This window comes from Nomascus leucogenys, chromosome 23, assembly GCF_006542625.1.
Source record: "Nomascus leucogenys isolate Asia chromosome 23, Asia_NLE_v1, whole genome shotgun sequence".
NCBI classification, from domain to species: Eukaryota; Metazoa; Chordata; class Mammalia; order Primates; family Hylobatidae; genus Nomascus; species Nomascus leucogenys.
The window spans coordinates 260385-548742 of record NC_044403.1 but is presented as its reverse complement, the minus strand read 5'-3'; the positions used below and the strand labels follow the sequence as shown (position 1 = coordinate 548742).

Below are 288358 nucleotides of genomic sequence, written 5' to 3'. Positions count from 1 at the left end.
CATGGTGAAACCCTGTCTCTACTAAAAATAAAAAAATTAGCTGGGCGTGGTGTCACATTCCTATAATGCCAGCTACTTGAGAGGCTGAGATTTGAGAATTATTTGAACCCGAGAGGTGGAGGCTGCAGTAAGCCAAGATTGTGCCACTGCACTCCAGCCTGGGCAACATTGCGAGACCCTCTCTAAAACAAAACAAAACAAAACAAAACAAAAGATGGAAAGATTGTAAGTTATCCTCACCAAACTTCTCTGTCCCCTTCAGACACATTTAGATGTTCACATCTATAATTAGCCATTGTCAATGGTAATGAGATTCTAACAACCTCGTATCGCCTGTGTGCAATGTGCTGTGTACAAAGTTTTTAATCTCCACAGCAACCAGTTCAGAAGAGGAAGTTGATGCTTGGGCGGGTAGGGGGAATGTTATGTCTCTTTCCTTTTCTCTGGAAAAAAACAACAACTTTCATGTCATCCAGGCTAAGTCTCATCAAACATGAATCTTCTCTACAGCATCTGAAGGCCTCTAGGATTCTTCCTATTAAGTCACATCTGCCTCTGAGCAGGGGGACAAGGCAGCATTGCACAAAGCCTGTCTCCACCTCTCTTAGCCTGCAGTGACCCCAGGAGCTAAAAGAACATCAGAGAAAAATGTCACTAATATCTCAAAGATACTGAGTGCTGCTTAGAGTTGCAGTGGCAAAAATTTTTATCCATGTAAAAATGTAGTCCAGGAAAGTTTAGTTTGTTTTCCCCTGCTGGACTCCAGCCTATTTCTACCTAATTATTTTTTCATGTGCCAAAAGTACAGGTAGGGAATTCAGGGGAAAGTAAAATAGTATTTATTGAGTGCAACACTATGGCAGGCTCTTTATTCACATGATCTCATTTAATTCCCTTAACAATCTTGTAAGGTAAAAATTGTTATTCCCAATGTTAATGCAATATATGGACACTGAGGCCAAACAGCTTAAGTAACTGGCCTGAATGCACAAAGGCCTGGAAGTGGCAGAACTTGGACTCCCATCCAAGTTCTAAAGACTTCCTTCTATGTCCCTTGCACTCTCTGATCGCCCACATTCTCTTTCCCAGCAGTCTCTAGTTACCAAAATTGCTCTCCTAAAAAAAAAAAAAAAAAAAAAAAAAAAAAGGCCAGCCACAGTGGCTCACGCCTGTAGTCCCAGCACTTTGGGATCCTAAGGCAAGAGGATCACTTGAGCTCAGGAGTTTGAGACCAGCCTGGGCCACATAGGGTGACCCTATCTCTATTAAAAAGAAAGAAAATTAGCCAGGTGTGGTGGCACACACTCGTGGTCCCAGCTACTCAAGAGGCTGAGGTGAAAGAATCACCTGATCACCTGAGGATCACTTGTGGTTCCAGCTACTTGGGAGGTCGAGGCTGCAGTGAGCCAAGATCATGTCACTGCGTTCCAGCCTGGGCAACAGAAAGAGACCCTGTCTCAAAAAAAAAAATTGCTCTCCCTCATCAGCTTGCTTAGACGGCACTTGGCTTCAACAAATAATGCCTTGAACATTAGTAGCAGTGCTGGGGAGGAAATGAGCTGAACCCAATACACTGGAGATGGTGGCCAGGGGGGCCTCTCACAACCCCTGCTCCCACCTCATCCTGTAGCAAAAGAAGCACTTTCTTCCACTTCTTCCTTGGCTCTGTGAGGGTTAATTCTGTATGTCAGCTTGACTGGGTTGCAGTGTGCTCAGATGGTTAGTCAATCATTCCTCTGGGTGTTCCTCTGAGGGTATTTCTGGAAGAGATGAACATTTGAGGCCGGGCATGGTGTCTCACGCCTGTAATCCCAACACTTTGGGAGGCTGAGGGAGGTGGATCACCTGAGGTCGGGAGTTTGAGACCAGCCTGGCCAACATGATGAAACCCCGTCTCTGCTAAAAAAAAAATACAAAAATTGGCCAGGTGCGGTGGCTCACGCTTATAATCCCAGCACTTTGGAAGGCCGAGGTGGATGGATCACCTCAGGTCAGCAGTTCAAGACCAGGCTGGCCAAAATGGTGAAACCCTGTCTCTACTAAAAATACAAAAATTAGCTGGGCGTGGTGGCATGCCCCTGTAATCCCAGCTACACGGGAGGCTGAGGCAGGAGAATCGCTTGAACCCAGGAGGCAGAGTTTACAGTGAGCTGAGATTGCACCACTGCACTCCAGCCTGGGTGACAGAGCAAGAGTCTGTCTCAAACAAACAAACAAAAACGAAAAACAAAAATTAGCCCTGTGTGGTGGCATGTGCCTGTAGTCCCAGCTACTTAGGAGGCTGAGGCAGGAGAAGTGCTTGAACCCAGGAGGCGGAGGTTGCAGTGAGCCGAGATTACGCCATTGCACTCCAGCCTGGGCAACAGAGTGAGACTCCATCTCAAAAAAAAAAAAAAAAAAATAGAATTTGTGGGAGAAACAAAAATGAATAAGACTTCGGTCCTACCTTCATGGAGTTTTAATATGAATCTGAGTAGTTTCAAAATATGCCTAATGAGACTCAAAATAAGCCGTATGTTACAGAATGAATTCTGTTAAAGGGCAGAACAGAGTGGCTCTAAAGTCAGTCTGTTCCACCACTTACTAGCTCTGTGAGCTTGATTAAGTGCCGTAACCTCTCTCTGCTTCAGTGAATTTGTCTATAAGATGAGAGAACAAGGCCGGGCATGGTGACTCACACCTGTAATCCCAGCACTTTGGGAGGCCGAGGTGGGTGTATTGCTTGAGCTCAAGAGTTCGAGACCAGCCTGGGCAACATGGCGAAACCCCATCTCTACTAAAAATACAAAACAAAATAAAATTGAAAAATGAGAGAACAAGGAGTACCTACTTCATAGGTTGTGGTGAGAATTAAATGAGTCAGTGCCTATAAACTTCTTAAAGCAAGGCCTGGAACATAGAAAACGTTCTATTAATATTAATAATAATTATTATTTAAACTATCAACAAATATTGTGTCTCTGCATGAGACGTAACAACCAAGAGTTTATAAACTTGGCACAAGGAGACCTCATCTCTTGGTTATTTCGGGAGTTGGAAACATTGTAATGGAGACACTTAGTTTCCAGGCTCTCAAACAGAAGCTTCTCTAAGCCCTGTTATCACTTGAGAGTTGCATGTTTTCAGTTTAAAGGCAAATTTAAGACCATTCTATTGTAATAACCAAAAATAAAATGGCACACTGATAAAAAGAGAACCAGCAGCATTTTATTTACCTTGAAAGTTGGTAATTTAAGAAAAACAGGGTAGATTTTAACAGGATGAAGAGGAATATAAAAATTTGTGATAAGATGAAAAGAAATATCTGGGTACTTGAAAGGTTTTAGAGGTTGAGACTCAAGTATTTTTTTTTAGAAAGTCTTATCTCACCCTGGGACTTACATGGCTTTTTTTCCCCAGCCATTAATTACTAGAAGGGGTTTTGCACCTCCACACGGTATTAAAAGCGACAGAAGAGGACAAAAGGAAGCCATGTATACAGGAGGGAGAAATAAATTATGTGCAATGGAATTAAGTCGACTTTAAGAAATAAGGGCAGGATGGAGAGTCTTCAAAAGGAAATATAAAATATTCCCAGCAGTCCGGGACCTCTATACCTTCAATGATCGTGTTACCGGAAAAGGGGTCTCTATCCAGACCCCAAGAGAGGGTTCTTGGATCTCGAGCAGGAGGGACTTCAAAATGAGTCAAGAGTGCAGTGAAAGCAGCAACGTTATTAGAAACTACACTATTAGAGTAGGGCATCCTCAGAAAGCAAGAGGAGGAACGCCTGGACTTTGTTTTTGTTTTTCTTCTCTAGAGATCTTGTCTATACAAAGGCTAAGCTAAGCTGTGTCCATGTGCGGGTGAGCAGACAGCATGACTGATTTAAAGAAAACTGGCCTTGACATTCTAGTGTGTGGATACATCAAAGCAAAACTGTTATTATCTTGAAAACAGAGATTGTTACGGGTATTGGACATCTGGACTCTTGGCTGTCATAGGAGTGTGTCCTTGTAGGTATCTTTAGGCTGTTTCTTCCACTGTAAACAGCCCATGACTGTGGGTCGTGACCGGCAGAGGATGGGCTTTGCTATTTCTGAAGATGGAGCTGAACTTAAAATGGTGCTACTCTGGCCCTGCTAGGCTCCTGGTTCCCTAACATTACCCCCACTACTTTTGAGGGACCCTTAATCTTTTTGTTTTGTTTTGTTTTTTTGAGACAGGGTCTCGCTCTGCCACCCAGGCTAGAGTGTGGTGGCGCGATCTTGGCTCACTGCAGCCTCTGCCTCCCGGGCTCAAGCGGTTCTCGTGCCTCAGCCTTATAAGTATCTGGGATTACAGGCGTGCACCACTATGCCCAGCTAAGAGGACCCTTAGTTTTAAGAGGAAAGGAGGGCGGAGGTCATTCTTCTGCAACTTCTTCCTGCTGATAGTGGACATCGGTTGCTGGGACAGGGTCCTTTCACGAAAGCGTGCAGTGAGCCTCAGGAAACCAGGTGGTTCCTTGCTTGAGCAATGTCCCAATAGTTCCTATAAAGGTAAAATATGAAATGAGTAAATAGATGGGCAAAGAAGTTGCTGAGCTATTTTATCTTGCAACCCCACACAAGTGCAACAGAAGTAAAAAACACAGCAACTTATAATAACGAGTATTACAATACCAAGCATGCTGAAAAGAAATGCTTTCCAAGTACTGGATAGCTAACAAACCAGGCCATTATGGGGCCTTGAGACAGAGAATCAATGCTGTAATGTGAGTTTCCAAGGAACTCATAGCCTGGGATACATTATGGGAATACTCAGGAATATAAATACAACATTCAGTTTTGATCAGGGCAAAAGTTCCCCCTTGGGCTGCAGTTAAAATGTCTAAAGCCATACAGTTTTGTAGAGCCATTTGTCTTATTTGTTAAGTCTCTTCTGTCAGAAGGGTGATAGCCTGATGAGTTTTTTTTTGTGTTTTTTTTGGTTGTTGTTGTTGAGACAGAGTCTCGCTCTGTTGCCCAGGCTGGAGTGCAGTGGTGCGGTCTCAGCTCACTGCAAGCTCTGCCTCCCAGGTTCACATCATTCTCCTGCCTCAGCCTCCCGAGTAGCAGGGACTACAGGTGCCCGCCACCACGCCCGGCTAATTTTTTGTATTTTTAGTAGAGACGGGGTTTCACCATGTTAGCCAGGATGGTCTCGATCTCCTGACCTCATGATCCGCCCACCTCGGCCTCCCAAAGTGCTGGGATTACAGGCGTGAGCCACCACGCCCGGCCCTGATGAGTATTATTAAAAGCTACAGTAGGCTGGGCCTGGTGGCTCACACCTGTAATCCCAGCACTTTGGGAGGTTGAGGCAGGTGGGTCACTTGAGTTCAGGAGTTAGAGACCAGCCTGGCCAACATGGTGAAAACCTATCTCTACTAAAAAAACAAAAATTGGCTAGGCGTGGTGGCGCATGCTTGTTGTCCCAGCGACTCGGGAGGCTAAGGCTAACCTGGGAGGTGGAGTTTGCAGTGAGCCGAGATGGCACCACTGCTTTTCGACCTGGGTGACAGAGTGAGACTCCTTCTCAAAAGTAAATAAATAAAAGCTGCAGCTGTGTGTTTTGCCAGGGCTTCTACTTGTAATTCAACATCTATAGCCACTGCTTGAGGAGAGAAGACAGCCATAGAATAAAATCACCAAGAAGCCCACTTTTTCTGTCTATGATGGGCCGTCACTGTTTCCCAGTTGGTGGGGAGGGAATCTAGATGTGTAAGGACACCTGGGAGATAAGGACAGTCCCAAGGGTATCGTCCAGTCCACCTGTAAGTTGGATATGGTCAACCGTGAGACTCACATGCCCATAACCATCCCCAAGGAGAGGAATGGGCATCCAATCTTAGAGATGTATTTTGCTATCCTATCCACATCTGATCAGTTAATGGGAGGGTTTGATTGCGTTGTTTGGGTGGCAGCCATCCATGTTACATATTTCAGCCTGGAGGCTGCTGTTTTCATGCCTCTCAAGGCATAAAGGTACTTTGCTTGCTACTTGAATTTGGGTAGCCATTAACCAACTAAACTCATTATATATGGTGTAGCCTAAAGTAGGGATGTTATTGGGAGGCCGAGGCAGGTGGATCACCTGAGGTCGGGAGTTTGAGACCAGCCGGACCAACATGGAGAAACCCTGTCTCTACTGAAAATACAAAATTAGCCAGGCGTGGTAGTGCATGCCTGTAATCCCAGCTACTCAGGAGGCTGAGGTAGGAGAATCGCTTGAACTGGGGAGGCAGAGGTTGCAGTGAGCTGAGATCATGCCACTGTATTCCAGCCTGGGCAACAAGAGCGAAACTCCAACTCAAAAAAAAAAAAAAAAAAAAAAAAGTAGGGATGTTAATCATTTGTTTGTGGATTAACTGAAAAAGGCATTTCTTAGCTTCAGTGTAGAAAGAAAAGGAATAGTGACTGGTGTCCCTTTGGTGCATTGGAGAAGGAAGGTACTCATTTCTTTTTTTTTTTTTTTTTGAGACAGAGTCTCTCTCTGTCCCCCAGACTGGCGTGCAGTGGCACGCGATCTCGGCTCAATGCAAATTCTACCTCCCGGGTTCAAGGGATTCTCCTGCCTCAGCATCCCGAGTAGCTGGGATTACAGGCACATGCCATCATGCCCGGCTGATTTTTGTATTTTTAGTAGAGACGGGGTTTCACCATGTTGGTAAGGCTGGTCTCAAACGCCTGACCTCATGATCCGCCTGCCTCAGCCTCCCAAAGTGCTGGGATTACAGGCGTGAGCCACCGCGCCCGGCCTAAGGTGCTTATTTCTTACAGACTACTTACTTATAGAAGTGGCTGCAAAGGCTTAAATCAGCCTATTAAATATGCCAAAGTAAGCCTGAGGTCGATGAAAGAGGTAACTCATCGCTTACTGAACAATTTCTCTGGTTTTGCAGAGGGAGAGAGTTTGTGCCCAATCTGCAAACAAATTAGTTTCAACTCTACAGCAAAACAAGCTTAATATTAAGGCCGGGCGCAGTGGCTCACGCCTGTAATCCCAGCACTTTGGGAGGCCGAGACGGGCAGATCACGAGGTCAGGAGATCGAGACCATCCTGGCTAACATGGTGAAACCCCGTTTCTACTAAAAATACAAAAAAAAAAAAAAAATTAGCCAGGTGTGGTGGTGGGCGCTTGTAGTCCCAGCTACTCAGGAGACTGAGACAGGAGAATGGCATGAACTCGGGAGGCAGAGCTTGCAGTGAGCTGAGATTGCTCCACTGCACTCTAGCCTCGGTGACAGAGTGAGACTCCGTCTCAAAAAACAAAACAAAACAGTAACTTCATTTTGTGAGTGGTACCCATTCACTGAATGGCTTTTTCTTGAAAAGAAGCTTTTTTTTTTTTTTTTTTTAAAGATGGAGTCTCACTCCTGTTTCCCAAGCTGGAGTGTCATGGTGCGATCTCAGCTCACTGCAACCTTCGCCTCCCAGATTCAAGCGATTCTCCTGCCTCAGCCTCCCGAGTAGCTGGGATTACAGGCGCCTGCCACCACACCTGGCTAATTTTTGTATTTTTAGTAGAGACGGGGTTTCACCATGTTGGCCAGGCTGGTCTCTAACTCCTAACCTCAGGTGATCCGCCCCCTTTGGCCTCCCAAAGTGCTGGGATTACAGGTGTGAGCCACTGCACCTGGCCTGAAGAGAAGCTGTTGATCCTTTATTGGCTCACAGGAGTATTCCAGAACAGCGGTCCCTGTGTGAGATGCCTGTGGCATGTAGCTCCAGGAGAGACAGGTTTAATTCCGGATAAGTGCACCCAACTGCATATTCATATTCACAAACTGCCTTTTGTACCTGTCTAAAATTATTTTTGCAGTTGGTGGCTGTTTTCATCTATTAGAAAATCTGCAGTCAAGAAAGGCCTACTGCCCGGCACAGTGGTTCACGCCTGTAATCCTAGCACTCTGGGAGGCTGAGATGGGTGGATCACCTGAGGTCAGAAGTTCAAGACCAGCCTGGCCAACATAGTGAAACCCCGTCTCTACTAAAAATACAAAAATTAGCTGGGCATGGTGGCACAGGCCTGTAGTCCAGCTATTTAGGAGGCTGAGGCAGGAGAATCACTTGAACCTGGGAGGCAGAGGTTGCAGTGAGCTGAGATTGCACCACTGCACTCCAGCCGGGGCGACAGAGTGTGACTCTAAGAAAAAAAAAAAAGAGAAGAAAGAAAGAAAGAGGAAGGAAGGAAGGAGAGAAAGAAAGAAAAGAAAGAAAGAGGAGGGAGGGAAGGAAAGAAGGAAAGAAAGAAATATTTGAGCCGGGCGCGGTGGCTCACGCTTGTAATCCCAGCACTTTGGGAGGCCGAGGCGGGCGGATCACGAGGTCAGGAGATCGAGACCACGGTGAAACCCCGTCTCTACTAAAAAATACAAAAAATTAGCCGGGCGCGGTGGCAGGCGCCTGTAGTCCCAGCTACTCGGAGAGGCTGAGGCAGGAGAATGGCGTGAACCCGGGAGGTGGAGCTTGCAGTGAGCCGAGATCGCGCCACTGCACTCCAGCCTGGGCGACAGAGCGAGACTCTGTCTCAAAAAGAAAGAAAGAAATATTTGAAAATTGTGAAATAAAATTAAGAATTTGATTATCCATTTTAATCCTCTGGAAATGGAAATCTCCATAACATGTAAACTCACATAGAGTATATAAATCCAACTTTTTCACTTGATTTTCAGAAATACTGTGCATATGTGCAAAAGTAAAGGCATGGTCTGGCCAGGTGCGGTGGTCCATGCCTGTAATCCCAGCACTTTGGGAGGCTGAGGCGGGTGGATCACTTGAAGTCTGGAGTTCAAGACCAGCCTGGCCAATATGGTGAAACCTCGTCTCTACCAAAAATACAAAAATTAGCCGGGCGTGGTGGTGGGCGCCTGTAGTCCTACCTACCCCGGAGGCTGAGGCAGGAGAATTGCGTGAACCCGGGAGACGGAGGTTGCAGTGAGCCGAAATCGCCACTGCACTCCAGCCTGGGCGACAGAGCAAGACTCTGTCTCAAGCAACCAACCAACCAACCAACAAACCAACAAACCAACCAACTAACCAACCAACCAGAGTAAAGGCATGGCTGGCACAAAGCCAGGAAGCACGCCTGGCCGGGTGGCTCCCCACATTGGCCACCAGGGGGCACCATCATCTCATAACTGTCTGGCTCTGGGACCTACACATGCGAGAGGAATTTTTTTAGTGTGGTTTGAGAAGGAAAAAGCAACCTGCTGTTTAATGTGTTCATTCAATGGGTCTTTTACAAATTACTATTTGTAACCTAGAGCGTGCCAGTGATTTAGGATATAATTAGGTTTTTGCTGTTTCACTAACATACCGCGTATAAATGCTTTTTTTTTTTAACACACCGCTATACTAAAGAGGAAAATGCTTTTAAATGTAATCTTGAGGTTAATTGACTCTCACTTCTCCTTTCTCTGAAGGGCCTGCAGAACTCTTTCAGTTCTGACGTGGCCCCAGTAGTTTTTTGGTTTTATTTTTTTGAGGTAGGGACTCTCTCACCCAGGCTGGGGTACAATGGCACAATCATAGCTCACTGCAACCTCTGCTTCCCAGGCTCAGGTGATTCTCCCACCTCAGCCTCTTGGGTAGCTGAGACTAAAGGCATGTGCTATCACGCCCAGCTAAGCTTTTTTTTGTTTGTTTTTTGTTTGTTTGTTTTAGAGACAGGGTTTCACTATGTAGCCCAGGCTGATCTTGAACTTCCGAGCTCAAGCAATCGGGTCCACCTTGGCCTGCTGAAGTGCTGGGATTACAGGCATGAGCCACCTAGTCGTTTTTTTTTTTTGTTTTTTTTTTTTGAGATGGAGTCTCACCCTGTCGCCCAGGCTGGGGTGCAATGGTGCGATCTCGTCTGACTACAATCTCCACCTCCTGGGTTCAAATGATTGTCCTGCCTCAGCCTCCCGAGTAGCGGGGATTACAGGTGCCTGCCACCATGCCCAGCTATTTTTTTTGTATTTTTAGTACAGATGGGGTTTCACCATATTGGCCAGGCTGGTCTTGAACTCCTGACTTCGTGATCCGCCTGCCTCAGCCTCCCAAAGTGCTGGGATTACGGCGTGAGCCACCACGCCTGGCTACCACCTAGTAGTTTTTATCTGGTGACATCTCATCTCTTTGAAGTCTGAAACACCAAATCTAAGTAAGAATCTGACTTTAGATTATGATGTCTTTAAATTAGATAAACTAGCTGGACGCGGTAGTTCAAGCCTATGATCGCAGCACTTTGGGAGACCAAAGTGAGAGGATCGCTTGAGTCCAGGAGTTCAAAACCAGCATGGGCAACATGACAAAACCCCTCTCAATAAATAAAATAAAAATAAAAAAATACAAATAAATAACTAAATTAGGTAAACTGTTGCACTTAATATTTATCTGAGCCAGTGGTATTTATGTCAAGATGGGGTTAGATTCTAGACTAAATCAAACTCTCAGACAAGAAAATGGCCTCTTGCCCTGTGATGCTGTCTGTCATGTTATGCTACGTTAAGAAGGCCCTCACCAGATGCAGCCCAACAACTGTGGACTTTCAAACCTCCAGAACTGTAAGAAATAACGTTTATTTTTAAAATAGATTTAAAAGGCTGGGCATGGTGGCTCATGCCTGTAATCTCAGCACTTTGGGAGGCCGAGGCGGGTGGATCACCTGAGGTTAGGAGTTTGAGAACAGCCTAGTCAACATGGCGAAACCCCATCTCTACTAAAAATACAAAAATTAGCTGGGTGTGGTGGTGGGTGCCTGTAATCTCAGCTACTCAGGAGGTTGAGGCAGGAGAATCCCTTGAACCCGGGAGGCAGAGATTGCAGTGAGCCGAGGTGCCGCCACTGTGTTCCAGCCTGGGCAGCAAGAGGGAGACTCTGTCTCAAATAAATAAATTAAATTAAATTAAAAAATAATATGGCTGCCATTCAGTCCCACTTTATTCCTGTGACTCTGCTCCTGTGAGGACACAGTGTGTCTACGTCGTGGCTGCAGGGTCCTCTTCTCTTACACGAATGCTGTCAAGCAGTTTGCTTTTCCCTTTCAGCATATTTCCTCTTGCTGACAACCTGGGTTTTGTTTTTTGCTTTTGTTTTCTTTTTTCTCTCTTCTTTGGTACTGTGCACAGTGATGGAATCTTACACTGCCACACTCCCACCGATTGTTGTACAATGGACAATACATTGCCATTTATTCAGTCCTAATGAGCAGATATGGCACAGGGGTGTGACGGAGGCATATGGTTTAATGAAAAGAAGCTCTTGGGTCATTGAGGTTATTTTAACAGATGGCAGTGGAACTTGCTAAACATGGGCTTTCTTCGCTGATGTCTCAGCGAGTCCGTTTCCAAGTGTGGAGACGCCCCTTCTGGTAGTGCCTCATGCGCACCACAGTATGAATGGCTGCCTCATTTGGCAGTCACTCACATGCCTCTCTGTATATCTCACATGGCGTTCCTCCCCAGGTGGACGTGGTTCTCCATGCCAGTGAAGAGTAAACAAGACACAGCATGGTATAGGGATAGGATAAACTAGGCTGGGGTAGCAACCCAACCCTGAATGCTCAGTGGCTTAATGCTATGAAGGTTTGGTTCTCATTTGTGCTGGTGTTCCTTGTCAGAGGGTTCACCAGAGCAACTATTCTCTAAGTAGCAAATTCAGGGATCAGGGCTTCTCCCATCCTATGCGTCTGCCATCTTGGAACTTTTATTTCCAGCATGCAGATGAAGAGAGGGCCAGTCTGAGAGATTATGAGAGGTGCTTTATGCAAGGGAGTATAGGGGAATGTAGTTTTCTTCAGCATGAAAAAATGAAATAGTTTGGCCAATACGTAGAATTATCACGTAGAATCTGCCACAATGATTAGTCATCATTTAGTCAACCAAGAAAGTCAAAATAACTTTCTTGGCTGGGTACCATGGCTCATGCCTGTAATCCCAGCACTTTGGGAGGCCAAGGTGAGAGGATTGCTTGAGCCCAGGAGTTCGAAGCCAGCCTGGGCAACATAGTGAGACCCCTTCACTACTTAAAAATAAATAAATGAATAAATAAATAAATAACTTCTGTAAATATCCATTTCATTTTTCCATTTCAACTCCAACTTGTTGGATTCTATAAAATTCCTAATAACAAGAAGAAATGAAATAAAACTTTCGTATTCTTTTTTTTTTCTTTTTTCGAGACAGAATCTTGCTCTGTCACCCAGGCTGGAGTGCAACGGCGCAATCTCAGCTCACTGCAGCCTCCGCCTCCCGGGTTCAAGTGATTCTCCTGCCTCAGCCTCCCAAGTAGCTAGGATTACAGGCGCCCACCCCAACGTCTGGCTAATATTTTTGTATTTGTAGCAGAGACGGGGTTTCATCATCTTGGCCAGGCTGATCTCTAACTCCTGACCTCCTGATCCACCTGCCTCGGCCTCCCAAAGTGCTAGGATTACAGGCATGATCCATAGCACCCAGCCTATAACTTTCATATTCTGATGACATTAAAAACATTTTAACCTACATAAGAATTTTAATCTATATAAGATTTCTTGGAATACTTTTTTCTTTCATCTTTTTTTTTTTCAGAGACAGGGGTCTCACTATGTTACCAAAGCTGGTCTCAAACTTCCCGTGCTCCAGTGATCCTCTAGCTTCAGCCTCCCAAAGTGTTAGGGTTATAGGCATAAGCCACTGCGCTTGGCTTATTTCCTGGAATATTTCTTAACCTGGAAGAATATTCTAATTATAGACCACCCTCCATAGATGAAAGACTACTGACCCTACCACCCCCTACCGGACCACTCCCACTTTTAGATTTGAGCCCATGTTACAATTACAACCTGCAGCTGCTTGTAGAGTTGTGCTTCTCCATGGTTGCAAAACCTTAATCCTCCCATATGCAACACAGGGCATTAAACTAGGGCAGTGTCTCCAAACTTTCAGCAGATATTAATCTTTGTGATTCAGAAATGAGAGATCACACCTGTAATCCCAGCACTCTGGGAGGCTGATGTCGGTGGATCACTTGAGGCCAGGAGTTCGAGACAACAGTGAAACCCCATCTCTACCAAAAATACAAAAAAATTAGCTGGGTGTGGTGGCATGTGCCTGTGGTCCCAACTACTCAGGAGGCTGTGCAGTGGAAGAATCACTTGAACACATATACACATATACACAAGAATACACACACATATATATAAAATCATAAATATATACATTGAGATAAGATACTTTGGATCTTATCTCAATCTCATGACTTCTCTAAGAAGCTAAGAAGATGGCGGACGTTATTTTTTTGAGACAAAGTTTCACTCTTGTTGCCCAGGCTGGAGTGCAATGGCGTGATCTTGGCTCACTGCAACCTCTGCCTCCCAGGTTCAAGCGATTCTCCTGCCTCAGCCTCCCAAGTAGCTGGGATTACAGGCACGTGCCACCACGCCCAGCCAATTTTGCATTTTTAGCAGAGAGGGGGTTTCTTCATGTTGGTCAGGCTGGTCTCGAACTCCCAACTTAGGTGACCCGCCTGCCTCGGCCTCCCAAAGTTTTGGGATTACAGATGTGAGCCACTGTGCCCGGCCTTATTTTCTCTATCTTAAAATTGGAAAAATTGATGCATATAGAAAGTTCAATAAATTTAAGTCTCAACACTTAATAAAGCTGTGCTGGATGTTTCCTTTTATTCTCTTTTTTTTTTTTTTTGAGACGGAGTCTCACTCTGTCGCCCAGGCTGGAGTGCAGTGGCGTGATCTCAGCTCACTGCAAGCTCCGCCTCCCGGGTTCAAGCCATTCTCCTGCCTCAGCCTCTCCGAGTAGCTGGGACTACAGGCACCCGCCACCACGCCCGGCTATTTTTTGTATTTTTAGTAGAGACGGGGTTTCACCGTGGTCTTGATCTCCTGACCTCGTGATCCGCCTGCCTTGGCCTCCCACAGTGCCGGGATTACAAGCGTGAGCCACCGCGCCCGGCCCTTTTTATTCTTTAAACAGATATTTGAGTTCTTAAATTAAAAAAAGATTTATAGAGATGAGGTCTCACTATGTTGCTTAGACTGGTCTCAAACTCCTGGAGTCAAGCAATCCTTCCCCCTCAGCCTCCTAAAGTGCTGGAATTATAGGCATGAGCCTGGGCAACAGAGTCAGCCTCAGTCTCAAAATCTAATTTTACTGATAAACTAAGGCAGTTCAATGAAACTTGCAATTTTATTGAAAAACCCACCCCAGTTTTTGTTGTTGTTGTTTGTTTTGTTTTGTTTTTTGAGATGGAGTTTTGCTTAAAACCAGGCTAGGGCCGGGCACGGTGGCTCACGCCTGTAATCCCAGCACTTTGGGAGGCCGAGGCGGGTGGATCACAAGGTCAGGAGATCGAGACCATCCTGGCTAACACGGTGAAACCCCGTCTCTACTAAAAATACAAAAAATTAGCCGGGCGTGGTGGCGGGCGCCTGTAGTCCCAGCTACTTGAGAGGCTGAGGCAGGAGAATGGCGTGAACTCGGGAGGCAGAGCTTGAAGTGAGCCAAGATTGTGCCACTGCACTCCAGCCTGGGCGACAGAGCGAGACTCCGTCTCAAAAAAAAAAAAAAAAGAAGAAGAAGAAGAAGAAGAAATGCTGGGCAGAAAAGAGGAAGCAATCCCAGGAGTGGCCTTTCCCGAACCAGCTGAAGTCAGAGCACCCTCCATTACAGGATGTATCCATGGGGAGACGCATGGGAAAGCATTGCGTTCAGGCGCGCAGATGGGGCCAAGCTTGCGTTGAAGCTCACCAGTCCCTTGGTTCACCTGCAGCCAGGGTCAGCTTTACGATTTGGGTTTATACACCCTGGGGAACTGTGGTCTAGGTAAGAGGCCATTAGGAGGGGCTTATAGTAGGATTTGAGTTTATGTTAGATGACTTGGGGAAGGGTTCAACAGAGTGAGGCCTGCTGTGGACTAGGTGCAGTCAGATAGTGTGGGCAATTTGGTGATTGAGTATCTTAATGATTTTTATTTAGAAAGTGGCAGGAACCAAGCTCCACTCAAAACCTCATTGATAAAGAAGCCTCAGCTGCTTATAGGAGCCAGGAAAGGGAGGTGTTTGGTCGTTTCTGCAGCTTACACGGTACGTGCACTTGTTTCTGTCTGTGCTAAGGGCATGGGCATATGATTACACACTGGTCTCTTCTTTGTTTCACTCCATTGCGTTAGACATTGCTTTGCTGTGAAATGGTCTGTTTGGCAGGTGGACACTGTGGGGGAGAAAACATATTTTTTCCTTTTCTTTTTTAGGTTTTTAGTTGAGATACTCTCCTGAAAACAAAAGTTAGATTAACAAACAAACAAACAAAAAAAACAAGCAGAAATTTATTAATGCATGCAGTACCCATCACACAGGAGAGGCCGCAGTTCAAAAGTCTTTCTCTCTCAAGGCAGTGGCTTAGGGGCTTTGCTTAAATCATAGTTTAACAAAGAGCCATAAATCCTACATAGTGACAAGAGGAAAGAGAGAGCAGTTCCAGTCTTTTCAAAGGTGGGAAAATGTGGTGTGATGGTTAATACTGAGTGTCAACTTGCTTGGGTTGAAGGATACAAAGTATTGATCCTGGGTGTGTCCATGTAGGTGTTGCCAAAAGAGATTAACATTTGAGTCTGGGCTGGGGAAGGCAGATCCACCCTTAATCTAGTGGGCACAATCTAATCAGCTGCCAATGAATATAAAGCAGGCAGAAAACATGAAGAGGTGAGACAGGCCTGGCCTCCCAGCCTACATCTTTCTTCCGTGCTGGATGCTTCCTGCCTCTGAACATTGGACTCCAAGTTCTTCATTTTTGGAACTTGGACTGGCTCTCCTTGCTCCTCAGCTTGCAGACAGCCTATTGTGGGACTTTGTGATTGTGTAACTTAATGCTTAATAAACTTCCCTTTATCCCTATCCATGCATGTATGTATGTATGTGTCTATCTATCTATCTATCTATCTATCTGTCTATCTATCTATATCTTTCCTATTAGTTCTGTCCCTCTAAGAGAATCCTGACTAATACATGTGGGAAGAGAGTAAAATCTGTTCCCAGTTTCCGCTGGTGCCTGCTGGTGCCTTCTCTGGGCCAAAAAGCAAGTGCTGTCTCCAATAAGGAAGGATTTACGCCCTCAGGCACACAGAGGCTGAGGCAGAGCGGTCCCCTGCGGTTTAGTGTCTTCAACTAACAATCCTCAATATTTTGGGGAGAAATATTTTGGTTTCCCTCAGTGTTCGGCAGGTGGACACCATGCTCTGGCTGTTGGTGCTTGGCTAATTCCCAGCTGACAGTTTCTTTTTCACACGCTTCTATCCAGAGATACCAGACACCGAAAGGAGCATTTCCAAGAAGCCGCCTCTTAGGAAAGCCCATGGCATGGTGATTACAAGCCCAACCATGGCCTCAGACTGACCTGCGTTTGCGTCCCAGCTCTGTCACTCACTGGCTGTGTGACCTTGAGTAATTTAACTGAGAGCCTCTGTTTCCTGTCTTGTAAGACAGGGCTAAAAATAATATTTTCCTCTTATGGAAATTGGGAAAATTAAATGTGATAACAAACATAAAACACATAAAATAGTACCTGGCACACGATAAGCATTTAACTCAGGCTCTCTACCCATATCATTGTTTGTCAGAGGTCACATTCTCTTGGCAAGTCCCACTGCACTCTGGCAACCCATCCAGGGAGCTGAGGAATCAAACAATATGCAGTTTCTATGAAATTCCTGGCGCTAGAAGGAGTTCAGAAGACGAGCTGATGAGTTGTCTTCCATTTCTGGTTTGTCAAGTAGAACGAATTCTGGATGTGGTAAAAGAGAGACCTTCATTCAAAGGAATTGCCAGGGCGTTGCGGGGTACTCTTGCAGTAGAGGGAGGGGGATGCTGGGACTGGGAGGTCTGTAAACATCTCAAAGGTTGCAGAGGGTTTCTCTGGTAGGAGGAAACAAGGCTAGGATGAACCAGATGTGGGAAGCAGATGAAAGAGTAACAAATCGAGCAAATTGGAATGTTTGGCCCTGAAGCCACCCTATTCTTTGAAGGGGCTCAGGCCAAGGGTAAACAAAGTTCTGAGGCCCTGAGGAAGGAGAGAAGCCAAAGTTTAGGTAACATGTCTTTTGCTCTAGTTCTTCAGTGAGGACAAGCAGTTCAGCTAATCATCTGTGAGGCAAAGAAAGGAAATTTTGAGGGTCTGTGTCTGGTCTTAACATAGGTAAAGAAGAAGAGCATCTGTGAGTCTTACTGAAGTGACATCTGGAAGGGTTGGGGGGTGGTCTTTGCAGTAAGCCCTTTTGCAGAACATGAAGGGTGGGGGATTTTCTTTCTTTTTTTTTTTTTTTTGAGACTGAGTCTTGCTCTGTTGCCAGGCTGGAGTGCAGTGGCCTGATCTCGGCTCACTGCAGCCTCCGCCTTCTGGGTTCCAGCGATTCTTCTGTCTCAGTATCCCAAGTAGCTGGAACTACAGGTGCCCGCCACCACGCCCGGCTAATTTTGTTTGTATTTTTAGTAGAGACGGGGTTTCACCATGTTGGTCATGGCTGGTCTCCAACTCCTGACTTCAGGTGATCCTCTCACCTTGGCCTCCCAAAGTGCTGTGATTACAGGCGTGAGCCACTATGCCCAGCCCGGGTGGGGGATTTTTCTTTTCTCTTTTTTTTTTTTTTTTTTTTGAGATGGAGCCTCACTCTCTGGCCCAGGCTGGAGTGCAGTGGCGCGATCTCGGCTCACTGCAAGCTCCGCCTCCTGGGTTCACGCCATTCTCCTGCCTCAGCCTCCCAAGTAGCTGGGACTACAGGCGCCTGCCACCACGCCTGGCTAATTTTTTTTTGTATTGTTAGTAGAGATGGGTTTTCACTGTGTTAGCCAGGATGGTCTCGAACTCATGACCTTGTGATCTGGGTGGGGGATTTCTTAACCTTCACTGTTCACCAGGCCCACAAGGCTCAGGTAAAATTCAACTTTGTCAGGCTACAAATCATGCATTTCCTGTTTCTCAAATTGTTGTATTTCAGATAAAAGAGTGAAATGTAGGCTTTAACATGACCTGAGGCACTTCTGGGTCCTTACATAGAGGGGCGGGACTATGTGGAAGAGGAAACTGGGGAAAGGGGCATGTTTGTGACTCCCTTGCCAAGCTGCACTGTTTAGAACATAGGTGCTTGGGACTGTAGCTTGTGTGGCTCTCTGACCTGCAAGTGATCAATGAGAAATAAAATGTAAAATGGGCCAGGTGCGGTGGCTCATACCTGTAATCCTAGCACTTTGGGAGGCCGAGGTGGCTGGATCACCTGAGGTCAGGAGTTCAAGACCAGCCTGGCCAACGTGGTGAAACCCTGTCTCTACTAAAAATACAAAATTAGCCGGGCATGGTGGTGCGTGTCTATAATCCCAGCTACTAGGGAGGCTGAGGCAGGAGAATTGCTTGAACCTGGTGGCGGGGCAGTGCGGAGGTTGCAGTGAGCTGAGATTGCACCATTGCACTCCAGCCTGGGCGACAAGAGCAAAACTCCGTCTCAAAAGAAAAACAGGCCGGGTGTGGTGGCTCACGCCTGTAATCCCAGCACTTTGGGAGGCCGAGGCGGGTGGATCACGAGGTCAGGAGATCGAGACCATCCTGGCTAACACAGTGAAACCCTGTCTCTACTAAAAATACAAAAAATTAGCTGGGCGTGGTGGTGGGCGCCTGTAGTCCCAGCTACTCGAGAGGCTGAGGCAGGAGAATGGCATGAACCCCGGGGGGTGGAGCCTGCAGTGAGCCGAGATCGCGCCACTGCACTCCAGCCTGGGCGACAGCGAGACTCTGTCTCAAAAAAAAAAAAAAAAAAAAAAAAAAAAACGTAAAATGAGGCAACATCAGCACAAATGCTGAAACCAGACTTCGTTTCAACCCATATTGGTTGAGCAGCTACTGAGGGCCTGCAGCTCTCTTTCCTGGTGCTTTGGCCAGTTCCCTGTCTTTGGCTCAGCATTGAAATGCTGCTCACTGACAGACTTCCGCTTCAGGATTCTCTCTGCCTCCATGGACGTCTAAATGTTTTCCTGTGTTGCTTTCTCTGCCTCTCTTGGGAGAATTCAAACATCTTGCTTGCTTGCGTTGCAGGGCTTTCCATGCCAGTTTGTGCCTGTAACATCTCCCCCTCATTCTTTTCTCTCCTTTTATAGCCTTTTGTTCTGCAGTGGCTTCACTTGAGGGCCACTAATTCATTCTGCAACAGAGCTGGCAAATCTTGGCATTCCTACCACTTGCAGCATTTCTGGAAGCCAGCCTGGATCTGGAGTAGATCCTGGGAGACCACCGCAGAGTCCTCAAGCCTGCCCCCACCCTGGGATGAACATCTTTTTCTTTTTCTTTTTCTTTTATTTTATTATTAGTTTTTTTGAGACAGAATCTCCCTCTTGTCACCCAGGCTGGAGTGCAGTGGCATGATCTGGGCTCACTGCAACCTCCGCCTCCCAGGTTCAAGCAGTTCTCCTGCCTCAGCCTCCTGAGTAGCTGGGACTACACGTGCCCGCCACCACGCCTGGCTAATTTTTGTAGTTTTAGTAGAGGTGGGGTTTCACCATGTTGGCCAGGCTGGTCTGAAACTCCTGACCTCAAGTGATCCACCCACCTCAGCCTCCCAAAGTGCTGGGATTACAGGCATGAGCCACTGCGCCCAGACGAACATCTTTATTAAATGCTCCTGCCAGGTTCTGGGCAGAAAAGCTTTGATTCACTTTCCCTTTCAAGAGCCAAGGGAATAAAGCTACCAAGTACAAGTTGATGATTTGAACTAATTCTGAAGATTTGTGAAAATGCTCAAAATCCAAGTGGGGAGTGAAGAGCAGCCGCCTGACAACTAAAACTGGGAAATGGGTGTTATTTGTCTCACAGTCCCCGCTTGCCCCTCCCTGCACTGCTCCATCTCTTCCCCTCCTCCCTGCCACTTCAGGAGCCCATGCCCTCTCCCCTTATTGAAACCAAAACAAACACTGCTGTTCTAAAAGAAAGGATGTGAATAATAGAATCCTTCGATAACTAGGAGGGCCTTTAGTGAGTTATCTAATCCAAGTCCCTCATTTTGTAAAATACTTGTCAGTCCACATTTGGAAATCTAAATCTGGCCCTTTTTCCTTACATCTTGGAAGGTTCTAATTATGTATTTTCCTAGAAGTGGAAGAAAAGAAGTCACTTCTCATCTGTTGGTCTCCTTCCTTTTCCTGGAGCCTGCGTCTCCAAGCAGAGAAGGGTATTTTGTGGCACCTCAAAAGAGAAGCAATAAAACATTACAAATATCCATGCACCCAGTACCCTGAAGGGTTCCAAAGCCATGTGATGTGGTTTGGCCACGTGATATGGTGTGTCCCACCCAGATTTCACCTCAAGTTGTAATAATCCCCACGGGTCAAGGGTGGAGCCAGGTGAAGATAATTGAACCACGGGGGTGGTTTCCCCCGTACTGTTCTTGTGGTAGTGAGTAAGTCTCACAAGATCTGATGGTTTTATAAAGAGGAGTTCCCCTGGGCAAACTCTCTTGCCTGCTGCCATGTAAGACTTGACTTTGCTCCTCATTCACCTTCCGCCATGATTGTGAGGCCTCCCTACACATGTAGAACTGTGAATCAATTACACTTCTTTCTTTTGTAAATTACCCAGTCTCGGGTATGTCTTTATTAGCAGCATGAGAACAGACTAATACACCATGGGAACCATGAGGATAAAGATTCTTAGAGGGGGCACACTGGTTAAATAGGGGAGTGGGTGTGGATAGAGTATTAGTCAAAGAAGGTTGTGATCTACCTTTTTTTTTTTTTTTTTTTTGAGATGGAGGGTTGCTCTGTCGTCTGGGCTGGAGTGCAATGGCATGATCTGGGCTCACTGCAACCTCTGCCTCCCGGTTTCAAGCAATTCTCTTGCCTCAGCCTCCCGAGTAGCTGGGATTACAAGCGCATGCCACAATACCCAGCTAATTTTTGTATTTTTAGTAGAGACAGGGTTTCACCACATTGGTCAGGCTGGTCTTGAACTCCTGACCTCAGGTGATCCACCTGCCTCGGCCTCCCAAAGTGCTGAGATTACAGGTGTGAGCCACTGCACCCGGCCGAGCTACTACTCTTAATACATTTATGTCTGCTGAGAACTCATAAATAGTAGTCAAACAGAGATAGCTGGGGTGTGTTGATTTGCAACCACATCTTAGAGTACTCCTGTTTTTCTCTGGGGAGACTTCGGTTCCCCACTTTCAGTCCCTGTACTCCAGATAAAGCCAACTCAGCTCTAGAGGTGGGACATGTATCCAAGCCTAAGCAGTCAGAACATGCTTATACCCCTGGCCACTGGGACTGGTTCAGAAATGGGCACCTCAGAAATGGGACCATCTAAGATGGTCCACTCGTTGGATCCTAGGTCTTGCTGCAGCTCCCTAGAACAATTTCTCTCTCGCTCCCTCCCATTGAACTTGAGCCTCAGAGGCTATGAGTCGAGAGCTGCTACTTCGACCAACTACTCGGAGCCTGAGAAAGGAACCGGCACACAGAGAAGAGCAGTCAGCCAAGAAACAGAAAAATCCATTTCCCCTTCACATTGTTGAGCCCTGAGTTAGGCCTCTCCTGAAACTGGTCCTCCATTCCACGAGCCAGTAAATTCCCATTTGCCTTAATCCAATTTGAGTTAGTTTTCTATACTGCATACTCAGAGTCCTACCTGAGAGAATCAGTATTCTTAACCCATAATAGGTGTTCAAAAGGTTTTTGTTTTTGTTCTTCTTGTCTGCTTTTTTGTAGAGATGGGGTCTGACTCTGTTGCCCAGGCTTGTTTCCAACTTCTGGCCTCAAGCGATCCTCCTGCCTCCCAAAGTGCTGGGATTATAGGCTTGAGCCTCCATGCCCGGCCTCAAAAAGTTTTTTCGAATGAATTAGTGAATCAAGCTTTTATCTTTAATATACCAGTAAGTTATACACACATATTTCAGCCCTTCCTGGTTCCTTTCTCCAAGTGAGTTAAAAAAAAACTTCATGTGTTTAAATTTAAGGTAGATAGGCTGGGCTCGGTGGCTCATGCCTGTAATCCCAGCACTTTGGGAGGCTGAGGCGGGTGGATCACCTGAGGTCAGGAGTTCAAAACCAGCCTGGCCAACATGGTGAAACCCCGTCTCTACTAAAACTACAAAAATAAGCAGGGTGTGGTGGTGGGTGCCTGTAATCCCAGCTGTTTGGGAGGCTGAGGCAGGAAAATCACTTGAACCCGGGAGGTGGAGGTTACAGTGAGCCGAGATCTTGCCATTGCACTCCAGCCTGGGCAACAGGAGCGAAATTCCGTCTCAAAGAAAAAAACTTAAGGTAGACAAATGGTAGGTATTACTGTGATTATGATTATTATTTTATAATCTTTGTGGCAGTTTTTATTTATTTATTTGACATGGGGTCTTATTCTGTTGCTCAGGCTGGAGTGCAGTGGTGCAATCATAGCTCACTCGAACTCTTGGGCCCAAGCGATCCCCCTGCTTCTGCCTCCCAAAAGGCTGGATTACAGGCATGAATAACCATTCCCACCAGACCTATTATTTTATTTATTTATGTATTTTGAGACGGAGTCTCGCTCTGTCACCCAGGCTGGAGTGCAGTGGTGTGACCTTGGCTCACTGCAAGCTCCGCCTCCGGGGTTCACGCCATTCTCCTGCCTCAGCCTCTCCGAGTAGCTGGGACTACAGGCGCCCGCCACCACGCCCGGCTAATTTTTTTGTATTTTTAGTAGAGACGGGGTTTCACAGTGGTCTCTATCTCCTGACCTCGTGATCCGCCCGCCTCGGCCTCCCAAAGTGCTGGGATTACAGGCATGAGCCGCCGTACCCAGCTGAGTAGCATTTACTTTTGTTTGAAGATGAGCAAAGCAGAAGATGAAAGAGAAGTAGGGAGAACAAGAAGGAAGAAAACTAGAGCTGGTGAAGATAAGAAAATTAGTGGAGGACTTCCAGAGTAAGTTACCGACTCAGAAAAGAGGCAAAATTTAAATGTCCTCTAAAAAGCTGGACACTATGGCACCTTAAATGAAGAAACTCAGACTCAGGGCAGAGAACAGTCTGCTAAGGCTTGCACCCTGAAAAGCACAGACTCTTTAAGGGCACTGCAAATTGTATAAACAGGATCAATCCTATTAGAAACTCTTGCCAGTGTGTGGGAAAAGAAAATTTATCTTTTGACCTGTGTTTCAAATACCTTTATATTAGGTAACTATTGACAGACTTGACGACTTAATACAAGTTGAGTATCCCTAATGCAAAATCTTTGGGACCAGAACTGTTTTCAGATTTTGGAATATTTGCGTATACATAAGGAGATCTGTTGGGAATGGAGCCCAGGTCTAAACATGAAATTCATTTATGTTTCATATATACCTTATGCACATAGACCGAAGGTGGTTTTATATAATATTTTATTTTTATTTTTATCATTTATTTATTTATTTTGAGACAGGTTCTTGCTCTGTCACTCCAGTTGGAGTGTAGGGGCGTGATCCCAGCTCACTGCAACCTCGACTTCCCAGGTTTGAGTGAGACTCCCACCTCAGCCTCCCAAGTAGCCGGGACTAAAGACGGGTGCCGCCCCGCCCAGCTAATTTTTGTATTTTTTTTCTTTAATTGAGACAGGGTTGCCCAGGCTGGAGTGCAGTGGTGCCATCTCGGCTCACTGGAACCTCCACCTCTCAGATTCAGGCCATTCTCGTGCCTCAGCTTCTCGAGTAGCTGGGATTAAGGTGCACAACACTATGCCCAGCTCATTTTTGTTTTTTCAGTAGAGACGGGGTTTCACCATGTTGGCCAGGCTGGTCTCGAACTCCTGGCCTCAGATGATTCACCTGCCTCAGCCTCCCAAAGTGCTGGAATTACAGGTGTGAACCACTGTGCCTAGCCAAATTTTTGTATTATTATTATTATTATTATTATTTTTGGTAGAGACAGGGTTTTGCTGTATTGCCCAGGCTGGTCTCGAACTCCTGGGCTCAAGCTATCTGCCCGCTTCAGCCCCCTAAAGTGCTGAGATTACAGGTGTGAGCCACTGCACCCAGCCCATGCAATATCTTAAATAATTTTGTACATGAAACAAAGTTTTTATTTTATTATGCTTTGTGGATGTGCTTGCACGAAGGAATCTGAACAGATGCAGAAAAGATATATCACAGCTGAAGGGGACTGGGAGGGTCTTTTTTCCTCTGGGAATGCTAAGTAAACTGTGTGCCGTCAGCCTTGGTTTTGACTTCAACTCATCACATGAGGTCATATGTGGAATTTTTCTCTTGTGGCATCATGTTAATACTCAAAAAGTTTTGGATTCTGGAACATTTAGGATTTTGAATTTTCAGATTAAGGATGTTCAACCTATATAACCATTTATTTTTCATGCAGTTTTGGGAGTATGAAATTTGGGAAGGGCTCTGCTAGACAGTTTGTCTGCCTGGCTTTCTGTCGGGTAATGAGATCTGGAACACGCACTTCCCAGGTGGTGTCTTTCCTCACAGTCTCTCAAGTGCTCTGGAGCTTTTCTTGTTCTATACCTAGCACTGGAGCCCCTAGGGCCCCTTCATGTGGCTTGGACTTCTCATAGCATGGGGGGTCTCAGAATAGTTGCACTTCGCCGAAGTGGGAAGTAGATGTTACCAGGCCAAACAAGGGTTGCACCTGAAAAAGCGCGATGTCACTATTACCATATTCTATTGGTCAAAGCAGTCACAGGGCCCAGGTTCAAAGGAGAGTGACAAGATCACATTGCAGAAGAGCACTGGGATCAGGAGGATATTGTGGCTGCTTTTGGAACATACACTCTGCCACAAGCTATAATTTATTTATTTTTTTGAGACAGGGTCTCGCTCTGTTGCCCAGGCTGGAGTGCAGTGGTACGATCTCAGCTCACTGCAACCTCCGCCTCCCAGGTTCAAGCAATTCTCCTGCCTCAGCCTCCCAAGTAGTTGGGACTACAGGCATGCGCCACCACCCCCTGCTAATTTTTATATTTTTAGTACAGACAAGGTTTTGCCACGTTGGCCAGGCTGGTCTTGAACTCCTAACCTCAGGAGATCCACCCGCCACGGCCTCCCAAAGTGCTGGAATTACAGGTGTGAGCCACTGCGCCTGGCCACAACCTATAATCTTATCCTTATAAATGTATTACATAGAAATAATCCAAGGAATATACAAGAACAGAAAAGTTCATCTCAACTTTTGTAGGGAAAAAATTTGGAAAAAACCTACATGTCTCCTGATAGATAAATAGCTAAGTAAATTATCACGTACCAACTAACAGGAATATGAAGCTGTAGTAATTAAGATGATTATGAAACAATTTGAATGAAAGTTGCTATAAATGGAGAAAAAGTAAAATTAAGAAGCACATACACTGTGATGAGAATTATGTAAAAGCCTGTATGCATCTGGACAAAGTCTGGAAGGAAATGGAGATAACGGCATCGAGGTGGTAAGATTATGTATGCCTTAGATTTTCTCCTTTATTGTTATAGCATCACACAAAATAAAAGAAGAAGAAAAGAAGAGAATTACAATTTTAATGGTCAGTGCTCAATACTTGGTAGGTTCATGTACTATGTGCAGGGAAGGCAAAGAGGACACTCATTACTCTCTAATTCACTCAGATTCAGAGAAACTTCCAGGCCAGAGGAGCCACAGATATTCTTATTTATAATTAATAACCTGTTTTGACCCCTTATCTTTGGAATGCTGATTAACATGGAAGCAATAATTACTATTAATATATTAGTCTTTCAATATTGCTGAGACTATTCATGAGACTGAAAACCCTTTAAAAAGCCCCCATGACACATAAACATAAGGTGATATTTTAATCTTTATCATAATGAATTTATCCAATCCAGGCTTTCTAAAATTGTCAGTGGTAATTTGGCCTGGAAATTTATCCTAGAATACTCTGACGAGAACTAGATTAATTTTGGTCTCCCTCTTCACAGTGTTCTGTTTGCCTTGGGACTCATTGTAGGTAAAAAGGATGTGGAGTCTGGAATAGTCTATGCTTATGAAACTGCAAGCAAAATTCCTAGAGTGGCCCTGAATTCAGCCCATCTTCCTGGGACTGTGACACTCATAGCTATGGGTGAAACCAACCTTTGAACAGTCATTGCATTCCAGTATTCCCATAACTTGCTAGTCATTGCATTTTTTTCAAGGCCTCTTTTGAAGAGTTATTAAGGAAGGTAAAAGTACATAAAGGTCAAAGTCTTAAGAAAGTCTGATTAAATAATTGCAAAAACAATTTTTTTTTTTTTGAGGCAAAGTCTTGCTTTGTTGCCCAGGCTGGAGTGAAGTGGCATGATGTCGGCTCACTACAACCTCCGCCTCCCAGGTTCAAGCGATTCTCCTGCCTCAGACTCCCGAGTAGCTGGGATTACAGGCACCCGCCACCATGCCTGGCTACAAAAACATTTTTTTAAAAAAAGAACATATCATAAGTTGGCATAGCCACTAATTATGTTAACATAGTTAATAACTGGGGAAAACCTGAATGAGGGAAGTGTTTAGATTACATCTTGGTAAATTATGTTGATTTGGTTCAATTGCCTTTTGGGAAGTTAAAAAAAGGGAAGGGGCTATCTACTGGTTGCCAAAAAAAAATACTGATAGACTTGTCAAAAGACAAAGTTACAACAAATTTAGTTTAAATATCTCAGTTGGGCTGGGTGCGGTGGCTCATGCCTATAATCCCAGCACTTTGGGAGGCTGAGGCGGGTAAATCACTTGAGGTTAGGAGTTCAATACCAGCCTGGCCAACATGGTGAAATCCCGTCTCTACTAAAAATACAAAAATTAGCCGGGCATGGTGGTGTGCACCTGTAGTTCTAGCTACTTGGCAGGCTGAGGTGGAAGAATCCCTTGAACCCAGGAGTTGGAGGTTGCAGTAAGCCAAGATCTCACCACTGCACTATAGCCTGGGCGACAGAGTGTGACTGCCGAAAAAAAAAAAATCTCAGTTGGCTTTGTTTGCAATTCTAGAAACAGGTAACACTTTGTTCCACAAAACAGAATCACGAGCTGAGCAGAAGGCATTGGCTTCACAGAGCAAGAAGGAATGAAGAAAGAAGCAGGCTGGGTGCAGTGGCTCACACCTGTAATCCCAGCACTTTAGGAGGCCCAGAAGGGTGGATCACTTGAGGTCACGAGTTCAAGACCAGCCTGGGCAACATGCTGAAACCCCATCTCTACTAAAAAATACAAAAATTAGCCGGGTGTGGTGGCCCACGCCTGTAATCCCAGCTACTTGGGAAGCTGAGGTGGGAGGATCATGGTGGATCAGCCCATGAGGTGGAGGTTGCAGTGAACTGAGATGGCTCCACTGCACTCCAGCCTGGACGACAGAGCAAGACTCTGTCTCAGAAAAAAAAAAAAAAAAAAAAAAAAAGAAGCAAAGAGTATGTCCATTGTTTCAAAGTGACTTTTCTTGTAAGATGAGAAAAGGAGATAGAACAATAGAAAAATAACTGATTAGTTAACATCAGGCTTCTTGGGGCTACTTTTTCTGTGTGAAAGGATTAAAGCAGAGGGAACTTCATTATCGTGACTCTTGAAGATTAACTGACCTGTTTGGGAATTTGGCTATCTCTCTCTCCTGCTTTCTCTTGAGACAGGAATAATATAGGGTGGTTGCAAGAGAATAGAAAATTCCAGGCAGCAGTTTCACATGCCTAGCAAAATGAAACTGTTGAAATAGCTCCATAAACTGGGAACTGATAAGACCATGAAAAACAGGGTGTGAGCCAAGCTGGCTAAAACCAACTGGACCCAACACAGAGCAGGATTTGACCTGGGTTTCTCCTAGGACCTCATTATTCACTCATTGATAAACAAATCACACACCCGGGCAGGGCGCGGTGGCTCACGCTTGTAATCCCAGCACTTTGGGAGGCCGAGGCGGGCGGATCACGAGGTCAGGAGATCGAGACCACGGTGAAACCCCGTCTCTACTAAAAAATAAAAAAAATTAGCCGGGCATGGTGGCGGGCGCCTGTAGTCCCAGCTACTCGGAGAGGCTGAGGCAGGAGAATGGCGTGAACCCGGGAGGCGGAGCTTGCAGTGAGCCGAGATTGCGCCACTGCACTCCAGCCTGGGCGACACAGTGAGACTCCGTCTCAAAAAAAAAAAAAACAACAAAAAACAAATCACACACCCACCTACACTGTGACAAGAACACTGTATTTGGTGTTAAAATGGGCAGCACCACGGTTCTGAGAAATCTTCACCTTTTTCCAGGAATCTTCATGAATAGTCCACCCCTTGGGTAAAGAAACCCGTATAAGAAAGCCCAAGCCCCTTTGCGCAGCTCTCTCATGAGTATGCTCATGCTCCCCTTTCTTGAGTGTGTATTTTTACTTTGCAATAAGTCTCCGTACTTTCACCATTTTCTGACTCATCCTTGAATTTCTTCTCATCATGGTATCAAGAGCCTGCACACTGGCCTGGGTCAGGGTTTCATAAGTGTTTGAGAACTTCCCCCAGCCCACTGGTCTCACTCGGAAGATCAGGTAACAACTTATTGAAGTTTGGTGACAGAACTTTAGCATGGGTGACTCCATTTTGATTTTTGGTTTTGTCTGTTGGAGCCTAGTATAGAAACTTAATCCAAAAAAAACCCTCCTATACTTTTTATTCAACAGAATCAACATTTCAGGTCTTTTTTTAACCTGAAATTGGTGTTTCATTTAATAAATGCTTACCTAGTAGTTACTCTGTGGCATTATCCTGTACTTTACAGACATTAACTAATTTAGTTGTCAATAACCCATTGAGTAGAAAAAACAGTTTTTCCTCTGCTCTCACACCAGTCTCACAGAAGACTTCTGTGACCAAATGTGTGGGAGTTTCTCTCCACCAGCAAGAAATAAAAAAATTAGGGGGAAGGGCAAGGGGGTGCACCTGTGGTCCCAGCTAGGGATGCTGAGGTGGGATTACCTCTTGAGCCTGAGAGGTTGATAGGCTGCAGTAAGCCTTGATCATGCCACTGCACTCCAGCCTGGGTGACAGAGCAAGACTGTCTAAAAAAACGTCTGCAATGGACACTAGCTGCGTGGTGGTGGTGGCGGGGGCGGGTCCTCTAATTCAATCCGATTCTTACACGATCTACTTGGAGACAGTGTCAGATGCCATAGGTTGAGGACTCAGTCCCACGTCCAATGCAATTGCAAGCCCCAGGTTGTTTTGTCTGTGCTTCTGACCTGCCAACTATAAATTGGGGTTCCATGACCCCCTTCTTGGGGGGTTTATTTGCGAGAGCTGCCCACAGAGCTCAGGGAAGCACATATCTACATTTATCAGTTTATTATAAAGAATATTATTGGCAGGTGCCTGTGATCCCAGTTACTCAGGAGGCTGAGACAGGAGAAACACTTGAACAGGGAGGCAGAGGTTGCAGTGAGCCAAGATCGCGCCATTGCACTCCAGCCTGGGTGACAGAGCAAGGCTCTGTCAAAATAAAATAAATAAAATAAAATAAAGTGGCCGGGCACGGTGGCTCACGCCTGTAATCCCTGTTAGGTAACATGGGGTACCTTAAAATGGCGCCGTACCTTAAGATGGGGCCGGTTCCGGGTTCTTCTCCCCTCCTTGACCGGGCACTGTCTGAACCCGCCAAAGGAGGGCCAATCAGAAAGAAGCATCTCCTGCCTTCCCTTGGGCCCGCCCCTAGCCCAATCTACGTAGGCCCAAGGGATATAAAACCCAGCACACCAGCAGCCCTCTCTTCTCTTCTTTCTCCTTGCGTGGTGCCACTCGATACCTCCAATAAAGATCTCTTGACCGTGACCGGTGTAGTTTGATCTCCACCTGGCCCCTTTCATTGGTGCCATGACTCGGATCGGGACTCCCCATCCCCCCTCGGTGGGACCCCGATCCCTTTCGGGCTCAGTCCAGACCCCGGCCGGTCTCCGCTCATTCTCCTGTTCGCCAAGCTGTTTGCCCAACACTGGCCTCGTCTCGGTAAGTCTTCCCCTCTGGGGTCTACCTCTCTAGGCAGGCAAGAGACCCCACGAGGCGCCTCGCCTCAAGCCCCTAAGGCCACGGTAGACCCCAAATAGCAAAACTGGCCCACATATCCCCTAGACAACGAAAGCAAATGGCCCACTTATGGGTCTCTCGATCCTAACATTCTCCAGGATCTCTGCAATTATTGCGAGCGAACAGGAAAATGGGTAGAGATCCCATATATCCACGGCTTCTTTCTCCTACGGGATACACCTAACCTTTGTCTCCCTTGCAAACCGCAGCAGCTCCTTGCCGCTCTTAAACCGCCAACCTCTCCCTCTGCCCCTGACTTCGACCCAGCCGACGAACCACCCCCCATACCACCACCCTCCGCCGCATCCTCCGGCCACCACCCAACTGGAAGTCGCCCAGCCTCCTGCTGCCCCCCCCTCCACGCCCTCAACCGCCTATCCCGTCAGCCCCGGCCTTCAGCACCCCCCACCACTCGCTCAAAGTCACACCCCCCAACCTCCTTGCCCCCCTTAGAGAGGTGGCAGGAGCTGAAGGTATTGTCCGAGTCCACGTCCCCTTTTCTATGGCTGACTTATCCACAGTCAAGCGGCCCTTCCTGTCACTCCAACAGGCACTACTCAAAGCCCCAGCCCTACATCTTCCCGACTTAAACAACAACCTTTCATTCTATATGTACATGAGCACAATGGCTTGGCTCTTGGAGTCCTAGGTCAGATGCACGGACCCGCCTTTGCGGCAGCTGCATACCTATCCAAACAATTCTGAGAGCGAACTCGGCCCGCAGGGAACTGAGTTTTCTCCTTTCCCTCCTCACTCGTCCGGCCTGGGTTTCCTCCCTTCTCTCGCTCAAAAAATCCTAGTACCAGGTAACCCACGGCCCTTGGCCTTACAGAGGCCCATCAGTTCTTTCATTTCGGTGACGACCGGCTCGAAGGTTTCTGACTCGCAACACGGCCATCGGCTAATAGGGGACGCCCTGTTCAGCCGGCTGCTGTATACATATACCCCTTCCTCTCTCATCATGGGAGGCTCTGCATCCCTGCCGGCCGACTAGACCCCACTGTGCGAGGGTGGGCCCCCTGCCTTCGGGCCCTGGCTGCAGCCTACCTACTACTTCAAGAGTCAAAGAAATTAACGTTTAGGGCAGCTGTTGTCATTACCTCCCCTCATCAACTCAAGGAACTCCTGACCTACAAGAGTCTACAAACCCTTCCCCCTTGCCGCGTACTGTCTCTCCTAGTTTCCTTCCTGCATGATTCCGCTGTAACTTTCCAAACATGTGCACCTCTCAGTCCCGCCACCCTCCTGCCTGTCTCTCCTTAAACACAAACCCACAAACCCCTCTAAAGCCAGGCACGCCCGTACCCCACAACCTTCTCAAAGTTCGCATTTCTAAAACGCCCTCATGCCTGCTCTGAGCCCGCTCTTCTGGCTCTCCGCCTCTTACATCTTCTTCTACGGACCCTCCTCCGCCAACAGGCTCCCTTCACAACCCACACCAACAATCCCGCAGTGCCTGTAAAACTGAATGGCCCCAAAACTATGGGTGTCCCTGGACCAGCCGTGTTACCCTACTATTAAACACCTCTCAGGTCCCTACTTCCGATTGTTTCTTATGTGCAAACATCAACAAACCCCCTCTTGCTGCGGTTCCACTATCTAGCTCCATAAACACAAGCAACTCCTCCCCCCCGACCACCGGCTTTGTAATCTCCCATGTCCCCCTCCTTGCCAACCTCAGACAACACCAGCTACCACCCCCCATCGAATCTCTCTAACAACCTCTCTCATAGGTACGGGACTAGGAGCCACCTCTTTAGGATACAGCGTATCCCAATTTTCAGATTTCCAAACCCAGATGCAGATGGCCATTGAGGAAACGGCTCAGTCTCTAGCCGCCCTCCAACGACAAATCACATCTCTAGCTGGTGTCACCCTTCAAAACCGCTGCGCCATCGACCTACTGACAGCCGAAAAAGGCAGTACTTGCATCTTCTTACAGGAGAACTGTTGTCATTACATTAATGAGTCCCAAGTAATCAAAACTAGCATTAAAGCCTACATCAGATAAAACGTAAACTAATGAATGCTAGCACTACTCCCTCCCTTTGGGAAACCCTCAAAACCCCCCTCTTAGCTTGGCTCCTTCCCTTTTTAGGCCCCTAATGGGTATCCTCGCTTTCTGCGCACTACTCCCCTGCCTCCTTATTGCTTGGCCTCATACTCATACTGTACCCCATGCACAACCCTGACAGTTCTCCCTTTGCCCCCTCCCCACAACGCCCCCACTCAGCAGGAAGCACCCAGATGAACCACGACGCCCATTTTCCCCCATTTAAGAAAACAAAAAGGGAGGAATGTTAGGTAACATGGGGTACCTTAAAATGGCGCCGTACCTTAAGATGGGGCTGGTTCCAGTTTCTTCTCCCCTCCTTGACCGGGCACTGTCTGAACCCGCCAAAGGAGGGCCAATCAGAAAGAAGCATCTCCCGCCTTCCCTTGGGCCCACCCCTAGCCCAATCCACGTAGGCCCAAGGGATATAAAACAGCAGCCCTCTCTCTCTTCTCTTCCTTCTCCTTGCGTGGGGCCGCTCGATACCTCCAATAAAGATCTCTTGACTGCGACCGGTGTAGTTTGGTCTCCGCCCGGCACCTTTCAATCCCAGAACTTTTGAGAGGCCAAGGTGGGCGGATCATGAGGTCAAGAGATCGAGACCATCCTGGCCAACATGGTGAAACCCCATCTCCACAAAAAATACAAAAATTAGCTGGGCATGGTGGCACGTGCCTGTAGCCCCAGTTACTCGGGAGGGTGAGGCAGGAGAATCATTTGAACCAGGGAGCTGGAGGTTGCAGTGAGCCAAGATCGCGCCACTGCACTCCAGCTGGTGATAGAGCAAGACTCCGTCTCAAAAAAAAAAAAAATTGTAAAGGATAGTTGAAAGGATGCATAGAGCAAGGTATGGGAAGAGGCATAGAGCTTCCACGCCCTGTGTGGGGTGAGGGGCACCCTCCAGGAACCTGTATGTGTTCAGCTATCCAGACGCTCCCCCAGCCAGACCTTTGGGGTTTTTATGTCCTTTGGGGACAGAGGCTTCATTATGTAGGCATGATTGATTAAATCATTGGCCGTCAGTGATTAACTTAACCTTCAGCCCCTTCCCCTTCCCAGAAGTTGGATAGGGCTGAAAATCATAACTCTAATTTTGTCTTGGTCTTTCACCTGCCCAACCTCCATCCTGAAGCCACCTAGGGGCTGCCAGCCATCAGTCAACTCATTAGGTTACAAAAAGACACTTATCACTCGGGAGATTCCAAAGATTTTATGCCAGGAGATGGGAGGAAGACCAAATAAATATTTCACAATATCACATCCCTAATGTAGGTCCTATTATCACCATTCTCATTTTGCAGGTGAGGAGACTGAAGCATGAGGAGATTAAGAAATCAAGACCACTAGCAAGTAAGCAGCCCAGGTAGGACTCAAACCCAGATAGGCAGCCTCCAGAGTCCTGTACTTAACTGCTACACTATGCTGTCTGGTTAAGAGAATAGAGCTTTCTTTTTTTTTTTTTTTGAGACGGAGTCTCGCTCTGTCGCCCAGGCTGGAGTGCAGTGGCGCGATCTCGGCTCACTGCAAGCTCCACCTCCCGGGTTCACGCCATTCTCCTGCCTCAGCCTCTCCGAGTAGCTGGGACTACAGGCGCCCGCCACCACGCCCCGCTAATTTTTTGTATTTTTAGTAGAGACGGGGTTTCACCGTGGTCTCGATCTCCTGACCTCGTGATCCGCCCGCCTCGGCCTCTCAGAGTGCTGGGATTACAAGCGTGAGCCACCGCGCCTGGCCCCTCCCTCCCTCCCTCCCTCTCTTTCTTTCTTTCTTTTTCTTTCTTTCCCTCTTTCTCTCCTTCCTTCCTTGCTTCCTTTCTTTTTTCTCTCCCTCTTTCTTTTCTTTTCTCTCTCTCTCTTTTCTTTCTTTCTTTTGACAGTGTCTTACGCTGTCACCCTAGCTGGAGTGCACGGTGTTCATAGTTCACTGTAGCCTTGAATTCCTGGGCTCCAGCGATCTTACTGCCTCAGCCTCCAAAGTAGCTGGGACTACAGGCATACGTCACCACACCCGACTAATTTGAAAAAATTTTTTTATAGAGAAGTGGTCTCTTCTTTTCTTTTTTTGTAGCGCTGGGGTCTTTTTTTTTTTTTCTTTTCTTTTCTTTATTTTTTTGAGATGGAGTCTTGCTCTGTCGCCCAGGCTGGAGTGCAGTGGTGCAATCTCGGCTCACTGCAAGCTCCGCCTCCCGGGTTCACACCATTCTCCTGCCTCAGCCTCCCGAGTAGCTGGGACTACAGGCATGTGCCACTACGCCTGGCTAATTTTTTGTATTTTTAGTAGAGACAGGGTTTCACTGTGTTAGCCAGGATGGTCTCGATCTCCTCATCTCGTGAACCGCCTGCCTCGGCCTCCCAAAGTGCTAGGATTACAGGCGTGAGCCACCATGCCTGGCCAGAGATGGGGTCTTGCCATGTTGCCCAGGCTAGTCTTAAACTTCTGGACTCAAGCAATCTGGCCGCCTTGGCCTCCCAAAGTGCTGGGATTACAGGCGTGAGCCACCTTACACAGCTTGGAAATTTCATTATAACAAGTGTATCTACAAAGAGTTTGTATAACAAAATATTTCCATATCTAGGTGTATGCTTTTTGATCAAGTTGCTGCAAAGACTCCCATATTCAAAATAGGTCATAAGCCCTCTCTACTCTAGTTTGTACAACTCTGCATTAGGAAAGATGCTATAATTTGCAATACAGCTGAGCCATTTAGAGTATTTCTTTTCTTCTCAGCTGCCAGATAGTCATACAACAGGTAAAATATACTGAACCTTGGCATGGTGTGCTTGCCAGTTTCATTGATTACCTCCACCTCCCTTGACCCCATGAAACACTGCTGGTGTGCAGGCCCCAGTAAGTTCCTTGAATCTAGGCTGGCCTTGTGACTCTATTAACCAATAAAATATGGCAGAAGTGATGCTGTGCTAAGTCCAGGCTTAAGTATTGGAAAGTGGAAAGACTGGTATCTTCCACATTTTGCTCTTGGGAATCCTGACCTGCACTTAAGAAGTCCAACTACCTTGCTGTACAGACCACATGCAGATGGAGCAGGGAGCCCAGGCTTGGTCTTCCCAGGGCCAGAGAAGTCAGGGTTTGGGGAGTGGGGAAAGAGAATCTGGTAGGTTCGGGTTGGGAGTACAGGGTAGTAGCTGGTTACCAACCTTTTCAGAAGAATTTTAATATTTTAACATTGAGTGCAACAATAGCAGTACAAACCAGTTGAAAAGTAGCCATGGCTTTAGCAAGTAGGCTATCGAGATATTACTCCTTTTCTGAATTCAGAGAGGTTATTTTCAAAAGCAGAGAAGTTGGATTTCAGTTTTGCTGTTTCTTGTCCTGTGATCAACTTGCTACATTCCTAGTCCTTGGATAAAATTAACCAACCTATCTGTTAAACATGGGAATGTGGTTTATAAGATATGTTAATTTTAGTGTAATTTTAATACAACAAACAATTCAAGTATTACATGGAAATAATCTTAAAAATTTAGATTCCTATATAGTTCAATTTGAAAACATTTTATATTACTACTAAATATTATCTAAGCTATGTGACTATAAGTAAGACTTATATTTTTTTATTTGTATTAAAAAAGTTTTTTTTGTAGAGATAAGGTCACCCAAGCTGGTCTTGAACTCCTGGGCTCAAGTGAACCTCCCACCTAGGCCTCCTAAAGTGCTGGGATTACATGCATGACCCACCGTGCCTGACCAGTAAGACTTTTAATATTACCAACTATATGTTGTGTGATATTAAGAGGTTCATTTTTTGTAGATGTGACACTGGAATTCTGATTGTGCCTCGAAAAGACAAAAAGAGTTTTATCTCCTAGATATACATATTACAGTATTTTCTGATGGAATGACCTGATGTGATGACAGTTGATTTTTCTTTTTTTTTTTTTTTGAGACAGAGTCTTGCTCTGTCCCCCAGGCTGGAGTGCAGTGGCACCATCTTGGCTCGATGCAACCTCTACCACCCAGGTTCAAGTGATTCTCCTGCCTCAGCCTTCCGAGTAGCTGGGATTACAGTTGCCTGCCACCACGCCCGGCTAATTTTTGTATTTTTAGTAGAAACAGGGTTTCCCCATATTGGACAGGCTGGTCTTGAACTCCTGACCTCAAGTGATCTGCCCACTTTGGGCAAAGCGCTGGGATTACAGGCATGAGCCATCATGCCTGGCCTGACAGTTGATTTTTAATTTACTTTTCTAATTTAATTTTTAAAATTTTAATTTATTATTTATTTATTTATTTTTGAGACGGAGTCTCACTCTGTCACCCAGGCTGGAGTGCAGTGGCACGATCTTGGCTCACTGTAAGCTCTGCCTCCCGGGTTCACACCATTCTCCTGCCTCAGCCTCCCGAGTAGCTGGTACCACAGGTGCCAGCCACCATGCCCGGCTAATTTTTTGCATTTTTACTAGAGATGGGGTTTCACCGTGTTAGCCAGGGTGGTCTCGATCTCCTGACCTCGTGATCTGCCCGCCTTAGCCTCCCAAAGTGCTGGGATTACAGGCGTGAGCCACTGTGCCCAGCCTATTTTTAATTTTTTTGAAACGCAGTCTCGTTCTATAGTCCAGGTTGGAATGTAGTGGCACAATCTTGGCCCACTGCAACCTCTGCCTCCTGGGTTCAAGCAATTCTCCTGCCTCAGCCTCTTGAGAAGCTGGGATTACAGGTACACACCACTATGCCTGGTGAATTTTTGTATTTCAGTAGAGACAGGGTTTCACCATGTTGGCCAGGCTGGTCTCCAACTCTTGATCTCAAGTGATTTGCCTGCCTCGACCTCCCAAAGTGCTGGGATTACAGGCATGAGCCACCATGCCCTGACCAACAGTTGATTTTAAATAATCTAGTGTGCAGGGGGTGAGAGCAGTGGGGTTGTAAATGAAATAGATTGGGCATATGTTGATAAATGTTGCCATATGTTGATAAATGTTGAATCTGGGTAATAGATACATGGGAGCTCATTATTCTATTCTTTCTATTTTGTGTGTGTTTGGAAATTTCTATAACAAAAATTTTAAGAAAAAAGCTCAATAGTTATTTGAGATTTGTTCAAAACAGACATGAGATTGCAATTGTTTTCTACCTTTCACTTGCTTTAGGGTTGCTTTTCTTGAAAGGATTTTGTGAAATTGTACATTTCAATATGAACATAAAAAGTAGTGTGTATTTAACCATAACCTCTTTTATAGTAGCTTCTGGGTGCCTCCTATATACTTCCAATCTTAGCAACAAGAATAAATAATTCCCTCTAATTTGGCCTCAACACTCAACTGCTGTCACATTAATTGCTACGTTTGTGTAGCTAATGCCTGCCTGTAGCCAGTGATAACATTTTAAAATACATTACAAGATGGACAATATTTTAGTGCCTAAATTCAGATATTAACCTTATAAGCTTTCCATTTTTTGGTAACTTTTTAAAAGTTAAACATTTTAAATTATATTATTGTCTTATTTCTTTATTATAATCTGGCCATATGTTGTCTTAGAGGCATCTCCAGAACTCACTTTTTACCCAACAATGTTGAAAAGGTGGCTCCACCATATTTTAAAACTTCTAGCTATACCTTATATAGTATATATCCCTAAGTAAGATATTCTTCACTCACTCTTTTCACTGGTAATTATAATGGATTCAGTTTATAGATAACTATAATAGATTTGTTGAAAGGGAATTTATAAAAAGGCTTAAGTGGGTATTGTAAGCTTGAATTTTATGTTCTTTTTTTTGAATTTTATGTTCTTAATAACTTAAAGTTTCAAAACTGATGTCTGAGGGTTGCCTATTATTTTCTCTATTCATTTCTATTTTTCATTTTTATGTATTTTCATTTTTTTAAATTTTTTTGAGACAAAGTCTCACTCTGATGCCCAGGCTAGAGTGCACTGGAACAATCATGGCTCACTGCAGCTTTGATCTTCCAGGCTCAAGCAACCCTCCTGTTAGTAGTAAAATGTTTATTTAGAAATAGAATGCTTGTTCTTTGGTACTGCAAGGAAAAATCAGCATTTAAACAAAAAGTTTTCTCAGCAAGGCAATTTTACTTTCTGCAGAAAGGGGGCTCCTCGCAGATGGAACAATGGTGAGACCACACCCAAACAAAGGAGGGAAGCAATTTTTATTCCTTACACAGCTTGTCCCTGCTAATGTGTCCTGTCTCCATTGGCTGGAGCTGGACCTCACAATCTAAATTAAACCTGACTGGCTAATAACTTAAAACTTTCCTAAATAGGTAAAAGCAAGGGAGAACAAAGAAAAAGAGGAAGTTGCTTATGAAAGGAAACAAATATCTTGGTTAAAGTACAAAGACATAGAATGTACTCATTCCCTTATATCTAGCAGCTACATAGGATAGGGCTTAACCAAGAGTTATTAGCATAAAGCAAGGAGGCTTGAAGGAAGTTAGTCTTTAAAAGAAACTATTATTTCTAACACTTATGATTTATTCTTTAACAAGAAGGGAAACTTTGAAGAGAAAACTTTTTACTTTCTACACATCCCATCTCAGCCTCCCAAGTAGCTGGGACTACAGGCACGTGCCACGAAACCTGGCTGGATTTTGTATTTTTTGTTGAGATGGGATCTCACTATGTTGCCCAGGCTGGTCTCAAACTTCTAGCTTCAAGTGATCCTCCCACATCAGCTTCCCAAAGTGCTTGGATTACAGGCGTGAGCCACTGCACGCAATCTCTACTAATTTTTAAAGGCTAAAATATGCTATTATTTTTTGTGATTTTTTTAGTAGTCATTTAAAAAATTTTCTTATTGAATTAATTAAATAATTTTTAGAAATGGAGTTTGCTATGTTGCCAGGCTGCTCTGAAACTCCTGGCCCCAACTGATCCTCAGGCCTCAGCCTCCTGAGTTGCTGGGATTACACGCATGCGCCGCCATGCCCAGCTCAGAAGTCTATTTCATATCACATGTATGATAATAATTTAATCACAAAGGACCGTACATTTAATAATGTTTATAAAAGCTAAGGAGATCAAGCAAAGATGTGTGAAATGTGTCAAACCTTCAATCCTCTCAGTCTGGTATTTACTAGTGTAAGAAAAAAATTAAAATGTATAACTTGAATTACAGTTGACTCTTGAACATAGGGGTTAGGGGCACCGACCCTTCCTCATGTAGAAAATTTGCATTTAACTTTTGACTCCCCCAGAATTTAACTACTAATCACCTACTGTAGAGCACAAGCCTTATGGGTAATGTAAACAGTTGATTAACACACATTCTGTATGTTATATGTGTTTTGTATTCTTAAAGTAAGCTAAGTAAAAGAAAATGTGAAGAAAATCATAAGGAAGAGAAAGTATGTTTACTGTTTATTAAGTGGAAGTGGTTCCTCATAAAAGCCTCCATCCTCATCATCTTCACATTGAGTAGGCTGAGGAGGAGGAAGAAGAACAGGCTGTCTCAGGGGCAGCAAAGGCAGAAGAAAATTGGTATATAAGCAGACCCACACAGTTCAAACCAGTGTTTTTCAGGATCACCTGTATAATCTACCTTAGAAAAAAGTTTCACTTTTTTTTCTTTCTTTCTTTTTTTTTTTTTTTGAGACGAAGTTTCCCTCCTGTTGTCCAGGCTGGAGTACAATGGCGTGATCTCAGCTCACTGCAACCTCTGCCTCCTGGGTTCAAGCAATTCTTCTGCCTCAGCCTCCCAAGTAGCTGGGATTACAGGTGCCGACCACCACGCCCGGCTAATTTTTTTATTTTTAGTAGAGACAGGGTTTCACCACATTGGCCAGGCTGGTCTTGAACTCCTGACCTCAGGTGATCTGCCTGCCTCAGCCTCCCAAAGTGCTGGGATTACAGGCATGAGCCGCCGTGCCCAGCCTTTTTTTTTTTTTCTTTTTGGGATGGGGTTTTGCTGTGTTGTCAGGCTGGATTTGAACTCCTGGGCTCAAGGGATCCTCCCACCTCAGCCTTCTGAGTAGCTGGGATTACAGGTGCCTGCAAAATTTCACTTTTGAAAAATATGGGGCAAGTTCAGTGGCTCATGTCTGCCGTCTGTGATTCCAGGACTTTGGTAGGCAGAGGCAGGAGGATTGTCTGAACCCAGGAGCTGGAGACCAGCCTGGACAATATGGTGAGGCCCTGTCTCTACTTAATAATACATTTTTTAAAATTGAAAATAGAGGCTTATGCCTATAATCCCAACACTTTGGGAGGCCAAAGCTGGCAGATCACCTGAGGTCTAGAGTTTGAGACCAGTCTGGCCAACACAATGAAACCTCGTCTCTACTAAAAATACAAAAAAAAATTAGCTGGACATGGTGGTGCACGCCTGTAGTCCCACTGCACTCCAGCCTGGGCAACAGACGGAGACTCCATCTCAAAAAAAAAAAAAAAAAAAGTAAAAGAAAAATATGATAGCCCCAATTTAAATTGAGATTAGAGGTAATGCATGTTAGCTAGATTTAGTCATTATATCATGTATATATACTTCAAAATATTGTTATACACAGTAAATACATACAATTTTATCTGTCAATTTAAAAAAAAATTTAAAACTGAGATTACCCTTTTTGTGTTGGGCCATTTATTTACTAGTCAACCTGTTTGAGGAGCTTGATGTTTTTTTCAGCTTCTATAGACAACAATTTTGCTGAGTGATAGAGAGTTTGCTTATATATTAAGGACAGAGAAGCTAAACACAGGGATATAAAGTTATTTTATCCATCGTAAACTCTAAAGGGGAGTATAAATCTAAATTGGTTGATTCATGCTCCTGGCTTTTCGCTACTAGATAATGCTCTCTCCTACTCTTAGGTAATAACGTGCATAGCCAAAATTAAGCCTCTTATGTTGCCTTGGATTCTGTTACTTTAAATAGGCACTCACCAGATTATAATTTTGGCTCGTTTGGAGATTGCTGCAGTCTGTACTAATTTTTTTCCTTTCCCCCCACCCCCACAAAATTACAATGGGCAAGCTAGAAGTCAGGAACAGTTATTCCAACAGTACAATTAAATGGGCTTTTCTCCTGGCATTTTTCTTGCCATCTTTAATTACTGTTTGAGTCTGAAGTTAAAGGAAGTAGTCACAGGAGAAGAATTCTTCAGAGAGAGAGAGGAGAATGAGTCCATAGTTTTCCTCAAACAGAATAGATACTTTCCAAAACATTTTCCAAAAACTATTATGTAAGCTAACATTGCTCCTTAGAAATGATGCCTGTGGAGGGGATATAGACTTGGAGGATGATGTTTGCTTAGAAGGGAGCTATGGCAAATAAACATCCTGAAGTTTCTAAGATTTCAAGCCTAATTCAATAATGGGATTATGGCTAAATTGCTAAACTTAAAATAATTGCCTTATGAACAGTCACACTGATTTTGACTAAAAAGGACAGAGGATTTGTGTTCTATTTTTAGAGTAGATATTCGATCTTTGTTGGGGAGGCTGAGGGATGCATTTAATCAATCAATTTTCTGAACGTATAAACTGCGTGATGTGTCGATGTGAGGTGAGAGAAAACAGCTCCCTACCTCTGGAAGCTCTTAGCTGCACAAGTAGGGAAGGAAACATTAATGCTATTGTCTGAATGTTTGTGTCTTCCCCAGATTCACATGTTGAAATCCTAACCCCCAATGTGAGGCGTTGGGAGGTAGAGCCTTTGGGAGATGATTAGGTCATGAAGGCGGGTACCTTATCAGTGGGATTAGTGCCTTTATAAAAGAGACCCCAGGAGAGCTAGTTCTTTTCTTTTTACCACCTGAGGACACAGTGAGAAGGTGCCATCTGTCATCCAGGAAACTAGCCTTCACCAGACAATGAATTTGCTGGCACCTTGGACTACCCAGCCTCCAGACTGCAGTAAATAAATTTCTGTTGTTTATAAGCCACTCAGTTTTTGGCATTTTGTCACAGCAGACCAAACAGACTAAAACAATTAATATACCTAGAATAATATTGCAATACTAAAAGGTGTGGGACCAGTTACAAATGCCTCTGAATTCAAAGTGGGAAAGAATAGATGAGTGAGATTTCTATGATTTAAAAGAGGTGTTAGGAATTGTATGTGAAGGCCAGGCTCCATGGCTCATGCCTGTAATCCCAACACTTCACAAGGCTGAGGTGGGCAGCTCATTTAAGTCTGGGAGTTCAAGGCCAGCGTGAGGACACAGCAAAACTCGGTCTCTACAAACAAACAAAAATTAGCCAAGTGTGCTGGTATATGCCTGTGATCCAGCTACTCGGGAGGCTGAGTGGGAGGATCACTTGAACCTGGGAGGTGGAGGCTTCAGTGAGCCACGATTGTGCCACTGTCCTCTAGCCTAGATGACGGAGTGAGACCTAATCTCAAAAAAAAAAAAAAAAAAAAGAACAAGAGAAATTGTATGTAGCAGGGGGCATGGTGGCAGGCACCCATAATCCTAGCTACATGGGAGGTTGAGGCAGGAGAATCGCTTGAGCTCAGGAGGTGGAGGTTGCAGTGAGCTGAGATCACACCACTACACTCCAGCCTGGGTGACAGAGTGAGACTCCATCTCAAAAAAAAAAAAAGAAAAGAAAAAGAAAAAAGAACAAGAGAGCGTGAGAGAGAAATCCCATGTGAAGTCTGTAACAGAGAACTCAGGTTCGAAGTCCGGCATGTAGCCAGAGTTTAAAGATGCTGGATCCAAAATATACTCAGATCAAGACTGATAGTGTTATTCAGTTGGCCACTGGAGTGTTTTCAACCTTAAAGTTTTTAGATGGAATTGAGAAAGATTACAAATTTGTAACATAAAATCAAGTTAATCACTGAGTACCCAAATTGGTTTTTTTGATGATTGAAAATTATGCAAACTTTGTTTCATTTCTCTTTTTTTATTTTTATATTTTTAGAAACAAAGTCTCTGTTTTGTCACTCAGGCTGGAGTGCAGTGGTGCGATCATAGCTCACTTCCACCTGCAACTCTGGGCTCAAGCAATCCTCCCACCTCAGCCTCCCAAGTAGCTGGGGTTATAGGCACATGCCATCACATCTGGCTAATCCTTTCAATTTCATAGTTATTTATACTCTTCAGACTATTTTGAATGTATATATGTGCAGCATTATATATCTCTAGGATTTTATTCACTGATATATCCCTGGGACATTACCTGGCATATAGTAGGCATTATAAGAATTGTTGAGTAATTAATGAACGTTCATGCATCCATGTATATATATGCATATATGTATAGTTATTCAAATTAGTCTCACTAATAAGTCATTATAATAGTTACAAATTTGAGTGATTTATATAAGAATAGCCATGATTCGGCTGGGTGCGGTGGCTCACGCCTGTAATCCCAGCACTTTGGGAGGCTGAGGCGGGCAGATCACGAGGTTAGGAGATCGAGACCATCCTGGCTAACAAGGTGAAACCCCGTCTCTACTAAAAATACAAAAAATTAGCCACGTGCAGTGGCGGGCACCTGTAGTCCCAGCTACTCGGGAGGCTGAGGCAGGAGAATGGCACAAACCTGGGAGGAGGAGCTTGCAGTGAGCCAAGATCGGGCCACTGCACTCCAGCCTGGGCAACAGACTGAGACTCCCTCTCAAAAAAAAAAAAAAAAAAAGAATAGCCATGATTCACAATGCTGATATCTTTTCTCACAGAAACACACAGGGACTTAAGAAAGAAAGGCTTTGAATTACAAAAAGCAATAGATGCCTGTTGTCAATTTTTTAACAATATAGCAATATGAAAAATAACAAATGGAAGCTGTTCAGATGTTTTCATGCACAAACATGCATACAGTTTATTTTTAACACAAAAATAGGAACTATGTATTTTTCTTTTCTTGCTTTTTTTTTTTTTTTGAGATGGAGTCTCGTTCTGTTGCCCAGGCTGGAGTGCAGTGTCACGATCTCAGCTCACTGCAACCCTCCATCTCCAAGATTCAAGCGATTCTCCTGACTCAGCCTCCCAAGTAGCTGGGACTATAAGCACGCACCACCAAGCCTGGCTAATTTTTTGTATTTTTAATAGAGACGAGGTTTCACTGTATTGGCCAGGCTGGTCTTGAACTCCTGACCTCAAGTGATCCGCCCACCTCGGCCTCCCAAAGTGTTGGGATTACGGGCGTGAGCCACCACACCCAGCCATCTTTTCTTGCCTTTTATATTCAGCCATATATTAGGTATTTTTTCCATCAGTGTAACCTCATTCTTAGCATGCATTGTATCAGATATACCAGAATCTATTTAACCACTTCCTTTTTTGTCTTTTTTATTTTTATTTAAAAATTTTTTTTATGTTTTTTACTTTTTATTTTTAATAGAGGCAGGGTTTCATCATGTTGCCCAGACTGGTCTTGAACTCCTGGGCTCAAAGGAACCTCCTGCCTCCCAAAGTGCTGGGATTACAGATGTGAGCCACCACACCCAGCTAACTACTTCCTATTTCCTATTGGTAGAAATAAGATTGTTTCCACTTTTAAATATAATGAGCAATGTTTCAGCGTACGTTGTTGTACACATATTCTTTACTTGCATATTTCTGTAGGAGAAATTTTGAGATGCAGAATTGTTGAGTCAGATAGTATGAGTATTCTAACTTTTGATAGAAAATCTGCATTTTAATTGCTATTCATATACTCTTGATTTCGGTTTGATGAGAAGGAACCCAGCCAACCCAGGAAAATACCTTCTGCAGAAGGCTGCTAAAATTTCTTCCTCATCTTGAGCCAGACGCAGTGGCTCATGCCTGTAATCCCAGCACTTTGGGAGGCCGAGGTTGTCAGATCACAAAGTCTGGAGTTCAAGACCAGCCTGGCCAAGATGGTGAAACCCCATCTCTACTAAAAATACGAAAATTAGCTGGGCATGGTGGCACACGCCTGTAATCCCAGCTACTCAGGAGGCTGAGGCAGGAGAATCGCTTGAACCCGGGAGGCAGAGGTTGCAGTGAGCAGAGATTGCGCCACTGCACTCCAGCCTGGGTGACACAGCGAGACTCTCCTTCTCAAAAAAAAAAAAAAAAAAAAAAAAATTTCTTTCTCATCTTATGGATTGATTTCCAGGAAAGCCTACCTTAGCTGCCTGAAGATCTAGTGCAGATCACTGTCACATCCTTAAGAAGAGCTAGTTCTGGCCGGACGCGGAGGCTCACGCCTGTAATCTCAGGGCTTTGCGAGGCCGAGGTGGGCAGATCACGAGGTCAGAAGATTGAGACCATCCTGGCTAACACGGTGAAACCCCGTCCGTACTGAAAATACAAAAAAAAAAAAAAAAAAAAAAAAAAAAATTAGCTGGGCATGGTGGTGGGCGCCTGTAGTCCCAGCAACTCGGGAGGCTGAGGCAGGAGAATGGCGTGAACCCGGGAGGCGGAACTTGCAGGGAGCCGAGATCGCGCCACTGCACTCCAGCCTGGGCGACAGACCGAGCCTCCGTCCCCGCCCCCTGCAAAAAAAAAGAAAGAAAGAAAAGAAGAGCTAGTTCTGGGGCTTTTTCTAGAATATGGAATTATATTTCTTTCCTTTCAGTTTTTTTTTTTTTGGAGACAGAGTCTCGCTCTGTCGCCCAGGCTGGAGTGCAGTGGTGCAATCTCAGCTCACTGCAAGCTCTGCCTCCCAGGTTCACGCCATTCTCCCGCCTCAGCCTCGCGAGTAGCTGGGACTACAGGTGCCCGCCACCATGCCCGGCTAATTTTTTGTATTTTTAGTAGAGACGGGGTTTCACCGTGTTAGCCAGGATGGTCTCGATCTCCTGACCTCGTGATCTGCCCGCCTTGGCCTCCCAAAATGCTAGGATTGCAGGTGTGAGCCACTGCGCCTGGCCTCCTTTTAGATTTATAAGTTTTTTTTTTTTTAACTGGACGGGATCTTAGTGACTATTCCCCTTATTTTGAGAGTAAACTTTCAGTTGAAAGTTAAAGAAAATAACTCAAACTGGCTGAAACAATAAAAGGAATGCATTGGCTCACATTAACTGACAAATTCCAGATACTGAGTAGGCTTCCTGTATGATTTGAGCCAGAGTTTATAATATAATCTACTTTTCAGTGATATTCTTGGCTCTGCTCCATTCTGTATATTGGCTTCATCCTTGGCCTGGCTTTCCTTGTAAGGCTACTGGTAATTTTGGGACTGTATATATCATATTTAACACCCAAGGAAAGAAGAGGATGTTCCTTTCTCCAACTATCAAACAAAAGTTCTGAACCTCATCCTAATCAGACCAGCTTAGGATAATTGTTCATCCTTGAGTCAGTAACTCTTACAAGAAATATAGGTTCACAAAGACACCCTAGAGCTAGGTGTAAGCCCAATACCATCTGAAGGACATGAACACTACACAATGAAGGAGGAGGGGATGGATTCTGATTAAACAGCCACATATTAGGGAGGAACTTCCTTTCCTCTTGCCTCACGTTTCCACGTAGAGGGACTTCTACTACAGTAACACTGTTGGCCCCCACTTCACCCCTCCCCTGCCTGCTAGGTTAGCAAAGTAGTTCATGGTCTTCATTTCTCCATTGGATGGCGCTAATCTAATTAAAGGTAACAAGCATTGGAGAGTCTTCTATTTTCTTCCCACCTGGGGCTTACATGGGACAGCAATACTGAACTAAATGTAGATGCTCTACAGATTCAAATATCCCCTTCGGTGGCCTGAGCCAGGTTTGGTCAGTGGGAAGAAAAGATTGAAGGGATGGAAAGTAATGTAGCAAATCTTCTCTGCCACAGACCTGCTCTTTCTTCAGGTCAGCTTTAGCTTTTTTTTTTTTTTTTTTTTAAGACAGAGTCCACTCTGTCACCCAGGCTGGAGTGCAGTGGTGCTATCTCCACTCACCACAACCTCCGCCTCCCAGGTTCAAGTGATTCTCCTGCCTCAGCCTCCTGAGTAGCTGGGATTACAGGTGTGCGCCATTGCGCCTGGCATATTTTTGTATTTTCAGTAGAGATGGGGTTTTGCCATGTTGGCCAGGCTGGTCTTGAACTCCTGACTTCAGGTGTTCTGCCCACCTCAGCCTCCCAAAGTGCTGGGATCACAAGTGTGAGCCAGTGGGCCCAGCTGGTTTTAGCATTAACAGAGGCTACATTTAATAATAGAACCTGTTCTCCATCTGTTGGCATCCTATATCTCATTTCTCGATTGGTTCCAATCTTGGGGAAGAAAGATGAAGTTGTTGATTGACCTTTTAAAACCCAAATCCTGCTGGGTATGGTGGCTCATGCCTGTAATCCCAGCACTTTGGGAGGCTGAGGTGGTAGGATTGCTTGAGCCCATGAGTTTGAGACCAGCCTGGGCAATATAGCGAGATTTTGTCTCTGCTTTTAAAACAACAACAACAACAACAAAAATACTACCCTGTTTCAGCTTCTGGTCTCTTTAGAGCTCTTCCTTCCCATAGATGAAGACACTTGATGTGAATTTTCAGGCCTGTCCCTGCCCCATTTTCTGCTACAAATGGATTCTGCTTGGACCTTCTACCAAGTCCTGTCACTGTCTTTTGTATTTAGACTTTGTCATTGTACATAGGTCATTGGAATTGAGCTTCTACCTTATATGCAAGTGTCTCTCTCCAGGAGCCCTTGGTCCTAGTATCTTGGGTTCTGCTCTGGTAACCTACCTAGGTCTCTAGTTCCTTTCTCAGGCTGGGTCCTTGCAGGTTCCCCTCTATATTAATTTCCTAGGGCTGCTGCAACCAATTACCACAAACTTGGTGGTTTAAATAACAGAAATTAATTTTCTCACAGTTTTAGATGCCACAAGGCTGAAACCAAGGTGTCAGGAGGGCTGATTCCTTCTGGGGGACCCCCAGGGAGAATCCATTCCATCCCTTTCTCCTAGCTTCTGGTGTCTGCTGGCAACACTTGGCACTCCTTAGCTTGTGGCAACAACATTCCAAGCTCTGTCTCTGTCTTCACATGATCTTTGCCTCTGTGTGTCTCAATATCTCAAATCTCCCTTTTCTTATAAGGATACCAGTCACTGGGTTTAGGGCCCACTCAGCTATAATTGCACTGCATTAAGGATCTCAAGATGAGATCCTCAATTACATCCGCAAATATTTTATTTCTGAATAAGATCACATTCACAAGTATAGGGATTAGGACTTGGACACACCTTTTTGGGGACACAATTCAACCCACTATATCCTCTTGACTTCTTATTCCAACTGGAGAGAACCTGTGATTTCATGATAGATTTCCTGAAGCTGCTTGCCTGGAATTTTATATTATTTTATTTTATTTTTTGGCGACAAAGTCTCACTCTGTCTCCCAGGCTGGAGCACAGTGGCGCAATCTTGGCTCACTGCAACCTCCACCTCCCTGGGTTCAGGCGATTCTCCTACCTCAGCCTTCCAAGTAGCTGGGATTATAGGTGTGCGCCACCACGCCTGGCTAATTTTGTATTTTTAGTAGAGACAGGGTCTTGCCATGTTGGCCAGGCTGGTCTTGAACTCCTGACCTCAGCTGTTCCACCTGCCTCGGCCTCCCAAAGTGCTGGGATTACAGGTGTGAGCCGCCACCGCCCCCCCCCACCTTGCTTGCCTGGATTGCCAAATGCCAGATGCCTTGGATGCTCCTTTCTGTCACCATTTGCAACAACTAAATCTTAGGGCCCCTTTTGCTGACCATATAGACACCATCTAGAGATGGTGGCCCACTTTGGATGCCAAGTTTGGCTGCCACATTGAACTTGTCAACACAGCACAGGCTCAGTGCCCCCAACCCCCCATACCCCTCTCAGTATTTATCACGTCTCATTGAGTGGGCCTGGAACTAGGGTCTGCATACCTCCATTGGCCCTATCTGATTAAAGTGATCATGACCTATTGTATTCTGAAGTGCTATGCAAGAAGTGCTAGACCTCTTGGACTGATTTTCATGACTGGGCATGGTGGCTCATGCCTATAATCCCAGCACTTTGGGAGGCCAAGGCAGGAGGATCGTTTGAGTTTAGGAGTTTGAGACTAGCCTGGGCAATGTAAGGAGACCCCATCTCTATTAAAAATAAAAATAAAAAATTGACCAGGCGGGGTGGCTCACACCTGTAATCCCAGCACTTTGGGAGGCTGAGGCGGGCATTGCACTTGAGCCTAGGAGACCAGCCTGGCTAACATGGTGAAACCCCAGCTCTACAAAAAATACGAACATTAGCTGGGCATGATAGCTTGTGCCTGTGGTCCCAGTACTCAGGGAGCTGAGAGGTGGGAGGATCGTTTGCACCCAGGAGGTGGAGGCTGCAGTGAGCCTTGATCGTGCCACTGCACTCCAGCCTGGGTGGCAGAGTCAGACCTTGACTCAAAAAATAAAATAAAATAAAATAAATAAAGAATTAGCTGGGCATGGTGGCATGTGCCTGTAGCTGCGGCTCCTAAGGAGGCTGAGATGAGAGGATCACTTGAGCCTGCAGTGAGCTATAATCACACCACTGCACTTCACCCACAATCCCTCGCACTCTTCCTTTCCAACTTGGGCCCCTCAGAATGCCTCCCACAAAGAAGGGTGGCGAGAAGAATTACAGTTCTGCCATCAATGAGCTGGTGACCAGAGAATATACCATCAACATTCACAAGCGCATTCATGGAGTTCAAGAAGAGCGCCCCTTGGGCACTCAACGAGATCTGGAAATTTGCCATCAAGGACATGGGAACTACGGATGTGCACATTGATACCAGGCTTAACAAAGCTGTCTTGACCAAAGGGTTAAGGAATGTCCCATATGGCATCCCTATGCTTTCAAAAATCTACAGACAGTCAATGTGGATGAGAACTAACCGCTGATCGTCGAATATATCAAATAAAATTATAAAACTGCCTTCCAAAAAAAAAAATCACACCACTGCACTCCAGCCTGAGCAACAGAGAGAGAGAAACTGTCTCAAAAAAAAAATCAAAATAATGAGATGGAGTATGTTAAAATGTCTAGCTCAGTGTCTGGCACACAGAAACAATGACTTACATATATTGAATACTTTCCGTGTGCTAGGGACGGTGCTAAGCACTCTACATGTATTATCTCCTTCAAACTTCACAATAACTTAACTTTGATCCGCACTGGGCAAATAAGGAAATTAAAGCTAGAGTAACATTAAGCAGATTGTCTTATAGACACTAAAAGAAGTGAGATTTGAACCCAGGTAATGAGAGTCTGGAGGTTGTCCCCTTTATCAGCACACCAAACCACCGCAAAACATACTGGTTGAAAAAAAACCAAAATCGAATAAAATTTTTGTAAGAATTTGGATCAGTCCTTGTCAATCAACTAAAATGAGTAGAATTTTAGGAAATGTACAGTTTTGAAACTTTACAAAAGTTTTTGAAAATGAGTAGGATGCAATAAAAACTGGACATAAATCTTTTGGCTCTTTTTTGTTTGTAAATAGATTTGTGAGTACAATTTTATTTATTTATTTATTTATTTATTTATTTATTTATTTATGTTTGTTTGTTTGTTTGTTTGACAGGGTCTTGCTCTGTTGCCCAGGCTGGAGTGCAGTGGCACAATCTCAGCTCACCAAAACCTCCATCTCCTGGGTTCAGGTGATCTTCCCATCTCAGCCTCCTAAGTAGCTGGGACCAAAGGCATGCATCACCATGCCCAGCTAAGAGATACAATTTATATATATTAAAATGTATTTGCTAGCCAGGCGTGGTGGCTCACGCCTGTAATCCAAGCACTTTGGGAGGCTGAGGCAGATGGATCACCTGAGGTCAGGAGTTCGAGACCAGCCTGACCAACATGGTGAAACCCCGTCTCTACTAAAAATACAAAAATTAGCCAGGTGTGGTGGCGTGCACCTGTAATCCCAGCTACTCAGAAGGCTGAGGCAGGAGAACCGCTTGAACCCGGGAGGCGAAGGTTGCAGTGAGCCGAGATTGAGCCACTACACTCCTACCTGGGTGACAGAGTGAGACTTCGTCTCAAAAAAAAAAAAAATCTATTTGCTGTAAGAGTACATTGGGTTTTGACAAATATATCCATCTGTGAAAGCACTACCACAATCAATATATAACATTTTCCCATTGCTCCAGAAAGCTCCCTCCTGCCCTTTTGCAGTCAATTTCCCACCACATCACCTCTGACCCCAGGCAACCACTGATCTGCTTCCTGCCCAGTCTAGAATTTCATATGAGTAGAGTGATACACTGTGGACTCCTCTGTGCCTGGCATCTTTTGCTTAGCATATTTTTGACAGCCATGCACCTTGTCGCATGTATCAGTGGTTCATTCCTCTTTTTATTTTTATTTTATTTTTATTTATTTATTTATTTTGAGACGGAGTCTCGCTCTGTCACCCAGGCTGGAGTGCAGTGGCGCAATCTTGGCTCACTGCAAGCTCAGCCTCTCCAAGTAGCTGGGACTACAGGCGCCCGCCACCACGCCCGGCTATTTTTTGTATTTTTAGTAGAGACAGGGTTTCACCGTGGTCTTGATCTCCTGACCTCGTGATCCGCCCGCCTCGGCCTCCCAAAATGCTGGGATTACAAGCGTGAGCCACCGCGCCCTGCCATTCCTCTTTACTACTAAGTAGTGTTCCCTTGTATGAGGATACCAATTTAATTCTCCATTCATCTGGTGATGGACATTTGGCTTATGGATCAGTCAGGAGATAGAAACCAGTAATTTGAACAGGAAAATTTATTTTAATTGTTAGCTAGTAAAAAGTGGTTAACAACAACAAGGGGTAAAAGAGGGTTCTAAGGTGGCTCAAACCTGTAATCCCAGCACTTTGGGAGACTGAGGCAGGTGGATCGTTTGAGCCCAGGGGTTTGAGACCAGCCTGGGCAACAGGATGAAACACTGTCTCTACCAAAAATACAAAAAACTAGCTGGGTGTGGTGGCACATGCCTGTGGGTGGTCCCAGCTCTTCCGGAGGCTGAGGTGGGAGGATCGCTTGAGCCAGGGAGGTGGAGGCTGCAGTGAGTCGAGATTGTGCCACTGCCCTCCAGCCTGGGTGAGTGACCTGCCTCAAAAAAGAGGGTTGTAAGGGATCGAGAAGTAGCAAATACGATGAGGAGAGTGGACTCTCCAAAATATTTAAGTCATGTTAAGGAGAGGAGAGGTTATTTTTTTCTTTTGATGCTACGACAATCCTTGTCAACAGCGTTCTCCACTACCACACTCCAGCCACATATAAACAACCAAGAAAGAAGGGATTGATTGCTAATGTAACTATTTAAAGCCCAAAACATTCATTGGACCACATTTTACTAGTAGTCAGAGTCACCATGTGCCACCAGCTTAGCAGTGCTATCAATCTCTCATTCCTCCACTTTTGCAGACCGTAGCAGGACTCAGCTATCCCAAGCATGCCATGCCGTCCATTTGAGGCTTTACCAGTAAGTCCTTTGGAGACAGCAGATCATTGCTCAGATTTTTGTTCACTGAGCTAATTTACTTCTCTGTCATTATTTCAGAGGACAATCTGCATATAATGATACATAGCTAACTCTTGAGTATCGTTTCAACTTCGTTTCATTGTAGCTTAATGCAGAATATACTTACACAGTGTCATCTTGAAGTGATAATTAAAAAAGTATACGGATATTTTCTAATTAGTGTTTAATTTTGTAATGTGTGACTATTCTCCTAAAAGCTTTAGAAAAGATTTTGGGAATTCTATTTTTATGAGATTAGTATATTTTAATTGCATGCATTGTTTGTTGGTGACTCAGTTTTTTTCACCTTAAAAATATTAATGTGGGGCTTACAAACTCATAAATCAGTTACTGTTCAAATTTTTTTAAAAAATGACGTGCCTTGGCTAGTGCAAACAGTAAATCAGTTTTTTTACTGTGTTTGTTTGGTTCGCTTGGAATCTAACAAACATTCTGTAAGAAGTTACCACCAAAGATAGGAGAAACAGATACCTGGCACTTCCTTCCTTACTAATGAAATGTTATGCATTTCAGTACTTTCTACATGGGGAAAAGCAATATTGTATAAGAGTAATTAAAGTGTTCACAATTAGGTTCATACTCTGGTTTCTCTTCAGATCGTATACGTCTTTTGTCTTTTACTAAAGATTTCTGTGGAAAGGAACAATGCTGAGTTTTTGACTAAGTTTTGTTTTGTTTTGTTTGAGATGGAGTTTTGCTCTGTTGCCCAGGCTGGAGTGCAGTGGTGCGATCTTGGCTCACTGCAACCTCCGCCTCTTGGGTACAAGCCATTCTTCTGCCTCAGCCCCCCAAGTAGTTGGGACTACAGGCACTCACCACCATGCCAGGCTAATTTTTGTATTTTGAGTAGAGACAGGGTTTCACCATGTTGGCCAGTCTGGTCTTGAACTCCTGACCTCAGGTGATCCGCCCCCTTTGGCCTCCCAAAGTGTTGGGATTACAGGCGTGAGCCACCGTGCCTGGCCTGACCAAGTTTTGAGGCCTTGCATATGTGAAGGTTATTTTTATCTATTTTTTAATCTTTATTTTATTACTGTTTTTTGAGACAGAGTCTCACTCTGTCACCTGGAGTGCAGTGGCATGATCTTGGCTCACTGCAACCTCTGCCTCCCGGGTTCAAGTGATTCTCATGCCTCAGCCTCCCAAGTAGCTGGGATTACAGGTGTGCACCACCACACCTGGCTAATTTTTGTATTTTTAGTACAGACGGGGCTTCACCATGTTGGCCAGGCTGGTCTCGAACTCCCGACCTCATGTGATCCACCCGCCTCGGCCTCCCAAAGTGCTGGGATTACAAGTGTGAGCCACCATGCCTGGCCCAGGACTTATTTTTTAAAAAATGTTACAGATATTAAAGTTTGTATATTTTTCTAGTAGCATCAACAACCTGTTATTACCTAGATAACCACCCTTCTTTCATCACTCAAATATAAATTGAGGGGCTAAATAGGACCAGAGTTCTGCTAGATAACAGAAAAGTGAAGAACCACAGAGTCCAACTCTTGCTCTGTGGAGTGTACAGCACAGCTAAGAAGACACAGAAAAGCCATTACAAGTGTTTTTGAAGAAGTACAGGGTACAACAGGACCTAAAGGTCAATTACCCAGACTGTGGCTCACCCTGATTTCTTGATTATTCTCTTCTCTTCTCTTCTCTTCTTTTCTTTTTTTGAGACAGAGTCTTAATCTGTTGCCCAGGCTGGAGTGCAGTGGTGCGATCTCGGCTCACTGCAATCTCCGCCTCCCAGGTTCAAGTGATTCTCCTGCCTCAGTCTCCCGAGTAGCTGGGATTACAGGCGCGTGCCATTACACTGGCTAATTTTTTGTATTTTTAGTAGAGACAGGGCTTCACCATGTTGGCCAGGATGGTCTCGATCTCCACCCACCTTGGCCTCCCAAAGTGCTAGGATTACAGACATGAGCCACTGCACCCAGCCAATTCTTCTTATATTTTACTAATTATTATTTTATATATATATATATATTTTAGTAGAGACGGAGTTTCACCATGTTGGCCAGGCTCGTCTCAAACTCCTGACCTCAAGTGAGCCTCTCCCCTTGGCCTCCGAAAGTGCTGGGATTACAGGCTTGAGCCACTGCACCTGGCCTCATTTTATTTTTATAGAGACAGGGTCTCTCACTATTTTGCCCAGGCTGGTCTTGAATTCCTGGACTCAAATGCTCCTCCTGCCTTGGCCTCTCAAAGTGCTGGGATTACAGGCCTGAGTCACCGTGGCCAGCCTCTTCCATTTCAAAATTGAAGAAAGTGAAGATACAAGCTACATAAAATGATGGTATGCATGCACATGTATCTTCTAGGAAGAACATTATTCAGTCAAATAATCGAGGTTTTCTCAGGCAACCTCTCTGGAAGGTTTGCTTGTATATCTAGTGGTAGATACCCCAAATCCCCAAAGAAGAAAGCAGGAAGTGGTGTGGAAGGGGTTGCCATATGGAGATGAACTGGATTCAGTTTTCTAGCTTTTAAGTTTTATTTTTACTTACATGGCTGGGCACAGTGGCTCATGCCTGTAATCCTAGCACTTGGGGGGCCAAGGCGGGAAGATCGCTTGAGCCAAGGAGTTTGAGAGCAGCCTGGGCAATACAGTGAGACCCCGTCTCTTAAAAAAATTATTTTTTAAATAAGTAAATTTTATTTTTTTACTTAGATGGAGACAGAGTCTCCCTATATTGCCCAGGCTGGTCTTGAATTCCTGGTCTCATGTGATCTTCCTACCTGGGCTTCCCAAAGTGTTGAGTAAATTACAGGCGTGAGCCACTGAGCCCAGCCAGTTTCCTTTCAAAGGAAAAAGAACTGGTTGTCGAGTTCCTTCCGTGGAGGCAAAAGACAGAGCTGAGCAGGGCAAGAAAGCCGTGCCCTTGGGAGGAGCAGAGTTCAGGGTCTAATTCCTGTTGCTTTAGCCTCCGGTTGTTACTTGCGGGGAGAGCCGATAGCATCGGATGGCTGCGGAACTGGAGCGCCTTGGCTATTTACACTGACCTGGAAAATGTCAGGATAAATGACAGAAGGTGGGGGTTGGTGACTGCACTCCTTCTAGAAGTCTCAACGCTTTGTGGGTATTGAGTTGTGTTTTTCCCCCCTCACCGTTGACTTGTCATTAAGTCACTAAGGATGGTCTGTAAATGGGGTGAGGGCTGGCGGAAGGGACGACCTTAAAGTGAGACAGGCACCCCCAGACAGGTCACAGTTTAGAAGACGATGGTTCAGACCGTTATGCGAAATGATCTCAGAGCGGCTGTGCACCTTCCCCAAAGCTGCATTAAAAGAAATCCGGATGGGTGACAACCCCTTTAGAAGACAGACCCCCACACTGAGGCTAGCCGTCTTATCGGCTGGCCAGGGCGAGGAGGGGTGTGTGCGGGGTCGCCCTCGATGCCGCGGTCGGGGCCGGCGGGCGCGAACGCGGCCCCGCACCACGCTTGGCCTCCGAGCTCGCTGGGCGCGCGCACACGGCAGAAGCGCGCCCCCGTCCCTCGCGAGCGCGCCCCCCACCCCTCAGCGTCGCACGCGCCGAGCCCCGGCGCCCCCGCCCGCCCCGCGCTCCCACAGCCCGAGCGCCGCTCAGCTGACCCGCGGGCGCCAGACGCGGCGGCCCTCAGCTCGCGAGCGCAGCTGCGGCGGCAAAGGGCCCCTCAGGCCGACACTCCCCCTCGCCCCTCCCCCACCCGGCCGGGCTCTGGACCCGCCGCGCGCGAGCCCGCGGCCGCTTCCCCCGCGCCGAGCGAGGAGGCTGCTGCAGCGGCGGCGAGAGGCGGCTGCGCGGCCATGGGCGCGCCAGGGTCGCCCTAGGGCGGGCGCACAGACCACAGCCGGAGCGGTGGCGGCGGCCTCCACAGAAAGCCTTCCCAGGCGGCAGCGGCGGCCCCTGGAGCAGCGCGGCCGGGATGAGCGGGAGCGGCGCGGCGCCCGGCCCGGGCTCGGGCTCCTCCCCGGCCGCCTGCCGCTTCGCGCACTACTTCGTGCTGTGCGGGATCGACGCGGACAGCGGGCTGGAGCCTGACGAGCTGGCGGGTAAGGCCAGGGCTGTGGCGGCGCTGGGTCCCCTCAGGGGCGCGGGGGACGCGCGGGAGGCGGGGTGCGGGCTCCAGACAAAGTCAGCTCCCTGTGGCGCCCTCCCGCCGCTCTCTGGCCGAACGGGCTCTCGGGCGCGATTTAACGACATTGTTATTTATTCTGCGTGCGGGCTGTGCGGCTGCGCCCACCGGGGCTCTCGCCTCCGGGCGCTGGGTTATTAATAACAGGCGCGGGGGTGGCCCCAAGGGCACGGTCCCCGCCTGGCGCGCCGGCCCCTTCGCCCGCAGCCGCACGCGGAGGCGGCCAGTGACTCACCGGGCGCGCGGGCTGCCCCCCGGCCGCCGAGCCTGCCTCCTACCCGCCAGCCACCCGGCCCCGGCCGCGAAGTTTCGGCCCCGCAGTTTCGGCCCCGCACGTGACGCGGCTCTCGGGCCTCTTCGGGGGAGGGGGAGTCGGACTCAGCTCGGCTCCCGCCGGGGTGGCGTCCGCGGAGGAGCCGGTGGCCGTGCGGGGCTGGCGCGGGGCGGGGGCCGGTCGGACTTCATCCTGGACTCTGCCCTCTGCGCCGCCTGCGCTCTGCGGCGCCGGCCAAGTCACCTTTTGGAATCCTGTGGATTTGGCCGCGTCTGGGAGCTGGCAGGGACCTTTGGACGCTCGGGACACAGCACCGCGCTTTGTTGACACTGCCTCCGCTGTTCCCGAGTTTAAACTCAGTTGGGTGCACCGTGTGTTAGGGCCTGGTTTTCCCGGAGGGGTACCGGTCCCTCCACTTGACTCATTTGATGGCGCAGTGCGGGGCTGCGCTGGGGAAACGACGCCGGGAAAAGGGGCCGTTAAAGGGCGATGGGGGCGCAGCGGAGTGCGCAGTGTCGAGAGGAGGCCGGGGAGAAACAACTGATTTCATTTTTCACGCCTGTTCCTTTCTGCTTGCCTCCGCGGGATCTGAATCTTGATTTGTTGTTGTTGTTAAATGGGTGAGAGAAGTGACATCTACCGCCTGAACTTTGTGTCAGTGTTAAAGACAGCTCATAGCCTTTCAGAACAACTTCCCTTGGACAAATAATTCCTTATTGATTGCACTAACGTAAATTTTTCGCTTTTCCTTTGGTGGGGGTGGGGAAACTGGGAAGAATATATTAAATAATAAACAATAGTAAACAAAACTGTTCAGCCTTAAAATACAGTCCCCATCAACCCACGTCTTGGCTATCTTTTTCTTAACTCAGCTTCAGAGCAAAACATTTTTTCATATCTTTGGAGGTAGAAACACAAAACATTTTCAACAAAAACTGTAAGTCTAGTTTTAGTTAAAAAAAATTTGGAGAGATAATAGAATACCAGGTTTTTCTGTATGTGTAATTATGTAATCACATTGTTTCTTCAACTAAGATTTCATGTACATGTTAAGAATGGCTTTGTTAAAGGATATGAAGAAAAAATGTCTGCAGAGAGATTTGGAGAGATTCTTCTCGAGATTGGTGAAGGAATATTCTTATTCTTCTAGACTCCTTTCTTCCCTAAAGATCCCAAACATTGTGCACCAGGGTCACTTGGAGGCCTTCTGTCAGTGATGACTGATGAAGGGAAAAAAGCCTGTATTTTTCTTCTCCATTTGCCTACTGAAGCTAAAACTGTACCTTTTAGGTGTGACCTAGTACTCTTTAGGCACAGTGAGAATGATGTTAACAAAACCATCAATTAGACTTTAATGCATTTTTAAGAAACAAACTATGATGTCTCTTTTTGCAAAACTGTGAGTGTGGGTGATTGGGATTTCTGCTTCTCATAATACTTAATGTATTCAGGTAATAATGTATTTTGCCCTGTAATATTTCAGTATCATTCATCCAACAAACAGTTTTGAAAGCTATCTGTAGTCGGTTTTGTAGGCACTGGGGACAGCTGTGAAGAAAGCAGTCAGAAATCCCTGCCATCATGGAGCATACGTTCTAGTGTAACGAGATAATGAAAATACAATCATCTCTCCATAACCATGGGGGATGGATTCTAGAGTGTCCCCCACACCAAAATCCTCGGATGCTCAAGTCTCTTATAATAAAATGTTGTAGCATTTGTATATAACCTATGAACATTTTCCCGTACACTTTGTCGTCTCTAGATTACTTATAATACTTATTACATTGTAATGTTATGTAAATAGTTGTTATACTGTATTGTTTAGGGAATAATGACAAGAAAAAAAGTCTGTACATGTTCAGTACAGATGCAACCATTGTAGGCCTGACTACATTTTCAATCTGTGCTTGGTTGAATCTGTGGATGCGGAGTCCATGAGAAGTGCCGACTGTATATAGTTCTTCAGATGTTAATAAGTGCTATGAGGAAAAATAAAGCAGGGGAGTGGATTTAGGGACATGCCAGCAGAGTGGTGGGATGGTGGGGTTGTGATTTTAAATAAGATGGTTAGGGAAGGCCTCACAGGGAGGATGACATTTGAACAGAGCCTTGAAGGACGTGAGGAAGCAGGCCAGATGGATCACCTGGGGGCACAGCATTACACGCAGAAGGAACAGCAAGTGCAAAGACCCTGAGTGGGACAGTCCCTAGTTTGTGCTGGTAACAGCAAGGAGTCCAGTATGGCTGGAGCTGAGGGAGAGGGAGAGTAGTAGGTAAGATCAAAGAGAAAGGGCAGGTGAGATTGTATAGGGCCTCATGCAGTTGTTAGGCTTTTAACTGAGATGGGAAAGTATTGGAAGGTTTTGAGCAGAGTAATGACAAGATCTGATGTGCCTTCTGACATGACTGTTGTGGCTGCCATGTTGGGTAGACTATATCAGGGCAGGGGTAGAGGCAAGAGACCAGTTAGGGAGCTCTTTCAGTATTCGAGGTGAGAGGCTGGATGCCGTGGCTCACGCCTGTAATCCTAACACTTTGGAAGGCGGAGGCAGGTGGATCACTTGAGGTCAGGAGTTCAAGACCAGCCTGGCCAATATGGTGAAACCCCATCTCACCTGAAAATACAAAAAGCTGGGTGTGGTGACCTATGCCTGTAATATCCCAGTTACTCCGGAGGCTGAGGCAGGAGAATCGCTTGAACCCAGGAGGTGGAGGTTGCAGTGAGCTGAGATCGTGCCACTGCACTCTAGCCTGGGCAACAGAGGGAGACTCTGTCTCAAAAAAAAAAAAAAAGGTATTTGTGGTGAGAGAAGTTGTTGGCTTGGTGAAGTAGCAGGAAGGACTCAGATTCTAGATAGATGTTGAAGGTAGACCTAACGAGATTTGCTGATGATTCGTATGAATATATATGAATTCTATGAATATGGTAGTCATATTCAAAGAAAGTGATCAAAGATGACTCCAAGATTTTTGGACTGAACAATTATAAACTTCTCTCCTGAAATAGGAAGACTGATGGAGAATCAGACTGGAAATCAGTTCAGTTTTGGATGTATTAAGTTTGATGTGTCCATTATGTGTCTGTCTGTCAGGGAAGGCAGACATCATTTTGAAATCTTATTTTATAGCTTTTATTTCTTTTAAGCTTTAAGTCACATAGACAAGACATCTCTTGGGGGAAGATCTGGACTGTAGGTATAAATTTAAAGCCATGAAATTACTTAAGGGTTAATTATAGATAGAAAAGAGAGGAGGACACTCAAATGATTGAGCCCTGGGCCATTCTAGCATGCACAGGTGGGGAGGATGAGGAGGAGACAACCCAGGAGATTGAGGAGTGTAGATAGTGACATGGCAGGAAAACAGGAGAATGTCATATCATGTTCTCAACTAAGAATTTTCTTGACTATTTCCGTAGAGCAACATTTGGGGATCATGAAACTGTGTTAGGCAAATTAGCCAGAAGGTAGTTTCTGTTTTGCTGCATTAATTTCAAAGTTAATGATAGTTAAGTTTCTATTTTGCCTTGCTGGAGCTGATCTGTCTTTATCACACTTTCTTAGCAAGTTGTCACCGTGCCTCTAGAAGGTCTTAATTGACTTCTATTAAACATAAATTCTACCAATTGCTTCATAGACTTTCTTAACATATGCGTATTCCTAGAATTCACACTCTGCAGGTGGTGGGACATTGAAATCAAAGACAGTAACAGACTAAGACCTTATAATAAAACTTATCAAGGCTTCAGATGGTTTTTAGACACTCCTAGTAAAACCAAGCTTAAACAGCAATGGAAGAGACTTCTTTCTTCTCAAATACGTAGATCTCTTAATAGCTGAAAATAATTTCACTATATACATAATAATATATTTTAAAATGGAGGACTTAGAAACTTTATGGTGATGTCCACGTGTATATACTGATATATTACCTGTTGTCCTTTCTGTGCCACATCTTAGTTGCTGTGCGTCTCCTACTCACTGTATATTTTCAAGAGGCACTTTGTCCATAAACAAAACATCCTTTGGGAGAAATGTTTAAGTTTCCTTTAAATATTAAAGATAAGGAAAAGGTTTCAAAGCGGGATTCTTTAATTGCATTTAGAAGAAAGGAGGTATAAATGGAGGTAAATCATGCAATTAGTTGATGTCAGGGAAGGCAGACATCATTTTGAAATCTTATTTTATAGCTCTTATTTCCTTTAAGACCTGGCTCTAGGAATACACATGGCTTAATTTACAGCAGTCAATCTTTTGAGCAATGGGAAAATGAAGGACATGATAAGGCCTTTATTAAGTAACATAAATATACAAGCCCTCTAAGAGAGAAGGGACTGTGCCTTTTTCATAGTGTCTTATATACAGTACACAGTGTTTAATAAGGGAATGAATATAAGTTTACACATGAGTCTACAAATTATGTGATGACCAGAATATTCCTAAAGTGTTCCCTGGGTAGCCTGGATTCAGCCCTCCTAATAGTTGTCGAAGTCTGATGAATGAGATCTCTGCCATAGAACTTTGTTTAGATCTTTTCCTTAGTGTCTCTCTCCAGCTATTTTTAGCTTTGGTTGTGTCGGGTGTGGTTTTCAAAAGAGCGTAGAGACAGTGGAGACCGTGATCTGAATTCAAATAAGCATAAAATTTAGTCAAGACTGACAGAATATCATGTCACATTAGTTCTTGAAGGGACCTTAGACATATTTATGGTAACGAAACTGAGGCTCAGAGATTAAGGGCACTCTCAGATTACATTTGATCAGCAGTAGACACCTGACTAGTGCCTGGTGGTTCCAGTCCACTATGCTCCATAGTTATTCTATTTAAACTCAGAAAAAAGATGAGCTTGACTCATTCAACAAGCATTTCAGGATTGCCCTTATTCCAGACTGAATGTCATAGTCAAGACTGTGCTGAAGTGTGTTTTTTAGAAACAGTGGCCGGGTGTATAGGCTTAATTGGGATAGAAGCTGCCCTGATCCAAGTACCACTGGTAGTGTCAGCTGTTAGCTTTGTTGACATCCTTGGCTCACAGTAGATTCTTGGGAGTTTGGAAGGTCTGCCCCGGGTAGCTCGGGGGCTGGGGAAGGAGTAGTACAGGGATCAGCCTTCATTTTAATGAGGCCAAAGAAGATTCAAGATCTGGTTGCTGTGTGCTAGTTTGGCTCTTTGTCCCCAGACCTCGTGTTGAAATTTGATTCCTAATGTTGGAGGTGGGGCTTATTGGGAGATATTTGGGTTATGGGGGCAGATCCCTCATTAATGGCTTGGTGCCCTCCTAGAGGTAATGAGTGAGTTCTCCCTCCATGAGTTCCCACAAGAGCTAGTTGTTACAAAGAGTCTGGCACCACTCCCCTCCCCTCTTCGTTCCTCTCTCTTGCTATGTGATCTCTAATTGGTTAGTCTTCTGCCATGAGAGGAAGCAGGCTGAAGCCCTCGCCAGAAGCAGATGCTGGCGCCATGCCTCTTGCGTAGTATAGCCGCAAACTATTTCTTTTCTTTTTCTTTTTTTGGGCGTGGGGGGCGGGGGGTGTGGGACAGAGTCTCTGTTACCCAGGCCGGAGTGCAGTGGTGCGATCTTGGCTCATTGCAGCCTCAGTCTCCTTGGGCTCAAGCAGTCCTTCACGTCAGTCTCCCTAGTAGCTGGGACCACAGGTGTGTGCCACCATGCCTGGCTAATTTTTGTATTTTTTGTAGAGATGGGGTTTTGCCATCTCTACAAAGATGTTGCCCAAGCTGATCTCAAACTCCTGAGCTCAAGCAGTCCACCCCTCCTTGGCCTCCCAAAGTGCTGGGATTACAGGCCGTGAGCCACCATGCCCGGCTGAGCCATTTCTTTTTTCTTTTCTTTTTTTTTTTGAGATGGAGTTCACTCTTGTTGCCCAGGCTGGAGTGCAATGGCACTATCTCGGCTCACCGCAACCTCCGCCTCCCGGGTTCAAGCGCTTCTCCTGCCTCAGCCTCCCAAGTAGCTGGGATTACAGGCATGCACCACCATGCCTGGCTAATTTTGTATTTTTAGTAGAGACGGGGTTTCTCCATATTGGTCAGGCTGGTCTCGAACTCCCGACCTCAGGTGATCCGCCCACCTCGGCCTCCCAAAGTGCTGGGATTACAGGCATGAGCCACCGCGCCCGGCCGCCATTTCTTTATAGACTACCCAGCCTCAGGTGTTTCTTTATAGCAACATGAAAACAGACTAAGACACTGTGGTATAATGATCATTTAATTTTGGAAATCTACTGGAAATAAAACTCTTTATAGTGAAATTGGCCCAAGAGTGAGTGAAGCTAAGTTCTCTGTGATAACCCCAAGGCTTAGGCTTATGGCCCATTTTGTTAATGCAGGACACACCAGCATAGACAACTGGGGAGACAAGGGAGGGAAAGAGGGTGAGACATAGTGTCTTTGAGGGAGGAGAGAAAGAGAAAAAAAGGGGACAGGGAGAGAGAAAGGAGGCTAGAGGAGTACAAGTTCTGTTTGCTGCTAAGGTGTTAAGACAGACTGTCCTAAAATTCCTGTGCACATCCTGTTGCTTGTATTTCCACTGTTGGTCACAGATACTCTCAGAGTAATAAAAGTAAATATCTAGAATACAATGCACTGTTAGTCATGATTTCCATAAAGCTTCATACGGAAGAAAACATTTTCCTCTTCTATAATTTACTGAATGGTAGAGATGGTTCTATACAGGATGCTTTAGGAAACGTGTCATATGCCTGATCCTTAGCATTTTTGTTTAATAATGACCTAAATTTTGTTTTTGGTAAAACCATAACTAGCTATTATATTTTGGATTATTTACTGTTAAATGCTTACAGTGTGTCAGATTCTGGAGTACATACATAAATGATGGCCGCTGTCCTAGAAGAATCTGTGATGAAATAGTAAAATAGCTATAACATTTATATAGTGCTTTCCACATGCCAGACACTGTGCTAAATTCTTGTTGTTGTTGTTGTTTGTTTGTTTGTTTGTTTTGAGACACAGTCTTGCTCTGTTGCCCGGGCTGGAGTGCAGTAGCATGATCTCGGCCCACTGCAACCTCTGCCTCCCAGGTTTAAGCAATTCTTGTGCCTCAGCCTCTCAAGTAGCTGGGACTGCAGGTGCATGCCACCATGCCTGGCTAATTTTTGTATTTTTTGGCCAGGCTGGTCTTGAACTCCTGACCTCAGGTGATCTACCTGCCTCGGCCTCCCAAAGTGCTGGGATTACAGGCGTGAGCCACCGCACCCAGCCACTGTGCTAAATTCTTTATAGTCAGTACCTCATTCAGTCCAGACAGCAACCTTAGGAAATAGGCATTGTTTTCTCTCTTTTTTTTTTTTTTTTTTTAAAGACTGAGTCTCACTCTGTCACCCAGGCTGGAGTGCAGTGGTGCCATCTCTCCTCACTGCAATCCCCGCCTCCCGGGTTCAAGCGATTCTCCTGCCTCAGCCTCCTGAGTAGCTGGGATTGCAGGCACACGCCACCACACCTGGCTACTTTTTGTATTTTTAGTAGAGCTGGGGTTTCACCATGTTGGTCAGGCTTGTCTAAAACTCCTGACCTTGTGATCCACCCACCTTGGCCTCCCAGAGTGCTGGGATTACAGGCGTGAGCCACCACGCCTGGCCTGTTTTCTCTTTTGTACACAGGAGGAAACTGAGTCTAGAGAATAAGTACTTTACTCCAGTTCCTATAATAAGTAAGAAGCCTAGATTGAAGGTCTGACATAATTCATCCATCCCCATAACATCCATCCCCATAACCACTATATTTGCTGTCTCCCTAGTAACATATGCTATATCATACAGATTGTAAAATCTACCAGTATATAGATCCCAAATGGGTAACCTTATCGTCAAATGAAATTATCTTTTTATTCCTCTATTTGGGAAAGATACTAAAGGCGACACTACCGGGCAGGCCTTTATGACCTGACCTAGCTTGTTTCTTCTTTGGTCAGCACTAGTAATTTCTCTTGCATGCATTTCCTCATTCATTCATCAGAGATTTAGAAGATTATATATTTAACAATATTTTTGCTTTTGTCAATGAATATTTTTAAAGATAAGGTGTTACTGTATAAAGGCTTTCACTATGAAATATACCACTTTTAACTTTTTAAAAAACCTCTTTGCTCTTCTTACTGGGTTTTATCATTTCTTGGCATAAATAATTTGTCATTAGGTGAGTTTATAGTTTTTTAAAGGAATGTATGAATGCTTGTGAAACTATAGCTGGCAGGGCAGTGAGTACAGCAGTTAGAGCTGGATGCACAACCAGAAGCTGAGATTCCAGTCCTGGCCCGTCACTTTTGACAGCTGCAGGCATCAGTGTTCTCATCTGTCTTGAAAAGGGTTAAATGAGATGAATGATTTCTAACCACCACCCTTGGTGCCTGAAATTGTTTTTGAGTAAAAAAACTAAGTTTATCTGTTAAAAAAAAATTAATCCTAAATGTCATAGAACAAGAGGACCAGTACATACCACGTGTATAGTCAGCCCTCCACGTGTGTGGGTTCCACATCTGTGGATTAAACATCATCAAATTGAAAATACAGTGTCCCAAAAAAATAAAAACCAAAAATGGTGGTTGCATTTGTACTGGACATGTACAAGTTTTTTGTTCTTGGTATTGTTCCCTGAACAATACAGCATAACAACCATTTACATGGAATTTGCATCGTACTGAGTATTATAACTAACCTGGAGGTGATTTAAAGTGTACGGGAGAACGTCCAAAATTGACACCCTAACATCACAATTAAAAGAACTAGAAAAGCCAGAGCAAACACATTCAAAAGCTAGCAGAAGGCTAGAAATAACTAAAATCAGAGCAGAACTGAAGGAAATAGAGACACAAAAAACCCTTCAAAAAATTAATGAATCCAGGAGCTGGTTTTTTGAAAAGATTAACAAAATTGATAGACCACTAGCAAGACTAATAAAGAAGAAAAGAGGGAAGAATCAAATAGATGCAATAAAAAATGAAAAAGGGGATATCACCACCGATCCCACAGAAATACAATCTACCATCAGAGAATACTACAAACACCTCTATGCAAATAAACTAGAAAATCTAGAAGAAATGGATAAATTCCTTGACAAATACACCCTCCCAAGACTAAACCAGGAAGAAGTTGAATCTCTGAATAGACCAATAACAGGCTCTGAAATTGTGGCAATAATCAATAGCTTACCAACCAAAAAGAGTCCAGGACCTGATGGATTCACAGCCGAATTCTACCAGAGGTACAAGGAGGAACTGGTACCATTCCTTCTGAAACTATTCCAATCGATAGAAAAAGAGGGAATCCTCCCTAACACATCTTATGAGGCCAGCATCATCCTGATACCAAAGCCTGGCAGAGACATAACCAAAAAAGAGAATTTCAGACCAATATCCTTGATGAACATTGATGCAAAAATCCTCAATAAAATACTGGCAAACCGAATCCAGCAGCACATCAAAAAGCTTATACACCATGATCAAGTGGGCTTCATCCCTGGGATGCAAGGCTGGTTCAACATACGCAAAGCAATAAATGTAATCCAGCATATAAACAGAACCAAAGACAAAAACCATATGATTATCTCAATAGATGCAGAAAAGGCCTTTGACAGAATTCAACAACCCTTCATGCTAAAAACTCTCAATAAATTAGGTATTGATGGGACGTATCTCAAAATAATAAGAGCTATCTATGACAAACCCACAGCCAATATACTGAATGGGCAAAAACTGGCAGCATTCCCTTTGAAAACTGGCACAAGACAGGGATGCCCTCTCTCACCACTCCTATTCAACACCGTGCTGGAAGTTCTGGCCAGGGCAATCAGGCAGGAGAAGGAAATAAAGGGCATTCAATTAGGAAAAGAGGAAGTCAAATTGTCCCTGTTTGCAGATGACATGATTGTATATCTAGAAAACCCCATCGTCTCAGCCCAAAATCTCCTTAAGCTGATTAGCAACTTCAGCAAAGTCTCAGGATACAAAATCAATGTGGAAGAATCACAAGCATTCTTGTACACCAATCACAGACAAACAGAGAGCCAAATCATGAGTGAACTTCCATTCACAATTGCTTCAAAGAGAATAAAATACCTAGGAATCCAACTTACAAGGGATGTGAAGGACCTCTTCAAGGAGAACTACAAACCATTGCTCAATGAAATAAAAGAGGATACAAACAAATGGAAGAACATTCCATGCTCATGGGTTGGAAGAATCGATATTGTGAAAATGGCCATACTGCCCAAGGTAATTTATAGATTCAATGCCATCCCCATCAAGCTACCAATGACTTTCTTCACAGAATTGGAAAAAACTACTTTAAAGTTCATATGGAACCAAAAAAGAGCCCGCATCGCCAAGTCAATCCTAAGCCAAAAGAACAAAGCTGGAGGCATCATGCTACCTGACTTCAAACTATACTTCAAGGCTACAGTAACCAAATCAGCATGGTACTGGTACCACAACAGAGACATAGATCAATGGAACAGAACAGAGCCCTCAGAAATGATGCCGCATATCTACAACTATTTGATCTTTGACAAACCTGACAAAAACAAGAAATGGGGAAAGGATTCCCTATTTAATAAATGGTGCTGGGAAGACTGGCTAGCCATATGTAGAAAGCTGAAACTGGATCCCTTCCTTACACCTTATACAAAAATTAATTCAAGATGGATTAAAGACTTAAATGTTAGACCTAAAACCATTAAAATCCTACAAGAAAACCTAGGCAATACCATTCAGGACATAGGCATGGGCAAGGACTTCATGTCTAAAACACCAAAAGCAATGGCAACAAAAGCCAAAATCGACAAATGGGATCTCATTAAACTAAAGAGCTTCTGCACAGCAAAAGAAACTACCATCAGAGTGAACAGGCAACCTACAGAATGGGAGAAAATTTTTGCAACCTACTCATCTGACAAAGGGCTAATATCCAGAATCTACAATGAACTCAAACAAATTTACAAGAAAAAAACAAACAACCCCATCAAAAAGTGGGCAAAGGACATGAACAGACACTTCTCAAAAGAAGACATTTATGCAGCCAAAAAACACATGAAGAAATGCTCATCATCACTGGCCGTCAGAGAAACGCAAATCAAAACCACAGTGAGATACCATCTCACACCAGTTAGAATGGCCATCATTAAAAAATCAGGAAACAACAGGTGCTGGAGAGGATGTGGAGAAATAGGAACACTTTTACACTGTTGGTGGGACTGTAAACTAGTTCAACCATTGTGGAAGTCAGCGTGGCGATTCCTCAGGGATCTCGAACTAGAAATACCATTTGACCCAGCCATCCCATTACTGGGTATATACCCAAAGGACTATAAATCATGCTGCTATAAAGACACATGCACACGTATGTTTATTGTGGCACTATTCACAATAGCAAAGAGTTGGAACCAACCCAAATGTCCAACAATGATAGACTGGATTAAGAAAATGTGGCACATATACACCATGGAATACTATGCAGCCATAAAAAATGATGAGTTCATGTCCTTTATAGGGACATGGATGAAATTAGAAAACATCATTCTCAGTAAACTATCGCAAGGACAAAAAACCAAACACTGCATGTTCTCACTCATAGGTGGGAATTGAACAATGAGAACTCATGGACACAGGAAGGGGAGCATCACACTCCAGGGACTGTCGTGGGGTTGGGGGAGGGGGGAGGGACAGCATTAGGAGATATACCTAATGCTAAATGACGAGTTAATGGGTGCAGGAAATCAACATGGCACATGGATACATATGTAACAAACCTGCACATTGTGCACGTGTACCCTAAAACTTAAAGTATAATAATAAAAAAAATAAAAAAAGAAAAATAAAGTGTACGGGAGAATGTGCGTATGTTATCTGTATATACTACACCATTTTATGTAAGGGGCTTGAGCATCCTGGGAGTCTTGGAACCAATCCCGCACAGATACTGAGGGATAACTGTACCACATGAGGAGCGATTAAGTAATTAGAAAATCAGCCACCAGGAAAGGGAGAAAATCAATTAGTTTATACAGTTCCCTTTCCAGGAAAGCTACTTTTTTTTTTTTTTTTTTTTTTTTGAGACAGAGTTTCCCTCTTGTTGCCCAGGCTGGAGGGCAATGGTGCGATCTCGGCTCACCGCAGCCGCCACCTCCCAGGTTCAAGCGATTCTCCTGCCTCAGCTTCCCGAATAGCTGGGATTACAGGCATATACCACCACGTCCCTCTAATATTTTTTTTGTATTTTTAGTAGAGACGGAGTTTCACCATGTTGGTCAGGCTGGTCTCGAGCTCCCGAACTCAGGTGATCCGCCCGCCTTGGCCTTCCAAAGTGCTGGGATTACAGGTGTGAGCCACTGTGCCCGGCCGAAAGCTGCAATTTTTAAGAAGCATTTTGAAATCTTAATGCAATTAATGGACTCCCAATTATTATCTACATGGACTTTTAAGGACCCAGGGATTCCTGTTTGAAATTACCATACTAATCTCTAGATTATTACTGTAGTATGGATGATACTGCCAGTTCCCAAATAATAGTCAGTGAGATCTTAGAATAATTTTTTTCTACTTAAAATTCTCTAATAACATCCTTTGTATTTAGAATAAGATTGAAACTTTTAGATATTTGTTTATAACAAATAAATATTACATTTATTTGTTTATAACAAGAGTGAGACAGGGTCTTGCTCTATTGTCCAGGCTGGAGTGCAGTACTGCGATCACAGCTCACTGCAGCCTCAACCTCCTAGGCTCAAGTGATCCGCCTACCTCAGCCTCCCAAGTAGCTGGGACTGTAGGTGTGCACCACTATGCCTGACTGATTTAAAAAAATTTTTTTTGTAAAGATGGGGTCTGTGTTGCCCAGGGTGGTCTTGAACTCCTGGGCTCAAGGGATCCACCCATCTTGGCCTCTCAAAGTACTGGGATTACAGGGGTGAGCCACTATGCCTGGCCTATGTGTAGATTTTAAAAACCCTAAAATGGACCGGGTGCAGTGGCTTACCCCTGTAATCCCAGCACTTTGGGTGGCCAAGACGGGTGGATCACTTGAGGTCAGGAGTTTGTGAGCATGCTCATCAACATGGCGGAACTCCGTCTCTACTAGAAATACAAAAATTAGCTGGGCGTGGTGGTGTTTGCCTGTAATCCCAGCTACTCGGGAGGCTGAGGCACAAGAATCGCTTGAAGCCAAGATGTCAAGGTTGCAGTGAGCTGAGAGTGCGCTACTGCACTCCAGCCTGGTTAACAGAGTGAGACCCTGTCTCAAAAATTAAAAATAAAATAAATAAAAACCCTAAAATGGAAGCTAGAGTTTCCTTAAAAATGAGAAGCTTGAGATTGATGAAAAAGCAAGATAATGGATAAATGATTTTTTTAAAAAGGTATCTAACAGCTTTGTGAAGAGCTAATAAAATTTCTTTCAACTATAAAATATATTAGCCTATTCCTTCCCTCTTCAAATAAGATACGGTAAATAAAATTAACCTTTTTTACCAGGTATATGCAAGCAAGCATGCAGGTACCAACAAGGCTTTGATTTTTTTTTTAAGCAAACACGTCTTATTTATTTATAAACTAGTGCCAAGTGATGAGCACGTAAATGATGGGTAGTGTTTATGAAATTTCAGAAAGTGGTTGTACTAAAGAGCACTTGTAGCTTCAGTTGTGGTTTTAAAGGAATATGTTAGGAAACTGCATTTACAGATTCATTCTTCATGGCACCTACATCAGCTTTGGGCACAGTCAGCCAGTACAGTTCTCTTTGTTTCGATAAAGTTTACTCCTATATATATATATATTTTATATATATATATATATTTTTTCTGTTTTTACTCTCCTATTGTGCTTTACAATGCACTGTTCTACCTAAGGCTTGACTTTTTAAGATGGCACCATGTAAGGTCCTCTTGGCCAGAGATTCCAAAAATTTTTGGTATGGAACTGTCTTTCCCCATTACTCTTCTCCTCTCTTCTCTCTTCTCTCCTCTCCTCCCTCCTCCCTCCCTCCTTCCTTCCTTCCTTCCTTCCTCCCTCCCTCCCTCCCTCCGTTTCTCCCTTCCCTCCCCCCCTCCGTTTCTCCCTTCCCTCCCCTCCTTCTCTCGCTCTTTCTCTCTTTCTCCTTTTCTTTCTCAGAATCTCGCTCTGTCTCAAAAAAACAAAACAAAACCCAGGCTAGAGTGCAGTGGCGCGATCTTGCTTCACTGCAGTATCTGCCTCCTGGGTTCAAGCGATTCTCCTGCCTCAACCTCCCAAGTAGCTGGGACTACAGGCGCTCACCACCACGCCTGGCTCATTTTTGTATTTTTAGTAGAGAAGGGGTTTCAGCTTGTTGGCCAGGCTGGCCTCAAACTCCTGACTTCAGGTGATCCACCCCCCATCGGCTACTCGAAGTGCTGGGATTACAGGCATGAGCCACTGCACCTGGCCTCCATTACTTTACAGACAAAATGCAGGGATGGCTAGTTGAGTGTGAGGAAGTAAGAACTGAGAATTCTAGGAATGAAAGTATTAGTATTTTATCTGCTGCTGAGATAGCACATCCTGAGGATAGAAGAGGCCGGAAGATTGGCTTTCTCAGATGTTCTGCACCTTTTCCAGGAATCTATGACTTTACTAACTGTATTCGAAATTAACTCTTGTAACTATTTTTACTAACATGGGTTTCTTGGGTTGCCTTTTATTTTTCTGTTAGAAACTTGTGTTTATCACTCATGCAGAAAGCTAATTTTGAAATAATGCTTTATTTAAATGACTTTCAAAGATATGTGCTAGCACATTATTAAGTCAGAAGTAATCCCAGGAAGTCACCGTTATTCTATGACACTGTGAAAATAGCTAACATTTATGAGGCATGAACTGTGATTGGTGATTTATAAATGCTAATTCTCACAATAACTTCAAAATATTACTTTTCTCATTTGATAGATGAGAAGGATGACATTCAGCGAGTTGCCCGAAGACAGGAAAGGCTATAGCTCGGATTCTATCCCCGGCTGTCTGGCTGCAAACTAGCCTTTTTTCCTATGCCCTGCTGCCCCTCTGAGTCCTTCAGACTCGCTGTCCTCAACTGCTGGGTCGTGACACCTTAATGGGCCTACCATTCATGAGCTAGGTCACAAGTAATTATTAACAGTAGTAGACATACTGAGGTTATGATATATATTTTAAAATAAGTGGAATGGATTCAAGGTCTTCCCTCTAATGATATTATTTTTATTCAGTTCCATTCCTATGTGCTTTTATTGGGTGGGAGAGAAAGGTGGCATTATATGCATCAAACCAGTAATTGTGCATAGCCCCATAGGGAAATCTATTTTATGCTACTGGTAACCTACTGTTACTGATGAGCTATGAATAGTTTCCACATATTAATAAAGCCTTTTAGGAATATCACTGCAGAAGTAGTCAGTCTGTTTGCTTTACTTTCCTCTAGAAAACTATTTTATGCATTATCCGAGGACACCCATGGGAGTGTGTGTCTCAACACTTTTGCTGATCTGGATTGTTTCTAGATACTTTTCTCAATTATACAACGTGACAGTATTTTAGAAAGAGCATTTATAAATTACAATAAAAAATGATGCAAAAGGTTATGTGTGCTAAAGACGAACAAACGAAAATGTGATGGAATTAATAATTGTTAGGGTTGTAGAATTTTTTTTTTTTTGAGGCAGGGTCCCACTTTGTCCCCCAGGCTGGAGTGCAGTGGCATGATCTTGGCTCACTTCAGTCTCCACTTCCCGGGCTTACGCAATACTACTGCCTCAGCCCCCCAAGTAGCTGGGACTATAGGTGTGTGCTACCACGCCTGGCTAATTTTTGTATTTTTTGTAGAGATTGGGTTTCACTGTGTTGCCAAAGCTGGTCTCAAACTCCAGAGCTCAAGCTATCAGTCCGCCTTGGCCTCCTAAAGTGCTTAGGATTACAGGCGTGAGCCACCGCACTGGACCCTACAGAATTTTTTCATTCAATCTTGCTGTGAAGACTGAAGTGCTGAATCCTTAAATATAGTTTGTGGACCTCTAGATTTTAAACTGTGAAACCCAGTTTAAAGATTTTTTTTTTTTTTTTTTTTTGAGACAGAGTCTCGCTCTGTCGCCCAGGCTGGAGTGCAGTGGTGCGATCTCAGCTCACTGGAAGCTCCGCCTCCCGGGTTCATACCGTTCTCCTGTCTCAGCCTCCCGAGTAGCTGGGACTACAGGCGCCTGCCACTGTGCCCGGCTAATTTTTTGTATTTTTAGTAGAGACGGGGTTTCACCGTGTTAGCCAGGATGGTCTCGATCTCCTGACCTCGTGATCCGCCCGCCTTGGCCTCCCAAAGTGCTGGGATTACAGGCGTGAGCCACCGCGCCCGGCCTAAAGATATTTTTAAGTTTAAATATTTTTAAGTTTAAATCTATTTTTATAGATTCCCAGAGACCTTCTGATGAAAATCCACTTAATTTTGCTTAATTTTTTCCTGTCCATGCCTAGAGAATCCAGGTTTCTGCTTTGTAGACTATATTTTCTTGCCCCTCCCTTCTCTTCTTCTTTTCTAGTACAACATACTCTGTCATTTATTTAAACAAGAAATTATCCTATAGTTTGAGAAAACATCAATGTAGAAGTGATAATTTAAATTAAGTAAATTTCTGATCATCTTAATTCCTCAGTACAGCTTGACACAAGATTACTCATAGACCAGGCTTTTGTACTTTTTTCTCTAATCCCTTCTTCAAAGATCACCCTTATCTTCACCTTGGTCCTCATGATGCCACCTCTTATTGCTCTTTTGGTTGTCCCTTTTTGAGAAAAACCTGTAGAAGAAGAAATATTCTTTTGACAAAAAAGTTCTTATATCATTATGTAAAACCTTATAGGGACAAAACTTTTTTTTTTTTTTTTTTTTTTTTTTTTCAGAAATAAGGTCTCACTCTGCTACCCAGGCTGGAGTGCAGTGGTGTGATCATAGCTCACTGCAGGCTTGATCTCCCAAACTCCTGGGCTCAAGTGATCCTCCTGCCTCAACCTCCTGAGAAGCTGAGAGCACAGCTGTGCGCCACCATGACCAGCTAATCAAAAAAAAAAACAAATTTTTTTTTTGTAGAGATGGGTTCTTGCTTTATTGCTCAAGCTGGTCTTGAACTCCTGACTTCAAGTAATCCTCCCTCCTCATCCTACAAAAGTGCTGGAATTACAGGTGTGAGCCACCACGCCTGGCCTGAAATAACTCTTTGAAATGTCTGTCTGAATCCTCCAGTTACCTTCATTTCTAGCAGAAACTGGGAAATTTCTTTTTTCTTTTTTCTTTTCTTTCTCTCTTTTTCTCTTTCTTATCTTCCGTTATTATTACTTTTTTGAGATGGAGTGTCGCTCTGTCTCCCAGGCTGGAGTGCAGTGGCATGATCACGGCTCACTGCAATGCACTCTGTCTCCCGGCTTCAAGTGATTCTGATGCCTCAGCCTCCTGATTAGCTGGGATTATAGGCGCCTGCCACCACTCTTGGCTAATTTTTGTATTTTTTAGTAGAGACAGAGTTTCACCATGTTGGCCAGGCTGGTCTGGAACTCCTGACCAAATGATCCACTCACCTTGGCCTCTTAAAATGCTGGGATTACAGGTGTGAGTCCCTGTGCCCAGCCTCATTTTCTTCTTCTTTTTTTTTTTTTTTTTTGGAGACAGAGTCTTGCTCTGTCACACGGGCTGGAGTGCAGTGGCACAGTCATAGCTCACTGTAACCTCAACTTCCCAGGCTCAAGCAGTCCTCCCACTTCAGCCTCTTGAGTAGCTGGGACTACAGGCACATGCCACCATGCCTGGTTAACATCTTCCTTTCCCTTTCCTTTCCCTTTCCCTTCATTCTTTCCCTCTTTCCCTCTTTCTCTCTTTCATTTTTTGAGACAGGCTTGCTCTGTCGCCCAGGCTGGAGTGCAGTGGCATGATCTTGGCTCACTGCAACCTCCGCCTCCTGTGTTCAAGTAATTCTCATGCCTCAGCCTCCCAAGTAGCTGATATTACAGGCATGTACCACTGTGCCCTGCTATGTGCCTGGTTAATTTTTAAGTTTTTTGTAGACATGGGGTCACACTGTGTTGCCCAGGCTGTCTCAAACTCCTGGACTCAAGCGATCCTTCTTGTGCCTCCCAAAGTGCTGGAATTACAGGTGTGAGCCACCACATCAAGCCTGAAACTGGGCAATTTCTTATATCTCACACCTTTTCAGGTTTAGTACCTTTTATTTCCAGTATCTGTTCAGTTTTCTTCCTCTTCCTTCTCTTGTGGTCCTTTGGGAAAACAAGGACAATCTGCTAGTCTAACGATATTCTTTCTAGATATTAAATTTATATCAATTTTTTATTGCTGTAGATCAGGACTAAAATAGCAAAAAGGAATTGTTTCCTTTGGGCAGAGATGTGACTTGTTTTTGAAGGGGTAGTGGGTAGTCACAATCTACTCTTACATAATTCCGTGATGTAGAAGTCCTCCTTTGTTACAAGAATCAGCACCAACATCATCAATTGGAATTCTATGAGAATGAGATACTAACTTTAATAAGAGTACATTAAGCAGTAGGAATTTACGGCTGGTAATAGGTTTAAAGCTTGTAGGTGATTTACTTTTAGAACCGCAGTGTTTTCTATTTTTAGGTTAAGTTATCCTCAACTTCAACTCTAACTTTTAAGGAAATGTAAATGGCTGGGGTAACAACAGATTGTTTAAAACTATTTCCTATCTCCTGTCTCAAGTGTATACTTTTTCTTAATAAATAAACTTTTGTCAGGATTTCAAAATATTCTGGCTCAGCTCCAGGAAAATGAACTTTCACACTGGACTTAACTTGTTTTGTGCCATTGTTCACTAGAACAATGACTGTGATTTCACAGTTAATTAAAACACAGGCATTGGTACCCTTGAGGTGACTATGCGAAAAATAGGTTATTTTGTTTGGTTATTCTCACTCCTGTCTGGCAGTGCTTCATTTTTTCATTGGCAGCTCTAGCTACAATCTTATTTTAATTAAATACATGAAAGCTGTGTGTATTAGAATGTAAAATCTTGTATATTCTTCATAGTGAAGGACTGACAGGACTCGTTTACAGTGAACCACTTGTAAATCATCTTGTTTCTGGTGGATGGGGCCAATGGGGAAATAATTAAAGTATTGAGTGTATGGAGAGGATAGAAGTTGGTAGAAAATAAAAACTTAAGAACCATACTGGTGATTCGAAAATTCCCCCTCCACCTCCCTTTTATTACTTTATTTTTTATTTTGAGACAGAGTCTCGCTCTGTCGCCCAGGCTGGAGTGCGGTGGCGCAGTCTCGGCTCACTGCAACCTCCGCTTCCCAGGTTCAGGCGATTTTTCTGCCTCAGCCTCTCGAGTATCTGGGACTACAGGCACACACCAGCATGCCTAGCTAACTTTTGTATTTTTAGTAGAGACGGGGTTTCGCTGTGTTGCCCAGGTTTGTCTCGAACTCCTGACTTCAAGAGATCCACCTGCCTTGGCCTCCCAAAGTGCTGGGATTGCAGGTATGAGCCACCACGCCTGGCCACCTCCCTTTTAAATTTTTATTATTATTATTTTTTAGAGACAGGGTCTCACTCTCTCACCCATGCTGGAGTGCAGTGGCACGATCACAGCTCACTGCAGCCTCGATCTCCCGGGCTCAAGTGGTTCTCTTGCCTCAGCCTTCCGAGTAGCTGGGACCACAGGCACATGCCACCACACTTGGCTAATTTTTTTTTTTTATTTTTTGTAGAGACAAGAACTGTGTTGGTTCTTGACCAGGCTGGTCTCAAATGGTCCTTCCCTCAAATGGTTCTTCCATCTTGGCCTCCCACTGTTGGGAATTCAGGCATGAGCCACTGTGCCTTTTTTTTTTAAGAGATAAAGAGTCTCCCTATGTTGCCCAGACGGGAGCACAGTGGCTTTTAACAGGCCATCGTAGCTCACTACAGCCTCAACCTCCTGGGCTCAAGGGATCTTCCTGCCTCAGCCTCCTGGGATAGCTGGGACTAATGGTGTGCACCACGGTGCCTGGCCAGAATTCTCTTTATCTCATTGTTAGCTCTATCACCCTCTCTGCCACTTAAAACACAAAGTTTGTGGTTAGAGTAGGAGAAGTGGTAGAGGGATAGCCAGTAAATGCCCTAGACCCCGGAGCTTCTGTAGATTTAATTGTCCATTGAAGAGTCATGGAGTCATTATAAGAGTCTCCGGCACAACTGTTGAGCCTACTTAATGAACATTGAACGAAATTACATTCACTTTTCCCTGGAATGAAATCTCTAAGCAAGAGTAAAATTTAGCTTTTTCTGAATGTGAACATAAGGCCATGAAGTAGACATACCTTGTTGAATCATTATGGGGCAGAGGCCCGGATATGAAATGTCTGTTGACATGTATGCACATTCAGTATTTATTTCAGTGCCTTATTGAACTCTGTTGAATAGATCAGGTGACAGCTTTTATCTGAACATCAGTCTTTGAGGGACAGATGAAGCACTGGTATATGTGTGAGCGAGAGATTGGTGTTTTTTTTTCAAATGTAGAAGAGGTAACTTCTTACATTTTTTGCTCTTAAAAGTACATTATTTCATAATATTCAAATTTGCCTTGGGACTTAAAGTATAAATTGTCATATTATTTTAGTAACACAATTGGATATTTTTTAATGTCTCTGAACTAATGAGATACAGTTTTCTTTCAAGTGTGGGAACTATTTTGTACCCTGTTCCCTGACCTCTGCCTTTTGACCCTGTCGCTTTGTGATGAGATTATAGATAGGCCTTTGAGCTTTTCTCCAGTCTGCTCAGGTTTCCTTACACAGCAACATATAAAGCTTTAAGCTTCTTTAAAAGATGCTCTTAGAATTAAAGAGAACATTCAGATTTAATTGGCATGAGTTTCGTAAATATTTTTTCTTTAAAAAGTCTTTTTCTTCCTTAATGCTTTCCTGTCCCCCAAATCTATTTAATTATGTTTTCTAAAATGGTATATTTCGGGAGAGGCTAACAATTAGAGCTTCCTAGGATAAGGAAATCCAAGAGAGATTGAACTGTTTATTCCCTATTTGTTGTCTCTAGGTATGAGAAGTTAAAATCCGGATTCAGAGGGTGTCATACAAGAGCAGGAGATTATTTTCAGAGAGAATCAGTGCTTTAACCTTCTTATAATAAACACTTTTTAGATAACACCTTTTAGATACTTTTTCAGATGCCTAAAATAGAGTAGGAAGAGAAACAAGGACAGAGAAAAGGAGACCGATTTCATTGGCTATGTGTTAATAACTCGTGAGTTTTTTTTTTTTTTTTTTTGAGAAAGAGTAAAATTAGTGACAAAAATAAGGGCTTGGGGATTTGATATTTATTTTGTTATTGTTTTACATCCTATCTTCAAGATTATCCAGAAAATTAAGCATTTGCTGTTTCAGACATTTTTAATAGGACTTTCTGAGGAATGTCTGTTTTACGCACCATCAGAAAGATTTGTAACAATGAAGCTGTAGGACTTTGGTTTATGTGGCGCATTCTTGCTACCCAACAATGAGTGAGAGTAAATAAAATGATTGGTTTGAAATAACAAAAAGCAATATGTGCTTTATGTGCTTTTTTTTTTTTTTTTTTTTTTTTTTTTTTGAGACAGTATGGCTCTTGTTGCCCAGGCTGGAGTGCAATGGCGTGATCTCAGCTCACCACAACCTCCACCTCCCGGGTTCAAGGGATTCTCCTGCTTCAGCCTCCCAAGTAGCTGGGATTACAGGCATGTACCACCACACCTGGCTAATTTTGTATTTTTAGTCGGGACGGGGTTTTTCCATGTTGGTCAGGCTGGTCTTGAGCTCCCGACCTCACATGATCCACCCGTATTGGCCTCCCAAAGTGCTGGGATTACAGGCATGAGCCACTGTGCCTGGCCTGGCAATATGTGCTTTTAAAAAATTGTGGCTTTTGGCTGGGTACGGTGCCTCACGCCTGTAATCCCAGCACTTTAGGAGGCCAAGGCGGGCAGATCACCTGAGGTCAGGAGTTTGAGACCAGCCTGGCCAACATGGTGAAACCCTGTCTCTACTAAAAATACAAAAAAATTAGCCAGGCATGGTGGCTCCCCAGCTACTCAGGAGGTTGAGGCAGGACAATCGCTTGAACCCGAGAGGTGGAGGTTGTGGTGAGCCAAGAACGTGTCATGGCACTCCCGCCTGGGCAACAAGAGTGAAACTCTGTCTCAAAAAAAAAAAAAAAAATTGTGGCTTTTAAATTATTTTTCTAAAAAAGAAAGGGTGAATGGATAAAATGGAGTTTTCTAATTCAGGTGTTTACTTTTGAGAGATAGAAATTAAATCCGTAGTTCTTGCAATGTTTTTTTTTTTTTTTTTAACCCAAATCCTTGCTACAATCAGTAAAGTGAAATGAGAAAAAGAGTAGCTTTGAATCTCAGTTGCTTAATGCTAAAATAATCTCTTAAAATTTTTTTTTCTATTATGGAAAGGGGAAAACACTAGTGACATAAGATGGGAAGACAGGAAGAAGCTAGTTAGCAGGAGGCAACTCAGTGACAAGATAAACTCTTGATCTCTATCTTACTGATCTGATTTGTGTGTTGTCATATAGAATGGAAATATGTTTATACGGTATAAGAAACATCTGATGGAAAAATCTGGTTGTCTGCCTGCAGGTGGCTAAGAAAGAGTGCTATTTCAGGGAGGCTGAGTCTTGAAGCAGCAGCAGCAGATCTGACACTTGCCCTTCACAGCTCCCTTCCTGTCTCCCATAGTAAGGGCTACGTAAACATTTCATGATCAGTGCTGGCACTTGCAGCCGAGAATGCAGAGAATGCGTGCAGTTTCCCTTTTCATGCAGCAGAATGATAACAGGGAAAATCTTTTGATTGTCTTATTATGTTTTGGCTTTTGGTGCTTTTAAAATTCCCAGTTTGTGTTGCTGTAAGGGAAGTAACATTTCTCACCCTTTCTATAAATGACTTTCCTGCCAAAACCTACCTTCGAGTTTCAAATGTTTAAACCAATCAACCAACCAAAGACCTTAAGGTAACCTAAGAAGGTATAACCTAAGAAGGGTTAGTTACAGTAATTGGGAAAACTTCTGCAAGAACAGATGTGCATTTCTCATTTTCTTTAAACCTATGAATTTACTGAAAATGAATATGATTTTTGTTAGTAATGACAGTGCCAAAAAAATTACTGAAATCTTTTTGAGTAAATGAAACCAAACTCCTAAAAAAGAAAACTTTTTTTTTTTTTTTTTTTTTTAAAGAGAATTTTGGCCGGGCGCAGTGGCTCATGCCTGTAATCCCAGCACTTTGGGAGGCCGAGGCGGGCGGATCACGAGGTCAGGAGATCGAGACCATCCTGGCTAACATGGTAAAACCCTGTCTCTACTAAAAATACAAAAATTAGCCGGGCATGGTGGCGGGCACCTGTAGTCTCAGCTACTCGGGAGGCTGAGGCAGGAGAATGGCAGGTGAACCCAGGAGGTGGAGCTTGCAGTGAACCAAGATCGTGCCACTGCACTCCAGCCTGGGCAACAGAATGAGACTTCGTCTCAAAAAAACAAAAGAGAGAGAATTTTGATTAGTTCTTATCTGGAGATATATTGCTTATAATTTTTTTCTCTTGGTTTTTTTTTTTTTTTTTTTTTTTTTGAGACTGAGTATTGCTCTGTCGCCCAGGCTGGAGTGCAGTGTTGTGATCTCGGCTCCCTGCAACCTCCACTTCCCGGGTTCCAGTGATTCTCCTGCCTCAGCTTCCTGAGTAGCTGGGATTACAGGCGCCCACCACCATGCCCAGCTAATTTTTTGTATTTTTAGTAGAGATGGGGTTTCATCGTGTTAGCCAGGATGGTCTCTATCTCCTGACCTTGTGATCTGCCCACCTTGGCCTCCCAAAGTGTTGGGATTACAGGCGTGAGCCACCACACCCGGCCATTTTTTGGTTATTTTTTAGAATGAGTTGAATTGAGATGAATTTTAGTTGTTCCTAAGTACTGTGTACTGTGACTGGCAGTGGCTCTTACTGTTATTTTTTGAGACAGGGTCTCACTCTGTTGCCCAGGCCGAAATGCAGTGACACAGTCATGGCTCACTGCAACCTCAGCCTCCTGGGCTCAAGTGATCCTACTGCCTCAGCTTCCTGAGTAGCTGGAGTCACGGCATGTACCACCATACTCGGCTAATTTTTTTGTGTGTTTTTAATAGAGACAGGGTTCACCACGTTGGCCAGGCTGGTCTTGAACTTCTGGCCTCAAGTGATCTGCCTGTCTCCGGCTCCCAAAGTGCTGGGAACATAGGCATGAGCCATCGCTCACAGCTGGCATTGGCTCTTTAAAATTTTTGGGAGGAGAATATAACACAGTCACAAAATAATGTAAGGGGGCAAATTGTGGAGAAGAGGGTCTATTTATGCCCAGCTCAATGCTCCTACTTTTTGTTTCCAGAGCCAGATATATATGTTAAACACATAAAAGAGGTATGTAGGCCAGGCATGGTGGCTCATACCTGTAATCCCAGAACTTTGGGAGGCAGGTGAATTGCTTGAGGTCAGGAGTTCGAGACCAGCCTGCGCGGCATGGTGAAACTCCATCTCTACCAAAAATACAGAAAATTAGCTGGGTGTGGCAGTATGCGCCTGTGGTCCCAGCTACTTGGTAGGCTGAGGTGGGAGGACGACCTGAGCCCGGAAGGCGGAGATTTCATTGAGCCTAGATTTCACCACTGTACTCCAGCCTGGGTGGCATGTATGTACCTGTAACCCTAGCTACCTGGGAGGCCAAGGTGGGAGGATTGCTTGAGCCCAGGAGTTTAAGACCAGTCTGAGCAGCATACCAGACCCTTGTCTCAAAAAAAAAGAAGTCTATAGATTAGCCCACTTCAACATTCTATGAAGTGGTGGGAGATGACTTGGGAAAAGAGGTTGGATCAGCCTTTGGAGTTCCCTATCAGTTAGAATGCTGTGGTTTGGGGTCAAAGAGGAGATAAAGGAATTTGGCTGGTTCACAAAATTTAAAAGGAGTTTTTGGGGGCATGTGTTCAGGGTGTAATTTGAACGTGGCTCCAGCTCCATTTCACTGCAGCTGTTGAGGCGCAACCTTTATGCACTGTTGACTTCTCTTCAGGTGGCGTCCCTCAGAGTTACTAAGTGGCAGCAGAAGTTAAGAGTTTGTATTCGCACATCACACCTTCCTTAGAAGAGATTTAACTTTCCTCCTCTAGCCTTCACTTCTGTCAGGAAACAGAAATATGGGTGTTTGCTGTGGCCTGTCCTTTAACAAATCAGTGTGGCAAGTCAAATGGGATTAAACTGATTACGGAGACTAATTTGGGATGGAAACTACATAGCTAGTTCACAGTAGAAGAGGGAGGGAAGTGGCTGCTGGGAAGCATTCCCTATACAGGTTGAGTATCCCTTATCCAAAATATTTGAGCCCAGAAGTATTTAGGATTTTGTATTTTTTCAGAGTTTGGAATGTTTGCATAGACATAATGAGATTTCTTAAGGATGGGGCCTAAGTCTAAACATGAAATTCACTCGTGTTTCATATGTGCCTTGTTCATGTAGTGAAGGTAATTTTATACAGTATTTTAAATGATTTTGTATACCCATCACGTTAGTTCAGGTATGGAATTTTCCACTTGTGGTGTCATTGGCAGTCAAAAAATTTCAGATTTTGGAGCATTTCATATTTCTGGATTAGGGATGCTCAACCTGTATTCTCTACTCGTTGAATGCTAGACCATAAAGAGGGCCCTCTGAAAGAAAAGAGGCCAGTTGTGGTGGCTCACACCTGTAATCCCAGTACTTTGGAAGGCCGAGGTGGGAGGATGGCTTGGCTTGAGCCCAGGAGTTCATGACTAGCCTGGTCAACAAAGCAAGACCCTTTCTCTACAAAACAAAAGAACCCCCTAAAAACAGAAAAGAGCCACTGAAAGGTGTTTTGTTCTTGTTGTTTTTTAAAGAGGTGGAATCTTGCTCTGTTTGCGTAGGCTGGAGTGCAGTGGTGAGATCATAGCTCACTGCAGCCTTAATCTGCTGGGCTCAAGCAGTTCTCCCACCTCAGCCTACCAAGTAGCTGGGACTGCAGGTATGCACCACCCTAAAAGGTTTTGAACAAAGGAATGGCTTGCTCAAAACTGTAGCCTTAGGAATATCACTCTGGATGGAGGATATAGAATGGAATTAAACTGGGATGAGATTTGAAGTGGGGAAACCAATTAGGAGGCTTTTTTTTTTTTAGACAGAGTCTTGCTCTGTTGCCCAGGCTGGAGTGCAGTGGCACGATCTCGGCTCACCGCAACCTCTGAGGAGGCTGTTCTATAAGACAAATTAGAAGGCAACAGTCTGAATTAGAATAGTAGTGGTGGGAGTAAAGAAGATGGGGGATGGATAGGAAAGATAGGACGCACAAGTAAATTGAATTTGGCAACTTCTTTTTTTTTTTTTTTTTTGAGACAAGGTCTTGCTCTGGCACACAGGCTGGAGTGCAGTGGTGCTATCACAGCTCACTGCAGCCTCCATCTCTTGGGCTCAAGTGATCCTCCCACCTCAGCTTTCCAAATAGCGGGGGCTACACGCACGTGCCACCACACCCAGCTAATGAATTTGGCAACTTTATTGTATGTTGGGTTTGTCAACCTGAATAACAAATAGAGATAGGTGCTCTAAAAATTATTTTTATTTTGAAATAAGGTGTTGTAATAGGAATATGCATGCGATAGTAAACTGTGTGTTCTTTAACATTGTGGAATTTGTATAGCTTACCAGTTTGAATGTCTGCAAGTGCTTGCACTGGGTTCTAACCTCCGCCTCCCAGGCTCAAGCAGTTCTGCCTTAGCTTCCCAAGTAGCTGGTAGAACAGGCACACTCCACCAAACCTAGCTAATGTTCCAGTTATCTGATACTACCATAGAAAAATGTTTACCAATTAGCTATATAGAAGAATCTGATGTTGAACTGCCTGCTATTGGTTAATAATGCTTGTATAGTACTTACTATGTAGCCTGGCAGGATGTAATTGCACAATAAATATTAGCCACATTTTCATCATCATAATTGATTGGATTTAACCTTGGGCAGTTTGATGATGAAATTTAAGGTATTCCTGGAACTCTTCTTTACATATTTTTTCTTTAAAAAATTTTTAAAAAAATATTGTAGAGACCTGGTCCTGCTATGTGGCCCTGGCTCATCTTGAACTCCTGGCCTCAAGTGATCCTCCCACTTCTGCCTCCCAAAGTGCTGGGATTATAGGCATGAGCTACTGGGCCCAGCCTATGACATGTTTTATCTTAGAATATGCACCTAACTTTAATATATATTTCTGTTTTACCATGTTGTTGCCTTTTAATCTGTTAATTTAATAACAATAATAAAAGTATGGCTTGAATTACACACACGCACACACACACACATACACACAGTTTTGTTTTTAAGAGAGAGGTTCTCATTATGTTTCCCTGTCTGGAATGCAGTAGCTATTCACAGACGTGATTACAGCACACTATAGCCTCGAACTCCTGGGCTCAGGCAATCCTCCTGTCTCAGTCTCTTGAGTAGCTGGAACTACAGGTGTGTACCACCATGACTGGCTTCAAATTATATTTTTTAATTTTTTTGAGACAAGAGTTTCACTTCTGTCACCCAGGCTGCAGTGTAGTGGTGTGATCTCAGCTCACTGCCATCTCCACTTTCAGGGTTCAAGCGATCCGTCCACCCTAGTCTCCCAAGTAGTTGGGACTACAGGTGCACGCCACCATGCCCAGCTAATTTTTATATTTTTGTTTCTAGAGATGGGGCTTTACCATGTTGCCCAGGCTGGTCTCAAACTCCTGGGTTCAAGCAATCCACCTGCCCTAGCCTCCCAAAGTGCTGGGATTACAGGCGTGAACCTCTGTGCCAGGCCACTATTTTTTGGTTTTTATAGCCAGTCAGATACGGTCCCTAGTTTACAGTTGGCAATCATGTTTAGAGACGTTAAATGAATTACCTAAGTTTGCATTGCTAGTGGCAGAATTAGAACCACAACACAAGATTCTTCTGGGTCCAAATCCAGGCCCCTTTAACTATAGAGAACAGTCTCAGAGAAACTTAATCATTCTCATGTATAAAAGAGCCACCTTTTAAATCTGATAGAGAGCAGGGCATTTATATACTTAAAAGGAACATTAATAAACCTATTATGTGTTAACCCAAATCACATTCTAAATGGAAACAAGACTAACTTTGGGCCTTTTATGCATGAAAATTACAGATTTTGTTGGTTGTGCATCTGTTTTAGGAGTAGACTATCTACGTGTAAGTGACCAGAGGCATCCACATAAGCAAGATGTATAAATTGCTTAACAGGACTCAACAACGTGAGTGTAAAAGGACTCAATAGATTTACTCCTTTCTTTTCTTTTCTTTTCTTTCTTCCTTTTTTTTGTGGGATGATCTCAGCTCACTGCAACCTCTGCCTCCTGGGCTCAAGCGATCTTTCTATCCTAGTCTCCCAAGTAGTTGGGACTACAGGTGTGTGCCCGCACACCTAGCTGGTTTTTAAATTTTTTTGTGGAGACAGAGTTTTGCCATGTTGCTCAGGCTGGTCTCAAGTGAGCCACCTGCCTTGGCCTCTGAAAGTGCTGGGATTACAGGCGTGAGCCACTGTGCCCGGCTAATCCCTTAATAGATGCAGTAGTTGAATTGGCAAGGTAGTGAATACCAGGAACCAAGAATCATTGAGAGTCATCTTGAGGCCGACTGCCACATTGATTAAATCTGTTAGGATCTGTAATCTTCAGCAGTGGTTTTAAGTAGAGCATACTAAAGCAATAGTAGTGTGCAGGATTTTGATGCCATCTCCCCTGAAGGAAATAATACAATCTGCTATCTTTAGAATTGTAGTATGTCATGGGCCGGTTGTGGTGGCTCACACCTGTAATCTAGCACTTAGGGAGGCAGAGGTGGGAGGATCACTTGAGGCTAGGAGTGTGAGACCAGCCTGGGCAACATGGCAAAACCCTGTCTCTAAAAAAATACAAAAATTTGCCAAGGGAGTTGGTGTCTACCTGTAGTCCCAGCTACTCTGGAGGCTGAGGCGGGAGGATCACTTGAGCCTGGGAGTTGGAGGTTGCAGTGAGCAGAGATCTCACCACTGTACTCCAGACTGGGTGACAGAGCCAGACCCTGTCTCAAAATAATAATAATTAATATAATAATAATAATAAAAAATAGAATGAAAAGAGAGGGGTGGTAGTGGAAGGGAACTGAAAAGTGCATGATAAATTACGTAAGGAAGCATTAGGCTTTGGTCAGAAATTTTGTTGTTAGCCAGCTGCAAGTGAACCCATCTGGCACGCTTTTTCATTATTCTTCTGAAATATTCATGGACTCTAACAGTTCCTACCTTGTTTGCACTAGATCTTCACATACTCTTACCTTCTGGCAGCCAGTCTGTAGTTGCAGGGGGTTGCCCTTGTTTTGTTTCTTGTTGCTGAGGACGTAGTCAATAAAGAGTAGATACTCAAGGTAAAGTTTATGGATACTCAAATTCACTTACAAATAATGGATAAAGTAATCACTACATTTTATTATGCTTTAATGTGTATCTATATATAATATTTTATCTCTGAATTATGAATCTATTCTAGTCATTAAACAGTAACATTCGTTTTCTTTTCTTTTTTGAGCTGGAGACTTGCTCTGTTGCCCAGGCTGGAGTGCAGTGGTGTAATTCTGGCTCATTGCAACCTCTGCCCCTCTGGGCTTAAGCAGTTCTCCTGCCTCAGCCTCCCTAGTAGCTGGGATTACAGGCATGCACTACCATGCTCAGCTAATTTTTATGTTTTTAGTAGAGATGGCGTTTCACCACATTGGCAAGGCTGGTCTTGAACTCCTGACTTCAAGTGATCCACTCACCTCAGCCTCCCAAAGTGCTGGGATTACAGGGATGAGCCACCACAACCGGCCCACTTTCATTAAAGAATATTTTTTTATTTAGAGGGCATATAATTAAAAGTTAACTTAAATTTTTTATTTGCAAAAGGCATTTGCATGTTTCCTATTAGTTTCCAAGAGATCTCTTGAAATCATTTAGGATGTAGATCAAGAGAGACAGTAAATAATCCTCTTATTTTTAAAAATTATCTTCAGATCATTGATGTTAGGTTTATCTAGGATTCAGAAATGTTTCTGAAAATTGGTCTTACAAACCCCTCTCAAAGTTCATAAGACTGCTTTTTGTACTGAATAGTAACTTGAGTTCACTTAGGTGTTCCTGCTTCTGTTTTCGGAAGAAACTTTGCTGCTTTGTCTTTACAATTAAAGTATGATCTTCTTAAATTAACTCTGCTTTACACAGGAATGGAATCCTCAGTTTTTTTGTTTTTACCCCCAAAGGAGGTTAGCAGTTGGAGTTCATAAAAAAATGCTGAGATTTTACCTAGTTGAGTGATAGATTTAGATTTCAGAAAGAGTAGGATCAGTCTTTCCATTTTTGTAGATTAACACTGTGATGGCAGTGTTGAAAGAGATGGGCTGTTTGTGGTATAAATTTGTGTGATACGGATTTTCATGTTCAAGTCCAGTCTTCCTTTGGCTTCTTTTAGCTTTGACTCCATTGTCTGCTTTGGCTTTGCAAGGTGAAAAAACATGGCCCCAGGGTCAGTGCTTGCCAGAAACCTGGCTGACTTTCATGGTCAGTAGAACTCATTTGCCACCTTTTAAACAAAAAGTTTGTAGACTTTGCAGGCTCTCCATCTGTCTCACCAAGCTAGGTGCAGTTATTGTGCAGAAAGTTTGCTTAGGGGCAGAGGAAGCCTTATCTACGTAAGCATTTAGAATTTGTTTAAAAAAGAAAAAAAGAAAAAAAGGAAAGCAGTTTATAGATAAATACTTAAAATAATTTCATTTTGTACAAGTCACCTGGTTTTGTTCCCATGTGTTAGGAAGAAATGAGTTGGACAGAATTAGAAGTCTTGTCACTGAAGTAATTAAAGTTATTACAGAGCAGCTTTTTTAGATTAGAAAGGAAGAAGCTAGAAATTAGTCGTTAGTTGCTTTCGTTATCTATTTGCTTTCATTTTATTTTTCTTATAAAACTGCTATCATTACACAGATCATATACAACTACAAGCCTTTTATTTTATTTCATTTTTTTTTTAAGACAGAGTTTCGCTCTTGTTGTTCAGGCTGGCGCGCAGTGGTGCGATCTTGGCTCGCCGCAACCTCCACCTCCCGAGTTCAACTGATTCTCCTGCCTTAGCCTCTCTAGTAGCTGGAATTATAGGCGCCCACCACCACGCCCAGCTAGTTTTGTATTTTTATTAAAGATGAGGTTTCTCCATGTTGGTCAGGATGGTCTCGGAACTCCTGACCTCAGGTGATCCGCCTGCCTTGGCCTCCCAAAGTGCTGGGATTATAGGTGTGAGCCGCTGTGCCCAGCCCATTTATTTTAATTTAAAATAAATTTAGAAAGCCATTCTGTAGTATGAAATGTGCGTACTCTTTACCTGTGGGTACATAAATTGCCATTTTTATTTATTGGACTTCTGGGTGGTAATGAGGTAGGGCTGGCCAGATAATATTAATATGATTTCTAAGAATGTCTTTCTGACTTCTAGACTTGAAGCTACTTGAGGGAAACAGTTTAGCATAATACTTTACCATCTCTAAAACAGGGAAGTATTTAATTTATAATGTTGCTGAGTTGATGAATGAGAATGTACAGAGTCTGGGGTATATGGGAAGTACCCAATTAATGTAACCTGTTATTTATTTATATTTATAGTCCTTCAGCATCTACTACAGTGCTTGCACTTAATAGATGCTCACTGCAACTTTTTTGAATGAATGATATGGCTTAAACTTAAGGAGAAAGTTCCAGAATATATAGCCATTGTCAGCATGATTGAGGAATCTATTACAAAGGGAAAAAATGCTCATGTGTTTGATATTTATACCTCATTTTGACCGTAGTTACTACACTCTTAATGCCATACTGGCTCCTGTCACAGGCCTGACAAATAGTAGGCACTCTGTGCATGTTTGAATAAATTATTGATTTTTTGTTCTTCCTGGAAATAGCAAGGTTTTCTATTTGTCACTTTATGTTATGCTAAACAGGTTTGAGTTTTAGGAGTCCTCTTTCCTATAAATTGAGGTGGTTAGATGTTGGCTAATCAGGTTTCAAAATATGTATGTATATTCTTAACGTAAGCATCAAGTCTCAAGCCCCTTTTCCTAGAGATGAACTGTTGCAGGCATGTGGAGCATAAATTGTTGTTGTTATTATTATTATTTGAGACAGGGTATCACTATGTTGCCCAGGCTGTTCTTGAACTTCTGGGCTCAGGTGATCCTTCCTCCTCAACCTCTCAAGTAGCTGGAATTATAGGTGTGTGCCACCATGCTTGGCTTAGGAAATTATTGTGAAATGTATTTGTGTATGCTATGCTTGAGCTGGGATATATTTTCTTGCTGTTTCTCTTTTGCGATGTGTGGATAAGGAAATGCTTTGCTGTGCTTTAAATTGTGGGCTTTGCTGCCTTGAGACACGTACACGAGTATGGTGCAGCTGTGTATCTGTGACTCGGACAGATCCTGAGTATAGATCCTTTTTGGTAACTGATCTCTTTTCTTCATCCCTTACATATGGAGTTCTCTTTTTAAATCCCTGAACATAACTGGGATCTTGACAAAGGTTCCAGCAAATCTCCTATTCTATTTCCTCGTGAGAATACTCCCTCTGATCTTAGTACTTTCTTCCACAATCTCTGCTAGGTGAGATGAGTTCACTAAGCATAGTTTACTCTCTCTTATTAAACAAGGTGTTCAGGGTAGCCCTCACTGAGAGGTGATCTTTGAACAAAGACTTAAGAAAGTAAGGGAGTTAGCCAAGTAGATATTTGGGAAAAGTATCCCAAAGTAAACATCAAGCGGTCACCTGGTGAGTTCAAGTAACCCTAAAGAGTCTGGAGGACTGAACAAGAGGAACCAATAATAAAAGGGGAAGCCACAGGAGGCCCCATCATGAAGGGCCTTATGTTGTTGGAAGGACTTTGGTTTTTACTCTAAGAGAACTGGGGGAGCCATTGCCCGATTTGAACAGGGTGGAGAGACCTCTGACTTAGTTTTAAAAGGATCATCCTGGTAGCTAGCTGTATTAAGACTAAATTGTGTGTGTGTGTGTGTGCGTGCGGGGAGGTTCAAGGGTAGAAGCAGGAAGATCTGTTGGGAAGCCTGCAGTAATTTAAGTAAGGGATAATAGTGGTGGCTCAGGCCACATAGTAGCAGTGGAGATAGTGAGATGTAGTCAATTTCTGGACATATTTGGAAGATTGAAACAGTAAGATTTTGTTACCAAAAGATGGGGTGTGAGAGAAAGGGGATGAATCAAAGATGACTCTAAAGGCTTTAAACTTCAGTAAGTTGAAGAAAAATGGAATTACCATCAACTTAACTGGAGAATACCGTAGTATGGGTTGCATAGGTTGGAGGAGAGTTGGCACAGCTCAGGAATTCATTTTTGGACATTCTGAGTTTGAGATGCCTATAAGATATTCTGGTCAAGTAGGCAGGCAGACATATGAATCTGGAGTTAAGAGAGAAGACTGAGCTGGAATTATACATTATGGAGGCAAAATATTTAAATCCTTGAGTTTAGATAAGATCATCAACGGAGAGAATGTGGGTAGAGAAGAGGAAGAGGGCCAAGGATAGTTAATGGATGCTCTAACAGTAAGATTGGATCAGTAAGCACATTTACAACATTTTAGGGGAAAAATTACTAAGTATTTTTTGAATATATGGAGAATAGAACAGTAAAGAAGGAAGGCAGCAGCAGCTCTAAGAGTATCTCTTTTTTCTTCCCTTTTTTCCTTCCCTTGTAAAATTCCTAAAAAATTTCCATGTGGTAATAGACTCAAGGTAAGAGTGAACACACAGCTAACCCTTTTCTTGGTGGATTAATGCCTTAATTCTATTTCTTTCACTGTTGTTTTTCTTTTTTCTTTTATTTCTTCTTTCACTATTTTATTGAAGTTCTTAAATCCATGATTAAACTTCAAGTGTATAATTGCTAAACAGATATTAATAAGTGCTGTCAGATTCTTAAATTTCCATTACACTTTCATTAAGCTAAACAGTATAGGCAAAACATTCCTAATGTTAATAAAAATTAATGATGTAAATTCTGAAAATCATCAGCTGTTGAACATAATAGGGTTTTAACATTTTTCTTGTGTTTTTACTCTTTGTCTGGAGATAACTCCAAAATATTTGTGTTTCAGCTATTATATGCTTAAGCAGTATGTGGTAATGAATGATAAATACCTGGTCTTATTGATGGAAAATCCTTGCCAATACTTTGAATTAGATTAACTAATTCTGGACTATAATATGGCATAAGAGACAGTGTCCTCCTCTATTCTTTTATTCTGTGTTTCCAGTTTTGTAAGCTTGTCTTTGAGTTTGATTTGTTGAGGAAAAATAACTTAGGGAGGGTAGCCTAATTTGCCATGAGTTCATCGTTTCCTCCACTAATGTAAAGGTTTAACTAAAATAGACTGAAGACTGACTGTTTTTCCTTACTCTCCAGTGAGAATTTTCTATCAATACTAGGATGGTAGAAGGCTTACTTTTCATTTTTCATCTGGGGTTAGAACTTATGTTCCAAGTGACATATTTACCAGTAAATTAAGGTGTATTTAATTGTATGATCTATATTTGAAGGGACAAGTATATTTTCTTTTCTTTCAGCTATTTTTCTTTTCTTATTACCAAAAGATAATGCTTCCAGGTGCTGAATAGATGACAGTCAAGAGTCTTCAGTCATTCCTAGAGAGGAGATGAAATGGTGTTAGTTGCATTTGTTAGTAAAAATCATTTATCTGGCTACATTCCTGAAGAACTGCAGAATTTCAAATGCTAAAATAAACTTTCATTTGCTGAATGGATGCATAGTTAATTCTTAGTCATGAGATTGATTCATGTTTGAGTTCTACTACTGTAATTAAGCCAGTCCTTTAGGAGGAGGCAAGCAAGGAGGAGTTGATTCCGTGTTATGTAAAGTGTTATCCATCAGTATGAGTATTTTTCATGTTTTATTCATGGAGTAATAGATTCAAAGAAGTTTTAATAAAGTGCCCAATTTTATTTGCATAGGTCAGAATAAACTTTGTAAATAAGTTTGTGATACCTGGGTACAAACTAAAAGACTAGGAATGAAGTTATTTGGGTCTTATGCCTAAAGTTTAGGAGTTCCAGGAAAATTTTTCTGTTGAGCCCTGGAGGTCTACATGTTTCTGTAGATCAAAGAGGTGAGAACCATTTCTCTTATTGTGCTGTTCTTGTAGTTGCACTATAATAATCTTTGATGGAACAACTGAGAACTCATGTCATTGTGGAGAGTCACCAGTGCAATTGCCTCTTGCTCCAAGCCCAGGAAAAAGAAAACAAGGGGGTTGGGGGGTGGGTTCTGATTCATATATGTATAAGGAAATTAAGAACACCATCTATGAGGAATTGCTGAAAAGAACAATAAAACTCTCTGGTCTTTGATACACCTCTACATTGTTTTAGAAAGGGCTCAGTGTCTGAGTATCTCTAGCGCTGTTATCAAGGTGGTGAACTCCTAAGACTAGTCTATGCGATTGCTTTTGTTTGGGGTTGGTAGACTTTTTTTTCTAAGAGACGGGATCTCTGTTGCCCAGGCTTTAGTGCAGTGGTGAGATCATAGCTCACCGTAGCTTCGAACTCCTGGGCTTAACCAGTCCTCTCGCCTCAGCCTCCAAAGTAGCTGGGACTGCTACCATGCCTGGCTGAAGGGTTGGGAGACCTCAGAGCAGCTTCTTGCCTGCGTTGGTTTTGATGTGGCTAAAGTGGTGAGCATTTCTCTGTCGTTGTTGTTGTTTTTTGCCACCACAACTCCCCAGTTTCTCTGGTTTTAATAGGTTGCATATTGTTCCCACCTTTCAGCCCTTTCTTTTTCTCTCTTCTCCTTTTCCCTACTCTCTAAAGCACCTAAAGGGTAGTAGTCAGATAGGTTTTTTTTTTTTTTCAATTGCTAAACTTCCTATTCACCTTATGCCTTGAATTTGTACTTTGCCTTTTTTTTTTTTTTTTTTTTTTGAGACGGAGTCTCGCTCTGTCGCCCAGGCTGGAGTGCAGTGGCGCAATCTCGGCTCACTGCAAGCTCCGCCTCCCGGGTTCACGCCATTCTCCTGCCTCAGCCTCTCTGAGTAGCTGGGACTACAGGCGCTCGCCACCACGCCCGGCAAATTTTTTTTGTATTTTTAGTAGAGACGGGGTTTCACCGTTCCTACTCTTTGCCTTTAAAAAAAAAGTTCGTGATCAGCCTTGGTGGGTGACATGGTGAAACCCTGTTTCTACAACAAATACAAAAATTAGCCTAGTCTGCTGGTGCATGCCTGTAGTCACAGCTACATGGGAGGCTGAGGTGGGAGGATTAGTTGAGCCCAGGAGGTTGAGGCTGCAGGGAGCCATGAGCATGCCACTGCACTCTGGCCTAGGTGACAGAGCGAGACTCTGTCTTAAAAGAAAAAAGAAAAAATGAGTATGAATATAACTATATTTTAAAATTCTGATATACATTTTATAGAAAATTTAAGCAATACAGGAAAATATAAAGAAAGTAAAAATGAACAGCAACTCAACTGTTTAGAGATAACTACTGATACATTTAGTAACCATTATGTCTCTCTACTGTCTATGCCTGTATAATTAACTTTAATATATATTGTTTGATTTTAATATTTATATTTAATGTCTTACTAATCGTATGTAGTAAAATCATTATGGATGCTCTCTTAACCTGTTTAAACCCAATGATATATTGTGGCGATAATTCATTTTAGATCTACATTATCTAGAATACCATGTACTTTACACCCTTATTTACAGATATATCCTTATTTACAGATTCTCTTACTATAAATTCTGAGGTGGTTTTGATTTTTTTGTTATTTTAAGCAGCATTGAGGAGAACGTCCCAGTGGGAAAATCTTTGCACACATTTTAATGATTCCTTCACGTCACATTTCTAAGGAAACTGCTGGGTCAAGAGGCGTGCATATTTCTTTTTTTAATCATATTGCCAATTTACTCATTCTTGAAGGAATATCATCAGTTTGGCAGTATTTTTACACTTCAATGTGTATTTTGTTAAGAAAACAGATCTCACTGAAAGACCTAGAATCACTTTATTCTGTAAACAATAGGTTTCTTGTTTTCTATTTTTATTTTTTATTTAAAATAGAATAGAGATAGGGTCTTGCTATGTTGCCCAGGCTGGGCTTGAACTCCTGACCTCAAGCCTAGCAAACAGTAGGTTTCTTAATATTGTTCTGCAAAGCCTCTGAAATTCCCAGATGTCATAAAGTTCTCTTTTGAAAATTAAGAATGGCCTTTTAGCTGGGCATAGTGGCTCACGCCTGTAATCCCAGCACTTTGGGAGGCCGAGGCAAGTGGATCAGCTGAGGTCGGGAGTTCAAGACCAGCCCGACCAACAATGTGAAACCCTATCTCTACTAAAAATACAAAAATTAGCTGGGCATGGTGGCAGGTGCCTGTAGTCCCAGCTACTCAGGAGGCTGAGGCAGGAGAATTGTTTGAACCCAGGAGGCGGAGGTTGCAGTGAGCCGAGGTCATGCCACTGCACTCCAGCCTGGGTGACAGAGTGAGACTCCATCTTAAAAAAAGAAAGGAAAAAAAAAGAATGGCCTTTTATGATTCCTCAGAGATCTAGAACCAGAAATACCATTTGACCCAGCAATCCCATTACTGGGTATATACCCAAAGGAATATATATCATCGTATTACAAAGATGCATGCATGTGTATGTTCATTGAAGCACCATCTGCAGTAGCAAAGACATGGAATCAACCCAAATGTCCATCAATGATAGATAGACTGGTTAAAGAAAGTGTGGTACATATATGCTATGGAATACTGTGCAGCCATAAAAAAGGAATGAGAGCATGTCCTTTGCAGGGACATGGATGGAGCTGGGAGCCAACTAACGCAGGAACAGAAAACCAAACACTGCATATTCTCACTTACAAATGGGAGCTGAACAGTGAGAACACATGGACACAGGGAGGGGAATAATACACACTGGGATCTGTTGGGGGTTGGGATGGGGGGAGAGAGCATTAGGAAAAATATAGTTAGTGTGTACTGGGCTTAATACCTAGGTGATGGATTGATAGGTGCAGCAAACCACCTGGCACACATTTACCTATGTAACAAACCTGCACATCCTGCACCTGTACCCTGGAACTTAAAATAAAAATAAAAATTAAAAAAAAAAAAAGAAATAGTCACATAAAAAGAAAAGAATGGCCTTTTATGGAAACCCATAGGACCCAAGAAAGTAATAATTTTCTAAAGAATAGAAAATGAGAGCCATGTAGATATTGTAATTAAAATAATAATATTTGTTTCAGAATAATTTTAAAAATTGTAACCTTAAGTTTTATGCACATTTTTTAAAAAATCAGGATTCCTTTTCTTAGAATTAAGGAAAAAGTCAGTGCCTTTTTACGATAACAAGAAGACTTGGTTATCATTGCTGATAGGGGCAGATGCTACATTTTATCTCTCATTTCTAAAATTTCTTACTAAAGTCAGAATTTAAAAATGAACTTGGCCAGGCATGGTGGCTCATGCCTGTAATCCCAGCACTTCCGGAGGTCCACTCGGAAGGATCACCTGAAGCCAGGAGTTCAAGAACAGCGTGTACAACAAAGCGAGACTTCGTGTCTCTAAAAAAAATTTTTAAAGAATTAGCCAGGTATAGTGGCAGGTGCCTGTACCCCGAGCTACCAGGGAGGCTAAGGCAGGAGGATCACTTGAGCTCAGGAGTTCAAGGCTGCTGTGAGCTATGATCGTGCCACTGCACTCCAGCCTGGGGTGACAAAGCAAGACCCAGTCTCTAAAGGAAAAAAAACGCTTGGCTTTCAATACTCTGTTTATTGATGCTATGCTAAAAGGACCCAGTTTTCAGCTGTACCCAATAATATATTCTCTGCATATGGGGACTGTAGTTGACCTTAGAAAAATACATAGTCATTAATTAATTAAATTGGTCTCCTTGAAAACACACTGAAAGGTCTGTCGTTTTACCCAAAGGAGGAAGAGGTTTGATTAATTTACAGATTCTGCTCTGGTGTATAACGCAACATTTGAGAAAATGTCAGGTTCTCATGAGTTAAAAGTTATACAGGGAATTTATTTATTTCTTGTTGTTTGACAAAACGAGTATGATCTAAACATTTATTTGTTTATTGAACTAGGTTCAGAAGTCCAGGAGGTCTTGTGATGTAGTCAAGTTTTTAAAGTGGCAGCATGTCTTGTGAGGAAAAGAACCTGGTCTTAGAATCAGATACTCTGGGTTCTGCTTCCGGTGAGAGTCGCTTAAATTCTCTTTTTTTTTGAGACAGATTTTGCCCAAGCTGCTGTGCAGTAGAGCAATCACAGCTCACTGCAGCCTTGACCTCCTGGGCTCAGGTGATCTTATACCACAGCTTTCCGAATAGCTGGGGCTACAGGTATATGCCACCATGTCTGGCTAATTTTTAAAACTTTTTTTTGTAGAGGTGGGGTTTCACTTTGTTGCCCAGGCTGGTCTTGAACTTCTGGGCTCAAGTGATCCTCCTGCCTTGGCCTCCCAAAGCACTGGGATTACAAGTGTGTCCCACTGTGCCTGGCTGGATTCTAATTTGAACTATGTTAGATGTTAAGTTTAATATCTTAATATTTTTAATATCTTACCTTTTAAGTGAAAGAAGACAAATGCCTTTAAAACTTTTTAGAGGCTGGGTGCGGTGGCTCACGCCTTTAATCCCAGCATTTTGGGAAGCCGAGGTTGGTAAATCACCTGAGGTCAGGAGTTTGAGACCAGCCTGGCCAACATGGTGAAACCCTGCCTCTACTAAAAATACAAAAAAGTAGCCAGGCTTGGTGGCAAGTGCCTGTAATCCCAGCTATTTGGGAGGCTGAGGCAGGAGAATTGCTTGAACCCGGTGGTAGAGGTTGCAGTGAGCCAAGATTGCGCCATTGCACTCCAGCCTGGGCAACCAGAGCAAAACTCCGTCTCAAAAAACAAAACAAAACAAACTTTTTAGTCTGAGGCCGGGTGCGGTGGCTTATGCCTGTAATCCCAGCATTTTGGGAGGCGGGGCAAGTGGATCACGAGGTCAGAAGTTCAAGACCAGCCTGACCAATATGGTGAAGCCCCGTCTCTACTAAAAATACAAAAATTTGCCAGCTTGGTGGCATGAGCCTGTAGTCCCAGCTACTTGGGAGGCTGAGGCAGGAGGATCGCTTGAACCCAGGAGGCAGAGGTTGCAGTGAGCCGAGATTGTGCCACTGCACTCCAGCCTGGGAGACTGAGACCATGTCTCAAAAACAAAACAAAAAACTTTTTAGTTTTCTAGCCAGAAATTTTCATCTAATCATGTCTAAGATTTGTTTTAAAATATTTCAACGCCTGCTCCCTGTCTTAAAAAGTTGGGAGGGGAGTAGATAAAACAAGAATAGTAAACTATTGATAATTACTGAAGCTGGGTAGTGAGTACATGGGAGTTCATTATACTTTTCCCTTATTCTCTGGCCTTAGGTATATGTTTGAAAATGTGTATGTAAAAACAAGAAAAGTAACACAACAATAAGTGCAAATCTGCTGAGATTGCACACAGGCACAGGTTCCTCAGTGTTAACTTGTCTGATAGGAAGCAACACGGCAGTGACCTCAGAGAAACTCTAGAGGAAAAAAGCATAATGGCTAATGAAGCATATTTGCTGGAAAAAGAGAAAAACTCAGAACTGTCATTCCCCATGTGTGACTCTTTGTTTCTGTTAAACATAGCAGATATGTCTGTGCCAATTAAACTTGAATGTTAGTATGATATTTTTAGAAATTCACGTTGCAGACTGTAAACTCAAAATAAATTTTGGTTGCGGTTGTCGAATGTATCAAACAAATATTACCATATTTTTATAGAACAAAGAAACTTAAAATAGTATACAGAAAGTACACTTTCAACAAATGTTTATCACTCCTCCATGGGTCTTTTAGATGTGGGGTTATAATGTTGCTTTTAAATGCAGAATAATTTTATACTCTTTGAAATAAAAACTTGTTTCTTTTTGAGATGGAGTCTGTCTCTGTCCCCGAGGCTGGAGTGCAGTGGTGCGATCTCGGCTCACTAAAACGTCTGCCTCCTGGTTCAAGCGATTCTCCTGCCTCAGCCTCCTGAGGAGCTGGGATTCCAGGCGCATACCACCACGCCTGGCTAATTTTTGTATTTTCAGTAGAGATGTGGTTTCACCATGTTGGTCAGGCTGGTCTTGAACTCCTGACCTCAAGTGATCCACTTGCCTTAGCCTTCCAGAGTGCTGGGATTGCAGGCGTGAGCCGCTGCACCTGGCCAAAATAAAAACTTTATTCCCACTAAATATGTATTACTCAGGGAGGAGTTGAAAAGAAGTATAATGGAGAAAGAATTTAAGAAAGCTTTGTTTTGGTAAAGATTTGGGGAAATGTTCAGAAAATGGTTATAGAATGACACCCTGCTTAATAAATAACATTTTGAAATGGGAAAAACAAATATGCTGTAACATAAAGCCAACTTATCTAGATTTGTTATTATATGGGTCATATATATAGCATATATATAGTGTCTAATTTGAGAAAGAATTTTTAAAATCACAGAAAATGCCTGGTTATTAAAACTAGAAAGCAAAGAAAAAATAGCTTGAACGTGTTATAAATTCCAGGTATATCACATCTCTATCTACTCTCTATCCATAAGATACAAACAATATATAAAAAGTGATTCACACTAGCCATACGGTGTTAATATTTCACTGTATTTCCTTTCCATTTTTAATATGCTTTTGTGTAGGTTTTCTTATTACCTTCTATATCCCCCCACCACTTTTTTTTTTTTTTTTGAGACAGTGACTTACTCTGTCACCCGTACTGGAGTGCAGTGTTGTGGTCCTGACTCACTGCAACCTCTACCTCAAGTGATCCTCCCACCTCAGCCTCTTGAGTAGCTGGAACTATAGGCATGCACTACCATACCTGGCTAATGTTTGTTTTATTTTGTTTTGTAGACATGGGTTTCACCGTGTTGCCCAGGCTGGTGTCAAACTTTTGGGCTCAAGCCATCTGCCTGGCTCAGCCTCCCAAAGTGCTAGGATTACAGGTGTGAGCCACTGCGCCTGGCCCGTATATCCTTTTATCCTGATTTTTCACTGAACATTTAAAATACATACTTTTCATTATTATATATCCTTTTCATTACTACAAACGTTTTAGAGGCTGTATAATATTACATTCTGGGTATGCCTTAATTTGCTTAACATTCTTTTGTCATTTATAATTTTTCACTGTTAAAACCATGCTGTCAAATACCACATGTTCACATTTGTAAGTGGAAGCTGAACATTGGGTACTCATAGACATAAAGATGGCAACAACAGAAACTGGGGACTATTAGATGGAGGAGAAAGGAAGGAGGGGAATGGTTGAAAAACTATTGGGTATTCAGTACTTGGGTGATATGGGATCATTTGTACCCCAAACCTCAGCATTATACAATATACCCAAGTAGCAAACCTGCGCCCGTACCCCCTGTATCTAAAATAAAAGTTGGAAAAAGAAATAAAAATAGATAAATAGGAAAGGAAATGAAAAAACCTGCTGCTAACATCATCTTCTTGTACGTGAATTTTTTAGTTTTTTGGATTCTTTTTCACAGGATAAAATCCCAAGGATGTAGGCTCTGGCTCTGATAAGGACTTTTTAGTTTATTATGGATGGACTGAGAAGCTTTTGTGTGTCTGTGGTGGGGGCGATTGTCTAAAAACTGATTCCCCTTCCCTTTGCTTTTATGCTTTTGATTTTTTCAAGAAACTGGGTTATTTTCCCTGTAGAGTGTCCCATATTTTGGATTCTTTGTTTATTGCCTATTTCTTGGTGGTTAACTTGTTTCTCTATCTCCTGGATTTCTTAACAACTTTCCTCTAAAGTCTTAATTAGATTCAGGTTCAACATTTTTAGGGGGAAAGAATAAATATTTTATTAGTGGTTTTATATAATTCATAGTGCATCCTATCAGGAGGGCATAATGTCTGATTGTCTCAAGCTGTAGATATTTTCATTAGTTTATTCTTAGCCTTTCCACTTTTGTTGGTTTTCCTTTTGATGCACAGGAGATTTAAATTTTTTTTTGTAGTTGAATTAATATTTTCCTTTTTATTCACTGTAATTTCAGTTTCACTCTATTCATATTCATAGATCTGATAGTTACTGGCTGGGCATGGTGGTTCACACTTCTAATCCCAACACTTTGGGAGACTGAGATGGGAGGATCACTTGAGCCCAGGACCTCGAGACCAGCCTGGGCAATACAGGGAGACCCCGTCTCTACAAATAAAATAATAAAAATTAGCTGGATGTGGAGGCACATGCCAGCAATTCCATCTGCTTGGAAGGCTGAGACAAGAGGATTGCTTGAGCCCTGGAGGTTGAGGCTACAGTGAGCTGTGCTTGTGCCACTGCACTGCAGCGTGGGTGACAGAGTGAAACCCTGTCTCAAAAATAAAAATTAAAAATGTGACATTGATAATATCTTCTAAAATATTTTTTATGAATCAACTTTTAAAATGTATTTTAATGTGTATTCGAGTTACTTATTACATATTTAATCCATTAATTTTGAGATGGAGTCTCACTCTGTTGCCCAGGCTGGAGTGCAGTGGTACAATCTCAGCTCACTGCAACTTCTGCCTCTCAGGTTCAAGCGATTCTTGTGCCTCAGCCTCCTGAATAGCTGGGAATACAGGCTTGCGCCACTATGCCTGACTAGTTTTTGTATTTTTAGTAGAGACGGGTTTTCACCATGTTGGGCAGGCTGGTCTCAAACTCCTGACCTCAAGTGATCTGGCCGGCCTCCCAAAGTGCTGGGATAACAGGCGTGAGCCATTGTGCCGGCCATATTTAGTAAATTTAAATCACTTTTTATATATTGTTTGTATCTTATGGATAGAGAGTAGATAGAGATGTGATATACTTGGAATTTATTTTGCTGTAGGGTAAGGATCTGAGTAGATTATTTTTCAAAAACCAGCCACATGTTCCAGTCCCTGTTTATTGAATAAACGTTCCCTTTCTGTTTTCTAATTTTCCTTTTATTACATACTAAATAATTACATATACTAGTGTCTGTGGGCTTTCTCTTTTTTTCCTAGCAACTTGTTTATTCCTATGCTGCTATTATACTTTTGATGATTGTCATAACATTATAAGAAAATTTCTAATAGGACTAACCTTTTTCTAATTTCTCACCTTTTTCAAAATGGTAGCACAGTATGTTTGATCTTAAACTTCCATAATAGCCTAGTGGGTTTTTTTTTTTTTTCAGATAAAATTTTATAAGTCACTTACCTTATAAAAACTTTGAAAAGGTGTCTATGCTAACAAGCAAGGAGCATAAATTACTTTTATAAAAAGTCAGATCTTAGTAGCAGGTACTGTCAAAGAAGCAAGCTAATGACTTGGAGTGTAAGGAGTGATTCCACACACATCATCTTGCTCCTAACATTTTCTGTTACAAAACATATGGAAACTTTACATAGCAGATTTGCATCTTTATGAACCATTTGGTATTAAATCTCTCGTTTTTTGAGACAAAGTCTCACTGTCGCCAAAGCTGGAGTGCAGTGGACCGGTCAATGCTCACTGTAGCCTCAGCCTCCTGGAGTCAAGGGATCCTCCTGTCTTAGCCTACTGAGCCTCCCAGGTGGTTGGGACTACAGGTGTGGGCTACCATGCCTGGCTAGTTTTTGTAGTTTTTGTAGAGATTTAAGTGTTGTCTACCAAAACACCTTTTTTGTCTCACTACAAAATTTTTTTCAATACTATTTACTTATTTGAGACAGGGTCTGGCTCTGTCGCCCAGGCTGGAGTATGGTGGCACAGTCTTGGCTCCCTGCAACTTCCGCCTCCCAGGCTCAAGCCACCCTCCCACCTCAGCTTCCTGAGTTGCTGGGACTGCAGTTGCATGCCACCACACCCAGGTAATTTTCATATTTTTTCATAGAGGTGGGGTTTTGCTGTGTTGCTCATGCTGGTCTCGAATTCCTGGGCTCAGAGAATCCACCCGTCTTGGCCTCCCAGAGTGTTGGGATTACAGGCATGAGCCACTGTGCCCTACCCATTTTTAAAAAAATTTTAATTTTTGTGGATACATAGCAGATGTATATGTTTATGGGTTACATGAGATATTTTTATACAGGCATTCAATGCATAATAATCGCATCATGGAAGATGAGGTATCCATCCCCTCAAGCATTTATCATTTGTGTTACAAACAATCCAGTTATACTCTTAATTATTTTAAAATGTACAATTACATTGTTTTTTACTATAGTCACCCTGTTGTGCTAGCAAATGCTAGGTCTTATTCATTCTGTTTTTTTTGTACCCATTAACCATCCCCACTTCCTCCTATCCTACCTCCTACCCTTCTCAGCCTCTGGTAACTATCCTTCTACTTTCTATGTTCATGAGTTCAATTGTTTTAATATTTTTTTTTTTTTTTGAGATGGAGTCTCGCTCTGTCACCTAGGCTGGAGTGCAGTGGCACGATCTCGGCTCACTGCAACCTCTGCCTCGCAGGTTCAAGTGATTCTCCTCCCTCAGCCTCCTGAGTAGCTGGGACTACAGGTGCCCACCACCACACCCGGCTAATTTTTTTGTATTTTTAGTAGAGATGGGGTTTCAGCATATTGGCCAGGCTGGTCTTGAACTCCTGACCTTGTGATCCGCCCGTTTTGGCCTCCCAAAGTGCTGGGATTACAGGCATGAGCCACTGTGCCTGACCAATTGTTTTAATTTTTAGCTCCCACAAATAAGTGAAAACATGTGAAGTTTGTCTTTCTGTGTGTGGCTTATTTCACTTAACATGACTTCCAGTTCAGTCCACGGTGTTGCAAACAACAGGATCTCATTCTTTTTATGGCTGAATAGTGCTCCATTATGTATAAGTACCACATTTTCTTTATCCATTCATCTGTTGATGGACACTTAGGTTGCTTCCAAATCTTAGCTATTGTGAATAGTGCTGTAATAAATGTGGAAGTGCAGATATGTCTTTGATATACTGATTTCCTTTATTTTGGGTATATACCTAGGAGTGGGATCACTGGATCATATGGTAGCTCTATTTTTAGTTTTTTGAGGAACCTCCAAACTGTTCTCCATAGTGGTTGTACTAATTTACATTCCCACCAGCTGTCTACAAGGGTTCCCCTTTCTCCACATCCTCGCCAGCATTTATTATTGCCTGTCTTTGTATAAAAGCCATTTTCACTGGGATGAGATTATATCTCATTGTGGTTTTGATTTGCATTCCTCTGATAGTCAGCGATGGTGAGCAGCTTTTCTTATACCTGTTTGCCATTTGTATGTCTTTTGAGAAATGTCTATTCAGATCTTTTGCCCATTTTTGATTGGATTATTAGATTTTTTTTCCTGTAGAGTTGCATGAGCTCCTTATGTATTTGGGGTATTAATCCCTTGCCAGATGGGTAGTTTCAAAATATTTTCTCCCATTCTTTGGGTTGTCTCTTGTTGATAGTTTCCTTTGCTGTGCGCAAGGTTTTTAACTTGATATGATCCCATTTGTCCATTTTTGCTTTGGTTGCCTGTGCTTGTGGGGTATTACTCAAGAAATCCTTGCCCACTCCAATGTTCTGGAGAGGTTCCCCAATGTTTTCTTTTAGTCATTTCACAGTTTGAGGTCTTAAATTTAAGTTTTTAACCCATTTTCATTTGATTTTTTTTATATGGTAAGAGATAGGGGGTCAAGCTTCATTCTTCTGCATAAAGATATCCAGTTTTCCCAGCAACATTGATTGAAGAGACTGTCCTTTCTCCATTGTATGTTCTCGGCACCTTTGTCTAAAGTGAGTTCACTGTAGATGTGTGGATTTATTTCTGCATTCTTTATTAGACTGTTCCACTGGTCTAATGTGTCTATTTTTATGCTAGTATCATGCTGTTTTGGTTACTTTAACTGTAGTATAATTTGAAGTCTGGTAATAAAATTCCTCGTTTTGTTCTTTTTCCTTAGGATAGCTTTGGCTATTCTGGGTCTTTTGTGGTTCCATGTAAATTTTAGGATTATTTTTTTCTCTTCTTTTCTTTTTTTTTTTTTGGTGGGGGGCGTTGAGGGGCAGGACAGAGTCTTACTGTGTCGCCCAGGCTGGAATGCAGTGGCACAGTCTCGGCTCACTACAACCCCTGCCTCCCAGGTTCAAGCGATTCTCGTGCCTCAGCCTCCTGAGTAGCTGGGATTACAGGTACTCGCCACCTCGCCTGGCTAGTTTTTGTATTTTTAGTAGAGACGGTGTCTTACCACGTTGGCCAGGCTGGTCTCGAACTCTTGGCCTCAAGTGATCTGCCCACCTCGGCCTCCCAAAGCACTGAGATTGTAGGCATGAGGCATCACGCCTGGCCTAGAATTGTTTTTTTCTACTTTTGTGAAGAACATTATTGGTATTTTTATAGGGATTGCATGAAATCTGTAGATTGCTTTGGGGAGAATGGGCATTTTAACAATATTGAGTCTTCCAACCCATGAATATGGAATATCTTTCCAGTTTTTTGTGTCCTTTTCAATTTCGTGCTCCAGTGTTCTAGTTTTCATTTTAGAGACTTTTCACTTATTTGGTTAATTCCTAGGTATTTAATTTTATTTGTAGTTACTGTAAATGGGATTACTTTCTTGATTTCTTTTTTAGATTGCTTGCTGTTGGCGTGTAGAAATGCTAGGTTTTTGTAGGTTGATTTTGTATCCTGCAACTTTACTGATTTTGTATCAGTTCTAATAGTTTTTTGGTGGAGTCTTTAGGTTTTTCCAAATATGAGATTGTATCATCTGCAAACAAGGATAACTTGACTCCTTCCTTTCCAATTTGGATGCCCTTTATATCTTTCTGTTGTCTGATTGCTCTAGCTAGGACTTCTAGTACCGTGTTGAATAACAGTGGTGAAAGTGGATATCCTTGTTGTATTCCAGATCTTAGAGGAAAGGTTTTTTTTTTTTTCCTCATCAGTATGATACTAGCTGAGAGTCTGTCATATATGGTTTAATTATGTTAAGATATGTTTCTTCTATATCAAGTTTTTTAAAGGTTTTTATTATGAAGGGATGTTGAATGTTATCAAGTGCTTTTTCAGCATTCATTGAAATGATCATATGGTTTTTGTCCTTCATTTTGTTGATATGATGATATATCAGATTGATTGATTTGCATATGTTGAACCATCCTTGCATCCCTGGGACAAATCCTATTTAGTCATGATGAATGATCTTTTTAATGTGTTGTTGAATTTGGTTTGCTAGTATTTTGTTGAGGATTTTTGCATCAATTTTCATCAGTGATATTGGTCTGTAATTTTTTTTCTTTTAATATGTAATATGTCTTTGATTTTGTTATACAGGCCTCATAGAGTGAGTTTGGAATTATTCCCTCCTCCTCTAGTTTTCAGAATAGTTTGAGTAGGATTGGTATTCGTTCTTTAAATGTTTGGTAGACTTCTGTAGTGAAGCCATCAAGTCCCAGGCTTTTCTTTACTGGGAGGTTTTTTATTATGGCTTTGATGTTGTTGCTTGTTATTGGTTTGTTCAGGTTTTGGATTTCTTCATGGTTCAATCATGGTAGGTTGTAGTATCTAGGAATTTATCCATTTTCTCTAGATATTCTCATTTATTGGCATATAGTTGGTCATAGCAGCCACTAATGATCCTTTGAATTTCTGTGGTGTCAGTTGAATGTTTCCTTCTTAATCTCTGATTTTACTTAGTTATGTCTTCTCTTTTTCTTAGTCTGTCTAGCAGTTTGTCAATTTTTTTTTTCCAAAAAAAAAAACCAAAAACCTTTTGTTTCATTGAAGTTTGGTAATTTTTTTTGTTTCAGTTTCACTTATTTCTGCTCTAATCTTTATTTTTTTTGTTTTGTATTTTGAGATGAAATCTCACTCTGTTGCCCACCCTGGAGTGCAGTGGCACAATCTTGGCTCACTACAACCTCCGCCTCCCAGGTTCAAGCTATCCTCCTGCCTCAGCCTCCCGAGTAACTGAGATTACAGGTGCATACCACCATGCCCAGCTAATCTTTTGTATTTTTAGTAGAGATGGGGTTTCACCAAGTTGTCCAGGCTTGTCTTGAACTCCTGACATCAAGTGATCCACCTGTCTCAGCCTCCCAAAGTGCTGGGATTACAGGCGTGAGCCACCGTGCCTGGCTTGATTTTTATTATTTCTTCTACTAATTTGGGGTTTGGCTTGCTCTTGCTTTTCTAGTTCTTTAATATATGTCATTAAATGGTTGTTTATTTGAGGTTTTTTTTCTTTTTTGATGTAGGCACTTACAGCTATAAACTTGCCTCTCAGTATTGCTTTTGTTGTATCTCATAGGTTTTCGTATGTTGTTTCCTTTATCATTTATTTCAAGAAAATTTTCAATAATCCCACTTGTTACTGATCTCTAGTTTTATTCTATTGTGGGCAGAGAAGATGCTTTATATTATTTCAGTTTTTTTTTAATGTTTTAATACTTGTTTTGTGACATAACATATGGTCCATCCTTGAGAATGATGCATGTGCTGAGGAAAAGAATGTGTACTCTGCAGCTTTGGGATGAAATGTTACGTATATATCTATTAGGTCCATTTGGTCTGTAGTACAGATTAAGTCTGATGTTCATTGATTTTCTCTCTGGAAGATCCGTCCAATGCTGAAAATGAGATGTTGAAGTTACCAGCTATTACTATATTGGGGTCTCTCTCTTTTTAGCTGTGACAATATTTGCTTTATGTGTCTGGGTGCTCCAGTGTTGGGTCCATATACAATTACAATTGTTGCATCTTCTTGCTGACTTGCCCCTTTTATCATTATATAGTGACCTTCTTTTTCTCTTTTTACAGTTTTTTTCTTGAAATCTATTTCGTCTGATATACGTATAGCTACTCCTAGTCTTTTTTGATTTCCATTTTCATGGAATGTGTTTTTCCATCCCTTTATTTTCAGTCTATGTGTGTCTTTGTAGGTGAAGTGTGCTTCTTATAGGCAACAGATCACTGAGTCTTGTTTTTTGGTTTGTTTTTTGTTTTTTTAATCCCTTCAGCCACTCTGTCTTTTTTTTTTTTTTTTTTTTTGAGACGGAGTCTCGCTCTGTCGCCCAGGCTGGATGGAGTGCAGTGGCGCAATCTTGGCTCACTGCAAGCTCCACCTCCCGGGTTCACGCCATTCTCCTGCCTCAGCCTCTCCGAGTAGCTGGGACTACAGGCGCCCGCCACCATGCCCGGCTAATTTTTTTTTTGTATTTTTAGTAGAAACGGGGTTTCACCGTGGTCTCGATCTCCTGACCTCGTGATCCGCCCGCCTCGGCCTCCCAAAGTGCTGGGATTATAAGCGTGAGCCACCGCGCCCGGCCTTCACTCTGTCTTTTTATTGGAGAATTTAGTCCATTTACATTCAGTGTTATTATTGATGAGCAAGGGCTTACTCCTTACATTTTGTTACTTATTTTCTGGTTGTTTTGTGGGTCTTGTCTTCCATCCTTCCTTCCTGTCTTCCTTTTAGTGAAGGTAATCTTCTCTGGTGGTATGATTTTAATTTCTTATTTTTTATTTTCAGCGTATCTGTTTTATGTTTTTTGATTAGAGGTTACCATGAGGCTTGCAAATACTATCTTATAACCTATTATTTTACACTAATAGCCTAACACTGTTTGCATAAACACACAAGCAAAAAGAAAACTAATAAAAACTCTACGCCTTAACTTCATCTCCCTGCTAACTTTTTGTTGTTTTTATTTATATCTTATTGTGCTGTCTGTGTCTTGAAAAGTTGTTGTAGTTATTTTTGATTTATCTTTTAGTCTACTTAAGAGTAATTTACACACCACAGTTACAGTGTTATTCTGTGTTTCTCTATATAATTACTGTTACCAGTGAGTTTTGTACCTTGAGATAATTTCTTAATGCTCATTAATGTCCTTTTCTTTCTGATTGAAGTATACCTGTTAGCATTTCTTCTAGGCTAGGTCTGGTGTTGATGAAATCCCTCAGTTGTGTTTGTCTGGAAAAGTCTTTATTTCTCTATGTTTGAAGTATATTTTAGCCAGATAAATTATTTTGGGGTTAAAGTTTTTTTCCTTTTGCACTTTAAATGTGTTATGCAACTCTCTCCTGGCCTGTAAGGATTCCACTGAAAATCTGCTGCCAAATGTATTGGAGTTCGTTTGTATATTGTTTCTTTTCTTTTCTTTTTTTTTTTTTTTTTTTTTTTTTTTGAGACGGAGTCTCGCTCTGTCGCCCAGGCTGGAGTGCAGTGGCGCGATCTCGGCTCACTGCAAGCTCCGCCTCCTGGGTTCACGCCATTCTCCTGCCTCAGCCTCTCCAAGTAGCTGGGACTACAGGCGCCCGCCACCACGCCCGGCTAATTTTTTGTATTTTTTAGTAGAGACAGGGTTTCACCGTGGTCTCGATCTCCTGACCTCGTGATCTGCCCGCCTCGGCCTCCCAAAGTGCTGGGATTACAAGCGTGAGCCACCGCGCCCGGCCATATTGTTTCTTTTCTGTTGCTGCTCTTAGGATTCTTTCTTTATCCTTGGCCTTTGGGAGTTTGATTATTAAATGCCTTGAGATAGCTTTCTTTGGGGTAAATCTGCTTGGTGTTCTATAATCTTATATTTGGATGTTGATAACCTTTTCTAGGTTTGTGAAGTTCTCTGCTATTATTTCTTTGAATAAACTTTTTTTTAAAAATAAACCTTCTATTCCTATCTCTTTTTCTGCCTCCTCCTTAAGACCAATAACTCTTACGTTTGCCCTTTTGAGGCTATTTTCTAGATCCTGTAGGTGGACTTCGTTCTTATTCTTTTTTCTTGTGGCTCCTCTGACTGTATTTTCAAATAGTCTGTCTTCAGGCTCACTAAATCTTTCTTCTGCTTGATCCTTCTGCTATTAAAAAACTGATGCATTCTTCAATATGGCAGTTGCATATTTCAACTCCAGAATTTCTGCGTGGTTCTTTTTAATTATTTAAATCTCTTTGTTAAATTTATCTGATAGAATTCTGAACTCCTTCTCTGTGTTATCTTGAATTTTTTGTTGAGTTTTCTCAAAACAGCTATTTGAATTCTCTGTCTGAAAGGTCACTGTATTAGTCCATTCTCGCATTGCTATATCTGAGACTGGGAAATTTATAAATAAAAGCGGTTTAATTGGCCTATGTTTCCACAGGCTGTACAGGAAACATGATTCTGACATCTGCTCGACTTCTGGGGGTGCCTCAGGTAACTTAGAGTCATGGTGGAAGTCAAAGTGGGTAGCAAGACGTCTCATATGATTAGAAGCAGGAGGAAGAGGGGTGGAGAGGTGCTACACACTTCTAAACAACCAGATCTTGCGATAACTCACTATCAGGAGAACAGTACCGAGGGGATGGTGCTAAACCGAGGGGATGGTGCTAAACCATTCATCAAGGACCACACTCATCCAGTCGCCTCCCACCAGGCCCCACCTCCAACATTGGAGATAATTTGACATGATATTTGGTGGGGATACAGATTCAAACCATATCAGTCACATATCTCTGTTTCTCCAAGATTGGTCCTTGCTGCCTTATTTAGTTCATTTGGTGAGGTCATGTTTTCCTGGATGGTCTTGATACTTGCGGATGTTTGTTGGTGTCTGGGCATTGAAGAGTCAGGTATTTATTGTAGTCTTTGCAGTCTAGACTTTTTTTTACCTGTTCTTCTTAGGAAGGCTTTCCAGGTATTTGAACTTGGGTATTGTGATCTAAGCCATATCTGCATTAGGGGGCACCCCAAGCCCAGTAACCTGTGGTTCTTGCAGATTTGTAGAGTTACCGCCTTGGTAGTTTCGGATAAGACCTGGATGAATTCTCTGGATTACCAGGCAGAGACTCTGGTTCTCTTCCCTTACTTTCTCCCAAACAAACTGAGTCAGAGTGTGTGTGTGTGTGTGTGTGTGTGTGTGTCTCTTTCTCTGTGCTAATTCACCTGGAGGTGGAGTGGGGTGACAGAGTCACCCCTGTGGCTATCACCACTGGGACTGTGCTGGGTCAGACAGGAAGCCATGAGTATATCTTTATCCCTAGTGTTCATTGAGTAGCCTACAGTGGACACTTAGGTCCCTGAGCTGATAGCCACAAGAGGCAGATGTTCATGCAGTGATGGTGGATGGCTGGACACCTCTGCACAGTACTTGCAAGTGGTACCAGAGTGGCTTCTTTCTTACCTCAACGTGATGCAGATATCAATGCCCAAACAAAAGCCTTTTTTTTTTGAGACAGAGTCTTGCTCTGTCACCCAGGCTGGGGTGCAGTGGTGCCATCGGCGCTCACTGCAACCTCCACCTCCCGGGTTCAAGCGATCTTCCTGCCTCAGCCTCCCAAGTAGCTGGGACTACAGGCACACGCTGCCACACCCAGTTAATCAAACCAAAGCCTCTTGACCCCTTTGCATCTTGCTGCTGGGAAAGGAGACAGCAAAGATAACCTAGAACTCCTCCTGATGAACCATTATATCAAACTAGGGCTGAAAAACAACTTCGAAGAAACGGCATTTGATATTGCCAGGAGGACAAGTATCTATCACTACCTCTTTGTAATGGTGGAAGGCTATACAAATTCTTCACCTCAGTCTTAATGGTTCTAGTAATTTTAAGTGTCTAAGTACCAGTGGCTCCTTCGTGCAAGATGTAAAATATTCCCATAAGACAAAAATGACTTAAAACGTCTTACTACAAAAATTCAGTGGTAAGGTAGTTACTATTACGTTCTTTCAAGTGAAATGCCTGACCTGATATCAGAATGTATTTGAAAGGTGTTTGGATATATCTTTAATTATTTTTGTGGAGCTCATGATTTTTATCAGAAATAATTTTAACTTGCCTAGACCTAAAAACTTGACATGACTTTGGGAGGCTGAGGCAGGCAGATCATTTGAGGTCAGGAGTTCGAGACCAGCTTGGCCAACATGGTGAAACCCTGTCTCTACTAAAAATACAAAATAAAAGTAAAAATAAAAATAAAAAGCTGAGTATCATGGCACATGTCTGTAATCCCAGCTACTTGGGAGGCTGAGGCAATGAGAATCGCTCGAACCTGGAAGGCAGAGGTTGCAGTAACCCGAGATCGCACCACTGCACTCCAGCCTGAGCCACAAAGTGAGACTCCGCCTCAGAAAACCAACAAGAAAAAAACTTGACACAGGTTGAACAGAAGCTGATTATTTTTGGTGCTGATCCAAGAGAAATGTATTTTTAAATATTGTACATCCTGGATCTTTGTTGAGTCTTTAGTATATTGATATATATTTTTATAAGGTGAGGTAACTCAAAATTTAAGTCTTAAATATTCTGATGCAGTCATCTGTCTTCTCTACATTACCATAGCCAGTTACTTTCATTTTAAACCAGAAGAACTAACATATTGTGACTCGAATCTTCATAAGTTAAAGAAAAAAAAAACCACCAAAAAGCCTAGATGTTTGTCTTTTAGACAATAGATAATTTTTAGGAAAGCAGTTAGCGAGGTGTTTCATCCATGAATGTTGTATACTGCCTACCCTACCACAGTTCACACAGTGCTGTGGATAGACCTCCCTGGTCAACCTACATGTGATCTTTTTTCTAATGGTGAATCAGTATGACCTTTTAGACATGCATACGACTACATTGTGGTCAAAGAGATCGTAGTGTATCTGCCATCCCACTGGTTTCACCTGCCTAATCCTGCTGATTTGGGCACTGCTTATATAATCTCTTGAGTTCACAGCAAATGCTGATTTTCCAAGGTCTTCGTTTTATAGAAACCATACAAAGCAAAGTGATAAAGGAAAAGGAATTCTAAAAGTGAGGGGATGATTATTATATTGAGGCTAAAACCACAAAGTGGCTCAGGCTTAAAAACAGTATGGATAGTGACAAAAAGCATAATATGAACATTCAAGAATATAATAAAGTATAAGTTTATTTTATTTATTATTTTTAATTTTATTATTATACTTTAAGTTTTAGGGTACATGTGCACAACGTGCAGGTTTGTTACATATGTATACATGTGCCAAAGTAGAAGTTTTAACAACAAAAATCATTTCTAGATTACTTATAATAGCTAATACAATGTAAATGCCATGTAAATAGCATGTACTGTATTTTTTTATTTGTTGTATTGTATTTTTTGTAGTTGTATTGGCTTTTTAAATTGTTTTTTTTTTCTTCAAATATTTTCAATCCACAGTTGGTCATATCTTCAGATGCTGAACTGTGGATTTGGAAAGCCTACTGTAATAGGAGGGCAAATTTAAGCATTCGTATTTTAACAATATTTAATAGCTCACAATATTTAATGTGAGGTTATTTACATGTAATTTCTTTAATCAGATCAAAAGGATGATTATCCAATGACTTGTGCAAGCTCTTAGTCTCCAAAGCTTAGGAAAGAACTGCAGGTGATGTAGAGTCCAAGTCAATGAAATAAGCCTCAGAAAACCGATGCCTACAAATGGTGACTTGTTAAAATCAGAGTCCTATTTGTAATGTCTGAACCCAGAACTTGATCCTGGGCCTTCTGGTCCCACGGTAACCTTTTCTCTCATTGTACAAAATATTCAGCCAGTGAAATAATCATCAACATATCTGAGATGGAACACGCTGTCTTTGATTTCAAACCAGATCCTCTTCCAGTCTTCCCTTTTTTTTTTTTTTTTTTGAGACGGAGTCTCGCTCTCTCACCCAGGCTGGAGGGCAGTGGCGCAATCTCGGCTTGCTGCAAGCTCCGCCTCCCGGGTTCACGCCATTCTCCTGCCTCAGCCTCCCGAGTAGCTGGGACTACAGGCGCTCGCCACCACGCCCGGCTAATTTTTTTGTTTTTTTAGTAGAGATGGGGTTTCACCGTGGTCTCGATCTCCTGACCTCGTGATCCGCCCGCCTCGTCCTCCCAAAGTGCTGGGATTACAGGCGTGAGCCACCGTGCCCGGCCAGTCTTCCCTTTTTGAACAAGTTAGTACCTCAATCTAACTAGTTGCCAAAGCCAGAAACTTAGGAGTTCTGAATACTTCATTTTTCCCAATCCCCCATATCTAATTTTATCCTCATTAACTTATCAGGTACCATCAATTTTATCTCCTATATAGGTCTCAAATCTACCCACTTCTCTCTATCATTCTCACACCTCCCTATTTCACTACTATATAACTCACTAATTTTCTCACAGGTCTGTTCTGACCATTCTCCCATCTGTGTTCTCCATAGTGAAGCCAGAATGATCTTTTTAAAATGAGAATTTTTCCCCCTCCCTGCCTGGTCTCTTCTACACCACTTAAAACCACCTCAGTGATTTTTCCATTGCTATTATATTGAGGTCTATGAGCCTAAATATGTTAGCAAGCCCTGCCCACCCTCTTGTCTTAAACCTCCCCTCTCTTCCTATGTCTTTGCCCTCCAGACACATTGGGCTTATTTTGATTTTGGAATACTTCTTACCTACTCCCCCTGTCCCCCAGTCCTTGCCTAATTAACGACTAACTATTCTTTAAGTCCTAGGTCAGGCATCTGCCACACTCCATGCCACCCCTTTATTTTAATCAACATCAAGTAAACTGTGCTTCTTTCTTTCAGAGAATTGTCTCACTTTATAGCCATATAATCATAATTGCAATCCTTTGATTAATGTCAGTCTGCTCCCCAAACTGGAAATTCCATGAGAGCAGGCGTTTGTTATTTTTTGTCCCCGGTGTATTTTTTTATTCTCTATTATATTTCCAGTACACAGCACAGTGAAATGGCTCCATAAACATTACCTGAGTAAGTGAAGTAATTCTCTATAAGGTCTGGCTGAAGACCTTCATGTCTCCAGATAAGTAGCCTACAAATATCTCTCTATTCTGATTTTACTTTTAGGCCAGTTCCAGCTTTTCTGTTGTAGTGAGTAGAATGGAGATATAAGCTCAATTTCTACTGGAGAGATCAAGGCAGTTGCAGGGTCCATCAGTATTTAAGTGAATTTTGAACTTAATGAGATTCTTCAATTCATTCTGGAAGGAATGTAATTCTAGGTTGACTATAGCCACAATAGCATGATGCCAGGAATCAGAACTTAAAAGGCTTTTCTTATGGAAGTAACTTCTGACTCAAACCCTAAAGTAAACCTATAGTACTTACTGGGCACGGTGGCTCACGCCTGTAATCCCAGCACTTTGGGAGGCTGAGGCAGATCCCTTGAGGTCAGGAGTTCAAGACCAGCCTGGCCAACATGGCGAAACACTGTCTCTACTAAAAGTACGAAACTGCCTCTACTAAAAGTACGAAACTTAGCAGGGCGTAGTGGCATGCACCTGTAATCCCAGCTACTCAGGAGGCTGAGGCAGGAGAATCGCTTGAACCCAGGAGACGGAGATTGCAGTGAGCCGAGCCTGCACCATTGCACTCCAGCCTGGGTGACAGAGCGAGACTCCGTCTCAAAGTAAAAAGGAAAAAAAAAAGTTAGTTCTAAGAACAGTAATTAACTCATAGTAAGATATAAAAGTGTTAGGTAATGTGTGTAGAGCCAAAGAGACTTTGAGTCAACATTATGCCTAATGTTAAATGTATTAAGAACTTTTTAATTCAGGAAAGCATGCATTTCTTTGAACACTGCGTAATGAACTGTGTTGAAAATAATTAGCCTGTTTCTGCTTCCTTTTGGTGTTTCAGACCTTTCTCAATTTTACCCATTCTTATTATAATTTAAAAGCCCTTTTTAGATCCCTAGAGTAAAATAGGAGATGAATCTTGGCTGATTACTAGAAATAGGAAGATTTTAGCTGATTACCTCACTGGCAACTTTGATAGCAGCACCTTAAACTTGAGATCCCAGGCTTGGGTTCCTCTAAGGCTTAAAGCTTTCAGAAGTAAATGTACTTATTTTGTTAAGGAAATTCTTTGGAGACTTTTTTCATTAAATAATTTTCATTATGTCTGAACATGGCTCTAACTTGCCAAATTTCCCTTCTTTGTTTAGTATAATTATTTTTAAAGAGTGTGAAAAATGTGTATTCTATTTTTAAAATTTAATATTTTTTCAGTGCTGACATATTCAACTATGGTTTATTTTCATTTTCAGGTCTTTAGTAATGTTAATTCAAACCTGAGAGTTTTAAACTATGTTGGAATAATGGATCCCATTGAGAATATAGTAAAATGTTTTGAACCTTCTTTCTAGAAAAATGTTTGCATATTCAAAATATTGTATACAGTGTTTCACTTTTCACAAATAATCTTGAAACTGATTCATATATTGTTTTTATTTTTATTTTTATTTTTGAGATGGAGTCTTGCTCTGTCACCCAGGCTGGAGTGCAATGGCATGATCTTGGCTCACTGCAACGTCCACCTCCTGGGTTCAAGCCATTCTCCTGCCTCAGCCTCCCGAGTAGCTGGGACTACAGTCATGCGCCACCACGCCCAGCTAATTTTTGTATTTTTAGTAGAGACAGGGTTTCAGCATGTTGGCCAGGCTGGTCTTGAACTCCTGACCTCAAGTGATCTGCCTGCCTCAGCCTCCCAAAGTACTGGGATTACAGGCATGAGCCACTGCGCCCGGCCGCATATACTGTTTTTTTAAAATGTTGCTCCTCTTTAGATATGTGACTAGTATGTTTTCATTTAGTTAACATGTCCAATTGTATTCAGTTTCATTAAAATTGATTTATAGTGCTATAGTGTAATTTGTATAACACAAAGTTTCTAGATCTTTCTTCTGGAAGCAATAATAAAATAAAAAAGTGCTAAGTGCATTTTTGGGAGAATGCAGAATTTTAAGCAATGGCTATTCATATGGCAATTATAGCAGTTTTTATCACTCTATGTTTTAAAAATGTAAGAGATTCTTAGTAAAAACTGATGTGATTTTGTCTTGGGCATTTTTTAAAGGATGTTTTCTTTTTTGAAAAAATTATTTTTAAATTTTTATTTATTTATTTTGAGACTGGGTTATGAGACTGGCCAATTTTTGTATTTTTAGTAGAGATGGGGTTTCACCATGTTGCCCAGGCTGGTTTCGAACTCCAGGGCTCAAGCGATCCACCCACCTTGGTCTCCCAAAGTGAGGCGTGAGCCACCGTGCCCAGGCTAAAGGATATTTTCTTGAGTGATGGCTGTTGAATTATTTTGGTAGGACTTGGAATGCTTTTGTGGAATGTTTAAGTGGAATATGGGTTCTAAGTTTCCTATCTCAGGGATCCTGGACCTGCCATTTGATTAGCTGCATACATTTTTAAATTGAGGGGAACCAGAAAATCTTCCAAGATCTTTGAGTGCTGTAGACTCCTTTGGATACAGTTTTCTTAGAGAACTGCTGGGTCCATCCAATCTTAGGATGGCTGAGGTTATAAGATTTTCTCTAGTTTCTTTCTGCCCTGTCAGGCATCTTGTGATTTCATAGATTGCTGTCATCATTTTCTCCCTTAGTTATCTCATCCAATACCTCATGCCTTTTTTTTTTGTTTTGTTTTGTTTTTTGAGACAGAGTCTCACTCTGTTGCCCAAGCTGGAGTTTAGTGGCGCTATCTTGGCTCACTGCAACCTCTGCCTCCCGGGTTCAAGCAATTCACCCTACCTTAGCTTCCTGAGTAGCTGGGATTACAGGCACCTGCCACCAGACCCAGCCAATTTTTGTGCTTTTTTAGTAGAGACAGGGTTTCGCCATGTTGGCCAGGCTGCTCTTGGACTCCTGACCTCAGGTGGTCGCCTGCCTCGGCCTCCCGAAGTGCTGGGATTACAGGGATGAGCCACCGTGCCTGACCCTCATGACTTTAATATGATCCAATATCAGCTCTTTACAAATGAGTCCTAAATCTACCTCTCTAGCCCAGACCTCTCTCCTGAAATCCAGACTTAAATTTATCTGACTGCTGTCTTAACATCTCCAGTTAGAATTGGCATCTCAAAATCAGTATGTTCAAAACTGGATTCCTATTGTTTCCTCAGAAATGTAATCTTCCCTTTGTCAGTTGACAGTGCAGTCTCTCAAAATCCTTGCACCCTTTCTTTATTCCTCTCTTTCTATCATACTCCATGTTTGGTCTGTTAGTATTATTGCCTCACCCTTCAAAATATATCCAGAATTCAAATACATCTCACTATCTCCACTGCTACACCTTGGTCAGAGATACTTTTACCTCTTAGGTAGATTAAATGTCAGGTCCTAATACCTGGAACTTGAATGTTACATTATTTGGAAAAAAAAATATCTTTACAGATGTGATTGAGGATCTTGAGATATGGAGATTATCCTGGTTGGCTCTAAATGCTATCACATGCACCCTTCTAGAGAGAGGCAAAGGGAGGTTTGACACACAGGAGGAAGTGATGTGAAGACAGGCAGAGTTTGGAGTGATGCAGCTGTAAGCCAAAGAATGCCCATAGCAACCAGAACTTGGAAGAAACAAGAAATGAATTTTCCCCTAGACCCTCTGGAGGGAATTCGGCCTTGCTGACACCTTGATTTCAGACCAGTAATACTGATTTCTGACTTCTGGCCTCCAGAACCGTGAAAGAATAAGTTTCAAGCCATATCGTGTGAGGTCATTTGTTACAGCAGCCATTGGAAATTAATACATTCCCCTGTTTAGGATTTCAGTCACGGTTGTTCATTGTGTTCGGTTGTTATGGCCTTGTTAATCTAAAATAATCCCCCTCACGTGTTTTGTTTTTCTTGACACTGTTTTTAATTTAAAGAGTCTAGGAATATTGTCTTGCAGACTATCCCACGTTGTGGAATTGCCTGATTGTTTCCTCAGAATTAGATTCACATTAAACTTTTTTCCAAGAATACGATATAGGTGATGTTGCATAAAGCCTATTATTAATACAGCTGCCAGAGTGATTTTTTTTTTCCCAAATGGAGTCTTGCTCTGTCACCCAGACTAGAGTGTAGTGGCATGATCTCAGCTCACTGCAACCTCCGCCTCCCGGGTTCAAGCAGTTCTCCTGCTTCAGCCTCCCAAGTAGCTGGGATTACAGGTGCGGGCCACCATGCCCAGCTAATTTTTGTATTTTTAGTAGAGACAGCGTTTCACCATGTTGGCCAGGCTGGTCTTGAACTCCTGACCTCATGATCCACCCGCCTCGGCCTCCCAAAGTGCTGGGATTATAGGCGTGAGCCACCGCGCCCAGCCTGGAGTGATTCTTTTAAAGCATTAAGTCAAAGCACAGCATTCCTCTGTTTGAAAGTCTCCAGTGGCCTCCCATTTGTTTAGAGGAAAAGCCAGATCCCTCATATGATCTGGCCACCTGTAACCCCTGGAGCTTTCTCTCCTCTTCACTCATTATATTGCTTTTGTCTTGCTATTTTCCAGACAATCTGAGCATGCTCTTGTCTTATGATCTTTGCTTTAGCTGTTCTGGTTGCTTGGAAAGCTCTTTCCCCCATGGATCTTTTGGCTCACTGTCTCACCTCCTTCATGTCTGCCTAAGTGCCCTGTGTTAGTGAGTCCTTTCCAGATGATTATTTTTAAAATTGTGATTCTCCACCTGCTTCCCACTGCTGATCCCTCAATGCTGCTTTACTGTCGTGTTTTTCCATATCACCCTCTCTCGTACCGTGTAACTTATTATGTTTATTGTTTATTGCCTGCTTTCCCTACTGAACTATAAACACCATGGTGGCAGGAATCTTTATTTTGTTCCTAGAGTCATCCCATGATGTTATGTTCATAGCAGGCACAAAATAATTTGTTAAATGGATGAATATGAAAATACTTTAGATGAATATAGCCTTCTTTGCCTTAATTCACAGTAGAGTCACAACTGTATTTTGAAATAACTTTGGATTTGCGGAAGAGTTCCAAAGACGGTGTAGAATTCCTGTTTACCCGTCACCCAGTTTCTCCAAATGTTAACATTTCACATAACCATGGTACATTGATCAAAACTAAGAAATTAACATTGGAATAATACTATTAACTAAACTCCAGGCTTCATTTGGATTTCACGAATTTTTCCACTAATACCCTTTTTCTGTTCCACTGTCCAATCCAGGATACCACGTTGCATTTAATTATGTCTCTTTAGTCTCCCCTAATCTGTGCAGAGACTACTTCTTAAAAGATTCTTGTGGATTATTTGCTCAAGTGAATATTTCTTTTATTTATTTATGCCTCAGCATTCACATCATGTGAATATTTCTAAAGGAAAGAAAGGTTGTAAAACTTAGCACTAGAATATATAGCCACAGGGCACTGTTGAACTTTAGACAAGATCATAGGATTTGACATATTTTCTGGGTCAAATGCAGAGTTTATCTAGTTTCTTCTCTTCTGCCATGAGAGCTTCCCAATCCTTTCATGTTGTCATTTGAGGTGAATCTTAGCATAACCATTAACTGTTTGTGACATTTTAATGGGTAAATGTAATTATTTCTGTAGTAAAGAAAGACATGTTAGGTACTTACCCTGTGTAATGAACTGTATCGAATTCTGCCTTGTGCAGGGGGATGTAAAGAAATTTGAATAAGTTTTTTACTAGCCTGGGTTCTAATATAGGTAATATATAACTAACAGACTGTAATAACAACTGGTTTGATAGCACAGAGGAAATTATTAATGTTAACTGGGTGAGGTGAGAAATAGGGAGAAGATCACATTTAAACTTGCCCTTAAAGTATTAATAGAATTTTTAAAAAAAATCTGTTCGAGACAGGTTTTCACTTCCACTGCCCAGACTGGAGTGCAATGGTGCAGTCTCAGCTAACTGCAACCTCTGCCTCCTGGGCTTAAGCGATTCTCCCACCTTAGCCTCTGGAGTAGCTGGGACCACAGGCACTTGCTACCACACCTGGCTAATTTTTATATTTTTCTGTAGAGAAGGGGTTTCTCCATGCTGCCCAGGCTGGTCGTGAGCTCCTCAGCTCAAGCCAATCCACCCATCTCGGCCTCTCAAAGTGCTGGGATGATAGTGTGAGCCACTGTGCCTGACCTCATAGAATTTTTTGAAATGGCTTTATTGAGATATTATTAACGTATACATATCAAATGCACCATTTAAAGCAGACAATTCAGTTGCTGTGCATATATTCACAGAGTTGTGCAACCATCCCACAATAAATTTTAGAACATCTTCATCAGCCACAAAAGAAACACCATACCTGTGTTCACTCCCCATTCTCCCCTTCACTCAGCTCCTGGCAACACATATTCTTTATATCTCTGTAAATTTGCCTATTCTGGTATTTCATATAAATAGAATTGTACAGTATGTGTCTGACATCTTTCACTTTGCATAATATTTTCAAGATTCATCCACATTGTAGCACCTATCAGTACTACATTCCTATTTATGGCCGGATATTCTATTTTGTAGAAGTATATTTTCATTTTTCATTCATAGATTTAGGTTGTGTCTACTTTCGGGCTATTATGAATAATGCTGCTATGAACATTCAGATTTTTGCATGGACAAACATGTTTTCATTGATGTTGGGTATATACTATGTTTAACTACTTGAAGAATTAGCAGACTTTTTCAAAGCAGTTATTATTTTACATTTCCACCAGCAATGGATGAGGGTTCCAATTTCTTTACATCTAAGCCAACATGTGTTAATGTCTGACTTTTCTATTTTGGTCATGCAAGTGGGTGTGAAGTGGTATTTCATTGTGGTTTCGATTTGTATTTCCCTAATGACTAATGATGTTGCATCTTTTCATGTGCCTATTGGTCATTTGTGGATGTTCTCTTGAGGCGTATAATTTTAGTAGGTGAAGAATGGAAGGGAGCAAGAGAACCGGGACAAAGGCCTGAGAAGTGGTGAGAGAATCAGTAAAAGAGAGAGTAGGGCTCTCAGATGGTGGGAGTTAAGAGGACTATAGAAAACTGGGTCTCTAAGTTGATGTGTCAGGTCACACTGTCCTCTGCTTATCCTAAGCTTACCTTGCTCAAATTTCTTTTTTTTTTCTTTTTCTTTTTTTTTTTTTATTTCTTAAATTTCAAGGATATTCCTTCTTTTGTAAATGTCACAGAGTATCGTGGCTAGCTCATTCAATTGATTCTTTCAACTTTTAAATAATTATTGAGGGCCTTTATTTATTCCAGGCCTTCTAGGCCCTGTTAGTGAGAGGGGCAGATCAGTGAGCAAAAAGAGACAAAGTTCTTGCTTTTCATAGAGCTTATTTTATAGGGAGGATGATTTTGTACCAGTAAAAACCTGTCTTATGGCCCAGCGTGGTGGCTCATTCTTGTAATGCCAGTACTTTGGGAGGCTGAGGCAGGTGTATTACTTGAGGTCAGGAGTTTGAGACCAGCCTTGCCAACATGGTGAAACCCCATCTCTACTAAAAATACAAAAACTAGCCAGGTGTGGTGGTGTGCACCTGTAGTCCCAGCTATGGATGTGGAGGGGTTGGGGAGATTGGTGGGGGGTAGGCTGAGGCAGGAGAATCGCTTGAACCGGGAGGTTGCAGTGAGCCAAGATTGCACCTCTGCACTCCAACCTGGGCAATAGAGCAAGACTCTGTTTCAAAAAAAAAAAAAAAAGCCTGCCTCGTTAAAGGCTGCCTTTATCCCAGCCTTTTATCATTTGGTAAACAAATCCGGGTCTACTTTGTTTATGCTATTGATGATTTTATTGGATTGGGTCATAGCCCATTTTAGCTTCTGTCTTTTTAGATATGTTTTATTTATTTTCAGTTTTATTTATTTATTTATTTTCGAGACAGAGTCTCACTCTGTTGCCCAGGCTGGAGTGCAATGGCACAGTCTCGGGTCACTGCAACCTCCGCCTCCCAGGTTCAAGCGATTCTCCTTCCTCAGCCCCCCAAGTAGCTGGGACTACAGGCGTGTGCACCACATCCAGCTAATTTTTGTATTTTTAGTAGAGACTGGGTTTAACCATGTTGCCCAGGCTGGTCTCCAGCTCCTGGCCTCAAGTAATCCTCTCTCCTCGTCCTCCCAAAGTGCTGAGATTATAGGCATGAGCCACCATGTAGGCCTGGTCTCTTCTGAGACTGTTGCAGTTGAAGTCCATTTTTCCACTGTAGTCCATACCAACGGATGAAAAGCCTGATGAACCATAAAGAAAAGCTCTCATGCATATTTTAAACATACTGTCTTACCATGTATGTGTGTCTTCATCAACCTTTTGTTTTAGGACCAAGGCTTTTTCTTTTTGGGGTAGGAGGTGGGACTTGTGAACCCTGCATCACTTCGAATAAGGATTTACTGACTGATATTTTGTGGTCTTTCTTACAAAAACCCCACCTTGGCCTCCCAAAGTGCTGGGATTATAGGCAGGAGCCACCACATCCAGCCTCATAGGTTTACTTAGAATTAATTGAGTTATGAGTTCAGTATCATACACAACTGCTTAAACAGGTTAGGAGTGGCTCTTGGTAAGCAAATTCAAGTAGAGGAAGGAGAAGTGCACTGGCCATGAGCATTTGGTCCACTGTGGACACCAGCTATTATGTATTATAAGGGAAACAAAGCAGTTGTTCAGTCCATATTGTTGGTGGGGGATTGGTTAGGAAAGCTTCTATATATTCCAGGTTAAGTACTTTTCTGCTATGTTCTCTCATCACACCGTAGATGCCTCTTTTAGAAAACTTATTTCACTATTCTAATTGTTTACTTGTCTTCATCATGGGATTTCATAGTCTTTGAGGGCAGCAGTATACTGTCATTGTATTTCTAGTTCCTAGTATATACTTGGCATGTAGTTATATATTGGCTTTAAAATGAATTAATTGACTACAAGCTCAGTATAATTCAATAATATGACTAGACTGACAAAAATGAAAAAGTTTGGCCGGGTGTGGTGGCTCACGCCTGTAATCCTAGCACTTTGGGAGGCCGAGGCATGTGGAATGCCTGAGCTCAGGAGTTTGAGACCAGCCTGGGCAACATGGTGAAACCCCATCTCTACTAAAATAAAAAATAAATTAGCCGGACGTGGCAGCATGCACCTGTAATCCCAGCTACTCAGCAGGCTGAGACAGGAGAATCGCTTGAACCCAAGAGGCGGAGGTTGCAGTGAGCTGAGATTGTGCCACTGCACTCCAGCCTGGGGCACAGAACGAGACTCCGTCTCAGAAAAAAAAAAAAAAGATTCTTTGGGGATCAAAGTGATGGTCAGTTTATTACTAGCAGAGATACAATTCTAATTCTAAATCTATGGGTCTACACGAAAATTGTTAAGAAATTTGTTATCTATCGAGGTTTAAATGAGTTATCTATTAAGGTTTAACAGACTACTCCAAACAGTGGCTTAAATCACCAGTGAGATACTATTTCTTAAAATTCTGATTTATCAAATGCTAATTTGCGTGACGTTCTGCTTCACATGGTGTCGGCTGGGGTAACTAATGCGGCTGGATTTTCACAATATCTTCTGTCATTTGACTTGGGTGACCAAAGTCTGGGGCCCAGGCAGGCCTCTCCCCACTTCTGCATGTCATTCTTCTTCTTCTAGGTTAGCCCAGGCTTCTGTGTGTGTATATATATATATTTTTTTCTTTTTTTTTTTGAGATGGAGTATCGCCCTGTCACCCAGGCTGGAGTGCAATGACACAATCTCGGCTTACTGCAACCTCTGCCTCCTGGGTTCAAGTGATTCTCCTGCCTCAGCCTCCCGAGTAGCTGGGATTACAGGCACGTGCCACCACGCCCAGATAATTTTTTGTATATTTAGTAGAGATGGGGTTTCACCATGTTGGCCAGGCTGGTCTCGAACTCCTGACCTCAGGTGATTTGCCCACCTCAGCCTCCCAAAATGTTGGGATTACAGGTGTGAGCCACCATGCCTGTCCCAACCAGGCTTTTTAAATGAATTCTAAGATAGCAACAACAGGAGCTGCCAGGACTCTCTTAAGGGCTGGACCTAGGACTGTCACAGTGACATTTCTGCCATATTCTGCTGGTCACAAGGCAAGCCCAAATTCAAAAGGAGAGAAATAGACCTCTTAGAGTTTCCTAATAAAAGGTAATTTCATTAAAAATATAATTCATAAATTAGTCCTATGTTTACTACTGTCTTTTCAACTCTTTTTTTATTCCATGCATTAATTGATTCCTAACCACTTGGATTGTGCCACCAATGTTTCTCTGACATGATCCAAAAAAAAAGGGCTCAGTAGTTTTCACTTAAAAGACAAAGAGGCCCACTGAGCTATTACAGATGTTAATTAGGATTCATTTACTTTAATATGGTAGAAAGAATGCTATGATGCCACTTTAGTGATGAACAAAATAAGCTTAATCACATCTTAGGAACTAAGTATTCTGACATGATAATCTCTTCTCTCAGAGCCCCATCACAGCAGTCTTAGGATTCAAGATCTACTCTTGGGAAACATTATAGAACCAGTGTGTCATGTACATACAAATGAGGAAAAATATAATGGCTTTGGTAATCCTGTAGTAATCTTTCTTGTCATATACTCTTTTTTTCATTTTTAAAAATTGAGGCAAAATTTATATAACATAAAGTTAACCATTCTGAAGTGTACAATTTAATGGCATTTAATACATTCACAGTGTTGTACAACTCATTTTTTTTGAGGAAAAGCATATTTTTAGGATAATGTCAAAACAGATTAATAAGATACTAATAAGATGGCCAGACATTCACTCAGAAATGTTATTTTTTGTTTTGTTTTGGTGAAATGGTATGAGAGATATATTGCCTTACACTTAGGCCACTGCATTCCCGCTTAAGTGCCAGGATTGTGTCAGCAACAGGATGGCCTAAACAATCTCAGTCTTGTCTCCTGCCAGCCCCCTAAATCTTCCAAAATTGCAAGAATAGGCCAGGTGTGGTGGCTCACACCTGTAATCCCAACACTTTGGAAGGCCAAGACAGGTGGATCACTTGAGGCCAGGAGTTTGAGACCAGCCTGGCCAACATGGCAAACCCCCATCTCTACTAAAAATACAAAAATTAGCCAGGTGTGGGTGGTGCATGCCGGTAATCTCAGTTTCTTGGGAGGTTCAGGTGGGATGATCGCTTGAACCTGGGAGGCGGAGGCTACAGTGAGCCGAGATCAACCCACTGCACTCCAGCCTGGGTGACAGAGTGAGACTTTTTCTTTAAAAAAAAAAAAAAGGCACGTTTATCTCACCTTCACTCCTATTCTGGGGATGCCAACATCCTCAGGGAATCTCCCATATTGGTCCCCTATAACCCAAGACTTGAGAGTTTCACAGCACCACTCTAGGTCTGAGAACAACAAAAAAGTTGTTCTAAGGGATGAAGCCACCCTCAATAAAACTGGAAATCAAAGCCTGCATATAAGCCCCACTCCCTCCTGCCTAAAAAAGGAAAGGTATTTAGATGTTTTTGTCTTGGATACTTTACTGGGATCAGGTAAGAACTGGACAAATGCAGTAAGTTATTGGAGAGTTAGAGATTTAAAAAGGCCGTGTGCAGCGGCTCACCTGTAATCCCAGGGTGAGGCCGGGGCAGGTGTGTCGCTTGAGCTCACGAGTAACGAGACCAGCCAGGGTAACATGGTGAAACCTCATCTCGACAAAAAATACAAAATTAGCCGGGCATGTTGGTACACACCAACTACTTGGTACACTCCCAACTACTTGGTACACTCCCAACTACTTGGGAGCCTGAACTGGGGAGGATGGCTTGAGCCCAGGAGGCAGAGGTTGCAGTGAGCTAGATCGTGCCACTGCTCTTCAGCCAGGGTGATAGAGGGAGTCCTTGTCTCAAAATAATAATAATAATAATAGCAATTTTAATAGTTTTAAAATTTTGAACTAGTTAGAACCTCTTTGATATTTCCCTCACCTATGAGATTGGGATCAGCCCAGCTTTCAAAGGGAGGTACATGAATTTAGGACTGCAGAGTACAGCAAATTTTAGTTCCTGATAATGGCCATGCTTTCCTAAGAAATTCCCAAAGGTAATTGACTCAGCCTTTTCTACTGCACAATGTGGTAGATGCTGTAAATCAGCATTTAGAGGTGTTTATCTAACTTTTCCTAGTGGGAGATGGGGAAAGTTTCACTGAGAATGTAACTGCACCAGGAGCAGATGTTTGCTAAGTGAGCAAGGATTGAGGGGGGATGTCTTAAACTGAGGGAGAACATTTGTAAAAGCAGAAAGGGGTGAGGATATGACAGCAAATAAATTACTATAGCTAACATGAGAGAAGAGGAAGGGTGGTAAATAGAATTGAAGAGGTAGCCAAGGGCCAAATATAAATTTATATTACAAGCTAAGGAATTTTTATCCAGCCATAAAGAGCCACTGAAAGATTTTATGCAGGGGATTATGATGATCAGATTAGCATATTAAGAAGATGATTTTGGCAATAGTGTGGAGTCTGGTCGATAGGGAGACCAGGTAGGAGGCTACTGAAGTAGTCTGGACGAGAGATGAAGTGTACCTAAACCAAGGCATAGAGATGGAGAGGAACTTAGCATTACAGGCAGTTACTTAAATGGCTAGGGGAAGCAGAAGGAAGCAAGAATCATTCCTTGGTTTAATGGTTTGGACGGATGGTGGTGGTGTTTACTGATGGTAGATATGCAGGAGTAGAAAAGCCACTAAAAAAACCCACACACATTTCTGTTTTATGTAGGCATCTTGTATAGGACAGACTAACAAAAATGAAACTGTTTCTTAAATTTAATTGAAATGCAATCACTGATTTTCTTATTATAATTTTACTTAACCCTGTACAGTTCAGTCTACAAAAATAAGTGTTGGTAGAATAGCCAGGTGCAGTGGTGTGTGCCTGTATTCCCAAGCTACTCTGGAGGCCGAGGCAGGTGGATCACTTGAACCTGGGAGTTTGAGTGCCGCCAGAGCAGCATAGTGAGACCCTGTCTCCAAATATTAAACAACAAAAAGTTGTTTTTGTACTGAAGTGAATGTCTGATATCTGCACACCCCACAGAATGTACAGTGGAATTCTAATGCCTTATCTCTGAACTTACTGTACATAACATTGATATAACCTTTTCTATTGTTTTTGATGCCTGTTTTATTCAATTAGCATTATTTCCCTTGGCATCCTTATAGCCAGGCAATCCCTTATGATGAATTGAAAAAACAAAACAAAACAAAACAAAAAACTAACTTTAATGATCTAAGGCTGTGCTGCTTGATATGGGAGCCACTTAGCCACATGTGACTTGAGTATTTTAAACTTGACTAGTTCAAAATGAGATGAGCTATAGATGTAAAATACTCACTGGATTTCAAAGATTTAATATGTCACTAACGTTTTTGTATATTTATTACATGTTGGAGCAATATTTTGGATACAAGAAGTAAAATTTATTGTTATAATGAATTTTTCCTGTTTTTTTTTTTTGTTGTTGTTGTTGTTTTTAACTATTTTTAAGCTGGGCGTGGTGGCTCATGCCTGTAATCCCAGCACTTTGGGAGGCCGAGGCGGGTGGATCACGAGGTCAGGGGTTTGAGACCAGCCTGACCAACATGGTGAAACCCCATCTCTACTAAAAATACAAAAATTAGCTGGGCGTGGTGATGGGCGCCTGTAATCCCAGCTACTCAGGAGGCTGAGGCAGGAGAATTGCTTGAACCCGGGAGGCGGAGGTTGCAGTGAGCCGAGATCGTACCACTGCATTCTAGCCTGGGCAACAGAGCGAGACTCCCATCTCAAAAAAATAAATAAATAAATAAACTATTTTTAAAATGTAGCTACCCCTGTAATCCTAGCACTTTGGGAGGCCGAGGTGGGTGGATCATGAGGTCAGGAGATCGAGACCATCCTGGCTAACACAGTGAAACCCTGTCTCTATTAAAAATACCAAAAATTAGCCGGGCGTGGTGGCACACACCTGTAGTCCCAGCTAGTCGGGAGGCTGAGGCAGGAGAATCGCTTGAATCCAGGAGGCGGAGGTTGCAGTGAGCTGAGATTGCACCACTGTACTCCAGCCTGGATGACAGAGCGAGACTCTTTCTCAAAAAAAATAAAAAAAAGCTACTAGAAAAATTTAAATTATATATATGGCTCACATTATCTTTTACTTTCTTTGCTTACCAAGTTTATTTCAGTTCCATTATCTGCCCAGTTTCTATGCTAGCTGCCTAACTTCTATACTAGCCAGAGATTTGCTGCATGTGATTAACAACTGTTTCATTTTAATTCATTATAAGTGCCTGGAAACTGCAATAATGCAAAATTGTCTTCCCGTATTTTGGAAACAAGGTTAAAAAATTCTATAGCACCCTATAGTTGATTAGTAAGAACTTCAACGCAGAGTATCTACAGGAAACTGATTTTTGTAGATGTTATCACAATTCATTTTGAAATCTGTAAGTTGGATAGTGTTTATTAACTCTTCTGCAAATAAATTATTTCTTAGAATGAAAGTCTTCAAGCTGGTACATGGATAGGATTGGACTAGAGCAAAAGCTTATTTGAAAAACATTTTATGAGGGTTTTCATTTATTGTCTAAACACTATAAAATTTTTTTGCCGTGTTCCAGTTGACACAGGCCAAGAAATGCCTGTACAGGTAACAAACACACCTAGCAAACAGGGATGGCTGCCATATCAAAAAGTCTCTCTGCTAAGGTGAGGTGCAGGGTTTCTTTTTGGGGTGATGAAAATGTTCTAAAATTAGATAGTAGTGATACTTGCACAACTCTATAAATATACTAAAACCACTGAATTGTATACTTTAAAAGGGTGAGTGTTAGGGTATGTGCAGTATAGTTCAATAAAGCTGTTATAAAAAAACTCAGTCTGAATCATGCTTATCTGTTGCAGTTACTGACTTACTAGTCATTTAATGAGAGTTAAGTGAGCAGACACAGAAAGCAACCATATGTTCAAGAACTACAGTGATCAGACAAAAATGGACTGTCCTTTTTTGACTTCTGTGTGAGCCCCACAGATCTGGTGGCATTTAGGGAAGCCTAGTGGCCTTCTTTTGTGAGTACTTGTGAAAATTAACTAACAATGTATTAGATTGCTAATAGATTCAAATTCTAATGTAAAATGAATGTGATACACTGAAAGGTGTAGACTGAATCCAGCAGATGAGTAGAAAGAAAACCACTCCAATATTTAATCATTTGTTGAGGAATTTATCCATTAACAAAGTTTTTAGACAGAGTTGTTTATATCTACTCAAGGTGTTGTTATGCACATCTGTTTCTTGTACCTCAGGTTCATCCTATAGAAAATCATGCTAACTCACAAGGATATCCAAAGACGAGTCATGCAGTGTTTTCAACTTCAGAGAGTAGCAAAGGATGCAAATTTAATTTCTTTACCATTTGCTACCATCTGAAGTTAGTAACATTTTCTGGCTAATCACCAAGCACCCAGAAAGAAAGAAATAGAGCAAATTTGGTGCATCATTTTTCTTCTGTATCTCCTTTCGAAGTCATTTCCACAGGATAAGTGCTAAAGCACAGAAAAGAAGCTAGGCCCCACTTTTACTCTCATGAACAAAAGTCTTCCCATAGATTTTTACACAGCTGCTGCATTTGTCTTCATCCCTTTCCTGAAGAGGCTTGTTGCTGTGGTCTTGCTCTAGGGCTGCTTTCAGCAACATTTCTGACGCAGGTTTAATGCTGATTAGCCCTAAAACAATTCTAGGGCAGGGCTCCCTGCCAGGATAAAGAATGAACAAAATTGGTTTGCATATAGGCCAGCTGCAGTTGCTGCAGCTAGAGTCTGTCAAACTAGGACCATTTTCTTGTTTACCAAGATGAGGTTAAATTAGCACAGCATGAGGCAAAAAAAAAAGTTAAAAAAAACCAGAAAATTAGCTATGCTTTTGAGTATGATGCAGTGAGTGTGGAATTAAGGTGATTTTAAGTTAGTTTCAGAAGGGAGGGTAATAAACAGTACTAAAAGCTTGATTAAAAGCCGCTTGAAGATATTTGCTTGCTAACTATCTTAGTAAAAAAGAGGTATATTTGAATAGTGCTTCAAAGCTCACAAATTACGTTTAGAAAAGTCTGTTGGCCCATTTATATTGAGTATGTGCCTCATGCTTAGCCCTGGTCCTGGCACAAGGGTGTACAGAGGTGGACATTTAATAGAGGAGGAAACTGTCTTTGAGACTGGGTTTCTGGAGACTCTTAATTCAAGCCTCAGCTCTGTCTTTAATTCTCACCTTAGGCAAACCATGTTAGCTGAGCATCTGTGTTCTCCTAATGTAAACAGTGAGAGATGGAGAGGGACTGCTCACGCTCTTAAAGATAATTCAAGTCTAACATTTTTTGAATTATTTGTTTGCGTAGTGTTATTTCCTAAAATATTTGAATCAAGTTTTATGTGTTCATAGTCTCTGATAGTGGGACATCAAGTCTAGATGAGGAGGAAAGATGAGCTGTGTAATCAGAGAAGCTGAACGTGAGAGGTTTCTGACTTCCAGAGCTTCAGTTTACAAAGCTCTTTCCCTACCTCTCCACTTTGCACTGCTCCCATTGCAGAGACTGCCCACATATTTACCTTTGGGAACTCAGGCTTTTTATTCCAGCAATGCAAGGCTGAGTTGAGGGAAGGAGCCCCCACTTTCTCATCCACCTGCAAAGGCAGAGTACATAGCTGCAGGTAACAAGTTATAGGAAGGGTTAGTGTGAGGCAGAAAGGCACAGTAAAGGATAAACTTCATAGTGATTGCTGATCCCCAAAGTGTCATTTGACTTCTTAGACTCCCAGAACCCCTGTGCTTCGCTTCCCAGCCCTTCATCAACTCTGGATTCAAGGACCTCTGAACTTGATCTCTGTCACTTTCTCCTTGCTGACCTTCCCAGATCCCAGTCTTGGATCATTAAAAGCACCCCTACTAGTTTAGGGCTGGGAAATGAGGAGACTTAATCATCTTATAACATTGTTCCTATGGGAGGTGAATTCTTTTACAGACTAACATCCAAATACAATCATTAGTAAAACTAAGGCTACAGCTGTTAATTTAACTGAAGCTTGTATAGTTATGGAGAGATCATTTCTTTTATCAATTCATATTTCTATGCACTTCTCATTCAGTACTGTGCTATACTTTTCACTGCCCTTCACCTCAGCTAAGATGGTTTTCACCTTAAGTCTCAAGACAAAGGCAGCAAACAGCCAATACAGAATTAGGGCATAGAGCTGGGTGTGATCAGGGTGCTAACTACTCATAGTCCACTTTAAGCTCAGGATAGAAGAAATTATCACAGGAAAAAAAAAATTGCCTATATTAGATAATCAAGTGGGTAGGGCTTAGAGAAAAAAGGAATCACCGTGGGTTGTAGTGGGGTAGTTTATACATGTAGGAAACAGTCCTGAAAGATATGGATGTGCAGAATGGAGGCTGATGTTTTGAGCTCCAGCTGAGGGAATTTTCATTTATCTGAAGTTTTTTTGTTTTTTTCCCAGCTGAATTTAAGATTGATATTTCTGTTTTAAAAAGTTGTGAAATGAATATAGCAAAGTGTTAACATTTGTTGAATTCGGGAGAAAAATATCTACACACAGTGTTCATTATTTCTGTTTTACTTCTCTCTATGCTCGAATTTCTTCTTTTTAATTTTTTTGAGATAGAGTCTTACTCTGTTGCCCAGGCTGGAGTGCAGTGGCACGATCAGGACTCGCTGCAGCCTCAACCTCCTGGGCTCAAGCAGCCCTCCCACCTCAGCCTCCCAAAGTGCTGAGATTAGAAGGTGTGAGCCACAGGGCGCAGCCTGAAATGTCTTAAAATTACAGACAGGAAAATAAATTGCATTAAAGTTGAGCAGCCCAAGAGACAAAGGAAAGAACTTAAATAATATATAGATCAGATGGTCAGCCCTTGAAAAAGTACGTGTTAATGGCAGTCAGTTATTATATCAGTCTTGAAGGAGCACATAAATCGTATATTGTTCTGCAACCAAAGAACGGAAAAATGACTGCGATCATCAGTGATGAAAGCTCAAATGTGATGAAGAAATGGAAAAAATAAATAATGGGCCAAGGTTTCTTCATGGCTTGGAGTTAACTTTTTTTTTTTTTTTTTTTTTTGAGACACGGTCTCACTCTTATTGTCCAGGCTGGAGAGCAGTGGCGTGATCACAGCTCACTGCAGCCTCACCATCCCCAGACTCAGGTGATGCAGCTCAACCTCCCAAGTAGCTGTCTGGTCTGGGACTACAGGCACGCACCACCACACCTGTCTAATTTTTGTGTTTTTTGTGGAGACAAGGTTTTGCCCTGTTGCCCAGGCTGGTCTCAAACTCGTGGGCTCAAGTGATCTGCCCACCTTAGCCTTCTAAAGAGCTGAGATAACAGATGCGAGCCACCGTGCCCACCCATGCTTAATTTGTTTAGATGCGAGATATACTAACACAGAGAATATGCTGTACATCATTAGAGAAAATGAATATAAATAAATAACTTACTTTAGTAATTATCTAAAGGAGCAAGTTTAGCCCAGTAAACAAGGGGCAACCTAGTTTTCATACCCATACATCTATGTGAAAGATAAGTGTAATCACATTTTTCTGAAAGAGTAGCTTTTAATGCATATATTTAAATTATTTTAAAATATGCTCTAAAGCCTCTTTATTATGCTATAATTGTTTCTAACAGTTGAATTTTTGCGTTTTCAAGAATTTCTTCTATAAATGCTGAGTGAAGAACCATTACTGATAAATTTTCTGTATTCCTAATATGCTTGGCTAAGCTTGTAGCAAGACTCAATATATTTGTTGGTTGGCAGTACAGAATTTTGAGTAGTCTATTTATACCAGTAATATTGTGTTGCTAGTGAATAGATGAGTTTAATCTTAGTGCAAAAGGCATATCTATGTAACAATTTTTCTACTGATTAATTGTATATAATTGAACAAAGTTCAAGTTCATTCCTTTTTTTGTTCATTCATTCATACAAAATGGGAAGTTGTTTAGAACTCATCCTGAAAGGAATTGACATACTGTAGTCTCTCACAGAAGTACAACTTAATAAACATTTATGGCAATAAAATTTACCCACCATGTAAGTATATCTGCAAAACTATAAGTATGTGGAATGGTCTTACAGAAGCACAAAATTAATAATGTAGTTTCCCTGGTTATTTCTCATCTATTTCTGTATCATACTGTGAAAGAATCAAATACTGTTACAATAATAATAATGATAATTTAAACTTATAATTTCAGTATAATTATCATCGCAATTTTAAAAAATGTATGTGTATGTAGTTAGAGATGGGGTCTCACTCTGTCACCCAAGATGAAGTGCAGTGGCACAATCATAGCTCCCTGCAGCCTTGAACTTATGGGCTCATGTGATCCTGCCACCTCAGCATCCCAAATAGCTTGGACTGCAGACATGCACCACCACACTCGGCTTATAATCGCAAGTCTTATATTCTGTTTTCTTTTTAGAGACAGGATCTCACTCTGTTGCCCAGGCTGCAGTACAGTGGCACTATCATAGCTGACTGCAGCCTTGAACTCGTGGGCTCAAGTAATCCTATCACCTCAGTCTCTTGAGTAGCTAGGACTGCAGGTGTGCACCACCATGCCTGACTAATTAAAAACAATTTTTTTTTGTAGAGAAAAAGGTCTTGATACGTTGCCCAGGCTGGTCCAAAGTGATTCTTCTGCTTCAACCTCCCAAAGTGTTGGGATTACAGGTGTGAGCTACTGCACCCAGTGTCACAAATCTTAAATTTTTTTTTTTTTTGAGATGGAGTCTCACTCTGTCACCCAGACAGAGTGCAGTGGTGCAGTCTCAGCTCACTGCAACCTCTGCCTCCCTGAATCAGATTCAAGTGATTCTCCTGCCCCAGCCTCCCGAGTAGCTGGGATTGCAGGCATGCGCCACCATGCCTGGCAAATTTTTTGTATTTTTAGTAGAGATGGGTTTTTACCATGTTGGCCAGGCTGGTCTCGAACTCCTAATGTCAAGTGATCCACCCACCTTGGCCTCCCACAGTGTTGTGATTACAGGCGTGAGCCACTGCGCCCAGCCTTAAATTTGTGTTAAATAACCTTCATAGTCCTACAAAACCATTATTCTAGAATTTGTACAAACAAGGTAAAAATCTTTACACAAAGTCAGTAGTATTCCTGTGTTCTTTCAACTAGCCCATGTTCATAATTATTCGTTTATTCTCATATGCCTAATGATGAGGATACATTCTGAGAAAATCACTATTAAGAGATTTTGTTATTGTGCAAACATCATAGAGTGTACTTATATAAAACTAGGTAGCATAGCCTACTACAAACCTCAGCTATATGATACAGCCTATTGCTCTTATTGTTATAAAAGATTTAAACATTTTATTTATAAACTGGTATTAACAACCTTCCCCTATTTCTAAATATTTAGGTAAGAAGTAAAAATAAGTTATCCTGGCTTTGTGTAGTGGCTCATACCTGTAATCACAGCACTTTGGGAGGCTGAAGTGGGAGGATTGCTTGAGCTCAGGAGTTTGAGACCAGCTTGGGCAACACAGTGACACCCTCTCTCTACAAAAAATTTTAAAAAAGATTAGCCAGGTGTGGTGGCACATTCCTATAATCCTAGCTACTTGGGAGGCTGAGACAGGAGGATTGATTGAGCCCAGGAGTTCAAGGTTACCATGAAAAATGATTGTGCTACTGCATTCCAGCTTGGGTGACAGAGTGAGACCCTGTCTCTTAAAAAAAAAAAAAAAATGTTATCTGAGGGGCTTACAAGCAATGACACCCCAGAGATCTTCATTTCTAATACCATTTTCCAATTAAAGGAGCAGGGGGTCCTTGGAGAAATGGCCGATTTCTAGAAATGGGACAAGAAATATGAGCCTTATACTGCTGGTAATTAAGGAAGTGCTCAAAAACCCAAAATAGAACAAAGAAGCCACACAACACATAGATGGGGGTGCATCAAATGGGCATAGGAGCCAAATAAAAGAGTTGTAAATGGCCAAAACTGGAACATACTGAGCAGAAAAATAAAAGTCTGTCATGACTCAAAATATAAAATAAATATGCATGAGTCCATACTGATGTAAATAAATGGTCAGATAAATTAGTAAATGGGGGAGAAGAGACAAATCTCCCTTACAGAAGAATTCCGAATGATTGAGGTAGATACGTACTTTACCCTCAAGAGGTGAAGTATAAATCTGTATTCCTAAAATGTGGGTTGGGTAGAGTGACTTCCATCTGAAGATTGCAATATAGAAAAGGAGAGAAAAAAGAACTTTACTCTGGAGAAGCCTGAAAAACACTATCTTTTTTTTTTTTTTTTTTTTTTTTTTTTTTTTTTTTTTTGAGACGGAGTCTTGCTCTTTCACCCAGGCTGGAGTGCAGTGGCGCGATCTCGGCTCACTGCAAGCTCCACCTCCCGGGTTCACGCCATTCTCCTGCCTCAGCCTCTCCGAGTAGCTGGGACTACAGGCGCCCGCCACCACGCCCGGCTAATTTTTTTTGTATTTTTAGTAGAGACGGGGTTTCACCGTGGTCTCGATCTCCTGACCTCGTGATCCGCCCGCCTCGGCCTCCCAAAGTGCTGGGATTACAAGCGTGAGCCACCGCGCCCGGCCGAAAAACACTATCTTAGCCAAGTGATCAAGGTTAACATCAACCGTGATGTCATATTGACAGTGTGAACCATTGATAGTAAGTGATGAAAATGGCACTTTACCTGTGTGGTCTTCCCCAAACCTATAAACTCAGTGTAATCATGAGGAAAACATCAGACAAATCCCAGTTGAGGGACCTTCTACAAAATACCTGACCAATACTACTCAAAACGATTAAGGTCACCTAGAACAAGGAAAATCTGAGAAACCGTCACAGCCAAGAGGAACTTAGGGAGGCTTGACTGCTAAACGTAGTGTGGTGTTTTGGATGAGATTCTTGAACACAAAGAGGATCTTAGGTAAAAACTCAGGAAATCTAGATGAAGTTTAGACTTTTGCCAATAATGTACCAAATACTGGTCGTTAATTTTAATAAATGTACTAATGTAAGATGTTACTATTAGGAGAAACTGGTTTTAGGGTATATGGGAACTTTACTGTTTTCCCTATTTCTCTGTAAATCTAAAACCATTCTAAAAATTAAATTTACTTTTTAAAAAGTTTCTTAAAACAATGAAATGAGTTTGACCAGTGCAAAGCCGAAGGAAAAAAGATAACCATGAAATCTAGGATTCAAAGCAAAGGTTAATACAATTTTGATTATGTGACACCATGATGGATATACAGTACAATAGTAATATCCCTGTGTTTGAAATAAGGTAGGTATCAAATTTTAATTTACAAATCAACACATTATTAAAGGAATAAAATGTTCTAAAGAAAATGGGCTGAGTACAGTGGCTCATGCCTCTAAACCGAGCACTTTGAGAGGCCAGGGCGGGAGGATCCCTTGAGCCCAGGAGTTTGAGACCAGCCTGAGCAACATAGCAAGACCTTATCTCTACTAAAAATTTAAAAAAAAAAAAAAAAAAAAAATTAGCCAGGAGTGTGGTGGCGTATGCGTGTAGTCCCAGCTACTCTGGAGGCTGAGGTGGGAGGGTCGCTTGACAAGCCCATGAGGTCCAAGCTACAGTGAACCGTAGTTGTACCACCACACACCAACCCAGGTCACAGAGCAAGACCCAATGTCAAAGAAAGGGGCAGTGGAGGCTGGCGCGGTGACTCACAGCTGTAATCCCAACACTTTGGGAGGCCGAGGCGGGCAGATCACAAGATCAGGAGTTCAAGACCAGCCTGATTAACATGGTGAACCCCTGTCTCTACTAAAAATACAAAAATTAGCTGGGCATGGTGGCACGTGCCTGTAATCCCAGCTACTCAGGAGGCTGAGGCAGGAGAATCGCTGGAACCTGGGAGGCAGAGATTGCAGTGAGCCGAGCACTGCACTCCAACCTAGGCAATAGAGCGAGACTCCGTCACAAAAAAAAAAAAAAAAAAAAGGCAGTGGAGGGGATGTTTTTATTTCTTAAATTATATTTTAGTTTATATACAGTAAAGGCTTTGAAATGAATCATTTTCAGAGCTACCACTATTTTAAATAAGTGTCTTAAAAATTTTGGAGTATATAATTCAGACCTAAGAGTACAATTTTTATTCATCTATCCACTTACTTAACAAACATTTTTATTGCCAGGCACAATATTAAGTAGGTGTTGAGGATGTAAGGGTGAATAATATGTTGAAGAGTTTAATTTCTAAAGGGGAAGATAGAATTTAACAGTGTTAATGTAATACGGTAAGCAGACAACAATATGCCATAGCAATTATGAGAACAAAGTTCCAAGAACTTCACAGTGCTATCTCCATAAAAAAAAGAGACATCATATTCACGTATTATAAGATAACCAAGAAAGGAAGATAAATGCTTTATCTTGAACCTTACTGTTGAGAAAAATTTTTATTTTAACATATCAACTAATATTTGTTTAGTACAGTGTTTGTACAATAGTGGTTCATTTAAAAATTAAGCTATGGAATTTTTGAAATATTGGACCATAAAAACCTGTTCTAATTTGTAGATTTTGTAGTGTTACAGAAGAAACTCCTGTCTTCTGGACAGGTCAAGAAAGGTTTCCCCAGGAGGTCTCTTCTGAATAGAATCTTTGTTGTTTTTGAGACAGGGTCTCCCTCTGACACCCAGGCTGGAGTACAGTGGTGCAGTCACAGCTCACTGCAGCCTCGAACTTCAGGGCTCAAGAGATCCTCCTGCCTCAGCCTCCTGAGTAGCTGGGACTACAGGTGCATGCCACCATGCCTGGCTAATTTTTAAAAAAAATTTTTTTTTCAAAGATGGGGTCTCACTGTGTTGGCCAGGCTGGTCTCAAACTCCTGGGCTCAAGTGATTTCCCCTGCCTTGACCTCCCAAAGTGTTAGGATTACAGGCATGAGCCACCACAGCCAGCCCTGAGTAGAATTCTTAAAGATGTGTAGGAGCCTAATAGGCAGACATGGAAGGAGGGGTGTGGTATGCAGAATTTTTTAAATACTCCCAAACATTGTCTTCTGGGTATTCAGTTAAAGAGCCGTCTAGGTTCTGCTGTTAAGGAATTTTACAGATTTAATTAAGGTGACTAATTAGCTGACCCTAAAATAGGGAGAGTTGCTTGAATTATCCAGGTGTGTCCAGTATAATCACGAGTCCTTAAAAGCAGAAAATCTCAGCTGCTGCAGAAGAGAGAAGAAATTAGATTTTAAGTACAAGATGGTTTGATTTGAGATGTTGGGTGCCACATACAAGGACCAAAAAGAGATCTTAGGTGCTAAGGGCAGCTGGCTGACAGCTTGCAAGGAAACGGGGACCTTAGCTCTACAACCACAAGGAACTGAATTCCACCAATAACCCCAGTGTGCTTGAAAATGGATTCTTTAGCCGGGTGTGGTGGCAGACGCCTGTAGTCCCAGCTACCGGGGAGGCTAAGGCAGGAGAATTGCTTGAACCCCGGAGGCAGAGGTTGCAGTGAGGTAAGATTGTGCCATTGCACTTCAGCCTGGGTGACAGAGGGAGACTCCATCTCAAAAAAATAAATAAATAAAAAAGAAAGTGGATTCTTCTTCAGAGCCTCCAGAAAGGAATGCATCCCTGTCAACAGGATGGTTTCAGTATTGTCAGACTTGGAGTAAAGGAATCAGCTGAGCCATGCTGTGCCAGACTTCTGGCTCATGGAAAATGTGAAATAATAAATGTGGGTGTGTTAAGCTGCTAAATTTGTCATAATAACTTGAGGCAATAGAAAATTATTACAGAAGAAAAGATGTTTCAGACACACGAAGTCTAGCAAGGACCCATAGGATATCGTACTTAAAAGGGAACTGCATGTCGTTTGGCATGGCTCAAGTGGAGGAGCCTCAGAAACGAAAGCTGGAAAAGTAGGTCCGGCTAGATCATGGGTGGTCCTCAAATGCCATCTAAGGAATCTGGACTTAGTTGGCAGGGACTAAATTTGTGACACTGGTATCTTAGTTCACGTTGATTTTCCCAAGGAGGTAAGATTCATTCTGTCTCCTTCAAGTTTGCGCAAACATCACCTTCTCAATAAGGGCCAACTTGATCATCCTACTTAATACTGCAACTTGTGCTGTGTACTGCCGGCTTTCCGCACTTTATTCTTTTTTAACTTCCCATTGCACCTTTCATCTTCCAACATACTATATATTGTACTTATTGTCTCCCTCCTCTTAGAATGTAAACTGTGAGACCAAGGATTTTTTTGGATATTTTGTTCACTATTTTTTCCAGTTATTTATTGTTGCATAATAAACCATCTCAAAATTAAGCCACTTAAAACAACTAAACTTTTTTTTAATAATTTTTATTTATTTATTTATTTTGAGAAAGAGTCTTGGCTCTGCAATTCAGTGGCACAATCATACCTCACTGTAACCTCTAACTCCTGGGCTCAAGCAGTCCTCCTGCCTTAGCCTCCCAAGTAGCTAGGCCTATAGGCATACAAAACTATGGGTCTCTCCCCTTAGAATGCCTCAGCCTCCCAAAGTGTTGGGATTATAAGTGTGAGCCACCACACTTGGCCAAATTAACTCCTCTTTAGGGATGAGTAAGTGGATAATAATACTTAGATGGCTACATGAATTGTGGCGCTGTCAATGGAGGAAAAGCTTTGAGGGGAAAAATGTGAGCTCAGTTGTGTAAACATTGATGTTGAGGCTGCTGAGTCTGAGACAGCAAGTGGAGATTCTTGGTGGATAGTAAAAGTCATGAATTGAAACTCAAGGCTGGGGATCATCTTGAGGATTTTCTTTTTATGTTTTTCTGATGGAGGGAGGAAGGAAGACTTTGTTTTTCCCATGGAGAAGAGGAAGATTCTGCTCCCTTCACCTCACTTTTTTTCTTTTTGGTTGCTTTGTTTTATGTTAATTTTGCAGACTTCAAAAAGTGGTTAAAATGGCTCCACCTCACCCCTCCCCCAAAGATGACTTGACTTTTTTCTTTCTATTTCAAAAAAGTACGTTAGGTAGTAGCTTTGAGAATAACAGTCTCTTATAGAACTGGGAGGGTCTTAGTCATCTTATAGGTCATTGTTCCCCTCCTCATATATATGATGTGTGATTTTCAGTCTGTGCAGAACCTCAATACTATTTTAAAATCTGGATCTTCTAACACCAAACATAGTAGGGGAGGGCCTTGAAGGCCTTTAGATAAAAGGCCACACACTAATGCAGAGAGACTCAGATAACTTTTTGTTTAGCACAAGTCACATCAACTGAACCATTTTAAGCTTCCAGCAACTTCAGTTAATTGTTAGAATAATGAGACTTCTGTTTGATTCTTACAGGAAGATTCTCTTTCCCAGTGAGTCTTGTTTCTAACATATTTAGCCCAGTTTGCTCATGTTAGGATAATTTCATAGACCGTGAAACAGGATAGTCTATTTACTAATAGACTGCATTGACTAATGTGATATTTTACATTAGTAGAACAAATGTACCCTCTTCTCTACCTTGTAATGTATCTATTTCTTTTAGAGAACTTTGTTGATTTCTAATGTAGGAGGAAGAAAGTGGTATTTTTGTGTAAATTACTGATATCCCTGTGTAAGCTTAACTGAGTTCCTTATGTTTTTGACTTCTTCTAAAAATTTTTTTGGTGATAGTATATATTGGCAGCAAAAGTAGTTAATGGAAATGGAGGGAAAGGTCTACTTTACCTCTGACCAAATGACTGCTTCTTTAAGTCATGCAGCAGGAAAGTTTGTTTGAATCAGCTTAGCAGTGTTGCTCCATAGTGTTACTTGTCAGCCATAAGTTTTTTAATGTTGAGTTACTTTCTTTTGTTCCGGAAGGCAAAGCGTGGCTCTCTTGGTGTCTTTTTGGCAAAAAATATGTTCTTTAGTAACAGGGAAAGATTTGTTTTATAAAATGTGACATGGATAATAATATGCTTTCCCAGAAATACATTGGATAAATAATTTCCATAGAAGGTAAATACTTAAGAATAATTAATAATGTGTTTCTAATTTAGTAATAAAATAATGTGTTTTATATAAGAGAAAACCCTTGCTAAAGACATTGTGATTTGCACTAGGCTACTAGACCAGCATATTCAGCCAGAACCAGAACCTTGTTTTCTTGGATGTATTTATTATTTGAAAATCACTTAGATGTTCTTCAGAATAATAAAAATTATTTACTAACACTGGCAAGCACATGACATTTATTAATCTAAAAATTATGGACTCTTTCCTCTTAGAGTTTCATAATAGCAGTTATAATACTTAAATTACTTTTTAAAATTTTTTTTCTTGCTTCAAATTTTATTATTAGTATGACAAACATGGGTTAGGATCAAAAACTTTGTTTATTCCTTATTATCAGAGAACTCTAGATCTTGAATTCATTGCTAAGGTTATTTTCGCAAGTAAATAATCTGCTGTTGTGTTCTTTGATTGGTGGTAAGCTGCACGGTGCCTAAAACTATTGTATAATAATTTGGCCAGGTTCAGTGGCAAATGATTTTAATGCCAGTGCTTTGGGAGGCCCAGGCAGGATCGTTTGAGGCCAAGAAACATTTTTGTTTTTCTGTCTCCATGAAAAATAGAAATAAAAACTCATCTGGGCATGGTGGCGTGCACCTGTAGTCCTAGCTACAAGGAAGGCTGAGGCAGGAGTTTGAGGCTGCTGAGCTATGATTGCACTACTGCTCTGCAGCCTGTCTCTAAAAAAAAAAAAAAAAAAAAAAAAAAAAAAAAAGGGAATTTGTCTGGTCTTTGTGTTTCCCGAACTTCTCAAACCCTTGGAATTTCCTGAAGTGACGACGGGAATGTTATGCTAATCAGGTAACTGATGATGGGCCTCTGGATAGCTTCAGGATAGGAGCTGTCTCTGGAAGGACCAGCTGTGTGGTTGGGACTCTGAACCAACCTGGCCCCTGGAGAGGGAAAGGAGTTGGAGATTCAGCTTAGTCTTGTAGCCAATGATTTAATCAGTCGTGCATATGTAGTAAAGCCAGTAAAAACTCTGGACACTGAGATTTAGTGGAACTTCCTGGTTGGTGAACACATTGATGTATGCGCAGGGGAAAGTAGGTGACATGCCCTTTTTCCACAAGAAGAAGGCATGGAAACTGCATTCTCTCCTTGATCTTACCCTGTATATCTCTTCATTTGATTGTTCCCTCTGATTTGTGTCCTTTGTAAGAAAACCGTAATTGTAAATACATCACTTTCCTGAGTTCTGCAAGCTCTAGTGAATTTAGCATACCTGAGGGGCTTGTGGAAACTCAAATTTATAGCCAGCCTGTTAGAAGTGCAGGTAGCCTGGGACTTCCAAAGTGTGGCTGGTGTCTGAAATAAGGGCACTCTTATTTGGGAGCATACCCTTTTACTTGTGGGGTCTGTGCTAACTTTGGGTGGCTAATGAGAGAGTCAGATTGCAGTACACTCAGTTGAGATTGAAACAGAATAACTTTATTGTGAACTTTTGGTTTTCAGTGAATAAATTTTAGTAATTGCAAGCGTATTTAAGCAGGTCCGAGTGCAGTGGTGTTAATAACTAATTCATTACAATCAGTTACAGATTTCTTTGTTCCTTCTCCACTCCCACTGCTTCACTTGACTGGCCTTTAAAAAAATAAATAAATAATAAATTAAAAAGAGAAAGTATATTTAGTGTTAGCTAAATACAATATGACTCTTTAATTTTGATGTAATCAAGAGGAAAGATACTGTGAATCTCTTAAAAACTCAAAGCTTACTGGATTGATGTTGATGTACTCTTACTAAAATCTGAACTAAGGCTAGGCAAGGTGGCTCATGCCTGTAATTCCAGCACTTTGGGAGGCTGAGGCAGGCAGATCACCTGAGCCCAGGGGTTCAAGACCGTGGGCAGTGTGGCGAAACCCCGCCTCTACAAAAATGTTTTAAAAATTAGCCAGGCATGAGAGTATATGCCTGTAGTCTCAGCCATATGGGAGGCTGAGGTGGGAGGATCACTTGAGCCTGGGAGGTCCAGGCCACAGTAAGCCATGATCGTGCCACTGAACTCCAGCCTGGGCAACAACAGAGTGAGACCCTGTCTCCAAAAAAAAATTAATTAATTAATTAATTAAAATAAACTTTAATATTACCAGGATTTAAGTTTCTGTATTGTTGAATATTCCTCAGTTGAGTCAATGAATTTGCAGAGACCCCTCCAAGATTCTTTTGTTTGATTCCTTTCATGACCATCACCCTAGACCTTCAAGTTTGCTGATTAGATTTGGGGGTTGTGTGTTTAGAAAGGATAACAAGCTTGTCATGGGCTAGAACCTGTGGTCTTCATAAATAGCTTAGTAGGATATATGGGTTTTTCTGTGAAAGGTGGAGAACATGCATTAAAAATGGGCAAATTCTGGCCTGGGCATGGTAGCTCATGCCTGTAATCCCAGCACTTGGGAGGCTGAGGTGGGCAGATCACCTGAGGTCAGGAGTTTGAGACCAGCCTGGCCAAAATAGTGAAACCCTATTTCTACTAAAACTACAAAAATTAGCTGGGCATGGTAGCACATCTGTAATCTCAGCTACTTGGGAGGCAGAGGCAGGAGAATCGCTTGAACCCAGGAGGCAGAGGTTGCAGTGAGCCAAGATCTCAACATTGCACTCTAGCCTGGGTGACAGAGTAAGATTCTATCTCAAAAAAAAAAAAAAAAAAAAAAGGCAAATTCTGTCCTATACTTGGAGAACTGTACTCGTGTATTTAAACATGTAACAAGCAATGTAGAGAATTACCAAAAGAAGGTACGATATAGTCAGGGGTTAGTATTATAGTCAGAAGGTCAAAACTAACACAAATAAAAACTCAGGCTAGTAAACACATGAGTAGCTAACTGCTGTAATAACAACCCCATAATACTTCAGTGGTATGAGACTATAAAAGTTTTTCTCATTCACGTTTAGTGTAATGTAGGCCACGGTGGGAGGCACTCTACTTCACAGAGACATTTAGTGACTCAACTTTCCTCCACTTTGGGAACTTTCCATCTTTTAAGGCCTCCTTTGCATTTAGCTGATAGATGGCAGAGGAAAGATAAATTGTGTGCCTTGACCCGGAAATGACAACATTGCTGCCCACATTTCATTGGCAAGAACTAGTCGTTTGACCACCACCCAGAAGCAGATTTTCTTTAAAACTTCTGGGCTCCTGGGGTTATCTGTCAGGGCAGGAAGAGAGGGAAATAGTGTGAGACTTAGCTTTGTTTTGCGGAAAGTCTCTGGTCACAAACACGCTATGATGGAAGTGGATAGTGCAGGAGGTAACTTACTGGGGCCCTCCTAGTGGGAAGGTTTAGGGAGGAGAGTGAGTGAAGAAATATTTAACCGTGATGATCAGGCTGAAAAATAGCCCCCAAGGTTCATAAATCTCAAAATTTCCTCTTCATTTGCAACCCCACAAACATGCTATAGAAATCTCTACCAGTAGCTTTCAGCTGGGGATGGGGTCCCTATTTCCACTGCCAACTGAGAGGAAGCGTGAAGCAACCAGAAGGCCAGATCTCATGTTCCTATGGTGAAGAGAGATGTGTTCTTGGCATTCTAACATCATCTACATTCATAGTAGCAGAACTTTTGTGCTATATTTCATGTATTTTATGGAGATTGAGAAATTTTGGGAGTTCAGTATTTCCAGAGCTGCCCATGTACATTCTAGTATGTTAAGTTAAAAAATTAGTTGTACTTCTTTTTTAATTATACGTTATCTTTTTAAATATATGTCCTATAAAGTAGACTTTAAAGTCTAAACTTTATATAAATGGTGATTTACATTATAGCGTCTTGAATCAGATGCACTTATTTCTCTGGAAATTCTCTGAATTATTTAAACTGAAGTTAATTGGACTTTGGGAATCTAAAGGCAAGATGAAATATTTGAATATGTAAATCTATTAAAATGATTTTTGCTTATGTGTAGTTCTCTATATAACTGGTTAAATTGACCTGGAATAGCTTTCATGTCTCATTTTATTAATGATTTTCTTTAAAACTAGGCTTCTGGGGTTACCTGTCAGGACAGGAAGAGAGGGAAATAGTGTGAGACTTAGCTTTGTTTTCTGGAGAAAGTCTCTGGTCAGAAACAGACTATGATTTTATCAATGAGACATGAAAGCAAACATGATAAACCTCTTTGATAAAACCGGAAATGAGGGCTATATGAAGTAATTGGAACTATTGGTAAATATTCCTAGTGATAACCTGAACATAGCCAAGAGTTTCTGCCTTAATCAGGGGAAAATATAGGCTTAAGATAGGAGCTGGGCAAAATTGCTAGACCAGTTAATGGATTTGTTTCCCTACTTTGCATCTCATTTTGTGGAAGTGATTATCAGTGCCAATTGTTTGACACAGAGTTTGGCCCTGTTGCCCAGGCTGGAGTGGATCACAGCTCACTGCAACCTCCACCTCCTGGGTTCAAGCCATCCTCCCACCTCAGCCTCCTGAGTAGCTGGGACCACAAGCGCTTGCCACCACGCCCAGCTAATTTTTATATTTTTTTGTAGAGACAGGGTTTTATCATGTTGCCTAGGCTGGTCTCAAACTCCTGAACTCAAGCGATCTGCCCACCTCCACCTCCCAAAGTGCTAGGATTACAGGCATGAGCCACTGCACCCAGCCTTCATTGTCAGTTGTAAAGCTCACGCTGGCTTTTCCTAATGGGGAGATTTTTGTGTCATGGTATAATTCCCCTTTCTCCTCCTCTAATGAGTAGCTGTTATCCCTGTAAACTAAAGAGAAGAGAAATACCTGTAATATATATTTAATTATTGAGGTCTACTTCTTGAATTCTTTCATGCTAGTCCCATTTGTAACAATTGTTTGCCTCCCAGAAGTGTGTCTCTGGAGGAGGGTGCTGACTTCTGTGCCCTCTGGGGCACTCTTAACCAAGGACTTGGATGTTTGCTCAGAGGTCTTTCAGCTATCTGTCCATGACCATGGATGTCAGTTCACAGCCCTGGCTGTTCCTCAGAGATCTAAGTAACCACTTTGATGATTTCAGGGTTCTCTTAGATATTTGTAATAAATCGATTCCTTTATTACTCCAGTTCAGGAGTTCTGTAGGCAGCTTTCTCAGCCCTTTGTTGTTTTTGTAGAGGGGAGAGTATGAAAAGTTTCTGTAAACCTTGTTTGGGATATTCAGTTCTCACAGTATCTGTAGGTAAGTAGCCCCCCAGTATAGAAGCTTAATATTTGTTGCTGTCCTTGGATCATCAAACGTTGGGGGTGTGGATAGCAAGCTGTCTTGGCCATTGGTACCCTACATTATCATTATTGACTATTTAAAAGAAAGACTCTGGCATCTCTTTAAAGATATCTGAAAGTTGTAGACATCTGAGTAACCAATAAAAGACATTCAGAAGTTTTTACACTCTTCAAAGCTGCTAAGTTATAGCCTGTGTCGTTACAGTAGTAAACTTTCCTCCAAGAGTTGACACTTTATAATTATGCTTAGGAATATTATTGATTAAATGGGATATCAGTATATAGCAAATTTCAGCTTATGTTTGCATTGATAAACATGATTTATAAAAGGTAGATTACTTATAAGATTGGATATAACATTGCTGGTGTTTTTACCTTAAACATTAGAATGTAATTTCTAAAATAAAGTTGTTTTTATATTTACAGAAAAATTGAGAATGGACTTCCCATATACTTGCCTCACCCCCCACACAATTTCCCCTATCATTACCCTCTTATAGTAGTTATAATTAATGAGTAAATATTGATACATTATTGCTAACTGAAGTCTACACTCTATTTAGATTTCTTTTTTTTTTTTTTTTTTGAGATGGAGTTTTGCTCTTGTTGCCCAGGCTAGAGTGCAATGGCATGATCTCAGCGCACTGCAACCTCCGCCTCCCGGGTTCAGGCGATTCTCCTGCCTCAGCCTCCCAAGTAGCTGGGACTACAGGCACCCACCACCATGCCTGGTTAATTTTGTATTTTTGGTGGAGACATGGTTTTGCCATGTTGGCCAGGCTGGTCTCAAACTCCTGACCTCAGGTCATCCGCCCGCCTCGGCCTCCCAAAGTGTTGGGATTACAGGCATGAGCCACTGCGCCCAGCCTCTATTTATATTTCTTTAGTTTTTACTTAATGTTCTTGTATTAGTCTGTTCTCATACTGCTAATAAAGATATACTCGAGACTTGGCAATTTATAAAGGAAAGAGGTTGAATTGACTCACAGTTCCATAGGGCTGGGGAGGCCTCAGGAAACTTACAGTTGTGGTGGAAGGGGAAGCAAACACATCCTTCTTCATATGGCAGCAGCAAGGAAAAGTGCAGAGTGAAGTGGGGGAAAGCCCCTTATAAAACCATCAGATTTTGTGAGAACTCACTATCCCAAGAACAGCATGGAGGGAACCACCCCCATGATTCAATTACTTCTCACTGGGTCCCTCCCACGATGTGTGGAGATTATGGGAACCACAATTCAAGATGAGATGTGGGTGAGGACACAGCCAAACCATATCAGTCTTTTTTCTGTTGAGGTATCCCATCCCCACAAGTTGTCATGTCTACTTAGGCTCCTTTTGGCTATGACAGAATCTCAGACCTTCGTTGTTTTTGTTGTCCTTGACGGTTTTGATGAGTACTTATCAGATATACTATAGGTTGCTCCTCTTGGAATTTGATGTTTGTCTTATGATTAAGACTGGAGTTATGGGTTATGTGATAAGACTGTTGAACCTTGTAAGGAATTGCCAAACTCTCTTCCAAAGTGGCCGTACAATTTTGCATTCTCATCAGCAGTGAATGAGAATTACTGTCACTTCATATCCTTGTCAATATTTGGTATAGTCAGCTTTTGGGACTTAAGCCATTCTATTCAATATGCAGTGGTTGGGATGTAATTTTTTTTTTTTTTTTTTGAGACAGTCTCACTTTGTCACCCAGGCTGAAGTACAGTGGCACGATCTCAGATCACTACAACTTCCGCCTCTTGGGTTCAAGTAATTTTCCTGCCTGGCCTTCCTGAGTAGCTGGGATTATGGGCACCCACCACCATGCCCAGCTAATTTTTGTATTTTTAGTAGAGATGAGGTTTCACCATGTTGATCAGGATGGTCTCGAACTCCTGACCTCAAGCAGTCCACCTGCCTCAGCCTCCCAAAGTGCTGAGATTACAGTTGTGAGCCAACATGCCCAGCCAGGATGTAATTTTTAAAGTTGGTCATTTAATCTTACTGTCATACTTTTTAGGTTGAGCGTTCCTAATCCAAAAATCTGAGATCCAGAATACTCCAAAATTTGAAACTTTTTGAGGCCAGTATTCTAATTTTCTAATTAGGGATGCTCTTTAATTTTTAAAGTTGGTCATTTAGTCTTACTGTCATACTTTTTAGGTTGAGCATTCCTAATCCAAAAATCTGAGATCTAAAATGCTCCAAAATTTGAACTTTTTGAGTGCCAGTATTCCGATTTTCTAAGGATGCTCAGCCTGTAAATATAATGCAAATATTTCAAAATCTGAAACAGTCAGAAATCCAAAACCCTTCTTGGTTCTAAGCGTTTTGGATAAGGGATACTCAATTTGTATAATATCTGACTATAGAAGCATTAGCTTTCTCCTAATATTCCTCTATAAATAAGCATTAAGAAGAGAATATGTGTGCTATTTCCCATACAAAACCTGTTACAGATATTTAATAGCATTTCACTTATTTTGTTAAAATTACCTATTCTCTTTGCTTTCATTACTAATCCCTTATCAGCTACATTCCTTTGGTGTTAAGCTACATTCTGATGTTAATGTCTCCTGTTTAATTGCTTTTGGTTAATCATTTATTCTCATTTTCCATTCTTCAAAGTCATTTTTGCTTTTTGTTTTTGTTTATTTGTTCATAAAGCTTTTTTGTTTCTGTTACATTATGTAGTTTTGTACCAATGGCTAGAAGCAGATCGTCATGGCAAGAGCCAAGGTGCTGCAAATACGACTTCAGGTAAAAATAAAATTAAGAATAAGGATGGGCTGTTATAAATCATCACTTTAATTGACCGTAAGCCCATTATAAATGTTTCTTTATTCAGTTTTGCTTGGTCAGACTTACAGATGTTATTTTATGTTTCTCTTCTCTCATCTGCATCTTAATTTTCATAAAGACTTCATTTGCTTCAAGCCTTGAAAACACGTATTCAGTAGTCTTTAAGCTCTCTTGGCAGATATTTCCTACTTTCTTAGGAGGAAAGGATTAATTGCAGCTTCAATTTAGTAGGAGGTTATTTGGCAGTATTTCTTGGAGTTAAGTTGATATGTAGTTGTAGCAGTCGTACAAATTTATAGTCCTTGTTTGTTTCAAGATAATATTTAAAAGGTAAATTTTAAGTACAGGATGCTTATGTAATTTTTCATTTCCTGGGAATCCAAATTCTTAGACTTGGTTATTCTCCCGTTTTTTTTCCCCAGCAGTAAATTCTTAGAGGTAAAACATGTGTTTAAAATGAGAAATATAGGTCGTTCCCCCATCTCTCATCCCCAAAAGTCATCACCAAGATTCTCATCTTTTGGCCGGTGCTAGTAGGAATAGCTGCATCCAGTCATTTCTAAATTCTTTTTTTTGAGACGGTACCTCACTCTGTCACCCAGGCTAGAGTGCGGTGGTGTGATCTTGGCTCATGCAACCCCCATCTCCCGGGTTCAACTGATTCTCCTGCCTCAGCCTCCTGAGTAGCTGGGATTACACATGCATGCTACCATGCTTGGCTAAGTTTTGTATTTTTAGTAGAAACAGGATTTCAGCACGTTAGCCAGGCTGGTCTCAAACTCCTGACCTCAAGTGATCCACCAGCCTCAGCCTCCCAAAGTGCTAGGATTACAGGCATGAGCCACAGTGCCCGGCCCATTTCTGAATTCTTAACAGTGATATCAGAATTTCTAAATAGTTGGTTCTTCCCCTAATATCCTTCCAAATCATATTTGCCAAGACAGCTGTGTATATATAGCAATGATCTTTCCTGTTATCCCTTTTTTAAGCAGTCTAATAAGCGGTGGTGGTGGTGGTTTTGCTTTTCTTTTGTTAGATTTGTTACTGTTTTATGGCTTTTTTTGTTTTTGTAAAACTATTTCTTTCTGGAGGTGGTTTCCTTCTTGTTGATTCTTTGTGTGTCAAGAAGGTGCAGTGTTCCTTAGTTAACAGAACAATTATATTGAGAATGGCACTTTCATGACCTTTCTATCTCCTATCCCATTAATAACTTGATACATGAATGAAGATAATGTTATTTTAACTATACACAGGCAGGACTGAATTAAAAGGTAAGTGTTGCAAGGGGTTTTATGGTAGGTTATGTCTTGTTTCTTCTGCTTCTGCAGTGTTTCTTATTTTATTTACATTTATGGATAATAAAACAAGTATTTCTGGTGTTAGAGGGTAGGTGAAGGAGAGGGTTTCTTGATGGCTATCTATCATGAAGGTACGCTGTTGCTGTGTCAGTACACAATCAGCAGCTTAGACTTTATAACTGGGAGGAATTTTGTTTTTTCTCTAAAGTGAAATGAAAGTAACTTTTAAAAATCAATCAATCTTTCTTTTCCTTTCTTTCCTCTCTCTCTCTCTCTCTTTCCCTTCCCTCCCCTCCCCCCTCCCCTCCCCCTCCCCTCCCCCTCCCCCTCCCCTCCCCCTCCCCTCCCCTCCCCCCCCTCCCCTCCCCCCTCCCCCTCCCCCCTCCCCTCCTCCCCTCCCCCCTCCCCCCCCCTCTCCTCTCCTTCCCTCTCTCCCCTCCCCCTCCCCCTCCCCCTCTTCCCCTCCCCCTTCCTCCCTCCCTCCCCTCCCCCTCCCCTCCTCCCCTCCCCCTCTTCCCCTCCCCCCTCTCCTCTTCCTTCCCTCTTCTCCCCTCCCCCCTCCCCCTCCACCCTCTTCCCCTCCCCCTTTCCTCCCATCCCCTCCCCTCCCCCTCCTCCCATCCCCTCCCCTCCCCCCTCCCATCCCCTCCCTTCCCCCCTCCCCTCCCATCCCCTCCCCCCTCCTCCCCTCCCCTCTCCCTTCCCTCCCCTCCCCTCACCCCTCCTCCCCTCCCCCTCCCCTCACCCCTTCCCTCCCCTCCCCCTCCCCTCCCCTCCCCTCACCCCTTCCCTCCCCTGCCCTCACCCCTTCCATCCCCTGTTCCCTCCCCTCTCCTTCCCTCTCCCCCTCCCCTCTCCCCTCCCCCCTCCCCCTTACTTTCCTTTCTTTCGAGATGAGGTTTCACTATGTTGCTGGCCTCAAGTGATCTGCCCACCTCAGCCTCCCAAAGTGCTGGGATTACAGGCATGAGCTGCCACGTTCTGGCCAAGTAACTTTTTTTTAAATGAAGAAGTGAATGATTTAAAATTTCTTAGTGTTCATAGGAAAATCTGGCATCAGCTTAAAAACATCATGGACTCTTCCTGAAATCAATTCTGAGCCCTGAATCTGTTCTTCAACCACATTGACTCTCATGGACAGTTTCACATTCCTCTGCTGACTTTTTGATGCTTACATACTCTAGAAGCTTGGTGCAAAAATTGATAAACTCTCCTTAAGGATGTCTTTGACAATTTCTCTTCTAGAAATGAATGCTCTCAACTCTTAGAAGATGCAAGTATGGAGTAGAAAAATACAGAGATGAAATGTTTGCCTAAATAAGTCAGAGGAATCTAAAGAAAATAATGATGATTAGCCAAGTACTTCAATTAGAAATAGTAGTTTAGTTGCCTCAGCAAATATATTTAAATTATGTGTCCTCGTTCAAAAAAATTCCTATGTATTTTATATTGTTGTCTCCAGCAAGATTTTTGAGTGTGACTTTTTCTTCCTTCTGCGATCTGTTTTGCATTCCAAGGTGTTTCTTTTTTTTCATATTTTTACCCAAAATAGAAACTGAGTCTAACTAGAAGTCAAATACAACTCATAAATCAAATTGCTTTGTGATATTTTTAATAGTATAAATACTGGTAAGTGACATCTTTTGCTGTAACAGCTAGTATTTTGCACTTACTTAGAACTCTAAAAGTAGGAAAACACAGAACACAATAAAATTGCTGCAAGGTCTTCTAGTTCCTTGATCCCAAATTTTTGCCATTGGGAATTTAAGGTCCTTCTACCTTAAAATATTTCATGAAACTAATACATTTAGGGATAATAGGTCTTAAGGGAATTACTCTGGTTGAGGACGTTAAAAAAACTAATCTGATAGCTATTATTGAATTTTCAAGTTTTTACTTTTTAAAAAATTTATTTAAAAAAAAGAAAGAAAAGAAACAGGGTCTCACCATGTTGCCGAGGCTGGTTTCAAATTCCTGGGCTCAAACAATCCTCCTACCTCAGCCTCCCAAAGTTCTAGGATTACAGGCGTGAGCTACTGTGCCTGGCCTGAATTTTCTTAGTAATTAAAATGTAGCCTACTTTTATGTTTCCAGAATTTTGCCAGATAATGAATTGAACTTAGGATAGCTCATTTATTTTAAAAGGTTAGTATGTTTAATGTGTTCTGTCTACTAAACAGGGTGACTCAGCAGTGATGTTTCTAATTCTTTAATTTTGTTACTTAAGAACCTGGATATGCAATCACATTTCTCAGAGATTTTTGTGGAAACTCAAGCAAAATTGCCTCCTTTGAGCACTGTAGCATGGGGGTCTAAGTGTGTATAAAATTTTAGGATCATAAGACATATGATTAGCTTGACATAAGACTTTTCTTTTCTGAAGTAAATGTTTTCATATAGTTTATTATTACCACACACTGAAATATGGACCATAATTAGGTTACAGCAATGATTATATTACCGTATTTTGATTTTTAGTATCAGTTGAGTAGCAGGATTTTAAAATTCAGATTCTGAAGTTTTAAATGCTGCCCTGTTGTTAACAGTTTTTTTAGTTGTCCATTGCGATTCTACAACTCAGATGGTTAGAGGCAGAAATCGAATCAGATTTCAACATTATCAGTCAGTAGTAGGTCTATAAAATAAATATAAAACTATGACATGCTTTTGGAGAAGTTCTAGATATTAACTATGTATTATTTGTTGTAGGTGAAAATTTTGACCAGAGTCCTTTGAGAAGAACATTCAAATCCAAAGTTCTTGCCCACTATCCTCAGAATCTAGAATGGAGCCCTTTCGATCAAGACGCGGTGAACATGGTATGTGTTTCCCCATTTTCTCCTTATCCTTGTGTTTACTTTATTAATATGAAGGTAGTGACTGTATTTTGAATGTCTACCTTATTTCATTCCATTTATTCTTTAAGTGATTTTATAAGAAATGTGAGGCCGGGTGCACCTGTAATCCCAGCACTTTGGGAGGCTGAGGCGGGCGGATCACCTGAGGTCAGTTTAAGACCAGCGTAAGCAACATAGTGAAACCCCGTCTCTACTAAAAATACAAAAATTAGCCAGGTGTGGTGGCACATGCCTGTAATCCCGGCTACTCGGGAGGCTGAGGCAGGAGAATCACTTGAACCCAGGAGGCGGAGGTTGCGGTGAGCCGTGATCACGCCACTGCACTCCAGCCTGGGCAACAGAGCAAGACTCTGTCTCAAAAAAAAAAAAAGAAATGTGATACTGTCCTCATTTTAAAGATCTGGAAGCAGAAGCTCAGAGAAGCAAGTCACTTGCCCAGGGTTTCCATAGTTAATAAGTTTATACAGTAGATCCTAAAAGCCCATTTTAGTTTCCTACTATTAAACTGTGTTGTGCATTTGTATTAATACGTAGAAGCTTTGATAAACAGTAATACTATTTTATTGGCCTGAGAGGAGCCTGATGGAAAGAGCCTGATTACAGTTCTCATGTTTCAAGTAATATTGTATGGTAAGCATATAATTTGTCATTTTTACAGACAACGTAAAGAGGAAAAGCAACTTAATTGCATTATTTAGATATAGTAGAAATCTGAATTTGTATAATTGTTACCGGTGGATGGAGTCCAGCTTCTTGGTGTCTTGAACAAAAAATTGGACAAAACATACAAAACAAAGCAAGGAAAGAATGAAGCAACAAAAGCAGAGATTTATTAAAAATGAAGGTACCGTCCACAGGGTGGGAGCAGCCCTGAGCAAGCAGTGCAACAGCCCATTATAGAATTTTCTGAGGTTTAAATACCCTCTGGAGGTTTTCCACTGGTTACTTGGTGTACACTCTATGTAAATGAAGTAATGGCCCACGACCATCCTGATTGGTTGTGGGAGGGAAACAATCAGAGGTACTTTCAATTTTTAGTCTGCCATGCAGAAAAAGGGTGGGGAGAAGGTACAAAGGGAGTAGCCACTGGTCCTTTTGCTACTTGGGCATGGAAAGTTGGGGTTTTCCTTTTGACTTAGATCTAGAAAGTCAGCATGAATCGGCCTTAGGTTCCCTGCCTCCAGACCCTGTTCTCCTGCCTCATAATGAGTTACCCGTGCTGATTAAATGTCTCTTTTATCCCTGCATGATGTTGTGCCTCTATAAGCCCAGCTACTCAGGAGGTTGAGGCAGTGTGATTGCTTGAGCCCAGGAGTTTGAGACCAGAATGGGCACCATAGCAAGACCCTGTCTCAAAATAGGTAGGTAGGTAGGTAGACAGACAGACAGACAGGAGATAGAGAGATAGTCAATCTCCTTGAGAGGTTCTTAGAAACAAAGTAGGTCACAGTTTTCAGATTATTTAGGAAGGGCTCTTCTTAGAAGCCGGAGTAATATTTGAGATGTTCATAAACTCTATGATTATATAATTCAGGGGGGCCCAAAGTAAGGAGATAGCAGGCATGATAGATATAGAAATTAATTGGGTATATACATAAGAATGGGAAAAAAATTAAAAAGATACAGAAATGATTAAAGGTGAACTGAGACACAGTGATAGCCATTGCTCTTTTTGAGTTGTCTTGTTTTGTTTTTGTTTTTGTTTTTGTTTTTGAGATAGTCTCACCCTGTCACCCAGGCTGGAGTGCAGTGGCACAATCTTGGCTCACTGCAACCTCCACCTCCTGGGTTCAGGCGATTCTCCTGCCTCAGCCTCCCGAGTAGCTGGGATTACAGGCACACACCACTATGCCCAGCCAATCTTTTGTATTTTTAGTAGAGACAGGGTTTCACCATATTGGCCAGGCTGGTGTCGAACTCCTGACCTCAAGTGATCTGCCCTCCTTGAGCCTCCCAGAATGCTGGTATTGTGAGCACATACCACCACACCTGGCTCATTTTTGCATTTTTAGTGGAGATGGGGTTTTGCTATGTTGGCCAGGCTGGTCTTGTACTACTGAACTCTGGTGATCCACCCGCCTCAGCCTCCCAAAGCGCTGGGATTACAGGCGTGAGCCACTGCACCCGGCCTCTTTTTTAGTATTTTAAAGATAGTGTTAAAAGACTCCATTATAACCTGACAATCTAACAGAAGGAAATTAATATTCACTAGATGCCTGCTAGCATACTTTATGCATGTTATTTTCACATACATGTTTACATGTACCCAATGAGAATTCTTATATTTTCAAAGGTTAAGTAATTTGCCCAAAGTTAGGCCGTAAGACTCAGAAGTTAAATCCAGATCATTTTTACTCTCTAGCTCACTTTTTTTCTCATCTGCCTTGCTGCCTTCCTAAAAGAAAAACTATATAACAGTTTTGATCTACACTGGAAATGTTATGGGTCACACTGGACCCTTTGTGATATTTTTGTATCACAGTAAACTCTTTCCAGCCTGGGCTCGCTCTAGGGAGGGGATAGCATGGTGCTTTTTGTAAGGACAAATGCCTAAAGCACTTGGCACTTTGACTTTGATTCCTTACAGAGTACAATATGGTTATTTTCCTAAACTGTTACGCAATACTAAAATAATCAGAGATGCCATTTTGCTGGAAGTTAACATTGTAGATGCTTAGATCATCTTCGGTGAAGACTCTACTATAGGTATTAAGTAGAACACAACTGTTAGTTATCTTCATAAGACTTGGAGGAGTCCAGACAAGCATCTGACTAAAATAGTTGAACAGCAGTGACAAAAAAATAACTTACGAGCTGCGTATGCAGCAAATTAATAGAAAGGCATTTAGGAAAAGAGTGTTTAAATCAAGCACTGGAAAACTGGGTAAGAATGTGAATAGATCACAATACCTAATCTTCTTAAATTAGTAAGATATTTCAAAATATAACTTATTCTGTGAGAAATCAGAATGGTATTCAAAGTGAGGTTCTAGCCTAAGCAACATAGGGAGGCCCTGTCTCTACAAAGAAAAAAAGAAATAGCTGGGTGTGGTGGTAACATGCCTGTGGTCCCAGCTACTCTGGAGGCTGAGGTGGGAGGATCACTGGGGCCTGGGTACAAGTACGTTCTTACTATATGAATCCACAGGCATTTGGAACAAATGCCACCCTTGATGTGTTTTCTTTCTTTTAATCATTTCAATGAATTAATAGTGAGATATCCATGATAGCTGTTGCCTCTATCTGCAAAACATTAATCTTTAAAGTAATTATCAGCTTCCTTGATCTTTGATATTTTCTTTACTCCTTGCCCCTGAGGTTATTTTATGTAAGCAGCAAAAGTTTCCCCCTGAAGAATAATTGCAAAGGCTGTTTTGCTGGTTAAGCACCACATAGCATTTTTTTTATTGCTGCAAATCTAAAAGGATTTGCTTGTACTCCTGGAAAATCTCTGAAAAGCATCCCATTAAAGTAGTTTGCATTCGGGTCATAGATTTACTGCCTTTAATTTCCTCTTTGATTTACTAGTAAGTGCGTTTGTATGAAGCTGTAATTTATTCCCACCTAAAGGTATAAAGCTTTGTCTTGCCTTTAGCAAAATTCCACCGCAATGAGTCATCACCTTCTGCAATATTAGTCATTTCTCTAACAACAGCAGTGCTTTGAATAAAAGGTCATTAATTTCATACATAAATTAAGTACCCAAAGCAGTGAACTTTGTTAAATAAAATGTTCAATGTGTATGAGTGCAGTGCAGATAAAATAGAAAATAAATACAAGTGACAGGTGAAATACTTCCTGAGTTAGTTTTTTTTCCTCAGTTGCTGATTCAGAGATTTTTATGAAAAAAAGTAAATATCACAGAACAGAAAGAACAATACAATAAACAGTCATGTATGTATTAATCACCTAGAACTAACATATGTCAATATTGACATGTTTGCTTCAGATCTCTACATTTCCTTTCCTTTCCCTTTCCCTTCCTCCCTTTCTTTGCCTTCTTTTCTTTCTTTCCTTTGTTTCCAGTCTCGTTCTGTCTCCCAGACTGGAGTGCGGTACATTAAATTAAATTATTTACTTGAGACAGTCTCACTCTGTCACCCAGGCAGTTCAGTGGTGCAATCTTGGCTTACTTACAACCTCTGCCTCCGGTGTTCAAGTGATTCTCATGCTTCAGCCTCTTGAGTAGCTGGGATTATAGTCGCACACCATCATGCCTGGCTAATTTTTGTATTTTTAGTAGAGACGGGGTCTCCCTATGTTGGCCAGGCTGGTCTCAAACTCCTGGCTTCAAGTGATCTGCCTGCCTCGACCTCTGTGAGCCACCGTGCCTGGTCTGCATTTCATTTTAAATGAAATAAAGCATTGCAAACAGAGCTGAAGATCCCCCACCCCACTTTCACATCTCTTTGAGGTAATCTGCTTATTGGCATCCATGACTATGTAATATTCTAGTTGATAGATCTTATCTTTAAGCCTGTGTTATACCTAAGAATTCATAGGAAGAAAACATGGTTAATAACTTTTAAGCAAACTGTATGAAAATATAAGGGTTCTATTTTATGTCTGTCCTAATGAAACATCATAAATATATTTTAGGTAACTAAAGAGTAATAACTATTATACAGCTCTTACTTTACAATTTGCTGTTAACTTTGATCACAAAGAAGGGTATAGTGGAATGAAGAGCAAAGAGTAAATGGTGAAAGGTTGGCCAAAGAAACTTATTCAGATGCTTATCTTATAAGAGTAAAAGGAAAAAGGGCTGTATATACTTTTTGTAGACTAGCAATTACTTGAATTTGAAATGGATAACCCCAAATTACATTCATAGGTTTGACATTAGAATGAAGATAAGCCCTCATTTTGAGCCAAGTTTAGGTTCAAGCTCACAATAAAATTTTTTTTTTTTCTGGAGACAGGCTCTGACTCTGTCATCCAGACTGGAGTGCACTGGTGCAATCTTGGCTCACTGCAGCCTTGACCTCCCATGCTCTAGCGATCCTCCACCTCAGCCCCCCAAGTAGCTGAGACTACAGGTGTGCACCACCACGCCTGGCTAATTTTTGTACTTTTTGAGGAGATGGGGTTTGGCTGTGTTGCCTAGGCTACTCTCGAATTCCTGGACTCAAGCGATCCGCCCACCTCGGCCTCTCAGAGTGCTAGGATTACACGCGTGATCTACCATGCCTAGCCATATCTCACAGTAAAATTATAGGAATGGGGCTTTCATTGCTGGAGGACCGTTGCTGGAAGACCTTTTGCCCCCGCCACCCCCATCCTCTCCCCCGTTTCCTTAACATTGCAGCTAGAATATTTCGCTGGCATCTCAAATGCAACATATCCAAAACTGAATTCTTTATTCTTCCCACCAATCTTTGTCAGTGAATGGTACAACTATCCACCTATTTGCCAAGTCCAACAATGTACACATCACCCTGAAAGTTCTCACTTACCCTCTCCCATATATAGTCAGTTACCTGTCTACTTCTCTCTGTTTCCGTATACTCACCTTGGTCCAAACCATCAAGGTCTCTTACCTGGACTCCTGCAGTAACCTGTCCATTTCATTCCTCATACTATAGCTTCTGCTTCTGCTGTTCCTTCTCTCTGGAAGGCTCTTCCACCTCTCCTTCACCTAGTGATTTCTTACTATTTCTTCAGACTTCACTGTAAACATTTATATAGAGAAGCCACTCCTGACCATCACCTTCCACCATCTTCCCAGCACTCAGGTCACCTTAGGTTCTCTTAGTACCTTGTACCTTTTTGTAGCACCTATCTCAGTTGTAATTAACCAATTACGTAGCTAGTAGTCAACTGTGTATCTCATGCTTAATGTAAGCACCATGAGAACAGGAGCAGTGTCTCTTATTCATTGCTATATCCCTAGCTTTGCACATAGTAGATGTTCAAATTGTTGAATAAATGAAGTGATCCTTACTTGCTTACAATAATTCTCTTCCCTGTCCTTGACTAGGTGTGACCTCCACTGCAAAACCATCTCTTAAGCAGGAGTAGTTACTGTCTTTTCTTATGATATCTCGAACAGAGTCCATAGCAACACTGATCACATTTTTTTGGTAACTGCTGGTTTCTGTGTCTGTCTGTCCTACTAGACTGTGAACTCCCTAAAGGAAAGGATTATTTTTATCTTTGTCTTTTGAGTTACTAAGATCTAATGCAAAACATGGGACAAAATAAGTGTTTATAGAAGGAGGGAGAGAAGAGGGGAGGGAGGGAGGGAGACATTCTGAGAAATGTGTTGTTAGGTGATTTTATTGTGCAAACATCATAGAGTGTATATACATACACAGACCTAGGTGATATAGCCTACTATACCTCTAAGCTATATGGTATAACGTATTGCTCCAGCCATCGTCCTATAGGCAGTCCGTTGTTGACCAGAGTATGGTTATACAGTATATGATTGTATTTGCATAATGAGGGAGAGGCCATGGAAGTCATAGAACTACAAAGTGTGGAAAAAGGAATTTTAAAATTCTAGCCAAACTGCCTGAAACGGTCTAGAGAAATATAAGAACATTTGCTGACTCAAACTGGGAAAGTTACACACTTGTCATTATAAGCCTGCTTTGGCTAAAGTAATCTGGTTACTAGTAGTAATCTGATCATCAGTGACACCTCTAATTTTTAGTTGTTTTATTGTGGGATGGTGAGGGGGTATTGTTAGTAGATAGCAAAGTTATGGGTTAATTAGAGATGTTTTAATACCGTGATAAACAAATCTTGATTTATATTTCAGGTTTTCTGAGATTTCTTGCAGTTCCTGACAGTTTAACAATTCTGATGAAAGTATCTTGTAGTTCCTGATATAAAACAATACTGTATATCTTTTAAAAATGGAAAAATAATAGCATTTTGCAGTTCATGTTTCCCGATTAGAAATATAGTTCTTACTTTTTTTGATTTGTTGGAAGAGCATTTAGGAAAAATTCTTACATCTGTTGTCTGTAGCATAGAAAGCCATTCTTCACTTTGAGTACAACTTTTGGCAAGCTTTTTCTGTAAATGTTTGAATGTGTGCTCAAGAAAGCTACAAAACCTTAAGAGAATATTTGGCAGCTGTTCAACAGCAGTTGAGCTATGATTTTGTGATTTAGGATGACAGGAATGCCTATCAATTAAATTAAATCTTTATGTTGACTTTGGTGGTCACTATGTTTCTGTATTGCCTACTTGATGGAAAAAGAATTACAAGCTGAAGTCCAGGCACTGTGGCTCATGCCGTAATCTCAACACTTTGGGAGGCTGAGGCGAGTGGATCACTTGAGACCAGAAGTTCAAGACCAGCCTGGCCAACATGGTGAAACCTCATCTCTACTAAAAATACAAAAAAAAAAAAAAAAAAATCTGGGTATGCACGCCTATAATTGCGCACACTTGTACCCCAGCTACTTGGGAGGCTGAGGCAGGAGAATCGCTTGAACTCAGAAGGTGGAGGTTGCAGTAAGCTGACATCACACCACTACATACCAGACTGGGCGACAGAGTGAGACTCTGTCTCCAAAAAAAAAAAAGAGAGAGAGAATTACAGACCAGATCAAGAGGTGCTTTACCCCCAGCTGTTGTTTTTGTTTGTTTTCTTGTTCATTCGTTTATTCATTCAACCAATTGTTATATGCCATGCACTGTGCTAAACAAGTTTGAGTTTAGCCTGGAGCAAGAATAATTCAAATCATCCCTTCTACAATCTTTATTGACTACAATAAATGTGTCAAATGAGGTTTTGGGGTTTTTCGGGTTTTTTGTTGTTCTCGTTTTTTTGAGACAGAGTCTCACTCTATCATCTAGGCTGGAGTGCAGTGGTGCAGTCTTGGCTCACTGCAACCTCTGCCTCCCGGATTCATGCAATTCTCGTGCCTCAGCCTTCCAGGTAGCTGGGGCTACAGGTGTGCCCCACCATGCCCACGCCCGGCTAATTGTTTTGTATTTTTAGTAGAGGCAGGGTTTCATCATGTTGCCCAGGCTGGTGGTCTTGAACTCCTGAGCTCAGGCAATCCACTCACCTCAGCCTCCTGAAGTACTGGGATTATGGGCGTGAGCCACTGCACCCAGCCAAATGAGTTTTTATTCATGCTATCAGCAGAGCAACTCATTAACTTGTTATGATGAAATCAGCCTTAATTTGAAGGTAGAATTATTAAAAGATTCTGCCATAGCCTTTCCTTATACAGTTATTCCTAAGACTAGGAATAAGTGGCTTTTACCCCCTATCAAATCCAGGTATTCATAGGTTTTACCTAAGTCTATATCTCATTCTGTCCAAATATACATAGTAATTTAATATGTAAAAGAGTTGAGTAAATCTGCCTTAGTCCTTTCCACATCTCATATTCAGTGATATGAAATATGAAGACATTTTCACTGGTGCACTAATGCTGAGCTTCACAATTTTTTCTTTTTACCGGTGTTATCAGTCACCACCTGTTAATGGCCCCAAATGGTATATTATTCCATGCAGTTCCCTTGAATGTTTAAAGTTATTGAAATGAAGTACTAGCCCTTGAGTAGCTGGCAATCCAGAGATCAAACAGAATTATACAAATACTAGTAATGTGTATGTTTACATAATGTACATATGTTTACAGTGATGCAAGACTTTAATTGCTTCTCTACAATAAATACTTTTTAGAGGAGTAACATTTTATGGCATGCAAAAGATGAAGAGAACACTATTTTTTATGGAAAGGTAAAGAAAGACCTCTGTAAGGTAGTATTTATGCAGAGACTTAAGGGAAGTAAGGAAGTATTTTGATTATCTATCGCTGCATGACAATCCATCCGCCTACCAATTAGTGGCTTAAAATAGGGCTTGGCAGTTTTTTTCATGAAGAACCAAATAGTAAGTAGTTGAGGTATTGTGGGCATACAGTTTCTGCCACAGTCACCCAGCTCTGCTGTTGTTGTGTGAAGGCATCCATAGACAGTGCATAAATGGATGGTTGTGACTGAGTCCCAGTGAAACTTTATTTACAAATCAGGTGGCAGATTATATTTGACCTAAGGGTTTTTCTTAGTCCATTCCTCCTGTTAAAATAAAATACTTCAGACTCAGTAACTTACAAGGAATAGGAATTTATTTCTCACAGCTCTAGAGGTTGAAAGTACAAGATCAAGGTGTCTGTAGGTTTAGGGTCTAATGATGGCCTAGTCTCTGCTTCTAAGATGGTACTTTGTTATCGTGTACTCCAGAGAGGACAAATGTTGTATCCTCACATGGCAGAAAGCACTAGGGTGCTGCTCCCTTCAACCTTTTATAAGAAGGGTGAATCCTTTCAAGAGGGCAGAGCCTGCATGACTTAATCACTTCCCAAAAGTCCCCACCTTTTAATACCGTCACCCTGAAGTGATGTTCCAGCGTATGAATTTTGGAGGCACACATACATTTAAACCCATAGCAGGGCTGTTGTTTGCTGACCCTTGATTTAAAGCAACAAAATCATTACTTAGCCTACATATCTGCAATGTAGGTAGCTTTTGGTTGGCTGCGCCTGTGTTCTACTCGGTGTTAGTTTGGAAGGTTTGAAGTCTGAGGACTGAAATCATCTGAAAGCTCACCCACTCACAGGCCTATCTCCTGGACCAGGCATATAGCTGGGGCTCCTTCTGTCTCTGTGTGGTCTTTCATTTGGTCTCACCAGTCAGGCAGCTTCAGGCTAGCTAAACTTTTTATATGTTGCCTCAGGGCTCCCAGAGTGTGTTACCAGGTTACCAGAGAGAGAGAGAGAGAGAGAGAGAGGAGATGGAAGCTGTATTGCCTTTTTTAGCCTCTGCTCAAAAGTCACTCTGTCACTTGTCACTGCGGTTGCATTTTACTTGATTAGGCCAAGGGTGGGCATACATGGCCCCCAGGCCAAGTCTGTCCAGCTGACTGCTTTTATAAATAAAATTGTGTTGGAACAAAGCCATACCTATGTGTTTAAAGGTTGGTGCAAAAGTAATCGTGGTTTTGGACAGAATTTTAAATCATAACTAGGCTCAAGCACATCCTTATTAATCAAAATAGGAACGATTACAATCAACACATTTTTGCCAATGAGAAATAAGTTTGTTTATTCCTGTAACATAAAAAATCCATGCTTTGGGATTTGATGAACTCTTGGAAAGCATTTTCTGCATCCTGCTGGTTGTGGAAGCATTTTCCCTGCAAAAAGTTGTCGAGATGCTTGAAGAAGTGGTAGTCAGTTGGCAAGAGGTCAGGTGAACACGGTGGATGAGGCATAACTGCGTAGCCCAATTTGTTGAACTTTTGAAGTATTTGTTGTGTGATGTGCGGTCAGGCATTGTTGTGGAAAAGAATTGGGCCCTTTCTGTTGACCAGTGCCTGCTGTAGGCTTTGCAGTTTTTGGTGCATCTCATCGATTTGCTGATCATACTTCTTGGATGTAACGATTTCGCCAGGATTCAGAAAGCTGTAGTGGATCAAACCAGCAGCAGGCCACCAAACAGTGACTGTGACCTTTTTTTGGTGCAAGTTTGGCTTTGGGAAGTACTTTAGAGCGTCTTCTTGGTTCAGCCACTAAGCTGGTCGTCGCCGGTTGTCTAATGAAATCCACTTTTTGTTGCACATGACAATTTGATTGAGAAATGGTTCGTTGTTGCTGTGTAGAATAAGAGAAGACAACGCTTGAAAATGATGCTTTTATTTTATTTTGTTTTGTTTTGTTTGAAATGGAGTCTCGCTCTGTTGCCCAGGCTGGAGTTCAGTGGCACAGTCTCGGCTCACTGCAACCTCCGCCTCCCAGGTTCAAGCAATTCTCCTTCCTCAGCCTCCTGAGTAGCTGGGTCTACAGGTGCATGCCACCACGCCCTGCTAATTTTTTGTATTTTAGTAGAGACAGGATTTCACCATGTTGCCCAGGCTGGTTTCAAACTGAGCTCAGGCAATCCGCCTGCTTCAGCCTTCCAAAGTGCTAGGATAACAGGCATGAGCCACCGCACCTCGCTGAAGATGACAATTTTTTAAAATTTCCACTCAGCTCATGAGGCACCCACTTACCGAGTTTTTCCACCTTTCCAATTTGCTTCACATGCCAAACGGCCATAGAATGGTCGATGTTGAGTTTTTCAGCCACTTTTCTTGTAGTTCTAAGAGGATCAGCTTTGATGATTGCTCTCAATTGATCATTGTCAACTTCTGATGGCCGGCGACTATGCTCCTCATCTCCAAGGCTGTCATCTCCTTTGCAAAACTTCTTGAACCACCACTGCACTGTGCGTTAGTCCCTGGGCCAAATGCATTGTTGATGTTGTGGTTGTCTCCACTGCTTTACGACCCATTTTGAACTTGAATAAGAAAATTGCTCGAGGCCGGGTGTGGTGGCTCACACCTGTAATCCCAGCACTTTGGGAGGCCAAGGCGGGCAGATCACTTGAGGTCAGGAGTTTGAGACCAGCCTGGCCAACATGGTGAAACCCTGTCTGTACTAAAAATACAAAATTAGCTGGGCATGGTGGTGCAGGCCTGTAGTCCCAGCTACTCAGGAGGCTGAGGCCCGAGAATCGCTTGAACCTGGGAGGCGGAGGTTGCAGTGAGCCGAGATTGCACCACTGCACTCCAGCCTGAGTGACAGAGTGAGACTCTATCTCAAAAAAAAAAAAAAAGAAAACTGCTCTAATTTGCTTTTTGTCTAACATTTTCCATCTAAAATCTAAAATAAACAGCAAGTACTAAGTCATTAGCAAAAAAACATAAAGCAAGAAATGCCCATTAAAATGATGGGCCAGGCTCAGTGGCTCAAGCCTGTAATCGCAGCACTTTGAGAGGACGAGGCAGGTGGATCACGAGGTCAGGAGTTCGAGACCAGCCTGGCCAACGTAGTGAAACCCATCTCTACTAAAAATACAAAAATTAGCCAGGTGCAGTGGCAGGCGCCTGTAATCCCAGCTACTTGGGAGGCTGAGGCAGGAGAATTGCTTGAACCTGCGAGGCGGAGGTTGCAGTGAACAGAGATCGTGCCACCGCACTCCAGCCTGGGTGACAGAGCAAGACTCTGTCTGGAAAAAAAAAAAGATGTATAATATAACCACATTTATTTAAAAATGTATTCCAGTATCAAATGGCAAATTCCAACAATGCAAAAACCACAATTACTTTTGCACTCACCTAATACAATGTGGAGTGGAACAGTTGTGACAAAGACTGTATGGTCTCCAGAGCCTAAAATACTTATCTGTCTCTTTATAGAAAAAGTTTCCCAGATCCTGGTATAGGCACTCTCAGCAGCCCACCCAGGTTCAAGGAGAGTGAGCTCCACTTCTTAATGGGGAAGTGTCAAGGTTTGGAAGAGTGTGTGAAAGTAGAAATATTATTGGAGCTATATCTGCCACAAGGAATGAGTCGTGGATACCGAGGGGAAGAAAGTTGCTGGGAAAGGGAAGAGCAGATTTTGGTGGGAGCACGTGGGGTGTGTTCGTAGAACAGTCACATGCCATTGTTGCTGGAGCAGAGTGGGTGAGTTAGTACAAGATGAGGGCAGAGAGGTTGCTGGGGGCTGAGTCATGCAGGGCTTCCTTGTAGGCATTTATAAGGACATCAGCTTTTAGTGAGATAAGAGTCCATTGGAGAATTTTGGGAAGAGTGACAAGATCTAACATACTTTTTAAGGATTGCTTTGGCTCTTATAAGGGAAATAGTTTATGGGGGACAAGGGCAGAAACAGGCTGTTACATCCAGACAAGAGAAGAGGGTGACTTAGATTAGAGTGGTAAGAGTAAAGATCGAAACAATTACTTTCTGACTTAGGAGGCTGAGGCGGGAGGATTGCTTTTACCCAGGAGTTTGAGGCTGCAGTAAACTGTGATTGTACCACTGCACTTCATCCTGAGTGATAGAGCAAGACCTCACCTCTAAAAAAGAAAAAAAAAAAAAAAAAAGCAACAGCAATTAGTTTCTGCATATATTTTTGAAGATAGAATTGATAATATTTGCTGATGGATTGGATAATGGGGTAAGTGAGAAAGAGAGGAAGAAGTTAAAGATGACTCCAAGGTTTTTGTCCTGGGCAAATTAGATGGATGGAATTACAGAAAAGACTGATATAAGGAGAAACCGATTTGGAGGAAGAAATCAGAACTTCAGTTTGGGACATGGTAAGTTTGATTTGCCTATTAGACATCTTGATGGGATTGTCAAGTAGTTACTCAGTTAAGAGGCAGGTTCATGAGATTGTAGATTTGGGAGTTGAAAGAGTATATTTAAAATCATGGAAGAAGTTGCCCCGGAAATGAACTTGGATAGAAAAGAAACCCAAAATGTGGTGGCACAATCATGACATGAGCTTCAAAGCCAAGAGTTTTTAAGGTAAAGGGAAGGACCACGATCTGAAATGGCTGTGAGCAGCAGTTTGGACACCCACCCGCCTTCATGCTTATTGACAATTATCCCACCATCAAGATTTTGTTTTTAAGCAGTGGGAACCCAGAAATCTTAACACTGAAAGAATTCCACTCTGCAAAATAAATGAAAGTGGAATGTGCATAGGGGAAGGAGGGACACTGGCCCTCTCAACTTCTTCCTCTAGCCTCTCGCTCCCTTCCAAGGCCCTGAGACATTCCTGCTGCCTCCTTGGAACCCCTTTGAAAACCACTCCCCTTAGTGTTCCAAGATGGATGTGCTAAGAGGCACATCTAATTCTGTCTCTCTCCTAAAATCCCTTCAGAGGTTTCCCATTGTCGTCCCCACAGTTCTAACATGGCCAACGAAGGCCCTTCATGGGCTAGCCCCTGATTATTTCTCTTGCTTTCTTTCACATCCTCCCACCTTGCATTCTGTGCCCCACCCACACTGACCTGTTTCAGTTCCTCAAACTCTTCTGGGCTTTTGCACATGTTGTCCTCTCTGACTAGAATCTTCTTTATCCACTAAGACCTATACTCGTCCTGAGGTTTCAGTCGGGCTTCATTTTTTCCTGGTAGCTCCTTCTTTTCTAATGTGTGCCTTCCTACTATTATATATTTTTCCCATAGCAACCCTTATTTACCCTATCATAGTGCTTCCCTTACTTTATAGCTTATGATTTTTAAAACTCATCTGTTATCCTTACTGGACTGGAAATACCATAGCATGGGCCATGTCTGTCCTTCCCACCATTGTATCATAGGGCCCCTCTCATAAAAGGCACTTAATAAATGTTTTTTGATGGTTTGAATGAAGGAATAAAGGAATTATATTTTCTTGGTAATGTAGGGATGTGGGAGACAGTCTAAATTTTGTACCATATCAGTTATTAAATATAGAAAAAACTAGAAAGTAATATGGCTAAATTATTTCTATGTAAAAAGCATATTGCAGTACAAAAATAGAAATATCTAAATATGAATAATGATTATTAGTTAGGATGGCTGAATTACAAGTTCTGTTTTCCTTAGTATATTTCAGCTTTTCTGTAATTTCACTTCTTTTATTTAAAATGTTTTAAAGAATCAATTCTAATTTTCTGTGCATTTTAAGTGTCTTAAATATAGCATCTTTAGCTCCTCTGGGTAATTTTGTTCTCAAGTTTACTCAATCCTGGGTGGTTCCCAAGAACTAGAGCATAATCTCTACTAGAAGTAATCTAAAATGCCTTGTTTCTGTGCTTCTGCTTTAGTAGATCAAAAAGCTTTCAATTTCCAAAGTTTCTTTTTCTTGGGTAAAATACCATACTATTCAAAATAGCAAAGATGATACTGTTGTTTTTATTATTCTTTAACTTTTTTCCACTTCCTAAATGAGCCTTTTCCTATTTCCCTGTATTAAATACTTAAGTACTATTTCTGTGAAGTGCTTTTTAATATTTGTGAAATGCTTTTGCATACTCTGTCTTCAAGTTGTTGATACAGCAGCTATTGTAGATAAAGGAACTGAGGCTCACAGAAGTTATATGGCTTGCTGAAGGCCACAGGCTTGGTTAGAGGTTTACTCTGGGACTAAATCAGTGATTGTCTTGTTCTTAGTAAAGCCCCTTGCGTGTAACATCACACAGTAAAAGTTTTTCGCTTGTATATATTCCTTTTAAGAATAATTTTATATGCATGTATTTGAGGAATTTATATTTCTAATTTAAGGCTATTGCCAATGTTAAATCTGGATAAAACCTGTCTTTTTGAATCCTGTTATGTTAAAAAACAACATTTGTTTCTGGCTTAAAGTTATTTGTGTACTGCATTCTGATGCTTTTTTTTCTTTCTTTCACAGTTGTGCATGCCCAAAGGGCTATCTTTCAGGACACAAACAGACAATAAAGACCCCCAGTTTCACTCATTTATAATTACCAGGGAAGATGGTTCTCGCACCTATGGTTTTGTTCTCACTTTTTATGAAGAAGTTACAAGTAAGCAAATCTGCACAGCAATGCAGACACTTTACCAGATGCACAACGCTGAGCATTACAGCAGTGTGTATGCTTCATCTTCCTGCAGTATGGACTCATTGGCAAGTAGTCTTGATGAAGGAGATACAACTTCCCTTTTGAAACTCCAGCGATACAACTCCTATGATATTAGCAGAGACACCCTGTATGTTTCAAAAAGTATATGCTTGATCACACCGTTACCATTCATGCAAGCCTGCAAGAAATTCCTTATCCAGCTCTACAAGGCCGTTACCTCACAACAGCCACCACCCTTGCCACTTGAAAGCTATATCCACAATATTCTTTATGAAGTACCCCTTCCACCTCCAGGGAGGTCACTGAAATTTTATGGTGTTTATGAACCTGTCATCTGCCAGAGGCCTGGGCCCAGTGAACTCCCCCTCTCTGATTACCCCCTTCGGGAGGCATTTGAGCTCCTGGGATTAGAGAACCTGGTGCAGGTGTTTACCTGTGTTCTTTTAGAGATGCAAATCCTTCTCTACTCACAAGGTAGGTTTTCCTTGGATTTTACATTTTCCGAAAACAAGTACTTTTGCTCCCAACTACTGTGTTTCCATGGGGTATATTATTAGAACCGAATAAATAATGATCACAATCTTTTCTGTTTTGTGTAAAGGGAGCAGGTATGGTGGGACCAAAGGCTGAGATGAGACTGTGCTGTTTCTCTTTGAGGTGGCAGTCAGTGACTGCAGAGAGAAATAGGAAGGAACACAAGTGTTAACTTGGCTGATTTGGGTATATTTATTTCTTAATGGAAATAGCCCTTTTTTCCTGATAATATATAATCGTCATTAAAAAAACATTTTTTCTTCATCATAATAAGAGTGAGAGAATTCTGTTACTACCAGAAATGTGTAGACTTCCCATTCTTTATGGATTAGTAAAGGTTCACATGAAAACTCAGCAAACATTGAAAAGGGATAAATGAAATTGTTGACTCTGCAGCTTCCTGAGGCAATCAACTTTGGATCTTTGTCTGTGGGAACATTTCATCTGAGTGAGAGAAAAGGTGAGCAGGCATGAGACAGATGACTTTCCCAGGTCTAACAGTTCTGCCAGAGTTGTGTATGTGTGTGCGTGGTTTTTTGTTTATGTTTTTTAATCTCAGAAGGAAGTTATCTTTGTGTTATCTTTCATTCAAAGTTCTTCCAACACATATTAAGAAAATAACAAACTATGGATTTTATTTTACCAGTACATTGGTGAAGACTAATGTTGAGCCTAGACTAGGATACTAGTTGTCATCTGAATATGAATGTGTAGAGAAAATAGAGATGCTATGTCTTAATGGATAGTGAATTGAAGGAAATTATAAAATAGTACCTGTACACTGATAGATTCTTCAAAAAAGGTTGCACAAATATTTGGATTCACTTTTTTTTTTTTTTTTTTTTTAGACAAGTTCTCACTCTGTCACCCAGGCTGGAGTGCAGTAGTGCAATCATGGGTCACTGCAAACCTTGACATCCCGTGCTCAAGCTGTCTTCCTACCTCACCCTCCTGAGTAGCTGGTACTATAGGAATGTGCCACCACATCAGCTAATTTTTTATTTTTTGTAGAGACGGACTCTCACTGTGTTGCCCCGGCTTGTCTCAAAATCCTGGGCTCAAATGATCCTCCCGCCTTGGCCTCCCAAAGTGCTGGAATTACAGGCATGAAGCATTGCACCCGGCTGGGATTAGCATTTTGCTAACTTGTATTTAAGCTGGCAGAATTGTAGTGCAATCCCGACTGGTGCCGTCAAGCTTATTTTACCACTTTCCTTTTTTTATTTTTCTATTTTAAATTATAAGTGGGGCTGAGCCAAGTAGACTATATTTGTACTTCCCCATCTTGTGTGTATGTTGACACTATTTGTGTGTTGACAGCCGTTCACAAGGTTGTATTTTCTTCAGTTTATCCAACATAATGTTCTTTGATAATGTGTTTCATGTCTCAATTTTTGTTGTCAGGAAGTTATTCTCTAATGACCAATCTAAATTCTTTCCTTTCTTCTTTCGCCCACTTTCTTTTTATATATATATATATTTAAAATATATTTTAATGAAACACTTTCTCATCATCTTTAAATAAAAAACAATTTCCATTTTTTAATCTGGAGCTCCTTGGGCATTAGGAGTTAATTGCTTTCTGCTCCACTGCACTAATTCCCCAGTGCTCTTGAGGCAGAGCTGAGACATGTCCTCCTCAGCTGGAAGTCCTTGTGGTGACTTCAGGGGCTTGATTCTTACTATTTCACCACTTTCAGTTTTGCGTTCACTGAAGCGATACGCTTGTGAACTTGAGGGGTATGTGTGTTTTCTAATCTGAGCATCTTTATTATATCTTTTTCCCGATATGGACACCTTTTTGTACTTTTTTATTCTGGTAACAATATGCAGTTTCTGAGGATTCTGTGGATCTCCATCATATTTTTCATGATCTACAAGTGAAGGCTGAAACCTTTATATGGAATTCTTGACCTGGTAAATTTGTGATGAATCCAATCTATGTAAATGAGAGATTTCACACCTTTCGTCCCAGTCTGTAGTTCATTTTACCTCTTGAGCTACTGACGGCAAAATCCCTGCCACAAGTGTAGTGACTGTTCTCTTTAGAGAGAGCGCCTGCTAAATACTCAGCATGAACCTTCCCACCAGCAGAAGCTGAAGACTCACTCCCTCCATCATTATTTATAGATCACCTTTTTGTATCTGAAAAATTTTACCTTAAGTAATTCTCTCTTCCTTTCTTCCTTTTATTTCCCTGAATGGAGTAGGGATTAGAGAATGGCTAGAAGGGGCAGAGGCTTAGAGCTTAATACCTTATGGTGTTTTAGCCCAATTAGAAAAAAAGAACTTTTTTTTTTTTTTTTTTTAAGACTCTCGCCCTGTCACCCAGGCTGGAGTGCAGTGGTATGATCTTGGCTCACTGCAACCTCTGCCTCCCGGGTTCAAACAATTCTCTTGCCTCAGCCTCCCGAGTAGCTGGGACTACAGGTGCGTACCACCACACCCAGCTAATTTTTGTATTTTTAGTAGAGACAGGGTTTTCACCATGTTGGTCAGGCTGGTCTTGAACTCCTGACCTCATGATCCACTCGCCTCAGCCTCCCAAAGTGCTGGGATTACAGGCGTGAGCCACTGTGCCTGGCCAAAAAAAAGAACTTTATATTCTAGACTTAGAAGACATCTTAAAGGCCATTTTCTTGAATCTTGAAGTTCAATTTATTTATGTTCTGCCTAGAGAAGAAATTTGGGTTAGAAAGAATATTGGAGGTGGGTGGGTTCTTTTGCTTTGCCTTTAATTTTTAGAGATGGGATCTCACTGTGTTGCCCAGAATGGAGTACCGCGTATTCACAGGCACAGTCGTAGCACACTGCAGCCTCAAACTCCTCAGCTCACACCATCCTCCCACCTCAGCCTCCCGAGTAGTTGAGACTGCAGGCACATACCAGCATGCCTGGTTTAGAGTATTGGTTTTTGAAGTCATAACAATCCTGGGTTCAAATATCTGCTCTGTCATTTATTAACTATACCCATGGGCGAGTTAGGTAATCCTCCTGTGGGCGAGTTAGGTAATCCACCTGTGTGACAGTTGCCGCGTCTCTATAGGGATAATAGTTTGGTTTTTTTTCTCTCCTGTCTCACTGATTTATTGTGACAATTAAATAAGAAAACGTGTATAAAATACTTAGGGTATAATTGACACTGACTGATAGCTGATGCTATTATAATAATTACTAGTTTTATTAGTTCCATATAATCTTCTATAAATTATACTTATCTCTAAGTTGTGAAGGTTCAACGTATTACTACATTTAACATAAAACCTTTTTAAATGATACAGTCAAGAGTTTATTCTAGAGTTGAGAACCTAATAAATGTTGTTTTATATTGTATACCATGCTTTTTTTAGAAGGCAAAAAAACCCCAAAACTTTCCATTATCACACTTCCTCTTTTATTTTTTATTTTTATTTTTTTTTATTGAGACGGAGTCTCACTCTGTCGCCCAGGCTGGAGTGCAGTGGCACGATCTTGGCTTATTGCAACCTCCACCTCCTGGGTTCAAGCGATTCTCGTGCCTCAGCCTCCCAAGTACCTGGGACTACAGGCGCGCACCACCATGCCTGGCTAATTTTTTTGTATTTTTAGTAGAGATGAGGTTTTGCCATGTTGGCTAAGCTGGTCTCGAACTCCTGACCCTAGGTGATCTGCCTGCCTTGGCCTCCCAAAGTGCTGGGATTACAGGCGTAAGCCACAGGGCCCGGCCCACACTTCCTCTTTTAAATAGCACTTTATTACCATTTGTGGTCTGTCCTGAGCTCTCCTATTTCTGCTCTTTTTTTGTTTGTTTTGAGACAGGGTGTCACTCTGGTGCCCAGGCTGGAATGCAGTGACATGATGGTAGCTCACTGCAACCTCAACTCCAGGGCTCAAGCAACCTTCACCCCTCAGCCTCCTGAGTAGCTGGGACTACAGGCATGCATTACCATACCTGACTAATGATTTTTATTTTTAGTAGAGATGAAGTCTCACTACACTGCCCAGGCTGGTTTGAAACTGCTGGGCTCAAGCGATCCTCCTGCCTCAGCTTCCTAAAGTGCAGGGTTTACAGGTGTGAGCCACTGCTTAGCTTGTCCCGTTTGGCTTATGGAGTCTGTTCAGGAGTTTTAGTTCATTAATATCTACCAATTTATTTCAGTTTCAAATGAAGAAGAATAAGCATTTATGGGTATGGTTTTATACTCTTGAGTATTTTTTTGTAATCTGTATGCTGAGAACGACAGAGTGAATCCTGAGATTGTAGAGCTAGATTTTTTAAAAATTTAAAGTGTCATACCCCAAAAAATTGCCATACCATTCACTAAAATCACTCTATGTTAGGAATTGTGCTATAAAAAGGCATTGTGTATTTTGGATCTTTTCCCTGCATTTAATCCTCTCAACAGCAGTGAGTTAGTACTGTTGTGCATTTTTTGTTGAGGAGGAGATTGAGGCTTGGGGAAACTTAAGTAATCTGCCCAAGATGATACAGCTAGTAAGTAGTGTAGTACTACTAAGAATTGGGTTTCATCAGTCTTTTTTCAGATGCTTAACCACTGTGTTAACTGTATTGGGCACTGCACTTAACCTCTCCTTATCTGTCTCAATACTTATTTTTAAATGATTAACTCATTCTGTGGGTCTATTGTAAAGGTGTCATGTGAAGTAATTGTAGAGTATAAAATGAAAGCTCTGTGTAAATCTAGATTTTAATATTGACAATGTCTCTTCTATTAGAGAAAAGTATTTCATTTAAATGAATGAAATAGGTGTCCTTATGTTGATTTGTATTTGGGTGCACTACTTTACTCTTCTTAACTGTGTTAAGGGGGTTTTAATAACATGTGACACTTCATTTCTTACTCACTGATAAAGCTATGCCATAAATTTAAAAACATTGCATGTGCTGAAGAGTTACCATGAAAACCCAAAGTGAATCAAAGTAGATGGATTTCAGTGATGAAAATGTCCTTCTAGACTGATTTGAAATTCTGATCCACAGCCCATTTAAACCAATTCAATCTGTTATTTAGGAAGTGTATATATCACTGTCACTTCGCAGTGGTAACTAGCTAGAAATTCCAAGTAGAGAAAATGTACCCAGGATGTGAAGGCTCTTTTCTAGGACCCCAGATCAGAAATGGGCACTTTGTTCTGCAATTGGGAAATACCTGGAGCAGCACAGTATGAAAATCAGAGTATGATTCTTTTTTTCAAAGAACTAGTGGAATCTAAACACCAATGTCTAACTTTTGATACCAATAATTGAAGTCTAAGGAACACTTTTGGGCCTTGCTTACCTCCTTTGGTTCTTCATAGTGGAAATAAACCACTACCCACACCACATTGCATGCCTGTGTGCCTTTGCGGTGCTCGTCTGCAATCCCTCTGTTCTTTTCATTCCTGTATGAGTTGTATGTGAATTAACCTTGTCAGAAGGTAGAAGCTACTTAAAGTTTTCCTGAAAAAGTTGGGAGCTTTCTCATCACAAATTGCTAGGCATGCTCAAGTGGACATCATAGTTCTCCTTGGAACTGCCATCCATAAACCAAGCAGTACTTTGTTGGTCAACTGAGAGGTGTTTATAGGGCATTGTCCAAGTGACAATTAAATGCAGAAGGTTCTCCTACAGTTCCAAAGTCAGTCCTAGGGAAAAAGAGGCTCCCTATATGTGAGAATCTCTTCCTTGCATTCCTCTGGTAACAAGATCCAGTATAAACCATTTCTTTTTCATTAGGGAACTCTTTTGGGCACTGTCCTCTCCCATTAGAGTGTTTTTCCAAAATCGCCTTAGATACCATGGATATTTCAAGTTTCAGCATTGTTTTATGTCCTTCAGTCATAGAGGCACTTTAAATCAATATCCAATAGCAAACTCAGTAGTTGCCTCTGAAATGGAAAGTCTGTAGTCCAGCACCCTGATAGTTGTCACTGGGAGGCACTCGCAGGCTTTCGACATAAGCCCTCGCCCACACTCCACATACAGAGAATTTGTCTGTACCAGTGCTCCACCTTCTCGGTTCTACACTGCGTGAGCTCAGGCAATCTAATTCATTCCCATTTAGCATGTCCAATTAATAATGCTTGAAGGGTAGCTTGGCACTGTGCCCTCTGTTTTACTGTACTAGGTAGGAGAAATGGGGTGAAACAGTCAAACATAAGATCCACTCCCATAAAACATTTAGGTAAAGTGTGTTTAAACATTCCAATTTCATTCAGACTTCCTCCTTAATCCTATCAACCTTAACACTTTAATATATTATCATTCTAATTGTAGCCTGCGTTAAGGCTGTAAGCCACTGTGTCGAGGCAGTGGCGCGTGCCTATAATCCCAACACTTTGGGAGATTGAGGCGGGAGAATCACTTGAGCCCAGGAGTTTGAGACCAGCCTGGGCAACATGGCAAAACCCCATCTCTACTAAAATACAAAAATTAGCTAGGCATGGTGGTGGGCACCTGTAGTCTCATCTACTACAGGGGCTGAGGTGGGAGGATCGCTTGAGCCTGGGAGGTGGAGGTTGCAGTAACCTGAGATTGTGCCACTGCACTCCAGCCTGGGTGACACAGTGAGACCCTATCTTTTTTTTTTTTTTTTTTTTTAAAGACTTCACTAGAAGGTGTTGGTGCAACAGCGTATAAGGCTCTCAAATGAGTCCCAGAAACTTCTCCATCCCTTGATTATTTGACCCACTCCTGTGCATTAGGTTTTGGGTGTTCAGCAAGGTATCTTGGCCCTTTTGTCAGTCTTTATTTTGATTAATTTGCCTTACTATATATCCCCAAGCAATTCCAGATCATGTTTCTAATTGTAATCTTTGCCTTCTTACATTTTAAATTTCTCTGTGCTGGGGCAAATAGAGCAGATTTGTTTGAGCCCATTAATGTTGGGAAACCATCTGAGGGTCCTTATAGTCCATGCAACCTTTGGTAGTGCTATATTAAGACTTTCATTTCAGGCTGGGTGCCGTGGCTCATGTCTGTAATCCCAACGCTTTGGAAGGCCGAGGTGGGCAGATCACCTGAGTTCAGGAGTTTGAGACCAGCCTGGCCAACATAGAGAAACCCTGTCTCTACTGAAAATACAAAAATTAGGCAGGCATGGTGGTGTGCACCAGCTGCTTGGGAGGCTGAGGCAGGAGAATCGCTTGAACCCAAGAGGTGGAGGTTGCAGTGAGCTGAGGTCATGCCACTGCACTACAGCCTGGGAGACAAGGCAAGACTCCATCTCAAAAAAAAAAAAAGACTTTTGTTTCAGTCCCATCAAGGTCTGTTTTCTTCACCCCATTTCTTAATAGACAATTAAAAATTTCCACCCTGCTGGGTTGAGTCTTTGACTCATTATTAATGTTTTTATTGGCATCTATAAGATGAGAGTAAGCTGAGATAGCAAATTCAGTAAGGCTTCTCATAATGTTAGATTGTGAAGCAGTAAAGTTACATGGAGTGCCCACATAAAAGGAGCCTCCCTAACCACAGCATTTGCCCTGGGTGACGGACGTATTCAGCGGGTGAATATCCCGATTATCATAAAGCCAGTCCTACATGGCTTTTATGCAAAGCATATCAGCTTTTTCATCTGGGGTGTTCCACTTGGAATTTATAGGAGGAATTGGGCAGTCTCCCTTCTCAAGGTAAACAGACTTCGAGTAGCTTTTATCCAGTCCTTGAGACTGGCTGTTCCCTCAAGGATTGGATAAAACAGTTCAATTCATTTCTGACTGAATCATCACCTTTGTGTCTGGATCACATATAGCCATCTCTGGTTGTTCCATAGTGAGCTGTGGGCCCTGTGTCAATCCAAGCATGATATTCCACTCTGCAGCATTTAAAAATAAAGATGCTGCCTCGAAATTAGTTCCTGTAGCAGAGATTCATCAGGAAGTGGATGATACTTATCTATAAAATGAGACTTCACACTATCCCCTGGTTTCTGTTGAGGGCAGGAGTTCAAGACCAGCCTGGCCAACATGGTGAAACTCCATCTCTACCTCCCTTGTGGCCCGGTGTGGTGGCTCACGCCTATAATCCCAATACTTTGGGAGACCGAGACGGGCAGATTGCTTGAGGTGAGGAGTGTGAGACCAGCCTGGCCAACATCGCGAAACTCTGTCTCTCCAAAAAAAAAAAATACAGGCGTGGTGGTGTAATCTCAGCTTGTAATCTCAGCTACTTGGGAGGCTGAGGCCCGAGAATTGCAGGTTGCAGTGAGCTGAGATCATGCCACTGCATTCCAGCCTAGGTGACAGAGCGAGACTCCTTCTCAAACAAAACAAAATTATGTGGAAACAACAAAGGGTGTCTCTAAGATCTCTGGTCACCAGAAAGGTAGTAGCCACATGGGGGAACCACAAAACCAAGAAACTACAGAATACCTGAGGGTGTTGGTGAGGAAATGCCCAGGCGGTTTCCACATAATTTTTCCCGTTGGGAGTGGCTTTGAGGCTAGTTGTCAAGCTCCGACCAGCAGAAATCTGAGCTTGGTCCAGCATCGAGGTTGACCTGGCACTCTTTTAAATTTCATTTTAGCTTTTACATAGAACAATAACCAAGGGATTTTATATTTAACTTTTTTCTATTGGTTTGCATTTCCTTGTATATCCAGTGAACCCCACTCCCTGGGAGGTGGATTCATCTCTAAATTCCATTAGTTACTTTTACCTTTAGTAAATGGTCTCAGCACAGCTACTGCTCCATCCCATGAGTGGCCACCCAGGAATTAAAGGTTCCTAATTCCCCACCCTCTCATTGTCCCTCTTCCCAAACCACAGGTTTCCATGAACCTGGGCTGTTATAACAAATCTCAGTTTTTCTGACACCAAGTGAGAGAGTCTTTCCTCCCCAACACCTATCAATTTGTGATACCAACTGGATGCCCAACAGTTCAATTCATTTCTAACTGAATGTCAGACTCTGCAGGTTTAAGAGTTCATTCTCACAAGACTGTCCTCACTTCTGATGCCAGCTACAAATGAGGTATCATGTGTCTTGGTTTATTTGTGTTACTATAAAATACCTGAGGCTGGTTAATTTATAAAGAAAAGAAGTTTGGCCTGGCGCGGTGGCTTACACCTGTAATCCCAGCACTCTGGGAGGCCGAGACAGGCAGATCTCTTGAGCCCAAGAGTTCAAGACCAGCCTGGGTAACATGGTGAAACCCCGTCTCTACAAAAAAAATTAAAACTAAGGCTGGGCACCGTGTATCACGCCTGTAATCCCAGCACTTTGGGAGGCCGAGGTGGGTGATCACCTGAGGTTGTGAGTTCGAGACCAGCCTGACCAACATGGAGAAACCCCATCTGTACTAAAAATACAGAGTTATCCGGGCGTGGTGGTGCATGCCTATAATCCCAGCTACTCAGGAGGCTGAGGCAGGAGAATTGCTTGAACCCTGGAGGCAGAGACTGCAGTGAGCCGAGATCACACCATTGCACTCCAGCCTGGGTAACGAGCGAAACTGCATCTCAAAAAAAAAAAAAAAAAAAAAAAAAGCCAGGCATGGTAGTGTATGCCTGTAGTCCCAGCTACTTGGGAGGCTGAGGTGGAGGATCACCTGAGCCCAGGAGTTAGAGGCTGCAGTGAGCCATGATTATGTCACTGCACTACAGCCTCGTGACAGAGCGAGACCTTGTCTCAAAGAAAAATAAAAGAGGTTTATTTGGCTCACAGTTCTGTGCATGTGCTGGCACCTGCTTCTGATGAGGGCCTTGGGAAGCATCTACTCATGGCAGGAGGTGAAGGGGAGCCAGAATCACATGGCAAGAGGAAGGAAGCAAGAGAGAGGAGGGAGATGCCAGACTCTTTTCAATAACCGATTTTCATGGAAAGTAAGAGTGAAAACTACTCTCTCACAACCATGAGAATGGCACAAAGCCATTCATGAGGGATCCACCCCCAGGACCCAAACACCTCACCTCCAACATTGGGGCCAAACAAACCATGTCCAAACCATAGCACCAGGCCACATACATTTTTTCTTGGATGACTGCAAAATCAGGGGTTCCCCAACACCATCCTCCAACCCCTCAAGTTCTATAAATTCCCAGAATGATTCACAGAACTCAAGAAAGCACTTTACTTACTGCTAACTGGTTTATTATAAAGGATACAACTCAGGAACAGCCAAATGGAAGAGAGGTGTAAAAGGTGTAGGGGTGGGTGCAGAGCTGCTATGCTTTCCTTGGACTTACCCAGCACCTTAATGTATTCACCAGTCCAGAAGCTCCTCTGTATTTCTTCTTTTTTTTTTTTTTTTTTTTTTTTTTTGAGATGGAGTCTGTCTCTGTCACCCAGGCTGGAATGCAGTGGCGTGATCTCGGCTCACTGCAACCTCTGCCTCCAGGTTCAGGTGATTCTTCTGCCTCAGCCTCCCGAGTAGCTGGGATTACAGGTGTATGCCACCACAGCTAACTAATTTTTGTATTTTTAGTAGAGACAAGTTTCACCATGTTGGCCAGGCTGGTCTTGAACTCCTGACCTCCAGTGATCCACCTGCCTCGGCCTCCCAAAGTGCTGGGATTACAGACCTGAGGCAATGCACCTGGCCGCCTCTATTTTTTTCTTGAATAAGTTTTTGTTCCTTGCTATTTTCTCTAAGAAAATTTTTATTAAGCTTTCAATTTATTAGCAAAAAGTCTTAATATTTCCTTATTTTCTTGACCCCTGTTATATCTGTAGTTTTGTCCTCCTTTTCTTTCCTAATACTGTTTGTGCATTCTCGTTTTCCCCGAATTATTTTTACCTGAAGTTTGTCAATTATGTTACTCCTTTTTGTTTGTTTGGTTTTTTGAGACAGGGCCTCACCCTGTTGCCCATCCTGGAGTGCAGTAGCACGATCAAGGCTCACTGCAGTCTTGACCTCCCTGGGCTCAGGCAATCCTCCTGCCTTAGCCTCCCACGTAGCTGGAGCTACAGGTGTGTGCCACCATGCCTGGCTAATTTTTTTTTTTTTATTTTTTGAAATGACAGGGTCGCACTGTGTTGCCTAGACTAATCCCAAGCTCCTGGGCTCAAGTGATCCTCCTGCGTTGGCCTCCCAAAGTGCTGGGATCACAGGCATGAGTCATTGTGCCCAGCCCTATTACTCTTTTTTTAAAGAACCAGCTTTTTCTTTCACTGGTGTCTTCTATTGTACCTTTGTTTTCTGTTTTATTAATTTATGGTTTTGTTTTTATTATTCACTTCTTTCTACTACTTTCTTTGGGCTTATTAAACCTTTCTTTCTCCCCACCTGCCCACCAAAACCAGTATCTTAAGCACTTGAGTCCTGTGTTAGCTACATCCCACAAGTCTTAGTATCTGATATTTTCATTATCATTGAATTCTAAAAAAAAAAAAAAAAAAAAAATTTTTGAGACAGGGTCTTGCTGTGTCACCCAGACTGGAATGCAGTGGTGTGATCACAGCTCATGGCAGCCTCAACTTCTCAGGCTCAAGCCATCTTCCCACCTCAACCTCCCTTGTAGCTGGGACTACAGATACATGCCACCACACCTGGCCAATTTTTAAATTTTTTTTAAAGGTAGGGTCTCTGTATGTTGCCCAGGCTGGTCTTGAACTCCTGGGCTCGAGCAATTCTTTCACCTCGGCCTCTCAAAGTGCTGGGATTAGAGGTGTGAGCCACCATACCTGGCTAGTTCTAAGAATTTTTAAAATTTCATTTATTTTGGCCATTTGTCTTGCTTTTCTCTCTCTCTCTCTGTTTTTGATGTTTTGAATTGATTTAAATTTTTTTCTCATTGCAGTTTTTTCTGTTTAGATGTTATGTGCTCTTTCTCTTTCTTAATGGTAAATTTTGAGATTTCAACATGAACAGTTACTTCTTATAGAATCTTCACAGATGCTATAAAATGCTTTAACTCCATGCCCATCGTGGCTTGTTATGATTGTTCAGTTTTAATAATCCCTCGAATTAGACATTTTTATTCTATACACTTAGTTTTGTTTGAATTTACTCATAGTGACCTTATTTTGTTTTTCTTTGAAACAAGGTCTCACTCTGTTGCCTAGGCTGGAGTGCAGTGATGCAACTGAACTCCTGGGCTCAGGTGATCCGACTGCCTCAGCCTCCTGATAGCTGGGACTACAGGCACGCGCCACCATGCTGGGCTAATTTTTTTCTTTCTTTTTGTAGAGATGGGGGTCTAACTATCTTGTCCAGGCTGGTCGTGAAGTCCTGGGCTCAAGCAGTCCTCTGCCTCAGCCTCCCAAAGTGCTGAGATTATAGGTGTGAGCCACTGCACCCAGCCTGTTATTATTTTTTTAAAATTCACATTTTATTTCATATCTTAGAGATTTCTTTTGAGATCAGTCTTCTTCCTAACATGTGTTCTTAGAAGTTCCTTTCCTGAGATAGCTTTCTCTATTAGATTTTGTTTTGTCCTTGTTTTTGAAAAATAGTTCATTGGATGTTAAATTCTATGTTAAAAGTTTTTTTTTTTCTCTTAGCACTCTGAGGATAATATTCTGTCATCTTAAATAGTTCATTGGATGTTAAATTATATGTTAAAAGTTTTTTTCTCTTAGTACTCTGAGGATAATATTCTGTCATCTTCTGGTTTCCTGTGTTGCTGGTGAGAAGTCAGCTGTCACCTCTAATGTCATTCTAATGAATGACTCTCGTTGTTATTCATTAGCCAGAAATCTGTCTTTTCAACTCTGGTTATATTTAAGATTTTCTATCTTTGGTGTCTAATATTTTGACTGATTTATCTGAATGAGGCTTTCTTTATTTGTTTTGCTTGTGATTCATTATGTTTCCTGAAATTTAAGAATTAATGTCCTTTACCCATTTTGGAAAATTCTCCACTATCTTTGTAAATATTGCATTCATGTATCTTGTTTTAATCCTTCTGAAATTCTAATTAAACTTTTTTTGGGGGGGGTTTTTTTTTTTTGTTTTTTGTTTTTTGAGACAGAGTCTCACTCTGTCGCCCAGGATGGAGTACAGTGGTGCGAACTCTGCTCACTGTAACCTCTGCTTCCTGGGTTCAAGCAATTCTCCTGTCTCAGCCTCCTGAGTAGCTGGGACTATAGGCGCATGCCACCATGACCAGCTGATTTTTGTATTTTTAGTAGAGACGGGGTTTCACCGTATTGGTCAGGCTGGTCTCAAACTCCTGACATCAAGTGATCCACCTGCCATGGCCTCCCAAAGTGCTGGGATTACAGGCATGAGCCACTGTGTCCAGCCTTAAACATGTTAATCTATCTTGCTCAATCTTCCATATCTCTCAACCCCATTTTTTGTTTTTTTTCTTTAGATGGAGTCTCACTCTGTTGCCAGGCTGGAGTGCAGTGTTGCAATCTTGTCTCACTGCAAACTCTGCCTCCCGATTTCAAGTGGTTCTCCTGCCTCAGCCTCCCGAGTAGCTGGGGCCACAGGTGTGTGCCACCATGCCCAACCAATTTTTGTGTTTTTAGTAGAGACAGGGTTTCACCATGTTGGCCAGGATGGTCTCGATCTCTTGACCTCGTGATCCGCCCACCTTGGCCTCCCAAAGTGTTTACAGGCGTGAGCCACTGCGCCCGGCCTCATTCCCATTTTCTGTGTGTCTCTGTGCTGCATTCTGGGTAATTTCTCCACATCTGTCTCCTGCTTTATGAATTCCCTCTTTACCTGTGTTTAATCTATAATTATCCCTTTGTTTGACATTCTTTGGTCACAGTGAAGCTTGTTACAGACAAACTTGTTTAGGTTGGGTGGTTTAGGTGGTGTGGTGGCTCCACATTGATGTCATACTGAGGACAGGGGTCAAGTACTCCATGATTAGTCTTTGCTCTTACCTCAGGAGCTGCCAGAGGCTGTGCCTGTCATTTTCTAGTGCCGTAGGTCATTGTTGGCAATACCTGAGATGAATTTCTGTGAAACTAGGGAGATAAGCCAAATTATGCATGTGTCTGAGACCTCAAAGCCAACATAATTCAGATAATGCTCAGTCACATTGGGCCAGGCGCATGGCTCACGCCTGTAATCCCTGCATTTGGAAGGCTGAGACAGGCGGATTACTTGAGGTCAGGAGAGACTAGCCTGGCCAACATAGTGAAACCCCATCTCTACAAAAATACAAAAATTAGCCAGGCACGGTGGTGTGCACCTGTAATCCCAGCTGCTGGGGAGGCTGAGGCAGGAGAACCACTTGAACTCGGGAGGCGGAGGTTGCGGTGAGCCAAGTTCATGCCACTGCACTCCAGCCTGGGCAACAGAGCGAGATTCCACCTCAAAAATAAAAATAAAAAATAATCAGTCACAGCGTCCAGGATCATAGGTGTGTAATCCTCCGGCTACTTCAGGAAGTCCACCAAAGGCATACTGGATACCACCAGCAGCTTCACATCTCCATTGGCAGTGCTTGGCAGGGCATAAGCCTTGCTAGACACAGCTCCTGGTCTGCACCACCATGGTTCCTGTGCCGCCAGCCACAGGTCCAGACCTAGACCCCTCTGTTGCCCTTGAGGGGCTGACCCTATTCTCCACAGTGATGCTAGTGGACAGCATGGCAGGGGTTGAGGCAGCAGAGGCCATTGCCACCTTGGGATCTGTGCCAGAGCCACCACTAGGCAAATTTTTGACAGTATGTTTTTATTGTATAACATAGTCAAGCATAATTTTTTATGTCTACTTTTATTTCATTTTACATGCCTTAGATGTTAACACATTAATTTCTCAAAGCACGTTTATTGGCTACTCATCATGTAGTAGGTCATTTGTTGAATGTTAACAATTCTGAGATTAAAAATACAGACATGTCCAGACACAGTGGCTCATGCCTGTAATCTCAGCACTTTGGGAGGCAGAGGCAGGCAGATCACTTGAGATCAGGAGTTCAAGACCAACATGGCGAAACCCTATTCTACAAAAAACGCAAAAAATTAGCCAGGCGTGGTGGTGCACAGCTGTAATCCAAGCTTCTCGGGAGGCTGAGGCATGAGAATCACTTGAACCTGGGAGGCAGAGGCTGCAGTGAACCAAGATTGCACCACTGCACTCCAGCCTGGACGAAAGAGTGAGACCCTGTCTCCAAAAATAAATAAATAAAAAGAAGAATACAGATATTGCTCTCTAGGAGATGATGGTGTATTGGGGAAGAGAGACCATGAAGAGAGAATTATGATAGAATTGTAATGTTTTAGTGAGATGAATAATTCCTGTGATGGAAATAAAGATAGGGTACTGTTGAAGCATGTAGATAGTACTCTGGTGATAATAAGAAGTGTTAGGGAAGGCTTTCCAAAGAAGCAATTGCCTGAGGAAAAAGTGGAACCTAGTCAGGCAGTGCAAGGGGAAGGGACATTCTGGGCAGAGGAAAACAATATACATGGGGCACAAGGCCTGTGAAAACACGGACAGCAAGCAAGTGGTCTTACTGCATACGGAGTGGTGATAAGGAATGAGGCAGACGAGGGCCAAATCATGAAGAGCCTCATGTGCCTTGCCGAGGCCTGTCTTAAATATTAAAATAACTTCTTTTATTCATTCATCACTTTGAGTGTCAATTATAAAAAGACTTTCCTAAAATACTTAAGTTTTTAAAAAATGCTTAAAGAAGAAAACTCTGCCTTTTATTTCTTGATTCAGTTAAGAAGAATTGTCTTGTTTCTGCTGAGTAATTGCATTATTAAAAAGTGTGTGGGCCGGGCACAGTGGCTCACGCCTGTAATCTCAGCACTTTGGGAGGCCAAGGCACGTGGATCACCTGAGGTCAGGAGTTCGAGACCAGCCTGGCCAACATGGTGAAACCCCATCTCTACTAAAAATACAAAAAAAATTAGCCAGGTGTGGTGGCGTGTGCCTGTAATCCCAGCTACTTGGGAGGCTGAGTGAGGCAGGAGAATCGCCTGAACCCGGGAAGTGGAGGTTGCAGTGATCTGAGATTGAGCCATTGCACTCCAGCCTGGGCAGCAAGAGTGAAAACTCGATCTCAAAAAAAAAAATAATAATAATAATGTGTGTGGTACTTCAACCAGTCTTGAAGAGAATGCAGAACTGGGAAGAAGAATAGACATAGAACACCCACAACACATGGATAGAGTAAAATCTAAGCATGTCTTTTTAAGTTATAGATATCTAGCAAAATTATATATATTATTATCCCATCATCATCTATTCATTCAAAAATATTGTTTTAGCCTCTACTATATGTCAGATACTGTGGTAAATACTGAGGTTACAAGAATATAAAAGGCCCCAATCCTTGGTTTAAATGATGGCCACAGAGTAGAATCTAAGGAGATTTCTCTGGATTTGGTCTTCATGGTCTGTAACTGTAAATAACTGTCTCTTCCTACTCCTAGTGGGTTTTTGTTGTTGTTGGGTTTTTTGTTTGTTTGTTTGTTTTTTGTTTTTTTGAGACAGAATCTCACTCTGTCACCCAGGCCTGGAGTGCAGTGGTACGATCTCAGCTCACTGCAACCCCTGCCTCCTGGGTTCAAGTAATTCTTGTGCCTCAGCCTCCCAAGTAGCTGAGATTACAGGCATGTGCTGCTATGCCTAATTTTTATATTTTTACTAGAGACAGGGTTTTGCCATGATGGGCAGGCTAGTCTTGAACTCCTGGCCTCAGGTGATTCTCCCACCTTGGCCTTCCAAAGTGCTGGGATTACAGGTGTTGAGCCACTGTGCTTGGCTTTTTTTTTTCTTTTTTTTCTGAGACGGAGTCTCACTGTTGCCCAGGCTGGAGTGCAGTGGCGCAATCCCGGCTCACTGCAACCTCCACCTCCTGGGTTCAAGCAATTCTCCTGCCTTAGCCTCCCAAGTAACTGGGATTACAGGTGCCTGCCACCACGCCCTGCTAATTTTTGTATTTTTAGTAGAAGCAGGGTTTCACCATGTTGCCCAGACTGGCCTCTAACTCCTGACCTCAGGTAGTCCACCCACCTCTGTCTGCCAAAGTACTGGGATCACAGGCATAAGCCACTGTGCCTGGCCAGCCTTTTTTTGTATTTTGTTAGGATTCTATTGAACTTAAGAGGAAAAAAACATAACAGTAGTATCAGTAAATTTTAGTCAGCACTGGGTGTGAAGTAGGCCTTATGCTTTATGGGTAAAATCAGAGAAAATGGATGCCATTATGTCCTTAGGAAACCCACAGAGAGGAGAGACAGTACGGGGGCCAAGTGCCATAATGGAGTCCTGTGATAGTGCAGAACTTCAATTAGTTCTGATTAGGGCACAGTTTCTACATCTAGGGGCCATCCAGCCGACCTCAGGGGTTTCAGGTCAGCTTTTCATCCTCACCCCATCCCCGCCCCTGGGATAAAAGACCCATATTGCCTACAGTTCAAACATCTGCCTGATTATCCTAGCAGAGTGGTAGGAACTGATTTTCTGATCTCCTCTACTACCCGCCTCACCTGCACAGAGAGTACCAGCTGTCTCAGCCTAGCTTCTTCAGTGGGCCTTGGCTGATAAAATGTGTGTGTCCACCCCAGGTAATTAGGTTAGCTCTTTGTGCTCGTATGACTGACACCTACCTTTTAGGCCACCTGGTGTTTGTTTTAGAAGTTATTTCTATAAACAGGTTTTCACCTAAAATTTGAATCTTTATGAATCAAATAAGGAAAATTTTAAATGAACTTGGGCTGTGGATAACTGATGATTCATTACCAAAAAGGTAGTCATTTAAAATTATAAAATGACACAAAAAATTTAAATGGAAAACATCCTGTTTATGCTTGGTCAGGTCTTTGAGTTGATGTGACTCAAGCAACATCTGATCACTTCCTTAACCTTTTAAAAAAGACTCCCCTAAATTCTTCCTCGCAAAGATTTTACTGTATTTGTTCACAGTGGGTTATGTGAAAGGATTATTACAAGCCCACAATCCATTATCTTCAATTCTACAAATCCAAAAAATTGTGAAAAGCAAACATTCTTTTTGTAACTCATTCATCAGCAAAACCAGACCTGAACCAAAGTGACCCTATTCATATTCTTTGATTATCTGTCCTACTGGGACATACATGGTTTGCTGCAGAAATATTAATGTATTTGATTATAGGATACTGCCCTAGATAGTTCGTATATGTGGTATATGCACCATACTGCTTTTCTAAATTAAAAACTCTGAATTCTAAAACATATCTACTTCCAAACATTTAAATAGGAATTGTGAACATATGTAAGTATAAAGCAGCCTTTGCAGAGTGGTTTAAAAGGCTACTTTACTATTGTGGGGAGATTTTAATTTTGATAAACTAGTGAGTTCATGTAAATAAAACATAACAAAAACACGAATCCTTAATTTTCTGTTAACTCGAGAATACCCAGATATGATAGTTTTGTGGTTAGGGGTTAGACATAGGAAGTGTGACTATGAATGCATGTATCTGTTTGACTTCTTGTACCCCCAAAATAAAGGCTAAAATAAATATAATCAGCTAACCAAAAGCTATAGCCACAATCATATATACTGTGTAAGAAAAAAGCCTCTGATGGAGGTTGCAGTGAGCCGAGATCGTGCCACTGCACTCCAGCCTGGGCGACAGGGCCAGACTGTCTCAAAACAAAAGAAAAAGAAAAAAGAAAAATGCCTCTGAATTGGGAATTGTGTGAGCATTCATGTATAACAACAATGATCAAAAATGTTACACTGGCCTGGCGTGGTGGTTCACGCCTGTAATCCCAGCACTTTGGGAGGCCGAGGTAGTCGGGTTGCTTGAGGTCAAGAGTTCAAGATCACCCTGGCCAACATGGAGAATCCCCATCTCTACTAAAAATACAAAAATTAGCCTGGTGTGGTGGTGGGCGCCTATAATCCCAGCTACTTGGGAGGCTGAGGCAGGAGAATCGCTTGAATCCCAGATGCGGAGGTTGCAGTGAGCCAAGATCGCACCATTGCACTCCAGCTTGGGCAACAAAGCGAGACTCCATCTCAGAAATAATAATGTTACACTGTATCTTGTACATTTTTAGTGGGATAAATGCCAAGAGCAGTTTTATTAGTTCTTGATTCCTCCACACTTTAAGAGAATATAAGTTCGTCTACCCATGATTTTAAGAAGCAAAGAGTGTGATGTTTCCCACCTACCCACACCCCCTTAAAACTATTCAAATGAAACCATTTAATTCTTTAATTATAGTGGAATAGAACTATTTTCTGTATGATCATAAAGAAATATTTACTTTTAATGCAGAAATTTTTTTCCTAAGATCCACATTTTCCAGCTTAATGAAGTGATTGTGTTTTTACTTGGACTCTTCCCTTTCCTTTTTCCTTGTTCTGTGCAGATTATCAACGCCTGATGACTGTGGCAGAAGGCATCACCACACTTTTGTTCCCATTTCAATGGCAACATGTTTATGTGCCCATTCTACCTGCTTCTCTGCTACATTTTCTTGATGCTCCTGTCCCTTATCTGATGGGCCTTCAGTCAAAAGAAGGAACTGACCGTTCTAAACTAGAACTTCCTCAAGAGGTAAAACTACAATGAATGATGAAGCATTTACTGTTTGCTGATTTAGGTCAAGGCGACTTTCGTTAGATTGCATTGTCTTTGTCAAAATTTTATCTGTCTCTTTGACTCTCCTAAATCTCCAAGTATGGCTAGGGGAGAGCCTGAGCTATATAGAATGCAGACTCTTGATGATGACTACCACAGTCATTAAACCTGGTTTAAAACAAGACAGTGGCTGATTTTCACAACTATACATTTGTGAAGATGGAGCAGTGGTAGCATGATCTCATTGCTTTATTCTAGTAACATATTTTTTTTCTTTACTGATGTTATAAATTTTGTTTTTAAACAATACAGCCCAGGTTTTAACATCCTTAAATCATTATATCAGTTGAGGTGAATTTGATTTTTGACCTCTATCAAATGAAAAGTAACATGTTGCAGCAAACTAGGGATAATGGAAATATCAAATACTTCAGTATTCTCTGTTTTCAGATACAAGGCCAGTTATTTGTTCTGAATGTCACCTTGGCCTGGTAGTTGAGATGAAAATTCTAACACCTAGCTTTTATGCCACCTTAAAGTTACACTTTCTGTGTGTTGTACTTTCAAATGTTTAAAAAATTAGGCCAGGCGCGGTAGGATTACAAGTGCTTGTAATCCCAGCACTTTGGGAGGCCAAGGTGGGCGGATCACAAGGTCAAGAGATCCAGACCATCCTGGCTAGCATGATGAAACCCATCCCTACCAAAAATATCAAAAATTAGCCAGGCATGGTGGCACGCACCTGTAGTCCCAGCTACTTGGAAGGCTGAGGCAGGAGAATCGCTTGAACCCTAGAGGTATAGGTTTCAGTAAGCCAAGATCGTGCCACTGCACTCCAGGGCGACAGAGCAAGACTCCGTCTCAAAAATAAATAAATAAACAAGAATTATCGAAAGCGTATTTCTGATCTATAAAATAACACCTCCTAGGTGTTGTTTTTACTTTTTTTTTTTCTTTTCTTTGGAGATGGAGTTTCGCTCTTGTTGCCCAGGCTAGAGTGCGATGGTGGGATCTTGGCTTACTGCCTCTCGGGGTTAAGCGATTCTCCTGCCTCATCCTCCCGAGTAGCTAGGATTACAGGCCTGCACCACCATGCCCAGCTAATTTTGTATTTTTAGTAGAGACGGGTTTTCTTCATGTTGGTCAGGCTGGTCTCGAACTCACATCTTCAGGTGATCCACCCACCCCGGCCTCCCAAAATGCTGGGATTACAGGCATGAGTCACCGTGCCAGGCCTAATTGTTACTTATTGTTAATGGTACTGAGGATTACCATGTAAAGTCTTTGAAATGAAATACGGATGAGAGTGTGCCACAGCCTTCCACAAAACATAAGATGATTAATTACATTATATCACTAGCTATTTAATTCACATCTTTGTTAATAGAATCTCATGCTGAGATTCACCTTTATTTGTTCTTATTTCCCATAGAGATTCTCATTTTAATAAGTGAATTTAACACACTAAGCCACAACCATTATATCCTGTAATGATTCTCATAATCATCCACTGCTTACTTTTATTCTAATGAATATTTCCCCACAAAAATTAACGTTTTTGCTCAAAGGAAAATAGCATGATTCAGATCACATAAGATACATATACAGACTATTGTTCTTTTTGGGCTTGTGCACGTTTTTCTTCTCTGTTTTACCTCTTTTCTCTATTCCTTGTATGTTCTTGTTTTCGCTTTCATTAAATTAGTCAAGTATGTTATTTGCTCCAAAACGTTAATCCTTTAAGTTTTCAAGGAAAAAGAAATTGACTAGCCAAATGCATTTTGTTTTGAAGACTTGATATTTTAGTTTCTTGTTGAGTGACTGATTTTGTATGTTAATCCATATAATATTTTATAAGATAATTTATATGTATATTGTCTTTCCATTTTTCATAACAATTGTTGAGAGATTTTTAAATGGCACCTTGATATATCTGTAGTTGGGAAACCTTTCCATCTCTATGCCTGTTTGTATCCACTAAAGATAAACAAATTTAAGGATTCTGAAAGCTCCTACAGTAATGTCTGTGATTTTCTAATTTTTCATTCATGAGATCAACACTGCTTAATAAATACATATATTCATCTGTTCATAGAGTAGAATAATATGAAATAACCTGAATTAGCTGTGAAAATAGCAGTGCTTCTGTGTAGAAGCTATAAATTAGGACATCATTGTTTTATAAGAAAAGGCTAACAGCCTGTCTCTTTGTTCTGGTATCATTTTACAATGAGATGAAATCTGCTTCACATAATTTTGGAGAGGAAGTAAATATAAACATAGTCATTTAAAAAAATGACTTAAATGCACTCACTAGTAATAATTCCTTCCACCTTTCCCTGAAAACTCTGAAATAAAATAATGGCTAAAAATAGTGACAAGGCTTCTAAACATAGTTACAAAAATGACAAATTTGCAAAATGATTATTTTAAGAAGGTATGATTTTAGTTGCTAGCTAACTAATATAACTACATAGCTTTATAAATTAATCACCAATTAGCTATCCTCATGATTTAAGAGTGATAGCCACAAGTAGCCATTTGTACTGTTTTTTAGGGAGTAGGGTAGAGAGAATGAGAGTGGAAGGAAGGCACTGAAGATTAATTGCATGGAATGTACCTCACTTTCTACTGTTCTTACTCATCTTCACAGTAACTAGTAGAGAAAAAGTTAAGAGAAAAACTGAAACAGAGCTGCTTTTGCAACATTGTTCTTGTCATATCTTACCCTGAGATTCTGAGGGAATAATTTATTTTATTTTTTAGACAGGGTCTCACTCTGTCACCCAGGCAGGAATGTGGTGGCACAGCTCACTGCAGCCTTGACCTCCTGAGCTCAGGAGATCCTCCCACCTCAGCCTCATGAGTAGCTGGGACGAGAGGCACACGCCACCACACCCAGCTAATTTTTTAAAATTATTATTTGTAGAGATGGAGTCTCACTACATTGCCCAGGCTGGTCTTGAACTCTTGGGCTCAAGCGATCCTCTGGCTTTGGCTTCCCAAAGATTACCAGCATCATCCACAGCATCTGGCCCAGAGGGAATATTTTAAATGCTCTCCTCTCTCTGGCTTACCCTCAAGCTGGCTTAACTTCAGACACTGAGAAGTGAGATCACTTAGTAAACATGAAGAGAGCTGCATTAGTCTCTCGTTTGTGGATACTTCCTGCTCCGGCCTACAGTTTTAGGGTTCCCCCAAATGACCATCTCCTCAGAGCTTATTCTTTCATTTGCCAAACAGTTGTCTCATACACTATTTGTGTAGAATACAGTGGGAGACATCAAGTCAGATAAGAGGTGATTTCTGCTTTTCAAAAAAGTCATTTACAAATACCAATAACACAAGTTAAAAAGTAAGTCAGTAAGAGGAATGAATGAACAGAGAAGATACAGAGGAGATCAGAATGCCTTTAGGGTAAGGGTATAGGAAGGTTTCATGACAGAAGAGATGATTAAGCTTTAAGCCTTCGTTTTCTTTCTTTTGAGGGAATTTTTTTTTTTTTTTTGAGACGGAGTCTCACTCTGTTGCCCAGGCTGGAGTGCAGTGGCACCATCTCAGCTCACTGCAACCTCCACCTGCCAGGCTCAAGTGATTCTTTTGCCTCAACTTCCCGAATAGCTGGGATTACAGGCGCACGCCACCACACTTGGCTAATTTTTGTATTTGCAGTAGAGATGGGGTTTCACCGTGTTGGCCAGGCTGGTCTTGAACTTCTGACCTCAAATGATCCACCCATCTCAGGCTCCCAAAGTGCTGGGATTACAGGCATGAGCCGCTGTGCCCGGCCACTTTTGTTGTTGTTGTTGTTTTGTTTTTGAGACACAGTCTCACTCTGTCACCTGGGCTGGGAGTGCAGTGGCATGATCTTGGCTCACTGCAACCTCTGCCTCCTGGGTTCAAGGAATTCTTCTGCCTCAGCCTGTCAAGTAGCTGAGATTACAGGCGCCTGCCACTACGCCCAGCTTATTTTTTGTGTTTAGTAGAGACGGGCTTTCACCATGTTGGTCAGGCTGATCTCAAACTCCTGACCTTATGATTTGCTCACCTTGGCCTCCCAAAGTGCTGGGATTACAGGCATGAGCCACCATGCCCAGCCCACCTTTGTTGTTTTTAATAGGAAGTAGTTACATATCATGAAGGCTTGTGAGCAGTGTTGATCAGTAGAAATATTTAGTCCTAAAGCAATGTCAGATTGAGGTGTTGAGTAAATTTTTATCATGTAATACTTATTGAGCTCTTCTGAATTTTTTTTTAATTTAATGGTGTTAAAAGTGAGAAGCAACTTATCAGAATGCCCTATTACAGAGTTCTTGTTTGTTTTGGAGAAAGGGCTTTTTGGTTTTCTTCAATACATTTTCATAACACAGTTTGTGTTTCCTGTTCTACTTTGAGATAATCAAAGCCCCAGCTTGGGCCCTTCTTAAGCAGACATAGGAGACTTTTGTGGGATCATGAAGACAGACCAGTAGCTGTGGTGTTGGAACTCCTACCTTGTAGTACACTCAGCTCAGCAGTGATTTCATGACCATAATAAGCTTTAAAATTTCAGAAAATGTATCATTTTCCCTTTTCATAGGAGGAGGAGAGGGATAGAAAAAGGTAGTAGGAAGGCATTAGTGAAGGGGATAGTACAAAATCTAAGTGGTGGGAGGTTGCTGGTTAACATTTAGATTAGCAAATTGGTAAATTTTTTCTTCTATTTTAAAGATTCTGAATCGGCTGGGTGCGGTGGCTCACACCTGTAATCCCAGCACTTTGGGACGCCAAGGTGGGCGGATCACAAGGTCAGGAGTTCGAGACCATCCTGGCTAACACGGTGAAACCCTGTCTCTGCTAGAAATACAAAAAAGAATTAGCCGGGCATGGTAGCAGGTGCCTATAGTCCCAGCTACTCGGGAGGCTGAGGCAGGAGAATGGCGTGAACCCAGGAGGTGGAGGTTGCAGTGAGCCAAGATCACGCCACTGCACTCCAGCCTGGGCAACAGAGCAAGACTCTGTCTCAAAAAAAAAAAAAAGATATTGAATCATCCATTTGAATTATGTGACCTTCCATTTAAGCCTTTCAGTGTAAAGAGTGGTGTAGGCCGGCCAGGCGCAGTGGCTCACGCCTATAATCCCAGCACTGTGGGAGGCTGAGGCAGGTGGATTACGAGGTCAGGAGTTCAAGACTAGCCTGGCCAAGATGGTGAAACCCCCATCTCTACTAAAAATATAAAAAATTAGCCAGGCGTGGTGGTGGACACCTGTAATCCCAGCTACTTGGGAGGCTGAGGCAGGAGAATCACTGTAACCCAGGAGGCAGAGGTTGCAGTGAGCTGAGATTGCGCCACTACGCTCCAGCCTGGGCGACAGAGCAAGACTACATCTCAAAAAAAAAAAAAAAAAAAAAAAAAAAGGAATGGTATAGGCAGTGCCACTGTCTTCAGCAAAAAAAAAGAATGGTATAGGCAGTGCCACTGTCTTCAGCAAGATGCGACATTTCAGCTCTTAATTTATTTAGAGAAAACTACTGACATTGGAGGTGAGGAAAAATAGCAGGGAAAGGCCATAAGCCACCAGTCTGTTTGAGGGTGCACATTTGGAACAGGTGCTAGGAAGTCACCTAATTTCTTGGGCCTTGACTTCTTCATCTGCAAAATTAAAAGGCTGGATTCAAAGATTACATCAGGCTTTAGGAATCATTGTTGATCATCTGGCTTTGAATGGAGGGAAATCAATTTTTTTGTTTTTTGTTTTTTTTTTTGCCAGAGTCTCGCTGTGTTTTACCCAGGCTGGAGTGCAGTGGCATGATCTTAGCTCACTGCAACCTCTGCCTCCTGAGGTCAAGTGATTCTCCTGCCTCATCCTCCCGAGTAGCTGCGATTACAGGTGCATGCCACCATGCCCAGCTAATTTTTATATTTTTAGTAGAGACAGTTTCACCATGTTGGCCAGACTGGTCTTGAACTTCTGACCTCAAGTCGTCCTCCCGCCTCAGCCTCCCATAGTGCTGGAATTACAGGTGTGAGGCACCATGCTAGGCCTCATTTTGAGTTTTTATTGAGCTTAATTTAGAATTTCACTATGCTGCTTGCTAATTGGTATCTAACATGAAGAGCAAGGATCAAAAGAGAAAAACAGAGACCCGACTGGTTGCTTTCCCCTCTCCCCTTACTTTGCCATCTAGGATTAGAGAGCAGTATGAATTTTCCCCTTGGTGACCTGGGGTGGGGGAGCCAGGGAGAAACACATAGTGAAGCTTCCTATTTTGTTTATTGACTTTCACCCCATGTCTTGTGTTCAACCATTGATGTAATCAATATTATTTTTATGTGATGGGCTACACTTTTGGCACCCCACCCCCCAATCTAGAAGCACAACCTTCTTTTTAACTAACAACCTTGTCCTGATTAAGAAAGTATGGACAGTAGAGGTTAAATACTGTTTGGGGTCTACTACAGATACCTGAGGGATAATCAGAACTTTATGCATATGCTTGGCCTCTTGAATTTTCTATATCTACTTGAAAAATATCTAAAATATTTATTCAAAATAAATTCCAAATGTAGAGTGTAAACAAACTCAAAAAAACATTTCTTCTGATTTCTGTCACCTCTTTTTCTCAACTCAAAAATATCTTGCGTGAATGCTTAATTATTCAAAGGTTAATCAAGTCCATAGTTATATGTGCACTTCTCTCTACCACCGCTGTCTGCCTCCTGCATTAGGTATAATGACTTCTGAAATGGTTTTGCTCTAGGAGGTTTAGTGAATTTGGAGTAAAGTTAAAATTTGTGGATTATCTATTAATTAGATTGATTTTGCCAGTTTCATCCTATTAGGAGATACTACAGCTGGTTTTTGGTGATTATTGTCAATTCTAAATTACAGATGTTAGAGCAGTGGAGTGGCAAAGAAAGTTCAAGTGCATTCAGTGAGCATTTTACCTAATATCATGTATTTGTAAGGTCTTAGGAGTGTGGGCACCCTTATCCACATAGGAATGCCTAATGGATGCCAATTGGTAGAAAATCATATTCAGATTATAATGCTGAGACCCAGAGAAAATTATTCATATATATTAAGTGTGGTATAAAAAACTCACATAGGGGAAAATGATGGAAAAAGAGGTTATTTTTAAAGAATAAGAAATTCTGAACCTTGCAAAGATTAACATAAAAGGCACCATAATCTATGCTTTTGTTTGTAATAGTTGGCAATAATTTTTTTTTCTTTTTGTAGAAACAGGGTCTTGCTATGTTTCCCAGTCTTGTCTCGAACCCCTGGGCTCAAGCGATCCTCTTGCTTTGGCCTCCCAAAGCGCTGGGATTACGTGTGAGCCACTGTGGCTGGCAAGAATATGTTAGAACATACAATTCCTTTATGTTAAACCTTTGTCTTTCATGTTTCTCTTTCAGGCTAATTTGTGTTTTGTGGACATTGACAACCATTTTATTGAATTGCCTGAAGAATTTCCACAGTTCCCCAATAAAGTGGATTTTATCCAAGAACTCTCTGAGGTTCTTGTTCAATTTGGGATCCCTCCTGAGGGCAGCCTACATTGCAGTGAGAGTACCAGCAAACTGAAGAATATGGTTCTGAAAGACTTGGTCAATGACAAAAAGAACGGCAATGTCTGTACTAATAACATCAGCATGTATGAGTTACTGAAGGGCAATGAAACCATAGCCCGCTTACAGGCTCTGGCCAAGCGTACTGGTGTGGCTGTGGAGAAAATGGACCTCTCTGCTTCTCTGGGTGAAAAAGACAAGGATTTAAAACTGCATTGTGAAGAGGCAGAACTAAGGGACTACCAGCTCAATGTACAGCTCCGAGAGGTCTTTGCTAACCGTTTTACACAGATGTTTGCGGATTACGAAGCATTTGTCATTCAGACTGCCCAGGACATGGAATCCTGGCTGACCAACCGGGAACAGATGCAGAACTTTGACAAAGTAAAAAGAACCATAGTTTTCCTTTTGTGGTTATTAGTGGTTTTATTATTGATTTTAACATTTTTAAATTTTTTGTTCTTCTGTGCCTATGCTTACCCATATATTATTGATTTTGTTAACCTTTTTTTAAATGCAGACTTTTTGTCTTCCAGCCCATTAAGAACTTTTCTTTACCAAGTGTTTTTATATTAGATAAAATAATTTTACAAGAAAGCAAATAAACCAGCTCATTGAACTGGTCATTAAATTGTGTGTTAAATTGCCTGTAATCTCATTTTCAATTTTTCTTTACCTTAAAGATGCTTCAATTATAGAAACTCAGGCCGGGCACGGTGGCTTATGCCTGTAATCCCAGAACTTTGGGAGGCCGAGGCGGACGGATCACGAGGTCAGGAGTTTCAGACCAGCCTGGCCAATATGGTGAAACCCCGTCTCTACGAAAAATACAAAAAATTAGCCGGGCATGGTGGCACACACCTGTAGTCCCAGCTACTCAGGAGGCTGAGGCAGGAGAATCACTTGAACCCAGGAGGTGGAGGTTGCAGTGAGCCAAGATCACGCCACTGTACTCTGGCCTGGGCAACAGAGAGAGACTCCATCTCAAAAAAAAAAAAAAAAAGAAAGAAAGAAATTATAGAAACTCTTACATTTTGCAGGTTTTCCAAATCTGTTAATGCTGTTTGACCTTATAATAGTTTTATTTACTCTTACTTTATGATCAAGTATGGTTAAATAAGCCTACTCCTTTTTGAAGAAATATATTTATTTAGTCTAGAAATCATTTATTTAGTCTTTATCCTATCAGGAAATCACAACTTGTCCATGTAAAGTTAACAGTTTGGTTTCAGAAGCCAAATTTCTCTATCTCATTTTAAGATCAAAGGAGAAAAAGAGTGACTAAATTAAGTTTTATGGCTGTAAGTGTAAAACAATTCCAAAGATTTTGGAAAGAGAAGTCAGAAAATGAGCTTTCCTTGTCCTGTGATTTCTAAGGGGTACTGGATTCTTCTGCCAGTTTTTATTTTTCGGATAGATGCACTTAGGGTTGTATATTAACTCTTTTAGGTCACCAGGGTACAGTTTAGTTCTTTACCTCTGTGATTGCTGAGGTATAATACTGCTATTAGAATTTATCATGGGTTTCACGAAGTGGCCTCTTTGTGTCATGAAAGGTCTTCTAAAGGGGCTGATACATTCCAAGAGGCTAATCTACAATATTGGAGAATTTTTGGAAATAATTAAAAATTTTCGTAAAGGTACACATGGTGGCTGGGCATGGTGGCTCACACTTGTAATCCCAACACTAGGAGGTTGAGGCTGGAGGATCATTTGAGGCCAGGAGTGTGAGACCAGCCTAGACAACATAGTGAGAACTCATCTCTACAAAAAATTTTAAAATTAGCCAGGCATGGTGGTGTGCACCTCTGGTCCCAATGACTCTGGAGGCTGAGGTGAGATCACTTGAGCTTCAGAAGTTGAGGCTGCAGTGAGCCAAGATGATGCCACTGCACTCCAGCTTGGGCTGGAGTGTGAGACCCTGTCTCAAAAAAACAAATAAAAGATAATTTTTTGACTTCATCAGATATTTTTCTGTTGGAGGATGATATTGTATGTTGAACAGTTATGTTCTGGTGTGCTTTGTTTTTCCCCACATCAGGCAGGTAATGTTCCAACATGGTAACAAAGTTTGAGGAAGGTACATCTCACACATGAGCATGAAAAGCCAATTATTACATTTAGAGCTACAAAAGCATCCTGATGCACTTAACGTTTGAGAAAACTTCTTTAATATTAACAAGACTTCACTTCTTTAAGTGTATGCCCTTAGGTTCCTTTTTCGTTAGTCTTAACCATTTTCCGTACTTTTTCCTATCTAGCTTAGAACTAATCTGTGTATATCCATGGTTTATCCTTGGGACAATTCAAATTCTTACCTAAATCAAGCCCTGATACTTCCTTCCTTCTTAATCTTTATGTAGCCTCAAACTATATAAATGGAATTCTTTTTACATAACCCCTAAAGAAGTGAAAATTTTCTGTTGGGTTCCAGAAGGCTTGTAATTACCTTTCACTAGGAAAATTTGCAGGACATACTAGTCCTACAAGCCAAATCTTTGTTGACCTAAAATTTTATAGTCTATGAGGGTCTGAATATCAAAAGCCAGATCTTTGGCCCACTTTTTTAAAAAAAGGCTATTTGATGTATGAAAAGTAAGGTGTTTATTGGTGAAGGTGAACTGATTTCTAGAGACTACCGTGAATCTTTCTGTGGTTATTTGGATTTATGTATATATACCTGAACTATGGAACTACTTAAAGTGAATAAGTGAATTTCTATAAGGAAATTTTAAAAAGACCTCCTAAATTTCAGAATGAAAATAAATATGCTAGCAAGAAGCTGATGAGTATTTTTAAAAGTCACCTTATGTCAGAACTTACTTTCTCTTTCCTCTTTCCCCTTTCCCCTTTCCCCTTCTGGCTTCTGCCATACAAAAATAAAAACCAACCCAGCAACCAAAATAGGAATTTACTTCCAAATTTACTTCCAGATTTTAGTACTGCATTGAATCTAGAATTCCTGTACACACGAGCATGGAAGAACAACAGAAAAAAAACATGACACTTTTAATTAGGAACTGATTATGATGTACTGAACCATCCCATGCATCAGGCTAGTAACAGGAAAGGTGTACAGCTTATTGTACATGTTCTCCAAAGGCTTGCTTCTGATGGTTTTTCAGGCAATGCTTTGGTTTTTTTGTTTGTTTTTTGGAAATGGGGTTTCACTATGTTTCTTTAGGCTGGCCTCAAACTCCTGGGCTCACAGGATCCTCAGGCTTCAGCCTCCCTAGTGGCTGGGACTGTAGGTGGCCACCACCATGCCCAGCTTCCAGGCAGTTCCTTTTTTACTTGTTAAGGCTGAGACTGTTGCGTCAGCACAGGTGTGGAAGGAATTTTTCCTTGGCTTAACACTCATCTGTTGATTTCTCGCAGAGTTAAAGAGTCTAGAAAAGCATTCACTTGAAGAAGAACAAAAGAACTTCATCCATAAGCATAAATTCCATGTCTTTTTTAAGATTAATGCTGATGTGTTTATTGTATCAGTTAATCATCTCACTACCTTATGGCTTGAAAGTATATTTCATAGGCTAGGAATAGAGAACAGAAGAAATTACAACTCGTAGCCGGGCGCGGTGGCTCACGCCTGTAATCCCAGCACTTTGGGAGGCTGAGGCGGGCAGATCACGAGGTCAGGAGATTGAGACCATCCTGGCTAACACGGTGAAACCCCGTCTCTACTAAAAATACAAAAAAATTAGCCGGGCGTGGTGGCAGGCACCTGTAGTCCCAGCTACTCAGGAGGCTGAGGCAGGAGAATGGCATGAACCCAGGAGGAGGAACTTGCAGTGAGCCGAGATCGTGCCACTGCACTCCAGCCTGGGCTACAGAGTCAGACTCTGTCTCACAGAAAAAAAAAAAAACAACGAAATTAAAACTCGTTGGGGAAAGGGATAAAAATTTTTAACTGCAAGTGAAGTGGATGATTGACAATTGTATAGCAACTTATCTGCCATCTTTCATTACTGATGCCCTCTCTGCTACATAATGGTCATAAGGATCAGAATGTAAATCAATTTTGTAAGGTAAGATCAGTGCTAAAGACCTAAGTGACCTACAGTCTCTGAATTTAGGAAAATGGAAAGAAAAGTGGATTTTTAAGGATTTTTGAATTTCAAGTGGCAGTTTTATAAGATTTAAAAGGAATGTCCTGAGTTAACATAATTTTCAGGCTTATCATGTAGTGTTGAGATGGTCTCTTTGCACTAATAATTTCCTAATTATCTCATTACAGGCTTCCTTTCTGTCTGACCAGCCTGAGCCTTACCTGCCATTTCTTTCACGCTTCATTGAAACACAGATGTTTGCCACCTTTATTGATAATAAAATTATGTCTCAGTGGGAAGAGAAAGATCCTTTGCTTCGGGTCTTTGACACTCGGATTGATAAGATAAGGCTGTATAACGTAAGGGCACCCACCTTGCGGACATCTATATATCAGAAATGCAGCACTTTAAAAGAAGCAGGTACATTTGCCATGCCTTTTAAATTAAAATCCATTATCGCTTTTTTCCCCACAAATTGTTGGCCTTATGTACAACAAAATTAATTTTCAGTTTTAGACTTCATGGCTAATCCTGGTGCTACATCATGAAATGCTTTGTAAATTTTTCTTTCTGAGTCCCACTCCTACTTGACGTTCCTATTCTCTTAGAAGAGGAAAAAACAATAATAAATTGAATCAAGTATGATTGGAAGGTTGCTACGATTTTTGTTTTTGAGATGGATCTCACTCTGTCACCCAGGCTAGAGTGCAGTGGCGCGATCTTGACTCACTGCAACCTCCGCCTCCCGGGTTCAAATGTTTCTCCTGCCTCTGCCTCCCAAGTAGCTGGGATTACAGGCATGCACCACCATGCCTGACTAATTTTTGTATTTCTTACAGAGATGGGATTTCACCATGTTGGCCAGGCTGGTCTCGAACTCCTGACCTCAGGTGATCTGCCCTCCTCAGCTGCCCAACGTGCTGGGATTGCAGGTGTGAGCCACCGTGTCCAGCCTGACATTTGTTTTATTCTCTTTATTGCCTAAATGGAAAAAATGTTAATTTCTGTCTTGCTACTTACGTTTCAGTTTTACTTCTCACCTCTTTTCTATATCCAAGAAAGGATAAGTTTTATTTAAAACAGTAAATCTTAGATTCTGCTTAATTTACATACTAAAACAGTTTCTTTGCTTTAGTAGTGCCATTAATTATAATAGCTTCATTTATTGAAATTAAATCTGAGTCAGGCCAGGCGTGATGGTTCACACCTTCAATCCCAGCACTTTGGAAGGCCGAGGCCAGTGGATCACTTGAGGTCAGGAGTTCCAGACCAGCCAGGCCAACATGGCGAAACCCCATCTCTACTAAAAATACAAAAATTAGCCAGGTGTGGTGTTGTGCGCCTGTAATCCCAGCTACTAGGGAGGCTGAGATAGAAGAATCACTTGAACCCAGGAGGTGGAGGTTGCAGTGAGCCAATATGGCACCACTGCACTCCCACCTGGGCAACAGAGCGAGACTCCATCTCAAAAAAATAAAAAGAAAGCAGTTAAATCTGAGTCTTAGCCAGTCTCGTCTAGGAGTGTAATATAGTCCATTAAATAAATAATCCTATTAATAGCCAACATGAGTATTTACTATGTCAGTCATCATGCCAGGTGTTCATGAATTTTTTTTTTTTTCTTTTGAGACAGGGTCTCACTTGTTGTCTAGGCTAGAGTGCAGTGGTGCCATCATGGCTCACTGCAGCCTCAACTTCCTGGGCTTAGGTGGTGTTCCTACCACAGCCTCCTGGGGAACTGGTACTACAGGCATGTGCCACCACCCTCGGGTAATTTTTGTATTTTTTGTAGAGACAGGGTTTCACCATGTTGCTCAGGTTATTATCTTATCTTGGTTGGTCTTGAACTCCTGGGCTCAAGTGATCCACCTGCTTTAGTTTCCCAAAGTGCTGGGATTACAGGTGTGAACCCAGCATCCTTTTTTTTTTTTTTTGAAACAGAATCTCGCTGTCACTCAGGCTGGAGTGCAGTGGTGCCATCTCGGCTCACTGCAACCTCTGCCTCCTGGGTTCAAGTGATCCTCCCACCACAGCCTCCCAAGTAGCTGGGACTACAGATGCATGCCACCATGCCCGGCTAATTTTTTGTATTTTTGGTAGAGACAGGGTTTCACCATGTTGCTCAGGCTGGTCTCGAACTCCTGAGCTCAAACAAAACACCTGCTTTGGCCTCCCAAAATGCTAGGATTACAGGCAGGAGCCATCATGTCTGGCCTGGAATACTTATTTTTATTTCGTTTTATTACTGCCCTCATTTTACATTTGAGAAAACTGAGAGGTTAAGTAACTTGCCTGTAGTTGGTGGTTGCATAGCTAGTGATTGGTCGAGCCATGGTTTGAATCCAGGTCTGATTTCTGTTACAGGCAGCCATAACATCACGTTAGCTGTTCACTCAAGAAAGAACTATGTAAAATGTACTAGTCCACACTTATTTTATACAATTATGCCTGGTCCCTAACCTGTTCTTTGCCAGATAAGCAGATAACTATCACCTGACGGCCCTCCCTTTTATTTCTTTCCCTTCAAATGTTGGAGTTATTTGACAGCAACTTTTCCTCTGGAGAAAACGGAGGCAGCAAATGTGGAGCTTCCTTGATCTGCCTCGCTTGCTTGCTTGCCTTTCCCACTTTACTTAAATAGATCAAAGTCAGGAATGATGATGCTGAAGCTTTAGCGTATGTAAATGATGTCTTTTATGTAACCATAGAAACATCACCCTGTTGTATTCCCATGAATCAGGGTAGATCCTTGGAGCCCCTTCAGGAAGTGGCAATTACCTATGTAGTTTTGGAAATTGAGAAAGTAGAATTAATGAAATTGTCTGTCCTTGTTCAGAGAATAGAATGACTTCCAGTGCCTTAATAGCCATGTGAATAGCATAAGGCCTTGTTGCACAAATTTCATTTCTCCCTTCCTGATGGAATTTTTTAGATGGAACTAAGCACCAATACCTTAATTGTGTGCTTCCAGAAAGTCTTTCCAATTAAAATAGATTTTCTTTCAGCCTCTCAGAGAGTTTGGTACTCCCACTGTCATCACAGAAATTATATAATACTCTTGAAAATATACCACTGTGGCCAGGCATGATGGCTAACGCCTGTAATCCCAGCACTTTGGGAGGCCGAGGAGGGCAGATCATCTGGGGTCAGGGGTTCGACACCAGCCTGGCCAATGTGGTGAAACCCCATCTCTACTAAAAATACAAAAGTTAGCTGGGCATGGTGGCGGGTGCCTGTAATCCCAGCTACTTGGGAGGCTGAGGCAGGAGAATCGCTTGAACCTGGGAGGTAGAGGTTGCAGTGAGCTGAGATTGTACCATTGCACTCCAGCCTAGACTCCGTTTAAAAAAAAAACAGGAAAAGGGGCAACATAAGCTGATTCTGTGAAATATTTATAAAGGCACCTTGTTCTTCTCTTAAGTCACAAAATTAGCAGCTCCCACAGTGTGTTCTGTTTATCACACAACTACCATTACTGCTTATTCTCCCCTTTTAAGTAATCTCTAGGCAGAGGATCAGAGACCTAATCTTGCTTCTAAAATATATTTTCTCTTGACAATTGAGTTGATTAAAATGTTTTAAGATCAGGTTTTATTTATTTGTTTACCTGAGAAATAGATCACTGTTTCTGGGGACTTCGAGACATCTTCCAACGTCCCTGACTCTTAGTGGTTTTAAAATAGAAATGTTTAGTAATCCTGTCTTAACATTGACCTATTTTATTCTTCAAAAGGCCAGTTTCTTATCCTCTAGATATTTTCTAAATGCCTGCTTATATGACTTTTTGCTGTATTACCTTCTTGATCTAATAAACACTCCTAAATGCCTCCTACTAATGAGAATGTGACTGCTGCTAAAAGTGAGGTAATAAACTTCACACCGTTCCTTGTTTTTACAGATGGAGAACCACGAATATTTAATAGGTCTTTGTACAAAGAAGTAAAGTTAATAAGGCCATTGTGCTTGCGTCTTCTCTTTAACTTGTATTTCAGCTCAAGGAAAATATTTTATTTGCTATCATTTTCTTTGATGTTGTACTTAGAACTGTATTTTTGTGTAAGAATGTTGAATTTCTCACTTAAGGGAAACTGTTTCAATACAAAATTGTAGGCTTTTCAGCCCTGCTGCCCTGATTTTGACAAAGGCAGAAAATACCATGAAAATTAATCATCCAATATTTACTTAAAGTTAACCTTTTTATACTTACATTATGCTAATTTCTGAAGAGCCCTTGTAAAAATCTATTTCAAGACCAGGTGTGGTGGCTCACGCTTATAATCCCAGCACTTTGGGAGGTCGAGGAGGGTGGATCACCTGAGGTCAGGAGTTCAAGACCAGCCTGAGCCACATGATGAAATGCCATCTCTACTAAAAATACGAAACTAGCTGGAACTGGTGGCGCATGCCTGCAGTCTCAGCTACTTGGGAGGCTGAGGCAGGAGGATCATTTGAACCCAGGAGGCAGAGATTGCAGTGAGCCGAGATCGTGCCATTGCACTCCAGCCTGGCCAATAAGAGCAAAACTCTGTCTCAAAACACGCACGTGCGCGCACGCGCGCACACACACACGGTCTGTTTCAGAGTGTCAGAGTGATTGGGTTCTCTGTAGGTGCATGAGTGGAGGAAGCATTATTTTTGAAGGGCTAGCAATGAAATGTCTCTAATTTATTATAAATTTAATTTATAGCCCAATCAATTGAACAGAGACTGATGAAAATGGATCACACTGCAATCCACCCACATCTACTTGATATGAAAATTGGTCAAGGCAAATATGAGCAGGGGTTCTTTCCAAAGTTACAGTCCGATGTCTTGGCAACAGGACCAACCAATAACAAGTAAGCATGTTCTTCACTTGAGTAGTTGGTTGAAGGAATGAATGAAGGGTGGGGTGCTCTGCAACTCAAATGGACAATGCTTAACTATTAAACATCTATCTGATTACTTTTTTCAAGACCACATTAATGCATTTGAAATACAGATTGACACTTCCGTGAGTGCTTGACCTTTAAATCCATCATTAAAAAAAAAAAGAAAAAAACAGAGGCTAGAGATTTTTTTTTCTTTTTCAAACAAAGTACATTTGGAAAAGCCACACTTTAAATGGCGATTTAAATATAATGATAATACTATCTAATGGAATTTAGAAAGGTTAGACCTTTATCATCTGTATTAGTTTCCTAGGGCTGCTATAACAAAGAACCACAAACTCAGTGGCTTAAAACAACAGAAATTATTCTTCCACAGTTTTGGGAGGTAGAAATTTGAAATCAAGGAATTGGCAGGGCCATGCTCCCTTCGAGGCTTCTAGGGAATGATCCTTCCTTGCCTTTTCCAGCTTTTAGGAGAACATAAGAGAGTTTAGCAACAGCCTGTCACACCAGTCTAATGAGATCCTTCCAGATGAAAGAGCCTTTAGATGTCTCACCTCTGCCTTAAACTGGGTTCTGTTAAGAGGAGTGGTTCCGGAGAAGACAGGGTAGTGCTTTGGGTAGCAAGATATATTCTTAGGCTCCATCTTCCCTCTTGAAGAGCTAAAGAGAAAATTTTTTGAAAAGAAAATTTTTAGTATTAGTATCCTTTTAAATATTTAGAAAAGGAACACCAAACAGTAAAGTAAAAGAATTGTGGCCAGGCATGGTGGCTCATGCCTGTAACCTCAGCACTTTGGGAGGCCAAGGCAGGCAGATAGCTTGAGCCCAGGAGTTCAGGACCAGCCTAGCCAATGTGGTGAAACCCTGTCTCTACAAAAAAGATACAAAAATTATCTGGGCATGGTGGTGTGCACCTATAGTCCCATTTACTCAAGTGGGAGAATCACTTGAGCCCCGGGAGGTTGAGGCTACAGTGTGCTGTGATTGCACTACTGCACTTCAGCCTGGGGAACAGAGAGAGGCCCTGTCTCAAAAAATAAAAACAGTATTAAAAAGAATTGTGGATTAAAAACAGCAACAACAACAACAACTTCATTTGGAGCTGGGTGTGGTGGCACATGCCTGTATCCCTAGCTACTTGGGAGGCTGAGATGAGAGGATCACTTGAGCCCAGGAGTTGGAGGTTGCAGTGACCTATGATCACCACTATTATCCAGCCTGGGCAGCACAGCGAGGCCCTGTCTCAAAAAAAAAAAAAAAACTTGGGCCAGGCACGGTGGCTCTCGCCTGTAATCCCAGCACTTTAGGAGTATGAGGCAGAAGGATCACTTGAGCCCAGGAGTTTGAGACCAGCCTGGGAAACATAGGAAGACCCTGTCTCTACAACAAAAATACATATTTTTTTTTGAGACAAGGTCTCGCTCTGTTACCCAGGCTGGAGTGCTGTGGCCCAATCATGGTTCATTATAGTCTTGACCTCCCCAGGCTCACGTGATCCTCCCACCTCAGCCTCCCAAGTAGCTGGAACTAAAGGCACATGCCACCACACCTAGCTAATTTTTGTATTTTTTTATAGAGACAGGATTTTGCCTTATTCCCCAAGCTGGTCTTGAACTTCTGGGCTCAAGCAACCTGAGCTCCTTGGCCTCCCAAAGTGCTGGGATTATAGGTGTGAGCCACCAGGCCAAGCCCCTACAAAATTTTTTTTTTAATTAGGCCAGGCGTGGTGGCTCATGCCTGTAATCCCAACACTTTGGGAGGCCTAAGCAAGTGTATCACTTGAGGCCAGGAGTTAAAGACCAGCCTGGCCAACGTGGCAAAACCCCGTCTCTACTAAAAATACAAAAATTAGCTGGGTGTGGTGGTGCATGCCTGTAATGCCAGCTACTTGGGAGGCTGAGGCATGAGAATCACCTGAGCCTGGGAGGCAGTCAGGCATGCTGGCATGCGACTACAGTCCCAGCTACTGGTGAGGCTCAGGTGGGAGTAGACTTGAACCTGAGAGGTCTAGGCTGCAGTGAGCCATGATGTGATCGCATCACTGCGTTCCAGCCTGGTCGACCTTGCAAAGACCCTCTTTCAAAAAAAACAAAAAACCCTTCATTTGATTGACCTTTCATTTAAAAGGCTGTCTCAACTTTAGTGAAGACAGTACTAGAGGATGGTTCGCTAGAAATATGGAAAAGTTATATATTCAGAATGAAATTTTCTCCTCTTGTAAAAAATGCACGTTTATACTAAAGTCTTGGGGAGGAAAATTGTTCAAGAGCATTTAATATGCTGCTTACAAGACAGAAGCAAATAACTAATGACTGAAATTTTTATTGTACTTGCCTTAGTTTGCAGGGTTTCACCCTCCAGTGAAGGGGTGGCCCTGCTTTTATACACACTGAACTTAAAAAATGTGCTAAGGAGCGAGGCCGGGTGGCACTCCTCGGTACTACCTACTGGGAGGCTGAGGAGGAAGTATTCCTTGAGGCCAGGAGTTGGAAGCCACAATGTGCAATGATTGTGTCTGTGAATAACCTCCAGCATAGGCAACATAGTGAGACCTCATCTTTATTTTAAAAAAAGAAAAAATGTGCTAATAGATATTGATGGTTGTGAGGGTTCAAACCTTCCAGATAATGGTACTAGATACAATATTCTATTTTTCAGAAGTGGATGATAATTAAGAGAATTTTCCATAAGAACAGATTAGCCATCAGTTTATTTATTTTTTCTTTCATTTGTGAAGTATCGTAATTGTTCGAATCACTTTGATCTGGATAGACTATTAGTTTAACAGTTTTTGTTTTCTTTTTTTTTTTTTTTTGAGATGGAGTCTCACTCTGCTGCCCAGGCCAGAGTGCAGTGGTACAATCTCGGCTCACTGCAACCTCCACCTCCCAGGTTCAAGCGATTCTCCTGCCTCAGCCTCCCCGAGTAGCTGGGATTACAGGCATGCGCCACTACGCCAGGCTAATTTTTTTTTTTTTAGTAGAGACAGGGTTTTACCATGTTGGTTAGGCTGGTCTGGAAATCTGACCTCAGGTGATCCGCCCACCTCAGCCTCCCAAAGTGCTGGGATTACAGGCGTGAGCCACTGCACCCGGCGCTTTTGTTTCCTTTTGATGGCATTAGATTGTTCATTCATTCGTTTGGCAAATATTTATGGAACTCCTACTATATGTGAGGACTGTCCTAGTCACCACAAGTTTATTAATGAACAAAACAACAAAAATCTCTGCTTTCAAGTGCAAATAAACAAAAAAAAGGAACCTGATATGTCAAATAACATGTCAGGTGGTAAGAGTTATGAAGAAAAACAAAGTGGGAAAGAAAAGTGCTTAGGAGGGAGGAGTTTAATTTTGAAATCTTACAGCCATATTTTCTTGCTTTTGCCTTATATATAATCTTAACGGTTTCCCATTTCCACGCTAAGCCTCAGTCATTATGTTTTCAGGTAGATATAGTCAAGAGAAAAGATCTCAGAACAATTGCAGGGTAAATGGATTTATAACCATGCCTGTGGATCAACTGTTAGAGAGAACTTCATATGCTGTTTACAAGACAGAACCAAATAAGCAGTCTTTAGTATTTCAGCAATTGTGATTATCATTGGTAAAATTATGCTTAGTAAATAAAGTTTAATAATGCAAAGAATAAATTAATTACTTAACAAGACCAGGAATGTGTGGACTTCTTAGCAATTTTCTTAAGCGGTGCTCATTTCCCTCTTTTGAAAATAAAATTTAAGTAGGCCATTTTGTCCCACAGAGTGTATAGTAAGAGCTAGTTATATTTAAGTTAATCTTTATCCTTTTCTGCCTGCCAAGGACACAGTTTTATGCCATTTATATTTTTGCACCTTCCTTTCGTTTATTATATAAGTCCGTTAGCTAGCATTTATATTCTGTTTCATGTTTTTACTATTTATTTGGACTACCTTGCCCATTAACCCTAATTTTTAAAATCCCTGAGCAAACTTTGTGTTATACTGACCTTTTTTGCTACAGGACTATTTTCAAGGCCTCCGTATCAAAGATCTACACCCAGGTCTTTGTACATTTTGTTTGTTATTTATATTCTATTCTTCCCCTTTAAAGATCTTCAGGTTGTGTTTATATTCTGTTTCAGAATCTTAATGTGTTTTTTGTGGATCATAATTTTCAGTCACCTCCAATTCTTTTTGTGTCATTTTTACAGTCTTACATTGCTCTTTTGCTTTGGAGACATTTCCAGGGATTCCACTTCAAAGATCTGTAACTAGATCTTTGCACATTTTTCCCTGATATAAACCATAAACCTACTCCTCTTCTTAAGAAACCATTTTGAGAGGGGCTACCTTCCTTGATACCATTGTAAAAAAAGTAAGTATTCTTAGGATAGTGTAATGAATACAGTTCATGAGGATGATAGGTAAGAGCTGAGAAGATTTTAAAAAATAGATTGATACAACGTTTGCTCTTTAAAAATCCGGAATATTGGCGAGGCACAGTGCCTCATGCCTGTAATCCCAGCAGTTTGGGAGGCCAAGGCAGGTGGATAACAAGGTCAGGAGTTCAAGGCCAGCCTGGCCAAGATGGTGGAACCCCATCTCTACTAAAAATACAAAAATTAGCTGGGCACGGTGGCTGGAGCCTGTAATTCCAGCTACTCGGGAGGCTGAGGCAGGAGAATCACTTGAGCGGCAGAGGTTGCAGTGAGCTGAGATCAAGCCACTGCACTCCAGCTTGGGTGACAGAGTGAGACTCCGTCTCAAAAAAAAAAAAAAAAATCTGGAATATTAGAAAGTGATGGGGTTAATTTTTAACCACTCAGAATCCCATCACCATGGAATGTTAAAATGTGATATTATGCTCTTACATAGCAAGGATGGGGGAGCAGGAGAACGGGAATTCACACATCTTGTTTTTGAAACAAAATTAAAATGTTTAAGAATGTTACACTTTTTTATTACTGTATCGTGAGCATTCTCGTATTTATTGTTAGAAATTTGAATTTTTTAATGACTGCATGAGATTTCATTGTATACTACCCTCCACTATTGAACATTTCGGTTGTTTTGAGTATATTTACTTGATTCTACTGTTGGTTGTAAGATCTGCAAGTAACTCAAAGTCTTTTAGGAAAAAGTATATATTAAACATGCATATGGACTGAAAGATGTATCCTAATTTCAGGAACATTTAAAAGCCAAAATGTGAGTCTTGGAATAAAGGAAATACAGTTTGTTATTACATATATATATGCTGTGATGAACATCTGTAAACCTACATGTTAGACTGCATCTCTGTTTACTTAATTGTATTTATAGAAGGGGCAGGTGATGGCCAGGCATGGTGATTCACGCCTGTAATCCCAGCACTTTGGGAGGCCAAGGCCAGAGGATCACGAGGTCAGGAGATCGAGACCATCTTGGCTAACACAGTGAAACCCCGTCTTTACTAAAAATACAAAAGAATTAGCCGGGCGTGGTGGCGGGCGCCTGTAGTCCCAGCTACTCGGGAGGCTGAGGCAGGAGAATGGCGTGAACCCGGGAGGCAGAGCTTGCAATGAGCCAAGATTGTGCCACTGCACTCCAGCCTGGACGACAGAACGAGACTCCGTCTCAAAAAAAACAGGGGTGGGGGTGGGAGGCAGGTGATATAGTAGACTTTGCTGACAGATACTGGCCCTTCTAGAGGAGATTTTATAGAAAATGGAGATAAGTAACTATAATACTCTGTGATAGATACTGTAATTGAGGTGTACAGGATGGGTAGCTAACTTAGATTTGGAAGAGTCATAGAACACTTTCTGGAAGCAGTGGCCTCTAATCTATCTGAAAGGTGAATGAAAGTTGGGCGAAAACTGCCTGGACAAAGGCTCAGAGGTGAGAGAACTTATTTCATTGGAAACGCTGAGGTTGAAAATTGCAGGAGCTAGGCCGGGCGTGGTGGCTCACATCTGTAATCCCAGCACTTTGGGAGGCTGAGGCGGGCGGATCACCTGATCTCAGGAGTTCCAGACCAGCCTGTCCAACATGATGAAATCCCGTCTCCACTAAAAATACAAAAATTAGCTGAGCATGTTGGCATATGCCTGTAATCCCAGCTACTTGGAAGGCTGAGGCAGGAGAATTGCTTGAACCTGGGAGGCAGAGGTTGCCGTGAGCCGAGACTGCGGCATTGCACTCCAGCCTGGGTGACAAGAGCAAAACTGTCTCCAAAAAAACAAAAAGAAAATTGCGGGAGCTTTAAAGTAGAAAGAGCGATCAGCAGTACTAAATGTAGAAGAGGTTTTGAGTAAGCTAAGGATCGAATAATAGCCATTGGACTTGGCAGTTAGGGGTTTCAGTGGCTTCATCAAGAGGATTTTTAGGGCTGGGCACAGTAGCTCATGCCTGTAATCCCAGCACTTTGGGAGGCTGAGGCGGGCAGATCACTTGAGGTCAGGAGTTCAAGACCAGCCTGGCCAACATAATGAAACCCTTTCTCTACTAAAAAATACTAAAATTAGCCAGGTGTGGTGGCACACACCTGTAGTCCCAGCTACTTGGGAGGCTGAGGCAGGAGAATCACTTGAACCCAGGAGGCGGAGGTTGCGGTGAGCCGACGTCGTGCCACTGTATTCCAGACTGGGCGACAGAACAAGACTCCATCTCAAACAAACAAACTAAAAAAAACTTTAAAAAGTGTTTTCAAGGGAAGTAGCTGATTTGAAATGAACTGAAGATCCAAACGTAAATAAGTAGAAGTCTTACATCTAAATATTTTAAGAATTTTTACATCAGAGGTGTGAAGAAACAGATGTTAATGTGACTACAGAGGGCCACGAGGGAGACCAGCATGCTTGTCACCTGAAGAGATTCCACTGAGAGAAAGATTGGTGATACAGCAAAGGAGGTGACTAATGGAGCGAGTTGAAAAGACGGGAGAATTGGTCAAGGATGCAGGTGGAAGACACAGTTTTGAGCCTTGGCTAATATATTTTATACTTTGAGATTAGAAGAAAGATGAGGATGTTTATGTGCGTGCATTGTCTAAGTAGAAGGCAGGAAGAAGGAGGCAAGGGTACCTGAGTGTGAAGAGTTTGCAGTAGTCTTTGAGGAGAATGGGGAAGAGTTGATAAAAGGCAGGTGAAGTGATTCATGGGTAGTCGTGAGGGAAATTGGGAACTAGTCTGTGTGGGTACGGGAATAGGGAAATGAGGGGATAGTCTTCATCCGGGGTTTGGGGCTCTGGTGGGCAGGTAAGGAGGGAAGTAGAGGATTGTTACAGAGGAGAGAGTGCTAGAATGGGAGTAGTTTAGGTGGCTTCCCACAGAATTTATGTTCATAACAGAAAGACGAGAAAGCACAAGGGGTCTTAAGTGAGAGTCAAGGCATGGAAGAGCTAATGTAATGGGAGATGGGGGTCAGTGGCTAAGGTGGTGGAGTTCAGGATTTCTGAGGTAGAGGAGTTCTGGATGACCATTGGATTTAGTGTGATGTCCTGGTTGCATCTAAAGCTGAGTGGAGGTGAAGTTGCATGTTAGACGACCCCAGAATTTTAAGACAAAGTTATCTATATAGTCTTTGTACTTCCCGTAGCAGGGAAGAAAAGAAAACTGAGCCAGGTTCCAAATTCTTCACTGAATGAAGATGATAGAGAGAAAGGAATGATTAAGGATAATCGCTGGGTGGTTGAGTCTTACACACTAAGCTGGAGCCTGCAGATAGCTAGGCTGGCCACAAGAGGACCTTTGAATAAGGGAAACATTATAAATTTTTTTTTTTTTTTTTTTTTTTTTTTTGAGACGGAGTCTCGCTCTGCCGCCCAGGCTGGAGTGCAGTGGCGCAATCTCGGCTCACTGCAAGCTCCGCCTCCCGGGTTCACGCCATTCTCCTGCCTCAGCCTCTCCGAGTAGCTGGGACTACAGGCGCCCGCCACCACGCCCGGCTAATTTTTTGTATTTTTTTTAGTAGAGACGGGGTTTCACCGTGGTCTCGATCTCCTGACCTCGTGATCCGCCCGCCTCGGCCTCCCAAAGTGCTGGGATTACAAGCGTGAGCCACCGCGCCCGGCCACATTATAAATTTTTAAGCCCCTCATATCATCTAGGGCAGGTCTGGGTCTAGGGCACATGAGTTGAATCATTATTAACTAAAAACAAAGTTATTTGAGCTGGAAGGCAACTTACATCTTCGGCCATACCACCTTGAATGCACCTGTTCTCATCTGAAAGACAGTTTCGATACCAGCAGTTTAGTAGCGGAGAAGATTATTACAGAACTAGCACTGATTTTATTAATCATTTAGAAACAGAATGGAGGTTACTATACTAGAACATAGTAATTAGGGGAGAAGTGATATAAGATCAGAGGGAATGAAGCAGAGGTCTTTATATTTAGAGTTTTATAGGCCTTGGAAAAGAGCTCAGGTTTTATTTTAAACTCATTTGTCCTGCATATTTTGATACTGAGTTTATATTATAAGTATTTTCTAAAAACAACTGATAAACACAAGCTATCACTTCAGAAACACAATCATGAAATTTTAGAGCAAAAAGGAATCACAGTGGTCTTTGAGCACAACTCCTAGACTTTACAGATGAGGACTCACTCTTATGAGTTTGAATCTTTCTATTTATCTTGAGACGGGATATCGCTGTCATCCAGGCTGGAATGCAGGAGTGCAGTCATGGCACACTGCAGCCCCAAACTCCTGGGCTCAAATTATCTTCCCATTTCAGCCTCCTAAGTAGCTAAGGAGGCTAATTTTTTAAATTTTTTGTAGAGACAGAGTCTCACTATGTTGCCTAGGCTGGTCTCGAACTCCTGGCCTCAAGTCATCAGGCCAAAGTGCTAGGATTACAAGGGTAAGCCATTGCACCTAGTCAAGTTTGATAGAAATCTTTCCTTAAAAAGTCGGAAGCTTCATACATTTCTATTCTTTTAGGACGCTAGAATTAAGTAATTCTAAATTATGGGTTTTGAGAATATTCTCCTTTGTATTAAAAAATATTCATAATATTTGAGCAAGTCAAAGCATTGCTATTATATGTCTTAATATAATCAAGGACTAACTCAGTTAAGATTTTACTTATTGTTATGTATGTAAGTATCTAAAGTGTATTGATACTGTGCCTTTTTGACCTCAGTTTTTAAAAATTCTGATTATGGTGATGACAGCACATATCTGGAAAGATACTAAAAACCGTTTGGTTGTATGTTTTAAATGGGTGCATAGTATGGTATTTTAATTTATTTTAACAAAGCTGCTATATATTTTTTAAATAATTGTTTTTAAAATGTGTGTGTCAGTGCTTTGTGTTGAATGGTTAATGCTTTCTATTTTAAAGATAAGGAGCGCATTTTTAAATCATTTAATTGTTTCAGTCGCTGGGTAAGTCGGAGTGCCACTGCACAGCGCAGGAAAGAGCGCCTTCGCCAGCATTCTGAGCACGTTGGGCTGGACAACGACTTGAGGGAGGTATGTGGTCTACCTTCCTGGGGTGCCTCACAGCAAGCGCCATGAACTAGGCTTATTCCTTCCAGCAGATATCATTGTGTAGATTCTTAATGTTCTTTAAAAAAAAAAAAAACTTATAGTTTAAAATATTAATCCTTTTGTACAGACATATAGCGGAAAACACCCTTTTTTCCATTTTTGTAATTTCAAGACGTCTATAATAAGGCTCTAAAACAAGTCTTTCTGTGTATTACATCAAGTAAAGATCAAGTTGAGGATAAATTTTTAGTTACTATGTCTCCTATAGGAGAAAAATTGTCTACATGAGAAGCCTAGACATTGCTAAGTTTCAAGCATAATTGTAAGAAGTAGTGTGATGTACTTGCCTATGCTTTGTTCGTGGCTTGCTGGCACCATTTTTTTTTCTTGAATCTCTAAATCTACTTTATATTTTTGAAAGTGTTTTAAAACTATTTTTAAATTAAGATCCTTACACTTTATTTGTACTCTTTGAAAATAAGACCATAATTATACAACAAGTAAGTTTTGATTTTTTTCTGTGTGAAATCTGCATATATATACAGATTTATATGTTGCTATGTTGCCCAGGCTGGTCTTGATCTCCTGGGCTCAAGCAGTGCTCCTGCCTCAGGCCTCCCAAAGTATTGGGATTACAGGTGTGAGCTGCCATGCCCAGCCTGATTGTTTTGTTTCTTATGATCAAAAGAGAAATGCAATCAGAAGACTTGTTAACTGTTTTCTAGAATCAGATTTGTAAAAATACAGCAGAAAACATCATCCCAAACATCTCTTGTTTTTGTCGTGTTCATACATATATGATTTTAAACGTTTTATTAAGAACTGAAGCATCACCTGTGTAGTGTTTTTATTTTTGGCTACTGTATTTTCTTCCTTCCCTCTCTTTTGCTGTGATTTTATCATGTGCACGCTTGTTCTGCTTGTCCCTTTCTCCCTATCCTTTTCTTTTTTGCTTTCCCGTCATTGGCACTTCTCCATCCTCTTAGCCTTCCGGGGAGCTTTTGGTCTGTCAGAACTCCATGGCATTCTGGGAGTGGGATCAGGGTCCACCTCCTCCTGCACGACTTCCTAAAAAATCCTTCTCTGAGTGCTGCCTGGTATGTTCTTTGCTTGAAAGTACTTTACCAGATGTTCCCCCAATCTTGTCTTTGGTGTTACTTGAATGTTACACATGTTGTGAATGCACATAGCTCTAGAATGCCTCACATGACCTTGAGATGTGAACTCACACTCCCCATTTTGCTCTCTGCTTCTTATGTTTAGTCCCTTTCTGTGTTTGTGTGTGCTAATATGAGTAATTCTATGCTGCTGTCATGTAAAACTAATCATTCGGGTCTCTAATCAGTGGGATTTTTTTTGTGTGCTAGATAGCAAATTGCCTTACTTCAAAGGGGGGAAATGTATTAAATATACAAACTCCCCTTTATTTAAGCATTTTCCAGAAGTACAGATGTGATTGAATTTCAAATAGCCTTTCTTTTGCTGGGTTTTATCTCCACAGAATTTTGATTTCCCCTTCCTGGTCTGTATTTTATGTGGTCAGAAAATTCAGTCATCAACATAGAATCTCAGTGCCAAGAGGAATCTTTAAGGTCATCTTGTCCAATTTGACATGATTAAATTGAAGTCCAAGAGATTTGCCCAGAGTTAAAAGCACACAAAGGCAGAGCTGGGCCTATAGCCCAAGACTCCTGAGTTCTAGGCCAATATTCTTTCCATTTACCCTGCATGACAGCTTGCACTAACCGCTGTTCACTTAAGGCAACAAGTAACTTAGAAATCTTGCTTATATTTTTCCCCCATTATGTCGTACTAGCTTAAATCTATTTTACAATGGTCTTCTCTTCACAAGTTGAACACCAGGTAAAGGTAAAGGGCTAGGGTGTTTATTAGAAAATTCTGGGAGAGCCTGTATTAAAGAGCAGTTAGTTCAGTGTTTATTGAATAATAGGATATATTTTCACAGGTAGTTCGTAGTGGTTTCATTTGTCTTAAGCAGAAATAAAGAAGAGCACAGTAGTAATCTCAGAAGAAATCTGGGGTTACTTCTAGACTGTATTATAAAAGCATTTCTTGTGAAAAGTCTCTCTCTCTTCTGTATTTTTCATCTTGAAATATGTTTTTTCCTCCAGATGTTATTTTTATCATGACTTGTTTATTTTAAAGGCAGTCGCTCTGTTTTTGCAACTTGCAGAGGCAGCCTCCCTTCTTGCTGTGAAGAGAGGCCTTTTGCTGCCCCCTGTATCCGTTCTGTGCATGTCCATGGAATGTTGCTAGTTCTATGGCTCCAGCAGAGATGCCCAGAAGGAGACTTTGCACATGGCCCTATGGAATCCACTGTTGGCTGATAACTGTACCTGCCCCATATGTACTGAGGGCTCAGTAAATTGGTCACTCATAGGACAGTCGCCATCTAGCTTGTTTTCCTTTATATAAAACAGGACATAAACAGTGCTTAATTTTTTGTTTGTTTTTGAGACGGAGTCTCGCTCTGTCACCAGGCTGGAATGCAGTGGCGTGATCTTGGCTCACTGCAACCTCCACCTCCTGGTCTTCCTGCCTAGGCCTCCCAAGAAGCTGGAACTACAGGCACGCACCACGCCCAGCTAATTTTTTTTTTTTTTTTTTTTTTTTTTTTTATTTTTAGTAGAGATGGGGTTTCACCATGTTGGCCAGGATGGTCTCGATCTCTTGACCTTGTGATCCTCCCACCTCGGCCTCCCAAAATGCTGGGATTACAGGCGTGAGCAACCTTGACCAGCCGACAGTGGTGAATTTTTAATCCAATAATTGACTTTAAGAAGTATTCAGGGGCCAGGCGTAGTGGCTTACACCTTTAATCCCAGCACTTTGGGAGGACAAGGCGGGCAGATCACTTGAGAACAGGAGTTCGAGACCAGCCTGGCCAACATGGTGAAACCCCGCCTCTACTAAAAATACAAAAATTAGCCAGGTGTGGTGGCATGTGCCTGTAGTCCCAGCTACTCAGGAGGCTGAGGCAGGAGAATTTCTTGAATCTGGGAGGCGGAGGCTGCAGTGAGCTGAGATCATGCCACTGCACTCCAGCCTGGGCAGCAGACCAAGACTCTGTCTCAAAAAAAAACAAAAACCAAACAAACAAAAAAGTTTTCAGGCTGGGCGGTGGCTCACGCCTATAATCCCAACAGTTTGGGAGGCTGAGGTGGGGAGATCATTTGAGATCGGGAGTTCAAGACCAGCCTGGCCAACAAGGTGAAACCCCATCTCTACTAAAAATACAAAAATTAGCCAGATGTTGTAGCTCGTGCCTATAATGCCAGCTACTTGGGAGGCTGAGGCAGGAGAATCGCTTGAACCCAGGAGGCAGAGGTTACAGTGAGCCAAGATTGCACCTACTGCACTACAGCCTGGGCAACAGAGCGAGACTCTGTCTTAAAACAAAACAAACAACAACAACAAAAAAACAGGCAGGGCGTGGTGGCTCATGCCTGTAATCCCAGCACTTTGGGAGGCCAAGGTGAGTGGATCACTTGAGGTCAGGAATTTGAGACCAGCCTGGCCAACATGGCGAAACCCCGTCTCTACTAAAAATATAAAAATTAGCCAGGTGTGGTGGCCAGCACCTGTAATCCCAGCTACTCGACAGGCTGAGGCAGGAGAATTGCTTGAACCCAGGAGGCGGAGTTTGCGGTGAGCCACGACTGAGCCACTGCACTCCAGCCTGGGTGACAGAACAAGACTTCGTCTCAAGAAAAAAAAAATAAATAAATAAATAAATAAAAACTAACCTTCAGACCATTTCTATAGACCTTGTTACATTTGACTTCTCTGCTGGTAATGGTTGATAGATTTTAAAAATCAAATAAACTCGCTGGGCAGGGTGGCTCATGCATGTAATCCCAGCACTTTGGGAGGCCGAGGTGGGCAGATCACGAGGTCAGGAGTTGGAGACCAGCCTGACCAACATAGTGAAACCCTATCTCTACTAAAAATACAAAAATTACGGCCGGGTGTGGTGGCTCACGCCTGTAATCCCAGCACTTTGGGAGGCCGAGGTGGGTGGATCACAAGGTCAGGAGTTCGAGACCAGCCTGACCAACATGGTGAAACCCTGTCTCTATTAAAAATATAAAAATTAGCCAGGCATGGCTGGGTGCGGTGGCTCACGCCTGTAATCCCAGCACTTTGGGAGGCCAAGGCGGGTGGATCACGAGGTCAGGAGATTGAGACCATCCTGGCTAACACAGTGAAAGCCCGTCTCTACTAAAAATACAAAAAATTAGCCGGGCGTGGTGGCGGGCACCTTGTAGTCCTAGCTACTTGGGAGGCTGAGGCAGGAGAATGGCGTGAACCCAGGAGGCGGAGCTTGCGGTGAGCCAAGATCGCGCCACTGCACTCCAGCCTGGGCGACACAGCGAGACTCCGTCTCAAAAATAAATAAATAAATAATTAGCCGGGCGTGGGATGTGTACCTGTATTCCCAGCTACTCAGGAGGCCGAGGCAGGAGAATTGCTTGCACCTGGGAGGCAGAGGTAGCAGTTAGCTGAGATTGCGCCACTGCACTTCAGCCTGGGTGACAGATCGAGATTCCATCTCAAAAAATAAAAGTAAACTCTGCAGTTCTCATAACATTTATGTATACTTCTTTCTGCTGCAAACATTTTTGTTGTTGTTGTTGTTGAGTTGGAGTCTTGCTTTTGTCACCTAGGCTGGAGTGCGATGGCACGATCTTGGCTCACTGCAACATCCGCCTCCAAGATTCAAGCAATTCTCCTGCCTCAGCCTCCCGAGTAGCTGGGATTACAGGCGCCCGCCACATTTTTGTATTTTTAGTAGAGACGGAGTTTCACCATGTTGGCCAGGCTGGTCTCAAATGCCTGGACTCTGCTTCAAACATTTTTAAGAGGGTCGAAGAAATAAGGGAAAATTGAGAATTAGAGACAACTGTTAAAATGATTGGACTGGAAAAAAACATTATTTTGTTAATTTTGCCTTTCGTCACAAAGGTTGGGAGGTAGCAGGTAAACTGATTAGTTGAATCCCTAACCAGTGGGATTTTTTTTATTTGTACCAGACTTAGCAGATTACTTTTCTTCCAAAGGAGAAATATATTAAATGTACAAACTCTCTTTTTTAAAGAATGCAAAGGATTTTACAAATCTTCTTTTATAATATCAAGCTCTCCTCTGAAGATAGTAGGGTAGATTTCACATATGTGCCTGTGGGAGGATGTGCTGGCTTGCCGTCTCAGTCTCCCTGCTGCCCCTCACTACCAGCCAATAAACTGCTACTTTTACTATATAATGTAGAGCAGTTATTCTCTAAATATGGTCCTGAGTCACTTGGACTTTTTTGGAAAATTCTGCCCTGTGATCCTGATGTAAACATAAGGTATCCAGATGGTTTTTTTTTTTTTTTTTTTGAGATGGAGTCTCACTCAGTTGCCCAGGCTGGAGTGCAGTGACGCCATCTCCACTCACTGCAATCTCCACCTCCCAGGTTCAAGCGATTCTTCTGCCTCAGCCTCCCAAGTAGCTGGGATTACAGGCATCCACCACCACGCCTGACTAATTTTTGTATTTTTAGTAGAGACGGGGTTTGACCATGTTGGCCAGGCTGGTCTCGCACTCCTGACTTCTGGTGATCCACCCACCTCGGCCTCCCAAAGTGCTGGGATTACAGACGTGAGCCACCGCCTGGCCTCTGGATGAACTTTTATAGACAGCATAGAAAGAAGAGAGAGAGCACGTGTCTTGCACTAATCACATGTAGTGATTTTTTTAATAGAAATTCACTATCCAAAGCTCAAGAGCATTTGGTTAAGTTTCTGTGATACCTTAGAGTTACCACAAACCCCAAAAGTAACACTGTAATTCACTTTCTCTTGATTATAGAACAAGGCAAGGTAGGGCTTTAGCAAAAACATCACAGAAAGAGGCCACCTTCACTTGGAGCACGTCATGCTTTTCAGAGTGATCCTATAGCCCTTTGGGGAGGTAGGGGGCATGTTTTGTGCCCATTTAACAAGCTGAGATGCACAAACATTAGTTGATACGCCTGAGTCATAAAATTAATTACAACCAGATTCGAAAGCTCCTGATTTTACTGTTGTGACTTGATTATAGAGCAAAGGGTTAGATTGGAGAGCACTGCCCAGGAGACTAGAGGTATGTGAAGTCTTGCTGTATGGGGAAAGGAGTGGAGGAAATCAGTGATCTGAGAACCATGGGCTCCTGCAGAACCTTGGATTTGTGATCTAAACACCTAAATTTTTTTGTCCCAACCACAATCCTGACACAACCTTTTGTATTCCCAATAAAAAGACTAAACAAAATGAAATGTCATCTCACTTTGAATGAGTTTTAATGTGGTGGGGTTTCTGTCACTTTACTTCTCACAGGAGTTAACAGTTGTTATGGGGTGGCATATGAGTGTCCTCTGTCTTTTAGTACACTAAAACATTAATTGTTGTTATATGCACATACACTTACGGACTTTTTTGCATTTCATTTGTCTCTGCACTTGTTTCTATAAGGTTAAGAAGATTAGAAGAATAGCTAATGTGTATGCATTAAAAATACTCCTTAATTTTTAGAAATATATGCAAGAGGCACGAAGTTTAGGAAAAAACCTGAGGCAACCCAAACTGTCAGACCTCTCTCCTGCAGTTATTGCACAGACCAACTGTAAATTCGTAGAAGGCTTATTAAAAGAATGTAGAATGAAGGTATGTATTATTCACTGATGCCAGACAGTGTGCATTCATGTTTACACCATGTGTGAGGCTAAGATGAACTGAGTTAACCCCCATTTAAGCATGTAATTTTGCTAGAAGAAAACTTTTACTGTGGCATGACCTCATGTGCTCTTTACTGGGGTATTGAACCTCCATGGGTTCTTCATTGCCCACAGAATCAACGACATGAGAGCCTTGTACCATTTTCCTCACCTTTTCAGACATTGCTGTCCTCCTCACCAACATAAACAGATGTCTTAAGCCACTCATGATTTGTCAGGAATGTTGTTATCTTGTGTGAAAGGCAACACTTTTGTGTCTGTGTATGCATCTGTGTACAACCTTATTTGTGCCTGTACATGGTTTTTGTCCCCATAAGGAAAAATACCTTAGCTGTGTTGTAGGTTTGTGTATATTGCACAACATTCTCTTCTCAGAAACCTGTGTTTATTGGAGGTAGCAGTACAAACTGACAAAACTTAAAACATCATTTTAGCTAATAATTTTATTTATTTATTTGACAGTCATTTCTTGAGTACCTTCTCTGCATATTCAATAAATGTACTATTTTCAGCATCAGTGTATAGTGGTGAATTAAAGTTCTTGCCTAAAAGAGCTAGATTCTCATTTTACATTTTATGAAAGCTACTAAGACTGATGCAAATTAACTTACATGAAACTGATTTCCATTTTCTTTCCATTTTTTGGTGCATGCTTGATGAACAAAGAAAAAATAAAAAAGGAGAAGGAAAGTCCTGGTTCATTCACAAATTAGAGTTCTCAAAAAATGTAGAGCTGCCCATTTGTATTCTGGTTTTTACCTAAGTGCAGTCAAACTAAGTGCAAGAATCTTTAGTATGCTAAGATGCTGGGGCAGTGATAGGGCAAGTTGTAGTGGCAGGATGGGGTTCCATATTCTGACAGTACATTTTCTTTTTTTATTGTTTTTTGTTTTTTGAGACAGTCTTGCTCTATCACCCAGCAGGCTGGAATGCAGTGGCATGTGATCTCACCTCACTGCAACCTCTACCTCCCGGGTTCAAGCGATTCTTCTGCCTTGGCCTCCCAAATAACTGGGATTACAGGCGTGTGCCACTACTGCCCGGCTAACTTTTGTATTTTTAGTAGAGACAGGGTTTCACCACGTTGGCCAGGCTGGTCTCGAACTCCTGGCCTCAGGTGATCCACTCGCCTGGGCCTCCCAAAGTGCTGGGATTACAGGTGTGATTACAGGCATGGTGATGCCCAGCCCTGACAGTACATTTTCTAGGTCTGCTGTAATTCCCCAATATCACAGAAGTTAATAATTTGACAACTGTTGTACATAAGCATCTTTTCAACATGGAGATGCCTTACAAATATTATCTTATTTTCTCTTTAGTCACACTCCATTTTTCTGACAAAATAGTAACATATAAATTATATTAGTCCAGTTAGTTGACCACCAAGATTAAGAGATTTTTTTCCCCAAGGTGATTACAAATCTGCAAATAGAAGTATAATGAAGGGAAACCAAGTCTCCTACTTCAGTAATTGACTTGTTGATTTTTGGTTTCACTGCTGGGCTGCCATATGACTACACATGATATTCTTAGACAAAGCGCATGTTGGTGGAGAAGATGGGACATGAAGCAGTGGAACTTGGCCATGGAGAAGCAAACATCACCGGCCTGGAGGAGAACACCTTGATCGCCAGCCTCTGTGACCTGCTGGAGAGGATATGGAGCCATGGCTTGCAGGTCAAGCAGGTAACAGTTTTAGGAGGTCCTGGTGCCCTGGCCAGTTAAGAGCCCTGTGAAGAAATGTAACAAGGAGACAAATATGTCATTTAAAAAAAAAATAGGCTCTTTTGTCACAAAGGGACTAGAAAAATGCCACAGGCATTTTAATTTCAGGAAAAGAAAATATAACCCATGAGCAGGAGGTGGTTTGGGGATCTTTCCTGCTAAGCAGGAAAGGGTGAACTAGCACATCACTGCAGAGGCTGTATCCCTAGTAAGTTCCATTAAATGTTTGCCTTTGTCACTGTCCAGAATTAACAGTTCCTTACCATTTTAATAAGTCAGGGTGAAATCATTCAAATGGTCTCTTTGCTTTTGTCTCTCTAGTCTCCCTTTCTGATTTTTTTCTGACGTGTGCATGTTTCTTTCTTCTTCCCTTTTTCTCTCTCACCTCGATTTTTTTCTCTTATCGCCACTCCATATATCCAAACATTTTACATGTAGATGTACACAAGTACATTCTGTGCTGCTAGAGCGTTTTAATTCCATGGTTACTAAGGTAGCCAATGTAGGCAGCCCTAATTACATACAACTAAGTAACAACCTAGCAGACATGAGAAATCTTCTGCCTGCCATGCTGGCCTTTGCTTAGCTGCTTCCTTTTCCCACGCTCTTGCCAGTCTTCTCAGCGAGGCAAAGGATGACCTTTATGATACATGCAGAAGATGCTCAGAATGTCATACAACTAGGCATAAGTGAGCCTGGGTCACCAAACTTTTAAATGGCTATTGGAATATGAATGATTTGGATGAGAAATTATTTTTTGATGAATTATTTCTTATAAAATGAAATTCTTACACACCTTGTACTTTCAGGGGAAGTCGGCTTTGTGGTCACATTTAATTCAATTTCAGGACAGAGAAGAGAAACAAGAGCACCTTGCAGAATCACCAGGTATGACATCATTGGTAAAGAACTAGCAGCATTGGACTCTGAGAAGACTCAATACTATATGGCCTTGTCTTGATCTCTTTCCCTCTCAAGCTAAAATTTACTCATTTTGCCAATAATGGGATAAAGTAGAAGGAGCAATATTACTAACTGTGAGACCTGGGAAAAGTTACTTGCCCTTTCTGAAGTCCTGCTTCGTCATCTGTAAAATAGGAAAATGAGATTACCTAGGCTGGAATGGTCATGCTGATCAACTAAGGTATCATGTGAAAACCCCCAGTGAATTGTAAATGGCCACACAAGGATACATTACTCTCACTAGCATTAGAATTTTTTTTTCTTAAAAGTTTTATGTCGGGCGCGGTGGCTCACACCTGTAATCCCACCACTTTGGGAGGCCAAGGTGGGCAGATCACCTGAGGTTAGGAGTTTGAGACCAGCCTGGCCAACATGGTGAAACCCCAACTCTACAAAAAATACAAAAATTAGCTGGGCGTGGTGGCAGGTACCTGTAGTCCCAGCTACTTGGGAGGCTGAGGCAGGAGAATCACTTGAACTCAGGAGGCAAAGGTTGCAGTGAGCTCAGAAGGCGCCACTGCACTGCAGCCTGGGTGACAGAGCAAGACTCCATCTCAAAAAAAAAAAAAAAAAGTTTTTGTAACCATCATTAATCTTTCAGGGAGAAAATATGTACATATGTCTCAAAAATTTCAGGAGTTGAATCTCTATTTAATTTATAGAAAATATAACATGTTAGAAGGGTCATAATTTTTTACCTAATTATGTAGGGTTTTTTAAGCTAAGTGTTCTACCTACTGTGTATTTTTCACAACAACACATGATTTTCTTTATGTAAAATAACCATCTATTTCACAAAAAAGTAGAAGTAACTGTGGGAAGCTAATCGAGATAAAATGCTTTATACCGAATCAGCCATTTCAGAACCTTTTCAAAAAGTATGGATTACTTTGAACATTCAGAAATGTTTTAGATGGAGTCTCAATCTTGTCACCCAGGTTGGAGTACAGTGGTGCGATCTCGGCTCACTGCAACCTCTGCCTCCCAGGTTCAAGTGATTCTCCTGCCTCAGCCTCCTGAGTAGCTGGGATTACAGGTGCATATCCCATGCCCGGCTAATTTTTTTTTTTTTTGAGACAGAGTCTCTCTGTGTCGCCCAGGCTGGAGTGCAGTGGTGCGATCTCGGCTCACTGCAAGCTCCACCTCCTGGGTTCATGCCGTTCTCCTGCCTCAGCTTGCCGAGTAGCTGGGACTACAGGTGCCCGTGACCACACCCAGCTGTTTTTTTTTTTGTTTGTTTTTGTATTTGTAGTAGAGACGGGGTTTCACCTTGTTAGCCAGGATGGTCTCAATCTCCTGACCTCATGATCCACCCGCCTCAGCCTCCCAAAGTGCTGGGATTACAGGAGTGAGCCATCGCGCCCTGCCGTAATTTTGTATTTTTAGTAGAGACAGGGTTTCTCCGTATTGGTCAGGCAAGTCTCGAACTTCCGACCTCAAGTGATCCATCCGCCTTGGCCTCCCAAAGCACTGGAATAACAGGCGTGAGCCACCGTGCCTGACCTTAAAGACCCTTTTATTCATCGTAATTTATTTTCCCTTACTGCCCCTAGAGGGCAACACTACCCTAAATGTAGTATTTAAACCTAGTGTTTAAATGTATTTAATCAGACAGCTAGGAATGTAAGCTGACTACATTGCCCTGGAGCTCCTGTAATCAGAATGCCAAGGTTCTGTTGTCCTTGGCTGTAACTATATTTATAAAGATTCAGATCAAGTTTAAAAGCATTCTCTAGTGTCCATCTCCTCTGCCAGTTTTTCTGTTAAAAAAAATAGAAATGAGGCCAGGCGTGGTGACTCAACTTCTGTAATCCCAGCACTTTGGGAGGGCGAGGCAGGCGGATTACCTGAGATCAGGAGTTCAAGACCAGCCTGGTCAATATGGTGAAACCCTGTCTCTACTAAAAATTAAAAAAAATTAGCCTGGCATGGTGGTGCGCATCTGTAATCCCAGCTACTCAGGAGACTGAGTCAGGAGAATCGCTTGAACCTGGGAGGCAGAGGTTGCAGTGAGCCAAGATTGCACCATTGCATGCCAGCCTGGGCAACAGAGCGAGAGTCCGTCTCAAAAAATATATATATTTATAAGAATATGAAATATGTATTAAAACATCAGTTTAAATTGAAATCTCTCATTCTTAAGGAATAAGTTGTAATTATGCAAAAATTAACAGTTTTTAAAATCTGATTTTCCACCAAATACTTCTTTTGCCAATTAGTAAGCTTCCTAATTAATGGCAATAAACAGTCTGCATTGTCATATTTAGGAAAGATCCTTAAAGATTTATGATGGGCTGGGCACGGTGGCTCGTGCCTATAATCCTAGCACTTTGGGAGGCCTAGGTGGATGGGTCACTTGAGATCAAGAGTTCGAGACCAGCCTGGCCAACCTGGTGAAACCCACTCTCTACTAAAAATACAAAAATTAGCCAGGCATGGTGGCAGGTGTCTGTAATCCCAGCTACTCAGGAGGTGAGGCAGGTGAGTCGCTTGAACCTGGAAGATGGAGGTTGCATTGAGCCAAGACTGCTCCGCCGTACTCCAGCCTGGGCAATGAAGTGAGACTCCATGTCAAAAAAAAAAAAAATTTATGATGGGTTTGAACATTATTCTTACTAGCATTGAATCATGATGAGACTAGTTGCTGGATTATTATCATGAGTCTTCAGAAGCAGCACTAAACAGGAGTCAGAGACATTTTAAGAGTTGCAGAGGAATGGAAAGATAGGGACCATAGTGGGTAGGCAGTATTAATTTTGACCTAGTGATCACCGCACCTAGTAGTTTGAAATCCTATTTCTGAGAAAGAATTTCAGAATACAATTAGTCCTAGAACAAAGACTGTTCTTAACATATCACTCAAAAGTTTAAACCTTTAAATTTGTTGGGACGACTGGGTATGGTGGCTCACACCTGTAATTCCAGCACTGTGGGAGCTCAAGGAGGGCAAATTACTTGAGGCCAGGAGTTCAACACCAGCCTGGCCAACATGGTGAAACCCCATCTCTACTAAAAATATAAAAGTCAGCCGGGTATGGTGGTGCACACCTGTAATCCCAACTATTCAGGAGGCTGAGGCATGAGTATCTCTTGAACCCAGGAGGCAGAGGTTGCAGTGAGCCAAGATCATGCCATTGCACTCCAGCTTGGGCAACAGAGCAAGATGCTGTCGCAAAAAAAAAAAAAGAAAAAGAAAATTGTTGGGAGGCTGGGTATGGTGACCCAGTTCTGTAATCCCAACACTTTGGGAGGCCAAGGTGGAAGGATCACTTGAGCCCAGGAGTTTGAGACCAGCTGAGGTAACATAGTGAGACCCAGTCTCTACAAAAAAATTTTTTTTTTCTTAATTAGCCAGGTATAGTGACACACGCTTGTGGTCCCAGATGCTTGGGAGGCTGAAGTGGGAGGATCACTTCAGCCCAGGGGGTTGAGGCTACAGTGAGTGCTGTGATCCCACCACTGCACTCTAGCTTGGGTGACAGAGCAAGACCCTGTCTCCAAAAAATAATAATAATAAATAAAAACGTTGAGCCAGGTCTTAAACTTTGCACCTTCAGACAAGGTTCTACTAAACTGGAAATGGATTTTGGCAGGGGGTAGGTGTAGAGCCCTTCCACTGAAGGGAGTGGAAATGCTGCCTTTTTTCCTTTTTTTTTTTTTTTTTTTGAGATGGAGTTTCGCTCTTATTGCCCAGGCTGGAGTGCAGTGGCACAGTCTTGGCTCACTGCAACCTCCACTTCCTGGGTTCAAGCGATTCTCCTGCCTCAGCCTCCTGAATACCTGGGGTTACAGGTGTGTGCCACCACATCTGGTGAATTTTTCTATTTTTGGTAGAAACGGGGTTCACTACGTTGGCCAGGCTGGTCTCGAACTCCTGACCTCAGGTGATCCACCCGCCTCAGCCTCCCAAAGTGCTGGGATTACAGGTGTAAGCCACTGTGCCTGGCCAGAAATGCTGCTTTTAAGTGGTTATTCTGGATCTAACCCAGGAATTTTGAGTCACTCTTCATCTTCATCAGAAATTTTCTACTAATTACTTACCTACCTGTAGACTGTACATGGTTCTGTAGAAACATACAGTCTCTGCCCTCTACAAACGCGCTGTCTGTGCTACATTTATAAAATTCACCACTCCAAATAGAAAATAAATAAAATGTTTAACTTGTGTTCATTCTTTTTTTTTTTTTGGAGACGGAGTTTCACTCGCTCTTGTTGCCAAGACTGGATGCAATGGCACGATCTCGGCCCACTGCAACCTCCGCCCCCCAAGTTCAAGAGATTCTCCTGCCTCAGCCTCCCAAGTAGCTGGAATTACAGGCATGCGCCACCACATCTGGCTAATTTTGTAGTTTGATTCAGGCAGATGAGCAAATTCTTGTAGCCAAGAATTAAATCCATGAATCTTTATTTTGAAGGAGAAAGTGGCCTATAGTTTGAGTCTTTTCAATTAAGAAATAGTAATGGAAGTACACATTTGCATAGTTTATAAAATTCTCTTCTAGCTGGAGTAGGCATCATGGAAACCTTCTTAGATTTTAGGTCTCTAGGTAAAAGAAGTGGTTCCATTTCCTAACCCCTAATCTGCCCTCTGCTCACAGGCTTTTAAACTCTTCTCTCCAGAGTCACTAATAAATTACCGTATTCATTTCCTAGGGCCGCCATGATAGAGTACCACAAACTGTGGTTTAAACAACAGAAATTGCTAGGCACGCTGGCTCACACATGTAATTCCAGCACTTTAGGAGGCCAAGATGGGAGGATTCCTTGAGCCAGGTATTTGAGACTGGCCTGGGCAACATAGTGAGACCCCTATCTCTATTATTGAAAACGAAGTTTCTCACTTGTTCTCTAGTTTAAGAGGCATGATTATTTCTGGTTGTCTTGTCTCCCTCTAGCCAACTTACTAATTATGGTTTCAGCTCCGCTTTTTTCCTCTGTCAACCTATTTCTTACCGCCTGTGTGGCCATCTTTCATTCTGTCTAATCATCTGGAGTGTAGAGGCATTCTCTGAGCCATCTCACTTTGTCCTCAAAAAGAAAGATGTGGCCGGGTGTGATGGCTCATGCCTGTAATCCCAGCACTTTGGGAGGCCGAGGCAGGCAGATCGCTTGAGTCCAAGAGTTTGAGTCCAGCCTGGGCAACATAAACATAGAGACAAAACCCCATCTCTACAAAAAAATACGAAAATTAGCCAGGTGTGGTGGCATGCACCTGTAATCCCAGCTATCAAGAAGCTGAGGTTGGAGGATCGCTGAGCCTGGAGGTGGAGGCTGCAGTGAGCCGAGATCATGCCACTGCACTCCAGCCTGGGCGACAAGAGTGAGACCCTATCTCAAAAAAAAAAAAGAAAAAGATGCACTTTCTTCAGTAACATGTAACACATTCCCTGCAAGTCCGGAACAATTTCCTCAGCATTTATTACCTCCTGGGTGTCAAGATGAATGGGTCTAGTGCCCCATTGAAACTCCCTCCCCAAATCGCCACAACAAATATCCTATTTATCATCCACGTGGTATGGAAGGCCCTCGAAAGTAGTGCTTTTAGATTGGACTGGCCACAACCTCTTCCTTCTGGCAACCCCATCAGTACTCATTTATACCTGCCAGTGTCAAAAGCATAGGGATCCTAATACACCAAAATGTTCCCTATCTTCCTTTAGTGCCAACTTCATATATATTTATGTGTTTTGATATTGTATCCCAGCCCCCCAAAGTAGAATGAATCTAAAACCTGAGAAAATGGCAGGTTTAATATACAGCAAAAATTCACATTCTAAATTCTACTTATGTAGGTATATTTGCTGAGTATGATGTTGGAATTTCATTTTTATTTATAGATGGGAAGATAGAAATGAAAGGCCGAAACTCCATGGCATCTCATTGAGCACGAGACCAAACACTGCAACTACAATATATTAGCCAATAGATGTTTGCTATATGAGAATAATCTTTCCTTCTTTCATACATAAGAGACAAAACCTCGTCTCTACAAAAAATACAAAAATTAGCCAGGTGTGGTGGCACGCACCTGTAATCCCATAATTGTTAGCTTTCATAAATGTTAGCTATTCTTAAATAAATGTTAGCTATTCAGGCTTCATAAGAGAATACTCATGGACATTATACTTAGTGTCTATTTAGATTACTCACTTTGCGTGCTGTAATTACTGTACTTTGGACTCTGAACTTTAAGGTAGAAACTTATTAGATTGAAGAGCCTGAAATCTTAGATTTTTTTTTTTTTTTTTTTTTTTTGAGACGGAGTCTCGCTCTGTCGCCGGGGCTGGAGTGCAGTGGCATGATCTTGGCTCACTGCAAACTCTGCCTCCCAGGTTCATGCCATTCTCTTGCCTCAGCCTCCTGAGTAGCTGGGACTACAGGCGCCCACCACCATGCCCAGCTAATTTTTTGTATTTTTTAGTAGAGAGGGGGTTTCACCGTGTTAGCCAGGGTGGTCTCGATCTCCTGACCTGGTGATCCGCCTGCCTTGGCCTCCCAAAGTGCTGGGATTACAGGCGTGAGCCACAGCTCCTGGCCTTTTTTTTTTTTTTTTTTAAGAGACGGTCTCATTCTGTTGCCCAGGCTGGAGTGCAGTGGTGGGCTCAGGTGATCCTCCCACCTCAGCCTCCCAAGCAACTGGTACTACAGGTGAACACCACCATGCTCAGCTAATTTAAAAAAAAAAAAAACTAATTTAAAAAAAAAAGACATATATATATTTAGCTTCCCATTGTCCAAACCCATATAATTATTTGCAAAAACGGGGTCTTTCTGTGTAGTCCAGGCTGGTCTCCCTGTGTTTCCCAGGCTGGTCTTGAACTCTGGGCTCAAGTAATCCTCCTGCCTTGGCCTCCCAAAGTGTTGGGATGACAGGAGTGAGCCACTGTACACAGCTTAGATTTTTTTGCAGACACTCAAGAGTTTAATTGTGTGACTTCAATTCATGAGCCCAGAGATGTTTCACATTTTTAGTAGCTTAATTTATACACATTGCTTTCATGTGTAATTATCTAGAGCTATTAGAATGAGTAACTAGAAAATAACTGGCCAGGCGTGGTGGCTAACACCTGTAATCCTAGCACTTTGGGAGGCCAAGGCGGGCAGATCACTTGAGTTAAGGAGTTTGAGACCAGCTGGTCAACATGGTGAAACCCCGTCTCTACTAAAAAATACAAAAATTAGCTGGGCGTGGTGGCGCACTCCTGTAGTCCCAGCTACTCGGGAGGCTGACGCATGAGAATTGCTTGAACCCAGGAGGCGGAGGTTGCAGTGAGCCAAGATCATGCCACTGCATTTCAGCCTGGGCAACAGAGCAACAGAGCAAGACTAGGTAAAAAAAAAAAAAAAAAGTGCCTGGTCCTTATGGCCAAAATTTGTACACATTTCATTGTTTGCTAGGTGGTCTTTTGTGATTCATTTAAAATTTCCAAAAGCAGTTCCAGATTACATAGAAAGAAAATAGTTGGGTCCGGGCACGGTGGCTCACGCCTGTAATTCCAGCACTTTGGGAGGCTGAGGCAGGCGGATCACCTCAGATCGGGAGTTCAAGACCAGCCTGACCAACATGGAGAAACCCTGTCTCTCCTAAAAATACAAAAAATTAGCCAGGTGTGGTGGTGCATGCCTGTAATCCCAGCTACTCAGGAGACTGAGGCGGGAGAATCGCTTGGACCCAGGAGATGGAGGTTGCGGTGAGCTGAGATTGTGCCATTGCACTCCAGCCTAGGCAACACGAGCGAAACTCCGCCTCAAAAAAAAAAAGAAAAGAAAATAGCTGATTTACTGTGTTAATAATATAGCCCAGCCTGGACAACACAGGGAGACCCGTCTCTACAAAAAATTTTAAAAATGAGCCATGTATGGTGGTACACACCTGTAATCCCAGTTACTCTGGACAGAGCTAAGTTGGGAGGATCGCTTGAGCCCAGGAGGTTGAGGCTGCAGTGAGCCACGATCACACCACTGCACACTGCACTCCAAGCTCAGTGACAGAGCAAGACCCTATTTTCTTTAAAATTTGTTCTTTGACATTTTGGGCTAGATGATATATATTGTTAAAATTTGTTCTTATCAAAGCAGTTTCAAAGTATTTAGCATGAACCATGTATATTTTTTATTACTTTTCTAATATTTTGTTGATATTTTTCTACATAGTTGCCCTCGGACCAGAAAGAAGAAAATCTGACTCAGGAGTTATGTTGCCAACGCTCAGGGTCTCTCTTATTCAGGACATGAGGTATTTGTTATTAATACATGTGTTAGCATGTGGTGATAACTTTGAAGTATTTTGTGGCTTTTAACTAAATTGCTCAAATAATTATGGCTATGTTTATTTTTGGCTTATGTATTCTGAAGAAAGCATTTTTTATGATTTCATTTATTTTATTTTTATACCATTGTAGTGTTTCCTGACATTAAATCCAAATGGAAGATGCAGCTGAGAAGAGTTCTAAAGCATCTCTAAACTTTTTTATTTTATTTTACTTTTGCAACAGGATCTTGCTTTGTCACCCAGGCTGGAGTTCAGTGGTGCAATCACCACTCCCTGCAGCCTCAACTTCCCAGACTCAAGCAATCCTTCTGCCTCAGCCTCCCAAGTGGCTAGAATTACAGGCACCTGCCACCACACCCAGCTAATTTTTTTGATTTTTAGTAGAGACAGAGGTTTTTTTTTTGTTTTTTGTTTTTTGAGATGGCGTCTCACTCTGTTGCCCAGGCTGGAGTGCAGTGTCGTGATCTCAGCTCACTGCAACTTCTGCCTCCCGGGTTCAAGCAATTCTCCTGCCTCAACCTCCTGAGTAGCTGGGACTACAGGCATGCGCCACCATTCCTGGCGAATTTTTGTATTTTTAGTAGAGACAGGGTTTTACCATGTTAGCCAGGATGGTCTCGATCTGACCTCATGATCCACCCGCCTCCGCCACCCAAAGTGCTGGGATTACAGGCGTGAACCACTCTGCCCGGCTGAGATGGGGTCTTAGGTTGCCCAGGCTGGCCTCGAACTCCTGGGCTCAAGTGATTCTCCTGCCTCGGCCTCCCAAAGGGCTGGGATTATAGACGTGAGCCATTGTGCCCATCCTAAACTATTTTATAGCTTCTTTTGTTCAGTTTTTAAAACTCCCTTAAATACCTACTGCCCACCGAAGAAGGTACAGAAGAAAAAATCTGCAAATAATGGCAGGATATGTGGCAGAACAATTGCAGTCAGGTAGATTTAGTTTGAAGCAAATACAGATCTGAGAATCATCACTTGCAATTATTGTTAAGAAATCTTTAGAAGACTTCAAGATATCTAACACAGATTTATTGAATGAGGAAGCAAAGGCTTTTATCTTTTAAATATTTTAGGTACAATACTTAGTTAACTCTTACAATGTATGGGTTTAAAGCAGTGTCATAAGATCCAAGTGCAGTGGGTCATGTACTTTGGGAGGCTGAGGCTTGAAGAGGATCATTTGAGACCAAGAGATTGAGACCAGCCTGGGCAACATAGCAAGACCCTGTATTTTAAAATAATTTAAAATAACCAGTTAAAGATTATCAATGTAGTCTGGCTTATTTTCTCTAATGCCATAGAAAGTAAGATTTCATATTTTCCATATGTTGTCCAGTGCAACTTGAAAAGTAATTCAGTGGTTTAAAGTTGTGGCTGATATTTAATTGTGCTATAGAACAGTTATTTTGAAAAGAAACTTGAGTATTCACCCTGTTTCATTACTTTTTTTGGAGCATCAAGAATAACCAAATTCTTATTTATAGGTATCTATGAGTCTGCAAAAAGGACATAATAAAGCCTGAAAGAGTGAATAAGTGTTAAATGCTTTATCTTACGACATTGTCCGTGTGCTTGTGTTGTAATGGCAATTATGATGTGAGACTAACTTCATGATTCAGATGGAACCTTCAAAGATTTAATCAACATCAATTGTATATTATCCATTGCTCCCTTTAAGTATAGAAGAACCTTTCTGTGCCCAGTACTGTTCACTCTTTACTTCTTTTCTAGTCAGGGTTCTCCTTAAAATCTACATCTTTGCTGTTGCCACTATTCTTTAGGCATATTCAAAACATGAGTGAGATCAAGACTGATGTTGGACGAGCTCGGGCATGGATAAGACTGTCTCTAGAAAAGAAGCTCTTGTCCCAGCATCTTAAGCAGTTGCTTTCTAACCAACCACTCACCAAGTAAGATACCATCTTTGATACATTTCTGTTTCTATAACCCGTGTGCATACAAAGCCAAGTTGCATAAACTGACAAAGTGGCTTCTTCAGTATGAAGTGCTGTTTCCTGTGCACATGCATTCTTCTTTATCTAACAGGCATGTGCTTTTAAAACTCTGTCTTGATGTAATACTTGATTGTTTCGGGGAGGACACACCAAATTTAACAGACAAAGGCCAGATTGCAGTTGGGTGTGGTGGCCGTTGCCTGTAATCCTAACATTTTGGGAGGCCAAGGTGGGTGGATCACTTGAGTCCAGGAGTTCAAGACCAGCCTGGGTAACACGGTGAAACCCTGTCTCTACAAAAAATACAAAAGTTAGCTGGGCATGGTGCCGCACACCTGTAGTCTTGGCTATTCAGGAGGCTGAGGCAGGAGAATCACTTGAACTTGGGAGGTGGAGGTTGCAGTGAGCCAAGATCACGTCACTGCACTCCAGTCTGGGCGACAGTGCAAGACTGTCTCAAAAAAAAAAAAAAGGCCGGATTGCTCTGCCAGAATCAGGCAAAAAGCTGGCTAGTTCACACAAGCTGACAGTAACATCCAAAAGATAGGTTGAATTTATATAAACCTTATATTATACTGTAAAAAACAAAGATAAAACCTAGAGTAAAAAAAAGAAAGAAATAATAAAGTTCTGAGAGGAGGTCCCAGTAAAGGGCTTCTTCTGAGAGCCTTGCATTCAGTAGTCTAGGGCAAGCGTTCCCAGCCCTTGGGCCATGGACCAGTACTGGTCTGTGGCCTGTTAGGAACCAGGGCTGCACAGCAGGAGATGAGCGGAGGGCAAGCAAGCATTACCACCTAAGCTCCACCTTCTGTCAGATCAGCAGCATTAGATTCTCAAAGGAGCACAAACCCTATTGCGAACTGCGCATGTGAGGGATGTAGGTTATATGCTCCTTATGAGACTCTAATGACTGATGATCTGAGGTGCAACAATTTTATTCTGAATCCACCTCCCCGTCCCCAGCCCCTGCGACAGCCATGGGAAAATTATCTTCCATGAAACAGGTCCCTGGCGCCAAAAAGGTTGGGAACCACTGGTTTAGAGCCCGGAAACCAGTCAAGTACATGTCAATTAATTGTTAACTTTTAATTTCTTCTGTTTACTCTATCAAGAAACCCTCTTCAAGGTCAGGTGCAGTGGCTCACACCTGTAATCCCAACACTTTGGGAGGCCAAGGTGGGCAGATCACTTGAGGTCAGGAGTTCGAGACCAGCCTGGCCAACATGGCACAACCGTGTCTCTACAAAAAATACAAAAATTACCCGGGCATGGTGGCATGCACCTGTAATCCCAGCTACTTGGAGGCTGAATCGGGAGAGTCACTTGAGCCAAGATTATGCCACTGCACTCTAGCCTGGGCAACAGAGCAAGACCCTGTCTCAAAAAAAAAAAAAAGCAAAAAACAAAAAAACCACAAAAAACAAAACAAAAAAACAAAAAAAAGAAGCTGTCTTGGATGAAATATATTGCCCTTATATTTACATTAGTGCTAATTTGAAGGCTAAGGACTTTGACTTCTCAGGAGCAAAGTTAGGCAGAGAATTCAATAAAGACCTCAAACGTGATAGCCTATTAGAGTTCCAGTGCTTTTTGTAGTTTTGTATTTGTACATATCACACTTGGATTACATACCCCCGGAGCATTTTCAGATGAGTCTTAATGTTCAAAGAGTAGGTTTGATAAAGAATGAAGTGTCACATATAGCCTGTGAATCTGATCTTGTTTTCTTAAAACTGGCATGGTTTTTTTTTTTTTTTTCCAATTACAAAAAGTTATTGGCCGGGCGCAGTGGCTCACACCTGTCATCCCAGCACTTTGGGAGGCCGAGGCGGGCAGATCACGAGGTCAGGAGATCGAGACCATCCTGGCCAACATGGTGAAACCCCGTCTCTACTAAAAATACAAAAATCAGCTGGGTGTCGTGGCGCATGCCTGTAATCCCAGCTACTTGGGAGGCAGAGGCAGGAGAATCACTTGAACCTGGGAGGCAGAGGTTGCAGTGAGCAGAGATCGCGCCACTGCACTCTATCCAGCCTGGTAACAAAGTGAAACTCTGTCTCAAAAAAAATAAAAAAGGCCGGGCGCGATGGCTCGTGGCTGTAATCCTAGCAGTCTGGGAGGCCGAGGCGGGCGGATCACCAGAGATCAGGAGTTCGAGACTAGCCTGACCAACATAGAGAAACCCCATCTCTACTAAAAATACAAAATTAGCCAGGTGTGGTGGCACATGCCTGTAATCCCAGCTACTTGGAGGCTGAGGCAGGAGAATTGCTTGAAGCTGGGAGACGAGAGGTTGCAGTGAGCCGAGATCGTGCCATTGCACTCCAGCCTGGGCAATAAGAGCGAAACTGTCTCAAAAAAAAAAAAAAGTGATTTATGCTCATAGTGGACAAAGTACAAAGAGGAGAATGATAATCACTTACAATCCTGCTATATAAAGAACACTAAGTATTTCATGTTTTCTTCTGTACTTTTCATCTATGCATGTTCTCTTATTAAGATATACTATATTTGCAATTCAGTATCATCCTTTTTATTAGCTTGTGTACCATAAACATTTCACCGTATCACAAGAGTTTAAAATCTGAAATCTGAATGCTTGTGTTCAAATATCGCCTTCTCTATTTAGTATTTGAATGACCTTGGACAAGATATTTAACTTTCCTGTATCTCTCTTTTTCCCCATCTGTAAAATGACACTAGGCTGGGTGTGGTGGCTCACTCCTGTAATCCCAGCACTTTGAGAGGCCAAAGGGGAGGATTGCTTGAGCCTGGGAGTTCAAGACCAGCCTGGGCAATATAGTGAGACCCCATCTTTACTAAAAATAAAAAATTAGCTGGGTGTGGTAGCATGCACCTGTGGTCTCAGCAGCTTGGGAGGCACACTAAAGCCCAGGAGGTCGGGGCTGCAGTGAGCTGTTACTGCATCGCTGCACTCCAGCAACCTGGGTTACAGAACGAGACCTCATCTCAAAATAAATAAATAAATAAATAAAAAATAAAAAGGCACTAATAGACTTACCTCATAGAGTGAGAATTAAATGTATTAATACCTATAAAACACTTGGGAAAGTGCTTAAATGTAAGTGTTTAATGAAATCTTTGCCCCATTTCATCTGTATCTTTAGGACTGAATCCTAAAAGTAAAATTGATGAGTCAAGGGGTATGATTGGTTTAAAATAATTGTTACCTGAATTGCTTTCCTGAAATTTTCAGTCTCACCAACTGGGAGAATGGCGTTCATTTCAACACTGGTCATCACTTTTAAGTCTTTATTAGTTTGATAGATAAAATAGATGCATTTTTTTTCCTTAATTATTAGTTAGGTTAAAAGTGTTTTATTAACTGTTTATATATCCATTTTTATGAATTGCAATAGAATGAATCTATTTTTTTAAGATTAAAGGTGTTTGTCTAAGAGGAGCTATTTATTTTTAGTCAAGGCTTAATGAGGGCCAGCCCCAGTGGCTCGTGCCTATAATCCCAACACGTTGGGAGACTGTGGCAGGAGGATCTCTTGAGTCCAAGAGTTCAAGACCAGCCTGGGCAATATAGCGAGACCCCATCTTGGAAAAAAGAAGACATAATGGGAAAGAAACAAAAGAAAAAAATGGCCGGGCATGGTGGCTCACGCCTGTAATCCCAGCACTTTGGGAGGCCGAGGCAGATGGATCACCTGAGGTCAGGAGTTTGAGACCAGCCTGGCCAACATGGTGAAACCCTATCCCTACTAAAAATACAAAAATTAGCCTGGCGTGGTGGCACATGCCTGTAATCCCAGCTACTCATGAGGCTGAGGCAGGAGAATCACTTGAACCCGGGAGGCGGAGTTTGCAGTGAGCTGAGATTGTACCATTGCACTCCAGCCTGGGCAACAAGAGAGAAACTCTGTTTAAAAAAAAAAAAAAAGACATAATGAAAAGCACGAAAAATACATGATACTACTGTTTTTTTTTTTTTCTTTGATACTACCGTCTTGTGCTTGTCTTACCCTTTCCTAGGAAGCTTTATAAGCGATATGCTTTTCTACGTTGCGAAGAAGAAAGAGAGCAGTTTCTTTACCACCTTCTTTCTCTCAATGCTGTGGACTATTTCTGCTTCACCAGTGTGTTCACCACTATCAGTAAGTCTAGAGAATTGACTGTTAAGGGTTACTGAGGTGACTAATGGAATAAAAGCATTTATATTTTTTAATGCAAGATATGCCATAGTACATGTGACATTGTAACATACCCCCAGATCTCTGTTTAGGAATAAAGGATATTCCCCAAATGCTAGGAGTGCTACAGGAAACCCTTGGCTGTCAGGCTGTGAAGAACGCCTTACTGAAAAAAAGTACCTCACTGGAGATGATACCTTCTGCCAGTTCCAGCCAGCATCCCATAACTGAACAAAGGGCTGTCCCGGAGCTCACCAGGGGGTTAGATAGATGAGGACTTCATTGAGACTGCATTGAAGCTTAACATCTTGCTTAACCAATCCTGCTTTCCTTCTCACATGTTGGTCCCAGGAGCAGCATTGTCCATGCTAATTTCTGACTCAGAGATTTCTTCCCAAGAAACCCAGTCTTTGATAGGAAATGTTACCTACAATAGATGTGAAAAGGAATGTTTTATTAAGTAAATATTTCAATATCTTAACGAAAACACATAAATTCAAAGTATCCGTGTGATAATAATAAACTTATGCAATTGGACATCATTCAACTTTTGAAGGAAATGCTGATTGGAGATTTTTTTTTTTTTTTTTTGATACAGAGTCTCACTCTGTCACCCAGGCTGGAGTGCAGTGGCATGATCTCGGCTCACCGCAGCCTCCACCACCTGGGTTCAAGGAATTTTTGTGCCTCAGCCTCCTGAGTAGCTGGAATTACAGGCACACCCCATCACACCCGGCTAATTTTTGTATTTTTAGTAGAGATGGGGTTTCACCATGTTGGCCAGGCTGGTCTCGAACTCCTGACCTCAAGTTACCCACCTGCCTCAGCCTCCCAAGTGCTGGGATTACAGGCATGAGCCACCACGCTGGACCTGGAGATTTTGTTGTTGTTGTTGTTGTTGTTGTTTTTGTGTTTTTTGAGATGGTGTCTGGCCCTGTCATCCAGGCTGGAGTGCAGTGGTGGAATCTCGGCTCACTGCAACCTCTGCCTCCTGGGATCAAGTGATTCTCCTGCCTTAGCCTCCCAAATCACACACCTGTATATAGGCGTGTGTCACCATGCCCGGCTAATTTTTGTGTTTTTAGTGGAGACAGAGTTTCACCATGTTGGCCAGGCTGGTCTCAAACTTCTGACCTTAGGTGATCCACCCACCTCAGCCTCCCAACGTGCTAGGATTACAGGCGTGAGCCACTGAGCCTGTCCAAGAGATGCATTTTTTATAGAAAGCCGAATGATAGCATTTATTCTTTCCTTCATTGCTAATTCTTACTTGCAGTGGGTCCTCTTCCTTACTTTGCAGAATTTTTACTTGTATCAATTAGGAATTGCATTTAGCTGCAAGTATCAGAAACTTGAAAACCGGTGGTTTACAGCATAGTAATTTCACTTACATAATAAAGGTCTCAAAGTAGGCAGTGGGCAGTGCTGTCACGGACCCAGGCTCACTGTCCTTTTCCCCTTAGACGCGCTCTGTGTGTGCTAGTTACCTCATGGTTTCAACATGCCTCTTCTCAGCATACCTTCCAGCAGGAAGGAGAGAGTGCCAAGGAGGGGCAGGATCTGTGCTAGAAAGACATAATTTTCCAAAAAATCTCAATAAATATCACTAACATTTCACTGGTCAGAATAGTGTAGGTTTTGGCTTTCCAGTCTCTGGTAACAGCAGACAAAGGAAAAGGGAATTGGAATGGGGATTAGGCCATCCTGTAACGCCTGTCAAGTTACTATTCATTGATTAGGTTACTGCAGGCATAAGAAACTAAAAAGTTATATACGGTTTTAAAATCGGGCCGGGTGCGGTGGCTCACGCCTGTCATCCCAGCACTTTGGGAGGCCAAGGCGGGTGGATCACAAGGTCAGGGGTTTGAGACCAGCCTGACCAACATGGTGAAACCCCGTCTCTACTAAAAATACAAAAATTAGCTGGGTGTGGTGGCGGGCACCTGTAATCCCAGCTACTCAGGAGGCTGAGGCAGGAGAATTGCTTGAACCCGGGAGGCGGAGGTTGCAGTGAGCCGGATTGCGCCACTGCACTCCAGCCTGGGCAATAGAGCAAGACTCCGTCTCAAAAAAGTAAATAAATAAATAAAATAAAATCGAAGAGGCCAGGCACAGTGGCTCACACCTGTAATCCCAGCACTTTGGGAGGCCAAGGCGGGTGGATCACATAAGGTCAGGAGTTCGAGACTGACCTGGCCAACATGGTGAAACCTCATCTCTACCAAAAAATACCAAAATTAGCCGGACGTGGTGGTGCATGCCTGTAGTCCCAGCTACTCAGGAGGCTGAGGTGAGAGAATCACTTGAACCCGGGAGGCAGAGGTTGCAGTGAGCCAAGATCACGCCACTGCCCTCCAGCCTGGGTGACAGGATGAGACTCTGTCTCTAAATAAATAAGAAGTAGCAGTAGAGGATTCCTAAAATCCTCCTTATATCTGCAGATTTCTCTTCATCTGAGTAATTTTCAATTTGAGAAATTCTTCATGAAAGAAAATTTTAAATTTAATCATATTGCTTTTTCATACTTAAACTATGAAATCACTGTTGTGCATCTGTGAGCCTTTTGCAGCCACAGAACTGCTGACCCTAAACATGCCTTTTTCTGCAGATTTTCTTATCAATGCAAGAAATGAGAAAAGCCTCTGGCAGCTAAAATAGTCTTACACTAACCTCTTCTGCTTTCAGTTTCAAAACCCATTTGATTCTGACGATTACTAAACCATGAAAGTATGGCCTTTTCTCTGACACTTTCCTATCCTAAAGCCAAAATAAAAGGACACAAAGGGAGACTATTCACCTAACATAAAGAAAGTCTTTTATGTAAAATTAGGGAAATGAACCGTTTATCTCATTTGTTTTCCTCATCTAAGAGTGCACTGAACCATGAGCTCATACTGTGAGGCTGTATCTAGGCACCTTCTTAAGTAAATGTTTTTCATCCTACTTGTAGATCTTTCAAGGAGGGCTTCTAACACCCCCTCTTATGATCAAATGGGCAGAAATCCCAAGGATAACAACAAATATTGATTCTACCCTACTTTAAAAAAAAAAAATGGCTGGGCATGGCGGCTCACACCTGTAATCCTAGCACTTTGGGAGGCCGAGGTGGCGGATCACCTGAGGTCAGGAGGTCGAGACCAGCCTGGCCAACATGGGGAAACCCTGTCTCTACTAAAAGTACAAAAATTAGCTGGGCATGGTGGGCACACACCTGTAATCCCAGCTATTCCAGAAACTGAGGTAGGAGAATCGCTTGAACCCGGGAGGCAGAGGTTGCAGTGAGTTGAAATCACCCCACTGTACTCAAGCCTGGGCATCAGAACAAGACTCCTTCTCAAAAAATAAATAAATAGTGGCCCGGTGTGGCGGCTCACACCTGTAATCCCAGCACTTTGGGAGGCCTAGGTGGGTGGATCACGTGGTCAGGAGTTCAAGACCAGCCTGGCCAAGATGATAAAACCCCGTCTCTACTAAAAGTACAAAAATTAGCCAGGCATGGTGGCAAGCCCCTGTAATCTCAACTCCTTGGGAGGCTAAGGCAGGAGAATCACTTGAACCCGGGCGGCAGAGGTTGCAGTGAGCCGAGATTTCACCACTGCACTCCAGCCTGGGAGACAGAGTGAAACTCTACCCCAAAAATACATACATACATACATACATACATACATACATACATGGCAGGTGGCTTATGCCTGTAGTCTTAACACTTTGGGAGGCCAAGGCAGGCAGATCTCTTGAGCACTTTGGGAGGCCGAGGCGGGCGGATCACGAGGTCAGGAGATCGAGACCATCCTGGTTCACACGGTGAAACCCCGTCTCTACTAAAAATACAAAAAAAATTAGCCGGACGCAGTGGCGGGCGCCTGTAGTCCCAGCTACTCGGGGCTGAGGCAGGAGAATGGCGTGAACCCGGAAGGCAGAGCCTGCAGTGAGCCGAGATTGCGCCACTGCACTCCGGGCTGGGTGAAAGAGCGAGACCCCGTCTCAAAAAAAAAAAAAACATAGCTGGGCGTAGTGGTGCACACTTCTGGTCCCAGCTACTGGGGAGGCTGAGGTGGGAGGATCACTTGAGCCCAGGAGGTGGAGATTGCAGTAAACTGAGATCGTACCACTGCACTCTACCCTGGGTGACAGAGCGAGACCCTGTCTCAAAAAAAAAAACTTTAAAATTTTAAAATCAGGCCAGGTGCAGTGGCTCATGCCTGGAGTCCCAGCACTTTGAGAGGCCGAGGCAAAAAGATCACTTGAGTCCAGTTCAAGACCAGCCTGGGCAAAATAGTGAGACCCTGTCTCAACAAAAGAACAATTAAAAAGTTAGCTAGGGGCCGGGCATGGTGGCTTATGCCTGTAATCTCAGCACTTTGGGAGGCCAAGGTGAGTGGATCACCTGAGGTCAGGAGTTCGAGACCAGCCTGGTCACCATGGTGAAACCCCATCTCTACTAAAAATACAAAAAATAGCTGGGCGTGGTGGTGTGCGCCTGTAATCCCAGCTACTCAGGAGGCTGAGGCAGGAGAATTGCTTGAGCCCGGGAGGCAGAGGTTGCAGTGAGCCGAGATCATGCCATTGCACTCCAGCCTGGGCAACAAGAGCAAAACTCTGTCTCAAAAAAAAAAAAAAAAAAGTTAGCTAGGGGTCGGGCGCGGTGGCTCATGCCTGTAATCTCAGCACTTTGGGAGGTTGAGGCCGGTGGATCACCTGAGTTCTGGAGTTCGAGACCAGCCTGGCCAATATGTGAAAACCCCTTCTCTACTAAAAATACAAAAATTAGCCGGGCGAAGTGGCAGACGCCTGTAATCCCAGCTACTTGGGAGGCCGAGGGTGGAGAATCACTTGAATCCAGGAGGCAGAGGTTGCAGTGAGCCAAGAACATGCCACTACACTCCAGCCTGAGCGACAAGAGTGAAACTCTAAATAAGTTAGCCAGGTGTGGTAGTGTGCACCTGTAGTCCCAGCTACTGGAGAGGCTGAGATGGGAGGATTGCTTGAGCCCCAGAGATCAGGGCTGCAGTGAACGCTGATTGGGCTGCCGCACTTCAGACTGGGCGGCAGAGCTAGACCCTGTCTCTAGAAAACCCAACAAACAAAAAAACAGAAATGTGCCTGGTGCGGTGGCTCACGCTTGTAATCCCAGCACTTTGGGAGGCCGAGGCGGGCAGATCACGAGGTCGGGAGATCGAGACCACGGTGAAACCCCGTCTCTACTAAAAAATACAAAAAATTAGCCGGGCGTGGTGGCGGGCGCCTGTAGTCCCAGCTACTCGGAGAGGCTGAAGCAGGAGAATGGCGTGAACCCGGGAGGCGGAGCTTGCAGTGAGCCGAGATTGCGCCACTGCACTCCAGCCTGGGCGACAGAGCGAGACTCCGTCTCAAAAAAAAAAAAAAAAAAAGCAAATGTATGGCTGTGATGGACAAAAATGCTTATGTGCTTAAACCATCTCCCCCCTTTTTGTTTTGAGACAGGGTCTCACTCTGTTGCCCAGGCTGGAGTGCAGTGGTGGGATCAGAGTTCACTGCATCCTTGACCTCCCTGGCTCAAGGGATCCCCCCTCCTCATCCTCCTGAGTAGGTGGGACTACAAGTGGGTACCACCAGACCTGGCTAATTATTTTTTTTTTATTTTGTATAGAGACAAGGTCTCACTTTGTTGCCCAGGCTGGTCTTGAACTCCTGAGCGAAAGTGATCTGCCCCCCTCAGCCTTCCAAGGTGCTAGGTAGGATTACAGACATGAGCCCCCATGCCTGGCCCTGTCCACATTTTTTTTTTTTTTTTTTTTTTTGAGACGGAGTTTCACTCCTGTTGCCCAGGCTGGAGTGCAATGGCGCGATCTCGGCTCACTGCAACCTCTGCTTCCCAGGTTCAAGCGATTATCCTGCCTCAGCCTCCTGAGTAGCTGGGATTACAGGTGTGTGCCTCCACACCTGGCTAATTTTTTTTTTTTTTTTTTTTAGAGAGAGTCTTGCTCTTTCGCCCAGGCTGGAGTGCAGTGGCACTATCTTGGCTCACTGCAAGCTCTGCTTCCCGGGTTCACGCCATCCTCCTGCCTCAGCCTCCTGAGTAGCTGGGACTACAGGCACCCGCCACCACGCCTGGCTAATTTTTTGTATTTTTTTTTAGTAGAGACGGGGTTTCACCGTGTTAGCCAGGATGGTCTCAATCTCCTGACCTCGTGATCCACCCGCCTCGGCCTCCCAAAGTGCTAGGATTACAGGCGTTAGCCACCGCGCCCAGCCTAATTTTTGTATTTTTAGTAGAGACGGGGTTTCACCATGTTGGTCAGGCTGGTCTCGAACTCCTGACCTTGTGATCCACCCACCTCGGCCTCCCAAAGTGCTGGGATTAAAGGCCACCACACCTAGCCATTTTCTTTTTTTTTTTTTTTTTTTTTTTTGAGACAGAGTCTCACTCTGTTGCCCAGGCTGGAGTGCAGTGGTGCAATCTCAGCTTACTGCAACCTCTGCCTCCCAGGTTCAAGCGATTCTCCTGCCTCAGCTTCCCAAGTAGCCGGGATTACAGGTGCACACCACCACACCCAGCTAATTTTTTTTTGTATTTTTAGTAGAGATGGGGTTTCAGCATGTTGGCCAGGCTGGTCTTGAACTCCTGACATCAAGTGATTCACCTGCCTTTACCTTCCAAAGTGCTGTGATTACAGTCCTGAGCCACCATGCCTGGCCCTGTCCCCATTTTTTAAAAAGAGAAGGGAGGGATGGGCACGGTGGCTCGCGCCTCTAATCCCAGCACTTTGGGAGGCCGAGGTGGGTGGATCACCTGTGGTCAGGAGTGTGAGACCAGCCTGGCCAACATGGCAAAACCCCATCTCTACTAACAGTACAAAAATTAGCTGGGTGTGGTGGCAGGCACCTGTAATCCCAGCTAACTCAGGAGGCTGAGGCAGGAGAATCGCTTGAACCTGGGAGGCAGAGGTTGCAGTGAGCTGAGATTGCGCCACTGCACTCCAGCCTGGGCAGCAGAGTGAGACTCTGTCTCAAAAAAAAAAAAAAAAGAAAAGAAAAAGAAGGGAGGACATACATAACGTCTAACCTCTTGTGCGTCCACATTTGAGCAAAGGACAGTGATAGGGCAGTGACATCTAGTGGTGTGTCTGTGGAAGAGCCTTCCCAGGCTCCTCTTGGACGTGAGTCACCTTAATAGCTTTCCAAGTTGTGGTTTATAGACTTCGAGATATGTCCAGAGTGGAGGTGCCATTGTTTATTATTTGTGGTTTTTGCATATTGTGCTGTAAACTTGGGACGGGAAAGTTCTGAAAGGCAGTGCTTTAAAGCATTGCCCAAGAAATTCAATATTGTCCAAGAAGTCATCCACCCCTCTTTTTATATAAAACCATATCAGTAATCATGTTCATTTCTACTCAATTTTGGTACAAAATTAATTTTTAAGATAATTTAAGCAATGAAAACACAATATACACAGTCAATGTTCACATCTTTAGGTGTTCTCGTACTAATGCTTGAGATTGTTCATACATTTAATGTTGATATACGCATCATACATACATGATGATATACATGCTGTGAAAACCACTGCTGTGAGTATTGAGACTTCTGGTTTGCAAACTCGATCTCGTCTTTCTAGACTGAAAGGTTATGATCTCAACTTTTCGTGTAAGTACATCTTGATAGATCATAAAAAGCAAATTATCAATGAAAACCAACAGGAGTTCTTAATATATATTTTGTTATAAGGAGAATTTTATTCCCGCTTTTTTATTAATTTCTGCATTTTTCTTTCAGTGATTCCGTATAGGTCAGTGATCATCCCAATCAAAAAGCTGAGCAATGCAATAATCACATCAAACCCTTGGATCTGTGTATCAGGAGAGCTAGGAGACACAGGAGTAATGCAGATTCCCAAAAACCTCCTCGAAATGACCTTTGAGGTAGGTTCAGCTAATACCTTTCCTAGAAGAATGTATCACATGTACTTTTACAGATGATTCTGTCTGGCTTTTTCATTTTTCCTTGAATCAAATAAAATAGAGGAACACTCAAAGCGTGCAGGATCATTTTTGTGATTATATGTCTAAAGTTGTCTTAAGCAGCTTATACTGATTTGTTTTGCATTTTCATTGTTAAGCTCTATTTTTCACTTGTAATGATGTGCTTTGGGGCTTTCCAGGTCTCCTCCCGTTATTTTCAGGTCTAGCACAGATCCTAGCAAGCAGGAAATATTCAAATAAATGTTTTCCCCACAGTGGTTCTCCTCCCTACTGTAAAATGCTTTCTGCCCAAACCTGGTCATCCTTTGGCAAAAGGACAGGAGAGCTGATATTCATGCTTATGGATATTTTTTGAGACAGAGTCTTGCTCTTTCGCCCAGGCTGGAGTGCAGTGGTGTGATCTTCACTCATTGCAACCTCTACCTCCTGGGTTCAAGCATCTGCTTACGGGTTTTAGACCACATGGTGACATTTATAGAGTAATTCTATAAAAATGCCTTTTGGCCAGGCGCAGTGACTCATGCCTATAATCTGAACACTTTGGGAGACCAAGGTGAGCAGATTGCTTGAGCCCGGGAGTTTGAGACGACCAGCCTGGGCAACGTGGTGAGACTCCATCTCTACAAAAAATACAAAAATTAGCTGGGCTTGGTGGCATGCACCTGTAGTCTGGGTACTTGCACGGCTGAGGTCACGTGAGCCCAGGAGACAGAGGTTGCAGTGAGCCAGGATTGTGCCACTGCACTCCAGCCTGGGTGACAGAGTGAGACTCTGTCTCAAAAAACAAAACAAACAACAACCTTTTAATATTGTAGTCAATTTTCAGTCTTACTTGGTGAAATAGTTGCATATGGTTAAGCCCGTACACAGGTTGATCTTGGTGGAGGAAGAGAACAAATAATTGTTGTGTTTGAGGAAGGAAATGGTACTAACTGAATGTCCCATTCTCATGTTCCTTGGGGTCTCAAAATAGCAGTTTCTACTTAGAGTCATGATGCCCCCCCGCCGCCCCCAGGAGCACAGTTTGGCCTTATCCGTGCAGTAGACTCAAAGCCACCTGTATATAAAATATTAAAACCCTTGGCTTTTCTTCATCTACCAATAATGAAAGTACATCAAAACCCCCATCATTGCCATTTCTAAGCTGTCTCTCTCATGTCTACCTACTTCTTTCCATCTCTGCTGCACAACTAATTCAAGATGCCATCATCCCTAAGTTAGAGCATGGTGATGCCTTCTCACTGAGATACCAAGAATAAAGTGCTTTAAGAACTTGTAGCTTTGGCCGGGCCAGTAGCTCACTCCAATAATCCCAGCACTTTGGGAAGCCGAGGCGGGTGGATCACGTGAGGTCGGGAGTTTGAGGCCAGCCTGACCAAAATGAAGAAACCCCGTCTCAACTAAAAACACAAAAATTAGCCGGGCATGGTGGCACATGCCTGTAATCCCAGCTTCTCGGGAGGCTGAGGCGGGAGAATCGCTTGAATCCGGGAGGCGGAGGTTGCGGTGAGCCGAGATGGCGCCATTGCACTCCAGCCTGGGCAACGAGAGCGAAACTCCGTCTAAAAAAAAAAAAACTTGTAGCTCTAATGGGTACAAAAAAATAGAGTGAATAAGACCTAGTATTTGCTGGCACAGCAGGGTGACTATAGTCAAAAATAATTTAACTGTACATTTAAAAATAACTAACAGTATAATTGGATTGTCACACAAATGATAAATGTTTGAGGTGACGGACACCCCATTTACCCTGATACAGTTATTAGGCCTTGCATGCCTATATCAAAATACCTCAATTAATCCATAAATATACACATCTACTAGGTACCCATAAAAATTAAAAATTAAAATTAACAAAAAAAAAGAACTTACAATTCTGATGTTCTCATCCAGCACATAGTTGGGGTCAGTGATCTTTTCATTATCAGATTTTAGAAGTCAGAATTTAATTAGTATTCATTTTTACTATTCCTATTATCATTGCTTTATTTTGTACTTGTCCACAAAGGGCCAGTGAAGATAACTTACTGATAACTATGCCTTTTAAAAAATAGCTTCAAAGACTTCTAGTATATGAGGTCTGAGGTCAGTTCTGCCTTAGTATCTCATTGGAACAGGAAAATATCAACATCTCATGTACCCTATAAATATATATACCTGCTATGTACCCACAAAAAAAATTTTAAGAAAGAAAAGAATATCAGTGTCAGTGATTTTTAAAATCTATAATTGTTTTCTTGACCTCTTTGTAACGAAATCTAAATAGCATCTTTTTCCTGTTTTTAGAAATTATTCTCATCCTTCAAGGTACAAGTCACTGTCCCAGTGTTTGTGGGATCCCCAGGTAGAAGTAGCTGTTCCTTCCCCAGTGCTCCTCTAGCACTTTTTACATCTCTAATCTAGCACTGTGTGCAGTGCCCCTCATTCGGTAGTTAATGTCCATATGTCTCCTAACTCCTTATGTGGGAGCTCCCTGAGGGCAAGGAATACATGTGAATATGTTTCTCTAGTGCACAGCTGAATACATTATGCAGGGTTTGTTTCTGCAGTTGTTAAACTAGACGGAACCAAAGTACCTGTAAAGCTGAGATGTAACAGGATGGGATTGGGCACTAAATAACCTAAGGTCGTGTCCTTACAGTGCCAGAACTTGGGGAAGCTGACCACTGTTCAGATTGGTCACGATAACTCAGGACTGTTAGCCAAATGGCTAGTGGATTGTGTCATGGTCAGAAATGAAATCACAGGACATACATACAGGTAAGTAAATGGCCTTGGGAACTCAGAATTCTTTGTTTTAAGACTCTTCAGATAAGAAAAGGTTTAAGAATTGTAGGCCAGGCACAGTGGCTCACGCCTGTAATCCCAGCACTTTGAGAGGCTGAGGCAGGTGGATCACCTGAGGTCAGGAGTTTGAGACCAGCCTGACCAACATGGTGAAACCCCATCTCTACTAAATAAAAAAAATTAGCAGGGCGTGGTGGCGTACACCTGTAATCTCAGCTACTTGGGAGGCTGAGGTAGGAGAATCACTTGAACCTAGGAGGAGGAGATTGCAGTGAACCGAGATCGTGCCATTGCACTCCAGCCTGGGCAACAAGGTGAAACTCCATCTCAAGAAAAAAAAAAAAAGAAAGAATTGTTTGAGCTCTTCCACTGCCTTCTGAATTTTAGGTTTTTTTTTTTCCGGGGGAGGGGAGCAACTTTTTTTTGTTTATGTCATACAAAATTGGCCCCCAAAAAACTTTTTTTCTTTCTCCTTTTTTTTTTTTTTTTTTTTTTTTCGGTCTGAGACAGAGTTTCACTCTTATGGGCCAGGCTGAAGTGCAATAGTGCAGTCTCGGCTCACTGCAACCTCTGCCTCCCAGGTTCAAGCAATTCTTGTGCTTCAGCCTCCCAAGTAGCTGGGATTACAGGTACCTGCCAACACACCCCGCTAATTTCTGTATTTTTAGTAGAGATGGGGTTTTGCCATGTTGGCCAGGCTGGTCTCAAACTCCTAACCTCAAGTGATCCACCCACCTTGGCCTCCCAAAGTGCTGGGATTACAGGCATGAGCCACCATGCACAGCCTCAAAAAAACTTTTTAAAACAACAGATGTTTGCTGCTATTGCTTAGTGCACAAGTGTTGGAAAGATTAATGTAACGCTCAGAAAAAAAGAAAAAAAAAGCCTAAAATAATTTCAGTGGGAGGAAAAGATCTCTTGGATTCCACTAGTCACAGCCAACACTACTCTATGGAAACATCGTCCTCTTTTCTTCCGTGCCTGAACTCCTAAATTAATTTCTAGTTTGAAAATATTCTGACCGGGTGCAGTGGCTCACACCTGTAATCCACACACTTTGAGAGACTGAGATGGGAGGATCACTTGAGGCCAGGAGTTCAAGACCAGCCTGGGCAATGTAATGAGACCTTCTCTCTACAAAAAACACAAAAATTAGCCAGGTGTGGTGGTACACACCTGTAGTCCCAACTACTCAGGGGGCTGAGCGAGAACCCTGTCTCAAAAAAAAATAATAAAAAACTTGTTTTCTGTCCTCCCAGATTCCCATGTGGGCGGTGGCTGGGGAAAGGCATTGATGATGGGAGCCTGGAGAGAATTCTTATTGGAGAATTGATGACATCAGCATCAGATGAAGATCTAGTAAAGCAGTGTCGGACTCCACCCCAGCAGAAGTCACCCACCACGGCTAGGAGATTGAGCATCACTTCACTGACAGGAAAAAACAACAGTAAGTTTATTTAAATTTTTCTTATGTACTCCTATGATGTAGGCTTCATGTGACCATTTGATAGAAAACAGTTGTGTTAACGAATGTAGTGAGGAGATTTTAAAAAGAAGAAAGTTGAGGAAAATTCATAAATATTCAAAAGCCGGAAGAGTTTAGATGTTAAAATCTAATTTTTTAAAAAACCTGCATGCTCTGTTTTTATTAAGCTATGGAAATATGAGTAAATATTTTACCTGAAACTTTTATCTTTTGAGACAAGGTTTCACTCTGTCACCCAGGCTAGAATGCAGTGGCACAGTCTCAGCTCACTACAGCCTCTGCTTCCCGGGTTCAAATGATCCTCCCGCCTCAGCTTTCCAAGTAGCTGGGACTACAGGCGCACAACATCACACCCGGCTAATTTTTGTATTTTTTATAGACTGCCTTTCGCCATGTTGCCCAGGCTGGTCTTGAACTTCTGAGCTCAAGCGATCTGCCTGCCTCAGCCTCCCAAAGTGCTGGCATTACGGGTGTGTGCCACCACACCTGGCCTTGCCTGAAACTTAATAATAACTCCCAGATAGCCATATCTAGCCCTTTTTTTTTTTTTTGAGACACCGTCTCGCTCTGTCACCCAGGCTGGAGTGCAGTGGTGCCATCTCAGCTCACTGCAACCCCCGCCTCCCGGGTTCAAACGATTCTCCTGCCTCAGCCTTCCAAGTAGCTGGGATTAAAGGTGCCCGCCACCACACCTGGCTAATTTTTCGTATTTTTGGTAGAGACAAGTTTTCCCCATGTTGGCCAGGCTGGTCTCAATCTCTTGACCTTGAGATCCACCCGCCTTACCTTCTGAAAGTGCTGGGATTAGAGGCGTGAGCCACCGTGCCCGCCCCAGTGTCTCTTATTCTAAGAGATTAAAATTTCCTTCTACCCCTTCTGTCCCAACTTTCTTCCTATAGTAAGGATGAAACAAAATACTATAAAGGAGTGAATTTTGTGAATATTATACTATGTTCACATGCCATTTTTAGTAATATAGTAAACTTCTAATTTATACTAATGTAGGCTTTAATAGACTAAGTTACTAATGTAGGCCTTAATAGACTAAATAATGTCTCCCAAAAATATAAAATTCTAGTCTGTAGAATCTGTAAATGTTGCCTTATTTGGAAAAAGGGTTTTTGCAGATGTCATAGGGATCTTGAAATAAGGAGATTGTCCTGGATCACCTATGTGGACCCTAAATGCAATCATACGTATTCTTTCCCAACACTTTGGGAGGCCGAAGTGGGCAGATCACTTGAGATCAGGAGTTTGAGGCCAACCTGGCCAATAATAGCAAAACCCCGTCTCTACTAAAAAAAAACAAAAATTAACCAGGCATGTGGTGCATGCCTGTAATCCCAGCTCCTTAGGAGGCTGAGGCATGAGGATTGCTTGAACCCAGGAGGTAGAGGTTTCAATGAGCCGAGCTCATGCCACTGTATTCCAGCTTGAGTGATAGAGTGACACTCTGTCTTTTTTGGGGGTTTTTTGGTGCCAATTTTAAATAGTTTTATTTAAGACATTGCATTTTCCACTTATAATACGGTGTTTATAAAGTGCAATGTTATTTCCTTCCCCTGTGCATATGTTCCATATTCAAGTATTGAGAAAAATATGGAATGCTTCACCAATTTGCTTGTCATCCTTGGGCAGGGGCCATGCTAATAATCTTCTCTGTATTGTTCCAGTTTTTTAGTATATGTGCTGCCGAAGCAAGCATGACTGTGTCTTAAAAAAAAAAAAAAACAAGGAATGCTGGCCAGGCGTTATGCCGAGGTGGGTGGATCACCTGAGGTCAGGAGTTCGAGACCAGCCTGACCAACATGGCGAAACCCCGTCTCTACTAAAAATACAAAAATTAGCCGGGCATGGTAGTGTGCTCCTGTAATCCTAGCTACTTGGGAGGCTGAGACAGGAGAATTACTTGAACCTGAGAGGTGGAGGTTGCAGTGAGCCGATATCGTGCCACTGCACTACATGCACTCCAGCCTGGGCAACAGAGTGAGACTCTGTCTCACAAAAAAAAAAAAAAACAAGGAATGCCAACAGCCACCAGAAGCTAAAAGAGGCAAGGAAGGGATTTTCCCCTAGAATTTCAAGGGAATAAAGCCCTGCTGACACCTTGCTTTTTTTTTTTTTTTGCCCAGTGATAACTAAATTTTGACTTCTGGCCCCCAGAACTGCAATAAAATGTATTTCTGTCACTTAAGCCACCAAGTTTTGTGAGTCTATTACAGCAGCCACAGAAGGCAGCCACAGAACATGAATATAGAGGCAGTATTTAGGGAAAAGTTACGGAAGTTTATCAGTGAAGGGGCTTTTTAGCTATAGATTATAACCACAAGTAGAATAACAAAGGTACCTAATAGGTCCTTAGTTTATTAACAAAGCAGTTTCCCTAGATTCTATTAGTCTCTATCCATTTGCTAGCACATGATTGTGTATTAACTATGAGTGCAGTTTTTTTGTTTTTTGTTTTGTTTTGTTTTGTCTTGTTTGACTGAGTTTCGCTCTTGTTGGCCACGCTGGAGTGCAGTAGTGCCATCTCATCTCACTGCAACCTCCGCTTCCCAGGTTCAAGCAATTCTCCTGCCTCAGCCTCCCAAGTAGCTGGGATTATGGGCATGCACTGCTATGCGAGGCTAATTTTGTATTTTGGGTAGAGACGGGGTTTCACCATGTTGGCCAGGCTAGTCTTGAACTCCTGACCTCAGGTGATCCTCCCACCTCGGCCTCCCAGAGTGCTGGGATTGCAGGCGTGAGCCACTGTGCCCAAGCAATTTAAAGCACTTATAGTAACAAATATTGGTGAGGATGTGGAGTAACAGAAAGCTCATGCATTGCTAGTAGGAATACAAAATAAAAAACATCTTGGCATTTATAGATACACGTACACTTACCGTACACTTGGCCCAGAAATCTCACTCCTAGATATGTACACAAGAGAAATGAATACATATATCTACACAGACTTGTACCCAGATGTTCTTAGAGCTTTATTCGTAATAGCCAAAAATGGAAACAACCCCAATATACATCAACTGGTAAAAGGATAAACAGATAGTGATATAGATCTGTTTATATATCAGATCTCTATAAAAGCAATATAATAATATAAAGTAGATCAGTGGTTGCCAGGAGTTAGGAGCTAAGGAAGGTAACTGAAAAGAGCACAGGATAGGCTGGGCACAGTGGCTCACACCTGTAATCCCAGCAGTTTGGGAGGCCGAGACGGGCAGATCACGAGGTCAGCAGATCGAGACCATCCTGGCTAACATGGTGAAACCCCGTCTCTACTAAAAACACAAAAAATTAGCCAAGCGTGGTGGCGGGCGCCTATAGTCCCAGCTACTCGGGAGGCTGAGGCAGGAGAATGGCGTGAACCCGGGAGGCGGAACTTGCAGTGAGCCAAGATTGCACCACTGCACTCCAGCCTGGGCAACAGAGCGAGACTCCATCTCAAAAAAAAAAAAAAAAGAGCACAGGGTAACTTTTGGGGATGATGGAAATGTTCTGTATCATGATTGTGGTGGTGGTTACATGACTATCCATTTGTCAAAGCTCATCAAAATTGGTGACTTTTATTACACGGTGAATTTTAATTATGCTGATTTAAAATTTAAAAGTAGGTTTCAGCTCAATCCATCCTAATATAACATCTGAGTCAGTCCAATTTTATGGGGGTATTATCTGAGAGGCTTTTATCCCCCATTTTTTTTTTATCATACTTTCTTTTCTCACTCTATAAGCAGAAAAGTCTAAATGACCAAAGACTCAGAAATGGATAACAGGGTATTTTCTCACAGTATGTGATATGTAAAATGGTATTCAGAGAACTGAAAATTTTTAAAATCAGTTTTAAAATAATACTGATCAAGGCTTTTTTGGAATGGGTGACAGGTTTCAAAATAGACTTGATGTCTAAAAGAAAAAATAGAGAAAGGTAAAGGTAAAAAAACAAACAAAAAACTACCGGGTAAAGAAACTACTAGGAACAAGAGGCCATGGTATCAGTACTTCAATTATAAGAGGTTTTCATTTTAACAGTTTTTATGCATTAGTGTAGAAAAAACCTACTTGAATTTTACTGAAAGAAATGTTAGCTGGGCGTGGTGGCTCATGCTTGTAATTCCAGCACTTTGGGAGGCTGAGGTGGGCGGATCACCTGAGGTCAGGAGTTCGAGACCAGCGTGACCAATATGGTAAAACCCTGTCTCTACTAAAAATACAAAAAAATTAGCTGTGCATGGTGGCTGGCACCTGTAGTCCCAGCTACACAGGAGGCTGAGGCAGGAGAATTGCTTGAACCTGGGAGGCGGAGGTTGCAGTGAGCTAAGATTGCGCCACTGCACTCCAGCCTGGGAGACAGAGCGAGACTGCGTCTCAAAAAAAAAAAAAAAAAAGAAATGTTCATGCAAGAAATCCTTGAGCAGTATGAATTCAGAGATTCGTAAACATGAGGATGCATGGCTTTTCCTTTATAGTGCGTTAAGTAAATTAGAACTACAAGAAAATCTGAACTATATACCTTTTCTCGTTACCTACTTCTGAAATGTTTACCACCTTTTTTAAAAAACAAACCATTCCTTGGGTTTGGTGGACAAAAGTGATTTAGGTCCCATTCAAGCAGCCCACCAACCTATCAGGAAAGTGGCCTAGAAGAGCAAGTACTGGCTGGCAGAAGGAAGCAGTGCTGAGACGGATTGACTAGCCAGGGAGGGAGGGAGTTCTGGGCTTCAGGCCCGGATGCACGGGATACTTGGCATCTTCCCCTTATTTTAAACACAACAGCAAATCTTCAGACTCCAGGTTATCTATCCAGAGCACCTCAAGCCTTAGTCTATGCCCGCTAACAGGCTCGTAGGTAGGTAGCATAAGGGAACATTCCACTAACAGGCTCGTAGGTAAGGTAGCATAAGGGAACATTTGAGGAGTGATGTTGGGACTTCTCAACATTGCTTCTCATATTTAGGGGCTTGCTAGCATTTTGTGACAGGCGCCATGCTAGTTATTTACTCCTATAACTTACCAGTTTTCCCAGTGAGGCGTGTATTTTCCCTATTTTCAGTTGAGGAAACTGAAAGCTCAGAGGAAGTTAGACACTAGGCTAGGGTTATAGATTGCAGATGGTAATGCTGGGATATGAATCTAGGGATCTCTTGGATTATTTTCCATTTTGCTAGGATGCCTCCCACTTGGCCAAACTGGCCAGAGGCAAGTTCTGTGGAGCCGCTGGCAAAGCCAGCCTGCTGTGGTGACGTATTTCCTACCTAGGTGGACACAGTTGATGTCCCATAGTACTTTGGTTTATTTCTCTCCCATGAGAATGCAGCCACTGTTTATTATTTTACAGAACCCAATGCTGGGCAGATACAAGAAGGAATTGGAGAAGCTGTGAACAATATTGTGAAACATTTTCATAAACCTGAAAAAGAGGTATTTATGGGCTATAAAACTTAGTATAGTGGGACTTTTAAAGATGCTTTTATATGTGATACACGAGGCAATATGGGGTGCTTGAATTTTCATTTGTCAGCTTTCTGGTAGCTGTAAAAACATGCTTCATAGAGCTACCTTCAGCACTTGCTTCTCTAGTGTTTTTCTTAGACATAGATGCAGGAGATTTTTCTTTGGCACTGTGTGTTACGCCCCACAGAGAGGAAGCCTCACCGTGTTGCTGTGTGGAGAAAATGGCCTGGTTGCAGCCCTTGAGCAAGTTTTCCATCACGGGTTCAAATCTGCCCGCATCTTTCACAAGAATGTCTTCATCTGGGACTTCATAGGTAAATAAAGCAGATGTATATTACATTAAGGTCACTGAAGCCTTTCTTAGGAACTCAAAGACCCAGGAATCTGAGTGAATAAGGGTTAGTGATAAGGGTATATATATATTTTTTTTTTCTTTTCTTTTTTTTTTTTTGAGAAGGAGTCTTACTCTGTTGCCCAAGCTGGAGTGCAGTGGTGCGGTCTTGGCTCACTGCAACCTCTGCCTCCCGGGTTCAAATGATTCTCCTGCCTCAGGCTCCCAAGCAGCTGGGACTGCAGGTGTGCACCACCATGCCCAACTAATTTTTGTATTTTTAATAGAGAAGGGGTTTCACCATATTGGCCAGGCTGGTCTTGAACTCCTGACCTTGTGATCCATCCACCTCAGTCTCCCAAAGTACTGGGATTACAGGAGTGAGCCATCCTGCCTGGCAAGGATAGATATATATCTATAGATATAGATATATCGATATATCTATAACTATATCTATATCTTTTTTTTTTTTTGAGATGGAGTCTCGCTCTGTTGCCCAGGCTGGAGTGCAGTGGCGCAATCTTGGCTCACTGCAAGCTCCGCCTCCCGGGTTCACCCCATTCTCCTGCCGCAGCCTCTCCGAGTAGCTGGGACTACAGGCGCCCACCACCATGCCCGGCTAATTTTTTTGTATTTTTAGTAGAGACAGGGTTTCACCGTGGTCTCGATCTCCTGACCTCTTGATCCGCCCGCCTCGCCCTCCCAAAGTGCTGGGATTACAAGTGTGAGCCTCCGCGCCCAGCGGATATATATTTTTTTAAATAAATATTAAATTAGCTGGGTGTGGTAGCACATACCCGTGGTCCCAGCTACCTGGGAGGCTGAGGCAGGAGCATAGCTTGAGCCCAGGAGCCTAGGAGGTGAAGGCTGCAGTCAGCCATGATCAAGCCACTGCACTCCAGCCTGGGCAACAGAGTGAGACCCTGTCTCAAAAAGTGTATATAATAATAATAAATAAATATCAAGTATTGTCTTTGTTTTTCATTCACTCAACAAATTGTAATATGCACAGTAGTCTAAATATTACTCGAGTTGCTCAAGATACACATTAGTAAACAAAACAGAAATCCCTATGGTTGACACACTTATACTCAGGTTGGTATGGGAAACAATACACAAAAACATAACAAATATGTAATTGATATGGTATGTCAGAAATGTGACCATTGATCTGGAAAGAAATAGAGCAGTATAAAAGGAAATAAAGTGGGGGAGTGGTCTTTTAAATGGGGTGGTTTTAGATTCTGCTGAATGTCAAGGTACATTGGAGCACAGACTTCATGTAGGTGAGGAAGTGAGCCATGTAGATATCTGGGAGGAGGGACTTCAGGTTGACAGCACTGCCAGTGCTAAGCCCCAAGGTGGAAGTGTTTCCATGGAACTCCAAGATCAGTGTGACTGGAGCACAGCAAGAGAGGGAGAGTAGGAGATTGGGGGAGGGGGTGTTTAGTGCCAGTGCCAGGTTGTGTAGGGCCTTCTAGGTCATTGGAATGACTTCAGCCTTTATCCTGAATGAAATTGGAAGCTGTTGGAAGGCTTTGAGCTAAGGAGTGACATGATAGAACTTCCGTTTGTTTGTTTGAGACGGAGTCTCACTCTGCTGCCCAGGCTGGAGTGCAGTGGCCCCATCTCAGCTCACTGCAACCTCTGCCTCCTGGGTTCAAGCGATTCTCCTGCCTCAGCCACTGAGTAGCTGGGATTACAGGTACCTGCCACCACACCCCTAATTTTTGTATTTTTAGTAGAGATGGGGTTTTGCCATGTTGGCCACGCTGGTCCCAAATTCTGTCCTCAAGTGATCCACTCGCCTTGGCCTCCCAAGGTGCTGGGATTACAGGTGTGAGCCACTGTGCCTGGCCAATTTTTGTAAAAGGATTCCTCTAGCTCTGTGTTGTCCAGTATAGTAACCATTAGCCACATATAGCCATTTAAATTTTAAATCTATTTAATTTTTTGTTGTTGTTTTAGATGGAGTCTCGCTGTCTTGCCCAGGCTGGAGTGCAATGGTGTGATCTTGGGTCACCGCAGCCTCTGCCTCCTGGGTTCAAGCAATTCTCCTACCTCAGCCCGAGTAGCGGGGATTACAGGTGCCTGCCACCACGCCCAGCTAATTTTTGTATTTTTAGTAGAGATGGGGTTTCACCATGCTGGCTAGGCTGGTCTTGAACTCCCAGCCTCAGGTGATCTGCCTGCATCAGCCTCCCAAAGTGATGGGATTACAGGCGTGAGCCACCATGCCTGGCCAAATCTATTTAATTTAAATCAAATGTAAATTTCATTTTCTTAATAACACTGGCCACATTTCAAGTGCTCAGTAGCCACATGTGGCTACCAAATTGGACCTTGTAGAGAGAGAACATTTTCTTTTTTTTTTTGAGACGGAGTCTCGCTCTGTCGCCCAGGGTGGAGTGCAGTGGCGCGATCTCGGCTCACTGCAAGCTCCGCCTCTTGGGTTCATGCCATTCTCCTGCCTCAGCCTCCCAAGTAGCTGGGATTACAAGCGTGAGCCACCGCGCCCGGCCTGAGAGAGAACATTTTCATCATCACAGAAATCTTCTTTGGAGTGTTTCTGTTCTAGCTTGCTAAGCTCTGTAATCTTTCTTTTGGTATGCAGCTCTTCTAGAATTCCTAGTTTCTTTAAATGGGCAATTAATCATTTTGTGTTTTCTAAATAAGGCCTAGACGAAGTAGTTTATTTCATCTAACTTAGAATAGACAAAAAAAATAAAAGGAAAGTTGACAGAGATAGGCCTCCAGGAGTGATTTTTTTTTTCTTCTGGAATGCCTAGAATCTTATTGCTTCTGCTTCTCATGTGTATATACATATATCTCTCTTTGTCAGATACTTACTCAGGTACATTTCAAGGATCTTGTTGCAAAGTGTTAGCAAGTCATTCTATAACTAGAACATGGGGTATTATTTCAATGGCTACCGTGTCATTGCTGGTTATTCCTGGAAGGTTCCAGTCTTAACAGAAGATGCTATTTTTCTTTTCTTTTTTGCCAGTTTCTGTTTCATGAAGGTATTTTAAAGGGAGTAAACTTTCCAGTTTTCTGAAATGCAGTCTAGATTAGAAAATAAATTCCTGGGAGCATATTTATTGTTCTACCATGAAACATCGACCCCTAAAATCAATGATACGGTAATGATATTGGCTTCAGGACTGACTGTATGCAAAGCATCGTTAGTGTTTCCATAATAAATTAAGTGATGAATCTTTCTATATATGAAGTGTTGACATATATTGTGACATAATTCTGACTTTTTTCCTCAGAGAAAGTGGTTGCTTATTTTGAAACAACTGACCAGATTCTAGATAATGAAGATGATGTCCTTATTCAGAAATCATCCTGCAAAACCTTCTGCCACTATGTAAATGCTATTAATACTGCACCCAGGAACATTGGGAAGGACGGGAAATTCCAGATTTTAGTTTGCCTTGGAACAAGGTACAAAACCAGTTTTTTATTTTCCTGTCTTTGTCACATGTTGAACTACAGTCCAGAAAAGGTTATACCAGATCATACCCCTTCCAGAGCTCTCCTTTGGGTTTCTTTCCTTTTCCTTTTTCTTTTGAGACAGAGTCTCACTCCATCGCCCAGGCTGGAGTACCGTGGCATAATCTTGGCTCACTGCAACCTCTGCCTCCTCCCTTGGGTTTCTTTTTTTTTTTTTTTTTGAGATGGAGTCTTGCTCTGTCGCCCAGGCTGGAGTGCAGTGGCGCAATCTCAGCTCACTGCAAGCTCCGCCTCGCGGGTTCACGCCATTCTCCTGCCTCAGCCTCTCCGAGTAGCTGGGACTACAGGCGCCCGCCACCACGCCCGGCTAATTTTTTGTATTTTTAGTAGAGACGGGGTTTCACCGTGGTCTCGATCTCCTGACCTGGTGATCCGCCCGCCTCGGCCTCCCAAAGTGCTGGGATTACAAGCGTGAGCCACAGCGCCCAGCTCCCTTGGGTTTCTTTAATTCACCACCACCACTACAATGAGGTAGCAACCGATTTTCTCATTTTAAAGATGAGAAAGTAGAAAATAGATGAGGCACACATAAGTTAGCAGACTCCCAAGATCACACAGAAAAATGAGACAGAGCCAAGTTCACAACCTGTCCCACTTCAGAGCCCAAGCTCTCCACCATGGTATACTGGCTCGACAGATAGATAGGTAATAGGGAGGTTGATAGATAATTAGACACATACACCGTACATATTTACTAAGTAAACCTTATATAGTGTATATATACCACTATATTTACATTTAATAACATTATGAGATTCTAGCTATATAAATATCATCTTCTTTTTAAGACTATTTCCCACCCCTTTATTTTTTGAAAGTGACACACAGGAGCGATGCAATCCATTACTTTTAAAACAGATCTCAGAATTTCGAGAAATGAAACATACAGACCTTTAGATTTCGTTTTTTAAGTTACCCATGTAGTATTTGTTTTCTCCTGAACCTGAAGAGCCTCAACTTGAGACTGAAGATGGCCTGGTTGGGGATGCTTAATAAGGATGTCTTAGGAACTTAGCAATGGGTTACTAATGTCAGGTTTGATCAGGAAACATTGAAGATGTGAGGTTTTATCTTCCTGAAACAGCTGGTTTACAGAACTAAGTTCTGTATTTCTTCTTCATAAAAGGAGCCCAGTTTTAGCTGTGCTTTTAAAGTTTCTTTTGAGCATGATCTTTATCTCCTTTTATCTCTATACGCTTCTGATTTATTAGACCATTGCAAACTCTCATCTGGTTTGTAAAATCTACTTAATGTTTTTCTGCTTTGATTTTTTTCCTCACCCTGTTATGTTATATGTTAAAAAAAAAAAAAAAAAGCAAGTCCCTACAGGTTAGTGTAGTCTTTCTTCCAAAGGGTCAGTATACTGTGGCATGCCTTGCCACAGAGGTAACACTCCTATTAAAAAAAAAAAAAAAGACATAGAAAATGACATTCTGCCTCTTTCTAAAGGTGGTAAAATCAGAAGAGAATGTCTTTAATGTGCATAGACTTTCTAATGTACTTTAAACTCTTAAAGTACATTAAATTGGGTTTAAAATAATGGGTTTTCCCTTTAGCTTTACACCGTCTCATCACTGTCTTTTTACCAGAAAATATTCAACTTCTTGGCTTTGATTTCCTCTCTCCTGACCTCTTAGCTTGGGTAGATTTTGTACCATCAAGTCCCACACCTTCCCATTCATACAGGCTCCACTGTGTGCCTTGTTCTGCAGCGAGGCCAGCAGTGCTCAGGAATTGTTTCTGTTTGGGTCTGTAGGGATCGCCTGCTCCCACAGTGGATTCCATTGTTAGCTGAGTGTCCTGCCATCACTCGAATGTATGAAGAGAGCGCTCTCCTGCGAGACCGCATGACTGTCAACTCCCTTATCCGAATTCTGCAGACCATTCAGGACTTCACCATAGTCCTAGAAGGATCACTCATCAAAGGAGTGGATGTGTAACCCAACTGGCTAGAAACTCTCAGTCCAAACCTTGCTCCTTTCCCAACTAGGGGACCGATTTGGACTTGTCTGACAGTAGTGAGTCACTGCAGGGGCATCCCAACATATGCCCCATTTGGAACAATCCTCACTCTACAGACAAGGCAAAATGTTGTATTGTAGTTCATTTGAACCTGGAATTTAGTATAAAATAGAGTATTTTCATGTGTTAGATGTGTGTAAATATGCTATCTTCTTTAAGAAATTATATTACTCTAATAAGATGCTTTTCTTAGATTGAATATTCCTGTGACTTAAAATAAGTAGCTTAAAAATGTTGGGGGTTGCGGGGAAGAGTGGTGCTAGCCAGGAAGAAGCCAGTAAACATGTAAATATAGTGCAACCCAGTCGGGCTTTTTTTTTTCTCCAGATATCACAAAGAAACCCAGAATGCATTGTTATGTAGTAGCCATCCATCTTGGAGTCTGATCCTTTGTATTGTGGATGCACACAGCTTTACCTACTGTACTGGTAGTCTTCACTTGTATCTTTTAAGTTACAAACTGTTTTATATATTTGAATCGTTAGTCACTTTTCCAGTCTTTTGGAAAAAAATTTCAGTCCGCACAAGATGATATAATTGGAGTATTTTAAACAGTAGACCCCAGGAGCTTGGCTGAACTGGAAAGAGAACATACAAAGCTCTGAGAAGTGTGTTCAATTGTGGGATTATAACCTCTTTACACTTTGGAAAGATTAGCCTAGACTAACTTCATTCTTGGCATTTTTATTCTTGTTATTTGAGGTACTTTGGGGAGATGTGAATTTCAGTGTTAGATTCATAGTGATAAGAACTGCAAACAGCAATTTGATTCTGTACTTTTAATTTGGCCATCTAAACTCTGCAGTGGTCTACCTCTTAAGGATAACCGTGAGCCCTGTCTTTGTTAGGGTCTAATCACCCACCTCTCCCGGGCCCATCCCCCCTCGGGAAATGGAAGGAATGTCTAAGGAGGAGGAGGGCTCTGTGTGGCTTGGAATGTTTTTGTGAAAGCATTTGTTGACCATGATAATGCAAATAACAGAAGGAAAGAGAGAATGAACCCTTTCTGGGTGTTTCAGGGCAAGCTTTACATTCCTTTGTAGGAAGGGGAGTAATAATGTAAAACAACTGACCCAGAGAAGCTAAAAGCCACTGGCAGCACAGGCTGACAAAATGGAAGCAAAACAAGAGGTGGCAACAATTTTGAAAGACCAAAAGTTGTGAGTAACTTTCCATTTTGATAGTTTATAAAGAAGTTAAGTAAATGTAGTATTGGCTAGTTACTGTAAGTCTTCATCTTCTGGTAGGTCCTGTAACTCTAATTAGGCATTTGTACATTTTTAGCAGCAAAATTGCCTCAGCAGAGCTCCGAGTTTTATTCCCAGTTGTGGCTGAAAAGCAAAGCCATGGCATCAGTATCCTTGTGCAATCGGAGGGTGCTGGGCTTTCACCAACTGCGTTGTTAACCTTATTTCCTGGAGGAAGAAGCTAATGAAACAAGTGCCTAACTCCCTTTATCAAACACTGTATTCAGCCAAGGACAGCCTCTTTTAACATGTGACTTCATACTTGAGGAAAAGGAGAGTTGACAGCTGTATTTAAAAACCCATGGAGCCAGGTGCGGTGGCTCACACCTATGATCCCAGCACTTTGGGAGGCCGAGGCGGGCGGATCACGAAGTCAGGAGATCGAGACCATCCTGGTTAACACGGTGATACCCCGTCTCTGCTAAAAATACAAAAAATTAGCTGTGCATGGTGGCGGGTGCCTGTACAGGAGGCGGAGGCAGGAGAATGGCGTGAACCCAGGGGGCGGAGCTTGCAGTGAGCTAAGATCGTGCCACTGCACTCCAGCCTGGGTGACAGAGCAAGACCCCGTCTCAAAAAATAAATAAAAATAAAAACCCATGGAAATGGTTTAAGAAGATGGTTCTGGGTAGACCAGAAATTTGTTTGCCTGAAGCTAAAGTGTGTCTACAATGGTACAGCTCTTCCAGGGACATGGGAAGTCTATCGTGCGAGATATCCAGAACCTGTTTACACTGGGTTCCTACTGTGTTTAGTGATCAGAAACTATAGAGGGGTCCAGCTCAGGATTTCATGCTTGTATCTTCATAAAACCATGCTCCTGACAGGTCTAGGCAACCAGGGGGATGACTTAGGTTAGTGTGCTAGGATTGACACACCTCGTCCAGCCTTCTTACTTTGTAGATGGGAACACTTAAGGAATAGAGAGATTAAATCTTACACTTACCCCACAGCTGGTTACTGACAACACAAGCTCTAGAATTCACGTTTGTTTGTTTGTTTGTTTGTTTGTGTTATTTCACCAGGCTGCATGAGACTGACCTTCTGGCATTCTTACTAATAGTCTTTCTATTATACTATTGGATCTTTATTCATCCACCTATACAAGTAGGAAATAAGGATGAATATTCATTTAGAAGAATATTCATATTAACACATTGCTCTCAGATTATTGGGAATTAACATTTTGTAAAAACTGGGAGCAGGCCAGGTGCCGTGGCTAACGCCTGTAATCCTGACACTTTGGGAGTCTGAGGCGGGTGGTTCATCTGAGGTCAGTCAGGAGTTCAAGAGCAGACTGGCCAACATGGTGAAACCCCGTCTCTGCTAAAAAAAAAAGATAGACAAAACTTAGCCAGGGGGTGGTGGCAGGGCCTGTAATTCCAGCTACTCAGGAGGCTGAAGCAGGAGAATCGCTTAAACACAGGAGGTGGAGGTTGTAGTGAGCCGAGATTGTGCCACAGCACTACAGCCTGGACGACAAGAGCGAGACTCCGTCTCAAAACAAAAACAAACAAACAAAAACTGCAAGCAAAGTTGGATTTGGGGCCTATGAATAAAACCATTACTTTAAAAAGTAATACCCCCCAAAAAAGTTACACCTAAAGTTTCATCTTCATGCCTTTGTGTAATATTACTATAATGGTGAAATGATGATTTAAAAAAAAAACACATCAGAACTGACACATCCTCTTGGGTGATGGGTCCTTTAGTCACCTTGTGAGCCCATGTACTTATTCCGTTGATACAGCCTGTGCTATAAACACGTGGGGCCCTCCTTGTGTGAGCTGCTTGAATGGCCAGTACCCCCATTCTTTTGAATATTCCCAATGGTGGTCAATCTTGGCCTTTAAGAATAAATTTAAATATTTGGAAATAGTCCTTAGGATCCAAGTTTGATCAATGAAAAGGATGCTTAAGCTGAGTTTGGGGTCACATAAGAAGTGCAGTTGTAAAGAAATAAGACATGTTGGGCATGGCGGTACACACCTGTAGTCCCAGGAGTTTGAGTCCAGCCTGGGTAACATAGGGAAACCCCATCTCAAAAAAACAAAACAAAGGACTTAGTTTTTATGTGGCTCATAAGTGTCTCTAAGTTAGACCAAAAATTTGAGCACAACAGTAGTCTGAATGCTTAGAATAAATGCTTGACTTTTAAGCTTTTGGAAGGTCCTTTTGGAAGGACCATACCCACATAGAGGCGTCTTTTCTGCTGTGGTAATTTTTTAAATTAATACATTGCTTTAGGATCACATCTCAAAGTAAATAAAAAATCAATATTTAATTTGTTTTTTTTCCTGCAAATAAATTAAATGTCTGGGACCATAATGATTATTTTTGCATAGTAATAGCTGGTGAAGTTGTTTTAAAATTAAATTGCCAAAAGTATTACCTCTTGAAAAATTTATTTTCCCAATGTTTTTCATATGTCCTGAAATCCCTAATCTTGACCTTTATGACACAGTGGCATTACACTGATGCTGGAAGCATGCGTGAGATCTGTGCCCCGGTCGGGAGTCATATGCCTTAAAAATGACCGCGAGTCAGTGTGAAGTAGTATAAAGTGGAGTCCTGCGTGGGAAAAAGCAGGCTACTGAGGACAAAAACCTCCCAACCCTCCCCACCCTGTTTTCCACTGGGAATGAGAATTTGATATGAGAAACAAACCTTGCAGAAGTGTGGATTTCCCTCTGAAATTTAAATGTTTCACACATTTTTGTACCTTTTGTAACCTTGTATTTACTTTCACATGGCTTTTTAAAAAATTATTTTAATGAACTATCACACTATATGAATGATCTGGGGGAAATAATTGCTCATATTTCCTTTTTTGGCAATAAAGCACTGTTATATGTAAGTGAAAAAGAGGTTCAAGACTATACAACAGCTTATGTGTAGTATATGTTGACATCCCTAAGGTATTTTGAAACATGAGGTGACAGACAAGGACCTCAAATTTCCAGGGAAATATTTATTTCACAACATTAGGAGTGTAGCTCTTCATAATGAAATATCTTCTTTCTGCTAAAAATTATGATTTTTCATTTAGGGAACTGTGAATATTTTCTGTGAGGTTTACAGAAACTAGTCTATCCTTTTCACTATGTTGAAAAGACAATCTGAACTTTAGCTATTTATATTTCAGTATTAACACACCTTCACTGATTGAGAGTCTTGAGCCCTTCTCTACTTTTATAAAGTGACTCCTATTTCCAAGTCATCCATGTCTTTTGAAGTCTGTTTCTTATATATTTATTACTTTACTGTTTAGCATAAATAGGAGACAGAAAAGGATAATAAACTACTAGGTCCTTTATTCCTATTAAAATAAATTTATAAATCCCTTGAATCAACTGAATTCTAAGCTTTTTGAAGAGGTTGCTGATGTAGTGTGATCAAAAGAATCTAAGGAGAACCTCATCTCCAAAATCTGATTAGGGCTGTTCACCCTCTCAAGGACAAGATAAAGATTGGCTTCAGAGATATATCACATCAAGCTAGAGGGAAAAAAAAACCTCAAATAAAATTTTTCCTCATTTGAAGGGATCCAGGGTATCCCTGGGTTATGTAGGAGGGAATCATGTTTGTTCTAATTTACCTGAATATACTTGTGTGTGAATCCAATCTTGATTCTAAACACCAAATCTTGTCAACAATAGAGCAGTATAGTAAGGAGTTCCTGCTGTCAATCAAATGAAGGTGTGAAACATTTAGAATGCTGTGTTACATTTAAACCATGTATAAATGTACCCTGTGTATCTTTTTTTAAAATTAGCTTTATATTGTTTTTCTTTGTATTGTTAACAAAATGCATCAGAACTGGATTTTTTTTCTCATCTGAACATACTATAAAATTTAAAAGAGTATTGTGATATTAAGCACTTTAACATACATATCAGACAAACTGACGTGGGTTTTTCAGGTTTGGGAGTACATTTAAATATGACTTTTCATGCTTTGTTCTTTACAAATAAAACTGTGGGATTGATACTTTGTTTTGCTTCATTGTTGTAGAATCTTGATAGTGTTTCATAGGATAAGAGACTTCAGAAAGCAGAGAGATCAAACCAAAACCATTAGGTAGAAAAATAGAACCTTCTGAGTAAGGGGTGAAAATTTGAACCCTACCTCACACCATACAGAAAAATCAATTCTTGATGGCTTAACAACCTAAATGTGAAAGATGAAACATAATTTTTAGGAGAAAATACAAAATGTACTTATTAACTTGGGAAAGGGAAGTTTTCTTGAGTAAGACATTTAAATTATAAAGGATAAGTGTGATAAATGTGACTATGTTCACAGGTGCTTTGCTGTAAAAAAAAAAATTGACTATATAAAAATTAAGAATTTCTGGTCATCAAAATGCATCATTAAAAAGGAGAAGGCCTGTAATCCCAGCATTTTGAGAGGCCAGGGCGAGTGGATCACCTGAGGTCAGGAGTTCAAGACCAGCCTGGCCAACATAGCGAAACCCCGTCTCTACTAAAAATACAAAAATTAGCTAGGCATGGTGACAGGTGCCTGTAATCCCGGCTACTTGGGAGGCTGAGGCAGGAGAGTCGCTTGAACCTGGGAGGCGGAGGTTGCAGTGAGCTGAGATCATGCCACTGCACTCCAGCCTGGGGGACAGGAGTGAGACTTCATCTCAAAAAAACAAAACAAAAAACCATGAAATTCTTTTTTTTTTTTTTTTGAGACGGAGTCTCGCTCTGTCACCAGGCTGGAGTGCAGTGGCACAATCTTGGCTCACTGCAACTTCCACCTCCCAGGTTCAAGCGATTCTCCTGTCTCAGCCTCCCGAGTAGCTGGGACTACAGGCGCGTGCCACCACGCCTGACTAATCTTTTGTATTTTTTTTTTTTTTTTTTTTTTTTTTTTTTTTGAGACGGAGTCTCGCTCTGTCACCCAGGCTGGAGTGCAGTGGCGCGATCCCGGCTCACTGCAAGCTCCGCCTCCCGGGTTCACACCATTCTCCTGCCTCAGCCTCTCTGAGTAGCTGGGACTACAGGTGCCCGCCACCACGCCCGGCTAATTTTTTGTATTTTTAGTAGAGACGGGGTTTCACCGTGGTCTCGATCTCCTGACCTCGTGATCCGCCCACCTCGGCCTCCCAAAGTGCTGGGATTACAAGCGTGAGCCACCGCGCCCGGCTCTTTTGTATTTTTAGTAGAGATGAGGTTTCACCATATTAGCCAGAATGGTCTTGATCTCCTGACCTCATGATCTGCCCAGCTCGGCCTCCCAAAGTGCTGGGATTACAGGCGTGAGCCACCGCACCTGGCCCTAAAATACATGTTAAATTATTGCTCTCATAGTTTATATTCCAGTGGAGGAGTTACATAATAAACATATGTAATAAATATAGTAGTTAGATAATAATAATAGCAGTGGGATGCAGTGGCTCACGCCTGTAATCCCAGCACTGTGTGAGGCCATGGAGGGCGGATCACAAGGTCAGGAGTTCGAGACCAGCCTGGCCAACATGGTGAAAACGTCTTTACTAAAAATACAAAAGTTAGCCCGGCGTCGTGGCATGCACCTGTAATCCCAGCTGCTCGGGAGGTTGAGGCAGAAGAATTGCTTGAACCTGGGAGGCAGAGGTTGCAGTGAGCCAAGATCGTGCCACTGCACTCCAGTCTGGGTGACAGAGTAAGACTCTGTCTCAAAAAAATAAATAATAACAGCAAAGGGCCGGGCGTGGTGGCTCATGCCTGTAATCCCAACACTTTGGAAGGCTGAGGCAGGCAGATCTCTTGAGGCAAGGAGTTCAAGACCAGCCTGACCAACATGGTGAAACCCCATCTCTACTAAAAATACAAATGTTAGCCGGGTTTAGTGGTGGGCGCCTGTAATCCCAGCTACTTGGGAGACTGAGGCAGAAGAATCGCTTGAACATGGGAGGCGGAGGCTACAGTGAGCCGAGATCACACAACTGCGCTCCAGCCTGGACAATAAAGTGAGAATCTGCTCAAAAAAATAAAAATAAAAAATAAAATAACAGCAGAGAAGAGGGATTGAAAGTATAGTTGGGGCTGCTGACTACAATTAATAGGTTGCCAGGGAAGGCCTTACTGAAAAATGGAGTTGCCTTTAACTGAGATTGGAAAAGCTGTAAGAGAAAACAAGTTTGGCGGGGCGCACTGGCTCACGCCTGTAATCCCAGCACTTTGGGAGGCCAAGGCAGGCGGATCACCTGAGGTCAGGAGTTCAGGACCAGCCTGGCCAACATGGTGAAACCCCATCTCTACTAAAAATACAAAAAAACTAGCTGGGCGTGGTGGTGTGCACCTGTAATCCCAGCTACTCGAGAGGCTGAGGCTGGAGAATGACTTGAACCCGGGAGGCGGAGGTTGCAGTGAGCCGAGATTGCGCCATTGCACTCCAGACTGCAGGACAAGAGCAAGACTTCGTCTCAAAAAAAGAAAAAAAAAGGAAAAAAAGAAAAAAAAAGAAAACAAATTTGTGGGAGGAGCATCAAGAGCTACTTTTGGGGATCAGAAGTTTGCGATGCTTTTGAGATGCCTGTTAGACATCCAGATAGAGATGCTGGGTAAGCATCTGCACGTATGGATTGGGAGTTCAGGAGAGAATAATAGTGTATTCATCACGGTCCAATCAGGAGACAGAAACCACACAGCAATTTGAACTGGGGTAGTTGAATGTAAAGAATAATGTAGGCTGGGCATGGTGGGTCATGCCTGTAATCCCAGCACTTTGGGAGGCCAAGGTGGGTGGATCACGAGGTCAGGAGTTCGAGACCAGCCTGAACAACATGGTGAAACCCCGTCTCTACTAAAAATACAAAAAGTAGCCAGGCGTGGTGGTGGGCGCCTGTAACCCCAGCTACTCCGGAGGCTGAGGGAGGAGAATCGCTTGAAGCCAGGAGGCGGAGGTTGCAGTGAGCCAAGATCGCACCACTGCACTCCAGCCTGGGCAACAGAGAGAGACTCTGTCTCAAAAAAAAAAAAAAAAAAAAAAAAAAAAAAAAAAAAAAAAAGAATAATGTATTAGGGTTCTCCAGAGAAACAGAACTAATAGGACATGTATAGATAGAGAAACATTTTAAGGAATTGGCTCACACAATTGTGGAGGCCTGGGGAGTCTAAATCTTTATTGTGGGCCATCAGGTTGAAGACTCAGGGAAGAGACAGTTCAAGCCAAAAGGCAGTCTGCTGGCAGAATTTCTTCTTGCTCAGAAGGAAGTCAGTCTTTTTTATATTAACACCTTAAACTGGATGAGGCCCACCCATATTACGGATAGTAATTTGCTTTACTCGAAGTCCACCAATTAAAATGTTAATCTCGCCAGGCGCTGTAATCCCAGCACTTTGGGAGGCCGAGGTGGGCAGATCACAGGGTCAGGAGTTCGAGACCAGCCTGGCCAACATGGTGAAACCTCACCTCTACTAAAAATACAAAAATTAGATGGGCGTGGTGGCACATGCCTGTAATCCCAGCTACTCAGGAGGCTGAGGCAGAATCATTTGAACCCAGGAGGCAAAGGTTGCAGTGAGCCAAGATCATGCCACAGCACTCCAGCCTGGGTGACAGAGCAAGGCTCCGTCACACACAAAAAACCACAACAACAAAAAAAACCACTAATCTCATCCAAAAACACCTTCATAGTAGTATCCAGAATAATGTTTGACCAAGTTTCTGGGCACCCTGGCCCAGCTAAGTTGACCTAAGATTACCTATCACAAACAATAACAAGAAGTTGGAATAATGGAGGATCTGATGCCAGGTGATGAAAACAAAACTCTTAAAGAATATAAGAAAAGCATTTATAGGGAGCAGGCATTAACTATAGGGCTAAATCGGCTGGGCGCAGTGGCTCACGCCTGTAATCCCAGCACTTTGGGAGGCCGAGGCGGGCAGATCACGAGGTCAGGAGATCGAGATCATCATGGCTAACACGATGAAACCCCATCTCTACTAAAAATTTAAAAAATTAGCCGGGCATAGTGGTGCGTGCCTGTAGTCCCAGCTACTCTGGAGGCTGAGGCAGGGGAATCGCCTGAACCCGGGAGGCAGAGGTTGCAGTGAGCAGAGATCACACCACTACACTCCAGCCTGGGCAACAGAGTGAGACTCCGTCCCCCTGCAAAAAAAAAAAACCATAGGCCTGAGTCAAGGCAAATCTAAATGAGCCCCCTTTGCCTGAGGTTGAACCAGACCCTGAGAAGAGGGTACAACCCTCTCTCTGGGTGGCAAAGAAGTTTACTGAGGCTGGGCACAGCGGCTCACACCTGTAATCTCAACACTGTGGGAGGCTGAGGCAGTTGGATCGCTTGAGCCTAGGATTTCGAGACCAGCCTGGGCAACATAGCAAAACCCCGTCTCTCTACTAAAAATACAAAAAATTAGCCTGGCATGGTGGCACGTGCCTGTGTTCCCAGCTACCTGCAGGGCTGAGGTGAGAGGATCGCTTGAGCCCCAGAGATGAAGGTTGCAGTGAGCCGAGATCATGCCACTGCACTCCAGTCTGAGCAATAGAGTGAGACCCAGTCTCAAAAAAATAAAAATAAGTTTACCGAGACATTTAAAAGAAGTGGACTTGTTTGGAATCTGCCCCCAGGTGCCAAGGACACATCCATGAGGAGGTGACATACTCCAGAACTTGCCGGGACACCACAGAGGAAATTCAATGTCTTGGTCTGGATTTGGGGAGCTATAGCTGGACTTTAGATGTAAATTTCCAGCATGTATAAATGGAACTTAATGTCATGAAACCAATATTAAATCATGCGTTCACGAGAACACAAAGGGAGTGAGTTATTAAATCTAAAACATTAATTTTAACTTTGTGATAAGGATGTAGCATGATTTATTTGTTTGACATTTAGATTACTGTCATTTTTTTTTTCACTATTCTGAACAATGTTACGATGAAAAACGTTACAGGCACGGTGACTCAACCTGTAATCACAGCACTTTGGGAAGACGAGGAAAGAGGATCACTGGAGCCCAGGAGTTCAAGACCAGCCTGGGGAACATACTAAGACCCTGTTTCTCTACTAAATAAATAAATTAAATAAATAAGTAATAGAAAAGGAAGACATCTAAATAGCTCCCAATGTTTCTCTATTCCAAAAAAACTATAATGAACAAACATCCTTATTTTGTAAGAAATTAACTCTTTATTTATTTATTTATTTTAAGACGGAGTTTCGCTCTTGTTGCCCAGGCTGGAGTGCAATGGCGTGATCTCGGCTCATCGCAACCTCCGCCTCCCAGGTTCAAGCGATTCTCCTGCCTCAGCCCCCCTAGTAGCTGGGATTATGGCACGTGCCACCACGCCCGGCTAATTTTGTATTTTTAGTAGAGACGGGGTTTCTCCATGTTGGTCAGGCTGGTCTCAAACTCCCGACCTCAGGTGATCCACCCACCTCGGCTTCCCAAAGTGCTGGGATTACAGGCATAAGCCACCACACCCAGCCTAGAAATTACCTCTTTTAAAGGTCAAAGGCAAATGTTAACAACTCCATAGGATTCAACCTAATATTTTTGATAATTCTTTTGATTCTTTATCCTGACATGTACTGTACTTCAATTCAAATATATATGATTTTAGAACATGTTGAAAAAAGGAAAAAAAAAGAGCAATTAATGTGGGTTGCAAATCCTAAAAATAAGTCACTCTAATGAGGGCTGGCGCGTGGGCCAGATGCTCCCTGTTCCCTAGAATAATATAATCCTGAGGTCTATCATTTGCTTAACCCATAAACTGTGTTCTTTTTTTTTTTTTTTTTTTTTGAGACGGAGTCTCGCCCTGTCGCCCAGGCTGAAGTGCAGCAGCATGATCTCAGCTCACTGCAACCTCTGCCTCCCAGGTTCAAGCAATTCTCCTGCCTCAGCCTCCCAAGTAGCTGGGACTACAGGCATACACCACCATGCCCGGCTAATTTTCTTTGTATTTTTAGTAGAGACAGGGTTTCACCATGTTAGCCAGGCTGGTTTCAAACTCCTGACCTCAAGTGATCCACCTGTCTCGGCCTCCCAAAGTGCTAGGATTACAGGCGTGAGCCACCGTGCCTGGCCAACCTGTGTTCTTAAATGCCTCAGAACTATCTTGAATTTCTCACTTACATCCTATTCAAAAACAACAAAAAACCCTGGGCGCAGTGGCTCACGCCTGTAATCCCCGCACTTTGGGAGGCCGAGCCGGGCGGATCACGAGGTCAGGAGATCGAGACCATCCTGGCTAACACGGTGAAACTCTGTCTCTACTAAAAATACAAAAACATTAGCCGGGCGTGGCGGTGTGCGCCTGTAGTCCCAGCTGCTGAGGAGGCTGAGGCAGAAGAATGGCGTGAACGCGGGAGGTGGAGTTTGCAGTGAGCCGAGATCGCGCCATTGCACTCCAGCCTGGTGACAGAGCAAGACTCCGTCTCAAAAAAAAAAAAAAAAAAAGAAAAAATCTTCAAAACATGAAGAAGAAGGAAAAAACCTGATGGAATCAATGAGAAATAGACAAATCTTCAATTATAGTCAGATCCTGTTGTCAATAATTGATAGAATAGAAAATCAGGGCCGGGCACAGTGGCTCACGCCTGTAATCCCAGCACTATGGGAGGCCAAGACAGGTGGATCACGAGGTCAGGAGCTCAAGACCAGCCTGGCCAGCATGGTGAAACTCCATCTTCACTAAAAATACAAAAATTAGCCAGGCATGGTGGCGCGCACTTGTAGTCCCAGCTACTCAGGAGACTGAGGCAGGAGAATTGCTTGAACCCGGGAGGCGAAGATTGCAGTGAGCTGAGATCGTGCCACCGCACTCCAGCCTGGGTGACAAAACAAGACTCCGTCTTAAAAAAAAAAAAAAAAAAAAAACCAACAAAACAACAGCAGAATATGCATTCTTTCCAAGTACACAAAAATCATTTATCAAGATTGGTCAGGCGGGGCTCAGTGGCTCATGCCTGTAACCCCAGCACTTTGGGAGCCCGAGGCAGGCAGATCACTTGAGGTCAGTACTTTTCAGAGCAGCCTAGTGAACGTAATAAAACCCCATCTCTACCAAAAAATACAAAAATTAGGTGAAAAAATTAGCTGGGCGTGGTGGCAAGGGCCTGTAATCCCAAACTACTCAGGAGGCTGAGACAGGAGAATCACTTGAACCCAGGAGTCGGAGGTTGCATTGAGCTGAGATCATACTACTGCACTCCAGCCTGGGTGACACAGCGAGACACTGAAACAAATAAAATAAAACACAGGGAAAATCTTTTTCACCAAAGATTTCTTTGATACAACAAGAAAATGCAGTACGTAAAATAAAAACTTGATAAAGTGGACTTCACAATACTTTTTTTTTTTGAGACAAAGCCTGGCTCTGTCTCCCAGGCTACAGTGCAGTGGCGCGATCTCAGCTCACTGCAACCTGCGCCTCCCAGTGTAAGTGATTCTTGTGCCTCAGCCACCCGAGTAGCTGGGATTACAGGCACCTGCCACTACACCCAGCTAATTTTTGTTATTTTTAGTAGAGACGGAGTTTCGCCATGTTGGCAAGGCTGGTCTCGAACTCCTGACCTCAGTTGATCCACCTGCCTTGGCCTCCCAAAGTGCTGAGATTACAAGTGTGAGGACGTCATAAAATTAAGAATGGTCAGGCATGGTGTTTCATGCATGTAATTCCAGGCATGGGATTATATCTTTTGGGAGGCCAAGGTGGGAGGATCACTTGAGGCCAGGAGTTTGAGATCAGCCTGAGCAACACAGCAAAACTCTGTCTCTCTCTCTCTCTACAAAAAGAAAAAAAAAAAAAAGATGGGCCAGGCGCAGTGGCTCACACCTGTAATCTCAGCACTTTGGGAGGCCAAGGCAGGTGGATCACCTGAGGTCAGGAGTTCAAGACCAGCCTGGCCAACATGGCGAAATCTCGTCTCTACTAAAAATACAGAAATTAGCCGTGTGTGGTGGCACGTGCCTGTAATCCCAGCCACTCGGGTTGCTGAGGCAGGAGAATCGCTTGAACCCAGGAGGCGGAGGTTGCAGTGAGCGGAGACTACACCACTGCACTCCAGCCTGGGTGACAGAGCAAGACTGTCTCATGGGCCAGGCGCGGTGGCTCACGCTTGTAATCCCAGCACTTTGGGAGGCCGAGGCAGGCGGATCACGAGGTCAGGAGATCGAGACCACAGTGAAACCCCGTCTCTACTAAGAATACAAAAAAAATTAGCCGGCCATGGTGGCGGGCGCCTGTAGTCCCAGCTACTCGGAGAGGCTGAGGCAGGAGAATGATGTGAACCCGGGAGGCGGAGCTTGCAGTGAGCCAAGATTGTGCCACTGCACTCCAGCCTGGGCAACAGAGCGAGACTCCGTCTCAAAAAAAAAAGACTCTGTCTCACAAAAAACAAAAAAAAAGAAAAAGATGGACAGTGTCTTTGTTCATTCAGGCTTCTATAAGAAAATACCAGCCTGGGCAACATAGGGAGACCCCATTTCTACAAATAATCAAAAAATTGGCCAGGCATGGTGTCACGCACCTGTTGTCCCAGATACTTGGAAAGCTGAGGTGGGAGCATTGTTTGAACTCGGGAGGTTGAAGCTGCAATGAGCCATGATCATGCCACTGTACTCCAGCCTGGGTGACAGAGCAAGACCCTGTCTCAAAAAAAGAAAAGAAAAAAAATACCATATGCGGGATGACTTATAAAGAATAAACAACAGGTCGGGTGTGGTGGCTCACGCCTGTAATCCCAGCACTTTGGGAGGCCGAGGCGGGCGGATCACGAGGTCAGCAGATCAAGACCATCCTGGCTAACAGGGTGAAACCCCGTCTCTACTAAAAATACAAAAAAAAAAAAAAAAAAATTAGCCGGGCGTGGTGGCGGGGCGCCTGTAGTCCCAGCTACTCGGGAGGCTGAGGCAGGAGAATGGCATGAACCCGGGAGGCGGAGCTTGCAGTGAGCTGAGATCGCACCACTGCACTCCAGCCTGGGGGACAGAGCAAGACTCCGTCTTAAAAAAAAAAAAAGGGGGCGGGGCGGCGCAAATGATTTGAACAGGCCCTTCACCAAAGAAAAACATAAAAGGATGTCAAAAAGCCCACAAAAGGCTGGACACGGTGGGTCATGCCTTTAATCCCAGCAATTCAGGAGGCCAAGGCAGGAGGATTGCTTGAGCTCAGGAGTTTGAGAACATTCTAAGCAACATAGCGAGACCCTGTCTCTACAAATAGTTTAAAATTTAGGCCAGGCACAGTGGCTCACGTCTGTAATCCCAGCACTTTGGGAGGCTGAGGCGGGCAGATCATGAGGTCAAGAGATGGAGACCATCCTGGCCAACATGGTGAAACCCCATCTTTACTGAAAATACAAATTAGCTGGGCATGGTGGCGCGAGCCAGTAGTCCCAGCTACGTGGGAGGCTGAGGCAGGAGAATCACTTAAACCCAGGAGGTGGAGCTTGCAGTGAGCCGAGATCATGCCACTGCACTCCAGCCTGGCAACAGAGCGAGACTCCGTCTCTTAAAAAAAAAAAAAAATTAGGCCGGGCGTGGTGGCTCACTCCTGTCATCCCAGAACTTTGGGAGGCCAAGGCAGGTGGATCACCTGAGGTCAGGAGTTAAAGGAACCAGCCTAGCCAACATGGTGTAACCCCGTCTGTACCAAAAAGATACAAAAATTAGCCGGGCCTAGTGGTGCGCACCTGTAATTCCAGCTACTTGAGAGGCTGAGGCAGAAGAATCACTTAAACCCGGGAGGTGGAGCTTGCAGTCAGCCAAGATCGTGCCACTGTACTCCAGCCTGGCAACAGAGCAAGACTCCCATCTCTTAAAAAAAAAAAAATTAGGCCGGGCGTGGTGGCTCACTTCTGTAATCCCAGAACTTTGGAAGGCCAAGGCAGGTGGATCACCTGAGGTCAGGAGTTCAAGACCAGCCCGGCCAACATGGTGTAACCCCGTCTCTACTAAAAAAATACAAAAATTAGCCAGGCCTAGTGGTGCGCACCTGTAATTCCAGCTACTTGGGAGGCTGAGGCAGGAGAATCACTTGAACCCGGAAGGCAGAGGTTGCGGTGAGCCAAGATCACGCCACTGCACTCCAGCCTGGGCAACAAGAGCAAGACTCTGTCAAAAAAAAAAAAAAAAGAGAGAGAGAGAATTACCTAATTCTCGTAGATTTTAGTTTATGTATTTATCTTTATTTATTTATTTTTTTTTTGAGGCAGAGTCTTCTCAGTTGCCCAGGCTGGAGTGCAGTGGTACAATCTCAGCTCACTGCAACATCCTCCTCCGGGGTTCAAGAGATCCTCCTGTCTCAGCCTCCCGAGCAGCTGGGACTACAGGCACAAGCCACCTGGTTAATTTTTCTATTTTTAGTAGAAATAGGAGTTTCACTATATTGACCAGGCTGGTCTCGAACTCCTGACCTCAAGTGACCCACCCACCTTGGCTTCCCAAAGTGCCGGGATTACAGGCGTGAGCCACTGAGCCTGGCCTTGTATATTTAGTTAACAGTGCTGGGCACACAGTAAGAAAACAAAAAATGTTACCTACAAAAAAGAAAAAAGAATCCTACCTCTGAGTGCAGTCTCACCTGAATTATTTCCCTCCCACCCCCACCTCTGGGTTTGTTAAGTCATTCTCCCCTCCCACAGGATCTGCACCACTGTTCCTCCTTTATCACACTCACTTGTTACACAAGTTTTTAACGTTTGGGCAGCTATAAATTCCTTTGACAATCTAAGGAAAGCTACACCATCCCCAGGAAAACACACGTATGCACGCACACACTCTTAGGTACAATTTTGGGGTGCCCATAGAACTCTAACACTAACCTGCCTTTTTAGATCTCTGAGTTAAATGGACATTAATGTCAAAGACTCCTCCCTCCTTTGGAGCAGCAAACCTCAACAGGTCACAGGAGATCCTTACTGCAAGGATCAGAGTCCAAACAAGGCTTCACCAATCTGAGCTCATCTGAGATGTAAATTGCATTTCTCCCAGGCGGGGAGAGGACTCTCATTGTTCCTTCCTGACTGCATTTTTAGAGCTGACCCTTCACCCTAATGGGGGAAGGGCGCTACGGGGATGAGGGCAGGGAGGAGGCCGGTTACCAAATGAAAGAATGGGGCTGCAGGAGATTCTAAGATCATTTATTTGTAAACTTTTGCAGCTCTGCTAACCTACATGCTTGTGATTTACCTCACCTCTGTCTCCCAGTTGGTAATCAACAAACCCATACTACCAAAATGACCTGTGCTTCTGTAAGAGGAAGACCGGCCAGTATAAAGGTGGCAAATAGCCTTGTCACTTCCCGTAAGTTCTGTAATCTCCGTGAGCTTCCATTTTGCCTTTAGAATGGGAATAATAAAACAGACCTCATACTTTTCTGTGAAAGCGAGGGAACCGCAAATCTCCTGCCCGTAGTAGCACCAATAATTGTTAGCTGCTGCTTCTTAATATTACATAGCACCTGGAAGGATGATGGGCCTGCTTGCTAAAGCTGGTTGTGAGTTTGGGGTCGGCTCGGGGAGAAGAGCAGAGTGCAGGGAGCTTCCTGGAACAGGGCCTGTCTGTCTTATACTTTCACTCTAGACAGCCCTTTGCCGTTTTGGTGTCCAGGAAAAATGCCCCAGATCTTCAAGGGCTTCACTGTCCCCTTTAACTAGTATTCAGATGCCCTCATCTACAGACGGTTCCATCATAAGGCCAAAAATGATTGGATTCAAAGGATCTGAAAGATTGGTCCAGCCCTTTCTTTATTCTGATTAGAAACAGTCCCAGAGGTGACGTGATTTGCCCAAAGTAGCGCAACTTCCTGGAATGAGAAACCAATCCGAAGATTTCCATGTCGGCGTTCTTTCCGCGGTGATCGGGTTACCTCCCAGGCCTAGGATTTGCTTTTGAAAGAAAAGGAGAGGTCACACGTGAGAGGCATTGAAGGAAAAATTACTTGAATTTGGCAACTGCTTGTGGTCGGGGAGATGAGAGGTGGAGGGTGATAAAGCGCCCCCTCACACACACACACACAAATAATGTGAACAATGTTAAATTGCTTTACTTTAGGAGATCATGGATTTTCCAGAGGGGCTGAGAACTTACCTGTTTACGCAGCCAAGTTAACAATACTCTGCATTGTTTACCTAACGCAGAATAGGTACCGAATAACTACTTGTCGCACGGATGACTGCATGACCGGATGCACCCCATTCCATCATAGAGTCAGATGAGGATTTGCAGAGCCAAGACCCACCTGGGAGGCATGTAAGTCCTTTCCAGTTCTTCTCAATTATGGCTCTGCAGTATCTTTTGTTCATAAATTATTGACTGCACATCTTGATCATTTCCTCAGGATATTTTCCTAGAAGTGGGATTACTGGATTGAAGGGGATGCACATATTTAAGACTCTTGATTCCGAACCCCTCCAGCGCTATAAAAATGAGTCCGCTTCCCATAGCCCAAACAGGCTATTATCAGGCTTAATTTTTATTTTTTATTTTTGTGCCCTCTTGATAAAACAAAAATCATATCTCGTTTGGTTTGCATGTCTTTGGGGACTAATTAGATCGAGATTGAACTAGTTTTGAAGAAACACTCTAAGGAGTCCAGAGAAATCCTGTGTGGGGCAGGAGATCCACGAAACGAGGCACATCCCGCCCACTGAGGTGAAACCAAAGGGCGTCTATTGTTTGGTGTGATTTAACCTTAAGACGGAAACATCTGAGCCTTGCTAGAGAGGCTTCCCCGGAACAACGGCTGGGGGTGGGGAGCTGTGACTTATCAGCTTCCCTATGTTTATTTTCATTTCCTGATGGAGAGTAAATCTTATAAACAAATGAAAAACCTGTGGACTTACCTTTAAAGACTACAAGGAAAAGGGGAACTGGGCAAACTATTGCAACTCAAAGTCGTGGAAAGGCAGGATGGGGAGTGGGGAATTTAGAAAGATGTTTCCAAGAGATGGCAGATAGGTCTCTGGGGGCCTGTGGCCAGCCTGGAGAGGGAGAGACCGAGCTAGAGGCTGTGGAAAGCTCTAGAGGCTTCGTACTAGAAAGGCTGCTGTTGGTGGCAGAGCTTACATGGCCAGGGATCCCCGAGGACCCGGAAGGGGTTTTTAATGGACTTTTGAGAATCAAAGTGAACTGCCAGGGACAAGCAAGAGTGGTGAGGAAATGGAAGCAGTCATACAGCTCAGGCTGGAAAATCGCTCTAGGAATGGCAAGAAGGTAGCTGTGGTCTTTTCCAAGAGAAGAGGGTGGTGGTCAGCTGGGAGCTTTCCTTGACTATGAAACAAGGAAGACTTCTCCCCCATCCAGAGCCAGGAGCTGTCCCTGCTCTTCACTTAAGCACTGGGTTCTTTTACAAATCGAACCCAGGAGGATGACTGATTTACAAATGTTTATAGACAACTTTATTTACTAATCTAGCTCTCACTCTCAACTAAATTTACAGTCCTAATTATAGTCATCAGCATTTTCTTGATAACAAACCTACAGGATTTTTTTTTTTTTTTTTTTTTTTGAGACAGAGTTTCGCTCTTGTTGCCCAGGCTGGAGTGCAGTGGTGCAATCTCAGCTCACCGCAACCTCCACCTCCTGGGTTCAAGTGATTCTCCTGCCTCAGCCTCCCGAGTAGCTGGGATTACAGGCATGTGCCACTACACCTGGCTAATTTTGTATTTTTAGTAGAGAAGGGGTTTCTCCATATTGGTCAAGCTGGTCTCGAACTCCTGACCTCAGGTGATCTGCCCGCCTCGGTCTCCCAAAGTGCTGGGATTGAGCCACTGTACCCGCCCTACAGGATGTATTTTATAGTTGTTTTTTAAAACTTTGTAGAGAGTTTATTTTCTTGATTGCTTTAAGTTCCCTATTAAAGTCTTAAATTTAACAATTGGCTTCTAACAGTTTAGTAATCTATGAATATTTTGTACTGCTTTATTTATTCTAAAAGGGCTTAAAGTCAAAGAAAAATGAGTATTTCTTTTTTTTTTTGAGACGGAGTTTTGTACTTGTTGCCCAGGCTGGAGTGCATTGGCGCAATCTCGGCTCACCGCAACCTCTGCCTCCCGGGTTCAAGTGATTCTCCTGCCTCAGCCTTCCGAGTAGCTGGGATTACAGGCATGTGCCACCATGCCCGGCTAATTTTGTATTTTTAGTAGAGATAGGGTTTCTCCATGCTGGTCAGGCTGGTTTCAAACTCCTGACCTCAGCTGATCCACCCGCCTCGGCCTCCCAAAGTGCTGGGATTACAGGCGTGAGCCACTGCGCCCAGCCAAAAAGTATTTCTTAGAGGTTTAAATGAGTGATGTCAAAACCCTTTGAGGTGATGGATATGTTAATTACCCTGATTATATCATTACACATTGTATGCCTATATCAAAATCTCACATGGTACCACATAAATATATGCAATTATTATGCGTCAATTAAAAATAATAAAAGCAGAAAACTCCAAATAAAATGTTTAAAAGGATTGTCACACTTCAAAGTCACTTGGCACATTAAAAAATTGTTTTTCCTGCTTCACCCTTGAGAGGTTAATTTTATGGAACTGGGGCAAACCCAGAATCTGTTTTTTTTGTTTTGTTTGTTTTGTTTTTTGGAGATGGAGTCTCACTCTGTCGCCCAGGCTGGAGTGCAGTGGCGCGATCTCGGCTCACTGCAAGCTCTGCCTCCTGGGTTCACGTCATTCTCCTGCCTCAGTCTCCCGAGTAGCTGGGATTACAGGCTCCTGCCACCACGGCCGGCTAATTTTTTTGTATTTTTAGTAGAGACGGGGTCTCACCGTGTTGGCCAGGATGGTCTCAATCTCCTGACCTCATGATCTGCCTGCCTCGGCCTCCCACAGTGAGCCACCGTGCCGGCAGAATATGTATTTTTAAAAACCACCCAGGTGATTCCTAAATTGCTGCTACAAAGACCAATTTGGGGAACTTGTGATCTAAATGCTTATCTATATTTTGTATGTTTGTTTTTTTCAAAATGAATATAAAAAAACATGAGACTGGGCACAGTGGCTTGCGCCTGTAATCCCAGCACTTTAGGAGACTGAGGCAGGTGGATTGTGGATCGCTTGAGCTCAGGAGTTCGAAACCAGTCTGGGTAACAGAGTGAAACCCCGTCTCTACCAAAAATACAAAAATTAGCCGGGCACAGTGGTGCATGCCTATAGTCCCAGCTACTCCAGAGGCTGAGGCAGAAGAATCCATTGAGCCCGGGAGGTGGAGGTCGCAGTGAGCTGAGATCACACCACTGTACTCCAGCCTTGGTGATAGGAGTAAAACACTGTCTCCAGAAAAAAAAAAAAAAAAAAAGGAATGCTTGATGAATTTGCGTGTCATCTTTGTGCAGGAGCCATGCTAATCTTCTGTTACCAATGTTCCAATTTTAGTATATGTACGGCCGAAGCAGGCACTTTGTTTTTTAATGGTGTTTGGAAGTGACAGTTTTAATTTTTTTTTTTTTTGAGGCGGAGTTTCACTCTGCTGCCCAGGCTGGAGTGCAATGGCATGATCTCCGCTCATTGCAACCTCTGTCTCCCAGGTTCAAACAATTCTCCAGCCTCAGCCTCCCAAGTAGCTGGGTTTACAGGCAGCCACCACCACACCCAGCTAATTTTTGTATTTTTAGTAGAGACGGGGTTTCACCATGCTGGCCAGGCTGCTCTCAAACTCCTGACTGCAGGTGATCCTCCTGCCTCGGCCTCCCAAAGTGCTGGGATTAGAGGCGTGAGCCACTGCATCCAGCCTTTAATTTAAAACATTTTTAAGTAATGGAGGCCAGGTGTGGTGGCTCACACCTGTAATCTCAGCACTCTGGGACGCTGGGGTGGGAGGATTGCTTGAGAATCAGGAGGTGGAGGCTGTAGTGAGCCATGATTGTACCACTGCACTTCGGCCTGAGCAACAGAACGAAAAATAAAATAAATATAATATAAAATAGGCCGGGTATGGTGGCTCAAGCCTGTAATCCCAGCACTTTGGGAGGCTGAGGCAGGTGGATCACAAGGTCAGGAGTTCAAGACCAGCCTGGCTAATACGGTGAAACCCCATCTCTACTAAAAATACAAAAATTAGCCAGGCATGTTGGTGGGCGCCTGTAATCCCAGCTACTCTGGAGGCTGAGGCAGGAGAATCACTTGAACCTGGGAGGCAGAGGTTGCAGTGAGCTGAGATCGTGCCACTGCACTCCAGCCTGGGCAACAAAGCGAGACTCCACCTCAAAAAAATAAATTAAATAAATATTAAGTAATGCTTTGCATTCTGGAAAACTTTCCTTTTCTCCTTCCTCCCCACCCACAGTGGGCTTCAACTCACTAGCCTCCTTTCCAGTCCTTACCTAACCTACTGTGCTGTTCTCAGTACCTGAAGCCCTCTTCTGGCTTCCTGTGATTCCTGGCTTTCTCCTCTCCGCTCTGGCAACATATTTTTGACTTTCTTTTGTGAATGACAATTGGCAAGACTTTCTTCCTTTACTATCTTTCAAAGCAAGCACTGTTGCTGCGTAAGGTGTCCTAGAAACTCTGGGAAAGGGTCCCAGGGCCATGTTAACCACTCCCGTCACTGGCGTCTGGGTGCTTGGATTCCCAAGTCTCCATCTCTCACCATTTCTTTGAGAGGCTTTCCAGATCCCCGCATGTCAACTGCCTACTAAGCATTTATTCTCAGATGGCCTACAAAGCACCTCAAACTCAGTATTTCTCAAATATTAAGTCCCTGTCCATGTTTGCCCTCTGTGCCTCACAGCTTAGAGAATAGCTCCTCCCAGTTACTCAAGCCAGAAACCTGCGGGTGTCCTAGTCATTCATCTAGCACCACTGTCCTAAACACTGGGAATACCAGAGACTACAAACAAGAACCCCTGTCCTCATTGAGCTTATGTTCCAGAGGAGGAAGACAGACATAAGCAGTCAGTTCCCACAGCCAGGAACGCCAGCTCTGCAGCAGCGCTGCCGCCAGCCATTCGGCTTCTCCAGCACCTCAGTTCAATCCCCCCACCTGCCGCACCCGCCAGCTGGCCTTCCTCTGCTCTTTTACTCTCTTCAATCCATTCTCCCCGCAGCAGTGATAACCTTCCTTCTTTTCTTTTTTTTCTTTTTCTTTCCTTTCCTTTCTTTCAGATACAGTCTCACTCTGTCACCCAGGCTGGAGTGCAGCGGTGCCATCTCGGCTCACTGCAACCTCCTCCACCTCCCGGGTTCAAGCGATTCTCTTGCCTCAGCCTCCTGCATAGCTGGAATTACAAGCACCCACCACCATGCCCAGCTAATTTTTTGTATTTTTAGTAGAGACGGGGTTTCACCGTATTAGCCAGGATGGTCTTGATCTTGTGACCTCGTGATCCGCCCACCTCAGCCTCCCAAAGTGCTGGGATTACAGGCATGATGAGCCACCGAGCTGGGCCAGCAGTGTAATCTTTCTAAAGCCAAATCTTCACTGTTAGCCTCCAGCTTTAGGATCTTCATGCTTGCACGATAAAGTCCACCCTTGCAAACCCGGGTTAAAAGATGGTACAAGTTCTGGGCCCTGCTGGCCCCTCCACGGCACTGCTCGCCCTCAGGCAGTGCTCTCTGTGCAGCCATACTGAGTTAAAGCCGCGGTGTACTGCACTTGCCGTCCCCCAACTCCCTCCTGCCTCCCTGCCTGGTGAACTCCTGTCATTCTGTAGGTCTCAGCTTGGATGCTGTGACAGGGAGCCTCTAGAATGGCCCCCAGTGACCCCTACCTCCTAGTAATCCCTTTCCTTTGAGTGAGCTGGATTTACAGATGCAATTTTGAACAATAGAACCTTGCTGAAGGGATGAGATGTCACTTCTGAGATTAGGTTATATAAAGACTGTCACTTCTTTCTTTTTTTTTTTTTTGAGATGGAGTCTTCCTCTGTCACCCAGGCTGGAGTGCAGTGGCACGATCTTGGCTCACTGCAAGCTCTGCCTCCCGGGTTCATGCCATTCTCCTGCCTCAGCCTCCCGCGTAGCTGGGACTACAGGCGCCCGCCATCACGCCCGGCTAATTTTTTGTATTTTTAGTAGAGACAGGGTTTCACCATGTTAGCCAGGATGGTCTCGATCTCCTGACCTTGTGATCCACCTGCCTTGGCCTCCCAAAGTGCTGGGATTACAGGCCTGAGCTACCGCGCCTGGCCGACTGTCACTTCTTTCTAAGGGCTCTTTCTCACTTGGATGGTCTCCAGAAAGTCAGCTGCCATGTCATGAAGTGCCCCGTGAGAAGGACCTGTAAGGAGGGACAGAGGGAGGCCTCTAAATGACAGCCTTCGAGGAACTGAATCCTGCTGGTGACCACGTGAGGGAGCTTGGACTCCAGTCCCCCAGTGTTGAGGCTTCAGATGAGTTGGCAGCCCCAGCTGGTGGTATGACTGTAACCTCCTGAAACACCTCCAGCCAGAAAGCATTCAGCTAAACCACACCACAATTTCTGACCCAAAGAAATTGTGAGATAATAGACATTTCTTCTCTTAAGCTGCTATACCTTAAGCTAATTTGTTACACAGCAATAGATAACAAATACTACCTCTGGACCCCTGCCTGCCCCCATACCAAATTCCATGCTCTGAGTTCTAGTCAATGGTGTTTCCACCTGTCATGCCCAGCCCTTCACTGCTAGTATTATAATGAGGGCTTGCCCACATCTCTGCCCCCAGATGGCAGACTCTGTACAGGAAAGAAGGAAGGAAGAGGGGGAAGTCACCACTTTCTTTCTCAAGACTCTGAGTCTCTATTCGGCTGCTGGCCACACGTTTATACCCACAGTGTCAACAGCGCCTGGCCCCAAAGTGCAGCTGCAACTTCAGGAAGAGACTCAGGCCAGCCAGAGCCAAAGCTCTATGGCAGCCACCTTCCTCCACCTCCCTCCATCTCCTCAGTCTTCTCAGCTTCCCCTGACCCTTGAGCACCTGGCAAGCACACACACACGCAAGCACACACACACACAGGCACATGCAGGTGTGCACGCAGGACACCAGGCCTACAGCCTCCCTCTATCCAGAGGAGCTAGGCGGAGTCACTCCTCCCTCCTTTCACACACACCCTGGGGCCACGCTTCTGTGGCTTTTCTGAATGAAAGGGGAAGGGACGTGGGGGTGGGGGAAGCTGTCTCTGCCTTTGAACTGCCCAGTTCCTCCATCTTTATTTCCAGCTAACCACCGAGTGCCTGCAAAAAACAAAACAAAACAAACCAGAAAAACTAAAAATGGAGCGCAAGCGTCTCTTGCTGCTTTCAGTTTCTGGACAGCCAGCACACAGGTCACTCACTCTCCCTGCCGAAACCCTGAGGTCTGAGGAAGGCCTTCTTCACACCACCTCTGGGCACTGCCTTTGGCTTCGGGCAGCCCCCCAGGCACTTGCCTGGAAACAGGTGGAGCTCTGTACTGTGGCTCTCATTCACTCTCCTGTCCCTCGGTACACCACTGCACTGTGTCCTCCTGCTGGCCCTTCTGTTACCCTGTACTTGCTGTACGCTACCACGGTGGCCGGGGTCCTCACCACCAGGAAAGCAACTTCCCCCGTGTCTCCCCCACTCCTGAGTCCAATCCTTCAAGTCTATGGTGCCGAAGCAGAGGGAGTGAGTGTTTGAGAGACATGCCTGGGTCTGAACTCACCTCTATTGAAGGAAAACAAAGCTCACTAAGATTGCACCCTATGGTGTGTGCTTCTGTTCTCTCCACCTACTGTCAGCACTCTCAGCAGTTTTCCTCTTGGCTCTGCCTCCTGCAATTACTTTCTGCTCAGCTGCTTGCTGTTGCTAAGAAGGGTTATGCCCATCAACTGTGCTGTAGACATGCAGTATTGTGATGATGGGAGGGACACGGCTTGGAAGGTGGCTTTAATTTAATTCTGCCACTTATGATATTTGGCCCTGGGTGTGTTACCTGATTGTCCTGTGCCTTATCCTCTGCGTCTGCTAATAGACCGTTTCCCAGGGTTGTGCGAAGATGAAATTAAATAAAACCACACACACTACAGTGCATGGAATGTACTAGGTGTTCAATAAATGTTTCCTTTTTTTTTTTTTTTTTGAGACTGAGTTTCGCTCTGTTGCCCAGGCTGGAGTGAAATGGCGCGATCTTGGCTCACTGCAACCTCCACCTCCCGGATTCAAGCGATTCACCTGCCCCAGCCTCCTGAGTAGCTGGGATCGCAGGCACGTGCCACTATGCCCAGCTAATTTTTGTATTTTTATTATTATTATTTTTTGAGACAGAGTCTTGCTCTGTTGCCCAGGCTGGAGTGCAGTGTCGAGATCTCAGCTCACTGCAACCTCCACCTCCTGGGTTTTAAGAAATTCTCTGCCTCAGCCTCCTGAGTAGTTGGGATTACAGTCACTTGCCACCGTGCCCAGCTAATTTTTTGTATTTTTAGTAGAGATGGAGTTTCACCATCTTGGCTGGGCTGGTCTTGAACTCCTGACCTCGTGATCCACCTGCCTTGGCCTCCCAAAGTGCTGGGATTACAGGCATGAGCCACCACACCCGGCAATTTTTGTATTTTTAGTAGAGATAGGGTCTCACCATGTTGACCAGGCTGGTCTCAAACTCCTGACCTCAGGTGATCCACCTGCCTTGGCCTCCCAAAGTGCTGGGATTACAGGCGTGAGCCACCATGCGCGGCCACATGTTTCTTGTCTTGTGTTTCAAAAGGACTTTAAGGCCAGGCACAGTGGTTCATGCCTGTAATACCAACCCTTTGGGAGGCTGAGGCATGAGGACTGCTTGAAGCTAGGAGTTTGAGACCAGCCTGGGCAACATAGCAAGACCCTGACTCAACAAAGCTCTTAAAAAACCGAAAGCATTAGCCTGGCATGGTAGCATGCACCTGTAGTCCCAGCTTCTCTGGAGGCTGAAGTGGGAGGATCACTTGAGCTCAGGAGTTGGAGGCTGCACTGAGCTATGATTGCACCACTGAACTCCAGCCTGGGCAACAGAGTGAGACCCTGGTTCTAAAAATAAATAAATAAATAAATAAAAATAAAAGGACTTTTAACAATCCTTGTACTTTTTTATTGGAAATACGCATATAAAGCAAAGAAGATTTTGAGGTCTAGCTGATAAAGGGCCACATTCAGTCTTTTATTGGTTTTTAATCTGACTTACCCTGCTGTGCTGAGTTAATGCTGTGGAAAACAGCTGCTCAAATGCCAGAGGAATGGATGTGCCTGAACCTGCCCCTGACTCCCAGGTGGTAAAGTGTTTTTCATGTTTGTGTTCAGGTCTCTGTGCCTTTGCTTTGGCCTCGCCACGATGGCAGGGAAGTGCCCACATCATAGGGAGCACACAGAATATGACGGCTAACATGCTACATCCAGCCTGCCATCATCCGCAGGGGTACGGCGTCATTGGATTCACATTTATCATTCAACTTCCAGAGCAACAAACGCTTGTCTTCATAAATTAAGTGCATCCACGTTTCTTTATATTGTCCACAGCAGACACAGAGGATCAGTAGCAAATCATGGATTTCAGTGGTCTTTTCAAATCAGTCAAGTTTAGGTCTAGTATGTGCTAGTGCC

The 288358-nt window shown here is 42.6% G+C and overlaps 1 protein-coding gene, 1 long non-coding RNA gene and 4 other non-coding genes across 10 annotated transcripts; 3 read left to right on the top strand and 3 right to left on the bottom strand.

Moving 5' to 3' along the window:
• The first annotated feature begins 52982 nt into the window (after nt 1-52982).
• On the top strand, nt 52983-53097 carry LOC115832946. The gene has a single exon (XR_004028360.1). It is a non-coding gene; the product is annotated as a U5 spliceosomal RNA (small nuclear RNA).
• A 2900-nt stretch (nt 53098-55997) lies between these two features.
• Nucleotides 55998-264388, top strand: DENND5B (DENN domain containing 5B). 5 transcript variants are annotated; one of them, XM_030804465.1, is made up of 22 exons: nt 55998-56438; nt 148683-148748; nt 152798-152907; nt 168149-168815; nt 188081-188268; nt 195693-196229; nt 200083-200314; nt 204582-204732; nt 214112-214205; nt 220799-220930; nt 222535-222687; nt 223536-223614; nt 231844-231925; nt 233746-233874; nt 237922-238043; nt 245835-245980; nt 248682-248800; nt 250087-250274; nt 255652-255734; nt 255955-256081; nt 259374-259548; nt 261374-264388. In XM_030804465.1, the coding sequence occupies exons 1-22, from the start codon at nt 56312-56314 to the stop codon at nt 261555-261557; spliced, it is 3891 nt and encodes a 1296-aa protein (XP_030660325.1). In that variant the 5' UTR covers nt 55998-56311; the 3' UTR covers nt 261558-264388. The 5 variants fall into 5 exon arrangements, with proteins under 5 accessions (XP_030660325.1, XP_030660326.1, XP_030660329.1 ...); XM_030804466.1 differs by lacking the exon at nt 148683-148748; XM_030804467.1 differs by lacking the exons at nt 55998-56438; nt 148683-148748 and adding an exon at nt 151664-151717.
• Nucleotides 197881-197983, bottom strand: LOC115832975. Its single transcript, XR_004028384.1, has one exon. It is a non-coding gene; the product is annotated as a small nucleolar RNA U13 (small nucleolar RNA).
• On the bottom strand, nt 251907-252018 carry LOC115832949. The gene has a single exon (XR_004028363.1). It is a non-coding gene; the product is annotated as a U6 spliceosomal RNA (small nuclear RNA).
• Nucleotides 264389-279455: 15067 nt separating the features above from the next.
• Nucleotides 279456-285310, top strand: LOC100604946. Its single transcript, XR_001114962.2, has 2 exons — nt 279456-280061; nt 284999-285310. It is a non-coding gene; the product is annotated as an uncharacterized LOC100604946 (long non-coding RNA).
• LOC115832957 lies at nt 282141-282249 on the bottom strand. The gene has a single exon (XR_004028369.1). It is a non-coding gene; the product is annotated as a U6 spliceosomal RNA (small nuclear RNA).
• Nucleotides 285311-288358: the final 3048 nt, after the last annotated feature.

What these genes read in the sequence shown, in the direction of transcription:
- DENND5B (XM_030804465.1), top strand. Translation starts at nt 56,312, where the DNA reads ATGAGCGGGAGCGGCGCGGCGCCCGGCCCGGGCTCGGGCTCCTCCCCG. An exon ending in TAAAAGAATGTAGAATGAAG is followed by an intron (nt 220,931 to 222,534) that starts GTATGTATTATT and finishes TGATATTCTTAG; the next exon opens with ACAAAGCGCATGTTGGTGGA. An exon ending in TTCATAAACCTGAAAAAGAG is followed by an intron (nt 255,735 to 255,954) that starts GTATTTATGGGC and finishes TACGCCCCACAG; the next exon opens with AGAGGAAGCCTCACCGTGTT.